The sequence below is a fragment of the Podarcis pityusensis genome (genome assembly GCF_964106645.2).
Source record: "Podarcis pityusensis genome assembly, chromosome: 8".
Lineage (NCBI taxonomy): Eukaryota > Metazoa > Chordata > Lepidosauria > Squamata > Lacertidae > Podarcis > Podarcis pityusensis.
Window position 1 is genome coordinate 69,589,200 of NC_138033.1, and position 288,358 is coordinate 69,877,557.

Below are 288,358 nucleotides of genomic sequence, written 5' to 3' on the forward strand. Positions count from 1 at the left end.
TAGCCTTGTCCCCATCTTCCTCCTGGCTTGGAAGGAGGAGGAAGCTGACAGACAGGGCCATCCCCTGAGCATTACCACCTTAAAAGCTAGGAGTTTTCCGGTGTGTTTCACAGCTCTCCTACCCCCCCCCCCAGCTGTTCACATCAGCACTGCTTCATTAGTGTTAGATTCATTTCTGACTGTATAAACACCAGGGAACACTGACAGGGATGCCTTTACCCTATGCAAAGGTATTCCTACCTTGGCAAATTAGGGACAGCTTAAGGACGCCTATCAGTTGGAAACTGGATTGAGAAACAATGCATTCAACAGCAGTATTTTATTTAAATAGAACAGGATGCATGTGTGTTTTGGATAACTTCACAAGAACACAGCTTTAAAGCCCAGCAATGAAAATGCAATGGACACACAGTAAATGGGAATATGAACATAGCTTAATATTCCTCAGGCAGGCAGGTAGGGGGCTGTCTGAGGGCAAACTGAAGTTGGTGGGTAACTGGCCTGTTTGCCCTAATAGACTGGCCTCCACTGCTCTTGATGTATTGTACACCAATGTGATTTCCAGAGGCCCTTTTCTGGCTATCCTCCATTGTTACCCAAAAGCTTTATTGCTCCTGTGAGATCTACAGCTGCCTTGTTTTTCACACCTGTTATCAGCAGAATAAGTCGCCCAATCCAGGCTGTCTTTGCACAGCCCCGAGAGATGGAACAAAATATGTTAATCCTCCAGTACATCTCTGCCCGTGACCTATGCTAGGAAACAACTGAACTGAGATCATTGGCAGTTCTGCAAAAAATGCACCTTGCAGACCAAATTGCAAGGCCAGCTCAGAGATAAGCCCTGCAGAGTTCACTGTAGTTTAATGCAGCCTTAATTTCCAGTTTAACTGGCAGATCGGTGGGATGCTGCTTTCTGTGGGCCAATTTTATGGAAGTCCCTGTTGAGATCAGACAGGTTCCCTCTCAGCTGAACTTCCAGCACACCCACTGAATACTTTATTATTATTATTATTATTATTATTATTATTATTATTATTATTATTCCAGTAGGCATTTTAACATAAGTTGGAACCAATATAGTGCTTCGAGTGTTGGACCAGGACCTGGGAGGCCAGGGTTCAGATCCTGCACTCGGCCATGAAGCTCCCCGAATGAATTTGAACCTGTTCCTGCCTTGCAGGGTTGCTGTGAGGATATTACGGGTTGAGAACCATGTATGCCACCTCAAGCTCCTTGGAGGAAAGGTAGAATGCAAATGTAATTTTTTAAAAAAAGTTTTGAAAAATAGAAAAGTAAAAATCAGTTATAAAGTTTGAAAAAGATACACAAAAGTTAATATCATATGCCCAATCTCTTTTTAAAATATCAAAGAGAAAAACTAATCTTAATAAAAACACAAAGGTAAAGAGAAAAAAAGGTAAAACATATTATTCTTCATCTGTCAACTATATATAGAATTTTTTTCAAAACATACACACCAAGGCAACACCCAGCTATTCTGCTTTCTATAAACTTATAATTTCTTCAATCCTCAAACCCAGATATCACAAGTTTTTTCTCTTTCAAGCAAAAAGTCCATAAAGGCTTTTCAATCTTTAGTAAATATCAATAATGATTCTTCTCTAATTAAACACATCAACTTTGCCATCTCAGCTAGGTCCTTTAAATATAGCAACCATTGTAGGTAATGACAAATTTTTCTATCTTTGTGCATATACAACTACCTGACATTCAGAAGACATCGTAAGGCAGCCCTGTTCAGGGAAGTTTTTAATGTGTGACATTTTAGTGTATTTTTGGTCTCTGTGGAAGCTGCCCAGAGTGGCTGGGGAAACCCAGCCAGATGGGCGGGGTGCAAATAAAAAATTATTATTATTATTATTATATAGAAGTCTCGCTGCTGTGGAAGTGTTAACTGATTTTTACCTTTTTGTATTGCACCACTTAGAGACTCTTGTGGTTAAGTGGTATATAAAATGTTCATATAAATAGTACTGTGGGGAGCAGACTGCTGGGCTTGACAGGGCTTTGCTCTGATCCAACAGGTATCACCTTATGAATGGCAAACCTGTGCATCTGCGCTAGGGCCAGTGTTAGAAACTGAGATATGAAAGCTAGGAGCTAAATAGCATTCTAAACCTAGGTTACAGGCACAACAACTGAATGTCTAGGTGTGCTTTTTTATAACAAGAATACAGAGCTGAAAATGAATGATCTGCAGCTAAAATATTACGTTCATTTTTCACAAGGTCTAGTCCTTCCCCTGCCCACTCCCCTAATATTCTTTAGAGGGTCTCTTCTCCAGTCTTCAGAGAGGGGCTGGAAGTGGGGAGACAGAAAAAGCTCCTCCTTTCCTTCCACTCTGCAGTTTTAATCTGAAACCTTAGGCGCAGAACTGCACCCAGAGCTTGGAAACTGCTCGCGCAAATGAAATTCCCTGTCACAAGATGCACCTAGAACAATGGGAGTTTAGAACACTGGTTAGGGGGCAGCTGGCAGCCACATGTAGGTTTGGCAAACGGCATCCATTGTGTGCCTATAGCTGCTTTTTAGGCACTGCTGATATCACGGCTGTGCCAACTAGGAAATTGTTGGGGATTCAGGGAGCAGAAAAGGCCAGGCCAAGATGAACCTAACAGGGCAGCCAGTGCAAACTGGCTGGGCAAAACAGAGCAATGTTATAACCATCATAGGAAATTTATTGCTAGAATCTCATCTGGAGGAAGTTCACATCAATGAAACAAGGCAGGTTATGGAATCTCAGGGGGCAAACAAGGACACTATAAGCCGCCATTAGGAGGCAGGTTAAAACCAAGGCATGGCAGTAGAAAGGAGATGGTGTTTGGAATGGAGATCAGGGATGGAGAAATTTCAGTAGATTGTGGCCCTCCAAGCCTCTCTCCTCGGCCCTCAGGAGTCTCCCCAGGTCACACGTCTCACTGGTCCTCCTTCACACCCTCCTTGAGTGCCTCAGCCTGGCTGGAATATGTCCTTGAACTCTGAGCATGCCTCTTGCTTGCCTGGAGGGAGAAAAGAGAGGTCTCTCTGAGTGTAGATGCTAGCCTGCTGTACAAAAGGAAGACGCCTCTGGCCCTCAGAAGGTTGCCCAGAAGGGAATGAGGCCCTCAGGCTAAAAAAATGCTCCCACGCCCTTGCTGTACGTACTCCAGACCTCACAATTTGCTTTGTTTACTGCTCAAACAAGCAGCAGAGAAGATGGTGGATGTGTGTCTGGACTGTACCACTCTGGATTGCACAGAGAGGCTCACTCAGGGTTGGCACCAGCTCCTGCCATACTTGGGTAACTGCCAGGGCCCCCAGCTGATGCTGTTCGTCAGAGATCTTTGGATGAGCAAATCCTCCAATCCACATCAGTTTCCGATTTCCCCTAAATTTCAGTTTGCCATATTTCCTTGTCAGTTTGATGTATTTCATAAGGCCTCCCAAAAAACCACCAACTTTTTAGTGGGCATTTCTCTTAATGTAAGGGATGCGGGTGGCGCTGTGGGTTAAACCACAGAGCCTAGGGCTTGCCGATCAGAAGGTCGGCAGTTCGAATCCCCGTGACAGGGTGAGCTCCCGTTGCTCGGTCCCTGCTCCTGCCAACCCAGCAGTTCGAAAGCACGTCAAAGTGCAAGCAGATAAATAGGTACCGCTCTGGCGGGAAGGTAAACGGCGTTTCCCTGCGCTGCTCTGATTCGCCAGAAGCGGCTCAGTCATGCTGGCCACATGACCCAGAAGCTGTACACCGGCTCCCTCGGCCAATAAAGCGAGATGAGCGCCGCAACCCCAGAGTCGGTCACGACTGGACCTAATGGTCAGGGGTCCTTTTCTCTTAATGTATATATTTGTGAACAATTTCCCCTAATACGATGCAATTGTATGTCACTTGTGCCGTTATAAGCATTTTTATGCATACTTTGCCCTAACACACCCTTGGCTGCAGAACTGCATTTCATCGTAATAATATTAATATTGTACACAGTCCTTCATCCATAGATTTCAGGGTGGTTTGCTGCATCAAAATACAAGATAAAAACACAAATTCAGAGAACTCCAGCTTTTGAAATACAACAGTGTTTCAGTCTGCATATTGTTTATGAAAGTGAGAACCGGGTATGTTGGCACTGAAATACAAAGCGAACCCCATTTCTTTCCCTTCCCTGCCTGCGACTGGGGCAGATTCCCAGGTTAATCTTCTGCATCTCACTAGCTGGATTTGGGCAAAGCCCCTACATCCCGGATTGACCACTCAGCTGTGCCGGCTCATCCATGAGGCAGACTGAGGGAACCGCCTCAGGTGACGTAATCAAAGGGGTGCCTCCGTGGGTGAGCCCCACTGCTGGAGAAGTGGCAGTGGTGGTTCCTGGATCCTGGAGAGATCACACAAGAACCCTGTGAGATTTGGAGGCCTCTGTGCAATTGCTTGGGGGCTCCCACAAAATTTCACTGGAAGTTGCAGCCACACAACCCCAGTAAGCAAGGGTTTTGGCAGGGGCAGCAGGAGGGAGGGGAACATTGCAGCACTTTTTCATTTTGCCACAGGCAGCAAAAGGCAACAGGGTACTCCTGCCTCCAAGGTATTTGGCACTAGTTTTCAGACATGATTTGGATGCAGGGATGGGGGTGGGTGGGAATGAAGGGGCAGAAATTCAGGCGTATTGCTTTCTTGTCCCAAGCAAATAATGCAATAAGGAATAAAATGGGTAGCTGCAAAGCTGTTAAATCGTATTGCCTGCAATTCAGAGCTAAAGAGCCAAGGTGTGCCAAGGTGAATAGTTGCCAGCTGTATAATTGGCAAGGCCATTCTTCAATATACCACAACCATAGCACTGTGACAACATAATTCGGCTGTAGTATTGCTATCGCCTTGTATGTTTTCTCTTTGCATCAACACATCTCTGCTGTAAAACTGGCAAATAAATGCATTTAATGGCACTCTATGTTTATACCTTTATTTGCACAAGGGAGTGGAACCAGGATAAGGCAAAAGCCATCCATTTGTTCTGAGAATTTATGCTTTTGCTTATTAAAAAAAAAAAGTATAGATCCTCAAGATTTCCAGGATGAAGGAAAATGTGGAAAAACCTGGTGAAAATATCAATTGGGTTGGGTGGTGGAGGACTGTTTATGGTCACCACAAGAGAGATATTTTCACTCAGAATAGACCTATTGGAATTAATGCCCATGGCTTACTTAGGTCCATTTATTTCACTGGATCCACTCTGAATAAAACTTAAGTTTATGCTGACTGGCTGTGCCTCTCCAGAATGTCACAGGCAGGGATCTTTTCCAACTCAATGTCATGGGCTGGTTGGACACAGAGGAATGGTGGGAGGAACCAGCTGGGGAACTCGCAAGGGAAGAAGCTCAGAGCCCAGGGATTGGTGGTTTGGATGACAATGAGTGGCCAGAGGGAGAAGACTGGGGAGGAGGAGGTGTCAGAAGCTGAAGGTGTAGCACGGTTTAGGGAACTGGGAGAGTCTTTGACAGGGAGAAGTCCAGTATCAGAGGCAGAACCTGAAGTGGGAGAAGAGGGAGGCCAAGAGGTAGAGATGTCAGGCTGGTGAAGAATCATGGGTGTCTCCCTCTCCTGCTGTGACAAGCTCCCCTCCTTCATGGTCTCCCAGAATCAGAAGAGGCATGAAAAGGGTAGAGAAGAGGTTGGTTGCAGGCAGGCGCAATCTCCAATTGCTTGGAAAAGCCCCGGAAAGGAGGGGACTTAGATGGCTGTGGGGAAGGGCGGGGGGACTTTCAGTCTCAGCAACTGATCCATGGGGCAAGGCCTGCTGGGGATGAGCTGCTTTGCTCATTAGGCCTAGCACTCCACCAAGTCTGTGCAGAATGTGTTCTTGCTACTGTTGTTGTTGTTTAGTCATTTAGTTGTGTCCGACTCTTCGTGACCCCATGGACCAGAGCACGCCAGGCATTTCTGTCTTCCACTGACTCCCGCAGTTTGGTCAAACTCATGCTGGTAGCTTCGAGAACACTGTCCAACCATCTCGTCCTCTGTCGTCCCCTTCTCCTTGTGCCCTCCATCTTTCCCAACATCAGGGCCTTTTCCAGGGAGTCTTCTCTTCTCATGAGGCGGCCAAAGTATTGGAGCCTCAGCTTCAGGATCTGTCCTTCCAGTGAGCACTCAGGGCTGAATTCCTTAAGAATGGATAGGTTTGATCTTCTTGCAGTCCATGGGACTCTCAAGAGTCTCCTCCAGCTCCATAATTCAAAAGTTCTTGCTAATACAGAGTTTATTTCAATTTGAACAGTGTGATTTACGGCCGGCTCGCACCTGACACTACCTGGAGATGCCAAGACTACCTGCACACAAAGTGTGTCCTCTACTACTGACCTGCACCGAGGCCCGAAGGGATTCCTGTCCCTTTAAGAGTTACGTAGAAACACTGAATTTCACCAACTTTCTTTCCTTGCCAATTGTTGCGGACACAGGGAACGTTGAATCTCCTTGGCACCTCAGAAACATTCATAGGGGGCTTAAAACTGTCAGGTCAGATTTAACGGGGGGATCTGTCTCAGTCCAAACTCCATACCTTGGATTTGTTTACTCAAAACCTATCCATTTCAAAGAGAACCCACGTCACAAGCCTGGTAAATGCAGAATTGTGCTTGATAATCAGATAACACCAATATTATTTCTGTGAAGACAACATTCATTCTTTCTTACATGCCTGGCCTTTGCGGATTTAAAGGCAGTGGTCATTCACTCCTTGGTGAAGGACCGCAAGTGTCCCACGTTCTGTTTAAGAGGGCCAAACAAAGCACAGCAGCTGCAATGCATTTCATATCAAAGGTCTGGGATATGAATGCATAAAGCCCTGAAGAACTCAGGACTAGCTTATGTGAAAGATCATGCGGGAACATTTTGCTCCTGGCACCGCACCCTAGAGAATATCACAGGCAGTGGCCTCAAATCAGGCATTTCCAAACATTCTCCCTGCACTCTGGAATGCCCTTCCCTCTACCATACGGGGAGCAACACACAACTATCACTTCAGATGTATTGTGATGACATTTGTTTGCTTGGCTTTCACTGACCCAGACAACTGGACTCGGTTATTACTGATTTTATTCTTTATATTAACAACAGCATGGGGAGAGGACAGGAGCAAAATCCATTCTTTCACCAGAGACTGCTGTTTGAAATGATTTCTTCCCATAAATCAGAGTTGGAATGGAACTCAAAACAAAAAAGCCACTGCTTTGCAGGGCTGGATTTAGATTTGATGAGGCCCTAAGCTACTGAAGGTAAAGGGGCCCTTTATATGTCCAGCTGTCAACAACAAATTGTTGCTGTTTTTTGTGTTGAATATATGCTATATGGTAATTTATGGACCTGATAGGTATCTAAAGCCATTTGCACATAACAAAATATGGATTTTATCAAAGTAATTGTTGAACTGAAATACAATTAAGAAGAAGTATATTAATAGTGAAATACAATTAAGAAGAAGTATATTTTTGGGGGGCCCCCAAGAGAGTGGGGCCCTAAGCTATAGCTTGTTTAGCTTAAACGTAAATCCGGTACTGCTGTTACGTCACCCCGATTCAAGCCTCAGCTTGAAAAGCACTCACGACTGAGGGTCCCCCACTTTCAAGGCAGCCAACCCAGCTGTCAAGAAGAAGAAGAAGAAGAAGAAGAAGAAGAAGAAGAAGAGGAATTTGGATTTGATATCCCGCTTTATCACTACCCAAAGGAGTCTCAAAGCGGCTAACAATCTCCTTTCCCTTCCTCCCCCACAACAAACACTCTGTGAGGTGAGTGGGGCTGAGAGACTTCAGAGAAGTGTGACTAGCCCAAGGTACACTACCGCTCTTAACCACTATACCACACTGAGGTATCTAATCATAGCCTGCATTTTTATCAAGGCTTATAGTTTGATTAGGGTCTGTATTTTAAAATGAGCTTAAAGATTTTCAAATGTTTTATGCCAGGCAGAAGACCAGCTGCCTAAGTACTTTGGCAAGATGTTTATCCTCCTGGACAAGGGGGCCCCCTGATTTATAGCAGAAAACAATTCTCAAAGTCGTAAAAAGGGAATTACAGGCTGAGGGCAAGGTTACACCACCCTACATAATTAAGAGTTGGTAAATAGTAAAAACCATTAAACTTGAGCCATATCTTTCTAAGGTTAAAGGCCAAGAGCAACTGGCTGGAGAAGGAGAAGTGTAAACAGAAAAAGAGGCTTTTTCCTATTTTATTTTGAGGCTGTAAACTGATTCCTTCCTGTTACTTTGAGAAGATTTATTCTTCTAAAAAGCTATCTATGATAATGTATGAAATATACTGGCTTAAATGTAATTATGCAAAGGATCTAGAAAGAAAGAAATGTTAAATTCTTATTTCATAGAGTCATATTGCTGTAGGAGACCAGAGGGGCAAACGAGCCCAGCCCCCTGCCAGACAGGAGACGCCATCGAGCACTCCTGATATATGGTTGTCAGGCCTTTGTTTAAAGACCTTCAAAAAGGAGATCTTTCATTGATGATGCATGAGAATGTGAACCCAAGATCTCTGACATCTGTTTAAGATAAAAATTTAAAATTATTAACCATCTGTTTTGGAGGGCAATAGGGCAAGGAGGGCAAGAGGTGAGCTGGTAATTAAGGTTCCTTGTTGAGACAAATGTAAGATATATGACTACTTATTTGTCATTTATAGATAGAAGAATATATAGCTTTTTGTATCCCATAAAAGGCAATAGGAAATGGGTGTATCTTTTAGGATTGGTTATAGCAATCAGCCAATAGGAAATTCAACCAGGCTGATTGGACAGAGGCAGCCAAAGGAGGAGCAAGGGGGCTGGGCTGAGGGAATATAAGTGCTGGCCATAATGGCAGGAGACCAGGCCAGAGCTTGGTAACCATATACCACTGTGCCTCTCATTTATTTGTCTGACAAATAAATTATTATTTTAATTTCTCTATTGCTGCGTTGAATATTTCATTCCAGCTAAGCGTTAACCACAAGCAGGGTGCTACATTTTATGGTGCCTGCGACTCGGATAAGTGGTCTGCTGGAACGCAGCCCCTTCGCCTTACTGGGCAGGGTACAAGAGAGAGGACCACTCACTGCTTACCCAGCGCGCACTGGAAAGTTTTTTTTTCCAGGGGAACGCAGAAGTCTCGTCTGTCTGATACCCTGCCCACCGACGGCGACGGACCGGGGGGAACCAGAGAAATAAACAGGCAACCAACTAAGGGTAAGTGCACTAAGGGGTTTTTGGCCCTCCAATTAATTGGGAGGAAGAGAAGTCTTGATCAAACTTCTGCGTCTCAGTAAAGGGGAACTGAGTACGCTAGGTGGTTGGGTACATCAGATGGTGATCTGGTGTAGGGAAAGGAAAGGTTGGGAGGTAGAGTATGGTGAAGTATCCAGCGCATTGTATGTGTGAGAAAGTACAATTTGTAGCTGACCTGAGTGTGGAGTGGGTAGTACTTCGGTTCCCGGTAAGGCGACTTCACCCGGGCAAGGAACCTCACGAAGCGTGTGTGTGAGTGACTGAGTGGATACTTCACAGGGCCATACAATGGGAGTTGGGGGTTCAAAGGGGGAAAATACACCTCTTGAATGTATGTTAAATAATTTTAAGAAAGCCTTCTCAGGGGCATATGGAGTCAAAATGACGCCAGAGCGCTTGAGAACGTTATGTGAATTAGAGTGGCCGAAACAAAATAATGAATGGCCATCTCAGGGAACCTTTGATATAAATTTAGTAAGCAAACTTTGGTCTAACATCGCCAAAGAAACTGGAGGGTGCCCAGAACAATTTTCATATATAGATTCTTGGCTGAGCACATTAAATAAAAATCCTCCATGGATAAGGGAATGCAAAGTCAAACGATGCAAATTATTGGCTGTAAAAGCCGAAGCTAGGAAAGGAATATTGCCAAATAAACTCAAACCCATTTTTGAGGGACCAGAGGAAGAGGTGCTTCCACCTCCACCCTATGCTCCACATCGAAGGGAGCCTAATCCAAACACTCCACCAGTTGTAACCCCAAGGCAAGAAAGTGGAACGAATAATGGGGCTGGAGTCACAGAACTCGATTCCTTGATAGATTATGATAAATATCTTCAGGAGGCATTGGAGGCCTATAATAAAGCCCAAGCAGAAGTGGTTATTCCACCTGTGAGTCCCAGTAGAACTCCATCTACAGTCTCTTTTAGTGGAACAACTGATTGCCTACCCCAAACCCCTGTACCTCCAAGTTCTAGAGAATTATTACAGAAGTTACAGGGAGACCTTAATCGGTCAGCAAGCAATACAGCCAGGCGTATAAGGCTGCTAAAAGAACGCCTTGGGACAAATACCATCCCCTATGATTTGAGGCCCCTAGAGCAAAGCGAAGAGAAAGATCACGTAGTAGCCCCTCTCAGAAGAGTATTTGATGCACTTGAGGAGCCTGTGCTGGTTAACGGGCAACTCGGACCACGGCCACCTCGAACTTCGACCCTCCAGTACATTCCATTCACAACTACGGATCTGATGAATTGGAAAACACACACCCCATCTTTTGCAGAAAAACCTCAGGCTATGATGGACTTGGTGACTTCAATAATAAATACTCATAGTCCTACTTGGACAGATTGCCGCCAGCTCCTGAATACTCTGTTCACCACTGAGGAAAGGAGAGACATAATTGAAAAGGCACAGATATATTTGCGTGAGCAGGCCAGAGTGGGAAATATTTTAAATGTTGACCGTCATCTCCGGGACAACTTTCCCTTGGAAGATCCTAATTGGGATCCAAACAATGCAATTCATCTGGCCAGGCTTACCACCTACCGCCAGACGCTTGTGCAAGGTATCCGCAGGGCATGCCAGAAGCCCACTAATATGTCTAAAGTCTCAGAAGTAGAACAGAAACCAAATGAGAGTCCAGGAGACTTTTTAGAGAGGCTGCAGGAAGCCTGTCGTATATGGACTCCTTTTGACCCTGAAGCCCCTGAAAACAGCAGAATGATTACTGCTACATTTGTGGCCCAGTGCGCTTCTGACATTCGTAAGAAAATTCAGAAATCAGAAGGATGGGAAGGGATGCTGATGAGCCAAATTATGGCCATTGCACGCCGAGTTTATCGGAATAGGGATGAGGCTGAGAAGCAAGAGAAGAAGAAGTGGCAGAAGGAAAAGATGGTGATGTTAGCCACAGCAGTGAAGCAAGACTACCGCCCCTTAAATGGAGGGAGAGGGCGGGGAAGGAATCCACCACTGGGAAGGAATCAATGTGCGAATTGCAAGAAGGAGGGTCATTGGAAGCGGGAGTGTCCTGAACCCCTGAGGTTGGAAGAAGTACGCCCAGGCCCAGGCCCAGGCCCAGGCCCAGGCCCAGGCCCAGGCTCCGGCCCAAGAAACCAGGGACGGGGACGGGGAATGATCCGAGATGGAAGATATCAGAGACCTGGACAAGGACGGAGTAGGGACAATTTCATCGGATTGGCAGAGGAGAATTTTACCCAAGACTAGGAACGACCGGACTCCATAAAGTTAGGCTTCCAGGAGCCCACGGTCACGATTCAATTAGGGAGCCATTTAATAGACTTTATGATTGATACTGGGGCTGAATACTCAGTACTCCCAGAACTATTGCAGAAAAAGGCATCCAAAAGTGTAGTCATTAAAAGTGCCACTGGTCAGTCAGCTAAGAGGTCTTTCCTCCAACCTTTGGAATGCCAGATTGGGGGACATCGTTTAACCCATCAGTTTTTGTATATACCTGAGTGTCCAATACCTCTCTTAGGTAGAGATATGCTGTCCAAATTGCAGGCCCAAATCACCTTCACTCCTCGAGGTCCAGAAATGAAACTGCCATCAAAGGCAGCAGGAATAATTTCCCTCTCAGTACCTAAGGAACAATCATGGCGCCTAATGTCAGCCCTGCAAGTCCAACCCACATTGGATACAGAGTTAAACAAGCTCCTCCGAACCCTACAGGTGCCACCAGGAGTATGGGCCGAAAATAGCCCACCAGGAATGGCTAAGAATATAGCTCCAATTGTAGTAACCCTAAAACCTATGGCTACCCCTGTATCTGTAAAGCAATATCCTTTACCCCGGCGAGCAGCAGAGGGCATCCAGAAACATTTGGACCGCCTATTAAAATATGGTCTGCTTAAGCCCTGCCAATCAGAATGGAACACACCTCTATTGCCTGTTCGGAAACCTGGGACAGATGAATACAGGCCAGTACAGGACTTGAGGCTCGTAAACCAGGCTATCGAGACCTTGCACCCGAATGTACCAAACCCATATACCCTGCTGAGTTTGATCCCACCAGAAGCAACATTTTTTACTGTATTGGACTTGAAAGATGCATTCTTCTGTTGCCGGCTGGCACCACAGAGCCAACCTATATTTGCCTTCCAGTGGGAAGACCCTTTAACAGGAACAAAAGGCCAGCTAACCTGGACGAGATTGCCCCAGGGATTCAAAAATTCCCCAACTTTATTTGGCACTGCCTTGGCGAAGGATCTAACAAGTTACCCCTCAATACCTGGAGAAAAGGTGGTTCTGCAATATGTAGATGACCTTATATTAGCAGCAAAGGATTTTGATACCTGTAAAGAAGGGACAGAGGAACTGCTCCACTTGCTCTGGGAAGCTGGCTACCGAGTTTCCCAGAAAAAGGCACAGTTATGTTTAGAAAAGGTCAAATATTTGGGCTTTGACATCTCACACCAACAACGAGCATTGAGGCCAGAGAGGAAAGAAGCTATTTGCCTTATCAAGGAACCTACCACAAGGAAACAACTCAGAGGATTCCTGGGAACAGCAGGGTTTTGTAGACTATGGATACCTGATTTCAGCAGTCTGGCCAAGCCCTTACATGAAAGCACTCGAGGTGCAGAAAAGGACCCATTTGTATGGGGACCTGAGCAGCAACAAGCCTTTTTAGTTATCAAACAACGACTTATGGAGGCCCCAGCCCTTGGACTGCCTAATTCGGAAAAACCCTTTCAGCTGTATGTACATGAACAGAATGGGATTGCAGCGGCAGTCCTGACCCAGAGATTAGGAAGTTGGAATCGTCCAGTAGCTTATTTGTCAAAACAATTGGACTCAGTAGCAAAAGGATGGCCTCCATGCCTAAGGGCAGTAGTGGCCACTGCAAGCCTTGTCAAAGAAGCTGATAAATTTACCTTCGGCCAGACGATGTATGTGAATGTACCTCATGCTGTTCTGACACTCATGGAATATAAGGGTAGTTATTGGCTAACGAACCCAAGGATGGCTAGATACCAAGGCCTATTGTGTGAAAATCCCAGGATTCATCTACGAGTAGTGAATATGCTCAATCCAGCAACTTTGCTGCCCCTACCAGAGGTAGATGATGAAGAATCACATGATTGTCTCCAAATAATGGATGAAGTTTATTCCAGTAGACCCGATCTGAAAGATGAACCATTGAAAAATCCAGATGTTGTATATTATACTGATGGTAGCAGTTACCTGCATGAAGGTGCCAGACGAGCAGGATATGCTGTGGTCACCAATGAGGAAGTTGTGGAAGCTGAAGCTTTGCCTGCTGGCACCTCAGCACAAAAAGCTGAACTTATAGGTTTAAACTAGAGCTCTGCAATTGGCAGCCGGATGTAAGGCAAACATCTATACTGATTCTAAATATGCCTTCTTAACCCTGCATGCACATGGTGCTCTATGGAAAGAAAGAGGTCTAATCGGAGCCCACGGGAAGGCCTTGAAATATGGACCTGAAGTAGAAATCCTGTTGGAAGCAGTATGGGCTCCAGAACAGATTGCTGTAATGCACTGCAAAGGTCATGGACGTGGAAGGGATCCAATAACCAGAGGAAATCATGCTGCTGATAAAGCAGCCCGAGAGGCAGCCCAAAAGCCTGTGGGAGGATTTATAGCAGCCCTCATACCAGAGGTAGTTCCAGGAGAAGTTAAACCTCACTATACCCCAGAAGAGAGGAAGTGGGCTGAACAGGAAGGAGCGGTTGTGAAGGACGGTTGGATGATCCTGCCGGACAATAGGATTTATGTACCTCATCACCTAGCAGGCACAATTGTAAGAAATTATCATGAATCTACTCACCTTGGCGGTACTGCAACCAGAGAGAGTCTCAGTCGGAAGTTGTATATTATTAACCTATCACAATTAGCAACTTGCATTTCACAGAAATGTGTTCTTTGTGCTAAAAACAATCCCAGGCAGGGACCGGTACAACCTCCTGGAATCCAACATGTGGGATATGTCCCCATGGAAAGCCTAATTGTGGACTTCACAGAGCTGGTCCCTTCTAAGGGATTCAAGTATCTCCTTGTGTTTGTAGATACTCTTACCGGATGGGTTGAAGCTTTTCCCACCCGAACTGAAAAGGCACAAGAGGTAACTAAGAGACTCCTCACTGAATTGATCCCGAGGTTTGGGTTACCTAGATGCATTGGAAGTGATAATGGGCCAGCGTTCATTGATCAAGTAGTACAAGAAGTATGTCGAGTCCTACAAGTGAAATGGAGACTGCATGCAGCATATAGGCCTCAGAGTTCAGGGAAAACTGAAAGAATGAATCGGACTCTGAAAACCCAATTGGCAAAATTAACCCAGGAAACGGGATTGGGATGGGTAGATGTGTTACCCATAACACTGTTTCGTGTTCGGTGTGCACCCACAAAAAGACTTAAGTTGTCACCTTTTGAGCTCCTGTATGGGAGGCCGCCCTCCTTTGTTCAGGATATTCCAGCTGACCTCAAACAAATAGGAGACCATGTGACACAGGAACAAGTGCAATCTCTCTCCCGTGTTTTTGTTTCTCTTAACAGGTGGGCCCTCGAGCGCACGCCGTGCAGCATTGCCGAGCCGATTCATCAGTTCCAGGCTGGCGATAGCGTATGGGTGAAAGAGTGGAAACAAGATCCACTTGCACCTAAGTGGCGTGGACCTTACACCGTCTTGCTCTCTACTCCAACAGCGGTGAAGGTATCTGAGGTGACCCCCTGGATTCATCACTCCCGTTTGAAGAAGTCCGAAGGCAGTTGGACGTGCAAAGGTGACCCCTCTAATCCTTTAAAACTGACTCTCTCCAAAAAACCCTGTATCTAGCCCTACGGGGAACGGGCTAGGTCACGGGCAACATTAGACGACCGGCCTGCTGCAGCCACAACCTGGAAGCTGGCTGACCTGCGCACGCCTGAAGCTTGAGGAGCGTCTAAACCAGCGATTGTGAACGGGAAGATTCTCTAATACAATTAATTGACTACCCCCCCCCCTTGTGGAACAATTATCAAGGATATTACTCATTGGGGATCCTTGGGATATATGTTTTGGTCTTGGTGGTTCCCCATTTCTGTCACTGGGGGAATTATATTGGGGCTAATATTTTTATGCTATCACAATAAGGTAATCTTTTGTGGAAGGAATGCATATACTACACATCAACATGATTTTATTATTAATCCTGATCCCTTGGGAAGGGGAAGGGTCCTTGAATCTGACCAAATTTACTAAATATGGATTCCGCCATGACCACAATATGTGGGTAGGCTTAGCTGAGATGGTAGCCAATGTTGCAAATAGGACCAATTGCCTTGTTTGCTCTCTTGGGCCAGATGATTCAGAGGGAGGTATGCCCTTATTACCGATACCATTAAATGCCATTGGTATGGTAAGCGAAATGCCACACCAAACAGAAGTACAGAATTTCCCCGGATGGAACTCAACTAAACCAATACGAGTTATACCTGTGCAAGGGGAATTCTGTGTACATAAATTATCAGATGCAGCTGATTCTACCATGATAGGCTCTTCTCATTGTCACTATACTTGGGATTATATTAAGAATAGTCAAACCTGGGTAAACGGTACTACCTATCGAACTCGGAATACCTTGCCCTGTGCACCTCCTTTTATTCATGCATGGAAAGTGGTATGGAACATAACTGTGACAGAAAAAGGCAATCTAACATACTGCACTGTGAACTCTGTACCCCTTTTGATATTTCGCCTTCTGCACTCCACGTACCAAAAACCTCAGACCCGATGGTTGTGGTGGATATGTGGAGAATGGGCATACAAGAAGCTCCCTTCCAAATGGAGTGGGACTTGTTTCCTGGGATGGGTATTACCACCAATGTGGATTATGCCCACTAATTCGGCCAAGCGTACACGAAGAAACGCTGATATTTCTCATATAGCAGGAGGAAGTACCCAAAGTTGGAGCGATACTGATGATTGGCCACCAGAGCGCATTATAGCCTATTATGAGCCTGCCTCCTGGAATCCTGGTGAGCTCATACAAGGGGCACGGGATCCTATTTATAATCTAAACAGAATAATTCGATTGCAAGCAGTAGTGGAACTTGTAACCAATGCAACGGCCCAGAGTTTGAGACTTATTGCACAACAGCTGGATGAAAGTAGAGCCGCCATTTTGCAGCTGAAAATGGGAATGGATTATGTACTTGCCAGGCAGGGAGGCCTATGTGGAGTCTTGAACTTGACAGGGAATGCCTGTTGCTTTAACATTTCTGATAATGGTGAGGCAATCCGTGTGTTGGCCACAAAGATGGAGAGTATAGCACACGTCCCAGTACAAACATGGGAAGGATGGGATATGGGATGGCTCACCAACTGGTTACCTAATGTTGCGGGACTCAAAGGGATACTATTGTCTTGCTTGTTTTTCTTGACGGTAGTAATAATGGTTTTATGTATGGTGCCATGTATCATTTCATGTTTTAGAAGTACAATTAGCAAGATGATTTCGAATGAAACTCTACCTCATATCATGGCCCTATCTAGAGCTTTACCTCAGGAATATGATGAAGGTCAAGCTATCAAGGACACTTGGGATGAAGGTCCTTGAGCTTGAAAGGGGGGAATGAGGTATCTAATCATAGCCTGCATTTTTATCAAGGCTTATAGTTTGATTAGGGTCTGTATTTTAAAATGAGCTTAAAGATTTTCAAATGTTTTATGCCAGGCAGAAGACCAGCTGCCTAAGTACTTTGGCAAGATGTTTATCCTCCTGGACAAGGGGGCCCCCTGATTTATAGCAGAAAACAATTCTCAAAGTCGTAAAAAGGGAATTACAGGCTGAGGGCAAGGTTACACCACCCTACATAATTAAGAGTTGGTAAATAGTAAAAACCATTAAACTTGAGCCATATCTTTCTAAGGTTAAAGGCCAAGAGCAACTGGCTGGAGAAGGAGAAGTGTAAACAGAAAAAGAGGCTTTTTCCTATTTTATTTTGAGGCTGTAAACTGATTCCTTCCTGTTACTTTGAGAAGATTTATTCTTCTAAAAAGCTATCTATGATAATGTATGAAATATACTGGCTTAAATGTAATTATGCAAAGGATCTAGAAAGAAAGAAATGTTAAATTCTTATTTCATAGAGTCATATTGCTGTAGGAGACCAGAGGGGCAAACGAGCCCAGCCCCCTGCCAGACAGGAGACGCCATCGAGCACTCCTGATATATGGTTGTCAGGCCTTTGTTTAAAGACCTTCAAAAAGGAGATCTTTCATTGATGATGCATGAGAATGTGAACCCAAGATCTCTGACATCTGTTTAAGATAAAAATTTAAAATTATTAACCATCTGTTTTGGAGGGCAATAGGGCAAGGAGGGCAAGAGGTGAGCTGGTAATTAAGGTTCCTTGTTGAGACAAATGTAAGATATATGACTACTTATTTGTCATTTATAGATAGAAGAATATATAGCTTTTTGTATCCCATAAAAGGCAATAGGAAATGGGTGTATCTTTTAGGATTGGTTATAGCAATCAGCCAATAGGAAATTCAACCAGGCTGATTGGACAGAGGCAGCCAAAGGAGGAGCAAGGGGGCTGGGCTGAGGGAATATAAGTGCTGGCCATAATGGCAGGAGACCAGGCCAGAGCTTGGTAACCATATACCACTGTGCCTCTCATTTATTTGTCTGACAAATAAATTATTATTTTAATTTCTCTATTGCTGCGTTGAATATTTCATTCCAGCTAAGCGTTAACCACAAGCAGGGTGCTACAACACTGGCTCTCTTCCTAAACCACGATCACTTTTAGTATCGGAGCCAAGCTGGGGATAGACGCCTTCAGACAACAACATGCAGGAAGAGAAAGTAAGAGGAGGGTGGGATTTGCTCCTGACCTGCTCTCCCTCTGTTGCACCCTGAAAGTGAGCATCCCACCTGTTCTTTATAGATAAAGGTAAAGGGACCCCTGACCATTAGGCCCAGTCATGGCCGACTCTGGGGTTGTGGCGCTCATCTCGCTTTATTGGCTGAGGGAGCCAGCATACAGCTTCCGGGTCATGTGGCCAGCATGACTAAGCCACTTCTGGTGAACCAGAGCAGTGCACAGAAATGCCGTTTACCTTCCCGCCGGAGCGGTACCTATTTATCTATTTATCTACGTGCTTTCGAACTGCTAGGTTGGCAGAAGCTGGGACTGAACAACGGGAGCTCACCCAGTTGCGGGGATTCGAACCGCCAACCTTCTGATCGGCAAGTCCTAGGCTCTGTGGTTTACCCCACAGCGCCACCCGCATCCCTTAAAAGGTAAAGAGACCCTGTTCTTTATAGGCAGACTGTAAAACAGGGCATCTGAATTGTCTGTTAGCTTTCCAGGGAGAGAGCTGAACACGGGGGTGGGGGCATAGCTGTCAACTTTTCCCTTTTCTTGAGAGGAATCCTATTCAGAATAAGGGAATTTCCCTTAAAAAAAGGGAAATGTTGACAGCTATGGGTGGGGGTGGGGGTGGGGAATGGAAATACAAACCAAACTAACATAGCAGTATGATGGATGCAAGAAGGGCATCATAATGCAAGAGCTTAAAAACCTCCCACAACAGCCAACAACTATAAACCTAAGAGCCTGGTTGGATCAGGCCAAAGGTCCGTCTAATTGCTGTTCTCAGAGGGGCCACCCAGAGGCTTCTTGCGAAACCCCAAAGCAGGACACTAGTGCATCAGCAGCACTCTCCCTACTTGCAATTCCCACCAGCAGCTGGCATTCAGAAGTGTACTGCCTCCAACAGCAGAGGAAGAACATAGCCTAGAGCATGGGTAGGCAAACTAAGGCCCGGGGGCCGGATCCGGCCCAATCGCCTTCTAAATCCGGCCCGCGGACGGTCTGGGAATCAGTATATTTTTACATGAGTAGAATGTGTGCTTTTATTTAAAATGCATCTCTGTGTTATTTGTGGGGCATAGGAATTCGTTCATTCCCCCCCTCAAAAAAAAATATAGTCCGGCCCCCCACAACATCTGAGGGACGGTGGACCGGCCCCCTGCTGAAATAATTTGCTGACCCCTGGGCTACAGTGCTCCCTCAAGCTCTAAAAAGTCATTTTGCATGAGTCCCATTGAAGCAAAGAACACATTTAATGTTCTTGCATGGCTCCTGATAATTTCATTGGGTCTTGCCCTGTGTAGGACAAGTTGGATGGCTTGAAAAGAGGATTAGACACATAGAAGGTCTGGAAATCAGTGTGTTTTTACATGAGTAGAATGCTTGCTTTTACAGTGGTACCTCGGGTTACATACGCTTCAGGTTACATACGCTTCAGGTTACACACTCCGCTAACCCAGAAATAGTGCTTCAGGTTAAGAACTTTGCTTCAGGATAAGAACAGAAATCGTGCTCTGGTGGCGCGGCAGCAGTGGGAGGCCCCATTAGCTAAAGTTGTGCTTCAGGTTAAGAACAGTTTCAGGTTAAGAACGGACCTCTGGAACGAATTAAGTACTTAACCCGAGGTACCACTGTATTTAAAATGCATCTCTGGGTTATTTGTGGGGCATAGGAATTTGTTCATTTCCCCCCAAAAAAATATAGTCCGGCCCCCCACAAGGTCTGAGGGACTGTGGACCAGCCCTCTGCTGACCCCTGTAGAGCCATGATGGCTAATTCCTCTTTAAAGCCATCCAAGATGAGTATGATGAATCAGCAGGTATAATAGCCTTCTGGACCAGGCCAGTGGCCCATCTAGTCCAGCATCCTGTTCTCACAGTGGCCAACCAGATGCTTGTGGGAAGCCCACCAGCAGGACCTGAGTGCAACAGCACCTCTCCCCTCCTGGAATTCAGAAGCATCAATGCTTCCAGCTGTGGAGGCAGAACATAGCCATCATGGCTAGTAGCCACTGGCCGTCTTCCCTGCCTTGAATTGGCCTGCTCTTCTTTTGAAGCCCACCCTGGCCCTCACGACCTTGGAAAGGAGCAAATGCCATAGTTTAACCATGCACCTGATGAAGAAGGCTGCAAGATCAGAAGTTAAAATGCACATACCAGAAGTAGATTACAAGATAAGCTTAAAACAAAAAAAACATTGCCGGAATAATCAGTATGTATAACACCAGTTCCCACAAAAGAACCAAGTGCAAGAGATGGCAACTGGGTTTTGTTTTGTACTAGATGCCAAGATACCAGAAATCAATCTTGCTTCAACATCAATTCTGAGCAGCCATCAACATCAATTCTGGGAGTTATGCAAAGTTAACTAAGACACCCTAAGGTGAGGCCTTATGAAACAGAGTGCTCACATCATCCAGGATCATGTCTATTAGCTAAATTGTCTCTGCTTCCCACTCAAAAGGAGAGCCACTAGTTTATTCTTCACCACATAATTGAAGAGTGGTTTCTGTATCCTACTTTACAGCAGACAGTCCTCTATTTAAAGGCATTTAAAGAGAGGAGGAGGAGGAGCCTTGAAACTGTCCAACAATTAGCACCTGCACAGCAGATTTATCACACAGGTCCTGATCACAGTCTTACCCACAGTTGCTAAATTTCAAATTCTTATGTTTAAATTAGAATTGTTATTTGTAAATGCGCGTCTATACGTATTAACCAACACATGAAGAATTAACACAAATCAACAGCCTCTTGTTGCCAAGTACAAATGACCTCCAGCAACAAAACTGCTAGCAAATTTGCAAAACTAAGAAGGGGCTGGTATGGTTTCAAACTGGATGGGGGACCATGAGTTGAGATTCCTGCATTGGAGGAGGTTGGACCAGATTACTCTTGGGGTCTCTTCCAACTCTGTGATCTCCTTTTATTATTATTTATTATTAGTTATTGAATTTGCATACTGCCCTGTACCCGCAGGTCTAGGGGCGGTTCACAGAATAAAATCACAATATAAAAACAAAAAACAAAAAAAACATAAGCAAAACAAAATCAAAAACATCCCTTTTAGGGATACATTCCTTTTTCTCTCTGCAATGTTTAAGTGACTGGCCACCCTACTGAAGCACATTCCCCCATGCCGGTAGGTGTCCTCAGGAGCTAGAGTCCCAGTTGCTATAAACCACTCACCAACACATGAAGAATTGCTGGTACAGCTTAAGCAAACCAAGGTCAAGCATAGATTTTCAGGTAAGAACCAGTCATAATCCAGAGGTCAGGTCAGGAAACAGCCCGCCATCAATATCACTGGGTGCTCAGCAAGGCACAAGACCTGCAAAAAATAAACTCCAGGCCACTGTTGTTTCTAGGAGCCAGAAGACTGAGACCTTATATACTCTGGCTTCCCAGACCACACCCTGACCACAGCTGCTAACAGCAAAGGAGCCTCAATGGACACCTACTCAAAAGTAGACCCCTTACTCATTAACTGTATGACAATTCTGAGTTCATCAAGTCCTGCTGGAAAACTGCAGCCAGAAGGGACCTTCCCTTCTGCTTTACCCTTCATGGAGAAGGTAAGCACAGGCGTTCATTGGCTTCATTGCTCCCTGGGACAGACTGTCGCTGCCACCGCATGCCATTGCTGAAACCGGGCTACCAATTAGCTACCAGGCTAACATCAAGGTGCTGGTTCTGGTGTACAAAGCCCCATGCAACCTGGAAACCTGGTCTATCCTGCTTTTGCAATACTCTCCCCAGGGAGGCTCGCTCGGCACCTTCACTATATATCTTTAGGTGCAAGGCAAAAGCCTTCTTCTCCCAGGCCTTTGGCTAATTAAACAATCTGATTTGTTAATTATCTGTTGTGGGGACTTTCTTGTTATTGACGTCAAGCTGACTGTTGTTTAGTCGGGTCCGACTCTTCGTGACCCCATGGACCAGAGCACACCAGGCACTCCTGTCTTCCACTGCCTCCCGCAGCTTTGTCAAGCTCATGTTTGTAGCTTTGAGAACACTGTCCAACCATCTCATCCTCTGTCGTCCCCTTCTCCTTGTGCCCTCCATCTTTCCCAACATCAGGGTCTTCTCCCTTCAAGCTGACTAGTCAGTAGTTAACCTAGATCTTCTTTTTTTTCTTTTCTTTTTGAAGACAAGGACAACATTTGCCCGCCTCCAGTCTGCAGGGACCTCACTTGTTCTCCAAGAATTCTCAAAGATTATAGAGAGAGTCTCTGGGATTACATCCGCAAGCTCCTTTGGTACCCTTGGGTGTAGCTTATCAGGCCCTGGAGATTTGAATTCATTTAAAGTAGCTAGGTGTTCCCTTACCACCTCTTTCCCTATATTGGGCTGCAGCTCCCTCTTGACATCATTTATTTTTGTTATCAGCAGGTTGGACACTACTTTCCTTTTGAGTGAAGACAGGGGCAAAGTAGGAGTTGAGCAGTCCTGCCTTCTTTCTGCCACCTGTTCTCCTTCTCCACAAAGAGGATCTACTACTTGCTAGTTCTTCATCTTGCTTTGAAAATGGGAATAAATGTGCAATTAAATTAAAAAATGATCTGTACCTGTCTTTTCAAGAAACATTTTGATTGATTATGGATGGATATCCTCAAGACCTGCAGCTACAAAGATGTGTGGATGTACTTGGGAATATCTCTGGAGGAATTGTACTGGATTGGGGAAGGAGTGTTGTGAGGAGATGGGGAAATGCCTGTAACGTTACTTTGCCATTTGCTTGTTATTTGCTACAGTTCTTTAAGGAAGGGAAGGGTGAGAGACTGGCCTTTTCCTAAATGTTTCAAATATTTTGACCCTCTTCTGTGCAATTTTTCTCTTCTTTCATAAATTTCCACGGGGCAGGAGATCTCTGCCCTACTGAGTAAATGGAAAAAAGATCACTATCAGCAACTCTTTTGAATAGAATATTTCCCCCCTCTTCTCCTGTGTGGCAGGGCAGAGAGAGGAACAGGTCTAATGTTTGAGAAATACTCTCCTTTTGCAAACTAAGCTGATCCCTGACCTCCAACATGGTACATTGAGGTGTGAATGCTGTTTTGTGCAGCCAGAGGCAGAGATCCAGCTTACAGACTGAATTATACACTTATTGGGCATTTAATTCCACCTTCATTCCCAAATTCCAATAGTTGTTTGTGGATAGATTGGCAAAAAGAGAAGTAACTTGTTGGTTAATTCACTCATTGCAATTACAAACTGCGGTTAGTTTTGGAAATCTTTAGGAGTGTGAAGGAAGTCTATTGTTACAGTTTTGCCTCAACCATCATGGGAATTAAAGAAAGATGTCACTGTTCCTTCATAGCTGAGACTCTCTTGCCAGCCTTGGAAGGCAATACCCATCAAAGTTTGGAAAGATGACCCCCTTCAACTAGTGGGAGAAGTTGTGTTTATGAATCTGCCAAATTCAAATTCTTCTGATTTCTCATTTCTCCACTCTTAAACCCAGTTCTCCACATTCCACATCAGATTGTAATCCACTCCCCACTTTAAAAAGTCCTCATGAAAATTCAGCAGCATTTTGGTGCTATTTTATCCTAATAAAAACACATTTTTAATCCAACCTTGCCTGATTTACAGTTTTGCAAAGCAATTTCCCTGTACTGTAATGTAATTTTGTGTGTTTTTAAAATTGATATATGCCTTTTAATGCACGTTTTGCCCATTTGTATGCATTTTTGTAAAAAAAATTATTGGCTGGAGAATTGTATTGCAAAATTTGAAGCAGTGTGAAGTTTGAGCAATAGCTGTGCTTCTGTTCTTGTGTTGTTCTGAAAAGGGTGAACTGGGTAGGCTTGCTTTTAAATGCAAAGGAGACCAGGAGTCTACAGAGAACCACCAAAAGGTGGTGTGTGTGTGTGTGTGTGTGTCTAATAAATAAAAAAAAATATGACCTGAACTGAATTTCTCTCCCATTCCCTAGGAAGAAGGCAGAGAAAAAGTACGGAGCAAAAAGCCACAATTGGGCGATACGTTTATTTGGCTCAACCACAGTCAAAAACAGTGAGCAGAACTTTAGAATTCTCCAGAACTCATAACCAGGCTTGATGTAACATGAACCAGATGTGTGCACTGAGAAAAGAAAATACAGCGCTCCGCACATTAAATGGGGGGGTGCCCTTTGTATGGTTGTGCGCAACCCCCGGACCCTATGCGGCACCATTAGCACAGGCTTGGCTTCGCCTTCCCCAGGTGGGATACCTGGAGGTCTCCGCCTACCTCAGCCATTTGCCCAATCCGACCTTGGGAGGTGTTGCCACGGTGATCAGGCCAGGTAGGGGGAGGGACCACCCTGCCCACACAATAGGGGGAGGATCTTACCTGGGAATCGGTCAGTTGGCTCCAGAGCTTCTCCCACCCTACCCACCCTCAGTTAAGACTTCTTTTGCAGGTTAAACTTTTCTCCACAGGTACGCAGGTGCTGCTATGTCAAGGTCGCTGTTGAAGGGCTGGAAAGGAATTCTGCTGCATTGGCAGGTTTGCCTTTCCGGTAGCAAAACATCACAATTTTGGCGGTATCAGGCCTTGGGCGGAATCCTTCAGTCTATCTTCCCTGAATGGGGGTGGGGGGGTGTAGCCCCCCTTCTCTTTGTGTTGGCGATCCCAGGGTTCCCCGTTAAAGGGGTTGTTTTGAGGGGAGGCTTTGGCTGTACGCCTAGAGGTTGTCATTGCTCTCCCCTGTGATGGCGGCATAACGGGGGCGGGCTCTCTCTGCTTGAACATATGTTCTCCAGAGCCAGCCCCCCCCCCACTCTGGATAACCCTGATGTTCCCCAGATCCCCGGCGGGGGACTGGGAGGGATAAACAACCAATGCCTGAGCCAAGGTCTACCCACATCTGAAACATAATAAAGTTGTGGCCAATTTTTAATCCCATAGCACGTTGTCTTGAGCCGTTATTCTACTTGGGGGTCACCCAGGGTTTGGGGGACTCCGCCTGTCCATGCAAAAGGTAGAAAACAGAGAAGCCACAACAACAAAAACAAGTAAAATGAGATTATAAAAACAGACTGAAAGTAGGAATTCAGTAATGAAAGGGTCTGATCTTAAAGGTCTGGGGGTGGGGGTGGTGAGGGGAGCCCAGAACTAAGCAAAAAGATATACAGTATTTGCAAGATGTTTGAGGGAAGTGCTTCATGTATGACAGAGAGAAAGACATTCCGGAGTTCAGAGGCAATGGTGGTATTCTGTAGGGCGCAGTGTCATGGGTAGCATTTCTCCAGATGATAACAAACTATTGTACCAGTCTCTACAGGGGCAGGTGGTCCCTCAGGTAACCTGGTCCCAAGTTGTTCAGGGCTTTAGATGTTAACAAGAACACGGCCCAGTAGCTGGTGGGCAGTCAGTGAAAAATGGTGCTCCACTCAGCATCCCAGAATGGCTGATAAGTAGTGTCTGATCCCTGTTTTTAAAAACACAAAACACAGCTGTTACCCAGAGCTGACTCACGCCTTATGGAAAACACACACGTTCCTGATTAGAGTGTAGAAATAACAAGAAATATGGCACTCTTTACATGAGCATAAAGGTAAAGGACCCCTGACAGTTAAGTCCAGTCGCGAACGACTCTGGGGTTGCAGTGCTCATCTCGCTTTACTCGCCGAGGGAGCCGACATTTGTCCGCAGACAGTTTTTCCGGGTCATGTGGCCAGCATGCCTAAGCCGCTTCTGATGAAACCAGAGCAGCACACAGAAACGCCATTTACCTTCCCGCCGGAGCGGTACCTATTTATCTACTTGCACTTTGACGTGCTTTCAAACTGCTAGGTTGGCAGGAGCTGGGACTGAGCAACGGGAGCTCACCCCGTTGCGGGGATTCGGACCGCCGACCTTCTAATCGGCAAGCCCTAGGCTCGGTGATTTAATCCACAGTGCCACCCGCGTCCCACTTACATGAGCATAGCAAGAGATTAATTCTGGGTGGTGTACCAGGTAAACAAGTGAAGTGAAGCCCTATTGTGCAATATATATTGTGACTGGAAGGAAGGTAAGTCTAAAACGTAAAGTCCCTCTGCAGGTATAGAAAATCATATTTCTCTGGTTGTAGATTCTGCCCTTTGGGGCTTTGGAGCCAGTTTCCAGTTTTATGAGCCACTTTGGGACATGATTCCAGAGGCACAAAGTTACTCTTTCAGGGGAGGAGAGATCTGATGCAGGGCTTGTAGATGTGCTATCTGCTTCTAGAAATTTATTTTCAGAATGAAAGGTATTTGCCTCCAATCTGCTGTTTGTATACAAAGCAAATATTGCCGAGACACTCACAGGCTGTCTTATCTAAAGCAAACAAAACCCTGTAGCTCTGCATCTGGTATGTCTCACTGCTTGGGGAAATGCAGAATGGACGTGACAATATTACCCAAACCTCCATGTTAAGCGGCTTTGCGAACTATTGAAACTGTTAAGATAACTCTACTAGTAAACAAAACTTGCCAAATGAATAGACCAAAAGTACCATTTGTTGGCACTGTAAGCAACATGAGTTGGTACTATACAAAGCACTATGAAAGCATGAGTGCTGTTGCACTCATATACTGTCTGTGAGCTTCTCATGACCACCTGGTTGGCCACTATGGGAACAGAATGCTGGACCAGATAGGCCTGTGGTCTGATCCAGGGGTCCCCAAACTAAGGCCCGTGGATAAGGCCCAAGGGACTCGTTTATCCGGCCCGTAGCGACCCCCGCCGCCCACTCTTACCGGCGCGGCGCTGTGTGGCTGCCCACTTCTGGGTTGGAGGAGCACCGGAAATAGCTTGTGTGCATGTGCAAGTGTTATTTGCGCATGCGCATTATTTCCGGTGCACATCCGGGTCTGAGGAGGCCTGTGCACATGCACACAAGCTATTTCCAGTGCTTCTCCGACCTGGAAGTGTGCCAGCAATAGTGTGTGCGCACGCGTATGGGCACGTGCTCCCCTGCCCTCTGGCCCGCCGCGCAATTGGCACTGGAGACACCGGCCCGAGGCGCGGTAAGTTTGCTGACCCCTGGCTCTGATCCATCAGGTTTTCTTATTTTCTTCAAATAAGGGTGGTGAGCCCATTCAGACAGCCTGTTCTCAGACACTTGGTGGAACCTGACGTGTCCTGAATGCTCTGGGGCATTTTCATAGAATCATAGAATCAGAGTTGGAAGAGACCACAAGGGCCATCGAGTCCAACCCCCTGCCAAGCAGGAAACACCATCAGAGCACTCCTGACATATGGTTGTCAAGCCTCTGCTTAAAGACCTCCAAAGAAGGAGACTCCACCACACTCCTTGGCAGCAAATTCCACTGTCGAACAGCTCTTACTGTCAGGAAGTTCTTCCTGATGTTTAGGTGGAATCTTCTTTCTTGTAGTTTGGATCCATTGCTCCGTGTCCGCTTCTCTGGAGCAGCAGAAAACAACCTTTCTCCCTCCTCTATCCTTTTATATATTTGAACATGGCTATCATATCACCCCTTAACCTCCTCTTCTCCAGGCTAAACATGCCCAGCTCCCTTAGCCGTTCCTCATAAGGCATCGTTTCCAGGCCTTTGACCATTTTGGTTGCCCTCCTCTGGACACGTTCCAGTTTGTCAGTGTCCTTTTTGAACTGTGGTGCCCAGAACTGGACACAGTACTCCAGGTGAGGTCTGACCAGAGCAGAATACAGTGGCACTATTACTTCCCTTGATCTAGATGCTATACTCCTATTGATGCAGCCCAGAATTGCATTGGCTTTTTTAGCTGCCGCGTCACACTGTTGGCTCATGTCAAGTTTGTGGTCAACCAAGACTCCTAGATCCTTTTCACATGTACTGCTCTCAAGCCAGGTGTCACCCATCTTGTATTTGTGCCTCTCATTTTTTTTGCCCAAGTGCAATACTTTACATTTCTCCCTGTTAAAAATCATCTTGTTTGTTTTGGCCCAGTTCTCTAATCTGTCAAGGTCGTTTTGAAGTGTGATCCTGTCCTCTGGGGTGTTAGCCACCCCTCCCAGTTTGGTGTCATCTGCAAATTTGATCAGGATGCCCTTGAGTCCATCATCCAAGTCGTTGATAAAGATGTTGAATAAGACCGGGCCCAAGACAGAACCCTGTGGCACCCCACTAGTCATTCTTCTAGTCACTCTTCCAGTGAAGAAATTTGACAATCTTGTTGACAATCCCCTGGCCTTGCTATAGAAAGATAAAACAGGCAGTTGACATGACCCAAGCATCCTCTCCAGCACTGGCCAAACTATGAAGCAAGCTGGACAGAGTCTAGAGTGTGAAGTGGTCTCGCACCAAAACTAACAGAACACTGGTTAACAAATACCTCTGAGTCCACTATGTGGCAATGTGAGCTGTGAAGAAGGCTCGCCTTGCAACTTGTGTTACATCTCCTAGTAGAAGGCTGGCAGAATTATTTTGGTAGGTCTGGAGGTCACTGACTCCTTCAGGGGACGGGCAGGTGGGGTCCCTCTGGAACAACAGGGGACCTACCCTGACCAACTGGCTACACGCTTTGAGGATAAACTGCTTGCTTTTGGAGTGACCTTGACTCTGAAGCTGCTGCAGCTGCGGATGAAGTAACCAACGCCAGAGCCAGTGATGTGTTGTGGGATCTGTTTTGACTTCTGCAGTCAGCTGATGTGGACAAGGTGTACTAATTTAAGATTGAAAACATGGGAAATCCAAATCAATAGATTCACTCATCCCATAGATCGATCGATCGATAATTTCAATGCAGAATTATTCAAGTATTAAGGTCTGGGTGGACTTCATGAGAACCCTCTGCTTGACCCCAAATGTTTATTTAGTTTTATGGTTACAAATCATGTTACAGCTCCATCCTGTGTATCTGGAGTAAACAAGAAGAGATACCATCAGGATCTGGAGGCAGCAAAGAGGCTGTAGGAACAATGACCTCTCATCCTGAGCTGGCCAAGCCCTGCAGGGGTTTTTCCATTGTGATCTTAAGATAGAGGAGAGCCAAGGGCTCTTATATAAACACAAAACTCTCCTGTTCCCCACTCAGACTACTTGAATGAGTTTAAACCTGACTGGACACTGCCTACGTCAAAGGACACGGTTTCTCATTCACCTGAAAATTACTTACACATTGTGATTTATCTGGCTAGGGCTTATTGCCCAAGATTAATTTCTCCCTTGCACCTGTTCCTTTTTGGCCTTTTCGGTAGCTGCTCTTCTGATGCAATAAATAACATTTGGACCAAGTCTTAAGGACACCACATTATGTTAGAGAAGGGGGAATGAAGCAAAATGTTGTCAGTGGCGTCTTCCTGTTCAGTATCTTAGTGATGCCTTCTTTCAGGATATACCATTCCGGGGCCCTCCAGACTTCACTTTTATTCATAATTATATGTGCTCATGACAGTATTGGGGCGGTTTACACACAATCCTGTTTGCACCTATAGATTCATTTCATTTTATAGCTTCATTTCCAATCAGTGTGGGTCCCATGACTTCCTGCTGAAACTTCCTGCCACAGGTGTTCGGGGGGGGGGGGGTTGACCTGCTTTTCTTGCAAGAGTGCCCCTCCAGATGGCAATAATGCAATAACACTGTGGATCTGGAGATCATGGTTCATTGGGGTGGGGGTGAGAGGGGGGGAATTACCCCCTTGTATGTATGTATGTATGTATGTATGTATGTATGACTTCTACAAATCCTGGTGTTCCTCCAAAGCCTAAATATACCTTCATATTCTGCATGAGTACTGCCGTGTTGGCTATGTAAGGGTTTATGCTTAAAAGAGGAACACTTTATATGATCCCACACTTGTCAATATAGTTTTCCTCTAGAACCATTGCTTCTGAGGGATTGAATCCAGAAAAAAACAAGGACCATGAACCCAAGAGGTACTTAACATGGGTCCTAAAGCAACATGCCCTGTGGGGATTTTGGATTCCCTCATCACAATTTGCTTTTGAAAGCTCCCCACGTCCCAAAGAAATTTTCCGTGGGGCCTGGGGGCTATAGTTGAAGAAACCAGACTAGATCAACCTTCAGGTTCTTGGGATCCTAGTCCATGCTGCTCACTTAATCTTTTAAAAAACACAAAAACACCACCCTAAATTCTTTTATTATCTGCAAACGTGCAAGACTGCACTCCTTCTGTAGGAACTATGAGACAGAGGGGGGTGGGTGGGAGAGGGCCAGGAAAAGGTCACTGGAACTATTAATAGTCTGGAGCCCTTTCCTTAAGAAGAAAGGCTAAAAGCACCTGGTTACTGACAGCTGAAATGCTTAATGTTTTCCCACTCCATTAAAAAAGAAGACTCATCAACTGTACTTCTAAAGAGCAATTAGACAGTGGAGCCAATGCCTCAGAGGGGTGGTGGGCTCTGCACTCAATGGAGGTCTTCAAGCATTGGTTGGAGTGTCATCTGCTGGGGATGCTTTTAGTAGACTAGGAGGATGAGGGCTCAGTGGTAGGGAATGACTATTGATCAGTGAGGATTAGGATTAGGGCTCCTCACTTAGTCTCTCAGCCTTACCCACCTCGCAGGGTTGTAGTGAAGATAAAATGGGGGAAAGGAGAACCACGTTCACCACTTCAAGCTCTCCAGAGAATATAAATATAATAATAAATATGCAAATTGGATGGAACAGACTTATGAAGGCATGGAAAACCGATGTGGAACCCCTTCTTCCAAATGCTTTTCACATATTACTCTTACCCCACCAGGCAGTTGAGCAACACTTTGATAATGCTACCTACCCCCTTCTCCAAAGGACCCCTTCCCACCTCCACCCCTGAGCCCCTGTTCTTCCCATCCAGCTCTTGCATTGAGGCAGTTTGTTTCACCTTCTGAATCCAAGTTCCCCAACCTGGTGCCCTCCAGGAGATTGTCTCCTATCAGCCCCAACCAGCATGGCCAATGGTGCAGTGCTGGTGGGAGTTTGCAATCCAAAATATCTAGAGGGCACCAGGATGGGAAGGCTGTAATCTGAACAGCTGAGGGTGTTTTGAAACATGTATCATGAACACATCTTTAACTCAGCCAATGATTGAGAGTGAACTCATTTCAATCAACTCAAGGTGGGGCTAGAGATGCATTAAAAAGTGCAGTCCAGTGGGGCAAAGCCCCACCAATCCTCAACCTCCTGGCAGTCAGCCTCACCTACCCGCGCCCTTACTTGCAACCACTCATGGGGTTGGCTCTGCCTTTCGTTGACTCTGGTGCCAGCTACTATTGGTCTTGCTGCCTTCTGCTCCACCAGTCCCAATGGGCATCAGCCACCACTGCCTGAGGCTCTGTGGGTGGGTGTTTACCCAATTTTGGTATAAACTAGCAAAAGCATGATTTCTTCCAAAATCTCTGCGCTCTAAACCTTTATTGGATACTGTATCTCAATTTCTGACAACAACCAGGGCAATCTAAAACACGGATGGGGAACCTACAGCCCTCCAGATGTTGCTGGACTACCACTCCCATCATCCCTGACAGTGCTGAGGCTGATGGGAGTTGGAGTCCAATGGCATCTAGAAGGCTACAGGTTTCACAAACCCTGGCTCCGAAAGGTTATCTAAAGCTGCATCTATCTTCACAGGCACACAACCAATCAATCAAAGAGATTTGTATGATTGGGTAGGCCTTGACACTGATGCAACAGCATGCGATGTCTGCAAGTCTTTACATTACCAAATATTCCACGTAGCACACATTTATTGTAATAACTGGTTGTGGAACAAGCATTTGCATGCAGAGGCCACATACTGGGCAGTGCAAGCTCCTACAGTATAATTATTGTCATTTATAGCACCACCCGTGGTGTGCAATTACCACCCTGGAACAGACCTCATTGGCTCAGAGGCCAGGATGGAATGTTCTGCCAGCTGATCAGACTGTGAGGATAAACAGCTATTAGCTGCCCTTCACAGTGATTGACATATGTTTGCAAAAGGTCTGGAAAAACTTCAGTCAAGCGAACTTCTAAGGAAGAAACACACAGTGTGATTACGAAGATGGTTGGTGGATGGGTGTGGATCTGGGGCTCAAAACCCCCACAAACTCCCATCATTTCAGACTACAACGTTGCTTCTTGAACAACTGTGTGAGGCTGTGTGAGTTCAAAATTGAGACAGTCCCGGCACCAAGGGGAAATAATAAGTTTTTTGCTGCTTTGGCCCTTGCTGAAACATAAGGAAGAAAGTATACCAGACCTCCTTTCTTTTTCTTTTTTTAAAAAAAGTTTGAATCAACTGAATACACAACGTAAGCTACTTTAAAACAGCTTTGTATTCAGAGGACTTTATTCAAAACAACAGTGCAGCATTGACTCAAATCAAAGTCATCAGTGGGTTCCTTGAAATATGGCAGGTTTGGCTGCTAACCATCCATCTGTGGAGTCTTATTCTCCACCTTATTTGCCAAATTCAACACCCCACCTACATCCCTCCTTCTAGTTTCAGAAGATAAGTTGGGCTCACCATTACTAGAAAACCATAAGGGGTCACGTAAAAGAAAAATCAGAGCAGTGGTTCTGTGGAAGGAGGAGTTTGACCCCCTTCCCCATCCTGTTTTCCAGATCTATATAGCTCTGAAACTGCAATTAGCCTTGCTGGTGTTTGGTTACCTGTATTATTCTGATTGTTAAGAGTAATTTACAGCTTCAAAAGGGGAAGGATTTAGATCCAAAAGGCGGGGGGTGGGGGGGAGGAAATGTCACAGCTCCCATAAAATTTGGATTCCGCAAAAAGAAAACAGAAAAAGGAAGAAGTCAGGTGATACAATCACAGCTGCCCCACCTAAGAGCCTAAGGGTGGAGCTTAAAAGGAAAGTAAGACTTTCCTGTGCCTTCCATCTCTGAAAGCTGAGACTGCCATAAGGATCCCACCTTGGCCCATATATTCTGAAGGAATCTTCCTAGTTTCAGTAGAGCTGGTTATGAAAGGATACAAAGGACCCCCAATTTAAGCAACTTTAAGGGAACTGGATTATGCCATTTCAGATTGCAGACTTTTCCTCATCTTCTTTTTGATCTGTTATCTTTTGCTTCAGTTCTGGATGCTCTGGGAAATTCATGAGGATGAATGATCCAACACCCCCAGGGATGTTTTTCCATCTTTCTTCAGAAAGGGCAGTTTGGAGCCTCAGCTCAGTGGCAGTTCACTTGGTCACGATCCTGCCCATGAAGTAGACACTGTACACCTCCTTGATGTCTCCCTTCACATTCAATATGGCTGATCCAGTCACAGGCTGGTTGGGCTGCAGAGACAAGATGGAGGGAAGCGCTAGGCAGAAATTGCAGGCAGCCCAGTGGACAGAAATGCTAGCCCTGCCTCCCCATTGACTTCTTTATGTTTTCTGAACTACAGCTCCCGTCAACCCTGACCACTGGTCATGCTGGCTGGGGCTGACAGATTGCCTGGAGGGCCACAGGTGCTCCAGTACTGTTATAAAGGGTGCATAAATGTCACTCACCCCCTCCCCACAACCAAATAGATTCATCTAGAGCAGGAATGGGAGACTTGTGACCCTCCAGATGCTGCTGAAATACAACTTCAACCATCCATCAGCACTGATCTTGAGGAAGATTCCTCCTTTGCTTCTTTTTTGGCAAGGGGTAGGGGAATTCCCCATCGGCACCAATAGGATCAGGAAGAAAGGAAAGAGTTAAATTCTCCCCATACCACCTGTTGCTGTCTGGAGAATTATCAGCCCCCACATCAGATGCTACTTGCATTAAAAATAAAAATTGCACATTATATACAAAGCTGCTTGTCGTGTTCAGTTTGGCCCTGAGTGTCTACTATAAAATGACTCTCATGCTTCACATGAACATATGAAGATGCCCCATTGGCCCTTCTAGGCCAGACATCTAACTGGCAGTGGCTATGAAGGATGTCAGGCAGAGATGTTTCAAGCCTGGTTTTGCAAGATCCTTTTAACTGCAGATACCAGATATTGAACATGGAATATTCTGTCAGCTATGCTGGTGTTTTACCTAAGCCTCCTTTGCTTAACAGGGAAACTGACCTTATAAAAAACTTCCCTCCTCCTATCCTACTGCTTGGGGAAGTATAATACAATAGCAATAAATGGCACATTTTAAACCTTGCAACATACATTTGATCCAGCAGGGGGCACCCAAGAAACATTGATGGGTTTGGTTTGTCCACGCTCAACGCTTCCTTTCACAGGATCGACAGTGAATCCTTTTAGCTGAAGAAGTTGCATGTTTTCCCAGTTGAATTCTACATTCTGCAGAAACAAAAGGTTCACCACACACTGTCAGACACTATGGCTGATGAAACCTCATGGCACAAAACATGCCTGGGTGAATAAGCGAACATGCCCTAAGATCTGCTCCCCATTTGTAGAACTGATTCAAACTGGGATTCTTTTTTTAAAAAAAAGGAAGGCAAGAGACCATCTCAATTTTTCCGAGTATCCCATAACAAGGTGAATCTATAGCACTGATTTGTGCTGGTGTAAAAAAAAAAAAATGAACACCAGCAATTTCTGCTCCCATTTCTGTTTGTGAATGAATTCTCTGACATCCCTAGACACAAAGATGTGCAGAGCTGGACTCTACATGTTGATTTGCCAGGGTCTGTAAGAGAATGATGGGGTCTCTGCCACTGCGTCTGACATCAAACCTGTCCTATACCTCTATTTCCCTTTTTCTTCTTTGCAATTCTCCCGCAGGGAAACGGTGGTGGGAGTTTTCCCCAGATGACACATCCCAGGGTATTGTCGCTCCCTTTCTCAATGTGCCTCTTTCAACTCTGCTAGCAAAATGGTTCATGAGAAGGAAGGCCAAAAATTGCAGAGAGACTTGCAAGGGTAGAAAATGACTGAGGGAGATGATTGGCTTTTTCCTACAACTTGAGTCCCATCCCTTCCAAACAGTGTTAACACACTCCTTGGAATATGGCCCATGTTTCCCAGAAAACCACTGTGCTGGGTCCTCTAAGGGTGAGGGTGTTGGGAGCCACTGACATATGCCTGGCCCCTACGGCTCCTGCACCTTCTTTGATGCAAACTGAGTGCTTCGTATCGCGCCAACTCTCAGCTCCCGAGTGGCTGGGATAACAAAAGTCTCTGACTGGACACATTCCAGGTTCAGAAGAATGGAGTTTGTAGACTTGCCGCTCTCTGCAGGAGAAACAAATCCAGTTGTAATTGTTGGTGGGGCAAGAAGAAATTGGTAAAAACACATACACATACACTCCTAAACAGTATTAATTGGGATTGTACAGGGACCATAACTACTGTCACTGGTAGGGATAGACAAATTTGCCAATTTCAGTTTGTTTGTTTGTTTCATAAAATTTATACACTGCTTGGTTTAATAAAAAAATTCTCAAAGCTGTTTACCAAAAAAGACAATGAAATTATCAGTAAAAACAACTAATTAAAAACATAAAAATCAGCAATAAACAAAAACAAATTAAAACATACATCAGCATTCTACATGGTGCGGCAAGTTAATCTAAACATGCTTCTAAAAATGAAACAGAGATTCATCCATCAATATGGATGGGTTTAAGGTGGGCTACCTGCTTTGCTTGCTTCTTCAGCCATAGACGTAGTTACGGCCAGTGACTCAATGGGCACATCCAACGGGTCACCTCCTTCCACAAACATTATGTGGTTCCGTGCTGCCCCTTTCAGCTGGATCACACGGATGGTTTCCTAAAAAGATTATCGCAGCCTAATGTTTATTCCACTTTACTGCAACAGCCCTCAGTAGTTTCGGCAGCAATTCTCTTTGCAAACAGCTTTGAGGTTTTTTTCCCTTTAAACAATTAAGTGGTCTGGAAATTAAGTGGTTGCTTTTGGGCAACCATTCAAAGCTCTCCACCAAAGTTCAGAAACTTTGTAGAAATCCAAATAAAGTTTGGGCTTTGCTGGGGGGTTTTAGTGGCTTTGCAAAGGGAAGAGTTGTTCTTGTTGCTTTTCCAGGGTATTTGAGAGTCCTTTGCCCTTTGGCCTAGTAAACACTAGATGGCACTCCTCATTCATCACCAATGTTCCTTCGTTCACTGGTTCATCTTAAAGTAGGGGAGAAACTTTCACAACTCAGTCCTTGAGGCAAGTCACTTCTGTTTGGATTGTGCCACACATAGTGTACCAAGAACCAAATTTACAAGAGCCTTAGGAACATAGGAAGCTGTTTTACACTGCATCAGACTCTCAACACCGATTGGAGGTGAGTCTCCAGGCTTTCAAGAAGGAGTCTTCCCTGGCACTTGCTACCTGGAAATGCTGGGGGTTGAACCTGGAATCCACTACATGCAAAACAAATGCCACACCCCTTTCTTTAAGATACAGGAACAAAGGAAGCTGCCTTATACAGCTAGACCATATTGGGTCCACCTAGCTCAGTGATGTTGATACTGGCTGGCAGCAGCTCTCCAGGGTTTCAGACTGCAGACACTCCTAGCCCTACCTGGAGATGCTGGGGATTCCAGGACATTAGCAGGACCTGAGCAGAACAGCACTCTCCCCTCCTGCAGTTTCCAGCAACTGATGCTCAGAGCCCTACCTGAGCCAATCTCACCTTGCCAAAGATTAAAATATGGATGCAATCGGAATAATACAGGCTCTCATGATCAGGGCTGAAGGTGATGGTGAACTCCTGACACTTCTTGAAAGTGATGGTGCCTTCCACGGGAGAGACGCTGAACACACTCAAGCCATTGTAATTTTGTGTACCTGGGAATAGATGGAAACACAAACTGGTAGGAGAAAAGCAGCTGGAGAGCCACATCTCCTTGGCCAATATTTTCAGCACTCTGTTCTACAGGAGAGGTAAAAAACCCAGCAGCAAAGCTGGAAAAATCTGGATGATTAAACGTATTAAGCTGGAGCCTGCTGTCAAGCTTGTAAAAAGGTATAAAAGAGAAACACACAACACACATACACACAGCTTAGGGAACTAAAGTACCACAGATTAGAACAATTCAAAGCAAATATTGAACACAAGGCTTGTCACCTGGCCAAGGAAGCCCTATCTGTTTTTAGTTTATTAAGTAAAGCTGCATAACTATGCATGTGAGAAAAGATTACTTAAGATTTCAGCAGTCACAGCAGTCTTCATCTTAGAGGAGAGAGCTTCATTCTTTCCTATGCAGGTAGGAATGCCTCTGAAGATGGTGCTTGCAAATAGTTGTATTAAAAGTAACCATCTAAAAATCTGCTGCTTAGTTGATCAGGGCCATTTAAACACCGTAGCCTACATTTTGTTAACTCCAACTCCATAGGCTTTCCCCTCTCCTTCATCTGCCGTCCAGCAGCAGCTATTCCATTTGTCTGCTGCAGAGAAGCGAAGCAGGGCCAGCCCTTTTCCCTTTCACGCTGCACCTTCCAGATTGTAAATTTGAGGGCAGGAACTGCTGCAAACTGCTACAGTTTGGCTTTTGCTAAAACTTATGCTATACATCTCACTATCTGCTCTGACCAAAATGAAAACAGTTATTTCTTAAATTAATTTCAGTGGGAAAGGAATGTCAAAAATGATGCAGAAAATAATGTAATTATTTATGTTATGTTCATGGACTAACAAAAGGATGGTGGGTGATTGTGTGATTTCTGTTCCTGACCTCGGACGAATGTGCAGATTGCGGCAATTTCCACTCTCGGTTCCGAAAGAATTCTCCAACATCCCTACTTACACCGTGTGGCTGGAATTATAAACAGCAACTGCACCTGCTCTTAGAATTACTTTCATAGAATATATACGGACCCTGATCAACACAGGATTGCTTTCAGTAAGTCCACAATTATCTCCATCACTTCCATTAATTAATATTCAAAAGCATTAAGAGCAATTATTTACCAACTACGTCTGCTTTCCCTGGAGATGCGAGGAAAGGGGGAATCTTTGGCTGTTCTCTTTCTCTGCTTGGTGAGAGCGAGTCAAGAAGAATATTGTATTTCAGGGTCAGATTCGAAGTGTTCTCTATCTGCAAGAGACCAATCAACCAACGACAGAGTCAAAAGCTGTGTTCCTGCAAAGTGACTTCAACCTTTTTCTGTGGTTGTCTTTCTGCTATATCCATGCATGGGCACATTTATATGAACAGGAATCTCGATTAATAATAATAGCAATCAGCTGCAGCAGCCTTAATGTTTGTATACCACCTTCAAGTATTTTAAATGCTTTGCGTGTGTGATCTAGTTGTAATCCTTACTCTGTACAGAAGTGATGGAGAACCTGTGACTTTCTGAGTGTTGCTAGACTCCAGCTCCCATCAGCCCCAGACAGCTTGGGCCAAGGATGATGGGAGCTGCAGTCCAGCAACAACTGGAGGTCCACTAGTTCCCCACCCTTCCTGTGAGGTAAGTACTGTATTTTTTGCTCTATAAGACTCACTTTTTCCCTCCTAAAAAGTAAGGGGAAATGTGTGTGCGTCTTATGGAGCGAATGCAGGCTGTGCAGCTATCACAGAAGCCAGAACAGCAAGAGGGATTGCTGCTTTCACTGCGCAGCGATCCCTCTTGCTGTTCTGGCTTCTGAGATTCAGAATATTTTTTTTCTTGTTTTCCTCCTCCGAAAAGTAGGTGCGTCTTGTGGTCTGGTGCGTCTTATAGAGCGAAAAATACGGTAAGTATTATGATCCCACATGCTGCAGATGAAGGGACAGAGGCTGTGGTTTGCCTAAGGCCAGCTAGTGAGTTGTGAAGCAGAGGTGGGATTCAAACTGGGGGTTTCTTGATTCATAGCCCAGTGTCTTAGCCACTAATTCAAGGCATTGTTTATTTTGTCCCTGTAAAAAATGATCATATAAATACACTCGTTCTGTTCATCACTTTGGATTTGGAGCATACTTTCTCCTGGCTTTTTACAGTATTGAAAAGGCAGCTGTTTAATTCCAGACTTCCTCAACCTCAGCCCTCCCAATGTTTTTGGCCTACAACTCTCATGATTCCTAGCTAGCAGGACCAGTGGTCAGGGAAGATGGGAATTATAGTCAGATGTTTTGGTTCCAAAGAATGTTCGTAAACCAGAACACTCACTTCTGGGTTTGCGGTGTTTGGGATCCAAGGTACAACTGTACTGCTTTTATTCACATGCGTAATTTCTGTTCCTGACCTCAGACGGACCATCTCTTTCCATTTCTGATGGAATCCTTCAACATCCCTATTCACAGTGCAGTTGTGATTTACCTTGAAAGTGGCAGTGGCTGTTTCCTTAGCAAGAACATATCCCATGTTGAATACGTCTCCTTCCACTGAGCAAGAAATTGAAGGGATGACACCCTGGCCTGTCAGGGTAAGGGTTAGAGTGAATTTCCCACTGCGGATCTCCAGCATTTCAAAGTACTGTGGGATAAAACATTATTGGTCAGTAAGGATAGCATTATATCAGGTGGCATGAGCCACCTAAGGGGCTCAATAAAAGCTGAGTGTCACCTTCCTGATATTTAGGGGCTACTGATAGTAAAGTGTCCATTATGGATGGCTAGACCCATTTGTCTCAAAGGGGAAGGGACTAAGTCCCACTGGGAGCACTGGTACTTGATAACATTCCATCATTCTCAGGGCAAATTGTTCAGAAGAAAACCACTAGGGACAGCCATGTTTCTTTTCTGTACGCTTGGACTAATGAGCAAATGGGGGCACTGATCCACCAACCTCAGTCTCCTCTAAGCTAGCCACCACTTGCCTGCCTTTTTACAACCCGTCAGGATGTGGCTCTGCCTGTTATTGGCTCTGGCTCCACCTGGCTTTCATTGAATGTGTGATATACTTAAATGTACATACACATTTCTATTTATATATGCATATTCATTCTTTGTTTTAATATGTCTGTCTGTTTGTACTTATAGTTAATTGAACTGAATTATTTTTTTGTATTACTGTCATCAGAGAGGTGGAAGATGTGCCTGTGAGATTTCATCCCTCAGGTGCCAAAATAGCCTAGCTGGCCTTGTAGCCTGACTTTGAGGGGGATCGTGACTGCTGGCTGCACTGCCTCAGGCGGCAAAATGTTTTGGCCCTTCCCTGTGCACTTAACATGTCTGCCCAGCATTAACAAGCCAGGCATACATGATCTGAGCGCAGACTCTGCTGGCATGCTAACACAGCATGTATTGTGGGACAGCGCATGTGACAGGTATATTTAAGCATGGTGGGGGCATGCAGAACTCATGCACGATTAACCACCTGTCATGAAGTCTGCATTACATATAAACCGGGCCTTAAGATAAAATGAGTATGGAGGAGAGTATGCCAGGGCTGCACAGCCTTTTTCAGCCAGAGGGCCACATTTCCTTGTGGAAAACTTTCCAGGGGCCACATTCCAGTGGTGGGCAAAGCCAGAGGTAAAAAAAGGGGGAAGCAATGGATGTGCCTCTTACCTTTGTACATAGGCAACATTTCAACCACTGAAAAGTCAGATGTTCTACACACACACACACACACACACACACACACCTCCATCTTTCTTTCATCCAGGTAAGGAAGAGGCATTAGCATAGTTCAAAACCCACACATTTATCCAAGCTATCCTAGTTCAAGGACACATCCTCAAAGAATTTCAGCAGGCCCAGGGAATGGTGTGGAAGGGGTTGTGGCCTTGGAGAGTTCTGAGGGTCAAATAATGAAGCCTGGAGGACTGCAGTTGATTCCTGGGCTTGAGGTTCTCCACCCTTGCAGTACGATCCCCTTGGAGGAAAGGTGGGACACCAATGAAATAAACTAAACCAATTCCTTGTTTAGAGACTCACCGGTGTGTTCTCCTCTGGGCAGAATGAGATGAGAAGATTGCGGGATTCGCCTTCCTCCAGTGTCCAGAAAGGATTTAGCACCGTGAAGGATCCAAAGGGATTCAAGAAGGAATATCCCAGCTGAAAATGACAGCTCAAGGAAACACAAGTTTAGTGGTAACCAAAGCAACCACTCCACCCCCCAAAAAGAAAAGAAATGGAGACAGCCATGGCAATCTGTTACCTAGGGACTATTACAAGAATTAGCAAGCATGGGGACTTCCCTTCAGATATTACCGTATTTTTGGCTCTATAAGACGTGTCAGGGAACTGCCATCGGAAGGAAGGGAAGTGAAAGGGCTCACACAGGTTGGGAGAGACTCAGCAGCTGAAGAGGGAACCAGTAGGGGGAGAGGAGCTGAGCTGAGGGAAAGTGAGCTGGAGGGATGGCTCAGAGACACTTCCAGCGAAAACAGTGGGGAGGTTTCAGGACCTCCTGTAGGGACACCCACTCCTCGCCGGAAACTGTCACGCAGAGAGTCCAGAAGACGTGTTTCCGTTAAGGAGCTTTTATGTTGGAAGCGATTCCGAAAGCAACCACTGTCGGAATCTGCCAGCGACTGACGGAGCCATGTTTAAGGGGCTCCGTTACAGACAGAGGTTTGCAAACTTGACCAAACTCTGAGGGACTAGGATTTTACACACAAGCAGCTCATCGTCCCATCACAGCATTCCGACAGTCTCCGTGAGCAGCTTGTGCAGGAGAAGGCATCATGAGCAACCCAGCCGGAACCGGAGAAGCAGGAGCTGGAGCGGGTCCAAGCCTGGAAGAAAGGTACCGGGTGTTGGAGGTCCAGCTAGCGCTGCAGACGGCGAGGCTCGAGGAGAGGAGGGCTCAGGATGCAGACAAAAAGGGGAAAGACACCCAGCTCGTCAGAAAGGTACCAGGATTGGTGCAGAAGTTTGGGGGGGAGCCCAAAGACTATCATGGCTTTCGGACAGAGATGCAATATGCCCTCAATCTGCAGTTTGATGAATTCCCTGACGAGGAATCACGAGTGGCTTTCGTGATTGGGCATCTTGAAAAGGGGGTGAGAGACTGGGTTAGACCCCTGATGGCAGCGAATAGTGACGTCCTAAAGGACACGATGAAGTTCTTTCGCGCCATGGATCTGATGTTTTCCAGCGATATTGAACAGGGAGTGGTCCGCAGACAGTTAATGGCTTGCAAACAGGGGAGCCGATCTGTCCGTGAGTACTGGACTGAGTTCACCATGTTGATCCATAAATTGGGGTGGGATCTATCGGCGGAACCCATTCAAATGCTCTTTGAAGAAGGGCTTTCTTCGGCTGTGAAAGACGAACTTTCCCGGGCGCCCAGGGCGGAGTCTATGGACCAGCTGACCAAATCAGCGCTGACCATAGGAGCGCGCCAGGAGGCGAGAGCATTGGAGAGGCGGGAAGGGAAGGGGGAACGTTGGAAGGAGTTCCGCATTCCAGACATTCCAGAGCCAACTTTCCCGCCGGCAGAGCCGATGGAAATCGGAACAGCGCGCGCGCAGTTTCAAAGCCCAGTGAGGGGGGAAAGAAGGAGGGAAAAGGCGCCCGGAAATGCTATCTCTGCCAACAGCCAGGTCACTTTGCCAGAGTCTGCCCCCAGAGGAAGGAATGGCAAGGGATGGTAGGAGCTGTGGAGGGAAGAGAGGAAGAAATACCGAAGCAAGTAAAAGCCAACGCCTGGCTGCCACCGTCGGGGCACAGCAGCCAGGCCAAAGAGCAGTGAAAGTGCCCACGCCAGAACCTCCTAAACCCGCCCTAGTGATAGAAGTGGCGCTAGAGCTGCCAAACGGACACCCTCTAAAGATAAAGGCGCTGTTGGACTCAGGCAGCTCCTGCAATTTCATGAGCAAAGAGTTTGCAGCTGAACACCAGATACAGACGATCCCTTTAAGCAACCCCCTGCAGGTGACCACGATCGATGGCAGGGAGCTGTTGGGAGGAGAAGTCAGCTTGCAGACCGTCCCAATGATAATGAAGGTGGCAAGGCACACCGAACTGATAGCGTTTAATGTGGCCACCTTGGGAGGAGCTCCCATTATATTGGGGATGAGCTGGCTAGCGTTACATGATCCGCTGGTGGGCTGGCATCAGAGAGTGGTTTCTTTTGGTTCAGCACATTGCTTAGAACACTGCAAAGAGGGAAAGGGTTTGGCAGGGGCCCAAGCCACCCTAGCAGGGACTGAAGTAACGGAGAACGTGAAGGTACCACGACAATACGCAGATCTCCGCGACGTCTTCAGCGAAAGGGAAGCTGACCAACTACCCCCGCATAGACCCTTTGACTGTCAAATCAATTTACTCCCTGGGGCACAGCTCCCTGTAGGCAAGCTGTACGCCATGTCAGACAGAGAGATGCAGGAGCTAAGAGAGTTCATTGACAAGAACCTGAAGAGAGGGTTCATCAGAGAGTCCAGGGCGGTGGGGGGCAGCCCAGTGTTTTTTGTGGATAAAAAAAACACGAACAAGCCGAGGCTTGTGTGTGACTTCAGGGCCTTAAATGCAGTGTCAGAACCAGTGGCTTTCCCTATGCCCAGGATTGACGACATTTTGACAAGGGTCAGGAAGGGAAAGATTTTTACTAAACTGGACCTAAGGGGGGCGTACAACCTGATACGAATAAGGAAGGGGGATGAATGGAAAACCACCATGTTCACCCCTTTGGGGGCATTTGAATATTTAGTTATGCCCTTCGGCCTACAAGGAGGCTCCGCGTGCTTTCAATCGTTTATGAACCACGTCCTGGGGCCTTTGCTTTACAAGAATTGTGTGGCCTTCTTAGACGACGTGTTGGTGTATTCTGAGAATGAGGAGCAGCATGTGAGAGACGTCAGAGAAGTGTTGAGCAGGCTGCAAGCCAACCAGCTGTGGGTGAAACTGGAGAAGTGTCAGTTTCATACCAAGGAGGTGGAATTCCTGGGGTATCGCCTGTCAGACAAGGGATTGGCCATGGATCCCGGCAAGGTCCAGGCGGTGCTGGAATGGAAAACACCCAAAACAAGGAAGGATGTGCAGAGGTTCCTAGGATTTGGGAACTTCTATCGTAAGTTCATCCGAAACTTTGCCCACCTGACGGCGCCCATTACGGACTGTCTCAGCAGTAAGAAGAAGTTCGTTTGGACTGAGGAGGCGGAGCGAGCATTTGAGGAACTAAAAAGGGCCTTCGCCTCGGAACAACAACTCCTGCATGTGGATTTACAAAAACCGATGAGAGTGGAAACTGACGCATCAGACAGAGCGATTGGGGCGGTGCTTCTGCAGCCAGGGAAGGAGGAGTCAGAGTGGAGACCGTGTGCCTTTTTTTCGCGAAAGCTGAACAAATCCGAGAGGAACTACACGGTGTATGACCGAGAACTACTAGCCATTCATGAGGCGTTCCGGAGATGGAGGCACCTGCTAATTGGCGCACAACATAAGGTGCAAGTGTGCACTGACCACAAGAACCTAGAGTATTGGAGGACGGCACGAGTGCTCAACCAACGGCAAGTGAGATGGGCCCAGGAGTTCTCCAAATTTAACTTTGAGATTTGTTACGTGCCAGGCCCAGAGAACATTAGGGCGGACGCTCTCTCACGCAAACCTGAATATTTGGAGGGGGAGGGAGCACCCGAAGAGAGACATGTCATTCCAGAGGACCGCTGGGTGTGTGGGGCGGCATTGGTGGGACAAAGAGAACTGGTAGAGGAAACAGAGAATGATGAATACGCCCAGAATAAGCTCAGAGGTCTTAGGGGTGAGGGAGAGGAACCAGGGGGTTTCGAGGAAAGAAATGGAGCTTTGTATTACAAAGGGGCACTGTATATCCCTGAAGGAGACTTAAGGGGGAGGGTACTCAAGCAGTTGCACGACAGCCCCACGGCGGGGCATTTTGGACAACACAAAACCATGTGGTTGGTCACCAGGGAATTTTGGTGGCCTAAGGTGAGGGAAGATGTACGGGAGTATGTAAGAGGGTGTGAGCAATGCCAGCGAGCCAAAGGGGAGAGGCGGGCGCCGGCGGGGCTATTAGAACCCTTACCAACCCCAGAACGACCTTGGGAGGCAGTGTCGATAGATTTTATGACTGATCTGCCGAAGTCCAAGGGGAAAACAGCCATCATGGTGGTGGTAGACCTACTAACAAAGATGTGCCACTTTGTAGCCTGCTCGCATGCAGTCACGGCGGAAGAGACAGCGAAGTTATTTGTAGAACACATTTTTAGGTTGCACGGGGTGCCATTGAGGGTGGTCTCAGACCGAGGAAAACAATTTACTTCCAGGTTCTGGAGGAAGCTCATGAGCTTACTGCAGGTGGAGGTCAACTTTTCGACTGCCCGGCACCCTGAAACCAACGGGCAGGCGGAAAGAGCAAACGGTGTCCTCCAGCAATACCTGAGGTGTTATGTCAATGACAGAGAGAATGACTGGGTAGAAAAGTTGGCGCTGGCGGAATTTGCCTACAACAATGCCGAGAATGTGTCCACAGGGATGAGCCCCTTCTTGGCTAATTATGGGTGTCATCCCAGGGGTTTCCCAGGGGGAGAAGGGGAGAGATGGAGCGTCCCGGCAGCCGAGCATTTTGTAGAAGAAATGGAAGCAATCCATCGTCAGCTCCAACTCAACTTAGAAAGGGCGAAGGAAGAATACAAGAGGCAGGCAGACAAGAACCGAAGGGAAGGTGAAACCATAAGGGTGGGAGATAGGGTGTGGCTGTCAACCCAAGGGTTGCCGTTCAAAGGAGGTTGTAAGAAATTAAGACCCAGGAGATTGGGTCCCTTTGAGGTCATTCAACAGGTCAACCCAGTGGCTTTCAGGCTCCGGTTACCCAACCACATGAAACTGCACCCAGTATTTCACAGGTCGTTACTGTCACCGTATGAGGGGGGACGAGAAGGGATGGCCACTCGGGGACCGGTCATAGAAGAAAGGGAATGCAGCAGCCATGTGGCAGAAATCCTCGACGCCAGGTGGAAGGGGGATCAGGTGGAGTATTTGGTAGCGTGGGAAGGAGAACCGGAGTCAGAAAACACTTGGGTAATGGCAGAAGATATCAATGACGAGGTATTGATAGAAACGTTCCATCAAAGGTTCCCAAGGAAACCTCAGCCTGTGGAGAAGTTCCGGAGGGAATACTTTGGGACCACCGATGAGGAGGAGGAGTTGGAAGGATTCTCGGACTCGGAAGGGGAAGGGGAGATGGACTCTGAGGAGGAGGAGTACTTCGAGACCAGGAACCGCAACAGGTGGAGAGAAGTGTTCGGGACATCGGAAGATGAAGGAAGTTCATTCCGGGGTTTTGCCTCCTCACCGCCCGTAGAGGAGGGGGCGAGAGGGGATGAAGGGGGCCCTGGAGGGGAGGTGGATGTCAGGGAACTGCCATCGGAAGGAAGGGAAGTGAAAGGGCTCACACAGGTTGGGAGAGACTCAGCAGCTGAAGAGGGAACCAGTAGGGGGAGAGGAGCTGAGCTGAGGGAAAGTGAGCTGGAGGGATGGCTCAGAGACACTTCCAGCGAAAACAGTGGAGAGGTTTCAGGACCTCCTGTAGGGACACCCACTCCTCGCCGGAAACTGTCACGCAGAGAGTCCAGAAGACGTGTTTCCGTTAAGGAGCTTTTATGTTGGAAGCGATTCCGAAAGCAACCACTGTCGGAATCTGCCAGCGACTGACGGAGCCATGTTTAAGGGGCTCCGTTACAGACAGAGGTTTGCAAACTTGACCAAACTCTGAGGGACTAGGATTTTACACACAAGCAGCTCATCGTCCCATCACAGACGCACTTTTTCCCCTCCAAAAATTAAGGGGAAATGTGTGTGCATCTTATGGAGTGAGTGCAGGCTCCATGGCTTCAGCGAAAGCAACGCGAAGCCTCCAGAGCGCAGCGGGAGCGCTCCCACTGTGCTCCAGAGGCTTCGCTTCGCTGGAGAGGCGCTGCGCAACGCCCCTTCAGCGAAGCGGGAGGAGAAATGGAAGGGGCTCCATTTCTCCTGCCGCTTCACTGAAAGGGCGCTGCACAGAGGGAGAGAATTTTTTTTTTCTTGTTCTCCCCCTCTAAAACTAGGTGCGTTTTATGGTCGGGTGCGTCCTATAGAGCGAAAAATACAGTAATTAGTATTTGCTGGAGGACTGAATTGATCTACCGTAGCCTGGTTGGGTTGCCATGTGTTGCCTAACTACATACAGGGGCACTTCCGGCTACATAAAAGACTCTGGGCACAGGCTTACACTTGCATAAAATCTGCAGCTGCTAATCTAGATCTGCAGATGCAAACACAGGTTTCTGAGCAACTTAAGATGGAGGGGTGAATCAGTGTTTCACCAGCACCCTGCTTTGCAGTATGTTGAAAAACCTTGTATGCAAAGGAAGAGGCCTAATTATTATCAGCTTGTGGTAACATGGAGGTGGGTTTTTCCACCAATGGCACCAGTGGTATGGAATGCCTTCCTTCAGGAAATAAGAGAGGCCCCATCAATATTGGCATTCTGCTGGCTCCTGAATACATGCATACCTGTTTAGGGTTCAAGCATTTTCCTGAACTTTAACTTCATGATCTAATAGTTTAAACTGTTTTTTTAATTGCTATGCTTTTGTACTGGCTTATTTCATTGCAAATATTAGCTATGGATGTACGTTTTCATGAAATTGTTTCACTGTGTATTTTAATTACATATAGATTTTATAATTGATTTTACACATGTAAACTTCTTAGAAGCCATTTTGGCATGTAAATGATGTATAGATTAAAAATAATAAAATAAAATAAAAGTGGAAGGAGCAAGAGATCGACAGACCAGCACAAATGACATGGGGCTGGCTGCCCCTCCACCAGGCCACACGCTAACAGCTCAGATTGCATGCCAAGAACAATATCAGATGGTAGACAGCTGATATGCAGGTTGTAGCAAAGTGCCTCATCTATTTCATTTATTTGCAGATTTATAAAAACGTTTCGCAACAGGAAGTTAACAAACAGTAAAAATATACCATACTTTTCCGTGTATAAGACTAGGGGTTTTTTTTCTAAAAAATAATGTTAAAAGGGGGGGTAGTTTAATACACGGGGACAATCTCCCCCCATTTTCTTAATTTTGGGTCCCCCAAATTAGGGGGCGTGTTATACACAGAAAAATATGGTACAGGATATATAAAATATCATCTTACTTTATGTTCCCTACCTCAAGCAGGCTTACCCACTATTGCTGCTGGCAGTGACAAGCAAGAATGTGATCTGTAGCTGATGACTCCGAGATCCCTGGCATTTTAATTTACCCACAATATCCCAACACAAAGGCCTTGTAGTGGGCACAGGACCCCACCTGCTCAGCTTCCAACCCATTCCATTGCTGAGTGCAGAAGGTCTGAAGGGGCCTCCTATATCCAGATGACAGGGAACGCTGCCTTTTCAGGGTTCCAGATTGTGTTGGTTTCAAACAAATAGATAATATAGCCCCTTTCAATCCTTGCCCACTCAGCACAGGAAATTCAGTAACTGAGATGTGCTCTTATAAGATGCACCTACTATTCCATTGTCTCCACTACAGATACAAACTGTTCCTGCTTCTCAGGAAACCCCTGGGAACAGTAGTTCTCCAAAGCGGTGGAGGAAACCTCTAGTGATTCTCAACTCTCTCACCAAACCATAATTTTCAGGATCCTCTGGTTGCAATCATGCCAATTCAATGGGTACCCAACTTAAATTAGTAGCACAGGTATCTCCATAATATAATATTCTAACCTGTGACTTTGAAGATGGAAGTATATGTGGGTATCCTATTGTGTTTATTTTGGAATATTTGGAATATTTGGAATATTTCACTCCAAACAGCAGAAGGTGAGTCCAGTTGATGTCTTCTACTGAGCAGCCACAGATTTTGGGGAACAGAGAGAGGATGATTCAAAGCAAAGGATACAACCAGCTGTTCTTGAGAGATGTTATGTAGCTTCACTTCTTTCTTAACTGTGTGCCCTAGTAAACAAGAGAACCTCGCATTTACAAAGGTGAGCCACCCAGAAAGCATCTTTATTGGACGGCCATACAAATAAAAACAAACAAACAAACAAACAAGCAAACAAACAAACAAACCAGGAAATCAAGCCAGTGGAAGTCTGTTTTAAAAATCCACCCGGAAGCCATTCTCATATTATTCCAGAAAACAAAACAACCCCCCCAACTAAAATAAAAAAATCAAAGAAGAATTCTTAAGATGCTTTCAGATGTTTCAGTAGGGAAGACAGAGGTCCAGCTGTTCCGTGTGTAGAACTAGGACACTTTTTACAAGTGCCACACAATGTTTATTTGGTACATGCAAGGAACTGACCCTTTAGTGTTGCAGCACCTACTCTTTGGAACTCCTTGTCCATTGACTGTTTAGTTTTCAGCACCTGCTAAAACTTTTTTTGTTTAGGCAAGTCTACCAACACATGCAATTTTTAGCATGTAATGTTCATGACATGCATTTGTTGCAAAACTGCTTTAATTTATATTTTGATCAGTGTTTGATCAATGTTGATCAATGTTTATGTCAACTGAGTTTTTTAACATATGATTTTATTGGCACCTACAAAAATGTTTATTAATTTTGAATATAAGAACAAACATACAATCAGTTACAGTTTCCCCCTGCTCCCTCCCCATAACAACCCCAACTACATATTAGCATTTTAAATTATTATTATTTGCATTTTTTATGGGAAAGTCTTAGAGGCTTTTGGTGATTAGGCAATGGTATAAGCCTTGTTAAATAAATACAGTGTGGCTGCCAATGCCCTTTTAGGGACAATATATGGTTTGAGCCATGTCAAGAATCAGACTGTGTGTGTTCTAAAGTTATCTAGTGAGTTCACTGTAAAGGCAAAGACTCAAACAAGGGAGTCCCTCCTGATTCAGCACTACAGCCCCATCTGTGGTATACATTTATAGCACTATCATGTCACTTTAAACATTCCTAACTCTCTACAAGGCTCAAGACAGATCTGGCTAATGGGTGGATTTTATGTTTTAAAAAGTGGGGGAGCAGCTTTTGTAGCGATTAAACCAACTCAGCTCTTTACTGAGCATTTGGTCTGGTTTGTTTAAGGAGCAGTTATATGAAAATGACCGCTGGTCTGATATTCATCCTGATTTGCTTTGCGGGGTACTTACACATTGGCCCACTAATCATTTGTTCACTCCACAATTCTCAATGCATTTCCCTGTCACTTTCAAAACCACTTTTGTTTTTTTAAAGTGGGATTGTTGTGCCAGGTCCTTTAATTCACTTTAACTGCACAAACCTACAGTCCCAGTTAAGTATTCCAATCCCTCCTGCAAAATGTTTACAGCCTGGAGATCACCCCATGTGTTTCCCCAGGGTCATCTAGTCCAACCCCCTGCAATGCAGAAATCAGAGCTAAAGATTCCTTGATAGATGTCCATGCAACCTCCCTTTAAAAACCTCCAGTGAAAGAGAGTTCAGCATCTTCCAAGGTCTGCTACATCCTTCTACACTCCATCTTAAGATTCATGACGTATTTTTGCTGCTTTAACACCATTCTAGCAATAGGGTGTGAGGAGGCTTGGTTCCATACCTACGCCAACATCCCCAAAGTTGAAGACTGTTCTCCCATTATTCGAAGTCACCATGAGAGCAGGTGCCACGGAAGGACAATGCAGCTCTAGGTACAAGGTAAAATAAGGGCTACAAATACACACAAAAATAAAGAAAAATGATGATTGCTGTCAGAATATATAAGGTATCTGATTGTTCCAATATATGGACTGCAAGTCACCCTAGTGTTTTATTCAAGGTCTCAAGTACAGTATGTGCAAACATGGCTTGAAAATGGGAGGCATTGGAAATACAGTTTTCTTGAACTTGAAGGCTTGTGCACCAATATCTGATATATGGGTTGGGCTAAAAATGATATTGCCCTAATATGGATTTTGAATCAGCAGTAGAATTAAGAGTCTAGAAGGTATGAAAGAAGAACTTTTTCCTTTGGGCTAATGGTAGTATAGAGTAAAGGGAGGGGATTTTTGCTGGGACAATAGTGGGAGGGGAGAAAGGGCTAAACCCCTCCTCCTCCCCCATGGCTAAGCAAGGTCCATTAATTTCAATGGATCTACTCTGACTGGTTCTTAATTATGGATTGAGAATCATGACTACTTTGGTCCTCAGTTAATCCTGACAACAACAAAAACATGGTGCCCAGATTTATGTGCTTTCCTATTTTCTTTCACTTTCTGCATTGTATTTATTAGCCTGTGGCCAGGGACTGAGATTCCTTTCTTAATCTTTGTATGGTGCTGAGGAAACTAGGAACTTTATAAATAAATTAATGAACAACAACCACACAACAACCACAACAACCTTGAAAAGTAGGAGAGACATACATTTTCCCTATGCTGCACAAGGGGGCAGAGGATGAGAAAGAATGGTTGGCCTAAGGGTGGGTTGGGGAATTTTTGACCCTCCAGAGGCTGCTGGACCACAACTCCCACCATCCCTGAGCACTGGCTGTGCTGGCTAGGACTGATGGGAACTGGAGTGCAATAACCTCTGGAGGGCCAAAGCTTCTCCAGCCCTGGCCCAAAGCCATGAAGTTAGTTCATGAGAGAAGCAAGATTTGAACCAGAACTGCCTGGGTTTCATTTTAGCCATTTCCCCACTGTGCGACACTAACCAATTTATTATGTATTACTGTTTTATTCATCATTATTATTGCATTTATATCTCACCTGTTCTCCAAGGAACAAAGGGTGATGGACACGGATCAGCCTCACCCCATTCTATCCTCACAAAAACGCTGTGAAGTAGGCGAGGCTGAGAGACTGTGACTGGCCCAAGGTCACACCCAGAAAGCTTAATGGTTGAGTGGGGATTTGGCCTCTGGCCTCTTGGGTCCCAGTCCAGCACTCTAATAACTACACCACAGCAGCACTTGTTCCAGCTGGCTTTGTGTAGTAAGCTTCTTAACTGGTTTACCTATTCACTCGACTCCTACTGCAAATAATCCATCAGTGCAGTGGTAAATTACAACAAATTGAAGTGTTTTTTCCTTTTCCATTTTCATATTTAATAGAACAAAATAGCTACTTTAAAAGTGACCCCTGATACACTGCCATGTGGTGGGGGAAGCAGTGCACTCTCTCTCACACACACCCACACCCCAACTCCCATCTACATCTATGCTCAAGGCATTTAAAACTATATGACCAGGGTACAAGTCTGAAAAGTATGCTTGAGCAAGTCTAGCCTTTAATTATCCTGTGACGCAAAGAAGTCTGTGTCTGTTGCAACAGGCACACAGACTACTTGCTAATTTTAGCAGCTACAGATGTAGCCAAAGCAACCACAACAACAACACCCCCGCCACATTAACTGTATGGGGGATTGCAGCTCCCAGATAACGCACCTGCTCGGCTTGCAGGAGGCCTTGGCTTTAATCCCCAGCGTCTCCACAGTTAGAAGGGGAAGGAGATGGGAAAGATCTCTCACTCTCTGCAATTGACCCTGGAGAGCCGCTTTCAGTTAATAGACCAAGAATGGGAAGCCTGCAGCCCTCTAGATGTTGTTGGACTCCAGCTCCCATCAGTCCTAGCCAGCAGGGTCAATGGTCAGGGATGATGGGGGCTGTAGTCCAACATCATCACAGAGGTCCACAGGTTCCCCACCCCTGATTCGGATCAAGAGAATTCAGAGCCACCCTAACAAGACTGCAGCACCATTCAGCTCCGTAAGAATGGATATTTTGATCTGACTAACTGTATATATCTTTCTCTCAACATCATCTCAGAGGCCCACAGGTTTCCCTTCTCTGGACAGAAGGCTCTTGGGAGCTGGGAGCACCATCCAAAAAAGAAGGCTGCCTTCTGTGTCTCTGTAGGAGTAGCTGCACTGTCTTTTATCAAGGCTGATTACAATGCAGATGGGGAGCCTGTGGCCCTCTGGATGTAGCTGGACCCTGCCTCCCAACAGCTCCAGCCAGCATGGCCAATCCTTTGGGATGATAGGAGTTGGAGTCCAATAAAAACTAGCCACCCAGAATGGCTAGGGCAACCCAGGCAGATGGGTGGGGTACAAATAAATATATTATTATTATTATTATTATTATTATTATTATTATTAGGATCTCCCTCTCAATGGCAGACAATACAGGGCTAGCTGAATCAATGGCCTGGCGGGCGGCTCTGTATATATTTAGTTCCACATTCATCACTGTACTTGTAGTGTAGGTTTTCAGTTCCTTTCTTCTCGTCTATATCTCCACATGCTATCAGGCAAGGGATAACATATTTGTCAAAGTGGTTGGCGAAGCTCCGGATCAGAGATAAATGAGCTGCGATATACTCTTCGGAACTAGAGAGGAGGAAAAGAGAACATTGATGGCAAGGAAAAAAGAAAAGCAAAACAAATCATCTTGCGCATCCTTTCAGTAACAAGTCATGGCTGTGGATTTGATGCATTTATAGCAGAAGAGGAGTCATCCACAGCTAAATGAAGTTTCCCTGTTCAGACTTGCCAATCACATGGTCGGTGGTTCGAATCCCCGCGGCGGGGTGCACTCCCGTCGTTTGGTCCCAGCGCCTGCCAACCTAGCAGTTCGAAAGCACCTCCGGGTGCAAGTAGATAAATAGGGACCGCTTACCAGTGGGAAGGTAAACGGCGTTCCGTGTGCTGCGCTGGCTCGCCAGATGCAGCTTGTCATGCTGGCCACGTGACCCGGAAGTGTCTCCGGACAGCGCTGGCTCCCGGCCTATAGAGTGAGATGAGCGCACAACCCTAGAGTCTGGCAAGACTGGCCCGTACAGGCAGGGGTACCTTTACCTTTACCTTACCATAGCAGAAGAGGAGTCATCCACAGCTAAATGAAGTTTCCCTGTTCAAAGGCAGTATGCCACTGAATACCAGTAGTGTGGAACAGGCAACTGGAACAGGAGAGGTCTAGTCTTTAGGTCCTGCTGGGAAGCACACAATTGGCCACTCTTGGAAATCTTTGATCTGATCTATCTGAGATTTTATTATGCTCCCTACCAGGGATCACTAAGAGGGAAGAGAAAGCCGGGGATGAGTCTAGGGCAGGTGCAGGCATAGACTCAGAACAGAGATGACTTTACTGGCAGGCATCAGAAAGGGCCAGTAGAGCAAGAGGCAGACAGATCTGATCCATAGGCAGGGACTGAGGCTGTAGGTGGGGATGCAGAGAGAGTGTGGTAAATCTACAAGGGGGGCCTGGAGCAGGAGTCAAAGGGAGTAGGAATGGACAAGTGCGGAGTATTTGGAAAGATTTTCCCTGACAAGTGTACCAATAAAAAAATTAAAAATCTGGGCCACGGTAAAGGTCCAGTCGCAGATGACTCTGGGGTTGCAGCGCTCATCTCACTTTATTGGTCGAGGGAGCCGGCGTACAGCTTCCGAGTCATGTGGCCAACATGACTAAGCCGCTTCTGGCGAACCAGAGCAGTGCACGGAAACACTGTTTACCTTCCTGCTGCAGCGGTACCTATTTATCTGCTTGTGCTGGCATGCTTTCGAACTGCTAGGTTTGCAGGAGCTGGGACCGAGCAACGGGAGCTCATCCCGTTGCAGGGATTCGAACCACTGACCAAATTACACAAGTAAAGGTTAATTCTGCTACCCCCATAAATGATGCTCTGCTACTGAGTTACAGCCCTACCTGCTTAGAAGTGGGCAAAAAGAAGCCAGGATGACTGCTGGAGAGAGTTCCATCAAATGGCAAGGTTGCTTTTGTAAGGCAGACTGCTGGCTAATCCATTAGGAATCTATCTTAAATTGTAGATTAGGTGTGGGAGCAGCCATTGTGGTGCTCTGCAAATGAGTTGCACCAGCTCTGCTTGCCTGTTTCCTGCTTGTTTGTTCTTAAGTCTTCAGTTATTCTGGGGTCCCAATGCCCTAGCAGAATCTACCATCTCTGAAGCCTATCCTGCCTGCTCTCATGCTGGGTGGCTATGAACCACTATTAAAAAAATTCCCACAATGCTGAAGTTTGACAAAGCTTCACTCTGGGGTTTGTGGGAAACAGCAGCTCTTGGCTACTCACTTTTACCATTAGATAAATCCATAATGGGGGGGAAGGGTGCTAGTGTAGGAGGATGGCCCACTGAGGACATTGTGCTAAAGATTTCCCAAGCCTGATGCCAGCCCCAATTAGCCATCCACACCCTGGCATGCACCCTGACAGTCATGGAGAGGTGTACTTGGTCAGCCATGGATGAGGGAAATGGAAAATGCCTTTTCTCACGCACTCTGGAGAAATGTCCTCTGGGTTGGGCGGCTGAAATGGTCGGGTGTGCTTTGAGATTTGACTGATGGAGAGTATGCTTGATGGCCTCTTTCCATCTTTCCGGGTAAGCAGGGCTTCCTCTTTCCTTCTCTGCCATAGAGAGAGAGAGAGAGAGAGAGAGAGAGAGAGAGAGAGAGAGAAGCAGGGAAGCAAAGCCTTTTGGTTAACTGCTGGAATGGGGGGAGTCAGAGCAAACCTCCCCTTGCTGAAAGCAGGTGCCTAATGGGAGGGGAAAGGAAGATGATAAGAGAGCTGAGTAGAGAGGAGAATTATGGGGAAGGAATCTGTTGTGCCATGGGGGCAAGACATGGACTCCACTTCCAATGAGGACCTTGTGCAGAAATGGATCACCAGGTGCAGAGGAGTCACTATGCTTGCTTTCTGGCAGGTGGAACGCTTGGTTATGGAGGGGGTTGGCAAGGTGTCAGGAAGGTCTGCATGGTGTAAATGCACTCACAGAGCCAATCGAGTGCTCCTGCTGACGCCTTTGCCCCACACTGGCCTCCCCGTTGCCTCACCCCTCCTGGAAAGCAACAGCAATCTACATTCTGGGAAGTGACTGAAGTGGCTCCTCCCCACCCAACAAGTTGCTTCTGGCTCTGTGAGCCCTTCTCGTAATGGACTGCTTGTCAATAGGGGCTGATTTGTGGGCAAGAGCAGGGATATGGCAGAAATAGGCATGTCTGGAGAGCAAAATGTTAACAGGAGGTTGATGAGGAAAGACCATCACTATCTCCAATACCAGAGGCAATGTGCCTTAGAATATCACTTGAAGAATGGGTAGTAGAGACTGGTTCATTAGGGCAAATGGGGCACTGCCCCACCAACCTCAGTCTGCCTGCAGACAGGTCCCCCCCCCTCCCCGCCTTCTAACTTACAACCACTGCCTGCCACCATCCTCCTCCTTAGTGTCAGTGTCACTATTAAAGGATGGGGACAAAACTAGAATTGGTTGGCTTTCACTGTCAATGGCTTTGACCCTCCCTACTTCTTGGGCTCCTTTGACTTCGGCTCCACCTGTTGCAATGGGCATCAGCCACCACTGCTGGGCTTGGCAATTCCTAAAACTGCACCTGCCTCTCTACACAGTGTGACATGGGTACGGCAGATGTTCTTTGCAATGAGCAACACGCAGGAGGCATCGATCCCTCCCACACTTACCTGCAGTTCCAACTCCCGAGCCTTCCTCTCCATCTGAGCCTTTGCTTCGGCAGCCTGGCATAGCAGGTGGACTGCCTCCAGCCTAATAAGCTGATCACACAACACTGGGCGGAAGGACACTTCCAGCATGCATTTCTGGCATGGGGGGAGGAGAGAGGAGGCCGGAAAGAAAGAGAACATGGAGAATGAACTTGGGTAGCTAAATGGAGTTCAGACTTATGCTACATTTAACAGACAATCCAATCCATAATAGAGAACAAAGCAGGAGGCCTGGTGGATCTGGCCAAAGCATCCTGTTCTCACTGTAATCCACCTCAATGCTGTGAGGATAAAATGTGGAAGAAGAAAACCGTAGATGCCCCTTTGAGCTCCAATGGAAATCCCACAGCAGGAAATGAGTAGAATAGCACTCTAGCACACATGATACCTAGCAACTGTTATTCAGAGGCATACTGAAGGTAATATAGATATTATGACTGGTAGCCTTCATGGATTTGTCTAATCCCCCTTCAAAGTCATCCAAATTGGTAGCCAGAATTATAGTTTGTGGCAGCGAATTCCACAGTTTAACTGTGTGCTGAGTGAAGATGTACCTCCCTTTGCCTCTTGTGAATCTCCCACCATTCAGCTGCACTGTAAGACCCCATGAGGTTACAGTATTGTGAAAGAGGCCTATCCACTTTCTCCAAACTGTGCATAATCTTATACGCCTCTGTCATGTCCCCCATTACTCAACTTGCTTTCTAAACTAAAACTCTCCAAGGCATTGTATCCGTTCCTCAAAGGGGAGTTGCTCCAGTCCCTTGATCATTCTGGTTGCCCTTTTCTGCCCTTACACTGTATGGTTCCCCACAAGGCCTGTCAATTCCATGCCTCCCTCTGGACTCACAAAATATACATTGTATAGCAAATGAACACAATCCAGTTCATGTCCACGTTACTTCCTAAATCTGGGGTTTTACGCTTGCAGCATAAGCTCTCCTTATTAAGAAGCCTGAACTATATCTAGTGGAGAACAAAAAAAGGACTCTGGTTACATTTCTTCTTTAAAAATGTGACTTAAAGCTACATGTGCTCTCAACACTTTATTTTTCTTTAAGGGAGGTGCATCAGGCCAGATACATAGGCTGTAGTACTCCATAAGCATGAAGGTTCTATTTTTATCCAGATCTTTAATACGCTGAGAGTGTGTGTTTACCTTTCCAGGCAGGACAGTTCCGACACATGGCATGATCGTAATAGGAGAGTCTTCTGGAACAAGGAACTGGAAGGAAGTTGGCCCAACGGGGGCCACTTCTCCTTTGCCAACTCTTGGGACACTGTGAGTGAACTGATTGACACTGACATGATTGTTGATCACAAAGATATTTGCTGTTGACACGTCGTTGAGAGCAGTGGCAGAAAACTGGACCAAGGTATGAGAGAGCTCAAGAGGAGGGTGGACTCCGACTGCCTTGCATGACAGCTTGAATTCTCTAAAAATGGAAACACAGCTGAAAAAATCCGGTCACAGCACAATACGCAGCCTGTTGCCAAGACTTTAAATAAGCCCTATGACAAGTATCTCATTGCTTTCAAGTAAAAAGATATTTCGCTACCCATTCCAGGTTCTGTGGCACCCCTATGGCTCAAGACTATATGGAAATCAAACCATGATGAAACAAGATGGAAACAGCCCCTCTAATCCCAATGTTCAGGTGTGAGTGTGGTTGCTTAAGTAGCCAAAATGGCTCCATACCCATGCAGAAGAAAGAGTTTTCAGCAGAGGACAAAAAAGGTTGCACCAACCAAGTTATTCTTAGAGTAGATCCACTGGGTTGGTCTCCAATATTAGCCCTATGCAAAGAAGACCCACTGAAATTAATGGGCATGGCTAATGTACTCTTAGTAAAATTTAAATGAATACAATCAATTGCAATTAATGGACCTAAGTTTGCTATGTCTTTTATTTTCAACGAGTCCATCCTGAATAGACCTGAAGATGTATAAAATTCAAAACCTTTCTTAACAAAAAGCGTAAAGGGGAAACATTCCCCAAACAGCCCTACAAAAACATGCATCCTGGATGAACACACTGCACAGGAGCACTTCATGCTGCAACATTTTGCTCTAAGTCCCACTTTTGGAATACTTAATTTTCACTGAAAAGATGCTGCTGATGCTGAAACATGACTGCAGAAATGCTGAAAGAAGTTGGAATGTTCTCTGGTGGTTTATTACAAGTAGAGCAACTGCAAATATTCACTTTTAAGTTTTGGGTTTGGTTCTAATATGCAAACCTCCGGAGCGGAGGAAGCTTTGCTGCGAAGAAGCGACAGGTAGCAATGCATGTTCAACCCAGTCCCACAGCTGCTAATTTTCCTATGCAGTTCTTCCACCCTGGCTGATTTCCCCTCAGCAGGGCTCCAAGACTGGTGGCATTTCCAGGCTGTCATTGTTTTCATGTAGGATTCAATCACACACCAGCAATTCCAGACTGCACAATTATAGTTGATGAGAGGGAGGGGTTGGGTCTTGTGCAACAAGCCTTCTTTCCCCCCAAAGGTTGAAAAGTGGCAGGGAAATGCAGTTTGAAAGTGTGGGGTAGCACTTTCATGCCACATCATCTAATCTCCCTGTGAGGAAATCAGATTGCATGCTCATTCAATAGCCCATATCATCTGATCTCTCAGCAAACAAATCAGGATGAATGCTCAAGGAACAGGTCATTTGGAAGCATTCTGAGGGTCCTGGCTAAGCAAAGGAAAGTGGCCTCTGCGTGCATGTGTATGCAGAATGCAAGAATGCAAGTACCCTGCCCCCAAAGCAGTAAACAGGTATAGGTTGGCCATCACCTCCTTCCCACTAACTGCTTCTCTGCAATGTATTTTGGTCATTTGAGGCAAACCTGAATCAGATCGGGGGATGAAACATGGTTATCCTGCCTCATTGGGAGAATCCTTGATGGCTTGAAACTCTGTGCACACCTGTTGATTTCAGTCTTGCAAGTCAGCTCAAAACTGTATTCCTTTGCCCGCTGGGCTTTGAAGATTATGTCCAGCTGCAACTGTTCAAGAGGCAGAAGCATTCCAAATCCATCATTGGGCTGAATTTCTACAAACTTTCAGAAGGAGGCAAAAAAGCATCACTCTCACAAACTAGCCATAATCCAAATGTTAACCCTCCAGAAAATAACCTACCTATTCTAAACCCTCCCAATTTGGATTCATCCCCACAACCCAACTCCGTAAGTGGTAGAAAAACATCACACTCATTCATCTTCTCACAATATAAAAACAAAGACACTGCATGTACTTTTGTTACTTATGGAAAAATCTTTCAATAAAAACATTTTTTTAAAAGAAAGGGAGTAAAAGAGAAAAATAAATGTACAGTATTGAGAATATACCAAAAGGAAAAGGAAAAAGATGCACTATAGATCAAATGGAAACAGGGGAAATGCGTTGCCTAATAAAGCACTTATCAGGAACAGATATTCATTTGGTCCTAGCCCATGCATATTGTGATGATCAGGGCTGTGTGTTTGCATATATTCTGAGTGGAGTACAGAAGACCCTAGAGTGCAGTACTGGGAACACAATTATGCTGAAAATCTCCATTTAAAAAAAAGGCAAGTTCCTAGCCTTCATGGCTATAAAATGGTATACTTTGAAAGTGTGGGTGAAACGAACATAGCTCCTCGCCACTTTTCCATAACGTGCAAACCAAACCCGGAATGATTTAACATGTTAGAATATATTATGTAACACACACTAAATGATATACATTTGCTTAGTTTGGTAATTTATGCACGTTACAGAACTGAGCTGTTCATGGGACAGATTTTATTCAAAATGAGATATACACAGCTCTGATAGTAATCATTTGGGTGCAGTTCTCTCCTTCATTACAAAACTTCATGGAATATTTATTGTGTTAGAAACTGAGAAGAAGGTATTTACCTCTGGGAGTTCCACAAATCCAAATTCCTGGGGAAGGATGGCTTTGTTTGTTAATGTGATTGTTGTTTGGACAGCTTCGTAGATAGAGCAAAATCCAAAATCCACTTCGGTTGGTCTGATCTCCAAATCTGAGGTTGTAACGATTGCATGGACTGTAAATTCAACTGGCTTACTCTGAAACAAGAACACAAGTTGTGTTGTGGGGTAATGATTGAATTAGGGCAGAAGAGATTCAGATCCAAATCTCAATTCAAATATGGAGCGCACTGGGTGACATTGAGTCAACTCAAGTTTATTGTTCCAATAGTTTTGTTAAGAGATCTCTCCCCATCCTTGCTATCTTAAGTGCAATTCCTAGAGATCCCTAGATAGAAAGAATTACCATTAAAACAATGTGTCCACCTTGTAGATATGCTCTAAGAGAGATGCATCAAGAGAAACATATACATTAAAAAATTAAAACTGAAAACATCAGAATGACTTATGGGAATTATTGGGAATGATTATGAAAAGCAGTAGAAGTATGAGATCATCAGATCTCCCCCGACCTCGGAGCAAGTCCCCCCGAAAAATTTATAATTTGGCATAATATTTGGACTGTTTGATTATTGAATAATATGTATAATTTGGAATATATGATGTGGTTTGATTGGATTGTTAAAACGGAAAGTTTAATAAATATCATATTAAAAAAAATGAAACTGAACACTATGCTTTAGGTTACAGTCCTAGACTTTGTGTCCCTTCAAGGCAACTCCTGCTGGCCTGGGGAGCTCTCCTAGGTCCTGAAGAAAACCATTCTGACCCAATCCCTGTACTTCATGGGTGAGGAACATTTTTTAGCTGACGAGCTACATTCATTTATGTGTAACCTTCAAGGGGTGGGCGGGGGTCAGTGCCAAAGTGGGTGGGGCTGGAGGTAGGGCAAACTGATGTGCCTCTCACCTTCCTACAGTAGGCTACATTCGAGTCTTGCCAAATTCAGAAGTTCCTGCATACACATTTTCCCTTGCAACACCCAGGCAAGCAAGAAACATTATTATAACTCCAGCCATGCCCTTGAAGAAGGGTACAGAGCTAGGTCAGCAAAGAGGGATGCTCTGGGGACAGTGAGTATAGCCTAAAGTCTTGAGGGTCAGATAGAGAAGCCCCCATCATAGGGTGGGCACATTTGGTTTCCAAACCTGAGGCTCCCCACCTCAGCTGTACTTGGTTCTCTGTTTCCTACCACTGATGGATATTATGCTACTCAAACCATTTCCCTCAGACCTGGACCACACCCAGCAAGCTCTCATCCTGCCTGAGCAGGACACAATCTTCCCTTGTTGTCTAACAACAAGCAGCTGAATCGTGCACCAACCTGATCTGAAACCATGACCGTCATTGGGACTTCCAGAACTCTTGTTTTTACATCAAAGTACTTCCTTGCATCTTCTCGAAGAGAGTGCCTGAAACAGCAAAGTATCACATACTCTTTAAAGAGCCAAGCAGAAGGAATCAGACACTAAGGATGGGTTAAACTCTTCATTGCTGAGAGAGCCAATGAGAAACCTTGGACAGACTTTGATGGTGTGAACAAGAGGAAGGAAAAGCAGAGGAATATTTGCTTTGAGGGATTGAAGATGTCCTTCATTTCCACAACATAGATTTTCTTCTTGAAGTATCTGAGTATGGAGCCCTAAATAGAGGTGTCTAATATTGTCCAATGGTTTTTAGGCATTTGGGGGGAAATCCAGATTGAAAACTATTCAAGGTATCCAATTATAACCTAATTATTCAGTGATGAATGAAAACATGGGCGATAAGGGCTTCCTCACGGCAGCTTCCACCTGCTGATTTCTTGTACAATGTAGTGCTCTTGTTCTGGTGGAAATCATTATGAAAGCCTTTTAACATGGCTGACTTTTTTCCTGTTAGCCAAACCTTACAAGAAGACGGGGACAGTCCTTGAGAAGCTGTTTGGGGCTTTTTCATCTCAAACAAAATGAGGTACATTGTGCTTGAAGAATGTCTGCTGAACCTCTGCAAGTAATGCTATCTGGAAATATGCTTCCAGGGGAAACTTTGGCCCTCCAGATGCTGGACTACAACTCTCATCATTCCCAACCATTAGGTGTGCTGGCTGGGGCTGATTGGAACTGGAGTCCAGCTACATCTGGAGGGTCAAAGGTTCCCTAGCCCTACAGTACAGGCTTGAAACGTATTTCACCCAGATACAAATGCTCATAGAAAAGTTTCACATTAAGTGTTTAGATCATGCAAATGACGTTAATAATTGCCTACCTCTTTCAAAACCTTAAACAACAACTTCCCCCACCCAATACTGCATCAAATCGCTGAATAACAACTGATTCCTGCAATGTAGATAGTGTAAAATCCAGGCTTGTTTCGTGCGACAGTGTATTTTTAAGTACCAATTCCATGTGGGAACTGCAAAGCACATGAAAGGGTCTTGGCCTCTGTTTCTTTGCGTGTAATTCCCATTAATGCTCTCATAAGTGTTTTCGGCTTGCATTACTAAAGGGAGCTGATTATGGGGCCATGTTGTATTTACCAGCGTTTTAAGAAAGTATTAACCGATATATTGCTCTTTTCCTAGCAAAATATTGACGACTATAAATAGGGCTTTAGAAACTTGCTCGGTAATCAGTATGCAAGCTTCCTCGGCCCCAGCTGTAGTCAGGAGCACAGATGAGACACCCATCTTGGGCAATCTGTTCCTTTTGACATTGACGTTAATTAATTACCAGCTCTTCTGAGTCAGTATCAATAGGAAGGCAATACCACACAGATACTGAAATAAGAGCAGGCTGCAAGGAGAGTCGTAAAGACCATCTCCGTCTGTCTGATTACCCACCACGGAGAGGGGATGTGTAGGGATTCGCTTGCCAGAGCTTCTTGCCTAGCGCAAGCCTTGTTTGCAATTTTGAGCCAAATTAGTACAAACAATGTATCATTTTTAGAACCCCCATCCTATTTATAATCTCTGGGTCCTATAACACAGAGTGATTTTTCCCATTTTGTCTCCAGGGAGACAGTGTTCTGTCTTGGAGTCTTTGCTTTGAAAAAATGGGTCGCTAGTGAGATGCTACAAGGTCATATAGATTTGGTTTCCCTCCTTTTATAATATCATAAAAAGTGGAGGCAATGCTGTGAAAATGTTGTAGATGTATGGTTTTCAAATTTAAAAAGGAGGAGGTAACCTCAAAATAGATTCCAAAGGGAAAAATTATTTAATGAGTTGCCCAGTATATGTTGACAAAATCTTTGTCTGGAGCAACTGTAATATTGTTAGACTATCAAAATCAAATCAGGGAAAACAATATTCTGTAAGATGATAAAACAATATTTATAAAAGAGAGGGAGAGAAACTGAGTAAACAATCAGTATACAATACAAAATTGCCATACTGAGTCATGTGAATACATTTGAAATCCTTTTTTGAAGAAATGATTGGCAACGGATTTATGATTTTCTCCTACTCAGAGCAGACCCACTGAAATTCATGGCCATGACTAACTTGCTCTGAGCAACACTTAGTTGGAGACAACGCTTAGAATATAATAGTTTATGACAACCTGTTTTCAAGCCAGCCATTAAATGAACACCTTCAGCTAGCAAATTATGCAATATTCTTGAGAAAAAAGACAAATTTTGCATATCAAAAGGGCATCTTTTAGATTAGAAACCTGCAACAATTATATCAAGTTGTCCTCTTTTGTAGTCAAGCATTGTCACAAAAGCCATTGTATGTTTTTTTTTCAGAAGAGAGCAAGGATCCATTCATGAAACTCAGGCTTCTGCTAGAATTTGTCTTCCCAAACAACCCCTGTGAACAAAAGCCCCTCTTTTGGAACCCCTCAGAAGCTTCTCAGGGTTTCCTTCATGAGAAAATTATTGATGGCAGATAAGTTTCTCCAAGCCCATTGCTACTGATCATTCCCCAATTGCAATGGGCAGCCATGTGGGGAGTGCCAGGGTTGTTTCTAGATCACACATTTAGTTGACATGGAGTGATGGCAGAGCCAACAGGTGGTCAGTTGCAACCACAGGTTTGGCATCTGCTCAGAAAATGTATGGATACAAAGACCATATACAAATTGCACATTGATACTTATAGACACATAAACACAAAGGGAAGCAGGTGTTTACAACTGCACACATTAACACCCAATCAGAAATTCAGTGAAGCAGAGCAGTGATAAAAAGTATCTTCAAATGGATGACTCTTAGGTGGTGTGATGGACACAGGGACATGGAAAACAATCTCATATAGCAGGTGTGGGGGACCTTTAACCCTCTAAATGTTGCTGAATCACAATGCCTATTAGGTCTAACAAGCATGGCCAGTGGTTGGGAAGTGGTTGGGGATTATGGGTGTTGTAGTTCATCTGGGGATTGAACCTGAGACATTTTTCATGCAAAGTATGAGCCATCAGAGCCAGTCTAGCATTTCCATTAAAATGGCCTTGGCTTAACATTTTCAACACCAAACTTTAGTAAACCCTCCCTGTAACCCCGCTCTGCCTTCCATGCACCCCATCCCCTTTTATCCGATCTCTGCTTGGTGAACCAGTCAGGGGCTTATTTCATGAGTCAGAACCTCCTTAATCTCATCAAATCTCCTTTGAAGCTTTCCCCCATTCCCCCCCCCCGAAATGCAGATTAACATTTTAAATCCAAGCTGTGTCGCCTCTATCCACTTGACAAAACTATAGCAGTGTTTCACAACATTTGAAGTTTAGGGACTGGAAACTGTCATAATAATGGTAACTCTCTTTCTATAATGGGATAGGAATTTAATTCTGCACAGAGACATGCAGTGTTTGCATTTCTTAAGGCTCTACTGCAAAAAAGTGCTCTGGTAATTTATTCCACCAGAATGCTGATGCTGCTTTCATCTTGGTCTATGTAGTTCCGTGGTTCTCTAAAGTCTCAGGCAGAATCCTTCCCAACCCTGTGACCTGATGGTCTCTAGCCCAGGGACTGGAAAACTGCAGATAGAAGGACCTTTTCCATGCATAGTCTGAAAAAGAGGCTTTACACTAAATCTGTACGTTGTAAGAACAGAAGTAGAGCCCTGCTGAATCAGGCCGAAGGCCCATCTAAGCCCACATCCTGTTCTCACAGTGGTCAACCAGATGTCTCAATGGGAAGTCTGCAAGCAGGAACTGAGTGGAAGAGCCCTCTCCCGTCTTGTAATTCCCAGCAAATGGTATTTAGAGGTATTACTTCCTCTGACAGGGGAGGGAGAACAAAGCCATCATAGCTAGTAGCCATCTGCTTCTCCTCCCCTGGAACTTACTCCACGGTCCTTTGGGACACAATGTCAAAGTTGGTGGTATTCGCAGACAACTGGTATTCAAAGGCATTAATGCCTCCAACAGTGGCAGCAGAGCATAGTCATCAGGGTGAGTAGACACTGACAGCCTTATCCTCTATGAATTTGTCTAATACTCTTTTAAAGCCATTCAAGTTGGCAGCCATCACTGCATAGTAGGAATGTAATCCAAGTCAATTTCCTTTCTGGACACTCCTAAATATGTTTGGGGGGGGGGAAGGAAGAGAGGCATGGTGGGAAAGAGCCAATAAACCTTTTAAACTACATGGTAGTCAGAAGTGTATTCCTTAACATAGGGCAAACCACTGCCAATATTTAAATAGCATGCTGCATAGTTCACATCTGTGCTGTTTAAATGCTATTGTTGGATGAACTAGTGATTAATCTTCTCTTACGATTAAGCTGAGCACAGGAAAGTTAATCACATCTTCCCTTTCCCCAGTATACCTGAAGGAGTGTCTCCACTCCCATCGTTCTGCCCGGACACTGAGGTCCAGTGCCGAGGGCTTTCTGGCGGTTCCCTCACTGCAAAGTTACAGGGAACCAGGCAGAGGGCCTTCTTGGTAGTTGCACTCGCCCTTTGGAACGCCCTCCCACCAGATGTCAGAGAGAAAAACAACTACCAGACTTTTAAAAGACATCTGAAGGCAGCCCTGTTTAGGGAAGGTTTTAATGTTTGACGCACTATTGTATTTTAATATTTTGTTGGAAGCCGCCCAGAGTGGCTGGGGAAACACAGCCAGATGGGCAGGGTATAAATAAGTTGTTGTTGTTGTTGTTGTTGTTGTTGTTGTTGTTGTTGTTGTTGTTGTAAACTCTTAGTTAAGGTCACACAATTATACACCAACAGTACAATCCTATGAGTCCTTGATGGGGGGCACAGACTACCTATTTATTGACTATTCATCGTGATATGCTTCCACAAAGGCTTCCACAGAGATTACACTATGTCTGGGCTTATAGTGAGCATTCTTTCTAATATTCTTGTCGGGTGGTTCTACATCACTGAGCATTTGTCCTGCATTCATTCTGATTTGCTTACAGGGTGTTTACACATCTTCCCGTTAGTCAGTCATTCACCCCATACTCATCAAAGCATTTCCCTACCACTGTGTAATCTTGGTCCTCTCACTGCCACTCAGCCTAACCTGCCTCACCAGGTTGTTGTGAGGCTAAAAGTGGAGAAAGTATCATATATGTTACATTGAGCTCCTTGGAGAAAAGGTAAGATAGAAATGAACTATAGTAACAACAACCTTAAGACACTGGAAGTTGCCTTATACTTGGTCCATCTAGCTTAGTATAGTCATACCTCATGTTACGTTTGCTTCATGTTACGTTCTTTCAGGTTATGTCCTGTGGCGACCCGGAAGTACCAGAAAGGGCTACTTCCGGGTTTCACTGCTTGCACATGCACAGAAATGCAAAATGACGTCACGCGCATGCGCAGGAGCGACGAATCGCAACCCACGCATGTGCAGACATGCTGCTGCAGGTTGCACTCTTTTCATGTTGCGAACGGGCCTCTGGAATGGATCCCATTCACAACCAGAGGTACCACTGTATTGTCTACACTGAGCAGCAGTAGCTCTCCCGGGTTTCAGACTAGGAATATTCCCAGCCCTCCCTGGAGATGTTGAGGATTGAACACAGGATCTTCTGTATGCAGACAGATGCTCTACCACTGATCTAGGACCACTGATCTAGAACAACAGTTCGGGACCAGGATATCTGAAGGGCCACCATCTCTGGTATGGACCTACCAGTACACAGAAATATCTCCAGAGGCCCCATAGTGATGTCATGGCTAGGTAACTCCATCCCAAGAGATTTCCACTTGACGCCATCTCTCTTCTCCTTTCAATAACATCTCAGGATAGTTTTATTCTCTCATACCTTGGGTGACCCAATATGAAATTGTCTGGCTGCTACCTTCTGTTCCCCTTTCCATGATCTGCATTGTTCTGAAATTTTTGTAGGCTGCTTTGGGAGCTGTAGAAGTGGGATGTCATTAGGGGCCAATGACTGCACCCACATGAAAAAGGCAAATAGATGATGGAAGGATCCCAGGCAGAGCAGGGAAATAAAGATCTCCCAGGATGGGAGACTAGAGGAGGAAATGAAAGCTCCCAGGGTGATTTGTGGGGAAGGTGGTGACAGGATAAGAATTGTATTTGTGTACTGCTTTGTATTTTAGATACCCTGCTGTGGATTTTCTTCTTTATTTTTTATCTTGCTGCTGTTATAAGAATGTACATTTCATAATGTATTTCTTATTGTCATAGTTGTATTTATATAACCATTCAGAATTTTATGTTGTATAGATAGTATGCTATGTATGGACAAAGGGTGGTATGTAAAGTTAATAAATATAAAAATAATAAAGATTAGCATTTAAATAAAATTGAGACACTTGGCCATGGATGTCTGAGGTCTACCTTGGCAGAAACTTCAGCTGCACACTAAAGGATGAATGAGCTTGAATGTAGCCCGTCTTTGGAAGCAGCTCCATGTGGTTGGCAAGTTCCTTGCAAACTTCAAACTTCAACCGCAATGCACTTTTTGCTCTACAAAGAGAAGAGGAACATCTGAGTTGGCATGACATTGGATGCTCTGGCCACCTCTACTAACAGATCTGACTATATCAGCTACCATTTCTTCTCGCATTGCACAAATACACAATGATAGCTGAATATGTTAATTTTGGCTTCTCTCAGGCCGCATTCACACGCTGCATTTAAAGCACTACTATGATACCACTTTCAACAGTCATGGTTTCTTCCCCCAAAGAATTCTGGGAGCTGTAGTTCAGTCCGGACACGGAGATCCAGCGCCGAGGGCATTCTGGCGATTCCCTCATTGTGAGAAGTAAGGTTACAGGGAACCAGACAGAAGGCCTTCTCGGTAGTGGCGCCCGCCCTGTGGAACGCCCTTCCATCAGATGTGAAGGAAATAAGCAGCTATCTTATCTTTAAAAGACATCTGAAGGCAGCCCTGTTTAGAGAAGTTTTTAATATTTAATGGTGTATTGTTTTTAACACTCAATTGGGAGCCGCCCAGAGTGGCCAGGGAAACTCGGCCAGATGGGCAGGGTATAAATAATATATTATTATTATTATTATTATTATTATTATTGGTTCTGAGAGTCGTTAGGAGACCCGGCTTCTCCTCATAGAGCTACAATTTCCAGAATGTTTTAATGTTGGAAAGGGGATGAGCTCAGAAATTAAATAGCCTATATTTTAAGACAGCAAAAACATCTCATTTAAGGAGCAATTAGCAGGAGAGGTTTCGTCCTGTGCAGGATCCTGAACACCATACAAAGAAAACAAAAAATGATTGATATTTGGTTTTAAAAAAATATGAAGAGCAGCTCAGGTTTGGGGCTAAGCAACTTGACAGTTTTCTATCGGGAACACCTCAAAACCTTGGATTTGCATTGTGAAGATGAAGCAAATGGATCTGATAGCAAAGATACTCTGCCACTATACTTATAATCCCTTTCCTGGTAGTGAGTGTTATCTAGACCCAGGAAAGTCTCTTACATAACTTGACGTTTGTCACACTTGTAAGCTGAATTTCTGAGATAGCAGCTTTATTCATTTCCTTCCAACTGTGAAGAATCTCAGTGGGGTCTAATTCTAGTAAGGAGTTTAGGATGTATCCCTTTCCAACAAAAATAGGGGGGAAAAGGAAAAGAAAAGAAAAGAAAAAAGAGAAAAATAAATACCATTCAATTGTATTCGCTTGCATTTAACTAGAATGTGAAATAGTGATAAAGAGGAGCAAGTTAAAAATAGCAAGACTCAACATCTAGCTAGCAAAATCCATGGATTCAAAAAAGGGGGGGGGGGCCGTCAGCAATGGCTGGTCAGGGGAGATGACAGAACCATTTCTAAAAAGCAAAAATTGAGCTTCCATGGCCTACAAGTGGGATGGTGCTTGTCTGCCAAGAAACAAAAACCTAAACTTTTTTCTTTTAAAACTTCCATGTGTAGAAGTCCTGTGGAGATAAATGGGAATCTTATATCCCTATGAAACTACAATATAAAAATATGGGCCAAGGGCATATATCAGCTAATCAATTAATTACTTTGTTACCGCCAATAACCAGTATTCACAGAACAGCTAAATAGAATACAAATATCCAGAGCCAGTCTAATTCTGGACCGCCTGCCCTGCTTTTTTAAAAATAATAATTTACTTTTAATAAATACAGAAAAATGAAAAACAGAGAGGGATAAGAAGCCCCATCCCCTAACAACAACAAAACCTGCTTAATTTCTACAAAATTAAAGAACTTGGGTGTAGCCAAATCCTACTCAGAGTAGACCCACTGAAAGTAATGTACCTAAATTAGTCATCATCATTAACTTCAATGGATCTACTCTGAATAGGATTAGCAATGGATGCAACCCTATTCAGAATATATCCATTGAAGTTAATGATGATCAGCAACCAGCACAGCTTCCCCATCACTTCCTTTAATATGGACCCCAGAGTTGCTTCTGACACATGTGAACGACCCAGCAAAGGCTAATGTAAATGAGCTGCCTGCCCAAAGCTCTCCTGCTGTTTACATTGGGAAGGAAAGGGTCAGCAGGCCTTTGCCTGCATTTGAGGAGAGAGCAAATAATGATAAGGTGTGCAGAAAAGGCCCGTAATCATGGGGTAGGGCTGGGAGGCTGTGGGTTGAAGGCTGGCCACCCAAAGGCAAGCCTGGCCACCCAAGGTGACCACCTCTGAGGAAGGCAGGAAACAGACTGCGGTTGAGGAGGACTAAGCCCTGCCTACTTACTACAGCTTTGTGTGCATCGGATGACAGGTGGCGCCAATACCCATTGTGATGGACCTTCATCCCAGCAGAATAAAAGTGTACTTGGGAACACAATCGAGTTCCCAGCTTTAAATAAATAATGGCAGATTAACAAAACCAACAGTGCAATCCTATTCATGTCTGCTCAAACTAAGTTCCATTGAGTTAATTTAGACTTCCTCCCAAGTAAATGTGAATATGATTGCAGCAAATGCTAATAAAAGAGGGCAAATTTAAGAATCAGTCAACCTGCAGAAGAACCTGGAAGTATATGAATTCCTAGGCCACACACCTGCTTTGGATGATGATGCAGTCCTGATACAGCCTGTCATACATGCAGATTTTGAGGTCAACGTTTGGATTGGGCACCCACACCGGCACAGCCACAGAAACAGCAGTGACACTGAAGGACAACTGAACACGAACAGATGCAAAGTTTCAGGGGCAACGCGGTCTTGTATGCTGAAAAAACAATTGCTGCCCCAAGTGTGCAGGTTCAAACTCTTTCCCCAAACTCTTGGAAGCCCAAATTACATACGAGAGTGGCAGATATGTTTGCTTAGTCTAGGGGATGGGGAATGTTTGTGGCCCTCCAGATATCTTCCTTACCTGACCTTTGGCAACACTGGCTGGGGCTGATGGGAGCTAGAGTGCAACAACATTTGGAAAGCCACAGTTTCCCAAGCAGCCGGTAGAGTGCTTTGAAACTCTTATCAGCTTAGGGAGGAACCACCTTGTTTCAAAAAGCACTCCCTTCAATAGGAACCTGGATAGGGCTGCCCTCTTCTACCTTTTCTCTTCACTCTACTTCTCTTGTGTGTCTTTTTAGTTCCTAAGCCCAAGGGAGTGACCATTTCTTTCCATTTTTGCTGTTGATGCCAGCTCTCTCATTTATCTGAAAAGTGTGTGGGGGTGGGGGGGTGATAAATTAATGAATGAATATTGTATCACTTTGCTCTCACAGGAGGCAGTGATGGCCACCAACTTGGATGGCTTGAAAAGAGGATGGAGGACAAGGCTATCAGTGGCTATGGTTAGAAGCAGTAATGCTTCCGAATACCAGTTGCTGAAAACTGCGGGAGAACAGAGTGCTATTGTGCTTGAATCTTGCTTGCAGATTTAGCAAAGGCATCTGGCTGGGCACTGTGAGAACAGAATGCTGAACTAGACAGGCTGTTATTCTGATCCAACAGGCTCTTTTTATGTTCTTATGCTCAACTCTCCGAAAAAGCACCATCATCCTAAGAAGGGGCGCTAGTCAGAATTGCCTGCAGATCTTAGGGTGAAAAATACACGTTTGGAGGCAACTCAGGTGACCAAGGGCACTTCCAAATTGCCTGTTTATTGCACATTCATTCCTATTTGTATGCAGGGAGCTTAGATGATGTTGCATCAAAGCAAGTGTTGCCCTACACTTTTCAGTGCATTTCCCCATCAAAATCTGTCACAAAAGTCTGATCTTTGTGAGGAAACTTGGTTTGTTGTGAAAGACCTCCCAGTAAACTGCAATTGCACCATGTGATTTACTAGTTCGAGGTTGAACCCCACATGAAAATAGTAACAGTATGAAAGTGCCCTAATCTGGGGCCCCAGGCCTCTGCCAAACAGCTACAATACTGCAGCTGTTTGCCCTGGAGAAGAGGTGGCTGGATGCTTAACGCTTACTCCTTGAAAACCCTTTTCCTTGCTCAGGATTCTGAATGTGCCTTTGCCACATCAGGGGAAAAGAACAGCTGTGGGGACTAGAAGACGATGTTGCGGGGGGGGGGTGAATGGTGGGCAGTGGGGCACAAGTTAAGCACCTTTTGTGGCATGAGGTCCCAGTTTGACTCCTGGGCATCTCCAGGCAGGGCTGGGAAAGAATCCTCCATGGAGAGCTCCTGCCAGTCAGTGTTGACAATGTGACACTATATGCCCTGGCTTGATGTAAGACAGCTTCCTATACTGCTCTTTTCACCTGCCACTTCCCCACTGCTAAGCATGTTTTACTGCTGTTTGGCAGCAGCCCAGCTTCCCAGACCTGCTAGGTGCATATGTGGGCCTGTCAGGTGTACACTTCTGGACCTTCCAGAAGAGGGTTTCAAACCCTGAGCAAATTCTTCTAGAGCCATGCCTACCCTGGCCACATCCCTCACTAGCCTTGCTTTGCACCCTCCCCTAGTGATTGGCATTCCATGGCTGGAATGTTTCTTTGAAGTGTGATAATACTTTTTGTTTGCCTAGTATGTGTCTGGCCAAACCCACTCTGGGAATGTGGACTCAGCAATGTTCCCCATGAGAAAATGTGGCCCTTATGCTGAAAAGCCCTCCATCCATTCCACAGCACATCCTAGCACCAGCACAAAAAGCAAACATAAGACTCAGAGCAATAACTACTCACTGGTTTGCAGTCTGGGTTGTCAAAGGTAATCTTGAAATCAGCCTGCACAGCCCCAGGAACTGCTGGGGTGAACATAATCTGAAGTTTGACAGAGCTGAAGGGTCCGATATCACCTTCAGAAACCTGGATAATAAGCAAAAATAAAGAGTAACGACAGCTCAACTTTCTAAAAATGGTTTGTGGTTATTGCTTACTTTCACTTCCTTTTTATTTTCACTCTGCATCTTTTCTCATCCATGTTTAAGTTGCATACGCACCATACCTTTAAAGCATATTTCCCACATTCCCAAAGAATCCTAGGAACGCTAGTTTACCCCCCCCCAGAGCAACAATTCCCAGTACCCTTTACAAGCTACCATTTCCAGGGTTTCGGGGGGGGGGGTAAACACTCTCCCTAGTGAAATGTGTCTGTCTCCATCATTATTAAGCTTCAGGAGGAATTTGGCTGAAGGACACGGTTTCTGGCATCCCCAAGATCACTGGATATAAGAATGTATTTTGACTATAACTGCTTTTAAAATGTTTTTCCTTGGTCAAGTTGTTGAGATAACCTTTCTTATTATGAGCTGCTTATTGGCACAGTCCACTATGGGAAAGTGCCACTAAAATAAAAAAAACTACATGAAGATATCTCATCTAGGGTATTGGAGAGCCTTTACATTCACCAATAAGCTCACAGGGTTATATCCCATGTTAGTCCAACCCAGAGTAGACTCACTGAAATTAACAGGTGTGACTAATTAGGTACATTAATTCAAATTGGTCTACTCTGGGTAGGACTTTGTTAAGCTACAACTACAGTTTCTCTTTCAATGCATTACCTTGCCCACTGTGATCTCAAGTACTTCTTCCCTAGACTGCTGTCCCGGAGGTCTCTCAGCTGAAAGGACTTGTAGGCTTTCTCCAATGATGTCCGTGTCAGAAGCCAGATTATCAAGTTGCTCTAAAAGGTAGACAAATGAGGAAACCCTGTAATATTATTAACCATATTTATTTATTTGTCTCCACTTCCTGCCTCTAAAATCGAACTCAAAGTGGCTTGTTGAAATCAGACATTGAAAACAATTGGAAAAACAAGGGGGGAAACAAAAACCCTGAACTGTTCACCAATAACATTATATAATATCAGTTACAGATAGGTAGCCGTGTTGGTCTGCCATAGTCAAAATAAAAAAAATCCTTCCAGTAGCACCTTTAAGACCAACTAAGTTAGTTCTTGGTATGAGCTTTCGTGTGCAAGCACACTTCTTCAGATACACTGAAACAGAAGTTGCCAGATCCTTCTATATAGTGAGAAGGTGGGGAGGGGTATTACTCAGAAGGGTGGTGGGAATGGGAGATTGGCAGATAGCTGGGATGAGCCTGCTGACGACTCTTAACGACTGTAATGGGTCTTACAGGAAAAGGCAAGGGGTGAGAAGGTGAGAAATGGCTTAGTCATGTATAATGGGATAAGAATCCAATGTCTTTGTTCAAACCAGGTTTCTCCATGGTTTTAAGTTTGGTAATGAGTTGCAATTCAGCAGCTTCTCTTTCCAGTCTATTTCTGAAATTCCTTTGTAGTAAAACAGCTACTTTGAGATCTTGTATAGAATGTCCTGGGAGATTAAAGTGTTCTCCTACTGGTTTCTCTGTTTTGTGATTCTTGATGTCAGATTTATGTCCATTTATTCTTTGGCGTAAGGTTTGGCCTGTTTGTCCAATATAGAGAGCTGAAGGACACTGTTGGCATTTGATGCCATACACAATGTTAGATGATGAGCAATTGAATAGTCCCGAGATGGTATGTGTGATGTTGTTGGGGCCAGTAATGGTGTTGTCCGGGTGTATGTGGCAGCAAAGTTGGCATCTGGGTTTATTGCAGGCTCTGGTGCCAGTGTTCGTGTTAAGTCTGGTTGTAGTATTATTGTGGGTTAGGAGTTGTTTAAGATTGGGTGTCTGTCTGTAGGCAATGAAAGGTCTTCCTCCCAGAGCTTGGGAAAGAGAACTGTCATTGTCCAGGAGAGGTTGTAGATCTCTGATGATGCGTTGTACTGTTTTAACTTGGGAGCTGTATGTGATGACTAGAGGTGTTCTGTTATTTTCTTTTTTGGGTCTGTCTTGCAGCAAGTTCTCTCTGGGTATAAGTCTGGCTCTGTTGATCTGTTGTCTAACTTCATCTGCTGGGTATTTTAGTTCTGAAAAGGTTTGCTGTAGATCTCTTAGGTGAGAGTCTCTGTCTGTAGAATTGGAACAGATGCGGCTGTAACGTAGTGTCTGGCTATATACAATGGACTGTTTGGTAAATATGCTTTGGTAACATACCAAACAGTCCATTGTATATAGCCAGACACTACGTTACAGCCGCATCTGTTCCAATTCTACAGACAGAGACTCTCACCTAAGAGATCTACAGCAAACCTTTTCAGAACTAAAATACCCAGCAGATGAAGTTAGACAACAGATCAACAGAGCCAGACTTATACCCAGAGAGAACTTGCTGCAAGACAGACCCAAAAAAGAAAATAACAGAACACCTCTAGTCATCACATACAGCTCCCAAGTTAAAACAGTACAACGCATCATCAGAGATCTACAACCTCTCCTGGACAATGACAGTTCTCTTTCCCAAGCTCTGGGAGGAAGACCTTTCATTGCCTACAGACAGACACCCAATCTTAAACAACTCCTAACCCACAATAATACTACAACCAGACTTAACACGAACACTGGCACCAGAGCCTGCAATAAACCCAGATGCCAACTTTGCTGCCACATACACCCGGACAACACCATTACTGGCCCCAACAACATCACACATACCATCTCGGGACTATTCAATTGCTCATCATCTAACATTGTGTATGGCATCAAATGCCAACAGTGTCCTTCAGCTCTCTATATTGGACAAACAGGCCAAACCTTACGCCAAAGAATAAATGGACATAAATCTGACATCAAGAATCACAAAACAGAGAAACCAGTAGGAGAACACTTTAATCTCCCAGGACATTCTATACAAGATCTCAAAGTAGCTGTTTTACTACAAAGGAATTTCAGAAATAGACTGGAAAGAGAAGCTGCTGAATTGCAACTCATTACCAAACTTAAAACCATGGAGAAACCTGGTTTGAACAAAGACATTGGATTCTTATCCCATTATACATGACTAAGCCATTTCTCACCTTCTCACCCCTTGCCTTTTCCTGTAAGACCCATTACAGTCGTTAAGAGTCGTCAGCAGGCTCATCCCAGCTATCTGCCAATCTCCCATTCCCACCACCCTTCTGAGTAATACCCCTCCCCACCTTCTCACTATATAGAAGGATCTGGCAACTTCTGTTTCAGTGTATCTGAAGAAGTGTGCTTGCACACGAAAGCTCATACCAAGAACTAACTTAGTTGGTCTTAAAGGTGCTACTGGAAGGATTTTTTTAATTTTTATTATATAATATGCAGATCCAACTCAACCCCAACTCACTAAAAGAATAGCAGAAAGTGAAGATCCAAATGCCTGGGAGAAAAAGAGTGCTTTTGCCTGCTGCCTAAAACAGATGGTGCCAGCTGTGCCTCCCTAGAGGGAAAATTCCACTAACAGGAGCAACCACTGAGAAGGGGTACACGAGAATGGCCTCAGATGACAAAAGCAGTGTCAGGGTTGGTTCAGAGTTGGAGAACCTGTGGTTTTCTTGATGCTGTTGGACTACAACTCCCATCATCCTTATGTTCCTGGTCGGGGTTGGGGTTCTGCATGCCTCTTATATAGCATGTGTGGTCCCCCAGATACTGCTAGACTAAAACTCCCACCACCCCTATTAGCCATTTGTGGCAGGAGCTGGTGGGAGTTGGAGTCAAACATCTGGTGGGCCATAGGTTCCTCAACCACTGCTATAAAACAAAACATGACTCTTCAGACAATGATACTAGAACCAACAGCCTCCTGAACTCTGCAAAATTATCTAAAGCATGTTTGCTTCTTCTTGGTGTTTTGTACAGGAAGTTGATGGGATGAGTGATTTCTCTTGGCTATCATAGAATACTCCAGCTGTTGCTTTCTGACTTCTAGAAACTGCTTCCAAAGGGCTGGTGCTGCAACACCAAAAGCCCAGTTCCCAGTGTGTACAAAAGCATAGTTGCAGCGATCTAAGGGGCAAGGAGGTCCCTTTGGCAACCTGTCCCAAGTCATGTAGGGCTGACATCAAAATGCTGCGCTGTCTTTGGTAGCGTATTGGCCACCAGTGAAGCCCTCTCAGTAGAGGTGTTATATGGTGTTTGCAGAATGTCTCAGTTAACATTCTAGCATTCATGAACAATAAATGAGAGTGAGCTATTGGGATAGGTGGCAGTTACTGTCGCCCCCCCCCCAACCCCGCATTGCTTTCACCACCGCAAGAGTTATGAGAGACAGTGAGCAAATGAAAAATATATTATAAAGGTGTGAAAGTACTTCTTGTCCTCTCCAGGCCTGCAAATGGATTGGGCCCAAAGGGTGAAAGCAGGGGAGGTAAGGGTGGCAAGAAACTGTAGCAGCAGATGTGAAATATATTCAGAGTCGAGTGTGGATTTCATGCTCTTTATTCAGCTCATAGTGGTGAGGAGGAGGAATGGAAGTTCCCCCAGAATGTCTGCTTTATATATATTATTTACACAATGAGCCCCACGTGATTGGCTAATTCCGGGATTCACCTGTAGGCCAATCAGGTTGCGGATTCACTTCCACCTGGAGCTGCATTGGGTGGCTCCTGTGGACCAATCAGACTGCTGCATTCTGGACCCTACTGTTCCAGGACCAATCAGACTGCTGCATTCTGAATCCTATTGTTCTAGGACCAATCAGACTGCTGCATTCTGAATCCTATTGTTCTAGGACCAATCAGACTGCTGCCTTTTGGATCCTATTCAACTCAGTACATAACAAGATGATTCTAGTCAGAATTGGGCATTCTAATACAACTGTGTCCAGGACCCTGATGGTCGCTGGAGACTGATTCATTAGGGTGAATGGGGCACTGCCCTGCCAATCGCAGTCTGCCCTCAGCCAGGCCCCACGTGCCTGCCTTCTTAAAGCCAGTCCATGGGAGTGGCATTGTCCATCACCTTCCTTCCTCTTAGTCTCACAGTTTTCCCCTAGGGAATTCAGCTGGGAGGAGGCCAAGGACACAATTGGAATTATTACTTGGCTCTGCCTGTCATTGGTCTTTGGTGTGTCTGTGATTGGATCTGGCTTTGCCTACTGTTGGGTCTCCCTGCCTTCTGCCCTACCAGTCCCAACAGGCACCAGCCGCCACTGCTGTATTGCACTGGCAACTTGTTTTAGCTATACAGTTCAAAGCCCACAGGCTAGAGATTTGTTGAAAAGCAGCACAGCAGGGCAACTGTGGTACAGGCAGCATTTGATAAGGACAAAAAATGGGGGAGCAAATATTTCCAAACTGAATGGCTTTATTTTCGCCAAAATAAATAAACTTGATGACGCTTTTGAAACATTTAAAAGCTGGGGAGAGAAACTTACGCAATTTATCGTTGTGTCACTTTGTTCATAAAATTGCAGGTTGTAAAAATAAACTTGTCACATGGTTCTCGCTTTTTGAGAGGTGGGTGTTTCAGATAATTTCAAGGAGAACAATGATAAGGATTCTGTATCCGTGGGAAGAAATCCTTGGAGGTTTTGTACTTGAGGGGAAACTGCCATTGCCTGCTCAGGACAGGGTTGCAGGAATATGCACCTTGAGGTGCTCCTGGATAATTGTCATTAGAGGACCAAGTGACCCCAGAAGGTTCGGAATGCTGCCCTTGGGCTGAAAAGGATTCCCCACCACTGTTTTAGCACCTTTTCCAAGCTATCATTCTCTCTCCTTGCAAGTCCATGCAGATGGGGGGGGGGTGGGAATCTAAAATCCATAGTAGGGTAATAATGTTATTAGGCAGCTAACCCAAATGTCACAAAATGGCGAGCATGATTTTGATTTCTTCAGAACTCTTGAACAAGCCAAGTTTTGAAGGAAGCTTTTTAAAAACAAAAACAAACCAGGCACAAATAGTATCTGCAAGAGATTTTTTTCTACTTCTACTTTTACTTACACTCTTGGAATTTACCTTAAATCACTTAAACCAGAAACCTTACCAAAATTGTCAGGCAGAGGGGTGTGGTGAATAACCTCTTCAGAGCGGTTAAGAGAAACTGTTTCCTTGTCGCCAGTGAAGCGCCCCATACTAAAGTTGCTGTCTTTCTTATTCCCAGTTGTTGTTTCGACCACAGGGGCACAAACCTAATTGGGAGATATACAGAAAGCTCTCGGGTTTACGAATTCCAATTATTTTCAGATGGACTAAGATTTGATTTATCGTATTTATATCCTGCTTTTCATTCAGATAAATCTCAAAGCCGCTTACAAACAATTAATAACAGTAACATAATAGAACATCACAAATACAGCATAAATCAAATAAAAATAATGAACAAATGATCAGTAAGCTTTATGGTTGAGTAGGGATTTGAACCCTGGTCTCACCAGCTTCTAGTCTGACTCTCTAACCATTACACCACACTGACTCCCAACACAGTATCTGATCAGTCTGGCTCCATATAGGGCTATTTCCTGGACAGCTACTCAGCCTTTTGATTCTGAAGGGAAAAAACTATCAGTAGCCACAGAACAGGACCATCCACATAAGAACACCAGAAAAACCTGCTTGATCTGGCCAGTGACTCATCTAGTCCAACATCTGTTCTCACACTGGCCAAGCAGACGTCTTATGGCAGGGGTGGCCAACTCCCAAGAGACTGCGATTTACTCACAGTTGAAGACTGGCAGTGATCTACCCCCTTTTTGATCTACCACAGACATCCAATGATGTTACCTGTTGGGCGTGCCTGTCTTATGGAAAATATGCAAGCAGGACTTGAGCACAGCAGCACTTTCCCCACTTGCGATTCCCAGAGACAGGCTACCTCTAACGGGGGGGGGGGGGGTGGAACACAGTCATCATGATAAGAGATTGAAAAATAGATAAGAGATAAGTTAAGAGATAATATAGACAAGAGATAGATAACAGATAAGCAAGGAAAATGATAATATAAAAGATAAGAGATAAGAATATATAAGAGATAAGAGAGATGAGAGATAAGAGGTATGTAAGCTATATATGATAAAAGATAAGAGATATAAAAGATAAGAGGCAGGTATGTAAAGAGGCAGGCAGGTGGGGACTGGCTGACGAAGACTGAGCTTGGTAGGGTGGCCTCCACAGAGAATATGAAAGGAAATATCAGTGCTATATAAAACCTTGCCTTCTGTATCATGAGTTCCAGGGCCATTTCCCCTCAAACACTGCACCATATATTGCATAATACCAGGGTATTTTTTGGAGGGGGGGAGAGACAAATACTCTTGAACAACATAATAGCCAGGAAACTCTGGAGGAATATATGGTCAATGAGCAGAAGCAGCCACTGACCTCAGTGTTGCTGCCACACTAGAGTAAAGTAAACTGCCCTAATCTCTGAATGGCACAAATGGGGAACGTAGGAGTCTCAGTTTAGAGAAATTTTTCATTTGTTCCAAAATGAAAGAGGGCTCATAGTGCTCATAATGATTAAGGGGCTTGATGTTTATGGTTGTGGTAACTGCCTGCTCTCTGCTCCATTTAAGTTAGTCATCAAAACGTTCACTGGCTTATCTCAAAAAAGGTTCCTGGGAAAAACACACACCTTGATTCGATAAAACAGTAACAAAAAAGGCATGTGCAGTTTGGGGCAGAGAAATTTGTTCATTTCAGTTTCTCATTTTCGCAATTCAGTTCAGCTGCCCCCATTTTCTGAGTTTGCTAATTTTTTTTAAAGTTTGCACAAAGTTTGTATGCATTTGCTACATACAAGCAATTTTTGCAGACCAATTCCCTCAACATAATGTGGTTTTGTACATCATTTTCCATAATATGGGCATTTTTGTGCTTTTTTGTAAACATTTTTTGGTTGGGCGGATGCACCAAAAATTGAAAGCAGTGCAAATTTTCAAGCGATAATTCACTTTGATGAATGGTTCAGGAAGTTTGGTATGTTTCTATTAAAATGCAAACAAAATATGTTTCTCCTCTATCCCTATATTCAGTCTGTACCCCACCCCATCCCACAAGAAATCTTATCAGAATGCTTTCTTTCTTTCCTTAATAGTCTTGCCTGAAAAGCAATCATTAATTTTGCTTTAAGTTTTCATATTTCTAGTAGCAACTTTAGGCTGGGGAGAAATAACATAATTGGGCTAGACTCTTGGATCCTATTAGGAAGCCAATCCAGAGCAAAAGGAATAGAGAAGAAACTCTGAATTGCAAACTCATCAGGAAAGGATTCCTGATTCCAAGCAGGCTTAAGGGAAATGACAATCAGATCTCTCTGGGAAAGGAGCACCTATCAATGATAGTTTGAGATATGCCGATCTATGTCGCTTAGAGCTCTCAACTGAGGAAGGCTTACAAAGACTGCTTTGTCGATGGAAGGTGGTGCAGTCACAGTATGTTGCCCCATTGCAGTGTGTGTAGTGTCAGCTGCTTTGCGGAGCTGGAATCTTGTTCCCAAGGCGCCACAGTTCGTCAAGGTGATGGTCCGTGAAATTGTCTCTCCCACCACATGAGTGCCAAAGTCAATGAGCTCTTTATCTAGTGCCAGCTGAAAAGAGAGGGAGAGAGGGAGGAAACATAATTACTACTGTCCTAGATAGGCAGTAATGTCAGTTAAATGAACGGCTACCATTTCAAGCACAAGACCTTAAAATCCTTATTGCCGCTTCAAAAGGCAATGTCACAGTGGGATCTTTTCCCCTTGACTGTTGCATGGAAGCTGCAGCAGATTTATAAATCAATGATTTTTATATTATTTTTTTACAAAAAGAAAAATGAAATCAAATTATAAAGAATGTAAATCATTAAAAAAACACCCATCTAAATACTACAGATTGCACTCAGTGTTCGTCCTACTCAGAGCCAGGATTAAGGCAAGTTTAAGTTCAGCGAGTCTACTCTGAGAAGGACTTACTAGGATACAACCCAACATCTCTCATATACAATTGGGTTAATACTAAATCTTGATAAAAGCACAAGTCAAAGTTTAATCTCTAAATTAAATCAATGCTTCTACTAGGTAAATCAAGTTAGAGGAGGCTTTTCTATGTAAATGAACAACTCACTGAATCATTTATCGAATATGAATATTAACACTCTATCACCCACTGAGGTTACAGGACCCCTCTAGTATGATGAACCCATCCTGCACTAATTACTTCTACATTCCACAACTGTACATTCATACAAATGTTTCTATCTATTTGGTGAGCATAGGACAGAATATTACAGCACCTTCCACGGTACAGAGAAGATAATGCTTTTTTATCAACTTTGTATTTGGATATCAGGTCTGCTACTTGTCCCCAATACTTCATCCTCCGAGCTGCTGCCTCAGTGATACGCCTTCTGGGATGGGGCATTAACTATATTCATAATTCAGCTATTTTAGTATTTAGGCATGTTTGTTGTGCTGCTCAGTTTTGACATTTAGTGACAAATAAGAGATCCAGCTAACCGATTTATTAAGCAATTCATTTCCTGCCAATTTGCTGCTAAGTCAGGGGGCACATTTCTAAACTTGGCAATGCGGATTGCCATGGAGAGCCAGCAAGAAGTGATTCTCGCCCAAGCGTTGAATACTTGTCATGGTTTATTTGATGGGAAAGAAATTATTTATGAAACATCGCTGATAAGGGAAACACACACACACACACAACACAAAATCCTAAATGCATAAGGAGAGCCCTGCTGGATTATGACAACCCTTTTCTCACAGTGGCCATTTGCTAACATTGTCCTCCGAGATGGCTGTCTAACTGCAAACTCTTGAATAGTCCTGAGGTCCTTCTGTGGTCAGAAAGTAGCACAGAACACATTTACACTGGAACACACATCAGACTGATCCTATCAACTTGAGGCCTTGGGTGCAGTGATACACTAACAGGCTTGTCTTTGGGACAGAGGCCCACTCAGCAAAACTAGTAGGAAGGCTCAGAATTAAGGCGTGTCTGCGGAAGGAACAAGCAGCAATGCACTACATAGACTCAGCCTAACCTACCTCACAGGGTTGTTACAGAGATTAAAATGGGGTGGAATAGAAACATGTGCACCACTTTGAGCTCCTTGCCCCTTTGCTGGTTTCCCACAATTTGCCTTTGAAGAATTAAAATGCTGCTACCTTGCAATGCCTTGATAGCAAGCACATGTCGTGGAACTAATCATGTCCTTGGTTGTACAAGGAGCTTGTTTAAGCATCTATGTTTAATAAGAGCGACTGTCCTTGATGGAACTGTGCATCCGATGCCTAAAAATAATGCGTTGACGTCTTTTCCCCTCAAATAGCTGCTTGATAAAATTCTCGAAAGGCTCCCAACAATGTATCAGCAATAAATAAATAAACAAACAAACAAAAGGTTCATAAACTTTTATTGTAGGCTGTTGGTTAGATTTCAAGATGCTGTTGTTTTCCACTGCACAGCTAATTTTAGGAACAAATTCTCTGAAGTTGTTGTCTTTGAGTATTATACTCAAGTGCACTTTTAAATGGAACCACCTACATGTGTTTTTGCAGCACTGGCACCTGTAGTCTTAAAAAGAAAAAACACTATAGCAATACATATTATTTAAAATTTAAAACAGAGAACTTCTGTGTGCTTGGGACCACCCTGTTCTCTGCAGTTTTTCTGAGGCTCTCCTCCAAGTGGCACTATGCAAAGCAGGTCCCTTTCAGTAATAGCACCAATTGTGTGGAATGTCAGGTTTTACAACATACTCCTTTCACTGCCAGGTCAAGAGTGGTTTCCCCTGCTCTGAAGGCTTTAAAGTCAATTCTTTTCAGGCCCTTTTCAAGGGAGACGGCTTGAATGTGAGTGGAGGAAAACTCCAGTCGAATGAAGTCAAACACTGGTGAGGACTCATCATCGAGCCAACCTAGTGGCAGTGAAGGCAGAAAAGAAGGCATACTTTGCTGCCTCCATTGCATCCTCACTGTGCTGTTCAGCAGAGCTTTTCCAGGTAGTCCGGGTCCTTTTAAAGTCTGGCCCAAAGGAGGTGACAAAACCAACAGTAGTTTGCTGTGACTTGTTTGCTAAGCATTTTGAGGATATAATCAACTGCATCTGCTTGGACCTTGACTCCACTCTTAAAGCAGATAGTCTAGTCATGTTGGATGAAGTTAAACAATACGGCTTGAGGATGCGGACAAGCTGCTTGGATTGGTCAGAGCAACCACTTGCGCTCTGGACCATTGCCCCTCTTGGTTGATAAAACTAGCAGGGGAGGGACAGCCAGATGGATGAGGGAGGTGATACCTGCCTGCTTGAAGGAGGCAGTGGTAAAAGCACTCCTCAGGAAACCCTCCCTGGATTCAGAAAATCTAAGTACCATATTTTTCTGTGTATAGGACTAGGTTTTTTCCTAAAAAATAATGTCAAAAATTAGGGGGCGTCTTAGACACGGGGCCATCTCCCCCCATTTTCTTAAATCTGAGTCCCCCAAAACAGGGGGCATCTTATATATGGGAGCCTCTTATAGACGGAAAAATACGGTAATTACCAGCCAATTGCCGGTCTCTCCTTCTTGGGCAAGGTTCTTGAGTCTGATTAGTGAGGGGTTAATGCCATAGAGTAAGCTGTCCTGCCAGGCCTCTGGCATACCTAAAGAGGTATGAGCTGGTTGCTCCAAGCTCTAACAATATGGCTCTAACAAGCCTCTCTTGAGTTCCTGTACCAATAATTTAAGAACTTTCACCACTGTAACTAAGCCAGGTTTTAATGCCTGTGCAACTTTTTCTGATTGCTGTATGGAAAAAGCACATGAATCTGACCTTTGAAGAGTTCATAAGTAGAACATTTTTAAAGCGTGTGACCTTTTCCTATGCTAGTGGAAGAGGGGAACTTTGGTAGGAACTGAGAAGAGCATATTTTAAAGGTCTAACAGCCTACATTTCCATGCTTTCCTATGTTTCATATTTTGTGATTTTAAATATCTGCTGGAGTTTTCTCACCAAAGAGTACTTGCCCCAAACCTGGATCTTGGCATCGAGGAAATTCTCCTTTTATACTCCCCCCCTTGCCACCAACACTTGCTTCAACAGAGGCGGCGGTGAACTGAGGCCTTCTGAGCTTCTGTCTCCTGTCCACCTCTCCTATGCTCCACCCTCTTTGTTGGAGAACTAGAGACTCTTAAAGAGCCAAACCTATCAGCTGAAAATGGGCACTTCTCTGTTACTCCATGGTCTCCCACTTGGAACATTCTCCATACCAACAGACTGGTGTGTGTAGGAGTGCCAAGGCTCCTCTCATTGTAGCTATGGAGACAACAGCTGTTCCCGCTTTGGAGTGCTGCTATGCTGACCTGATTAGAGTTGCAAGGCAGCAGCTTACTTAAAGGAAGCTAATAAGGGGGGGGGGGGGTGGAGCCAAGCATTCTGGAACGCAAGCCTCAGACTTCAGGAAATCATACCAGGAGACGGTACTGGGCTTGGCAACTGGTGGGCACCCTCAAGACAGAGCAGCCCAAGTGTTCCACTTCATCCCCTCCTGAAGCTGAGCAACAGTGGTGCTCTACAACCCTGTGGTCACCACCAGCTCAGCCACAGCCAGGGCTTGGGACTGGTCAAATTCTTCTTAAGGCCAGATATATCTCCTCCCTCTTAAGTTAGATGAAATCTTGAATTCTTGCACCAAGGAAACAACTTGCTCCAATAAAGCTTAACAGCAGATTCAACCTTTTTAAGACTATGCCCCCACACTACCTTTCCTGGGCTCTGCCCCCCACTTTGTGGATAACTTTAGGTTCTTAGTGGGCCAGCCCTCTGGTTGGAAGATGGGCACCCCTCCTCTGTCCCAAAGCGTCTTGCTTGTTGTGCTTCCTGCACCTCAGGACGGGGTCCTGTGAGGGGACATTCAGCTCCTTGGAGGAAGGTGCCAATGAATGAACTGGCTCTGCCAGTCTTCACTCTGGCTCCGCCTACTGTTGGCTGTCTTCTGCCCTAACAGTACCAGTAGCTACCAACCTTTGCTGCAACTGGATCATGAATTTAAGGTACTTGGAACACCTGTAAATTGCTATACAAAATGTTAAGTGTTGCTTTTACTACTTCAGCATTTTAAAACTGTGCACAACAGGCAAGTCACAAGTGACTTGGGTTGCAGTTCCACAGAAAAGTCATCAAAACATATGCAGAAATTGTGTTTACTCCAGAATAAATGGTGTGTGGATTTGCTGCATTAAAAAGGAGAGAGAATGCAACCAGTTTCCCTCCCTCTACTTGCTAATATATTTACTTTCATTCCTATTTCCTGAAACAGGGCTGTCTCATCCAAAGATTCAAGGATAGTTATTGGACTCACCACACACTTCTTGGTTGAACACTTGAGTGGGATTGAGAAGGAGCCGATCTGAGATAAAAATGTGACTTCTCCTTCAAGATCCTGGTTTATCTAAAAAGGAAACAAAAATTGCTCTTCAGAATCTAGTTATACCTGTCAGTAAATTAAGCATTGCTTTAGACTATTTAAGGGGTTAATAAAAAGTGTGCAACATTTTGTAGGATAACAGCAAGTATTACAGTGTTTCCATATATAGCCCTAGCTCTGGAATTAAGGCAGATTCACCCAGCACTATTACTGTGATTTTTTTTTTTTTTAAGTCCTATTTGCATAAGCTTTTAACCATAATTAGTATCAACTGTCCACCAGCCCTTCTTATTGGCAACTGTGCTATTGTTTACTTACACACTGTTTAATCGGGCTGTTTTTTTAATTGCTATTACTTCATACTGTTTTATATCTATTATGCAAGTCAACCTGAAATCAACCTGGAATCCTGAAGGGCTACAGTCATTCAGAGTGGCCAACACTGGGGCAGAAAAATACTCTGCCCTGGGGGGGGAACAGCTTTCTACACTCCTAATTTTTCCTCAGTTCAAGAAGGAAGCATTTCAAAATGTCAGCTCTCTATGACTGGTACAGTTATAAAACAGAATGATGGAATTTCACGGTTTGCAAAAAGCAGATCAACCTTGTGTGACTCTTCACTTAATCTTTTTGCTATCATGAAATTTGCAAATGCCATTTAATCAGGATGACTGCATGGCACGCCTACCATAGGTTTAAAGGTCACCCCTACTTCGCAAGACATTCCAGAAGACATTGGGCCCGGAGGATCAAAGCTGCAGTGGGAAATGAAAGACAGAATTAGATGACCATTTGATTGACTTATTTGTGCTGTTCTTGTAACAGCAGCAAGCAAAATATGTGACTAAAATCATTTTAATCAATCAAGGTTTTTTTGAAATGAATCAGCTGTCATTTTCCAAATTAACTGACAAGTCTTTAAAATTCGCATATATTTTGAAAATTACTGAAACTTCAGTACAGAGGCCTTTCCGAGACCTACTTTAATACATTTGCTCTTTGAGAGATTATTATTCACTATTCAAAGGGAACAACAGGTTTAACGGTTTCTTTTACAATCCTTATTAAAATAAAAGAGAAATAGTCTTAAAAATAATTTAGGGACAGGTGAATCTGTCCATTTTAGTTTCTCATTTTTCCAATCTCAAATTCAGTTCCCCATATTTCAACACCTGTTTGCATTTATTTTTAAAATTCTCATTAAAATTATCAGTAAAGTTTTCCTAATAAAAACATTTTTTCAAAACAACTTTTCCTAATAGAATGCATTTTGCCTGCTATTTTCCCTAATATATACATTTTATGCACACTTTACCCTGGTATGTGCCTTTCTACACACATCACTGGGCTGAAGAACTGCTCTGCAATTTTCAAAAGATGTACATGTTTTACTTCACATCTTGGGTGGTGGTTCTCAATAAAATCCTGGCTACATTCAGATATATTTCTTATCAGTCTCAATCTCATATGGATACCTATCTGGCCATCTGGAAGTCTTATATTAATCTATATGCTTAATTTAAGATTCATGAACAGATGAGTTGATCACTGTTATTCACAATGTGAACTGATGGTGGTCTATTATTAGCAGTATTCTTGATAGTATTTTTATGTATCATTATTATTATGTTTTTTCCTCTTCTCCTTCTTTAATTTTATTTCAACTTTTTCTTTTTTTCTTGTTAAATTTTAATAAACAAATAAGCAAACCACAAGCGGTAGGCCAAGTACAAACCATGGCTACAAATTATGATTTCTTTGGAACAAAACAAACCATAATCCCTGATTCAACATAACGCTAAACCAGGGTTCTTTTTAAAGTTTTTCCTGGGGGTTTTTGAGGCAGGGACACAAAGTGGGCAAAACTAGCTTTATACACCATTAACTATGGGTCACATGCAGTGGTGGTATGCAACATACATTGGACTCTTGATTCTATACATTTCAAGTATTTATCATTATTATTGCCCTGAATTTGATATTTGATCATTGACACACCAGTGTAACAGTGCTGTGCACCTTTAGCATAAGAAGAGAGAGCTCTGTCACATGACACACAACTACTGTAGCTATTTTTAAGCATGCGAAGGTAGAGTTTCATGCTTCCAGGGTGGGGGGGAATAATCCAGCCTGGCAAGCCAATCCCTGATTGGGACTCTTAAAAGGATGACATGAAAGTAAGATGTCAAGTTGCCATTTGATTTACAGCATAATTTCTGAACACTTGGCTAAAACCGGTCACTGTAATAAGCTGCTAATTTACAGCTTTCAACTTGAGATGAGAGTATTAGAGAGCCCGAGTTCAATCCACACAGATCTTTTCTTTCCAAGAGCCACCCCTAGCAGCAAATCTGCTGCAGCATGTAATCTTTGTCGAGAAGAGGATGTAGAGTCGAAAATGCTACCCACGTGCTTGCTTAATATGTGCCGACACAGGAATAAAGTTGTGCTTTCACCATATGAATTTGCAAATCAACATTATGTTCTTAAGTATCAGGTACCAAACGAAATAAATCAAGCTTCATGAATGGTACCCCGTAAAACAGGGATTGGCAACATGCACGCCATGTAGTTGGACTGAAATGCCCATCATTCCTGTTCATTGCTCATACTGGCTGAAATTCATGGTAGTTATAATCCGACCACTACTGGAGGGTTGCGGGTCCCGCATCCCTGATTAAAATACAATCCTAAACATGTTTGTTCAGAAGTAAATTCTGGGCTTCTTCCATAGAACAATGCAGGGGGGCCCTGTGTCTCTCCAGGTGTGGCTGGACTCCAACTGCCACCATCCCTGGCCACTGGCCATGCCTGCTGGGAGTTGCAGTTCAGCAACATCTGGGGACCAAAGGTTCCTCACATACAATGACCAGGGACTTGTGGCTCTACAGGTGTTGCTGGACTCTAGCTCCCAGCATATCTGGCCACTGGACATGCTACTAAGGCTGATGGGAGTTGGGTCCCATAACATCTTGGGGAGGAAGGGCCAAAACTTCTTCCATCTCTGTCACAGGAGATGACAAGGGGAAGCTAGGACCCAGGGAACCCACAGACTGTGAGAACCGTTGACCAACCATATGGTGTTGGCCTACCACTCCTGAATCCCATTAGCCTTGACTATTGGCCATGCTGATGAGAGATGTAGTTGGAAGACCAAAGGTTCCCCACTTCTGCAGTAGTGGAAAATCCTGTTTCTTTACTACCATGGTCATTTGCTGCATTGCTGGCCTTCAGAAAAGTTAGCAGTGGCTGAAGCATCCAACTAGGAAGCTGTAAGGTCTAACAAGTGCCGCTGCTCATTTTCTTTTCCACCTCCCCTGCACCCCCAGTCCCAGAAGAAGCAAAAATCCAACCAAATGTACTTACTGAACTGTAAAAAAATCCTTGAGGTGTTCACTGACTCCCACCAGCTTGCAGTAGTTAATGCTATAGAAAGCATTGATCAAAATCATCTTCTTTTTATAAGTTTTACCAATGTCAAAGTCCTGGAAAGAATTAAAACATGTGGTATTCTAACACACTAAGAGATTTTGTGGTGGATAGAAACGTCATTGACTGTGATTGGCTGAGCTGCCCTCATATCACACAAGAGTCAGGGCAATCAAAAGGCCATTGGCTGAATTCTATTGAACTTACTTCTGAGTAGGCATGTATAGGATTGTATTGTTGATTATAAATTGTTCTTTAGATTCCAACAAGGATTAATTTGGCAGTGTACTTTTATTTTTAAAAACAATTGTAATACAAAAGCTAACAAAGGGAGGTAGCATGCACCATCTTAGAAGAAGCATTCCCCTTCTTTCACACACAAGGGAACACCCCTTCTAAGACTGCCTACAATGGTGGCTAACTTGTGGCCCTCCAGGTGCTGTTGGACTCTAACTGCCATGAGCTCTAGCCAGCATAGGCAATGGTCAAGGATGATAGAAGAGGTGGTTCAACAATACCTAGAAGGCCACAGGTTCACTATCTTTGTGTTATAGTGCAAACCTGTGAATATTTATTTAAATAAAGTCCCATAGTAATCAATAGTGCTTACTCCCAGGTATGGAATTGTAGCCGTAATTCATAGTTCCATCAAACAGGGACATTCTGCAATTGATTAATCTATGAAATACATCAATTACAAGCAACCTAATTGGCTAAAAAAGAACAGTTAGGCTCAAGATCTATTTAAAATTTATTTTTAAATATATGAACAGCCATAGGTCAGGGTGGAGGAACCTATGACTTTCCAGGTGTTGTTGGATTGCAATTCCCACCAGCATGGCCAATACGCGGGGATCATGGGATATGTAGTCCAGCAACATCTGGAGAGGCATATGCTCCCTATCTTTGGAATGAACCTAAAAAAGAATGCACAATATGTTGTAAGTGTCTTAAATATCTTTGAGTCAATCTGTTGCATACCTTTTGAAATATCAGAGCCTTATGTTTCCCCTTTCTTTAAGTACGATGCTGTGTGTGTGTGTGTGTGTGTGTGTGTGTGTGTGTGTATATATATATATATATAGACATTGCTCCACACAAATAAAGAAATATGCAGGCAGCATGGAAAGCTATTCCTATGTGATATTGATTAATCAGCTAAGATTTCTTAGATGAATAGATGAAGAATTGGAGAGTAAGTACAGTCTAGTTGTTGCAGTGCTGGACTAAATCACCCACTCAACCATGATGCTTCTTGTTTGACCATGGGTCAGTGTCTCACTGTCTCTCCCCCTGCTTTCAGTCTCACCTACCTCAAAGGGTTGTTGCAGGGATAAAATGGACCGTGTACACTGCTCTGAGATCAATGGAGGAAGGGTGGGATGGAAACATAATCATCATCATTTTCTATTCTTTCCAGAGCTGAAAACTCAAAGTTGTTTATTTTTTAAAAAAACACAAAAAACCCCCACCCCAGGCCCTGATCTATCCCCCACCCCCACGGAAACCCCATACTAACCTTAAAGTGAATGAGGCTTGGCTTGCTATAGAAAGGACACCCCCTAAATTCAAGTCCACAGACTTTATGTTTGCGAATAATTCCACTATGCAGCTTCTCCAAGTTTTGAGAAAATATCTCCTTTTCCAGTTTAGATGCACCAACAGGTTTGGAGTCTAAACCGACATCTGGCATCTGAACAGTGTGAAACCATAGTGGAGAGGAGATATATGATTAGGTTATTTTAAAAATGGGAATATTCCCCCCCCCTTTTTTTCTTTTTTGCTAAGTCTATTCATTATTTGCAGGGCTTTAGTTAACAGTTGCAGAGAGGCCCACAGCACTGGGAAGAGAAGGTTAAACTCATTCCCTAAAGTTGCTAATTGTCCCATTGGGTGAAACATATAGGAGCCCAGCCTCTCGCCCACTCCAGCTCCAAATACCATGATTGTAAACTGAGAAAATGATGTGGAAAGCATTAGGAATTCAAATTGTGAGAAGAATTTCTGTCATTTTTTATTTTTTTTAATTAAATGTGACAAATCTTCCTGGCTGATCTTCTGGATCACATAATGGCCTTGTTTGCACACCAGAGTACAGCATAGAAACAAAACTACAATCCCTGGTTCAGACATACCACTAGGGGCAGAATTCAACAGTGTACCCTTCTGATTGAACCATCAATGAAACCATGAAGAGGAACAATTCCCCTCCTCCCCTGTAGCCTTTTTGGGGTTACTACAACCTCTCCATCATGGAGGGGGGCACAGGGGGGATCCCTGTTGCACAAGCAAAAGCCGTTGCATGAGCTTCTGCTGATAGTACTCATTAGCTAAATACCGTCCTAAGTCAGGGACTGTGATATGTTCCATCCATACACTACTGAGGAGACACATTTTCAAAAGGCCCTATCATTGTAAACCACTATAAACTATGGTTTGCCACAATGTGCAAACTGGGCCAGAGTTTGGCCCACAGTTGTCTCCCAAAAGCCACTGGAGAACAGAACACAAAGGATCTTGGCAACAGAGTGAAACAGAGGTTTCCACTTTGTGAATGTACATTATTCATTTGTCTTCCAAGCCTTTAACACTGCTGCAGTGCTCTAAAGAGTCGCTCTGTTGTTTCAAGCGCAGGGTGAAAAGGGATTTCTTTTTTCCACATGAAATCATCTCCATCACCAACTCAACAGAATGTCATGTTCAGTCGCAACAGTCAAACAAGCCAGCAAACATGAAGTGATATGTGTCTTCACAAATCTCTGAGGCAAGACTAAGCCAGATATCTCGCCCCCCCCCCCCCAGTTAGGAGAAGAAACGCTTTTGAAAATAGTCCCAGACTTCAGCTCCTTTAAAATCCTAACAAGAGTTTTGGCAAACCAAACGCTTCTCCAAGAACTGAGGCGAGGGGGAGCCAGTTTGAAAATGGCATGAGAGAAGCATCAATCCCATAATATTTGGAAGCTGAAAATCATTGATATACTGGTCCTTTGGGATTGCCAGCTTCACAGAGATGTAAGGAGACACAATTTCTGTCCTGCTCCATTCAATTAAACTATGGTTTAATGTAACCTGCAAATGGGTCATATCCACACCATACACTTTAAAAGGCTATCTAATCTCTACTTCCTGAAGCAATAAGCAAACTGAAACACAATCATTCTTTGAGATTCACAGTTCTCTGAATTTTGCAATGCAGTTCTCCAGCAAAGTAATAAGCAGAAAAATGCTTATACTAGGATAAATTGTGCATACAAAATAACATACAAAAATGCATTATATTAGGGAAAATTGTTTTGCAAAAATCAGTACATTAGGCAAAATTGAGGTGTGGGTTATAGCCAATGCCAGTCCTACTTAGAGTAGACCTGTTAAAGTTAATAGACACAGCTGATTAAAGTTTGCTAATTTCAATGAGTTTACTCTGAGTAGAACTTAGTTAGGAAAATGCACACAAAAATGCTGATAAATTCTTACAAAAACTTTAAAAAATGCAAACTGATATGGAAATGTGGAGAACTGAAAGTAAAAATGCGAAACTGAGAGAAACCAAAATTGACAAATTCTCCCATCTCTAGCAGTGGGTGGGGTCTCTCACAACAACAGGATAAGACTCTTCAAGGACTGATAGGGCACCCACACCCACCCACATCAAAGGAGTAACCTATCTTAGCAGAACCTCTTCTGCTGAAGGAGATCTAGTGTGGTCCTACCAAATAAATAAACAAAAAAGTAAGTAAAGCATGATGAACCTGGGGCACGCTGCACTCTTGGTTCCAAATTCCCGTAAACTCTGGCTTTGCTAGTGTCTCATCCCGGGTGTTCCCATCTTCTTCTTCCTCCTCCTCCTCTCGGTATTTGGTTTCTGCAATCATCTCTTGAGATGTTCCCATAAGTAAGTTTCTGTCATCAAGTGAGGCGCAAGGTGAAGGAGAACGCCAATGTTTCTATTGCAATACAAAAACACGAGTGACTGCCTGGCTACCCTGGTGAAACAGACTAAACCACCTTGAAACTTTTACTGATTAAAATTACATAAGAGGAAAATGCTGGAGATACATTTTATTTTATACGTTGACAAATGATCTAGAAGTCTTGACAATATTACAAAACAACATATCATGCATTTCAAAGCAAGAGCAGCCCAAACTAGTCCAGGAGTCTGGCTTTCCACAGTGACCAATTAGAAGCTTCCAGGAAACTCAGACTATGGGCACTAAGGCAATAGCACCCCTGCATCAAATTGCATTTGGTGAAATAGTATCACCAAACCAGGAAGTTCTTTTGTTTTTTTAAAATAATTTTTATTAAGTTTTCAGTAAAAGATTAAACAAAAAAACATAAAAAAGAAATACACAAATACACAGTACATAATCCAAAGAAGAAGAAAAAAAACCCCACAAAAAACAAAAAACAAAAAAAGAAACAGAACAATTAAAAACAATCACCTTTTCATTTCCGTGTTTAAATTTACTTATTTTCTGGACCTCCTCATACCTCCCTCTTTTGTATTCCAGTCCAAATTGTTTGTCCAGCAATTTCTTTTCCACTTTTTTAATCCCAATCTTTAATCTTTAATATAATATAGCATTAAAATTTTACCTCTTAAAATACCAAATTTCCATTTCCTTAAACTTCTTTAATCCTAATCTTTAATCTTAATCTATCTATAACTTTAAATCCTGTACAGCTGGAAACCACTTATTTTCAATCCAACATCACTCTAGCATTCTCAAACCAGGAAGTTCTGCTTAGCTATTAATTCCAATAGCCAGCCATTTATACACCTTTTATTAACTTGTCTAATTTGACTATGGTTGCCATGCGTTCAGAATTTCTTGGACATAGCCAGAATAATGCAGTCAGAAGCAGTGTCCAGAGGAAATCGCTGAACTGTCCAGGAAAATCCAGACGTATTGCAACCAATGCCGGTAGTCTTGATTAATTGATTAATTGATTTTGGCGTGTTTTATTAAAAATAGCTCAAAAACTTCATTTTTTAAAATAGATTTTGCAAATAAAGCTCAACCAACAACTTTGGGCTGGGAGAGATTCTGCTTGAAATCCTGGAGTGCTGCTTCCAGTCAGTGTAGACAATACTGAGCTAGGCGGACCAATGAGTCTGACTTGATAAAGAAGCATCTGATTTTCCTAATCACACTGTTAACATCACATGTAGTTAGATGCCAAGACCCAAGATAGATTATGCATTCCCTAGGGTTTGTTTTTCTTCTAGAAATAGTGAGTGGTGGGAGGGATCTTGGATCAGGATTGTGGTGTATAAGAAGGAGGGTGATCCTTCCCCCTCCTCCTATCATTTATCTCCAAAGGTGTCATTGCAACAAATGGAAATTTAAGGGGCAAACAGTAGTTCTGAAGAGTTGATTTTTAGGGTGGAAACAGTGGAGGTCACAGTCCCAATCTATAAGGTCTGTTCTTCCCTACCAAGACATAGCTGCTGTTTCCAGAATTAAAACAGATCCTGCATTCTTTACAATCTGGATCTAAACTAGTGGCCATCAGCAACACACCTTACGTCAGTGAATTCCTAAATGGATTCTTATTTATTAATTATTAACTTTCTATCAAGCCCTTCCTCCCAAAGGAGCCCAAGTGGCAATATCACTGAACCAGGAGCCCTACAGGTCTGGTACTATTTACCTACCCCTATCCAAACCAAAGGGACGCGGGTGGCGCTGTGGGTTAAACCATAGAGCCTAGGACTTGCCGATCAGAAGGACGGTATTTCGAATCCCCGCCACGGGGTGAGCTCCCGTTCCTCGGTCCCTGCTCCTGCCAACCTAGCAGTTCGAAAGCACATCAAAGTGCAAGTAGATAAATAGGTACCGCTCTGGCGGGAAGGTAAACGGTGTTTCCGTGCACTGCTCTGGTTCGCCAGAAGCGGCTTAGTAATGCTGGCCACATGACCCAGAAGCTGTACGCCAGCTCCCTAGGCCAATAAAGCGAGATGAGCGACGCAACCCCAGAGTCGTCTGCGACTGGATCTAACAGTCAGGGCTCCCTTTACCTTTATCCCGACAAAGGAAGGAACTCCAGGCATTTCAAGCTAGGACAGCCATACCACTGATTTATCAGCCCTTAAAGACAGAAGTGGGAAACCTTAGGCCTGGTGTGGGGAGTGAATGCCGCCCTCCAGGTTTGTCTGTCTGACCCTCAGAACTCTCCACAGACCACAGCCCTCATTGGCCCTTGCTGAGCACCTCAAATGTTTGCCTGGCTGGAGAACCCAGACAATGCCTACCGCTTGTCTGAAAGGAGGATAAAGAAGTGATTTTTTCCTGTAGAAACTGGATTAATGTATAAAGGTAAAAAATTGCATTTGTTGCTCTACCCCCTTTTACCTCTAGCCCTGCCCACCACTGGCATCAGGCCCTCGGAAAGTTGACCTGAAGTGAATGTGGCCCTTGCGCTGAAAAAACTTCCCCGCCTTAGTTTCAAAGGCTAGCTACACTTCTGTTTACCTGTGGAACAGTGGGCACTGCATCATCACATGCTTTCTTGATGTACTGCCATGTTTTCATGCGCCATTTTACAGCGTCAGAAAGCTTATCCTGGCTCTTCAGGGTCTGTGGGCACGACTGCTTCTTCACTTTCTCCATCTGAGCATCTTCTTTCAAAATCTGACTGACAATCTCAATTTTCCTTGCTTTCTGCTGTTCCACAAATTCCCTGTATTGAAAGCAAAGATGCGCAAACTAAGAGACCTAAGGAACCGTCAGATGGCTTCATCTTCACCTAAACAGCTGGAATGTTATTATAATTTGGGGGGGAAAAGAATATAGAATAGAAAAAAAGAATGGGCATACAGTGCTGCAAGCATTCTCTTTGCATAGGCAAGGTATTCCCTTTCAAGGCTTTTGTATAGTTTGTGCCAGCTAAGTAAACCTGTGTTATCTAGTACCTGTTAGCTACTAGAATTTGTGTCAATGCCCCACCTTCTCAAAAACTATTCTGCAGTTTGCATCTAGCCAGTGAAAGAGACAGAAGCTCCAGATGGTTAGCAAGAAGGTGTCAGGGAAGTCTTCAAGGATTTGCTACTGGGGTGGCTTGTGGGTGGAAGAAGCAGTAGCTTTACATCTGGCTACCTACCTGCTCCCACTTTAGAGTCTCTATGCTGCTGTAGGAGCATTGATTATATGCCTCTACTTAGTTATGATGTTAAAAAAATACACAGAAAAAAGTTGTGTGTATATCACTTATGCAAAGTTTCCCCATAAAAATAAGCATTTCTAATTTAGAAGATATATTAGACATTATCCAGGAGAAGGTTAAAAATATAACGGATGGCCATCTGTCATGGATGCTTTAGCTGAGATTCCTGCATTGCGGGGGTTGGTCTAGATGAACCTCAGGGTCCCTTTCAAATCAACAATTTTCTGTTTCTATGATAAGAATAGCCTGCTGGATCAGACCAAAGGCCCATCTGATCCAACATCCTGTTCCCACAGCGGCCAACCAGATGATGTTGGGTAACCTGCAAGCAGGATTCAAGAACAAGACCACTCTCCTCTCCTGTGGTTTACAGCCAACCACTTTTCAGAATAATCACTGCCTCCAGCTGTATCACGGCTAGTAGGTATTGATAGCCCTATCCTATGAATGTGTCTAATCCTCTTTTCAAGCCATCCAACTTGTCCTGCGCAGGGGGATGAAATTATCAGGAGCCATGTAAGAACATTAAATGAGTTCTTTGCTTCAATGGGACTCATGCAAAATGACTTTTTAGAGCTTGAGGGAGCACTGTAGAGCAGGGGTCAGCAAACTTTTTCAGCAGGGGGCCAGTCCACCGTTCCTCAGTCCTTGTGGGGGGCCGGACAATATTTTTTTTTGGGGGGGATAAATGAATTCCTATGCCCCACAAATAACCCAGAGATGCATTTTAAATAAAAGGACACATTCTACTCATTTAAGAACACACTGATTCCCAGACTGTCCATGGGCTGGATTTAGACGGCGATTGGGCCAGATCCGGCCCCTGGGCCTTAGTTTGCCTACCCATGCTGTACAGCATCTAGTCCAACTCCCTGCCCAATACATCAAGCCCATAGTTAGATCAGCTCCAACAGATACCTATCTAACTTCACCTTGATAAACTCCACTGTTGTGACTTGCTCTTCCCTGGTACGAGACACTGAGTCCTCAGAGGACGAAACAGTTGAGGACCTTGAGGGTCAAGCCAGGTCTCCTTCAGTCAGTGCCAAGGATCCTGTTGAGGAGCCCTGTGGATTGACATGTGCTGAAGGACCCTTGAAGCCACCGCTCTGTCCTTGAGCCCAGGCTGCAGAGCAACAACGCAACATGTGTCTACAGACCCAAAGTCATCACACACCTCATGAGTAAGGGGTCTGGTTGTGCGTAAGCAAACCCTGGAACTCATCTACTATCAGCAGCTGGGATTAGGGTGTGGTCTAGCATCTGTAGCCAAGTTATGAGAGTAGGGACAAGAATCACATACTGTACTCATTAGAGGAGAGTAAGGTAAACAAATTTTGGGGTGACAATCTTGTGTGTTTTTACAGGTAGCATTATGCAGCCTAAGATGACTCTCAGAGAATCCCTAGAAAGTCAGCACCTAATAATATAAATGACTTAATGCACAATGCCAATGCCTTCCTTTCTTTTTTTTGATAGACCCAGCAAGCAAAGCATAAAAACCTTCATCTAATCTTTGTCTTTAGTGATGCAATGCCTCCCACACCTTTCCAGAGTTAGATATTATATAAACCAGTGTTCACTTGGTAGTTTCCTCTAAGTTTGAGACTTCATATCTTCATTGCAAGAGACACAAATAGTTTCCTGTTCCTTTTTTAAAAGTACTACCATTCCCCCTCCCCCCCAAAAAGTGGCAGCTCACTTCTTCCGCTTCTCAAACTCCACCTGTCTTTTATAGAGAAAAGCCTCCCGGGTGACATTGTGTCCTTGGGCCTCGATAGTTTCCTTCATCTTCTGCTCTTGCTCTTGAGCATCAAGAAAGTTGGCTTTGTTCTGAGCCTGGTGAGTTCGGAGCTTTTCCTACATATTGGTGCAGGGGAGGGGTTAGATTCATTTGTGCACAGTTCCACAAGAAAGAAACTTAAGATAAATTTGCAGAGTACTACATATTTAAACATGCCAGACAAAGGGACATCAACCCACAACTAAAGACCCTTAGGCCAAGAGGGCCTTTGGCATAGGGCTGAAGTTTGCCCTAATGGCCCCTGTTATCAAGGAGGCACCCTGCCTGTCGAAACCAACTGAAGACACATTGATTTCAACACAAAGTTAAAACTGGTTTCAAAAAGTGTGATCCATTTCCAATCTAACCAAGGTGCCAGTGAGCTTCCACTGGACAGGTTGCAAGCATTCCAGCTTTTCAAATGCTCTCCACCTTCCATATAATAGCAACACTGGTGGTCGCTAGAAGGGAGATTGTAATTATTACATATATATCCTTCCTTTCCTTCACATTGAAGCAATACACATAATCTGCACACACTTGTACTGTAGGTTAGGCTAAGACACAGCAGCTGGCCCCAAGTCATCAACTGAGCTTCATGGTTGATCTGAATCCTAGCCCAACACTTTAACCACTGTGTAGTCAAGAGGGTGCTAAAAGAGACTCCTCAGTTGGGAAAGCTGGTCTACCCAAGGACTCCAAGGCATGCTTAGAAAAATCAAAGAACTTCAAAATAAAGCTAATACCCGATTGGAAGAGATGTTGTTCTTCAGGGACAACACAGTTTCCATCCTCTTTTGCATATATTCCTGGTTTTTCTGTTCCTGGTTTGCTTCTTTGTCACGGATCCTATTGGAGGAGCAAATCCAGTCAAGTTCATGACTGCATCTATCATTCCCAGCGTTGTTATTGAAAACTTAAAATTTTAATGAAGTGCAAATGGCAAACCTTCCCAAACTTTTCTTCAGAAACCTGACTGCTTTTTCATGGTTCCTCTGAGCATCTTCCAATGCTTTGGAAAGACGGTGATCATAATCATCCCTGGCTTTCTGTATTTTTCTATAGAGAAGCAAAACACAGATTTAAAAACAAAATAACATTGTATGCCTGGCTTATATTCTTGAGTTAGTAGGACCATGGCTGGTGTTAGGGGTTGGTTTTTGTGGGCACCTGCCAAGGTCCACAATCCAGAAGGGGCCTTTTACTAATCCTAGCCCTGCTACTCCTCTTCATTGCTGCTGCTGTCTGTTTTCTTGCCCTCTACAAGCAGAGAGAGGAGCCAGAAGGAGCACTAACCTTTGCCCAATTCGCCTTCCCTCCCAGGAGGCTGCTGCTACTGAAACTCAGAGGAAGAGGCAAGTTAATGGATGGCAGCAGCATCAACAGCAGTAAGGAGCTGCCGCCCATTAAAAACATGTTACCCAAGAACCACCACACAAAAAAGCTGGATCCAGCAGTGACAGGAACTTCAGAAGTTAACTGAGTTTGCTGTCAGGCTGGTGATCTGGAAACAAGCAGGTCCCATTCAGGTGGACAGTCCAACCAGGAAAAAGGTGGGCTGTATAAAGCGGGTATGTGAAAGTGAAGAAGGGGCAGGCATTAGTTTGGGTCCTGCCTTCTGGAACAACAAGAAACAAACTTTGTTCCATCATCACATATTTCAAGGATGATCTCATATTTTATAATGATTTATCAGTACACAAGTATGCATCACTAAGGGGAAGAGATATGAAGGAGCTGGAGAAATGGACAGCTACATTGCAGTATACTGAGGCAAGAACACTAGGAAAGAAAAACCAACAGAAGGTTCCTACTGCATTGGTTGCAACTTGAGAACTAGGACAGGTAATTTAGAACTCCAAAATCCAGGGAGAAATATGGATGGGGAGACTTTGGGAAACAACTCCAGAGTGGCCCCTGCACTGGTACCTTCCACATATTGTTGGGAATAAAATCTCCATCAGTTCCAACCAGCATGACCAATGGTCAAGGGTTTAGTCCTGGGGCAGGGAACGTTTTCAGGTTGAAGGCCACATTCCCTTCTGGGCGACCTTCCAAGAACCACATGCCAGTGGAGCAATGACTGTAAAATTTACCTCTATACAGTAGGCATGTTTCTATACACACCTCTCTCTATCCTCCTTCCAAGCAAGCAAGCAAGCAAGCAAGAGGTGCTATCAGAGTTTAAGGGCACATTCCAGCCAGGCAAAAGCACTCAAGGGGGATGCAAAGCATGGCCACTGCAGGGTGTGGTCTAAGAAGAAGGGATATGGCTTTGGGGAGAGTTCCTGAGTTTGATAAAGAACAAGTAGGGACATATTTGCCCCCTAGGCCCAAGGTTCCCACTCCAAGTTTAGCCTAGCAGCATCTGGAGGGGCTGGCCTTAAGTTGAGGAAGACTGCAGCACACACCTCACTTACCTCTCCGTGGCCAACCACCTCTGGTTTAGCTGCAAAGTTCGGTTCTTCTGGTTCTGGAGGCGTTCTGCTGCTTGCATTTGGTTCTGCTGGTCCAAATATTCCTCGTCCTGTTTGATCTGGTTACGGAGCTCGGAAAAATTGCCCTGCTCAATTTCAATCTTCCACATCTCGAGTCTTATAAAAACAGACAAAGGAAGAACAAGCAATAATTAAGGACATCTGCTGACTTGACCGCTGAGCAATTTGCTAGCACTTTGTGGATGGGAACCATCCTGCATTTCCCCCCCAACTGACCACAGCTTACAGTAACACACCAAATCAAGTGAAAGCTTGCCAAGTCACAGATTAAAAATATTTGACAGTGGAAAATAAAATGAAACATTACACTATAGAAACACCATGAAAGTAAAACTCACTTTTCAGCTACTGAACAAAGAAACCACCTTCAGCTCATTAGCCAGAATTTTCCCTCCCAAACACCCACACAACAGCCCAATAAGGATGCATCATGCTCAATGAGAACAGAATGCTTACTAGCTATTCAGAGCTTAATAACCAAACATCAAGTGGGCAGGAGTACGGAATGGAATATCCGTAGACCAGACATGACTAGCTACTTTGAACCCTGAATAGGAGCACTTGATACAGCAAATTTTTTTCATAGTTGCCCCTTGTTTCTCATCATTACAAAACTTAGGTTATTTTGGTTTCATCATGTGATAAATATTTTATGCTACAATTCTATACACACTTACCCAAGAGTAAGTCTCTAGAGGCTTAGTGGGTTGTATCTAACCAAGTCCTATTATGAATAGACCTACTAAAACTAATAGATTGCAGTTGGTTATGTCGCCTAGCGCCATCGGGTCTACTCTAAGTAGGACTACCATTGGCTAAATATAACCCAAAGGCAACGCCTAAAAAATAATCACATGTGGTCCTTTGGATACCAAATACTAAAACCCTCAATTTCATCCAATCCTTTGAATTAGCTTGGGCCAGCTGAGGCCACTTTTGACAGCCGTTTTTAAAAAAATATTTTTTAAAAATGCAAATGCCACTCATCACACTACTAAAAAAAGTGCCATGGAAGGTTTCTCCCCCGTTTCTTAAGCTTTTTATATAATTCAGCTGCAGGAGTCAGGCTGCTCTCTGGTTAATCAGCTGCTCAAGCTCTGCCATAAGCCCTTCATCCTGGACTCGCTTTGATGTGGCTGCAGCAGTGGTGTGACCTCCGAGACAAAAATAAAAAGGATTGGGTTTTTCTCCCCTCAAAAGACAAATACCTTGTATTTCCGTAAAGCATGATTTCAAACATGCAAGGCATCAGTTAAGAGCATGCAGTGCTGACTATTATGCCAGCTCAAACATAAATTGCTGAACTAGCCATTATTTTGACAATTCAGCCCCTCAAACACTCCTCTCTCATCCTAGTCCAACACTCTTAACCAGAATACCACACTGCCTCTTCTCTCCTTTCAGGCAATTTCTATCTCAAGTGTGAAAAGGAAGAATTGACTTTCCTCCTTCTGTTGCAAAAGGAGAAGCAGGCCAAACCAGTGCAGCCTGGCAGAGCTCCATCAAAACATCATAGAAAGTTTGAGGAAGAAGTAGGTTAAACAAACATCTGTTGGGAATCGTTTAGATAGAAATGGTCCTCTTTCGGGGCATGGGATGACCCCATTAAGTTCCCTTCCTGCTCCAAATGTCTTTAATACTCACAGTTGCTTTCATTTGGTTCAGCTTGTGTATCAAAGTTTCATTTACAAAGCAGTTAATTGTATGGGTGCAAGAGAAAATAACTAGTGCTTTATCTACAAATATGTATGTTGAACACTTAAATTATCCAAAGAATCATTTAGTAACCTAAATCAAAGCTGCATTTTAAAAATACATGATTTCTTTTTGCAAGTTTATTCTGGATTGCATTGAGGACACAAACGACAACACAAGATTCAGGAGATGGGGCACTTTCTGCTTCCACCCTGCCCCCTCACATTCTTGCTGCGGAGAGGGGCAGGAAGGAAGGACCAGAAGATTTACCCAGTGCATGACAGCTGGAAAGAATCAACATCATGTGAAAAAAATTTTCTAGGCATCTCAGTTTTACCCATGATGCCACAAGACCAACCAAATAAATAAAACTGCTTCCACAATGCAATTCAAACTTTCTTTAAGAGGGTTGTTGTCTTTTCACATTTTCCTTCCATCCAAGCATTAGGCCTTAACACATTTGCATATTTATTGATTAATTCCTCCACTTTAAAAAAACCAAAAAACATTAAGTAGGTTTTTCTGGACTCAGGGCTAAATTGCTATGTTGCATTAATAGAAAACCATAATGATCAATCCTGCCTCTGTCTCTTTTGTGCTCTTTAAACTTACAGGCTTTCGTTCAGCATTGCAGTAATTTTTGACTCAAGGTCCTTTTCATTTCCCAGTTCAACACACACACGTCGATGCATTGCCTGTAGGCGGAACACGGCAGCACTATTACATTAAAGGGAAAAAGAGAGAGAAAGAGAAAAGAAGAAAAATGGAAATAATGAATGTTAAAACCTGGCACATAAAAAAGAGAAACAATTATGGTGCCTTGAGGGGTAAAGGCTTATGTTTTCAAAATTCTGCCAGTTTATATTAACAGAATGTCTTTCAATTACGTCCCTAAAGTGTCCATTCCCCATTCAATCTCCTTAAAAACATCTACACAATGTGAATGACAATAACCATGGACAGCATTTTTGCAGACCTTACAGTCCATTTTAAACTGGTTTGCGAGTAAAAAAAGAAAAAGGAACAGAAAACATATTACAACATTTTGTAACTAATATATTTTAAAACACAGGAGATTGGTTTATCAGGTGTGAACAAGGCCAGGGGCATCTTACCCATAGACGTTAGTGGCGCGGGGTGCCGGGGTGCCAGATTTTGGAGGGCGCCACAGGCTGAGTGTCCGGGAAGGAGAGTCAGGGCGCGCTCCCTTCCCCGCTCTGGGGCAGCCCGCTCCTCTCCTCTCAGCCGCCCATTGGAGCATGCTGCGTCCAGCTCAGGGAAGCCCCTTTTTGTCCCCTACTGCCGGGGCTGCCTGGGCGGTGCAATTGGAGGTGGGGGTGGGGCGGGGGTGTCTCTCCCGCCCCTCTCTGGCCGCATCGCTGCCTGCCGCCTCCCTGCGGAGTCTGCGAGCAGAGCAGGGAAGCACCCTGTGCAATCCTAGCACTGAGCAAGGATGGGACAGCCTGTGAGCCACCTGATCTGCTTGCTGGCCCTCCTATCGCACGGACTTCTCCAGACGGGGGGGGGGGGAGTAAGGGGCACTGGGTGCTTAGAGGCAGGCTTCGCAGGAGGGCGTGGGAGGCCATCTGGGCTGCAATCAGACTCCCCTTAAAAAAGGTCGACAACTCTGAGAGACGGGGGGCAGGGACGCCGGAGAGATAGTTGCACCACGGTGCCGGATATGCTTAAGACGACCCTGAACAAGGCCACATTAACTGTCCAGGACTCACACCAGTAGCAGACATCACTGGGCACCTGCAGAGGCCCCTGTTTCCCTGCTAATTTCCCCTGCTCCTGGTGTTCTTCCTTCTTGCTACTTCTGCCTTTCATCTGCCCTCTGTGAGTAAGCTGGCAGAAAGAGGAGCAAGGGAGAATGGTTACATCTGCCTGCCTCGTCCTCATCCTCTGAAAAATGGTGCCAACCAGGTCTACAAGGAAACTCGAGCTGTTGGTTGGAGGAGTCACTTACAGGCCATCCCAGCTGGGTGTTTGCCATTGCAGCCCATGATTCCCCTCACGTGGGATGTCAGGCGATGCTGAAGGACCAATTGAGCATGGTGGAGAAATTTAAGCACATAGATCTCCTGACTTCACTCCAGCTAGCCGACTCATCACTGGGGATGAGTCACATACTCCTCACTGTGTACCTGCAAACTTCTAGTTTACAGTCTAGCTATGAATGGCTTTAAAAGAGGAATAAACAAATTGATGGAGGTCAAGACTACCAATTGCTTTTAGCCACAATAACTATGTTCTGTCTCCACCATGGGAAGGCAAACTAAGGCCCAGGGGCCGGATCCATCTCAATCACCTTCTAAATCCGGCCCACGGAAGGTCCTGGAATCAGCGTGTTTTTACATGAGTAGAATGTGTGCTTTTATTTAAAATGCATCTCTGGGTTATTTGTGGGGCATAGGAATTCCTTCATATTTTTTCCCCAGAATATAGTCTGGCCCCCCACAAGGTCTGAGGGACAGTGGACCGACCCCCTGCTGAAAAAGTTTGCTGACCCCTGGTCTCCACAATTGCAGGTAGTGTGCCTTTGAATGCCTGTTGCTGGAAAGTGAAAGTGGAGAGAGTGCACTTGGGTCATTCTTGAACACCTAGTTTCTTAAACAAGTACCACAGATCAGAAAGTATCATTGTGTGAAGAACTGAGACCAACTAGAAAGAATTGACAAGTATGAGCCTAACAACAAGAAAGTCAGCCTTTTGTGCTTTGGCTAGCATTGAAATAACCATTTGGAAAATCTGATTTGATGTCTGCTTTTATGATGAAGCATCCTCCAAATGTGCATTTTTTTTCTGAGCTGAAAACATTTGCAGAGATCACTACAATGTGTGGACTACTCCAGTTATTGGGCATCTGTACTAACTCTACAGCATAGATAGGAGCCTGTTATCCCTGATGACTGGGGCTGATGGGAGCTGGAGTCCATCAACATCTGGAGAGCCACAGGTTCCTCCAATCCCTGCTCTGCAGCAACTTTTTAGAATCCTTAACTGTAGAATTTAGTAGATGGAAAGAACATGAAGTCAAGTGCAGTTCATAATTTTAACAGAAGAAGAGTGTCATCAAAAGGTTAAGGAGAACAAAACAAACAAGGACTTCACATAACCACGGTGCTGTTTAGCATAGGAGGGGGAGCATAAGTTTCAAGAAATAATTGGAATTCCTTCAGGATTATACTATTCTATCTCAGAACAAAATTATGATTATAACTTTGCATTTGGTTAATGAATCAGAAGCCCATCCTGCTGCTAAACACATTTGTGTGCCTTATTATTGCTTTCTCCTCAGTGAACAAAGCCATTAGAAATTACTGTCAAATTTAAATTAGTCCCGTGAGCAAAGGGTTGGTAGCAGTACAGTGCCATCTTGCCCTATCCTCCTTAACAATCTGATATAATGATGGTATGAAACCATGAAAAGGGAACATTTTGCTTGATTTCATTTCACCTTTGTACCTAGTGGCTGTCTTTAATGCACAGTAGACCAACCGAAGTTATTGAGCATGACTAACTTCGTTCCACTGACTTCAATAGGTCTACTCTGAGTGGAACTACAACCCAAAACTCTCTAAAATAAGGTCTTACAAACTTTTATGTACTTCACCTAGCTTGCCCCTAACAATAATACTTAAGATTTGCATAGCACTTCTAGTGTTCTGAGAGCTTCAGATACGTTATCTAATGGCAGTTTTGACAGCAACCCTGCAAGGCAGGGATGGGAAACCTGTGATCATCCAAATGCTGTTGGACTACAATACCCAACATCCTAACCAGTGGCCACACAGGTTGGGGCTGAGGGGACTTTGGGTCTAACATGCTCCCCAATTCTGCTGTAAGGTTAAGTCAGTTCTATTTTGCAGATGCGGGGACTGAGGGAGCCTTGCTTAAAGCCCTCAAGTAAGTTCAGGGCAGAAAAAAATTCTGCAGATCCAGAATAAAACTGGAGACCTCCTGCTTTGTTGCTGAAATGTCATACACATCATACATTTAAGTCACATTAAAAACCCAGCCCCCCCCCACACAAGGGAAGGGCTATTGGTTTGTTTCTATTATGCATTTTGGGTTCTCATTTTGTATTTTTATTTTGTGAACCACCCTGTGATCTTCAGATGAAAGGAGGTCTACAACAACAACAAGGAATCATGGGAGCTGTACTTTTACCCCTCACATAGCTACAATTCCAAGCATCCTTAACAAACTACAGTTTCCAGGATTCTTTGGTGGAAGCAAAGTGCTTTAAATGTATGTGTATGTGCAGCCTTACCCTCTATGCCAGGCTTCCTCAAACTCAGCCCTCCAGATGTTTTTGGCCTACAATTCCCATGATCCCTAGCCAGCAGGACCAGTGGTCAGGGATGATGGGAATTGTAGTCTCAAAACATCTGGTGGGCCGGTTGAGGAAGCCTGCTCTATGCTATATCAATTCATGAGAAACAAAGCATTTCCATTATGAGGAGACAGAAGGCTTAACTTGAGCGTGATTCCCATGTGCATCCTCGTCTTGTGTGATAAGATCAAATGATCTTTGATCATTTTCTTTCTTCACTGCATGGTTCAGCCACAAAGAAAGTTCAGTAATCTGCTATTAGGTGCCTTGCATGTGTGAACAATTTCCCGACTGTAATCTTACCTCCTCCTTGGATGTGGAGAAGAAAAAGATCAAGCATTTCCAAAGCTGCAACATGCACCTAACTCTGCTGAGTAGTAGGTACCCACTGGGTATGAACAGTGTGTGACATACAGAGAGATTGCATCAGCAAGGAGGAGGCAAAGTGCTCCATCTGCTTCCCAGCACACAACAAAAGGTTAATGTTTCCTACCGCACACTGTGGTCCTCAGAGATAACTGCATTTGTGTTTATCAAACATTTTAATCACTGACTCATTAAGAACCATTCAACAAAGAGAATCAGGAGAGGTGGCGGATGGGGACTATCAAGCACTTCCAGCAACAGCAAGACACCAGAGAGAGTAATCAAAGTTCAGAATGAGCCATGTGAACACTGAAAAGGGTAGCAATCTATGACATGCAGGTACAGCTACGTACCTGTTCCCAGCCTCCTTCTCTCTCTCAATTTCGCTCTCTACAATCCTTTGTTGGTTTGTTAGGCTGTCGATATGGGAATGACAGGCATCCAGTTCCTCCCTGAAAATAAGCAGGCACAAATCACTGGGGGCAGGGAGGGGGGTCTTCCTAAATCTCAGACCCTTCTCTTTCTTTGACATTTCTGGCAACTAAGCTGCATATTTCAGCACAGAATTAAGAGTCAAAAATCCATCTGTGTACAAATTAATGATTATAAATACTGTATATTTTAATACTGTAATTTAAAAAAAACCAAGAATACCAGGTTATATCCAATGTTAGCCCTACTCAAAGTGGACCCACTGAAATTAATTGACTAACTTCAATCTATTAATTTTAATGGGTGTACTTCAAATAGGACTTAGTTGTTTACAACAGATGTTCATCAATTCCAGTGGCTCTACTCTGAGTAAGATTTAGTTGGCCACAATCCATAGCAATACTTAGGGTAGTGTTCAACTTATTCTGAGTAGAACCTCAAGAATTATTGAAGATGACTGAAGGCTTATCCACACTTCCTCTTGTCCCGCTGCTTTCACCTGGGGAAAACCACTCTTTAGTACTCAATCAGAGCAAATGGAATTCATGTTTTCTCCGAACTGAGATTTCCTCCAATTTAGCACTAAAGAGCAAGTTTTCCCTGGGAAAGGAACAGGGCAGGGGGGAAACCACTCAGGCCAGTGCCTAGAAAGTGTCAAATGGAAAACCACTTGGACACTTGCTTTCTAGGCACAGAACTAGCAGAAGTGTGGACTAGCCCTAAGTTAGGTCCAGTAATTTCAATGGGTATACTATGAGTAAAATATAGCTATACCATCCTTAGTATTTATTTTTTACAAAAAGAATTTCTAAACCACTTTTCATTTATAAATAAATTCTGAAGCAGTATATAAAAATAATATAGTGACAAAGAACATAATAAAACATTAATTTATGTTTATGGGCTTCTTTGAAAGGGTGATCAGGATATAAACAAAATAAATAAATAAATAAATAAATAAATACAGTGAAACAGTAAAAACATCACAATTACAGAAGCAGGTTCATCAAAAGCCAGCATCAATGGCTGAGAAATTTATATGTATTTATTTAAAATCAATGATGTTGAGGGTTGGAGAGGTGGGTGCTTGCTTAGGGCAGCTGAGTGAGTTCATGGGAAGGGAGAGATTTGAACTGAGTTTGTAGCCAAGAGCTTACCTGTGCCCTTAACCACATAAAATGTCATAAATTTCTGAAGAGGGAGACAGCAGCAATCTGTGTTAGGGCTCTAGAATGAGGGGTAGGGAGGCGTAAACCCTTTTGGACAGCGTGCAATTTGCGCTGCAAAACAACCTCTAATTCAAGGGGAGCTCTTTCCCCCAGCCCTCCATGCAAATTGCAGGTTTGTGTCCGTGATCCCAATCAAGACCATAGCAGGGGGCAGGCAATAGGATTGTCAGAGAATTCTGATGAAAACAAAAAAATGAGGTGGAAATTGCTGCAATTCACATGTTTGTTCACACCTTTCTTGATTTTTTAAGTCCTCAAATGATCCATAATCAATGACTATTTTTTAAAACGTTGTTTGGACATTTCCTTTACATTGAAATGAATGTAAGTTACGTAAATAGCTCCATAATCTATGTTAAACAGTGAACAGTGAGACAAGTCTTGAAATATTTGGCAGAAAGTGAACTGCAGTGAAACAGAAACAGCACTAATTATGATGAATACAGATCAGAGCAGAAATTACTGCCTTCTTATGCCAATAGAAACATTAAAGACCCCTTACCCACCATGCTAGGATCCCAGAATGCTAGCAATCTGCATATAAAGCACACCCCTGCACTTAAGGGCACTGACACATAGCTAACTATTGCCTAGCTCAGCCCCCAGTCGCTTGACACTATATTATGCTACTCAGTTCCTCCATTTCCTCCCCTGCCTGCTTACTCCTACTTCCAGGAACCCAAGGGTATTTTAAGCAAGAACATTTTCTTTAAAATAATGGCAGCAGACAGACCCTTTCAGCATAATGAGAAATCAAGTCTTTAAGCACAGTCTAAACCCTAAAAACAACTTTTACTCCATACATTGTGGAAACAGCGGGAAATGCTTATGTGTGTGTAGTGGGGAGGGTGGATGGAGAACTGACCTGGTTTTCCTAATAACCATCTCCTTTTCCTTGGCTAGATTGTCAAGTTGGTTCAGGTTCCTGCGCAAGTTGAGAACACGAACTCTGTCTGCGTAGTTCATTGTTTTTTTTATTCTCTGTGTCTTCGGTTGTTCTGAGCCTTCCCTGCTTGGTTGGCTGGGTGTGGGGAGAGAATAGATTTCCATTTCCATAGATCTTAAGATCAAAAAGCCATTAAAAAAACAGAGGCCTTATAGGCCTTATAAATTTACTTGGTTTACTTATATATTTAATTAACATCTTAGAATTATTTCTGTTCCACCTCTTTGCCCCTACAAGGTGTCAAAGATGGAGACAAGCAACAAGAAGAAAGTTGTCATGTTTCTGCTTTTCTTGAGGGCTTTCTGTTTGGTATAGTGTCACCCAGCACTGAAGACAGGGATGCTGCATGAAATCAGATTGAGGATTTCCTGTGCCCCTCCCTAGATCAAGGGTGGGGGCTGACGACATCCCTCCCTGTATCTCCATCTGGCCCTCAGCATTCTGCCCAAGTCACTCTCCTCAGTGGCCCTGATTTATTTATCTGGCTGGAACATAAGTGTGAAAATATTTACTGGAGAATGGGAGAGTGCTGTGTGTCTATCTGCACCCACATCTCTCACACCCACCACTGGCATGTGGCCTATGGAAGGTTGCCCAATAGGAAATGTGGCCCTTTGGCAAGAAAAAAAATCCCTACTCCCACTGTAGAACTGTTGGATTAGAACTTCCAACATGCTAGTGCTCATGGGGGTTGGAGTTCAACCAGATATGGAGGGTCAGTGGTTCCCCATCCCTAAAAGAGACCTTCATCTAATCAAGGGACACAAGATGCTGCCTTATATCAAGTCAAACCAATGGTGCATCTAGCTGTGTACTGTCTACCCTGACTGGCAGTGGCTTTCCAGGGTTTCAGGCAGGGAGCATCCTCTGTTCTACCTGGAGATACCAGGGATTGAACCAGGGACCTTCTGCATGCAAAGCAGATGTTCCACCACTGAGCTATGGCCGTCCCCCAAGCAAGAACATTATGTTCTTATGGGTACTCTCTCTGAATTCTGAAGTGAAAAGAGTATCTTCTCATGCCAATGCACTCACCCAATAGAATCCAAATGCTCTCCTTTCTCTCCTTCCTCTTCACCTCCTTCCAAAGCATCGTTACTGTCTGTGCGGGCCTCCTCCTCATAATCGTCTTCAAGTTCAGGTCCTGATGGAAAGGAAGGAAACTTTTGCTCTTTGCGACTTCGATACCCTTCCTTGACAAGTCGACACAAGACAAGAGGCTGCACAGATGACAAGCTAAAAGCTTTACTACTGTGTATAATGGGGGGGATCTTGTCACAAAATATATACAAAGACAATTTTACACTCAGGGACTTAACGCAGGCAAATGCACTCCACCTTGGTGACAGAGCTGTCACAAGCCATCTTTCCTAAGTGCTGCACAAAGGAACTCTGTAATAGCCAAATGGGAAAATGGAATTTACAGTTCAATGACAGGCTGTAGCAGACAGCAGAGGAAAACGCATTTGTTTGAGCATTCTGTTCATACGTCTCCACCATTTCCATAAGCTCCACATCTATGCTCCGTTGCTATCAGGAGAGGCAATGAAGGTCCTGAGTCAGTGCCTGGAGGTGGTAATTGACGGGGTTGCTACCCTGGGCTCCTTGCAGAAGGAATGGCAGGAAATAAATTGAACCCATAAATATGGACCCATAAATTGAAGCTGAATCCAGACAAAGTGAAGCTTCTGTGCTCCCCAGGTCCAGGATTGGTTGGGACAGACTGTTCTGGACAGAGTGGTAGCACACCTTGAAGGACATGAGGACATAAGAGACTGCTGGATTAGGCCAATAACCCATCTAGTCCAACATCCTGCTCTCACACTGGCCAACTAGATGCCTGTAGGAAAACCACAAGCAGGATAAGAACACAAGAGGACTCTCCCCTCTTATAGTTTCCAGCAACTGGTATTCAGAAGCATTGCTGCCTGGTAGGTAGTTTGGGAGTACTCCTGGAACTATCACTGTCACTTGAAGCCCAGGTGTTTATGCCCAGTGTCAGGTGATGTATTAACTAGAGCCTTTTCTGCACAGGGATAGCTGGCTACAGTTATCCACACTTTAGTAACCACCAGGAAAGACTACTGTAACACACTTTATGTGGGGCTGACCTTGAAGGAAATACAGAATTCACACCTAGTGCAGAATGCAGCAGCCAGCGTGTTGACAGGGAAAGTCACATATACCGGTAATCCCTATTTTCAGACAGCTGCAACATTGCCTCTCTGATGGGCAGACCTTACCTAGGATAATTTGTTTTCAAGATTAAGCAACTATTGGGACAACTTCAATGCTACCAATCAGAACTCCATGCTTGCTGTTGAGCCTGTATTGTTAGTAACCTGAATAAAATTATCTTCTTTTCAAGTCAGAGCTGCTGTAGTTGCAAAGCTCTGATGTCCCAGAGTATAGCCCATAGACAGAGTAGAAGGTTTGCTCTTATGAGGACACTGATGTCTTTAAGATAGGGGCAGACCACTGCTTTGTTACCTATCTACCATTCCCTGATGTTCCTCTTTCTCAGCTCATTGCCTATGTGTTTCGTGCTTCCTTCAGCTGCTTTGCTTGTGGGCTTCATGATACTTGGCTTTCTCACCACTCTGCGCCACAAAGCTAATCCTGCCCCTATGACCTGTGTGCATTTTTAATTAGCAATGTGCTAAAGGTTTCCTTTTGTTTATTTAAATACAAAAAGGGGAGCTATGGGAAGAGCATGAAAAACACACTTTTCTCTAGCATTTGCCTTTTTTTTGGCCTAGGTTTCTTCTTTCCCAAGTGATCCTGACTATTCAGGGATCATATAAGGAATATGCCAATGCCACAGCATCACACCCGTGGTTTAAATTTGCAAGGGGTGAGGAAATTTCCTCACTGCCAAGGCAACTGAGCTGTGCAATCCTGGGTTTCTTGGCACCAGAGACACAATTTGTCCCTATTCTCCAGGAAAGTGAGTACAGACACCCCCTGATTTGCTTGAGGGTTGCTTTCCGGGTCATCACATGCAACAGCAGACCATGCAAAAGCCTGCTCTGACCCCATTCTGTCCCCTTTTCCAGCCATTTCCGGGTCACTGCAATGCACATGCACGGACATGGTGAAAATTGTACTTCTAAGGAGACACAATTTTTTTCTGAAACTCATTCCCACCCTCCCACTTTCAGCTCAACTCTAAATTTCTGACCAAACTGGCGGCTCCCTTCCCCCAATGAATCTATACTTCAAGTATTCTTGCAGTGTCCTTCCCTGAGCAATTGGAATGTTCACAAATATTCCATGTCCTCACACTCAGCTTGACCAATTGGTGTCAGAAGCCTCACAAATGCAGTAAAATATACACCATCATTTTATATATGAACCTTTCCAGCTTTCCTCCTCTTGCACAAGTTGGTCAGATATCATCTCATCTTCTTCATTATCTTCGTTCTCTTCATTCTCTTCAGGCCTGAGGTTCTCTTCTGAAATGCCAGTGGATTCCATGTCATTTATTTGGTCCATCTTTTTCCTTTCAAACAGAGCTTAGCTGCCAAAGAAAACAAGAAATGTTAGAGCGAAAACTGTTTTCAACCAAAACAAAGCATGTAATTTAAAACAAATAGTACTAAATAAATGTCTTCCTGTTCTGCGGCCAAAATACTATAGGTCCAATATTTAAAAAGATTATATCCAACTAAGTTACTCTAGGCCTATGCTGGTCATACTATTTAACTTCTGTGTGTCTACTTTGAGTACATAGGAAACTGCGATAGACCATTGGTCTACCTAGCTCTGGTTGGCAGTGACTCTCTAGAGTTTTTGACAGAGTTCTACCCCAGCCCTACTTGGAGATGCCTAAAAGGACATGGGTGGCACTGTAGTCTAAAGCACTGAGCTGATTGGGCTTGCTGATCGGAAGGTCAGCAGTTTGAATTCGTGCAATGGGGTGAATTCTCATTGCTCTATCCCAGCTTCTGCCAACCTAGCAGTTCAAAAGCATACCGGTGCAAGTAGATAAATAGGTACTGCTGTGGCCGGAAGGCAAACAGCGTTTCTGTGTTCTCTATCACTTGTCGTGGTCCTCTGTGCACCAGTAGCAGTTTATTCCTGCTGACCACATGACCTGGAAAGCTGTCTACAGACAAACACTGGCTCCCTCAGCCTGAAAATTGAGATGAACGCCACATCCCATAGTCACCTTTGACTAGACTTAACCATCCAGGGGTCCTTTACCTACCTACAGGTAGGTAGGTAAAGGTAGATGCAAAGGATTGAATCCAGGACCTTCTGCATGCAAGGCAGATGCTTTACCAATGAGTTTGGCCCTTCCCCTAATCATCCAATGGTAGGATTAGCATTGGATACAACCCTTGATGTTTTCCTTAGAAATTATATGAAAAGTGGTGTGTGTTTTTTTAAAACAAACCAGCCAAAATTAATTTTGTTCTTAGCCCTGTATTTGACTGCAAGCTGAATCAATGCAGGTCTTATCTGGCAACTCTTGAGAAGAAGTCTGCTCCCTAACAAATTTAGGAGAATTTTTAAAAATTCTGGTAAAAACTCTGTATATTATTATTATTATTATTGGACAAGTATGAGAACACCTGTCGCTTTTCAATGTGCTGAACATTTTGTACCATTCGTCCTTTCTTCTTCGTTTTTATGCTCGTTATTTTTTGTATTGGCTTATGACTGAAGAAAAGAAATTAATCTGAATCAAAGCTTTCATTATGTAAAAATCATTATCTAAGCCATCAGTTCATTATCTAAACCTGGAGTCAGTAACTCATGAAAAAACATTATTGGAAGCTTCACATGGAGTGTTTGCTCTCAAAGCATAAACTTCCCCTTCTTTCCAGCAAACAGGTATATATGTAGGTCACCTCCAGACTGTATTTTGAGGGATTCACATGCATACCAAAAACATAAGGGTGTGCAAGTGGATTATAGCACCCTGCCACCCTAGCACAACAAATCTTTCTTGGGCTTGATTTCAAAAACAGAGAAACTGAAGACCAGGGGTGGGAGGCTCAGTCAAGACTGGGACAATGGCCATCCCACCCACGCCATTTTCCTGCTAAATTTCACCCCTCAAATCTGTCATTTCTTTATTTAAACAATTTTATACCCTGCTTTTCATAGCTGAAAAACTTCCCAGAACCATTTACAAAAAAACAGTAGGAAGACAGCCCCTGGTTCATGGCTTACAGTCTAAAAGGCAGGACACACAAGGAAAAAGGGAGCATAGGGGGAAAGTCAGCTCAGACACGAGTACTTAAAGATACCTTCAAATGTGCATTTGGAGCAAGATCACCACAAAATCAAGTACAGGAGATGAAGGGAAAGACCCACTCATCACATTATGTGTACCCTTCACCCTAGAAATGTAATTTTCTTTTTCGTTTTTTCATAAAGAAAAAGATAATGAGGTAAACCTATAGCCTATTCCAGCCCAACTCTAGGAAAACAAAAATTCTAGTACTGGTGGGCTTGATCTGGAAGCAAAGGCCAGCTGTTTTAACTAGACCCAGAGGCGAAACCTAGCACAAAAGCTATCTACTCTTCTGGAGGTCCACAATCTTTGGGGTCTGTGATGTAATAAATAAAAACATAACAATGCTGTATATCAGAGGTTGACGCAAGAGTGTATACTTAAAAAAACGTTTTAGCATAGCCCACCTTCCTATTAAAATGCTCAAAGCTGCTGAAATAAAACTGGGGTGCTTAAAAACAACCCAAGGTTGTAGCCAACTAAGTTTTATTCAGAGTAGGCTCACTGAAATATGTGGGCTGTATCCAACGCTAGTCCTACTCAGAGTAGACACAGTGACATTAATGAGCATGGCCGACTTATGTCCACTACGAGCAATGAGTCTACTCTTGAGTAGGGCTTTTTGTTCGATACAACCCCCATGTCTCTAAGTTAGTCGTCGCCATTCATTTCAAGGGGTCTACTCTGAGCAGGACGAGCACTGGGTACAACCTTCCAACAGTTTTAATTGTGTACACCTGTAGCAGCTGCAGACTATCAACTTTCCTTTATCCCCTGTTGGATTTATCGCTGTTGAGTAAAATTGTTATCAGCGCAAGTGACTTAAGATTGACTGATAATTGTAGCAAACCAATCTGTACTAACTTTGGACGTCTTTTACATCTAAAACGGCGCCGCAGTGGAAACTTCCCCCACCCTTCAATCTCTCCCCTTTCCGCTATTGGTATCGCCCAACCGCCTCGAGTTTTAAATGAACTTGCCCCAAAGGAAGGACGCAAAAGGGAACACGACTGCCTTACCTCCGGAGCGCTTTCCACTCGTCAAGTTTGGGGTGGCTTCTAAGGCAACGGAGCGAACCAAGTTATAAAAAGGGGGTGGGAGATCATAGTTTTGCTTTTATATTATTATTAAAAGGGGAGAAATATGGCGCTTTCCCGCACGTCCTCTAACGGAAAATACTTTTCTTTTTTTTTTGGCCATTGGTAAAGAACTGAGGCAAAGGCGGGTGGGCGTTGATGTCCCCTGCCTCGAGTTGAGGGGATGGTACATCCCAACAGCGCCTAGGCTGGCTAGGTGAGCTCTGTCACCTTTTAAAGCTTGCGCAGAAGGGCAGCTTTTTAAAAAGCTGTTGAGGGGACAGCAGGAGAAGTGGCGTCTGAGCTAATGGTGCCCCCCGCGCCCACAAACTTCTGTTTTAAATCTTAAAAACTCAGGAGCCTAATTCTTTCCTCTTCGCTTTCTAGACATCATGTTTCTTGGGAAAACACGAATTACAAACGTATACTCGTCGAAGCCAAGCGCTCGCGCACACACACTTATTACCTCAGCTGCCTCAATGCTGGCAAAATGGGAACCGATCAAAACTCAACGCCCAGTGAAAACATTGATAGCATTACAATCAAGCCTAACAATTGAAACATCTTTTTAATAAATAATAATAATAATAATAATAATAATAATAATAATAGTTAATAACATTACAAGTTCAGGTCAAAGGAACAGGGATAGCTCAGTCAGCTGTAGAGCATGAGACTCGTAATCTCAGGGTCATGGGTCCAAGCCCTGCTGGGCAAAAAGATTCCAGCTTTCCAGGGGTTGGACTAGATGATCCTAGGGGGTCCCCTGCAACTCTACAATTCTATGAATTGTATGAATGCTTGATTTTTCAGCAGGAGAACAGACTCCCACAAGAGTCTCCTTCCTTGGAGGTTTTTAAGCATAGGCCATCTGTCATGTAGGACCTTGTTGAGATTCCTGCATTGCAAGGGGGTTGAACTAGATTACTCTCATAGTCCCTTCTAATGCTATGATTCTATGAACACTGGTGCCACCCGTGGGGAAAAAGTCCCACTACGTGTTCCCACCAGCCACCAGGCTGTGGCAAAACTAATTGGGCTCTGTTAGTGTCCTTACTGGGCAGTGAAGAGAAATCTTTTTTTACCAGTAACCTGGTCCAGAGTTAAGCTGTGAGGGTGTGACTGGCCCGAGGACATCTACTGAAATTCTTCATGAGGATTTGAGCCTGGTTCTTCCAGATTGATTAATTAATTATTGGTTAATTAATCACTACACTAGTGATGGAAACCATTTTTTGCCCAAGGACCACATTCCCTGCTGGGCCACCTCTGCGGTGGACAGGGGACAGAGCAACAACAATGATTTTTTTACCTCATATGTAGTAGGGTAGTTTCTACACACACCTTTCTGTACAAGGAAGCATGATCAGAGGTCCAGGACATATTCTAGTCAAGCAAAGACACTCAAGAGGATTGTAGAGCAGGGCCAGTGAGGGGTGTAGCCTATAGAGAGTCCTGAGGGCCAGTTAGTGAGATCTGAAGGGCCACATTTGGACCCTAGGCCTGCAAGATGACAGCTATTCACCTACACTAGTAGTCAGTACCAGGCTGCTTGCAAGATCAGAACCATAACTTCGAATTGCACCCGAAGACAAACTGGAAGCCAGTGGAGATATTTTAAACCTGGCAAAATATGTTCAATGTGGCAGGTCCCTTCCAGATCACCACTTAATCTCCGGGTACGTTTTCCTGAACTAAACTGACACTGCTCAGTGATTGAGTTTGCCAACTGGCTGTGAATAAAAAACAGTCTGCCAACTGACAGGAAAAACAATTGATTTCAAAAATAATCAGCTAAATCCTTATTTAGAGTTCTCCAGTTTTCCTGTATATACATATCTCCAAGCCGGCCCTTTCTGGCTCCTTTTCTCTCTGTTCTTTTTTAAGAATTGGCAGATAGAACATAAATTCTTATAAAATGAAATCTACTGCTACATCTGAGTGACAACTTCTCTGTTGCCATTTTTAATTTGTATTTCATCTTCCCACTGCCCTCCCCCATAAAGGCTACTGTTGTAGAAATAGCATGTATAGCTATTTTCCCTCTTTCCTATACTGAGCTATAGGTTGCATCCAGCTAAGGCCCCATTGCACTGTATATTGAAAGCAGTATCATACCACTTTAAACAGTCAACAGCTTCCCCCCGGGAACTGTAGTTTGTTAAGGATGCTGAGAGTTGTTAGAAGACTGCAGTTCACCTCACAGAGCTACACTGAGCCAGTGTGGTATAGTGCTTAGTGTCGGACTAGAACAGGGGAAGCCAGGATTCAAATCCTGACTTAGCCATGAAGCCATGAAGCTCACTGGATGACCTTGGGCCAGTCACAGCCTCTTAATCTATCCTAACTCACAGGGGATTAAGATAAAGAGGGGGGAGAAAACTACATGCAACCCTTGAGCATCTTTGGGAAAAGGGGGGCTATAAATGCAATAAACATAAACATAATATTTCTATAATGGTTAACAATCAATTCCTGTTCCCAAGAAGTTCTAGGAATTGTAGGTCTGTGAGTGGAATAGGGGTCTCCTAAATAGATATCTATGCAGAAGCACTGGAGGAGGAACAGGGGTGCGGGGGGAGCGCACCGCCCCTAGCAGCACGATCCCAGTGGGGTGCCATCACGGCTCCCCCCCACAGGCGGTGCGCCATGCCCCCAGGACACGCACCATGCCCCTGGGACACGCACCAGCCATGCCCATGCCTGCTCTCCCCCACCCACCAGAGCTTGAAGCTCTGCCACCTGCAGAAGTAAGTCCCACAGAGTTCAATGTGACTTTACTCCCAGTGTGTGTACACAGGATGGCACAGAAAATGCAAGCTGTGGGGTCATCCATTGTATTATCCCTATAACATTTGTTTTAATTTGTGTAAGCTGCCTTGATTCCCGGTTTTCGGAGGAAAGGCAGGATATAGATTATTATTATTGTTCACAAACACAAAAGCACAGCTGAGAATCATCAACGTAGCCATTTCCAAACCCCAAACTAATTCTCTAGCTGTTCCAAAAATTCCAGCATGAGTTTTGTATGGTGATTAATCAACTACAGTACTTTCTGTTGACCCAGCTCTGTTCAGCTGGCTTAGGGACAAGATAGCAACGGAGGTGCCATTTCAGAATTGAGTGTGGGAAGGATGGAAAGATTAACACAGCTAGATTTGCAAACACCCACTCTTGGACATATTCAACCGTACATTTGATGTCTTATATTACCAATAAAATAAATGGGGAGGGTTTGTTCTGAAACATTTTAACACGTTTTCCATGAACGACATACAATTAAAAATAGATTAGCAGTACTGAGATGAGCACTATTATTTTCACTAAGATATGCATTTTTACGCACCCTTTCCCCTCATATACTGTACATACTGTTGTGCAAATTTCAAAGGATGGCTCTGTTTTCAGTATGCATATGATTTTGGAAAGGGTAAATTAGGGCAAATTTATCCTGCATCCCCACTTGTAATAAAACAGACTCTCCCCTGCCTGGTGAAATGCTAATGATAAACAAGTAAACAACCTGACATGAGGACAGGGAAATTTAAAGAGTCTGTAGTTCTATTGTTGGAATTTAAGGGTAATAGATTTCCCATGAGCTTTAAAAGTGTGTAGGAACTATTAAAAGCAATTCTGGGGCTGGGGTGGAGAGAAAATAATTGAAACTCTATCAAGGTTGTTTTCTGCCTCCTAAGACAAGGTGCATAATGTTTGTAGATTACAAGCAATTGTAACTGGAGTAGCTCAGTCTTAGCGTGACCATGTGCGCATCACCGGAATATAGGACGATGCCTTATATCAAGGATGCATTCATCCATACATATGTTTTCTCTCCTGAAATTGCAAACCACACTGGAACACTTAATACTATGCCTAATGTGTCTCTTTTGTAAGAAATTAGTGAAGAAGAAGAAGAAGAAGAAGAAGGCATCAAGCTTTCTTCTTTTTAAGGCCCTGTTTTCTGCTCTGGGTCTCCTAACTCCCTGGACCACACTCCATAGCAATATAAAGTTTTCAAGACAATTTTGCCCTGTTGCACAGTGAATGGCAAAGGAAGTTGTCCTCTGCTATTATTACCCAGCCCGGGGGCAAAAAAAGATGACATGACTCTTTATTGCACCCCCTCCTTTCTGGCAGTGATGGGAATTTTTAGCTTATATGAGTAGCTGTCACCTTGGAAACGCAGGAAAGGAAAAGCGAACCTATATCCATAAACAGCAATACCGTATATATCACACAGAAGGAGTGCCCTGTACTTTATTGTATTTCATTCCAGTGTATATCTATCATGTGGTGTTTTTAAATTTTTAAGTGTGCTTGAGATCTTTATCACACTCAGAACAGCCCTGTGAGGTAGGCCAATTTGATTATCTGTCTTACAGAGAGGGAAATTTTATGTTAGCTCCACTTCTCCCCACTTCTCTTTCTCTCTCTCTTAAGAAAAGACCTTTATTGTCATTTTTTCATAAGAAATGTGTTACAAATGTATGCAAATGCTGAATACAGCAGGAGCGATGATGCTAAAACATAAGAAGATGAAAAATAAGAGAAGGGGAGGGGAAATTAGGATATAACAAAATGTGCAATGCAGCTTAATAGAATTGTATATAGAGAAAGAGTTAATTTAGTTTTCTAGCTTTCTACATGTTTACCTGGAAAACCAGAATTTAGAGGCTGTTCCTCTGAATTAACCCAAGGACAGAACTTGTGCCATGGCTAATGAAACAAAGGCACCTTGAATTTGTCCCAGTAGCAAACAGGCGACCAGTGCAGATTTCCAGCTTGAATCCAGATTTGTCACCAGGTGCCTCCTCTGTGGGCAAAGGCTCACCAGCGGAAGGTGGTGTATAGTAGGCAAAATTGCATACAAATATGTGTAGATCAAAAAAAACCCAAAGATCATGGCCACTGGTCCCATCACCTCCTGGCAAATAGAAGGGGAAGAAATGGAGGCAGTGAGAGATTTTACTTTCTTGGGCTCCATGATCACTGCAGATGGTGACAGCAGCCATGAAATTGAAAGACGCCTGCTTCTTGGGAGTAAAGCAATGACAAACCTAGACAGCATCTTAAAAAGTAGAGACATCACCTTGCCAACAAAGGTCCGTATAGTAAAAGCTATGGTTTTCCCAGTAGTGATGTATGGAAGTGAAAGCTGGACCATAAAGAAGGCTGATCGCCGAAGAATTGATGCTTTTGAATTATGGTGCTGGAGGAGACTCTTGAGAGTCCCATGGACTGCAAGAAGATCAAACCTATCCCATTCTTAAGGAAATCAGCCCTGAGTGCTCACTGGAAGGACAGATCGTGAAGCTGAGACTCCAATACTTTGGCCACCTCATGAGAAGAGAAGACTCCCTGGAAAAGACCCTGATGTTGGGAAAGATGGAGGGCACAAGGAGAAGGGGACGACAGAGGACAAGATGGTTGGATAGTGTTCTCGAAGCTACCAGCATGAGTTTGACCAAACTGCGGGAGGCAGTGGAAGACAGAAGTGCCTGGTGTGCTCTGGTCCATGGGGTCATGAAGAGTCAGACACGACTAAACGACTAAACAACAACAACATGTGTAGATTAAGAGAAATCTGCACAAAGATGCTGAAAAATTTTCATGAGGACTTTAAATAAAAAAAAATACAAGCTGATGTGGAAATGTGGAGAACTGAGCTTAAGACAAAAACAGGGAACTCAAGAGTATCAGAAATAGACACATTTGCCTGTCCCTAGTGGCAATTCAGCATGATCAATTCTCATTGGGCTGTTTTGGGTTTGTTTTGTTATGTTGCTGGCTTATGGTTTTTGTTGTTTAAAGTCTCTTTTGTACTTCTGCAAACCTCAGGAATCTCCCCACTGAGCCTGTTGAGCATCCTTCATTTATCAGTGGCCCTTTTTTAGCTACAATCCTGTTGGCACACACTACCTGCATTCAGTAGTAGAGGGTGTGATATATACTATTGTTCAAGTGCTCATCCCACCAGCTGTAGAACTGGAAGCAGTCCCTGGGCAAACTCACCCAGAAGAGATCTAAATATTCCTGTAGTGAGATTGTTATTGATATCTCCAGCTCTGCTTGTAAAGATAGGGACAAGTGTGCAATTATATATTCAGAGATGTTAGGAGAGGCTGCCACATAACCGCCTTTCCTTAGGTGTTCATGCAGAGCTCGTGGGAGAGAGTGAAACTAATTGTGGATGTAGTGAATTTGGGGAGGGGAGACGGGATGGACTTGATTTATTTATTGCCTCTGGAAATTGCACGAGACAATTAGCAGTGCTTAGCTGACAGGTGGCTACGAAGCCACCTGTCATTCTTTGAAAGTGATCCATGAGAAAAACCTGAAACAATGCAGGTGCAACTTTTGAAAAGAATAATAATAATGAAAAATATACTGATCCGACTAAACAAAGCACACAAATCACCCTCATTCCCTTGAAGATGTTGCTCTCATACAGAGAATTAATGGATCAGGTTGTAGCTCTAAGGTTGTGAAAACGGGCTGGTCCATTATGCCAGTCTCAGTCTGCTCACAGCCAACTCCCATCTGCCTGCCTTCTTACTTACCATATTTACTTATAGCTAGCCCAGGGAGTGACCCTGGCTGTTAGATCCCCGCTTCCTTAGTTTTGCAGAGAGGAGGATGGGGATAAAACTAAAATTAGTTGACTCCGCCTGCCATTGGCCTCCCTGTCTTCTATGCTACCATTCCCAATGGACATTAGACATGCTGGTCATGAGCCTATCAGTAAAGGTAAAGGGACCCCTGACCATTAGGTCCAGTCATGGCCGACTCTGGGGTTGTGGCGCTCATCTCATTTTATAGGCCAAGGGAGCCAGCGTATAGCTTCCGGGTCATGTGGCCAGCATGACTAAGCCACTTCTGGCGAACCAGAGCAGCACACGGAAACACTGTTTACCTTCCCGCCAGAGCGGTACCTATTTATCTACTTGCACTTTAACGTGCTTTCGAACTGCTAGGTGGGCAGGAGCAGGGACTGAGCAACGGAATTTCACCCCGTCGTGAGGATTCGAACCGCTGACCTTCTGATCGGCAAGTCCTAGGCTCTGTGGTTTAACCCACAGTGCCACCCGCGTCCCTGATCCTATCAGTACTTAGGGTCAGTTAGTTGTGGTGGTTGTTGTTGTTGTTGCCGTTGCTGGTGCCCATTAGTCTCTTGTTATTTGTAGGTCTCCGAGTGACTTACAACACATTTAAAACATAAACACATTATACCAATTATACCACATGGTAGTGGTGGGTGGGGCAACAGGCAAAAGTGGGTGAAGCAATGAATGTAAAATTTACCTTTGCTTGCACATCTCTTCTCCATCAAGGCAAACAAAAGGCATTATCAGAGTTCAAGAGCCCATTCCACCCCAACCTCTGAGCAGTGCGAGATTCCAGGGGCTTCAGGTGCGTGTTTCCTTTTGGAATGCGACGCAGCAGAGACAGTGGTGTCTTTATGATATATGGTTTATTTACACTTATATACAAACTGAGCCTACGCTGGCGGGGTTCACAGCATCAACACCCCAAAAGAGTCTTGTTTCTTCTATAGGCGTAGCCTTGAAGTCAAGCAGAAATACGCCATGGCGCTTTCTCTCTGCCTTTCCAGCCTGAAGCTGTTTCCCCTAGATTACATCACAGCAAAACTTTGCCCTCAGACTTTGCCTTTGTCCCTCTAACTATCTAAGATCTGGAGAAGGGGCCCCACCCCATTGCTATCCAGCACAGAGCCGCTTTTCCTTTGTTCTCTTAATGGCCCATCACCCAGGTGATTACCTGAACACAGGAAACTAGCCTGGCTTATATTTTAACAGTTGCTGGGTCCAGAGGTTAGACTGGGTCTGGCACTCACAAACTCATAACATTCCCAACCACGCAAAAACACTCAGGGAGACTGAGATGCAGGGCCAGTGAGGGAAGTGGCCCCTGGGAAGGTATGTGGTTGCAGAGAGTCACAAGGGCTATGGAGAGAGGCCTGGAAGGCTGTATTTGGAATCTAGGTCTGAGGTTCCCCAACCCTGCCCTGCAGCATCCTTAGGAGTCAACACACCAGACTCCATCTGCCTGTATTTTGCAAAAGTTGGTCCCAAAAGGTGACAAGAGAATCTTCCTACAACAAAACAGATTTCAAACAGAAGGAACTGAAACACATTTTGCTCCAGTCCCAACAAAGTGACTTATGAGGTGTGACTTCTGTTTACTTGGCTGAAACAAAAAAGACACCCGGGATAAACAAACAACTTCCAGCTTCTGGCAGATGCAATTCATCTTCCTTATGAATTTCTTTACTCTTGCAAGCTCACATCTGTGCTGAGCTGAATTCCCAAATGTTCCCGCAAGGTCCTTAGCAGGCACACTTTTCCTCACTGCTGCAAAATTGTAACAGGAGAAGTGGCATTTGTCAAAATTCCCTCTTCTGTACAACACCTCTGACTTTTATTACATATAATCTGTTACAGAGCAGCTTCTGCTCATCACACACAAAGCAATCTGTACATGTGAATATGCACATCTGAAGATGCTTCTCTGTATGATATACAGTGGTACCTCGGGTTACATATGCTTCAGGTTACAGACTCTGCTAACCCAGAAATAGTACCTCAGGTTAAGAACTTTGCTTCAGGGTGAGAACAGAAGTCGTGCTCCGGCGGTGCGGTGGCAGCAGGAGGCCCCATTAGCTGTAGTGGTGCTTCAGGTTAAGAACAGTTTCAGGTTAAGAACGGACCTCTGGAACGAATTAAGTACTTAACCCGAGGTACCACTGTACCAATCTCAGCTTGCCTCCTTTCAGTCAGCCTCCACTGTGGGTTATTTCATATCTTCATTACGCATGTGAAACAACCCCAGCACTGAGATGAGCTGCCTTCAGGAAAGGCTGCCCACCACACCTCAGGAAGAGTCACTGTTCTGGACTGCCTTCTTCCAGTCAGCCTCCCCCTAGAGAATGAGCTGGCCTCAGAGGAGCCTTCCTGTTGCATCTCTGCACAGGAGAGCCAACTTGAATAAAGCCCCACCCTACATAACTGATCACATGATGTGGTGCATCCACACCATTTGAATGGCAATGTTGATCAACTGCGGGGGCTGGCCCTCTCAAATATTTTAGGGGGTGGAGGTGAAGGGACCTTGGCCCCTAGGAGTTGACTTCTATGTCTCTGCATGAGTCTTGGGACTTGGGTTGGCTCCTTCCAATAGAATAGATATGCCCAAATCACAGGTTTATACCGAAATACAAGGGGCAGACTCTCCTGGGAATTAGTAGTTTGTAAACTCTGAAAAAGTGTGTTTCTGAAAAAGTGTAATAAGTTGCCTTATACTGAATAAGATCATTTGTCCATGTCTGCACTGACTGGCAGTCACTGTCCAGGGTTTCAGGCAAGGGATATTCCAACCTGCTAGAAGATGTCAGGGATTGAACCTGGAACCTTCTGCATGCAAAACAGATGCTCCACTACTGAGCTGTGGCCGTTTTCCTAAGCCACAGGAAGTTGCCTTATACTGAATCAGCTAATGGTCCATGTAGCTCAGGACAGCCTGTGCTGATTGGTTGTGACTCAGCCTCTTTGCCAGTCCTACCTGGGGATTTGAACCTAGGACCTTTTGTGTGACAACTCCTGATTAATTTCATTTTAAAAATAAATAAGGGTGCAATGTTTAGCTGACTGATTGAAATGTTTTTGATTGATGAATGCAACCAATCAACCAAATAGGTTCCCCTGATTAAATTGACCGTTACATTGTGTGGGGGGAAGGAATGCAAATCATTTTTAATCTACATACTAATAAAAACTGCCCATCTTAGAAGATGCATCCGCCTTTGGAATAGGGAGGGCATACCTTTCCGAAGATGACGTCTGCTTTGAGTTTATAATTCAGGCATTCCCTGCCCCCTTCATAGCTGTCATTTTATTTACACTAAAGTTCTTTTCGTATGAGAGTGTTTTTCACCCCAAGGGCCACATTCCTTTTTTGACAATCTTCCAGGGGCCATATGCTAGCAGTGGGCATGGCCAGATGCAAATATGGGTGGAGCAACAGGCATTAAATTTATCTAGTTTCTAGACACACACACACACCCTTCCCTATTCTCCCTCAAGAGAAGCAAGGGACATCATCACAACTCAAGGATGTGATGATGTGACGCAGGGTGTGAAGCAAGGCCAGTGAGGGGTGTGGCCTGAGAAGAGGAGTGTGGCTTGGGAGAATTCCAAGGGCCAGACAGAGGGATGTGGTGGGCCACATTTTACCTCCTTGGGCCTGGGGTTCCTCGTCCCAACTTACTACATTTCCATTAACATCTATTCACAGTCATAGGATTCATCCGCTAAGAATTATTTAACTGGGCAACTGCTCTAGAAACTAAGCGGCAGTGTTAGGGAGTGAGTATCCTACCCACCCCTTCAGAAAGCCCATAGTTGGCTGTGTTGCTGGGGCTTTGCAAGGGAGTGGATTGTCGGGGGTGGGGGTAGGAGGGTGGGAATGGCGTTTAACATATCTTTCCCTGGATTAAAGGAACAGATTTACATCTCTGAGAAGAGCATTTTGAGAGATTATCCAACTCAAGACTTCTGCGGGGCTTGTCATCTTGCATCCTCTTTTCCACTAGGGTCTATTTAAATACGAGCGATCAGAAACTAAAAATAAGTATCATGGCATAGGCAGGCAGACAAGGCAACTCCTCCACTCCCAGCTTCAAGCGTGAGGCACACCACAAACCCCACCCTCTGCTGCAAGGGGTGGGGAACATCAGGCTTGGGTACTGAAAGCGGCCCTCTAGTCCTATCAGTCTGGCCCTTAGAACTCTCTGCAAGCCACCCCCGCCCCGCAAAGGCTCTTCTCCTTACCGCCATCCCATGTTTTTGCCTGGCTGGTATGTGGCCTTAAATACTGAAAATGCCTCTTGCATATCTGGATGGAGGAAACAGGGGAGTTGTGTGAGTGCCCTAGCCTACTGTAAAAAGGTAAATGTAGAGGGATCCCTGACCATTAGGTCCAGTCGTGACCGACTTTGGGGTTGCAGCACTCATCTTGCTTTATTGGCTGAGGGAGCTGGTGTACAGCTTCTGGGTCATGTGACCAGCATGACTAAGCCGCTTCTGGCAAACCAGAGCAGTGCACGGAAACGCCGTTTACCTTCCCGCCGGAGCGGTACCTATTTATCTACTTGCACTTTGACATGCTTTTGAACTGCTAGGTTGGCAGGAGCAGGGACCGAGCAACAGGAGCTCACCCTGTCGCGGGGATTCAAACCGCTGACCTTCTGATCGGCAAGTCCTAGGCTCTGTGGTTTAACCCACAGCACCACCTACGTCCCTCTAGCCTACTGTACGAAGGTTAATTTACACCAGTTAGTCCTCCTGCTGTTGCCTCTGGCCCCCGCACCACTGGCATGTGGCCCCCAGAAGGTTGCATAGAAGCTAGCACAATCCTTGGTCTGGGGGGCAGGGAAGGTTCATTTGCATGTGTTGATCTTGCCACCCCTCAAAAAGAGCAACTGCATGTTCTCCTTGGTAAGCAGTACTCTTTAAATACCACCACCAATTTTCAGGAGCAAAAAACCCACAAACCTGTCTTGCTAGATAACTGCAGTTTCACAATGAAAAAGGCTTATCTGTGGTGGGTGGAGGTGGGGAGAAGGTCTGATCTTCTTCCTACAAATCTAATTCCATCTAGAAGAGGACTGAAGCTTTAATCCTGGCACATATCCACAGAATCATAAAACTGTAGTGTTGGAAGGGAACACAAGGGTCATCCAGCCCAACCCCTTCCAATGCAGCAAATCTTAGCTAAACAATCCCTGACAGATGGCCACCCAACATACCTCCAATGAGATGGGTTTTTGTGATTTGATGGTTGTATATTGTTCTCATTTCATTTCAATAACTTACAGTGAGTACTGCTTAATAAAACAAAATCTCTAAGCCAATGACAATTACAAGCTCACAAGCGAAAAGTCAGTACACAATATCAAAATGCAATTTTAAAAGATGGTAAAACAGCAAAACAATATGGAAATGCTGGAATTATGCATGTGGGCTGCTGCACTAACCTGAAGAAAAGTCATAGTGACCCACGACTCCGGCAAGTGACCGACAGCAGATGCAATGTGATTGACTTAATCTCTTGTACAGTGGTACCTCTGGTTATGTATTTAATTCATTAAGGAGGTCCGTACTTAACCTGAAACTGTTCTTAACCTGAAGCACCACTTTAGCTAATAGGGCCTCCTGCTGCTGCCGCGCCACCGGAGCACGATTTCTGTTCTCATCCTGAAGCAAAGTTCTTAACCTGAGGTACTATTTCTGGGTTAGCAGAGTCTGTAACCTGAAGCATATGTAACCTGAAGTGTATGTAACCCGAGGTACCACTGTACTTTTATTGCATATTTCCTTTGTATTCATGTGCTGTTCACTGGTCCACAAAGGAGAATATAAATAAAATGTCACGTAATTTAGCGGCATTTACTTTTGAGCATAGACAAATATGGGGTGGTGCTGTTCACTGTCTATTATAAAAGGAACACGGCCAGTTTAAAGGAGGGGCAGCAGAGAGCAAAGTGTGATGGGAAATGCAAAAAGTGGACACTTTAAATAGTTACACCCATACCTTAAATGACTGTGCAGAAGGGGAAATTTCAGCAGGTATAACTTTTATTTATTTATTGTTGCATGTATACCCCACCATTTTCTCCAAGGTGTTAAAGGTGGCATAGATGGTTCTCCCTCTCTCCATTTTATCCTCACCCTGTGACTCAGAGATCGTGACCGGCCTATGGTTATCCTGTGGGCTTCATTCATGGCAGAACGGGTATTTGAACCTTGGCCTCCCAAGTCTTAGTCAGATACTCTAAGGACTACAGCACTTGCCAGGCAAACTGCACCTACATCCCTCCAGAACATACAATCGTAGAGTTGGAAGCGAGAACCAGGGTCACCTAATAGTCCAACTTCCTGCAATGCAGGAATCTTTTGCCCAGCGTGGGGCTCAAACCCACAAGCCTGAGATTAAGAGCCTCCTGCTCTGCTGACTAATATTGGACTCCAACTCTCCTCCTAGGAAATTGCCTGATATGGAGACAGATCTTTTGGTTCACCTAGCTCAGCGTTGTCTCCTCTGACTGGCAGTGGCTGAGGCAGGGAATTTCCCCCACTCCAACTAAAGGTGGTCAGGGAGTGAACATGAGACATTTCGCATGCAGGGCAGGTGCTCTGATAACTAATCGGCTGTCCTTCCCTTAAGACCCAGGCAGACCACTGGTCCCCCTACCCCAGTATTGACTGCACTGACTGGCAGCAGCTGTCCAGGATTCCGGACAGGGAGTCTTTCCCACCCTGAACAGATATTGCTGGGCATTGGACATGGGAACTTCTACACCCAAAGCCGGTGCTTAACCACAGAGCAACAGCCCTTCCCCGATCACCAAGACAATTCTGCCTCTGGGCAATGCCCCCCCCCCCTTCCAGGATGATTTCTGAAACCTTGAGCTCAAACAAAGTTCTTTGTTCACACTCTCACCCCCTCCCCAAGATTGGGTGGCTGAGTTTATTCGGGCATTTTTGCACTGCTCTGCTTCTGTTACCCCCCACTAAAACAAAAAAAAAACCTCTGGAGCTGAAACTGACGGATGCGGGGGAGAAGAGCGTGCTTCTAACACCCACCCATCCCTCCTGAAACTGACAGCTTGTTTTTCCCGGGAAGAATAAAGGTAGGGGGTGGGGGAGAAAGAGAATTCGCCGTCTTTTCCCAAGACCCTCCTTCCCAATAATTCCTGCCATCCTCCTCTGCCTTCTCCCCAACCCCGCTTCGCTGTGCCTTGGGGACGGCCTGACTGCTCTTTTTATTTATTTATTTATATACATATAATCAAAATCTGGGCTCGAACTGAGCACGTGGAGAGGCGCTGAGCCCTCCTCCTCCTCCTCCTCCTCCAGCTGCTGCGCTCTCTCTGGTAATGCTCAAAATCTGTAATTTCGGAGAAGGTTTATTTTCGGCCACCAGCTTTGTACGGATCTGCTTTTTTATGTTTAAAGAAGAATAACGGGAGAAGGAGAATAATTTCGCCTTCTTGGAGAAGGGGAGGGAGGGAGGGAGGGAGAGAGAGAGAGCCATGTGGGGCAGGGGTGCCATTTTTAGGGCGCGCGTTGCCTTTGGCATCCAGGGAAGGCGCCCCTCTGAGCGGAGCGGGGCAAGGCAGGGCAGCCAGGTAGTGCCTGTCCCGGAGTAGCTCTCCATCCCTCTCTCGCTACCCCGGCTCCAACTCCGGGGCGATGGTGGGAGCTGCGCGGTCGCCTTGGCGGCCACTGAGCCACTTGGCGTGAGGAGGACTTGCTCTCTGCCAACTTCCTCCCTGGGCAGCAGAAGGACCAGTCTGTGGATGCTCTCGGGAGGATGACGACGTTACCCCATCGCAGGATGCGCCGCCGCCGCTGCTGCTGCTGCCCAGCCGGGATTTGCCAACTTCTCCTCGTCTGAACAGCGCTGGGGACCTATCTAAACACACACACACACACAGACACACAGACACACAGACACAGACACACAGACACACACACACACACACACACACACACACACACACGTATATAGGAAAAGATGGAATTTTTGACCTGGGTTTTGCCTTCCTTACTCCTGCTCTGCACCCAACAGCACACCTGCACCAGGTAAGAGGAGCAAGCGCACCGTGGCAAGCGACTCCCTTCTCTGGTTAGAATGGGGTTTGTTGCTTTATTATTTTAAAAAATAGGTATCTAAAGGCAGCGATCCCAGCTGGGAGGATGTTTGACTGAGCGCAGGGAAACTTCTCTCTGACGAAGGCTTTGGGCTGCAAGCCCCAGGCGCGCTTAACTCAAGAGGAAGGCGGCTGGAGCAGAGCGGGACTCACTCCCGAGGTAGGGTTGCCTAGTGGTTAGGCTGCACGCCCGCCATCCTAAGCGCCCTGGAGGCGCGATCCTGTGCGCGTCAGCCCGGAAGCCGAGCGTTGCAGAGGTCAGCGGATGGGTCTGAAGGATCTCCCAGCTTTACAGGGCAAAGTGGGGCTTGCTTCTGAGGACCCTAGTGCTGAGTATTAGGAGGCGGGTGGCGGGGGGTTTGTTTCTTTTAATGCAAGATCCAGCAAAATTGCAACTCATCCTGGGACAGGGATGCGGAGCAGCTGTGGCCCTACGGGTGTTTGCTGGACCCTGCCGGCCAGCAGCCAGCGTGACCAACAGTCAGCGGTGACCAACATGGGCAGGGGGCAATGACCTCCCCATCCTTGTCCTAGGGTGACCAAGAGAAAGGGCTGGACCACCGGCCTTCTTAGCTCTTAAATAGTTGTGTAAGGAGAGGGGGATCCTCTCCCCCGCATGCCTCCAGCCCCTGCGCTGAAAATGTCTTTTTTTCTGCGCAACTCTTAAAAAGTACAGGAGTTCCTTCTTCCTTTACTTCCGACCGTCGCTGGGCCTATCCCAAAGTAATCATGGGGGACCGAGGATTCGAGTTAATGTTAGCTCAGGAATCTCTCTTCCCCCTGCCTTGTGCCAGAGAGCTTTCCTATTACAGGCTGCCTCTGGGTATGTGCAGAGTGTTTATGAGATTTCGACGAGCTCGTGCACCATGCGAGCTGGGAAAGGAAAGTACACGGCGTACAACTCTCTCCCCCGACCCCCGTTAACAAAGGCTCGCAGCCCATCCTATGTAAGTTAAGTAGGAAAGTCGCACTGGGGTTAAAATGGGGGTTCCCTCCCAGTTGGAGGGGCTGGTTGGCTTGCATCACCCTGCCCTAGGGTGCGCTTGGCTGGGGGTATTATTTCCCCGTTTGCAAGAAAGCATTGCGCGCAGAAGTGAACTGTACGTCTGAAGTGTGCGCAATAAAGGACGGTAATAACGCACTCGGAGATAAACACAGATTGATGTACGTACACACCCCTCATCCCTTTTACCAACGAGGATGAGAACGAGGGGCTTGAAGAAGAAGAAAAAAAGAGAGAGAGAGAGAGAGAGAGAGGGGGAGAGAGAGAGAGAGAGAGAGACCAGACTTTGCTGAGAGTTCCCCCGCACTGGGAGGCGAGATTCGCACTCGGGAATTGCCGCTGCAGATCTGTCTGCAAGGCTTTGGAGTTTTGCCCTCAAACGGATGCCCCTCTTGGGTCTTCCCAAGGGCGGCGGATGAAGGTTGCACTGATCACTTGGCAGGGGAGAGGAGGAGGAGGTTTTCTGCGGTAGAAGAGAGAATCATCAAAATATGCCCTACTTGTTAGACAGGAGGGAACCGGGGATCTCCCTAGAGAGTTCATCCAAGGGGTTGGGTATCACTTTAAGGAGCTATGGACCAGAGCTTAAAATATATATTCATTTTCTTCCTAAATGTGGGTTGTGCCCTACTGAGAGTAGGCTCAGTGGGTTGTATGCAACTTTACTCCTGCTCAGGGAATGGCTAGACATAACTTTGTCCCATTCATTTCAGTGTGTCTACTCTGAGTAGGACTTAGTTGAATCCAACCCTTTGCTGAAAGCCGCCCCCCCCCCTGGCTCCCCCTTTCTGTTTCTCCATAGCTATCTGAAGTTGAGGTAGGAAACAGTCAGTGCATACTCAAAGACAGCCAGAGGTGATCAGATCACATAGGTAGACAGTCTGCCTTCCTCTGCCCTTTTCAAAAGGTGCAGTCCTATATGCAGTATTTCACTCTGAGTAAGTCTGGGGCTTGCTTCTGAGTAAACCTGTGCCAGATGGGACAAGGGAAGCAGTGTTACATTTACACTTCTAATAATAAACTAATGGTCCATATAGCAATTATTATAGTCACATTCAGTTGTGTCCTATATTAGTGCCACTTGGAGCTGATCCACTTAGGTCAATTAATTTCTATGGATCCCATCCTCATTTACATTTGACTACCCTGGGGAGGTGGGGGTGTTCTAGCAAATGTTTTTGCAAACTTAACTCCCTGGACCCTGGAGGCTGGGATATGTTTTGATGTAAACATGATAATAGCAATGGGGTTAATACTATTCTGTGGCGGGGGGTGGTGGCTTTTTAGATTGTAATGTGTATTACTTTGAAAAGTGCTAAGCCAGCTGTGTTTGGGGCTCTCAAAGTCTTCCTTCTGAGAGGAGGCCCTGGACTCTGCTCAAAAGTCCTTCCCTGGTGGTGCCAACTGCTAATAACAATTCTGTAGTGAAATCTGTCTACTATACAGGACTTGGGATCTATAACCCAATGGTGCACTTGGGGACCCATTTCTTAATTTTTAAAAATTGGTAGTATGTTGGTGGTACTGCTTTTGCAACCCACCTTAGGTCAGGCTGCGATCTGGTAGTGGGTCCTAACCCACCAATTCGAAACCAGTCCTTTAGACAACTAGAACCTCCAGCTAGGTGCAAGTTCCTTAAACAGGTTGTGCATTTTTAAATCTGAAAGCAGGGTATGTATATGCGATCAGTTGGATGTGTGTGGCAGTTCAGACTCTTGCTTGACCTCTGGGACAGGTTATGATGAGGAAGGCCAAAAGGTGTCGAGAAACAAAATGGACCCATTTATGGTGTGTCTGTCCATTAACTGCAGGCAGGTGTGCACATGGGCACACTGGATAGGTGAAAATCTCTCTTGTCTGCAATTGGAGGTGGCATTTCTTCAGATGCTGTTAACTAGGCAACAGCCATGGAGCTTTTCTGGATGTGGATATGGTAGGAGAAAGCAATTTGATAATGCAGTGGAAACTGAGATGGGGAGGGGGGTGTCAGCTCATAATGCAGTGGAAGATTCTTGTGGGGTGTTATTATATTACTAATCTACACCTAGGTCAATCTTGGTATTTCAGGGCTGACAAGATGGGCAGGGAAGAGTCCCCTGTGATATTTGTAATGTTTTCCTTCTTTGTTTTGTTTTATTTTTTGCAAGGAGAGAATATTGTTCTAAAAGGAGCATCAGAAATAAAAACAAGGAAGAGTTTTATTGATTCAGCATGTTTTGGATCCTTTTGAGCCATCTTCATGGAAATTCAGAGAACAGTGGTTCAAAATTCAGATAATAATAACAGTGATGGTCACCGACTTAGATGGCTTCTGGTTCGTCTTGGGGGTCCCTATCTGAAAATCTGTTTTCCCAAGTAATTTTTTGTTTTGTTTTGTTGACTGAAGCAGGAGAAGAACAGAAATGCAAATTGCTCTGGTTGCACAGATTTAAACCAGCCTATCAAGGTCAAAGTTGACAAACCCCAAAAGACAGCACAGAATGGCAGGCATATATGCAAATACTTGACATGGCAGCAGGAGATTTGGGAGAAGGATCAAGAAAATGGGTTGACTCCAACAAGGTTCTACTCACAGGAGTCCTATTTAAATTAACAGAACACTGTTAGTCATGTCCATTAACTTCAATGGATCTCCTCCAGGTAGGATTGGCACTGGATACAACTCAACAAGATTAAATACTGTCCACATTGTATGATGATAAATTGTATTCAAGTCATGTGTTGTTGTCCATCCCCCCCCCCCACTTAATATTAAATAAAAATAAAGGTCAGGCTTAGCCAACAGCCACCTTGCACAAGAGGGTATTGAGTTTTCTCTCTCTGCCCCCACCTCACAGCACAAGTTATGAACTGCTGGTTTAGGATGCCGGAGTGGATTACACTGGTAACACAATCACCCTCGCACAGGCGAGAAAGCTTTCATTTTTCAAAAAAGAGGGATGCACAGAGAGTGACAAAATGCACAGCTAACCCAGTGCTTTTTAATAGCTAGTGTTGAAGGGGGAATTTTAGTGAGAACCACTTCCCCCAGCCCACCACTGCGTGACAAGCTGCAGGAGCCAAGTTAGGATTTAGCAGTGCAATCCTCTCTGTCTGTACATCATTTAGGAGCATTTAGAAGTCCTGCTGAGTTCAAAGAGACTTACTCTTAGTGTAAGATTGAAGTCTTTAGATTTGGGATTTTGATTCCTGTTAACAAGGAGAAAACTTTAGGATGCTTTTATTAACCACAGTTAAATGCTACAGGGCTTTCCAAAGGGCGGAACATCTCTCCCCTCAAAGCTTTAAGGGTTGTGTGTATCCAACTAAGTCCTACTCGGAGAAGGCCCAGTGAAGCTAATAGACCTGTTAGTTATGTCTGTTAGGAGTAGCACTGGATGTCACCCTAAGCAGTTTGCAAAGCAGAAACCCTAAAATCACAAGGCTGGACTACAAATTGAGATTCCTGCATTTCAGGGTGTTGGACTAGATGGCCATTGTGGTCCCTTCCAACATTTCTATGATTCTATCAATCAAATGAAAACACATACTGGGTTGTAGCCAATTCTAGTCTTACTCAAGGCAGACCCAGTGAAGTTGATAGACATGACTAACTTGGGTCCATTAATATGAATGGGTCTACTCTGAGTAGGGCTTACTTAGATAACCCACTGCCAGCAAAAAAAAAAAAAAAAAAATCAAATAAAAATCCAGTATCAAACTGCTAAAGCAAAATACTGAACTGTCCAATCTAAAAATTAACAGTCCTGAAATGCCTGAACAAACTGTACCCAGGCAGGCATTGCCAGCCCAATTGTTCCAGAGGACAGGCTCTCAAAAAGCAATTTAAAAGTTCTAGTCAATATTCTTTGGTTATATTAAATAAGTGCTGCTCTGGGAAGATCATGAAATGACCATTCGTCTTTTGACAGCAGTTCATACTGTAGGAGGATATGTCAGGCATGGAAAAAGCCGTACTTTCCCAAAGTCTGGCTGCTTAACTCTGGCGTGCTCTGGTCCATGGCGTCATGAAGAGTCGGACACGACTAAACGACTAAACAACATACAGGCCAAACAAGCAGGGAAGGGAAGGGAAGGGAGACGATGGGATGATAACGCCATAAAACAAGTAGAGTTTTAAGTTATTGGAATTCAAGAATGCAGTGGATATATATTATTGTGGGAGAGATAAACATTGTGAATTTGGAGGTTTATTTTGTAGTGGGAACACCTTCTGATCTGATTGATTTGTTGAGCTTAATCAGTGCATCAAACAGAAGGATTTCGTTTAATTACATATCAGCAATGATATCGTTTATGACATATTACTTGAAATTAACAATAGGTTGTATCTGGTGCTAGTTATGTTATATTTAGAGCAGAACTACTGAAGTTAACAGATATGTCTAATTTGGGTCCATTGATTTCAGTGGGCCCACTCTGAACAGGACTCAATTAAATTCAAGCCTAAGTATCAATTATTGGTATCTCATTTATAGAATCATAGAATCGTGGAGTTGGAAGGGACCCAAGGGCCATCTAGTCCAACCCCTTGCAATGCAGGAATCTTTTGCCCAAAGTGAGGCTCAAACCCATGACCCTACGCTTAACAGTCTCATGCTCTAGCGACTGAGCTAGCCCAACAATTATGTACGTATTCAAAATAAATTCATGGCAAAATAAAATGTTATTGTAAACCTAAAGCACAGGTTGGGGCCAAGAACTTCATGCCAGGAGCCAAATGTAGCCCCCCCCCAGGCCTCTCCCTCTGGTCCTTGGTATTCTCCCTAGGCCATAGCCCTCACTGACCTGCCTTCACACACTCCTTGACTATATTTGCCGGGCCGGGACTCAGATAATGCTTCTTGATTTCCTAGATGGAAGGAAGAAATGTGTGAGCACGTGCAGAGAGAAGCCGATGGTGCAAAAGGAGCATTTAATCTGTTGCCCTACCCCACTTTGCCTGTGACCCCGCCCACCACTGGCATATGGCCCTCAGAACGTTTCTCAAAAAGCTAGGTAAGCTGGAAAGCTTTTCCTTCCCCAGCCGCACCTAAAGCTGTGCATAGCCCAGTACTTTCATCACTTTTGCCTCCCCTCTGAATCAGCTCAGGAACTTCACTCATCTCCTGAGACCCTTCCTGTGGGTGGAAATTCAGTTGCTGGGGGCAAGTAGGGACTTATTCATTGTGGAATGCTCTCCTCACTGAGATCCACCTGGTGTCTTCACTGACCTCCTTTTGCTTTCAGGTAGAAGCAGCAGTTTTCAATGGACTGCAGTGATGGTGTTTGCGGTCTGTTATGCTGCTGAAGCATTTAGGAGGATGGGGACACTTTTCATACCAAGATCACCTCTGCACCAGGGTTGGGTGAATCTGTCAATATCTCTCAGTTTCTCATTCTTCCCATCTTATTTTCCACATTTCTGCAGCAATCTGTGATTTTTTAATTTAAAAAAATCATGAAAACTCCTTACCCATTTTAGTGTAATCTTGTCCTAATAACCACATTTTTGTATGCAGTTATGATTTACTAATTTTTACAAGCAATCTCTCCATCAATGCATTGGACATTACTGTCATTAAATTTTTGCTTTAACGTTGTATGTATTTTTGGAAATATTGTTTGTGCATACACAAAATTCAGAGAAGTGTGAATTTCAACAAGCATATTTCAGTTCATGTATTCGTTTTAGAAATGTGAATTACCGTAGTTAGTTTCTAACTGGAATGCAAATGAAAGCAAATTTGTCGTCTCCCCCCCCCCATCCCTCTGGGGTTCTAGTAAACCACCTATACTCTGCTCTTGTGTGAATTAAAACAATAGTGACTTTCTCCTGGGAGATCAGGATGATAAGTAAAATATAGACCCATTCCCATATATTAGTTTCAGACGTCTCTCATTAAAATGCAAACAAAATTGAGTTTCTCCTCCACTCCTAATCTGTGCTATTATGCATTCCTGAAGACCCACTTTTGTTAGACGCCAAGAGAGTGTTTGTGTTGTTTCGCTTCAAGACAGTCTCGAACAAAACACACTTTGTCCCACTATGTGTTACCAACAGCAGTTGCAAAAATGTGCGAAGCAGCAAACAGTGCGGTGCATGGTGTGCTTTTTCACTGCTCTCCTCGTGTCTGCATTTGCCAACATGTGCACTTGAGATGCTTTGCATCCAACCGTCCACCCACTCACCTTCCTTAAGCTTCTGGAGACCCAGGGGGAGGGAACTGAACCTCAAAGAGTGGCAACGCTAGCAAATTGCACAAATTAAATTTTTGGAACAATCTCCCAAGTGGGGAAAAAAATATCAAGGACAGTGGTCTGTTGGGGACAGGTGTGGGAAAGAAGGGACACTCAGAGTAAAGTCTGCTTTTTTAACAGCAGTCTTATCTGCAGCCATGAGAAATTTAGGAAGTCGTCTTATACTAGGGTAGGCTATTGGTCCATCTAGCCCAGTATTCCTTTATTTATTGAATTTATAATCCACTATTCATCCTGAAGGAGCCCAGAGCAACAAACCAATCCACAATCTAAAAACAAAAAAAACATTATAAAGCAGTTAAAGCATTCTGTAAGCAATTAGAGTGAAAGAACCTTCTAAGAGCACTTACAGTTTAAAACATTACTCCATCCAGTGATCTCGAGGTTGCCAAGAACAGTATCCTTCAACCACAAATGCCTGGGTAAAAAGGAATGTTTTCACATTCCTCCTGAATGTTAATAATGGTGGAGACAGGTGCACCTCATTAGGGAGGGCATTCCACAAACAGAGAGCCACCACTGAAAAGACCTTGCTATGGGTAACTGCCATGGGCAGCACCTGGCTGCAGCACCACCAGCAAGGCCTCAGCTGCCAATCATTACATCCAAGATGATTGATACTGTCTACTCTTGACTAGCAGCTTTTCTCCAGAATTCAGGCAGAGATCTCTGCCACCCTCTGCTCCCTGTTTTATTTGTTTTAACTGGAGATGGTTTGCACCTGGGGTCTTCTTTGTGCAAATCATGTTCTTTATCATGGGATAGAGCCCATGTTCAGTTCTCAGAACAAACGTCAATCTGGGGAGGGGGGGACATTTCAGCAGTAAACTGGGTTTTCCCAGGAAAGGTGGTGAGGAACCCCCCCCCCCCAAAAAAAACCCCATGCTCAGACCTGTGCCTACAAATCATGGACCTGTGCGGGTGAGCCCTTAAAGGCAAATCTACCTAATTCACAATTTCTGAAACAATACACAAACCAAAATAGTCATCCTTCGAATCTCACACTTCTCCTAATTTTTCAATGCCTCTCTACAGTCTTGTAATGTGCAGAAAAATGTGTGCACTAGGGTAAAGAATGCAAAAAATGTATATACCAATGAAAGTACATTATACTAGGGGAAACTGCATTGCAAAAATGTGCAATTAGGCAAAATTGCAGACAAACGTGCACATTTCATTCTGAAATGCTGATGTATGAGAATATATATCTATTTATCCCAAAATGACGTGGAAATGTGGAGGACATGAAGACTGGGGAGAAACTGAGAAATTGAAACTGACAGATTTCCTGGGTGGATTGAACTTTTGTGGACTAGAGTCAGTGTCCTCAAGTGCAAACTCGTCTCAGGCATCTGGAAAAAGCTGGTGTGCCGTAAGAAATTTGTTAGTCCTTCAGGTGGTAGGACAGGCCAGTTTTTTGATCTGGCAAGCTTATTCATGCCAAATCTTCCTCCAAGCAGGAATTGCTTTTCCTCTTTTAATAGTACAGGAACACCATAACATTATGGTTAACATCGCAAAAAGAAAGAAAGAAAATAAATCCAATTAAAACTTTAAGCTCATGCTTTCCTTTTTAATGCTGTCTTAAAAGCCAGCTACCCAGCTGAGCTATGTAGAAAACGCAGCTTCAGTGTCCTATACAAATGCAGTCAAACTGCATTTATAGAATCCTTCACAGAAACCACATTTTCTGCAGTTTGTCAGATGTAAGCACTGTAGCCTGTAGAATCTGGGGAAAGATCTTTCAAACTTGGGCATTGTCCAGCTGAAAGCTAATAAACAAAAGGTGGCTTTGGAAAGCCACCTGCAGGGCAGAACTTCTGCTTATTCAACTGTTCTGTTGTTTCTGTATTTTCATATCTTTCATCTCAAAGCCACCCGAGAAATATTTATATTTGAAGGGCACATATGAATTCTTAAAATAACTAAATAATGAACAAATGCATTCTTTCTTTAAAATAATTTTTATTAAATTTTCAGTTTTACATCTTAAAATAAACATTAACATACTGTTAGATATCCAGTGACTTCCCTCCTCTTTCCTTGGTTCATTTTAGTTATCTTTCATTCCTGCATATTTTGCTATAACCATTTTAGCCAGTTCTCCACTTTTATATCACTCGAACATTACTTACACTGTTGATTTTACCTTAAGCTGCCAAGTGTTTTCAGCTGTGTACAGTTACAGTGGTACCTCAGGTTACATACGCTTCAGGTTATAGACTCCGCTAACCCAAAAATAGTACCTCAGGTTAAGAACTTTGCTTCAGGATGACAACAGAAATCGTGCTCTGGCAGTGCGGCAGCAGCAGGAGGCCCCATTAGCTAAAGTGGTGCTTCAGGTTAAGAACAGTTTCAGGTTAAGAACGGACCTCTGGAACGAATTAAGTACTTAACCCGAGATACCACTGTATTTTCCATATGCTCAGTAAATATTTTCCACTCTTCTTTGAATATATGTTCTTATTGCTCTCTTATTCTATATGTTAAACCTGCAAGCTTTGCATATTCTACCATCTTAAGTTGCCGGTCCTCTTTGCTGGGACCTCCCTCACTTTCCATTTTGAGGCTAACAAAACTCAGGTCGCCATTGTTGCATAAATAAATAAATTTTGTTGACGCTTAGGATTTCAGTCTGGATTATTCCCAACAAAAAGGACTCAGGTCATTTTGGGAAAGTTATTTTAAACATTTTTTTCAACTCATTTCCCAATATTCTTTTACCTTTTTACATGTCCACCACATATGAAAAAGATGTTCCCTTCATTTCTTTATATTTCCAAAACATATCTGATTCTGCTTTATACATCTTAGCCAACTCTGGGTCAAATACCATCTGTAAATTATTTTTATATCATTCTCTTTCAGTGAGTAATATGCAGTAAATTTCAAATCATTCTTCCAAAGTTTCCCCCAGAGGTTTAAATCTATGTTGTGTCCTGTATCTATTGCCCAGTGTGTCATTGAAGCTTTGACTAGCTTGTCTTTTGTTTCCCATTCTAATAAGAGGTTATACATCTTGGACAATAACTTATTCTTATTCTGTAATAATTGTCTTTCAAATTGTGAGCTTTGGTCCAGGGACCCATTTTTTAAATCTAATTTAAACATATCATGTAACTGATGATACTGTAACCAGTCGGAAACTTGGCTACTTACATCTTGCATTGGTTTCAGTCTGGGTTCCCTCCCTGTAAGGTCCAACAGTTCTCTATAGGTTGCCCACTGTCTATCCATATTAACTCTTTTAATTGTAATTGCTTAAATGGGGGATAGTCATAAAGGTGTTTTTCTTTCCAGCAAGTATTTATATTTCTCCCAAACTCTATACAAATTTGTTGTTGTTGTTTAGTCATGTCCGACTCTTCGTGACCCCCTGGACCAGAGCACGCCAGGCACTTCTGTCTTCCTCTGCCTCCTGCAGTTTGGTCAAACTCATGCTGGTAGCTTCGAGAACACTGTCCAACCATCTCGTCCTCTGACATTCCCTTCTCCTTGTGCCCTCCATCTTTCCCAACATCAGGGTCTTTTCCAGGAAGTCTTCTCTTCTCATGAGGTGGCCAAAGTATTGGAGCCTCAGCTTCAGGATCTGTCCTTCCAGTGAGCACTCAGGGCTGATTTCCTTAAGAATGGATAGGTTTGATCTTCTTGCAGTCCATGGGACTCTCAAGAGTCTCCTCCAGCACCATAATTCAAAAGCATCAATACTTCCTAATAATGTGGTCTGTAAAACTCTTATAAACTTTAGCTTTCCCATACCAAAGGCATGCCAGCCAAATTTTATATGATGGCCTTCCAAATGTCTGCATTTTCCAATACGATCCATTCCTTTAGTCAATGCAAGCAAGCTTCCCTGTAATACAGTTGAAAGTCTGACAGGGCAAAGCCTCTTTTTTTTACGTCTATCAGAATGAAACTAACAAGCACCCCAGTCCTGGCCATCCCACTTGTGTCTCTCTCGATTGCACTTGAATCTTGGTGCATGGGGTGGAGATGCACCTTGTGTATGGTGCACGTGCTTATAAATACACATGCACTGTATCCTGCAAATCCTTCTATTTCCAATGCTCCGGCTTAGAGGGTTAATTTCTGAGTAGTCGCTATGATAAATTACAGTATTTTCCCTAGTGTGTCTTTAAGCTAAAGAACCGACACCCTTTTTGCTTTTAACTCGACACAGGACAGGCTATTTTAGGGGGAAATTAATGCAGTGTTACCCACAGGGAATAAATGTGTAAGCGTTTGTGTGTGTGTATGACAATGAGGGCACTGCAAGACTCCAAGTGCACAAGGAATAAGACAGCCATGTGGGTCATTGGGGGAGGGAATGGAAAATGGAACAGAGGGATCTTTTATTTTTGTGTGACAAATTCACTTATCCTTTGTTTAGGTGGTGTGATACTGAGCATTCAGCCCTCTAAACTCCTCCAGCAAACCATGGTATTTCATTCTTTAATTAAAAATAGAAACATAATCTCTTATATTTTGTTTGTAGGAAGAATCTGTATTTTTTAAAAGAAGAATTGAAGCATGTCTATTTGCAGATAATTTGTCACGTACTTTGTGCAATCTTTTAACCTAAGAGAAGAAAAGCTTTTAAAATGTAGACGCTATATAGATCTAAAGAGTACACTATGTGGTGTTGCTTAAAGCTAGCAGGGAAAAGGAAATCTGGTGGGTTTTTTGTTCTTGTTTTTTTGCATGCTTGCAAGGTTGCTGTGAATTAAGCCTAATGCTTTTTCAATTACATTTCAAAATATAGAACATATTTACAGTGAGCATCACTTAGAGTCAGGAATGGCAGATGGAAAGGGTACGTGAATTGCTCTGGATTATCCCAGAGGCCAATGCAAGAGAGAATTCATGCGGTGACCCCAGTCTGACTGAGAGGCTGTCCTAAAGAGGTGTGCTTTTAATGGTGATGGAAATAGCACCAGGCCCTGCTTTGAGATGCTGACCTGTAGCAAACTGGTCCCAGGTAAGGAGAAGCAGGACGTTCTTCAGGATTTCCGAAGAGGCAGTAGCGTTAGTCTTCCACAGGAAAAGCAAGGGCCCAGTTCAGGCTATCCCATCTCACCTTAATGAATTGATGTGTCCTCTTCCTTAGGTGCTTTGCCCTTGCATTGCCTCTTCCCTCTTCCTTCTTAGCACACTCTGGTAAGCCAGGAAGCCTTCAATGAACCGTTGTTTTCAGGACTGTCTTAAGCATATGCAGCGTCGGGGTGCAAAGATCCGCCCGGCGCCCCCACCCCCAGTTTGCCCAGTCCCAGGTGTGCAGGAGGGCGGAGCCGGCCAGCAGCCTCAGCATCTTGCTGGCTCAGTCGGCTCCGAAATCGCGGTGCAGAGCCACCCGCAGAAGAGTCTGCTGCAGCACTCTGACCGACGGGCAGGCTCTTCCCTGGACTCAACTTTCAAGCCCTGGACTCTCGGCCTGGCGCCCCTGAGAGCCTGGCACCCGGGTGCCCCGCACCCCTGGTGCCTATGTGTAAGATGGCCCTGACTGTTTTTCCAGTTATATTTAAACAGGGAAACAATGGTTAGTTACACAGCATGGATGTCCTTTTAAAATGTGGCTCTTTTGGGGTGGGGAGTTGTTGGGTTGTTGTTTTTATTTTGTATACAGAGAGAGAGAGAGAGAGAGAGAGTAGTACCTTGGGTTACAGACGCTTCAGGTTACAGACGCTTCAGGTTACAGGCTCTGCTAACCCAGAAATACCACCCCGGGTTAAGAACTTTGCTTCAGGATGAGAACAGAAATCGTGCGGCGGCAGCGGGAGGCCCCATTAGCTAAAGTGGTGCTTCAGGTTAAGAACAGACCTCCAGAATGAATTAAGTTCTTAATCCGAGGTACCACTACAGTCATACCTCATGTTGCGTCCGCTTCGTGTTGCATCTTTTTGCGTTACATCCCACGGCAACCCAGAAGTACCGGAATGGGTTACTTCTGGGTTTTGCTGCTCACACCTGCGCAGAAGCGCTAAATTGCACTTCGCGCATGTGCAGAAGCACCAAATCATGCTGCGCGCCTGTACAGACGCGCTTCGAGTTGCGGGCATTTCACATTACAGACAGGCCTCTGGAACGAATCCCGTCCATAACAACACAAGGTACCACAGTATTGTGGTTTTTATGTTGATCTTTTCTGTGAACCACCCTGAGACCTCTGGTTATAGGGCGGTATATAAATCCAACAAATATTATAACAACAACAACAACAACAACAACAACAACAACAACAACAACAACATGGATCTGTTTTAAATTTGGTAACCATCATTTCAGGGTTTTGACATAATGGGAAATGATGATTAACCAAAACTTATGGAGTTAATTATGATTTCTCCAGAAAGGGATAGACACAAACACACTGACATCCAAACCAGGAGAAATACTCTTTCACCGTAATTATTATACATACCGAAACTGGCAGATTCTTCCATCCCTAGGTGGGGGGAGAGGTTCTCTCTATTTTGCAATGAGTGGGCATTTGCTGAACACAGCCTCACCCTGCTAAGATCTTCTGCTGAGCTACAAAAACATCTCCAATGAAGGCATGTGACATTTATAGGAACATGTAGCTGGGTGTGTCAAACTCTCTTAACGCCTCCCAAGAAATGCTAATTTTGTAGTCAATCCTTATCAGCCATTCCTCATCACCCAACATATTTATCAGCCCCCATTAAATGGTGCAGAGAAATAGAAGGAGCATTTTGGCTTACTGGGATCTTGTTTCACTAACTGACATAGTTCCCTGCCCGCCCCTACCAACAGAATAAATTATGTAGAGCAGAATAAATTTTGCAAGACAAAATTATGCAAATGAGCTTAATTTATAGAGATCTTAGGTTTTCTTATGGTATTGCTTTTGAGTTGCCTTGGCATAGATCTGTTTATTTGTGCTGTTATATTTTTTACTCGCGGCGAATGTGCATTCTTGCTACAAGGGCATCACATTGATACAGAATTCTTTCAGAAACCTAAACTAATGAGGATGTGGGTGCTAAGAACCTAGGCAGTGGCCTGAGGGAACACGGAGTGATGCTTTTTTGAAACCTACACACCTCAAGGAGCTAGTCTATCACATCTGCAAGCCACCCATGAGGTAAGGGGAGGCTACTGCCTCAGGCAACAGGATGCAGAGGCGCAGCAGATCCAGCCTCCAAGGAATGAATCTCTCCACAGTGAATACAACAAATGTGGAGGCCAGACCTGCTGCCTCCTTGGCATCCCCCACACAATGCCACCTCCACAGCGGCTCCTTGGCAAATAGGAGGTCTTGCTGGTCTCCTCCCATCCTTGTTCCTGATGTAGAGCTTCACTCACTCCTTTCCTGGTACGGAGATGTGCCATTTTGTAGTTTGCCTCAGGTGCCAAAATGTCTTGGGCCGGCCCTGCTGTATGGCAGTGGAAGTTCCAGGAAGGCATGGTCAGTTGAGAATTGTATCCATTCCTGATTAAAAAGTGGCATTGGGATTATTTGTGCTGATGAGTCATAATACAGTGGTACCTCAAGTTAAGTACTTAATTTGTTCCGGAGGTCCGTACTTAACCTGAAACTGTTCTTAACCTGAAGCACCACTTTAGCTAATGGGGCCTCCTGCTGCTGCTGCGCCGCCGGAGCACAATTTCTGTTCTCATCCTGAAGCAAAGTTCTTAACCTGAAGCACTATTTCTGGGTTAGCAGAGTCTGTAACCTGAAGCATATGTAACCTGAAGCGTATGTAACCCAAGGTACCACTGTACATTAAAAAACACACCAAACACCTGGGAACAGGTGGATGGGAAAACTTAAAAACATTAAAATTGGGGGATTTACATTTAAAATCTCTCTGGGTAAGGAAGTTAACCAGCTTTAGTTGATTCAGCAACTTTGTTCAATGCTTCGAGAGGAAAGGTGTGGTATAAGAAAAGGTTATTCATTTGTTTATTTTTTTTAAATGAGAGTTTGACAGCAGCACTTAATGAATGAAGGACAAAATGTTGCTCAGTCTCCAGCCTGCACCGCTAGAAAAACAGAGACCAATATTGACAGCAAATCCTTGAAGTAATTTGATGAAATTTCCCTCCCTGGTCCTACAGTTCCTAAGGAACCATTACTTTTTGTTAGTTAGATTGGTGGCTGTTCCGTCAGATGGTTAGGAGATGGTTTCCTGAAAGGTGGGAATCTCTCCCTGTTTTTAAATGAGATGCTCTACAGAGCTTGAGGAAAGATGCTCTCCCTTGTGAAAAGGAAGAGACAGGGTGGTGGTGGTGAGTGAGTGAAGAAACCATAGTTTGTGATGGAGAGGGATGCATGGGCATAGTCAAGGGGTGGCAGATGGGGGCAGCTTCCCCCTTGCCCCAGATCCACAAATATTATTGAAAAGCATTGAAAGTACTCAATTATCTGAGATTCTGCCCCCCGCCCTAGCAGAAGCCTGCCCCCTGCAATGTCCTATTTATGGGGTATATTTACTCATGATTTCCCAAGAAAAGCTCAACAGATGCCAGCCAGGCCAGGACGGCTCTCCTTTTATACCTTCTGGGCTTGATGAGGCAGGTGACCCTCACCTGTCCTGAGCCTGCGCCAGATGAGGAATCACACACCTCCTCCCAGAGCTAGCAAGCCCTACCTGGGCTGTGGGTCCTTGCTTGCCTTCCCACAGAACAGACAGCTGTAAGTTCTGGAATCCTGAGGTCAGAGATGGTGGTGGCCTGGCCAGGACAGCGGCTCAACAATCTTGGCTGCTCCCCCCCCAACAAAAAACCTGGCTACGTCCATGGAGGGATGTACATTGTTGTGAGATTTTAGGAGATCACTCTTCCCTTCCGAGAGCTACAGTTCTCGGCGTGGTTTAACAATCCATCCCTCATCCCAGAGATGTCTGGGAATGGTAGCACTGTGAGGGGAATAGAGGTCTCCTAACATCTCTCAGCACCTTTAACAAACTATAGTTCCCATGATTCTTTGGAGGAAGCCATGACTGTGTAAAGGGGTATTTTCTGGTATAAATGCATGGTGCAGATGGAGCCTCTGCCAGTCAGTGTAAACAGCACTGAGCGGGATGGACCAATGCTCTGACTTGCTGTAAAGCAGCTTCCCACGTTTCTAATTTCTCTTGTGCTGTCTCTCTCTATAAAAACCCACATTTTAACGAATGACACAGAGGTTAGTAACCAACAGGGCATGACTTGCTGAACCTTTGAATACAGGGGAAACATGTCAGAAAGAAATGCAAGGGTTGGATCTTGCTCTTCTTTCCCCTCTTTCCTCCCCCACCCCACCCCACATCCAGTGATGCCATTGCTAATGACAGCTCCTCACACGGTGGCTTTTATTAAACTCTGATGCGGTGACTGAATGCAGGGATGAATCACTCATCTTGGGATACATTTTCAGTTCAGACATGCAGTATGCACTTGCCAAAGGGAGTGGGAATACAGAAGCAGACGGCTTTGTTTGGCTTTTTTTCCTTGTTATTGTTCTTTTTAAAAAACACACAAAAGCATTGTTTCATATACAGTGGTACCTCTGGTTAAGAACTTAATTCGTTCCGGAGGTCCGTTCTTAACTTGAAACTGTTCTTAACCTGAGGTACCAGTTTAGCTAATGGGGCCTCTTGCTGCCATTGCGCCACCGCCACACAATTTCTGTTCTCATCCTGAGGTAAAGTTCTTAACCTGAGGTACTACTTCCAGGTTAGCGGAGTTTGTAACCTGAAGCGTTTGTAACCCGAGGTACCACTGTAGTGCAGTGGTGGGGAGACTCAAGCCCATGGGCCCTCCATGCAGCCTTCCAGACCCCTACATTGGGCCCACAAGTCTGTAAACCCCAGTTGCTGTTGTGCTCGGATCCTGTTTCTGGGCTTCCCACAGGCATCTGCTTGGCTTCTGTGAGAGCAGGATGTTGGACTGTATGGGCCATTGTTGGCCTGATGTAGCAGGACTCTTATTGCATTCTGTAAAGCTCTTCCATCTTTGACAACTCCACTAACAGCAGCTGATGGTGTCTGTGTTACTCAGAACATACATCCACAGAACGGTATCCCAAAACCCCCTGACGCTGTCTGCGCATCCATGGGAAGCCAGAGCACAATCGGCACAAAAGCTGAATAACACTTTCCGCCCTGTTTGTTTTGCAGAGCAATTCAAAGCATGGCCTTGTGGCATTAAATGCAAAAGACCAACTTCGGAAGTAGGGCTTTTGCTTCCTTTTTTGGGCCAGTGACACATGGAAGAAGAAGAAAGGGGAGTGGGGGGGGGGACCCCTAGGAAAGTTACGTAAGTCCCAAGACAGGAAATGCTTATGGTATATTCGACTACAGCCTTTCATCAATATTTAACAAGATTTCTCTCCTTCTACCCGCATTATTTCTTTTCAAGCGCTCTGCTTATTTCAGAGCCTGGTGGGAGATGTTGCGCCAGATCTGAGGGCAGCTCTCATCTAATGTTTTGAGTGATGTAGCTCATGTAGCTCTGGAGCTTAACTCATTACCGGTTTTGAGGTCCAACAGCAAGTTATCTCTCCCACATCCACGAGGGCCTTTGTAAAGGGAACTGCTGTCAGAAGGAGCTGCTCAGGGGACGTTAAGGACAGCGCTGCAGGATCAGACCCAAGGCATCCTGTTTCCCCACAATGGTCAATCACATGCTTCTGACAGGGTACAGAATACTGCAGCCAGGCTACTGCCTGGGGTCAGTTAAATGTAGGGAGCATATTACTCCCCCGTCAAAACAATTTCACTGGTGACTGATCTGTTTCCAGGCACAATTCAACGTATTGATCATGAACTATAAAGCCCTATGTGGCTTGGGCCTGGGTTACCTGGAAGATTGTATCTCCCTTTATGAACTTGCCCGGGTGCTAAGATCCTCAGGTGAGCACCTTCTCCAGGCCCCATCAACATTAGAGGCACAGTTGCTGGCGACCTGCGAGAGAGCCTTTTCTGTGGCTGCTCCCATGTTGTGGGACTCCCTCCCAAGGGCGGTTAAATTTTGTCCCTCCTTGATATCTTTCTCTCAACAGGCAGAGACCTTCCTATTCAGACAGGCCTTTGGGCAGTGTTTTCATGCTAGTTATAAATGTGTTTTATTGTATTTTAACTATTGTTTTCAACTGGTTTGTTAGAATTATTTTGTATTTCAGAGCTATGTTTTTGAAGTTTTGAAAGCCACATTGAATCCCAACTTGGGAGACAGGCGGGATATAGATACATTAAACAAATAAGTGCTACCCCTCTCCCGTGGTCTCTCCCTCCCCCCATTGCAATTGGTAGTCAGAGGAATTATCTAGGACAGGAATGGGGAACCTCAGGCCCAGATGTCAAATGTGGCCCTCCAGGCCCTGGCACTCAGAATTGTCCCCAAAGTCACACCCTCTCTTTTCAGGCTACACCCCTTGCCTGCCCTGCCTTGAGTGTTTTTGCCAAGCTGAAATGTGTCCTTGAACCCTTATCATTCCTCTTACTTGTCCAGAGGGAGAACAGAGCACAGGTAAAGTTCTCAGGTACAACAGGTCCCTGCTGCAAAAGTCCTGCCCCAACACATGGACTCCTGCCACTGCCAGACAGTGTGGATAGTACTGACCTACAGTTACCCAATGGCCTGACTTGGAATAACTTGGCAAATTCCTGTGTTCTGATGACATGTTTCCCCCCCTCTTTTTTAACAACAACACAGAGCTATGAACGATATTGGAGATTACATCGGGTCAAACATAGAAATCTCTTGGTTGCCCAATTTGGACGACCTGATGAAAGGGTATGCAAGAAATTTCAGGCCTGGAATTGGAGGTAAGATTCTGGCTGATGTCGTTAAAACCACCCTGGGAATTGTAGCTCCATGAGGAAAATAGGGCTGTCCCAGAAACATTCAGCACCCTTAACAAACTACACTTCCCATGTTTCTTTGGAGGAAGTTGTTGACTGTTTAAAGTTGTATTTTACTTCTTAAGATGTACAGTGCAGATGGGGCCTAAGCTGGATATGGCTCAATTTTTTTAAAAAAACAAACAAACCATGAAACAATTTGCATTGCAGCAAGGAAGCATATATCTGTGGTTACAGGGCAAATTTCAACAGAATATTACCACAGGCTCCTGATTTGGATTGGTGGATATGCCATGGATCAGGACCGCACAGTCTTTTCTCCACATGTTTAAATGTGTGCCTGATGTATAGCGACAATGACAACACAACAAGTGTTAACACTTGGGTTAACTTTTGAAACCACATGTGAGGCTGTGGAGGTGAAAACTAAGTAGCTAGTATAGTTCTGGGCCTGTATAGGATAGTTGTGGAGGGTTTTACAGCTGCCAAATGACATACCAACCTGAAAAGTGAGTATTAACAGTTTAAGCTTTTTCAGAAAGTCCTGGAACCATGGCTTTTAAAAATTGCCATTATCCGATCAAATTACAAAGTTGGAGGAGGTAAGGGCACCAGCTGGGATGTGCCCGAGTATAGGTGAAGGAGAGGGGGTTATTGCTTTGTTTTGTTCTTGTTTTTATTTGCTCCTGTTTTTATTATGTATTTTGTGTTGGTTATCTTGTATTTTTATGCTGTGAACCACCCTAAAATCTACGGATGAAGAGCAGTCTACAAATTTATTGAAGAATAATAATCATGCGTAGTTTGGCCCTTAGGCTTTGTTAATGGCACGAAAGCCCCCATTTGGACACCATCAGGTGGCAGGTGGAGAAGCAGTCACTATTCCCTCAGTTTCACTGACAGGGGTTCTACTTGCAAATTGTGTAACTCCTGTTTTAAAAGCTGCATGGGTTACCAGTTTGTTGCTGGGCCTCATTCAAAGTACGGACCCCTGGAAGATTTAGGTAGGCCTCAAATATATGAAAGACTGCCTCTTCACCAATCTCCCGGGATGTTAAGAATTGGCAGTTTGGCCTTTCTTGGTAGTTTCACTACCCTCAGAAAAGCGGGGCATTGGTGGCCCGGGACGGAAGGGGCCTTCTCTGTGGTAGCCCCTAAATTGTGAAATTGCCTCCCCGTAGACATGTCTTCATTATATCTTCACTGAGCCTCTTCATTGTACAGTACACATCACTTTATCCTGGCCTGTGGCTTCTTGCAGTTAACGTGCTTTGCTTTGTGGGACCCACCTCTTTTGCTGAATGTAAACTTTTGTGTACTGTTTTGAAAGGTTTCCCTTGCTTTATAATAGTGATGGGTTTTTTTCCTTTTTAAAGACTAAGCTAATATTCTATTGTTGTAACCTGCCCTGGGACCTTATGGTGAAATGGGGAGTAAGAAATCTCATAAATAAAATTAAATAACCCCCTCTTTTTTTCTTTCCCCTAATTCAGGCCCCCCTGTTAACGTTGCTCTAGCCATTGAAGTTGCCAGCATTGACCACATATCAGAAGTCAATATGGTAAGTTGGCGCTTGAAGAAAAATAACGCTGCCGTGTTGTAACATCCAACATTTTTCGGGGGTGGGGGTGGGTGGGGAATAAAGATATATGTTTCTCCAGATTATGGAATTGTGGGAAATTTTAATGGCAGCCAGTGGTGGTGATTCTTGTCCTCAGGAATACACAATGACAGTCTTCCTGCATCAAAGCTGGCGCGATGACCGGCTGTCGTACAATCACACCAACGAAACCCTGGGCTTGGACAGTCGCTTTGTGGATAAGCTGTGGCTGCCGGATACCTTCATCGTCAATGCCAAGTCTGCCTGGTTCCATGACGTCACTGTGGAGAACAAGCTCATCCGGTTGCAGCCTGATGGGGTCATTCTGTACAGCATCAGGTAAAACAGAAACTTCATGAGGAAGAGTGACCTTTTGTGCTGGGTAATTAGATGGCAACCTTTGCTGGGTTTTAGGTGGTTTCCCAAGTGCTGCATATAGTTCAGGCAACATGTGTTTGTGGGCAGGGACCTGTTGGCCTTTGATCAGCCTTGTGCGGTTCCGCTAATCAGATTCAGAGGGATCTATAGTTCATGCTGATGTTTACTTGCACTTGTATAGTCTGGTGAGGCTCTTGAGAAGCAGAAGGTCACCAACTCACCAGTCACCATTAGTGCTGCCTGCCCCACGAACTTGTTGGAGGGGCTGCTCAGTGTTGGGTTCATATAAGCAAATGTGGCGGACCTGCAGTAGGGGAGCCACATTCTGAGGGGAATTATTCAAAGATATTAGGGAGATAACAGGACAAAACACAGTAAAAAGCCTGGAGTTCGCATTACATAAAATTTACCTATGACATAATATGAACCTGCATTTTAAGCACATTTTTAAAGTTTTAACTGGCCAGGTAGGGTGGGATGGGGTTATTTAAGCATCTTATGTTTTAATTGTTGCAACCTGACCTGCAACCTTAGGCTGAAGAGCGAGTAATAAATTGTAGTAGTCAAATCATCATCGCCATCCAGCTTTTAGCAGCAGCCAGGCTAGTAATAACTAGATATTGGAAATTATTAGAAGGTGCAACATTGACCACAAGGTATTTTTAAAAAGCCTGGCAAATTAGCGCAGACAGAAAAATTAGCCACTAAACTAAAAATAGCAAGGAGAATGAAATGAAAAGGCACATTTTGGGTGGATTGACATGCTTTTATTATGTGCAGTGCAGAAGAGGAGAACGCGGGACCTTCTCCACTTTATAAAGTTTTGTTTGCTATCATTGCAGGCAGTAAGAGAAATTGCCACCCTACCGGAAATATGACAATTTAAGGGATGCAAGCTCTGATGTAATCCAAACTCGTGTCTTCAAAAATGGTGGGAGGGTGGGTTTTTGTTTTAACACTGCTTCTTGTTGTTTTGTAGTATAAAAAAGTAATAATAATAATATTTTCTAATGGCAAATGTTAGCCTATATGTAATGTTGGTGTTTGCTGCTGTCTTCATTTTGGATAGAATCACCTCAACGGTGGCCTGTGACATGGACCTTACCAAGTACCCTATGGATGAGCAGGAGTGCATGCTTGACTTGGAGAGCTGTGAGTTCAATTCTGAGGTGTCTATTTTAAAAAGGTCTTCTCAAATGAGAGGGCAGGGAGTGGAGGAGATAATTTCCTTCACACAGGGTAGCCTTGGCCCAGAGTGCAAACCCCTTAATTATTGGAGCTGGAGCAGGGAAACCGCAGCTCTCCCAGCTCCCATAATCCCTGACCATTGGCCATGCTGTCTGGTGTTGTTGGGAGTTGGAGTCCAACGGCATCTAGAGCATGCAAGGATAACCTTTGGCGCTCCGGCTGTGGCTGGAATACAGCTCCCAACATCCCTGACATTTGCAGAAATGTGCATATTAGGAAAGATTCACCCTGAAATGCTGCAAAATTTTCATGGACTTGTTTTTGTTTTATCCCAAACTAAAGTGGAAATGTGGATAACTGAACTTAAAGAGAGGGAAAAGAAGAAACCGAAATTAACAGATTTGGCCCTACCTGCAGTTTATTTGAACGTTTTTAGTGGGCTTCCTGTAACTCAAGGCAGCTTACAGCAAATGTCCACGTTGCAACTCTGTCTAAATGTGGTTTCGTCATAGCACCACAGAGCTTCTGAAATCTGGCTGGTGGTGGGATGGCAGGTTAAATGGTGCTATGCATGGCCTGATGGCACCATGGAAACGCTATTGCAACAGTTTAATGCCAGGATGACCTGGATGCTATTTCTCTAGGCCTGAATAGCCGTGCAAAGCTGTGCACTGGGACTAGAAAGCATTAGAGCGGATTGATCGCTGGTGCAAGTTTTCTCCTCCGCCGCCGCCTCCTCCTCCTCCTCCTCCTCCTCCTCCTTCTCATTTCATTTTTAGCACTGACTGTTTTCTGAGCAATTAAGCACAATACATTTTTATCCCACCAAATATAGCAATCTGCAGTTCTTTTCACTTATGCAATCAGTAAATGCAGAGGCAGCCAGAGAATGAGGCGGCAAAATTTTAGTCTGCTGGCGAGTTTTTACAGAGGGCTCGGATTTTAATTTAATTTTGCAGATTGTGTTTATAGAGCAATAATCACAAGGAGAAATGAAGCCTCTTAAAACAGATTAAAAAAAGGAAAGTTGGTTCTCCATGGGAGTGGGGGCAGTTGAAAGACAAGCGAGGAGTTTTGTTTTGTGGGGAGGGGAATGTTGATGTAGAAAATGGACAGGTGAGCAGCACTTGAAGAGTAGCAATTTTGCACAAGTGAAGAGAAGCTGTGTAATTTTATTTCTTAATAAAATGACTTGCCTTTTCCTGTGAATGTTGTGTGACTGATCATGGGGTGGGGAAGAGGTGGGTGAATCTGCCAATATCAGTTTCTTCTTAATCAGAGAATTGTAGAGCTGGAAGAGACCCCAAGGGTAATCTAGTAGAAACCCTGTGATACAGGGATCACAGAAAAAGAATCCCTGACAGATGGCCATCCAATCTCTGCTTTAAATCCTCCAGTGAAGGAGAGCCCACCACTTTCCAAGGAAGTCCGTTCCACTGTCAACCAGCTCTTACTGTCAGAAGGTTCTTCCTAATGTTTAGTCGGATTCTCCTTGCTTGTAATTTGAATCCACCGGTTCGAGTCCTACCCTCTGGAGCAGCAGAAAACAAGCTGGCTGCACCTTCCACGCGACAACCCTTCAGATATTTGAAGATGGCTATCATATCTCCTGTCAGTCTTCTCTTCTCCAGACTAAACATACCTAACTCCCTCAACTCTTCTCCATATGGCTTGGTTTCCAGATCCTTTATCATCTTAGGGCTCATCCACACTTCCTCTTGTCCCACTGCTTTCCCTGGGGACGACCGCTCTTTAGCACTCAGTTGGAGCAAATGGCAATCTGGTTTTCTGCAGATTGCAGTTCTGATCTAGAGCTAAAGAGTGGGTTTTGCCTGGTAAAGGAGTGTGACAAGGGGGAAACAGCTCAGACCCATGCCTAGAAAGTCCGGGTCAACCGGACCCATGCTTTCTGGGTGCAGGAGAAGCAGTAGTGTGGACGGGCCCTTAGTCATCGTCCCCTGCATACATTCCAGTTGGCTAATATCCTTCTGTCTTTCCAATCCTCTCTGCATTAGCTTGTGATTCTCTAAGTAAAAAAAAAAAAAGTCACCGTGAAAATTCATCATGCATTTTTGTGTGAATTTCTTTTAATGCACACATTTTAATGCAGTTTTGCCTAAGGAACATTTTTTACACAGCAACATCCCCTCGTATCATGCATTTCTGTATGTTGTTTTCATTAAAATCTGCACTGCAGAATCTGGAGAAGCCCAATCAGTGTAGGCAATGCTGAGCTAGATGGACCAGTTGCCTGATTTGGTGCTTCCTATCTTCCTAAAAGATAGGGACGCGGGTGGCGCTGTGGGTTAAACTACTGTGCTGCTTGGGCTTGCCGATTGGAAGGTCGGCGGTTCGAATCCCCGCGACGGGGTGAGCTCCCGTTGCTCGGTCCCTGCTCCTGCCAACCTAGCAGTTCGAAAGCACGGCAAAGTGCAAGTAGATAAATAGGTATCGCTCCGGCGGGAAGGTAAACGGCATTTCTGTGCGCTGCTCTGGTTTGCCAGAAGTGGCTTAGTCACGCTGGCCACATGACCCGGAAGCTGTACGCCGGCTCCCTCGGCCAATAAAGCGAGATGAGCACAGCCAACCCCAGAGTCGGCCACGACTGGACCTAATGGTCAGGGGTCCCCTTTACCTTTACTATCTTCCTAAAAGGGGTGGGTGCTGGGAAGAGAAGCACGAGAACACCTTGCTTGTTTCCAGGTCGTTTGGCTCTGATACACTGAACTGGGTTCATTAGGTTTGAAGTGGGCCAGAAAGCATTAACCAGTGGGACCAGTAAGAGAACTGTGGCCATGGATTCTGAGTGTTTCATCCTGAGCATGTCAATCTTCTTATCTTTCCCCATATCCCTGTATTTATTCAGTTTCTTTTGACAGATGGCTACTCCTCAGAGGATATCGTCTACCACTGGTCTGAAAACCAGGATCAGATCCATGGACTGGATAAGCTGCAGCTTGCTCAGTTCACCATCACCAATTACCGGTTTGCTACAGAAGTGATGAACTTCAAATCTGGTAAACAAAGCTTCCAGTCCTTTTAAAAGCCTTGCAGGGATGGGACTGGGTAACATCCAACTAGGTTTTGCCCAGAGTTAGGGAAGGAAGGATCTCTTGATATTGTGATCTTTCCAAACTTAAATTTAGTTCTCCACATTTTTGAGCAATTTGAGATTTAAAAAGAAAAATCTTCATGATAATTCATCAGCATTCTAATGATGTGCACATTTTTGTGTGTAGTTTTGACAAACATGCGCATTCACATGTAATATACACAATATACACATTTGCATGCAATTTCCACTACCATAATATTAAATTAATCATATGCATTTTAGTTGATTAATTGATCTTTGCAAGTTAAATCTACATATATTTTCCCCCTTACAAATAAAACCTGGTTTGGACCAGAACTGTGGAGAGACCCAGGGTTCAACTCCCTACTCAGCAGGGTCTCCCACATCTGGGGTGAGCTCCTTTGAATAATATAAATGTGGTGGCAGGGGAGGGACAGACACATTTTAAAATCAATTAACTGCATTATTATATATACAGTGCCATTAGGAATGAATGGATAAGTCTATTTTGGTTCAGCGTCAGTTCTGCACTTGTTCATCCATAAGACTGCATCATTCTGCTATCGCCCCCAATGAAAATGGATTTCACATGAAAAGGTGCATTTTTACATACCCCCCCAAAAAGGGTTGTATCCAAATGTTAGTCCTACTCAGAGCTAGCCTACCTCACAGGGTTGTTGTGAGGATAAAACTGAGCTAATTGGGGGAGAGAACCATGCAAGCCACTTTGAGCTCCTTGGAAGAAACGTAAGATGTAAATAAATACATTTGCCCTTTTGTCTCCTTTATCTAGCTGGTCAATTCCCCCGGCTGAGCCTCCACTTCCACTTGAGGAGAAATCGAGGTGTTTACATCATCCAGTCCTATGTGCCTTCCATCCTCTTGGTCGCCATGTCATGGGTTTCTTTCTGGATCAGTCAGTCAGCCGTGCCTGCCCGAGTCTCACTAGGTAAAAGTGTATTGTTGATGGCTGGGGACCTATTGTAGGGTGTTAAAGCCCACAGAAGTGGGATGAGCATTTTGTGGGATGGGCTTTAATGGGGTAGGTGAGGCTATATTAATTGGAATTTATGCCTCCAGGCGCCCATATGTGTGGGTTGAACAGTTTCAAAATCCCATCATTGGCAGCCAAATTAAAAGCATAGGAATTAGGCTATAAAACCTTGTTTTTGAACAAGTCTAGCTATGAAGTAAGCTTGTTCTCCCTTTCTCACCCCATTTAAAAAAAAATCAGGCAACAACTTGTAAAGTAAGTTTTTAAAAAAGATGTACCGTACTTACTTTATAATCATGCATTGGTTCACAACAACAGTAGCAGTAAAAACTATGCAGGCAAAATACTTATATTTACGGTATAACCAGCTTCAGGCATGTGGCTAAAGTTGGAACAAGCACAGGGCACATCTGCCCTCATGGCTGGTCACAGAAAGAGAAAGGATCAGGAAGTACTATATGAACTTTCCTCTTTAGGTGAGGAGGGGGAAATGACATCACACAGAGCCCTCTCTACCAATTGTATTTCTATGGCCTGAGTATCTATCTATCAGCAATACAGCTCTGTTGTATTAGCCCCTTCTCATGCTAACTAGCAAGAATATGCATTTGTTAGGTTTGGTTGTTAATCTCCCACACATTTGCCTTTCTTTCTTGGTGTTTCTTCCCCCACCACTAGTCGAGCATAATGTCTGACATGAAGCTGCTGCATTGGGTGCCTGTTCACTTTTGAGCCAAATGCAGCCCTCTAGCCCTCCAGGGTATGGTCCTGACTCTCTCTACTCTCCCCAGGACTCTCCCAATGCCAAATGCCTCACCAGCCTTGCTTTGCACCATCCTTTGGTGCTTTTTACCTGGCTGGAATGTGAACTCTGATAATGCTTATTGTGTATGAGGCATAGAGTGGTTTATGTGAGTGAGTATAAAATCTGGCCTACTGTGCAAAGGTGAAATGTGCATTCTTTGCTCCATCCACTTTTGCCACTGGCATATGGCCCTTGGGAGGTTGCCCAGATGGAAATGTGGCCCTCAGACTGAAAAAAAGCTATTCCCAGCCTTGGACTAAACAGAATTAAACTCTAGCTGGGACATCCTCCCCCACACCTTGTTTCTTTCAGGTATAACTACAGTCCTCACCATGACCACCCTAATGGTGAGTGCTCGGTCTTCACTCCCACGGGCTTCAGCCATCAAGGCCTTGGATGTGTACTTCTGGATCTGCTACGTGTTCGTCTTTGCCGCACTGGTGGAATATGCATTTGCTCACTTCAATGCAGACTACATGAAGAAGCAAAAAGACAAGATCAAGACCAGCAGGCAGGCAGAAGAGGTCAGTAAGAGCCTCTGGTGGGTTCAGACTCTGATCCACCCATTCGGTAGAACTGGGCTGAAATGTGTGGTCCAGCATTCTCCAGCCATGCAGGCTGATCATATAAACCTATCTGCCATGGTTGGACACAGAGGAATGGTAGCAGGAACCAGTGGGGGAATCTCCATGGGAAGAAGGCTCAGAGCAAGGGGATTGGTGGTGGGATGGCAATGTGTGGTCTGAGAGAGAAGAGGAAGAAACTGGGAGGAGAGGTCTGTAGCTGCAGCAGTAACAGGGCTTAGTGAGAGGGGGGAGTCTGGGGCAGAGAGCAGTCCAGAATCAGAGCTAGAAGCTGCAGCAGGAGAGTGGGATGAGGGAGGCCAAAAGGCACTCCTTTGCAGATCCTGTTTTTGTTTTACAATAAAGAGTTAACTTTTATGGGAGCGGGTGGCGCTGTGGGTTAAACCACAGAGCCTAGGACTTGCTGATCAGAAGGTCGGCGGTTCGAATCCCCATGACGGGGTGAGCTCACATTGCTCAGTCCCTGCTCCTGCCAACCTAGCAGTTCGAAAGCACGGCAAAGTGCAAGTAGATAAATAGGTACGTCTCCGGCGGGAAGGTAAACGGCATTTCCATGCGCTGCTCTGGTTCGCCAGAAGCGGCTTAGTCATGCTGGCCACATGACCCGGAAGCTGTACGCCGGCTCCCTCGGCCAATAAAGCGAGATGAGCGTCACAACCCCAGAGTCGGCTACGACTGGACCTAATGGTCAGGGGTCCCTTTACCTTTACCTTTACAAGGCAGGTGTCAGCAACAAGCCCTGGCAGTTCTCCAAGGATGCCAGGAGCTGATGCCAGCCCCACATGCTTACTTGGAGAAAGTCCCACAGATATCAGTATGACCACCTACTTCAAGTATGGGGAACTTGTTCCCCTCCAGAAGTTGCTGGGCTCCAATTCCTATCACCATCAGTAATATCAGTAATTGGTGATGATGGGAGTTGCAATACAGCAACATCTGGTGGGCCACAGGTAAGTCACCAGTGATAACCAATATGGTGCTCTCCAGATGTTGCTGGACTACAGTGCCCATCAGCCTCAGACAACAAGGCCTATAGGGAGGGATGGCAACATCTGGTGGGCCACAGGTTCCCCATCCCCTGGCCTACAGACATGCTGATCATCTTCTGCTTCTCATTTCAGGTCAATGTGAAGAACGCCATTGTTATGTTTTCCCTCTCGATAGCGGGCGTCAACCAGGAACTTGCTGTTTCCAACAGGCACCACAGAGTCCCTAAAAACTTGCCTGGGTCAGTGGAAGTGGAAGCGGGAGAGACCAAGAAGCAACAGGAGACTAAACCCGAGAAAAAAAATGGCCTGAAGTCTCTCTTCAAGCCCATCGATGCAGATACCATCGACATATATGCTAGGGCAGTTTTCCCAGCAGCCTTTGCAGCAGTCAATGTCATCTACTGGGTGGCTTACACAATGTGAGGGTCACAAAATGGAGGCAGGCTGGGCAACAGGCAACTGAGATCCTCTGAGCCAAAGCAGAGCTTCTTAATGGAAGGGCCTTACTCAGGGCCAACTTTCTAACCACAGCACTTCCAAAGCCAGATGGATATTCCGTTAATAGAGAGGATTGTTCTTCTCCCTTCCTCTGTCGCTGAGACAGCAAAGCAGTTGACCACCACCCCTTTTTATTGGCTTGTTTCCCCCTCTTTAGTCTCCACAGAGCGAGTCAGATGTCACAGTCTCCCCCAGTTTGGCATGAAACTCCTGCCAAGGCTCCACAGCTGCCTAATCCTGTGCAACAATAAGGCGTTTCACTTCTTCATCCGTCGTGTCATCTTCCAGTTTCAAGAAGGATAAGTTCTGGATTGGGGCCTGAAAAAAAAATAGCACCTGGTGCATCAGGGTCTGATCCAAACCAATCTGGCGTGTGTCGCCAGGGAATAATTGCTTTGCCGGGTGTTTGTGGGGAGAGATGCTTAAAAGTGGAGCAAAAATGCAAGGGTGGAGCTCTGCATGGTCTGGATTTTAACCGGCTTTTAAGGACCCAATAGAAAACCTTTTTATTTGTGATTGGACTATTAAAAGGCTAGCTGGCTGGCAGTCCATTTCTTCGCAGTTCTGAGGACTTTTCTTTCTTCAATCTGCACCTGTTTTAAACACACACACACACACACACACACACACACACACCCTACTTGACTGCACAGTTTGTGTCATAGCTCTGTATGGACATGATGGTTTAGCTGTGATTCCTGCAGTGCAGGGGGTTGGACTAGATGACCCTTGGGTCCCTTCCAACTCTACAATTATTTGATACTATGATATCTGTAGCTGGGCATTTTGATGGGGATGTGTGTAGGGTGGGGTGGGGGAGAGACTGACACACACACACACACACACATGCATATACACATATTCCTTGAAGTTTCTTTAATGGTTTTAAAATTTAGGCAACAAAGGGTAATACTGGGTTTTGGGATTCTGGTTTTTTTAAAAACTGTATCATTTGTCTTGGATAAAGTATTTAAAACACTTTTTTTATCCTCTTCTAACCACAGCATGAAATAAAGCCTATGACACAGAGCTCGGCTGGAATTGTTTTATCACGGATACTTCATAGCTGGATTATGGGGAATAAAGATCCAATGGAAAGGGAGCAAGATTCACTGCAGAGAACTAGGGCTTGCGAAATTACAGAGCGAGATAGAGAGAAAGATTTGTGTTTTTTATATGTACACCATAAACACAGACATGTATGCAGCTCTGGAGAATCACTGGGTGGATCCAGACCGCCTGTTTATTGGGTGTTCATCCTGATTTGCTTGTAGGGAAATTAGACAACATTGGCTATGTCATGAACATTCATCCTGATTGGTAGATTAGGGAAAATTGCAGAGAAGAATTATTGGGAAAGTCGCACTATTATCTTGATGAATAAGGACTTGCTTTTTTGTTTTTTAAAACTGTAAACTGTGCAGAAATGATCGGAATTGTAAACTGGTGCAGAAATGATCTGAAAAAATGAGCAAGCGAAATAACATCCCTGCCAAGTACCCAGGTGGGCAGAGCTGAGTCAGGTCGGGCCCACGCAAATCCACCCTGGTCCAACTCGGCCACCTTATCCACAATTACAGACCAGAGATATTTTCTTATGGACTAGCCTGTCTTTCAGAAACAGCACCACAAGGTTGGGAGGTAAGTTAGCATCACTTCCCAAGATTTGTTGCCTGGGGAGACTGGGGTATGTGTGGAAGAGGCAGCAGCCTGCAAACATATTAACTCTGCATCTAATCCCTTTGCAGAAAGCCTCCCTTTAATACAACTTTAGATGTTAATTTGGCTTTAGCAAAAACAAGAGGGGGTGGAAGAGTGTTGATGGCATGGCCCAGTGAGACCCTTGTGCGAGCTTCTTCTGCTTTAATGTTGGAGGAACAGACTGAAAATGAAGCAGGATAGCGTAGTATGTTACAGATGAATGAGGGATGAGGGTGATGTAGCTGAACATCACCATCTGATGCAAACGGGGCAGTGAGGCGGGGATGGATGGGGAAGTGGGAAGAGTTAAGGCTTATGATGATAATCATCCAAAAGGCTCCCACTTTGGCTCTTAATGGGACTGTGTTACTTCAGCAGATAATGAACTAAAAAAAACAACAACCCAGCACAGACCCAATGAGCCTTCTACAGCTGGAGCAATAGGCTTGTAATGCACTTCTTCAGCTAATAGGTGCTGCCATTGGGTTAAGAAAATTGAAACACTTTTTAATGTTAGAAAGGAGAATCAACAGACTGCCAAGTTTCTTTCTGCCAATGCTTGGCACCGAAAAACTAAACAAGAGAAAAGAAAAGAGGGTGGGGTGGGGTGGAAATGGCATTCTCCCAAGATTATATTCAAGAGGGATTTAAATGGTGCTTTTTAAAACTATATTTACTTGGAAGTAAGATCCAGTAAAATCAATGGGCTGTATTCAATGCTAGTCCTGCCCAGAGTAGACCCACTGAACTCGGCATCCATTAATTTCAGTGGGTTGACTAAGTAGAACTTAGTTGGAAGCAATCTGGTGGGATTTATTTATTCAGGAAATGTTTTGGGGATCTGCTTGGATGAGTTCAAAGGCACAAGGTCAGACTATTTGTCCATCTAGGCTGGTACTGCCTACTCTGACTGGCAGTGGTTCTCTGGGGTCTCAGACAAAGATCCTTCTTGTCACTTATTATTCTTTCAGCTCAGGGATGAGGAAGCAGCATTGCTGGACTACAGTTCCCATTAGTCCCCACCCCAATCAAAATGAGCAATGGATGGGGACGATTGGAACTGTAGTCCAAAAGCACCTGGAGGGCAACAGATTCTCCATCCTTAGTGATGCCGGAAACTGAACCTGTGAATGTCTACCTGTTTGAGCTGCAGCTCCTGCAGGTGACAATCTGCTGCTGGAAACAGAAACCTCAGCTCTTATTACCTTTTTAATTAGCAATTTTTTATTCCTCGGGCTCCATGTCCTGAACATCTCTTAGAACGCTGTATGGTCCTCTTTCACAAGAGGTGTTTAGGAACAGCAATTTTTTTCTTTGCTTGTTTTAAAAACTCCCGTGTCTGAAATTCTAGTTGTGAAGGCTCCCTTTTTATTGTTGGAGTGAAAAATAAGTTTTCATCTTGCGGTAGTTGAACACATGCCAAAGAGTGTAATTTATGTGTGCCTTTAAAGCACTTGGCAATTCCTCGCCCACACAGAGGATTAAAAACTAGCTTTTCTATTTTAAAAAAATTGATGAAATACATAGGCATCCTTCTCTAGAGGGCTTAGAACACTGTGTTAAATAACATCACAGTAGCAAGTTCTGACTTACATGATCTATTTCTTTTTTCCCTGTTCTGAATGGTGTACTGGATTTTGTGGCATCAGATCAGTCTTTAGTCAAAAAGCAAATAATCCCCTTTGATCCCCTTTGAATGTATCACTTACTATGCTGGAACCAGGAGTGTACATACCATACACTTAAAGCACATGCATTCGCCCGAAGAATCAAGGAAACAGTAGTGTGCTAAGGGTGCTGGGAACTGTAGCTCTGAAGTAAACTATAGTTTGCAGGATTCTTTGGGGGAAGGCATGTATTTGGGGGAAGGGCCTATAAGCTTAAGCAAAGCCAGTTGGTCAGTCAAGTACAATCCGCAAGGTGCCGTAGCTTCCATTGGAATGATATTTCCTCCTTCTGCACATGTGAAGAGCAAGGAGAGAAATAACCATTCTCCTTCCTGAGAACCATGTAATATACTGCATGTCTGCACCATTCAAGAACTCTCCATCCACCACCTACTGGCACTTAGCCATGGTTGGCACATCTAATGTATCACAACTCCTTCTTAAGAGCAAACTCAAGTGGTGAGTGCAGGCAGGACTGTAGCTAAAATGGAGCCACAAGCAGGAGATTTTTTAGAGAATGCTCAGGAGGATTCCAAGGTTTGCGTACATAGGTGGCTGGGAGCCTTGATGAAGCCTAAGGAAGGCACCCACATACACAACAACCCCAGTGAGACGCCCTTGACCACATAATGTTGTGCGCCTGTAGAATGGAATGGAGTCCCCTGAACGTTTTGCTGAGGATCTCACTCGTTCCCTTGGATAGCTAACTGGGGTGCCTATCCATTTGGAGGCACCATCCAAAGTATGTTAGTACTATCGCCATACTCGGGAGATTGCTAAGCTACACACAAGTATATGCATTTGTAAATTCATAGGGGAAAGGTTGAAACTACTAACCCCCAAACAGCCAGTAAAGGACATCTGAGTGTACAGGATGTACAGAATGGTACGGTTGTGGCTGGGGGGGGGGGGAGTGGGGGGGAATGGGGAAGGAATTCATATCAAGTATCCTAGAGGGAAGGCTTAAGTATTGGGGTGGAGGAACTCATAATATGCCCCATGGGATTAAAAATCTCTCATTGCAAGACACAATGGGGTTTAAAGAGGGAATACAGGAAGAAGAAACCTTTCCTCTCTCTCTCTGCATACTGCATCCACCAGCTATATAACCAGTGCTTTTCTTTCCCTAAAAAAATGTTTAGGGGTACTCTCATTTTCCTACTCATATTGAAATACTGCCCCTCAATGAGGCCAAACTTAGATTCACAAAATGTTTAGGGGTATGTGTACCCCTGCGTCCCCCCAGAAAAAAGCACTGTATATAACTGTTACAAGTTTTTTTGGGGGGCGTAGACTGTACACCCAGACCCTTCTAATTCCTGGGTCCAGCAAATTTTAAAATCTAAGCAAGGATTCAAATTCCTGGAATAGTAAGACTAGCTTTCTAGTGAGGTAATGGGCCGTTGAGGTAACAAAGGAAGTGGCTTGGTGCCAGATAGCAAATACAGCAGCGGATTTAGGGTAGTGCAGGCGGTTCCCCCACCACAGGGTGCTGAGCCAGGGTGTGTGCGTGAAAAAGTGAGAAGATCTGCTTGGGGGTGTCCAGTGTTGGCCTCAAACAGTGTGTCATAATACGAAATATTACCACAGTCCACCCCTGGCAAATAGGTGGGCCCGCTCTCTTAACTTGCTAGTAGTTAGGAAGACAAAGCCCAGAGCTGAGAGTGGAGTTATGTGAGCTGGAAGCTGGAAGCTGGAAGGAAGCAGGCTGGGAAGCCAGAGGGTCAAAGCCATGCTTGTCTTCTGCCTGAATCCAAGGCTGTGGCTACGGGAGAAGCAAGACCCTCTGTAGGGTTGCCATATTTTGAAGAGCAAAAAAGAGGACACATTTGCCGACTTCTGCTTTTAACTATGGATAGCTATGACGACTCTCATTTTATATACCCATGGGGGGGGGGGGAAGAGGATGCGTCCTGGAAAAAGAGGACATATGACAAACCTATTTGGGATGTTAATGTTGTGGATCTGTGCTGCTCCTGAGGGTTAACCATGCAGCGAGGTCCGAGTCCAGTCCGAGGTCAAGGGTGTGGTATGGAGGCTGTCCATCAAAGCTGAAGGCAGGGAGTCGGGTGAGGTCAGGAACTCTGGCAGAAGAGCAGGACAGGGTTCAGGCAGGAACAGGCAACCAACAATGTTGCTCCCGCAACCTGGGACTGGGGCTGGCTGGCTTTTATCTGCCCCGAGGCACAGGGCGGCCCTGGTCCACAGGTGACTCGCCTCTCCTGGCCTGGAGGCGAGCACTCCTCCTGCAGGAACTTAGTTCCCTCTGCCTTTCTGCCCTGAGCCTCTGCAGCTCAGGAGAGGCTGGAGGGTTACCGGACCCAGAGGCAACCTCAGCTTCCTCTGACGGGGCTGAGAGTGGAGCACCTGCAGGCAATGGGTCCTCCATCACCTCAGGAGCCAGAGCAGATTCAGCTGGTGTCTGCTCCTGAGGATCCAGCACAGGTGAGGACCCATCAGGCTCAAGCCCCAGCCCCAGCTCAGCTGGTTCTGGAGGCGGGGACTCCTGTGCAGGCTGGGATTCCTCAGGTTCAGCCTCCGAGTCTGAATCCCAGGCCATCACACCATCTTTCCATCACAGGTTCAGGTTATATATATGTGGCTCTGCTCCTTGCTAATAAAAAGAACTTCCAAGGGGTCCAATGAGGAGGGCAGTGCATGGTGGCATGGCTGGATTAGGCAAGGAAGAGGGCCTTCCCAGCCCCTGGTACCCTTGGTCAGTGCCTGACTTAACCGACCGTTGGTGCTGGGCCTGAGAGAGAGAAGTTGGCATTTTCAAAAGGTGTCCATTCAGCTGATCAGCTTTTAAAAAGCCAGCTAACTTCCTTCATGCAGAACCTCCTAGAGCGAGTGAGATAATTTCCCCCATTAGTAACGCACCTCTAATTCCCCACAGCCGTCGCTGATGTTCATAACTCTGGAAATTTTGCTGATACTTATAACCTCTCTCTTTGACAAGTAACCAAAGAAAATTAGTTATCTTCTTAATGTAAGTGTTAAACATGGGGCTGGCCTATTTTAAGAGAGGCTAAATAATAATAATACTGGCATGCCATCCTCCAAGCTTACTTGCGCAGAGATTGCCATGGAAATCAGCTGGGGTTTTTTTTCATACACCGTCACTCTACAGTTTCAATGAATTCTGGTGCAGCAAACAAGATCCTATCTTTTGAACTTTCTGTCTTGCTTAAACTCCATTCTTTTTATTTATTTCTTTTGTATAATAAAACATTCTGTTTAATCTATCTTTCCCGTATTCAAAAGAACTTGTACATCAAGCATGTGGTTGTATAACAGCCATTGCACACAGAAAACACAAAATGAGAAAAGAATAAAGGGTTAAAAACAACTCTGTGGAATAAATTAATGCATAAATTAACAGCATACTCCTATATTAGGCAGCTTCCTCTATTCTGTGCTTGGGGGAATCAGATTGGCAGGTGACAGAAGGGGAAGGAAGTCTGATGTTTCCACACCTACAAACTTCCCTCCACCGTTGGATCCCGGATGTTGTTGCACTACAGTGTTCATTAGCCCTGACCATTAGCCATGCTGCCTAGTGGGAGTTGGCATCCCAACATCTTGTGGAGACCCACCTGCAAGTTGGGGGGAATCCTGTGTGGGAACAAGGCAGTTCCGGAGCTCCAGAGACCAGGCAAAAAATGTGGTCTCTTTCCATGGTGCTGAATCCATTTTATATCCCTGAACAGAGCAAGGGAGTCCAAATTGCCACTTTTGATCACATGTGTTTGAGGCAATGAAGCCAATTCATGTTACATTGTGCGGGGAACGTCAGATTTCTCTCCCACCTAGTCCTGAGAGCTTGCAATGGGCTTACAAGTAGAACCCCATCTCCTTCCGTCCACCAGATGATCTCTGGGAGCTAAGTCATTGTGAAAGTGAGAAAATGCCGGTGAATTGTCCGCATGCCAAGGAGGTTGTGCATTCTTTGATAGGACTAGCCAGGAATGCCTTAAAGGGGTTCAGTTGCCATGGGGGCAGAGGAAGGCTGGGGAGCTGAGGTGGAGATGGTGGTTCGGGTGTTTATATTAACTATAGTTCTGCGAAAAGTTCTGCGAGAGAGAATAAAAGAGCAACATTTATTACAAAGCCAATTAGGAGTGACAGCACCGTGTTGAAGCAGAGTTGTCTGTTACCACGGGGTGTGGCAAGGGTGGGGGTAAGCACTGGGAGAGTTTTTAAGTTAAGACGGGAAAAGAAATAAATTGATGGGCAGGAAAGCATCATGAAATGATAGACGGGAAAAATCTTTTCCACCCTCCCTTGAAACTGTCTATTGACAAAAGGCGCCAGCTCTTTTCTTGCAAAGCACTCCAGGATCCAACTCCTTTTTGCTGTTTTAAAGCTGTCTGGCTTTTCCTCATTATTGTCAATACCATTATTGTCAATACTCTACCATCCTGGGATCCTCCAGATGCTGTTGGATTCGAACTCCCATCTCCCCTCGTAATTTTCAGGACCCCACCAATACCCTGCATATCCAAAGGGATCTGGACACAGAGGCTGAAGGGACACCAGATGGGGAGCTGGGTGCCACCTAACACCCATTCCACACTTGTAAGAAATCAGTCTTCTAGGACAGCAGCACTTAAGCTTTGGAACTGCCTGCCTCTTGACATCAGGTAGGTCCTTCACTGTCCCCTTTCTGCTGCCGTGTTTCTTTAGAAAAGCCTATCCAGACACATGGAACACTGACATGCATTTTATACCTTTTCAACTACAGTTATTTTAAACTTTGTTAATGCTTTAGAAACCTGAGATCTTATCAAGGATTTTGGTGTTTTGTTTTTAGCTCTGCTAACCACCTAGAGGGTGTGTATATAAATCTTGTTGGATAACTAATAAATAAGTGAATAGCTATTGCAAAGTCCCGTCCTGTCCCCCAACACAAAGGGCTTTAGCTCAGAGCTAGAGAACCTGAAATGCATGCAGAAGGTCTGAGGTTCGATCACCAATTGACATCTCCAGCCAGAAAGACTCTCTGCCTGAAATCTCAGAATGCTGCTGCCAGCCTGTGTAGGCAACATTGCACTAGATCAACCAATGGGTTGACTCAATGTCAGGTACTTTCCTATGTTCCTAATCCCTTACCCAAGATTCCCATTACAGCCAAGACTGCTAATGTTTCCTGTCATTCTCTTATCCAGGCTAAACATACCCAACTCCCTCAACAGTTCCTCATGAGGCCTGGTTTCCAGACCCTTGATTATCTTGGTCACCCTCCTCTGCACACATTCCAGCTCAGCAATATTCTTCTTAAACTGTGGCAAAGTCAAGAGGGTCAAATAACTCCATAATGCTTGGGAGTTCTTTAAAAATACAGTATTAGAAGCTCAACTTGAGTTTATACCGCAAACCAGGGTAGGTACAATGAGGGCCAAGAGCACACAGGCATAAGTGGAAGAAGCTATTAGAGGCAAGGAAGCTTCCTTCAAAAAACTGAAGTCTTGTCCAAATGAAGAGAGCAGTAAGGAACACAAACTCTGGCAAGTTGAAAGATTTGGGACCAATAAAAGAAAGCATTTTACCACACAGAACATAGTGAAACTACTACCCAAGAGCATAATGGGAATTGTACAGTGGGAAGTTCAAAGATTACACATTTATAGTGTGCAATGATTTTTTTATCTTAAATATTAGTTGCCATTCATGCATTGTCTCCAACTAAGTTTTACTCAGAGCACATATCCATACCTATTTTTACTTGTGTGCTGCCTTTCCACAGATCAAACTATGCACAAGGCGGCTTACAACATGAAAAAATACATAACCACAACATAACTTTAAAGCCCTAAACAGCCTCGGTCCTGTATAACTGAAGGAGTGTCTCCACCCCCATCGTTCTGCCCGGACGCTGAGGTCCAGTGCCGAAGGCCTTCTGGCGGTTCCCTCATTGCGAGAAGCAAAGCTACAGGGAACCAGGCAGAGGGCCTTCTCGGTAGTGGTGCCCACCCTCTGGAACGCCCTCCCATCAGATGTCAAAGAGATAAACAACTACCTGACATTCAGAAGACATCTTAAGGCAGCCCTGTTCAGGGCAGTTTTTAATGTATGACATATTAGTGTATGTTTTAATGTATGACATATTAGTGTATTTTTGGTCTTTGTGGAAGCTGCCCAGAGTGGCTGGGGAAACCCAGCCAGATGGGCGGGGTACAAATAATAAATTATTATTATTATTATTATTATTATTATTATTATTACAATAGTAATCATAAACAATACATAAAACATTAAAAGATATGCAAGTAACGGAACATAAATCACAACAAGATCAACAGCAGCCAGGATCATGTATGCTGGCTTATGCTTAATTTACTCTGCTTCCTGGCATTCGGTCCCAGAGCTGATTGGAAGCAGGGATCCTATTGGTTCAAAGTTCAAAATGCGCCTGTCCCTCCTCGCACAGCTCCGTAGACTCTTACGCCACAAATATTTTTGCCACATTCCTATCTTTAAAGCCTCAGTTAGATCACAAGCCGTCACACAGCCTGCGACGGAATAAGTGCTGGAATCGCTCCACATCCCCCCCACCCTTGTTTCTGTTTTCTTTTTAAACACTATACCTCAGGAAAATTGGATGAGCTTAACGGACTAGCAGACTATGCAGATCAAGAGACAAAAATAGAAATGAGGAATACAAAGGAAGAAGACTTAGACTGGCCTATTTAAATAAATGTAGGTCTCTTCATCTCTGCCTGGGGACATTGTCACAAAACAGAGCCCGGATCCAGCCTACGTATTACTTCATAGAGTCAAAGGTCAATGTGGGATATATGAGCATGTGTAAAATAGGTGTGGAGAGTATCTAGGCCAAATGTGGCTTTCCAGGTCTCTTCATTTGGACCTTCTGAACTATCCCCAGACTACACACTCCTCACCAGCCCTACTGAACAGAGGTAAGATTTACAGGAGCGTCTCCACCCCCATCATTCTGCCCGGACACTAAGCTCCAGCTCCGCAGGCCTTCCCTCACTGCGAGATGTGAGGTTACAGGGAACCAGGCAGAGGGCTTTCTCAGTGGTGGCGCCCGCCCTGTGGAACGCCCTCCCATCAGATGTCAAGGAAATAAGCAACTATCTGACTTTTAGAAGACATCTGAAGGCAGCCCTGTTTAGGGAAGTTTTTAATGTGTGATGTTTTATTCTGTTTTTAATCTGTTGGCAGCCGCCCAGAGTGGCTGGGGAAACCCAGCCAGATGGGCGCGATAATAATAATAATAATAATAATAATAATAATAATGTGCTCCGCCCACTTTTGCCCCTGCCCCTACCCTCAATTGACATGTGGCCCTTGGAAGGTTGCCCATAAATTAATGCCCTTGGAAGGTTGCCCATAAATTAATGCAGTTCCCTACTCCTGTTGTATGATCATCATAATTATGGGTATGTGTGGTGGGATGGTAGGGAATTAAGTTACCTTCTTCCTCTTCAAGGTATATCCTTGATGTCTTTCAGACCAAGAATGGTATGGCAAGAATTCGTGAAGAGCTTTGGAAGGCTTTACTTGAAAATATGGATCAGTCAACACAGATCTTCTTCCTTTGTTGTGAGCAGAATAAATGGCAGTTCACATGTGGTTTGCACACCTAAGTTTCCTCCCCTCCATGTCAGCGGACTTACTATGCGGAACATAATGAAAATGAAGGACAAAGAACCGCCCTTGAAATCCACTGGTCTAGCTTGAATTAATGTAATGCAATTCCATTGTCTGTTACTAGATCTCAGCCTGAGAGGAGGTGAATCACAACAGCACTGCTACAGCTGAACATATATGTGGTAACTTCTTCTTTTTTTAGAAGTAGGCCACCAAATGCATGTTTGGGTGAAAAGTGTGCCCCAATTGCCCCTCAAACAAGAAATGCAAACTAAGATGTTTATCCAACAAGCGAGGCATGCTCTGCCCTATCCTTTTAAAGGATGGGGGAGGCACAGCAAATGACTGGAGTCTTGGGACTAGATAAGCAAGCAGGCACTCTTTTTTTGGGGGGGGGGGCTGGGCTGGTGAGGTCTGTCCATGTCCTTGATGATGTTGGCAGAGTTGGTAAATCAGCATCTGATTTACTCACAGTTGCCTCCTTTGGAGGAGGCTCTTCATGGCTAGGAGAAGCCACAGCAGGAAAGATCTGATGAGGGGTGTCCGGTGTCACAGAAACAGAACATTCCTCTGTTAACCCATGCTCTCTTTCTAACTTCTGAAGAGTTCTTTCTCTTTAAATGGGACTTGGACTAGACAGCCTTTTAAACAGAGGACTGTCCTCTGTAAAGCAGAAAACATGGTCACCTTAGGAAATGAGCCAAGCTGATCCTTGAGTGCCCCTCTCATCCACCCTTGTAGGCCTACTGCAAATCATCCAGATCCACATTGGGATCCGTTTGTGAAAGGCAGGTAATAAATTTAATCATTGGGAGATTGCTTAGGTTTTCTTTGTTGCTGTTGTACTTGGTTAAAATCTGCCCCTTGTTTTCAACCCTCTTTTTACCTACAATGGTGATGGTTGTTGTTGTTTTACAATGATGCACATTGGCTCCATGGCACTGTTCCACAGCAGAAGACATCCTCAGTGGGGCAATGCAACTGGATCCACAACCCTGCCCCTATTAAGGCAGCGTTACATGGTGTTTGCCGGTGCAATTGCTAAGTTTCTCACAGTCTGTGAGCTCCTTAAAACGAAATGAGATACAAGGTGTTGCTATGCTTTCCCCAGATGTATTTTTAGGACTCTCTTGCCCTCTGCTGGAAGAATTAAATATGCTGTGATGGACTGGGATGTTGCATTTGGACTACAAAAAGCAACACCTCTCCTCCTTTTAATATATTTTCTATACCACAGTCACTTGTAAACTTCTAAGGTGTCATCATAGGATTATTTTCTATTACAGCTATTCCTCTTGAAGTGGGAAACCTTATTTATAGAACACCCTTCTAGTTGATGGTGAGCGGGGGCAAAGTTTTGCTTTGGAGGGAGATGCTGAGTTGGGAGTTCATTTGTGTGTAGGAAGAGAGAGGGAGAGTTGAGGTTGAAAGTGAACCAAACCTTTCTGTCATGCCAATGGGAATTCACTGTATTTTTCAGTGTATAAGACTATATTTCCCCCCAATTTTTTTAAGTTTAAAATTGGGGGTCGTCTTATACACGGAATGTTTAAAATATTTGTTTCTTAATTTTGGGCTCAAAAATTAGGGGCTGTCTTATACATGGGGTCGTCTTATACACAGAAAAATATGATATACAGTGAGAAGGAGTTAACTATGTTTTGCAAGTACAAGTGTGGGGAATTTTTGGTCCTCCGGATGTTGCTGAACTACAACTCCCATCATCCCTGGCCATTGGCTATGATTGCAGGGACTGGTGGAAGTTTTAGTTCAGCTACATCTGGAGGGCCAAAGGTTTCCTCACACATGAAGTACAGCAAAACACCTTACAAAGGGTGAGTATTCATTTGTTATAACATTTGTTAGTCACCAAAAGATTCCAGGACAGAGAACCAAAGTGTGAATAAATATTATTTCACACATGACCTTGTTTTGCTTTATCTTGCAGTGTTCCGCTTTATTGCAAATCCTATATCCTAAAAAGGCAATTTCACCTTCATATCTGCATTACAGACAGAAATTCAACAGGTACATTCATGAGGGGAGACAGCAGAGAAAAGCAATTGTCTTATTGTGCTATGGCTAAGTCTCCTGGAAGCATCTTTCCAGTCACTGTGGAAGCAAGACTAAATGGACCTTTGATCTAATTCAGCAAAGCTCTTTGTTTTTAGATGAAACATTTTCCTACCACTTAAATTTCCATAACAATTATTGTTTGTGAATATGGCCTATAAACACATACAGCCGACCCTGATTTGTGCCCTGCCCCGTTATGACCCATCTCACTCCCACCCCCATTCCACCCTCTTCCTGGTCAAAAAACAGCACGTGTGTGCCTTAAAAGTGCACAAAATGGGAGCTGCCTGTACATTTATCCATAAACTTGAAGGCTGAAATCCTACACATACTTGCATGGGAGTAAGCCCCACTGAGTTTATCTTTTAGTAGACAAGCGTAGGATTGCAGTGAAAAGACTGCATAGCTATCCTTTACTCACGTTCAGGTTTTCTGGTCTCTTCCTGTCTTTCTGTCCCCCCCCCCCCTTTCCTGTCTTTCTTCTCCTTTTTCCTCTTACTTTTTTAAACCTGTTAACTTTATTTTCCCCCCCTTTTTTCTTGGTACTCTTAATTTTTATGGGGCTTTTTTCTATCCCAAGTTGTAGCAGGCAGTTGTCTACTCATCCAGTTGGCATACATCTGTCTTAGGAGACAATTGAAGATGATGCCTCCAGGGCATAGAGACCAGTAAGGGAGAGACATGTTTTGTTGCAGCTGGGGCAGATGAAGGAGTCCTGCAGGTGTACCATGGGGTTTCTTCTTTCTGCACTCCTTCCAGCAGTCATTCCTCTTCTGGTAACTGCTGTGAATACACAACCTGTCTCCAGGCTCTGTGGTCATCTGCAAGAGATTCCCACTTAGAAGGGTTAATGATGCCAGCCTTCATATCACATCTTTGTAACAGAGTTGGTCTGCCAGTGGACCTGGTGCCTGAAGCCACCTCCAAAAGGAGCCCAAGCCCTCTGAAATCTTGCTACCGCGAGGCAGATAGTGGGGGCGGCACCCAACTTTTGTAACATCTTTTAAAATTCTGTGTAAGATTCTCCTCGCATTTTACCCCCACAAATATTGCCCATTGAGGTCGGTTGCGCTGCCCAGTCCCTTTTGTGGGCGACGGGGAGGATTTGAACCTGGATCTCAAGGCCAGACTTTGCCAACCTGGTGCCTCCCAGCTGTTTTGGAATAGCGGGCACCAGGTTGGCGAGGCTACCCCCGGCACAAAAGACCATTGCCTTCTCCTTTCCCCCTTTCCAAAGCCTCCTCAACTCGTCATGCCCGCCTTGTTGCTAGGCAGATTAGCCGCTCGTCCCATTCCCTCCCTTCCCTATTGGCTGCAGGTGATTATCCATCCCACCTCTAATCCCTCTTTCTCCCCTCTATTGGCTCCCGAAAGCTTCCCTTCGCCCCTCCCTTCCCCTCCCCGCCTCTTCCCCCTCTGACGGCTCCCCCCCTCCATCTCAGCCAGGTAACGCCCAATGCCCGTTCGCCATTGGTCCGTCTCCCCCTCAGGGGTGGGGCCGAGGGAAACCGGCTCCAGGTGAGAGGCCGCCCTCTTGTTTACTATAGGCCGGCGGCAGGTAGAGAGGCTCGGGCGGGGGAAGCGAGCTGATTGGCTGCCGCTGTATATGCGTGTGCGGCGGGGAGACTGAGGAGGGTTGAGGAATAAATCCCTCGAGGGCTGGCCTCCGCCATGTTGGGAGGAGGAGTGTCGGCGACGCGCTGCCGCTGAGGTGGGAGGGAAAGGTTGCGGGAGCGCGCCCGCCAAGTGACCGACCGAGCAGCCTACCTTCTAAGCCAAGGCGCGCTCGAGGCGGCGGGTCGGGTGTTACCTCAGGAAGAGGCGGGCGAAGGACTCTGAGCTTCCCCCCACCCACATCCCGACTCTCTCCTTTCTCCTCCCTCCTTTCGCTTCGGAAGTTGGAGCAAACTTCCAACGGGTGGGGAAAGCCCGAGACCTGAGGGAAGAGGAAGGATTCAGGACGACCCCCCCCCTCTAAAAAGTTTTGGTTTTGGGGTTGTGTGGAAAGAGCTTGTCCCTAAAGCGGGACTGAGGGAAGGGAAAGGAAAGGGAAAGGTGAGTCTCTTCTGTGGAGTTTTTGAGGGGTGGGTGGGAATTTATTCGGGTGAGGGGAGGAAAATTACTCTTTTTTGTGGCAGAGAAGACAGCGCTCGCCTGCCCCCCCCCCCCGGCAAACACAAGTCGGTATGGGGAAGGCGGGCAGGAAGAGTAAGATTCATATGAATTGGAGTATAAATTGCAATTGTTTTCTAGGCTTGCAAGCAGCCTTGTGCAGGTAGTGTGCCTTTATTGTGTTTAAAAGTTGCCTTTTTATAGAGAAGTAAAGAAATATGATTATTCCTTTCTCTATAAAAAAGGCAACTTTGATTATTCCTTTACTTTTCTATAAAACTAGATGAATTGCTGTTATTGTTAGGTGCTTACAAACACATGGGTGTGTTGTGTCCTTTTGCAAATAGTTGATACCTGTTGTGATGGGGGAGGAAGGATTTTTATGTCTGAGGAAACTCAGTACACACATTACACTAAGGAGTTTAAGGTGGTTGGGGAGCAATGTGACAGTATGAGACAGAGCAGGGGGTGTTTTTATTTTTGTTTCCTCTATTACCATGAGGATAGGTCCCTGATCTGAGGCGTTTACAATCTATACCTAGAAGCAGGCGAGATCTTTTAAATGGAAGCGGGGAGAAAGATGAGTTGAGAATGTATTTTTTGTTAGATGGGTTCCCAACCCCAGTTACTTGAAGGAGGTCTGAAGCAGTATAACATTAAGAGAAAAGTTTGAGAGAGGGTGAGCTGGTTCTGTATCACTTTTTATTATCAGATAGTGCCAAGCATGTACATGACGTTTCAGGAAGAATGACAGATGTGGCTTACAGTCCAGAAAATGAAGGTGGGGCAAGCAAGGGGGACAAATATGCAGTTATTTCTGTTTCACCTGCTTGGGCTTAGTCACAGTAAGGTCTTGAAACGGAGTTGTGAGGAGGAAGTGGGTAAGTTTTTCTGGAGGTATGTGTGGGGTAATCTGGGTGACATTGCTAGTGGAAGGTAGTGAAGAGTTTGTGCTGGAGGGTTCAGCTTGGTATTGGAGGTACAGTGGTACCTCGGGTTACATACGCTTCAGGTTACAGACTCCGCTAACCCAGAAATAGTGCTTCAGGTTAAGAACTTTGCTTCAGGATGAGAACAGAAATCATGCTCCGGTGGTGCGGCAGCAGCAGGAGGCCCCATTAGCTAAAGTGGTGCTTCAGGTTAAGAACAGTTTCAGGTTAAGTACGAACCTCCGGAACGAATTAAGTACGTAATCCGAGGTACCACTGTAATGTGGATCAAATGCAGGTGTAATGTTGGGGGAGTGACTCCACAGAAAATTGGAAGCTTGCAATCTTATACAGTGGTACCTTGGGTTACAAACACGTCGGGTTACAAACACTTCGGGTTACAGACTCCACTAACCCGGAGGTAGTACCTCAGGTTAAGAACTTTACTTCAGGATGAGAACAGAAATCGTGTGCTGGCGGCAGCGGGAGGCCCCATTAGCTAAAGTGGTACCTCAGGTTAAGAACAGACTCGGAACAAATTAAGTTCATAACCAGAGGTACCACTGTACACCCGTAACTAGGAGTAGGATCCAATGAACACACACAGTATTGCACTGCTAGGAAAGTCCAGAAACTGCATAGCATTGTTTGTTTGTTTTTTGTTTTTTGAGGGGCAGGGTGGTGGAATTCCCTGAAAAACTGGTCTCCTTACCTAGCCTATGAAGGGAAAATGAGTTAAGGCTAATCCAATCTGAAAAGTACCCTTGGGTGTGTTTGTGTTTGTGCATGTGCTAAAGAGGCTAGTATGAGGTGGGGAGTTTTGCTCAGGAGACATTTGTTCAGGACAGGCTATTCTAAGGGAGTCTTTTTCTTTTTGGAAGGGTGCCCATATCTGCTGAAGGAGTAGCCACAGGTAACCAAATGTGTAGGTCAGCACTGTTACCAGATTGAGGGGGGGTATAGGATTCTAGTGGAATGCACTGTTCTGTGGTTTTAATGTTGTCTTTGCAAGTAATTGGCTACTAGGTTATGTTGACAGCTCATAGCCTCAAGGCATATTTTGTGAATTAGAGGGGGTTTTTGAAATCTACATATTTGAGAGTTGTGAGGATTTTTTAAATAAAGTATCTTGGTTTTAACTTTCCTATCTAAATGTAAGTTCTTAAAAAACAATGTAGTGTTTTATGGCTTTGGTAAAGTTGTAGACAAAAACCTGTGTAAAAATCTTTCACACTTTACCCTAAATGTACTTTAGTGTGAGGAAAAAAGTATCTGCAAGTTCTTTCCTGAGTAGGGAAATGTATGACTGTCCAGAGTGCTTACAAATATCTGAGGGGGGACAATTGCATAACATTGCATTCTTTTATCTAAAATGTGGATTCACATGCTTTGCATGAATACCTTGACATGCCTTACACATTCTATATCAAAGCTTACAAAAGGAAGACTTTCAAAGCAAAAATTGCAATGCAGTTGTGTATAGCAGAGAGCTTGATCTTTAGGGAAATGCGTAAGCTTTCATACTTACCTAGAATGCCATTTTGTACTTTCATGGCTTCCCTGCCTATTTTTTGAGTGTATGCTTTGTAGAAAATGCTGTAAGCAGGAATAAAACTTGCTGAGCAGTCCTATCTTATTCCCACTCTTGAATCCCTAGACTGGACTTTTCTCCCTGCTTTGGATATTGTGATTTGGATATATTCAAACTCCTAAAGTTCCTTTTTCAAACATAGGGAAGCAAATAGGTTTGTGATAGTTCCGCCAATGTTTTTTGCAAATCCAGAAGATAAAGATCACAGACCATATCCCCACCCCAGTGATTTTGTAGGAAGGTTAGCAAGAGTGCTGGGAAGAGAAGGTGTCAGGAGCCAGCAAATTTCTTTGCAAAAGAGTTATCCTTCTGTTTGCTAAGCAGTGATGGCTGACATCACTGGCTGGAATCTTTAATTTTCTATTGTTTCAACTTTGTTCCCAAATAGAAAAAAAGTAATTAGTCTTATTTTAAATGAGCATAGTCTTACATTTCAGAATTTTAAAATATATTTGCTAGGTATTTAAACAGCTTTCATGGAACTTTAGCAATTTTATAAAAATAAAGAATCAGGATACTAGAAGAAAACATGAACCTGAATTCCTCCATTGATTTGTTGGACTTACTTGGTGTCTGTTTAGTTTAGCACAATGTATATTCTGTTTTCCAATCAGTTGTTTGCTTTTTTGTGTATTTATATCTTTTTTGTTTGCCTGCAGCCTAATGGGGCTATTACCTTGGAAGAAGAAGCATGGAAACTTTGCCTGCTCATTTATTACAATACCCCATTTCTCCTGAATGATTTGGAAGACAAGTCTGTAAACTCAGAACCTATCTTTAACTTTGACTGCTGCATTAGTACCATGCCTAGCAGAATGGGATCAAAAATGAATATGAAGAGAGATTTCATTAGAGTAAAAACACATTATAATGGGTAAGCTATATCAAATGTTTTTTGCCCTTCATTTCGCTTATTGTTTATCAGGTTCTTTGCAACTTTTGTTTTGTCTATATTGGGTTGTATCCAGTTAAGTCCTACTCAGAGCAAAACTTCTGGAATTAATTACTGTAGCTTCGTTTAAGTAGGTCTTCTCTGACTTGGACTAGCCATTTTTTTTTACTTATAATGAATGAAATTTACGTATGTTTTTATCAATTTCTGTAGTCTGTTGCATTGGCATTGTAAGATTTGGGAGGAAATACTAATGCTGTTTGCATGGTGGCTTGGTGCAAAACTTGTGTATCACGCTCTTCTGAACAAAGCGATGGGTCTTTCATTTTAGGCTGATAATACTACAATTTAGTACCAGAACAGGTACTTCATATTGGGGTTTGTAGGTGGTGGGGTGTCAAAAGATTTTCAGCAATCAAGGTTCAGATGCCCATGCTTGCATAAGTTAAATTGTTAAGAACCAAGCAATGTATTATAAGAGCATTTGTTGTAGGAATTTTATTTATACTTCATAATAACTATAGCAATGTTATCAGCAAAGGTCAGTGACCCTTCTATATTTTTGAACAAAAACATTTTCAGTGTTGGGCATAAATATACTCATTTAAGTTTTTGTACCAGCAGCAGCAACCGAACAGTAGCTCTGCCTTGTGGTGGAAAGGAGTTAATAAGACCTCCCCCACTCTCATGTTGCTGCTACAGTCAATTTTAAAAAACCCAAGACACCAAGAGACTGTATAACACTGCATTACACATTCTAAACTGCTGTTCCCCCCTGTCATATGGTTTTGTTTGCATTAGCACTTTATTTAGTTTAATATGCTCGGGGTGTGTGTTTTGCATGAAATGAAGCATGTTGGAAAGACATGAATTCATGTCTTTGCTTCTAACTTTTGGCCAAACATGTTACTGGCCACTCACAGTGGACTAAATACTAAAAGAGTGAAGTTTTCAGTTGTTTTCTCTAGGCAACAATCACTTCTTTCCAAGGAAAGATTTTAGAAAGGGCTTCAGAATTAATCAGGAAGTCTGTCATCTCAATCCAGAAAAAAATTCTAAAGTCACACATGCACCAGAGAAGATCAAAAAGCACTTTCAAAATGCACCAGGAAGTCTCTTCTCCAATGTTTGGAGGAGAGCCTTCCTGGTTCATTTTGGGGCAATCTTAGGACTTCCGGGTTGGCGCCATCGCCGAATGGCGGACTCCCTCCGAGCTCCGGAGGGAGCCTGCTCGGCAGGGGCTGGGTCCTACCGCACCGGCGATGCGGGGACCCTTAAAAACCACGGCCACGAGGGTCGTGGACATGGAGACTCGGCTGGCACCGCTAGCGCCCTCCCGACTCGTGAAGGAGCCTTTTTAAAGGCTACGGATCGGGTGCCGGGGAGAAGCGTGGTGCTTTGAGTCCTCTGCTATCCCTGCCGAGCGCAGCCGCATGCCATCCGGCGGAGAGCGCTGACTTCTTCTATTGAAAATTCGGACTTTTAGACAACAACCCGTGAGTAATTTGGAAACTGGGTTTAAAAGGAGGAAAAAAGAATTTCTTTTTGAATTGGATACGAGCGGGGGGGGATCCAAAAAGGAAGTCAGTCCCCCCCCCTATTGTAAACCTTTCAAGACAAGGACGGGGAAACCAAGGTCCAAAAAGATTTGTATTGCTGATAAAAATTAAGAATTCCACGATGGGGAATCATAAGAACTGTGCTGGAGGATGAACTGAGGGAGAAGAAACGTAACCCCCCCCCCCTGGGAACCGGGGTGATTGAAGAGAGAGCCTGGTGAAAAGAGTCGGAGATTTTGACAGCTGTCAAAGTAGCTGTCAAAGTCGGAAAGCAGAGAGGATTTTATTATGAGAACTTTGCTGGCTAAATTTGTTACAATTTGCTACAACTTGTTAAAACTTGGATACAAAATGGCGAAAACATGGATAACAATCGGACTTTTGGACTAGAGAAGACAAAGTTATAACAATCCCCCTAGAGGAGTTTCGGGACATTACAAAGATGGTCGTAAGTGAAAAAAACACCATTGGAATTTTACAGGACTGGTTATCTTCTGGGAAAGCTGCGAAACGGAAATAATATTTTGTCTACAGGGTGTTCAGCTAAAGGAGACAATAGAATTTTCTATTGAAGAAAGGAAGGGACTGAACGCAAGTTTTTTGTTCCTGAATAACAATAATCCCTGCAGACTTACTAAGCTTCTGAATTAGAACGTTTCAGCAGCGGAACAAGAGGAAACTGGACTACAATTTGGAAAGAACAATGGGGGGAGCTTTATTAAAGATCTGAAGTTAAGTGTTCTAAAAATAATTATGAAAGAGAAAAAAAAAAAAAAAAAAAAACCAGCAAGGAGTTGGGGGAAATAGGTGATTTATGGATTGTAAGAATCCCAGGCGGATAACATGGTTTGGTGGTCAGGGGGAAATTAAACCGGGGACAGGGGGGGAGAACTAAAATCCAAAGGCTTGTTAACTTCTTTTTTTGAACTGGCTTTGTCTCATCTATTATACTCTTTATTTCTTATTTCTGATACTTTTATTATGTGGGGTGTTTTTATTATTAAAAAAAGGGAAATTGTGGAATGAAAATGGGGTGGGCCCTGGGAAAGAAATTTTTTGTGTTTTATTAAGGGTATTGATGTGGAGTGTAGAAATTTTAAATTCGAATAATGGTTTAAACAAATTAAGTTTTTAATTAGAACTGAGAGCTTGTGGAGCCAACAATATGAAAAAGGAATATGGTAGGGGTGGGGGAAGGGGGGAGTCCCAGAAAGTGGATATATGAAAATAAGGCTATGAACGTATTTTAATTCTTGCTTTCTGTATTTTCTTTTTTTTTTGAAAATCTTAATAAATATTATTTAAAAAAAAAAAAAAAAACATTTTGGGGCAATCTTTGTTTTCCCTGATGTTAATGTGTATTTCTCTGTAACACTTGTCAGTCATAATACTCACACTGTCTTGTCAGACTACTCACACTGAAAGGTGGTAGGACACTAATTACTCAGAAAAAAATAGTGCTTGCATATTTTGCAATATATCTGTTTCCCTACAAGGCACAACTATATTTTCCATTGTTGGGGCTCCCTTCTTGCCCTGGACCCAATACAGCCGTACCCACTATACTCCTTATTGGTGGGCCTGTACATAGGAAATCGCAGTAAACTAGTGTACACTAAGAGTTGAGCTGCTGGGTATAAACATGTTTTAGGATCTGTAGCATTGCATGTGTTTCACAAACAGCTAATGCTAACCCAGTTGAATGTTTTGACTTTGGCTTTGAACAATTCTCTCCCACCTCAGAGTTATATCAGAAACTGGTTTTCAGACTCCCTTGTGTGATGCTGAGCAGAGGCAGTGGCTGCTTTTTTGTGAAAAGCCCATTGAAATGCTCTTGGAACTAGTTTCTCGCTTCCTTGGACCCTGGCTGTGGCACATTCTTGTGCTTTTCTAAAGAACCTAGCAACTAGTACCTTGTATCTCAACTCACAATTTAACCATTGGATTTAAGATTTAGCCCCTTTAGCTTTAATAGCATTGGCAGTCACAACCAAAACAGTTGTTCTGGCAGAGCTCTCTGTGACTGTGATGTAATGGTGCTGCAGAGTAATGCCATGTTGCACTTTGCCCTCTGGTAGCCAGTGGTATACCATTTTGTATGCAGTTACGAATATATCATAGGAAATCTTATACAAATGCTGACTTCAAAAGAACTTGAGCAGTAGTGTGAGGTGGGAAATATCCAAAAACTGATTCCCTGCCACCACCACTGCTTTATATTTTCATTGGAAAATGTCCCTTTGATAAGTTCATTGATAAGGATGAATGGATGCAAATTACAAATAACAGTATTAGGCAAGCTTCACAGTGTCACAAGTTTTGTTTTCTAAAAACAAGTAAAATAAACATGCTAAATCAGGTCACTCTAAGGCATTAAAACATTTTCTGATGCAAATTATTTTTTGCTTATGAAAATGTTTCAGTTCAAAATTTTCTGGAAAACCCACATCCCTGCATTTGGTCCTCTTGTTTGTCCCTTGTATGACAGACAGCTCTAGATATGTGATAGAAATAAAACATGTTTAAAACTCAGTATACGTTCTGGACAGTGCTGGGTTTGTTTGTGTTGATCATTTAGGACTATAATCCTATGCACATGTCACTAACTTGGGAGTAAGTCCCACTGAACTTGGTGAAACATACTTCTGAATAGGATTGTACTTTAAGACTTGCATGTGAAAATTTCATTAGGAACAGCCTGTTCATTGGCTTAAACCAGAGTGATTAAGGTTAAATGAATTGTCAATCAGGCTCTTGGTTGTGCAGTGCAATAAGATTTTAGTGGGTTGTTGACAAATGCAGCCTGTACAGCGTTTTGGGGACATTCTTCATGGCATATTTTAGCTATAATTTCAAGTAACACTCAAGTTTCACTATGTGAGGAATGACATAGGGTTGTATCCAGCTAAGATTTACTTAGAGTGCTTCTATTAGAATTAACCTAATTTGGTCATGCCCATTAGATCTAACATTGGATGTAACCTTTAATTTTCATTGTTTAAAATAGTGATGTGTTTCTCTGTTAACTCTGAACAACTTTTAAGTTTAGCCTCTGTAAAATGGGGACATTGTAAAGCATCAAATAGCAAGATTTTATGCCTTGTTTGTGGTAAAGGTAAAGGACCCCTGGACAGTTAAGTCTGGTCAAATTCAACTTTAAGGTGCAGCACTCATCTCTGCTTTCAGGCCAAGGGAGCCAGCATTTGTCCTCAGACAGCTTTCGGGGTCATGTGGCCAGCATGACTAAACTGCTTCTGGCACAATGGAACACTGACGGAAGCCAGAGTGCACGGAAATGCCATTTACCTTCCTGCCACAGTAGTACCTATTTATCTACTTGCACTGGTATGCTTTCGAACTGCTAGGTTGGCAGGAGCTGGGACAGAGCAACAGAAGCTCACCCGATCGTGTGGATTCAAACTGCCAACCTTGCAATCGGCAAGCCCAAGATGCTTGATGGTTTTAGACTATAGCGCCACCCGCATCCGTCTATAATTTGTTGTTACCCTCATTGGAAAGGGTAAAGCTAACATTGCAATGTAGGGATCCCTATTTACTCAGCTTGGGTTTATTGATCATTCATGAAGGTTTGTATAAGTATTGCTTTATGAAATCATGGTATAAAATGTAGCATGGCAGAATGCAAGTGTGTGTGTAGTGGATTCTTATTTCTGTGTGATCAGACATGTCAAACTGCAGTAAGTCACAGTTATCAAAACTGCAAAATTAGTGTCAAGAATTATTCAGGAAAGTACTAAATAATTCAATGTGTCTGTTCATGGTACAGTACACCTTTGATATTATGATTAAACAAATAGGCTAGTAATAAAAGCATTAGGGAGTTGTACCATTCATGATTGTTAGTGTGTTTCCATGGAAGCTTGGGAGGGTAGATGTTTGTATATCCTGGGTGTGACAGTGCTTAACATAGCATAAGTGATCATGCATAATCTTCCTTTATGGCAAGCATTCCTTGCTTTGCTTACATACAGTTCATAGAATTCTTCTAAATTAAGCCCTGCTGACTAAAAATGTTGAGGAATGTGATGAAGGTATTTTTTAAAGTACATGCTTATTCTTCCACACCATTATATCTTGTGTGAAATCAGTTGATGAGGCTCATTTGACAGCTACAAGGAACTGAACCTTTAGTGTCATTGCACCATTCCAGTGGAATGCTCCGCCATGGAGATTCATCAGGCATATTTTGTTTCAACTTTTAAACACCTACTGAAAACTTTTCTATTTTGTCACACCTATGCATGCATGCATATATACGTAATTTTATTTGTGTGCTGCCTTTCCACAGTTCAAACCATGCTCAAGGCAGCTTACAACATAAAAAATGTTGCAACAGAAGTAGTCCTGAACAATAAATTAAATATTAAAATAAAAAACCCAGACTGAACAATTTCCACATAAATTTCAACAAAATCTAAAATAAAGATTTTAAAAAACCACAGCTACAACCCCCTCCCCAAAATACCCCAGCACCCCAGGCAATTAAGAATACAGTGAGCCCATTACTTACATGAGGGTTTGGTTCTGGGGGTGCACTCACAGAGGCAAAATCATGTAAAGCCAGGAACCCCCTGAACCATCCCTATTTGTCCAGAATGAGCCTTGCCCTTACTTGCCTCTGGGAAGGAGGCACAAGGGCTCAGAGTGTCCTAGGGCCCTTGTGTGACTTTCCCAGAGCACAGTAAGCAAGGCAGAGGGCTTTAAAAGCTCTCTTTGCTGTGGGTTCCACTCACATTTATTTATTTGGTTTTGAGTCAGGTGTGTAAGTGGTGGGCCCACCGTACAGTTTTCCCTGATAGTTACCTGATTTCTGATTGTAACTTTTTTATATGGTTTTTATTATTTTATGTATAGTTGTGAACTGTTCTGATTTTTTTTTTTTAATGAATGAGTAGTATATAATTAGCAGATGTTGGGTCAGTAAAACTGTTTGTGAGATTCTGAAATGCAAAATCTTTAGGGCTGCTGATAGATTGCCTCAATCTTTGCAAATGTCTTGTGGTTTAATGTGAACACATGTAGCTATTGAATCTGAATTCATCTCTTTCAGGGATATCCTCATAACAAATCTGGGTGCATCCATCAACTATGGTGAACTTTGTGATGAAGTTAGAGAGATGTGCAATTTACAACAGGAACAACCAATTACCCTTAAGTGGATTGATAATGAAGGTATTTCAGACTCATGTAAATATGCTTCTGCAAATATTTCTCTGATGCATTTTACAGCACAGTTAATTAACTGGGTGTGATGGAGATACTAAATAGGTAACTTTTAATTTTGAATCATCGTTGGTTTTCAAATTTTCACTTAAGAGATATCAAGGGATACATATGTTAATAAAGCCCAGATAATCAGGCATGTATTGCAGCTTGCTCCAATCCATTCTGAAAATGTTATGTACTCTCTAATTCTGTTGTGTGAAGCATAACCTTCCTTTATGAATGTGGGTGTGATTCTTCCTGACATAGGTACTGTGCGCAGAAAGATTTGCATACAGCCAAGCACAATTTCTTCCCCTTCTCCCAGTATCTGTGTAGGCATCAGGTTATTATGGGGCAGAGGAGGCCTATGGTTGCCTCTCATACATACCTTTGCTGGAAATGTAAGCCCCTTTCTTTTGAATGCCTGATGCATTGTGATTGCACTAGGGGTAGGATTTGTTCTGCCCTACGGCATAGTTGGGAAACTTGCCCTCGAGATGTTGCTGGATTAGAGCTCCCATTATCCCTAACCTTTGTTCATGCTGACTGGAGCAGATGGGTGTTGAGAGTCCAACAATGCATGAAGGGCCACAGCTCACGGGGATTCCTTTCAAGGAGGTGTGCTTATGTGGAGAAGGATCATACCCATTGACTACCTTAATATGCCACATTTAACTAATGCACTGTTCATTTTTATTTTAAATGCATTCTACCAGATTGTTTGATACTGCCCAGGTTTCTGTTCTTTAATTGTTTAGCAATACCCACCCAAACTAGAAAGAGATCAGTGATTATACAATTGCAATGTGTGTTTCCTAATATGAACTTCAAGAGTGTATATTGTTTAATAGACAAAACTTCTCCAGATCTTTTTATATACCGCTCACATCATTTCATAGACACTTCTTGTTTGGCAGAAATTCTAGAATCAATTTATACAAAGGCAAGTGGACACTGAAAATAGGGGTCTCTGAAATCTTGTCTCACCTCTGCTAGCTAGACTTCAGATACTGAGAGGAACATACCTCTTCCAAGTTCTGTGTGTACAATAATGACTCAGTTGTGTGCACTTCATTTGTACTTGCTTTCAAGATGATGCTTCAGCGATACCATGCAGAAACTTGATATTTTCTAACTGAGTGTAATTTGTTTGCATAGGACACGTGAGTTGAGAACTGTAGCAGTTCTAGGGTCTTTCCTGCAGATCTGTAAATATTCTCCAGGCTACTAGTGTATTATTCAATACTTAAATCTTCAGGCAGCTGCATCAAGTTCTGCAAGTGTGACTACTGCTACTGAATTGATTTATGGTGGATTGATAGGAGAGGTATCCCAAGTGACATGCCATTAAAAGCATGAACATAGTGCTTAGTCTTAATGCAAGGTGAATCATTCCCCTACTTGCTTTTGAGTTTAGTTTTTGTGTGTGCTCCTATTTTTCTGTCGTTGAGTACATTTAAAGAATATTGGAAGATGTCATGCTTTAAAAGCGTGGTATCATTCTCCTGATTTTTTTTGTTTTCTACTCCCAGTAAACTTGAAAAAGCTTTGAAATGCTGAGGCATCCATTAAATGGAGTGAGCCTGTTTCCCAGATGTATTCAAGTGGAGAGTCACTGTGAAGGGGGCTTGTCAACCTGTCTTGCTTTTTAAGCATGCAGAAGTTCCATCAGGTGATTTTACCCCCATTTTTAAAACTGAAAGACCACTGGCAAGGGCTGCATGAAAGTTGTGCCAACAATAAGCTTGCTGAGTTGAAAGCAGTTTTTATGGTGAGCATATGTGTCATTTAAGCTAAGAAAGGAAGCTCTCGTGGCCCAGTTAAGGGTTCAACATGAAGTTTCTACCTATCGCTATTTACTGAGGGAGAGAACCCACCCATGTACATATCTTGTACTATTCCCCTCACTGTGAAACAAGTGTTGCTGTAATACCCATGATTCTCAAGTGTGAGATGGGCTTGTCTACAGACCCACTTTGTTGCTCTGAACTTAGCTGCTCTGGCCCTTTAATGTGGATCTCAGGTTCCTGAGCTTTCTTGATTGGCTCTCTTCTTTTTAAGTCTGTTGGAATTAGAAAATTAGAAAATTAGAATTAGAAAAAGCAAGTCTGGGAAAAGTCTGGTGTGTGGTACAATGTGACATGTGTGGGGTAATTGTGCCATGATCCTCAATATACTTAACAAAAGATTCCTGCACTGCAGAGCCCTGTATAATTGCTATCTGAAATCAGAGATCTTTCCTTGACTATCTGAAAGGGAGAAATTTTCTTCAACAGTAAAATCAGAATATTTCTTAGGGCTTTTGCTTTTGGGTCTCTAATACTAAGGGTATATCAATTGATATTCATGTAGCAGTGTTCAACTTGCTACAGGAAAATCTGATAGAGTATTCCCTTATTGTTCGTATTGTATATTTTGGCACATTTCAGGCAAGGACATGTTAGATGGTCATTAGGATGCCTTGAGCAAGTCACAGTGGTTCATTTCACATATCTGCAGTGTGCTCTGTATAGGGCTTCCCATGTGCTTGACCCAGAAACAGCAGTTAGTGTGGAATGTTGCAGCACAAGTTGCTGACAGGAGTAAGACCTTGTCAGCACATAACACTTCTGCTCAGATACCTGCACTGGTTGCCTTTTTGTTACCCAGCCAAGTTCAAGGTGTTACTATTGGTATTTAAAACCCTTAACACCTTGGGACCAGTTTACTTGTGGAGTTGCCTTTCCCATATGTGCCAACTCAATTTCTTTGATCTGTGGGACTGACACTGTTACAGGTGCCACAAAATGCTTATTCTGAAGTTGTGAGGAATTTGCTTTTTAACGTGGCAACATCTGCACTTCGGAATTCCCTGCCTGTTGACACCAGGCAGGCGCCTTCACTGTACTTTTTGGTGCCTGATTAAAACATTTTTGTTTTGGTTAGCCAATCCAGACACATAGATGTTGGCATGTTTTCATCTTTTTATCATTCATTTTAGCTGTTTTCCAGTAATCTGAATATTTATTGTAAACCGCTTAGAGGTTTTATTACAATCAATGGGTAAATTAAATTTTGTTAGATAAAAAATTCAGTTTACAATGAACGTGGAGGTTGGTTCCCTTCTTTTCTTTCCCCAGTGGGAGCAACAAGTCACAGTCCCTGGCTTGGCATTACATCTGAACTGGAGATTGCAGTATGTTTCACTTCCAACAAACAATGTTTGGTAAACCAAGAACAAAGTTTAGCTTCACATTGTGGTTTGCTGCTCTCCAAACAAGCTCAGTGCTGGAGCCGAGTGTAATGCTTCACCAAGAATGATGGTTTGTTGCTCCTGCTACAGAAGGAGCAAAGCAGGAGTGATCTCCTCATTCATGGTAAGCTGTTTACCATTCTTTCCTGCCACATGTGAATGCTGCCACTCTTGCTATATCTGCATATCCTGATCTCCTTGGAGGAAGGAATATCCATGTGACGATAGGAAAATACTTTGCAGTGTTATGCACTTGGATTTCAGTTAACCTTTTAAAATTATTGTAGAAGCTGTCTATTAAGACAAGGTTCAAGAGGTTAAAAGTAAAGCAACCATATTGAAAAAATGAATGTACATCTTCAGCTGAACAGTTCTTAACTACTGTCATTTTTATCAGTTTGTTCAAGGATGTCAAGAACTACATGTCCTTCCAGGTCAGAAAGAAGCATTATTACACCTACACGTTTTAGTCAAGCTAAAGCACTCAAGGAGGGGACCAAGCAGAGCCATTGAGGCATGTGACCTGGGCAGAGTCCAAAGGACCACATAAACAGGCCTGAGGGCAGCATTTGATCCTCAGCCTGAGGTTCCCCAGCCTTGATCTAGACTTCATGGATACTAATTTATTGAATAAGAATTCTGTACAGTTTGAGAACTCTTAGGGAGAACTTAAAAAATATTTTCTTCCAATGATGCCAGCTGAAGAGCCCAGCTCCTAGGGGTGGAAGTGCCTTCGGTCCCCTCAATATCTGCTGGCAGGGAGCCAGCCCCACTCAACATTGAGTGGGTGGAGGAGGCAGAGTGCAGCGTGGTTCAGTGGCTGGCTCATCCTGAGTGCAAGAGAGGAAGCCGCTCCATACTAGGCCTTCTTCCGATGATACGGTGTCACACATGCGCAGCGTGCACTCCTCCCCAAAAAAATCTTGGGCACAAGATGGCGCTTCTGGAAGAGCCTGTGGCTTCCTAGTGTGCCCTGTGATAATGATTCTTTGTCAAAATGAAGCAAAACCTTAAGTTAATGGAGCAAAGTTGTTTTTGTATTTCCTGATTACCAGTTACAGGCATTTTAATGTATTCCTGTTGTGTGTTAGAACTCAAACACTTGAGGCCAGGTATTTATATTGGTGGGCAGGATCTCTCTACCCTCCACAGGCCAACTTTGATAGGTGGGTGGGATTGCCCACCTGTCAAATCACCTGCTTGCTCTAGTGGCATCAGGTGACTGAAACCTGTCAGTGGTTCAAAGGGGAATGCTGCAACCATTGATTTGCTGTTTGGTGATGTGAGTGTGCCTTCAGAGGCTTGCTCCAGTAGCACAAAGCAGTTTTCCTTGGACCTGCTTGCTGAAATGGCAGGGGAAAGCTTGGTTTTAGCATGCAGTTCTGAAGCAAAGGGCCTTGGTTCACTTAAAATGAAAGATTGGTGTAAGTTATCTTTAGTAACTATTCAATTGTTGATTGTATTGAATTCCTGTATTCAGTTATAATCTTAAAATGGTGTGGGGGAGGGGATCAGATACAATTAGATTAGCCTCTGTAAGGAGCTATACTGGTTTTGGGTTGTGCCTATGCTTGTTAGGCTGAAGGAATACATAATAGCTGGTCCTGTTCTTGAAAATCCAGGAATTACCTGAACCTTCCTCCAGACTTGTTACATAGTATGGGCACCTGAATGTTACCATTCTGACTAATCTTGGTAGCCAGCCATAATTTTGTATTTAGCCCACTGTGTAATCCAGTCCCATCATAATATTGTAATCATATTATCTGCATTTTAAAAATTGCAATACAAATTGAGTAAATGTCTTGGGGGAGGATTGACCTGATGTATTCAAGTTATAGCACTTCCTTCCACCTATTCCCAACTACAAGCATTGATTCCTCACCAACTCTTTGAAAGATTCTATCAGTGGTGTCTCCGAAAAATTTTATGCGTTTACTTGGGAAGAAAGGCGAACTAATGTCAGTGTACTGGAAGACGCAAAGATCACAAGTGTTGAAGCAATGATTCTTCAACATCAACTTCATTGGACTGGTCAAGTTGTTTGGTTGTCTGATTATTGTCTTCCAAAGTAACTACTCTATTCCCAACTTAAGAATGGAAAGTGAAATACCGGTGGTCAACAAAAGAGGTTTAAAGATGCTCTCAAGGCAAATCTTTTTAAAAATGTGGTATAAGCACTAATAACTGGGAAACACTGGCCTGCGAGGGCTCCAATTGGAGAACAGCTTTACCAAGGTTTTACAGACTTTGAAGAAGCATGAACTCAGGGTGAAAAGGAGAAACGAGCTAAGAGGAAGGCAAACCCTTTGGCACCTTTGGCAAACCCTCACTGTGATCAACTCCCACCCATAAACCTATGTCCCCACTGTAGAAGGACGTGTGGATCCAGAATTGGCCTCCAGAGTCACTTACACACTCACTATTAAGACTGTTTTCATGGAAGACAATCTTACTCGACTTTGAATGATCGATCACCAAAGAAGACGAATCCTATGCACACTTACCTGTGAATAAGCTCTACTGAACTATCTTCTGAGTAGACATGCATAGGAAGAGTTTGCACACATGGAGGATTTGCTTTACAAAGGTTCTCCTGCCCCTTGTAATGCAGCCTTTTTTATTTATATTATTTATATATATTTCAAAATGCTTGCTCTGTTGTTAGGTTTTAAAGTGCTAGATGGAGCTGGATAATGTCAAAGGGAGAAGAGTATGCAGCTTTGCCCTGTGGGATTTCCCCCCCCCCCCACACCTCATGCCTTTTTTCTGTAGTCTTTTATTGCTGTTACAATTTAGACTAAGCAAATACTTTCATTTCTAACGTTGTGAACTATGAACTTAGGAGGGTCTCTCTCCCTTCAGATAAAGCTGACTTCTCCCCTTCTGTTTTCAGTCTGGAACTAGCAAGGATTCCATTTAGCACAGATAATTGGTCCTAGCCTTCAGAGTGACTTGCTCAACTTCTGCATCTCCACACCTTGTAATTTGTTCTAATGATCCATATATTTGGAGGAGTTGAAGCTCTTCTGAGCCTTATCCTTATTGCCAGATTTGGGAGGGGCACCACCATGGCAAGTGGATTTCTGGAAACTTTGTGCAACTAAGATGCCTATGGCAAGAATACCAAAGCACTATACCTGATATTCCAGATGCATAAGTAGACCCATCCCTTTCCAAAAGGGATGGAGATTATCTGGAGAAGTTCAGGTGTGAGAAGCTACTCTTAAAAAAACCATTTGACTACACCCACCAAGTGCATGTGCAAGTACTTTGCATGGGCCTTTCTGAATCTTGCCTTTGTAGAGGGATCAACTTCTTTCAGGAAAATCATGAACTTGTTGTCACTGCTTGGTTTCCTGAGATACTGAGTTAATCTATGTTTGGCGTCAAAGATTCCAACCTACACTCCTGACATTTCAACCAAAACCATGAATTGTAGAGCCATGTAAATTTGGTTACTTTTTCCTCCTTGTTCTCATTCTCATTTTCTTTTGGTAGGTGATCCATGTACCATATCATCTCAGATGGAACTGGAAGAAGCATTCCGTTTGTACTGTCAGCATAGAGATGAAGGGCTCATTATTCATGGTAAATGATGGTGCTGCCTGAAACAATCTGTTTAACTTTGAACAGCAATTTTACATACCTTTTTGTATGGTATCCTCTTAGCAGTCAGTTTTACTATTTGAAGCTTTCGACAAAAAGTCTCGCTGTGCTCTTCTTTTCTGTCTCCTTTTGGAAAGATTATGTAATGCAAGTTTTGCTGCTTAAATCTTTCTAGTCCTGGATCTGATCCTATCCCCTCACAGCATCTTTCTATTCCCATATATGATCTTATCTCTCACCACTCTCCAAGCATGTACATGTCTTTCTGTACAAATTTTTTAAAAAATCCAATATGTGCATGTAATGCTCTCTATCTTGAAATAACCCTGTCTAAACATAGCTGGTATAGCTGTAAGATCTGTTTTGTTGGACGCTTAGCATTGGGTCCAGCAGATATATTTGATTTGATTATTTAATTTCCATACTGCTTAATATATTAAAATATATCTCAGTGGTGTATAAAAAACTATGAAATTCATATGAATTGGCCCCAATATCCCCAGTTGCCTGTGTCTGCCAGCCTTGATGTTGTTTTGATGTGCAAGCTCATCAGTCTCATGTTTCAGTTTTCCCCTCTTCTATATTTGTACTTCTTTATTTTAAAGTATTCTTCAAAAAGCACTCTCTTTATCTAGTACTCTTCATCCTACAAATCACTTCTTAGCACCTATTGCTTCTGCAAACATTTCCTAAGTCACCACAGTCCTTTTTTTTTTTTTGCCTTCTGTACTGACTGGATCATCATCTATGCTATTTGAAACCCTGTTGTCTGCAGCTTTGTCCTAAACCATATATTTTTAAGACACTGCCCTGCCTTTGTATTCTTCAGTTGTGGAAGTAATATATGATTATTGTTTTTGGATAAAACAGTGAATGGATAAAAATGTAATTCATTAAGACATAATATATACTTTATGTTTTATTGCAGTTTTCCCCAGTGTTCCAGAAAAGCCAGGCATGCCATGTCCAGGAGAAGACCGTAAGTACTTGAATGTGGTGGTCCATTCTTCTGTGTGTGTTTGCATTACAGTATAAAATACTGTATAAAATACAGTATAAAATATTGAAGACAGGAGTGCCTGGCGTGCTCTGGTCCATGGGGTCACGATGAGTCGGGCACGACTAAACGACTAAGCAACAACAACATAAAATACCATCTTATCATTGAAAATATTTTTGTTATGAAAAGCATGTTTGTGTCCTTCAGAATGCTTGTGATGTACTGTGAAGTGTGTTTGGAGGTATTTAATTTATTTCACTCATTATCACATTAATAAGTGGTAATACTTTCAGCATAGGTGAAAAGGATAAATTTATTGCCTGTTACATAAAATTGTTTAGTAGTTGAGCAGCATTTAAGCTGATAGTTCTTTATGCACTAATCCTTCTACTTCTAAAGTTGTGAAAGTATTAGAACAGTATTTTATGAGAAGAAGTTGGGCCAGAGTTTCAGATATATGCATTAATGCAAGGCCCTTGGGTACCTTACTTTTCCAAGTGTGGGTGGTCTTATGCAAATAGATGCTGAAAGTGTCAGAAAGTGTCAGTTAAGGCTAGTGAGGTCAGTATAGTATTAGTCTTGTGGTGCAGAAATACTGCAGTTTGTTGGATCCAGACTAAATTAGTTGCATTTCATTCCCACTGAAATCAGTGGGACTTAAAGCCTGTTCAACTTGTCTCATGGATTTCAGTAAAACCTTAGTTTCACGAACTGGATCCAACCAACTTTATCAAACTATAGTCAACTCATGGAAACAGTTGCAACTAATTTGTGTAAACTACAGAAGACACTACTGAAGATAATGTTAAATGTTCATATTTCGGGGTGTCTGAATGTCACATTGTTGCATGATACCTATATTTTAAAGTACAAAAAAAATTGCACATAGCATCTCAAAGTTTGTAAACATTTAGTCTACATGCAAATAAGCACATGACTAATTCCTTGAGCCTGAGGGAGATTAGGACTTGTGCTTCTAAAAAGAGCAGACCCTGTTGCTAAATGACATCAGTAGAAATTTGTAAAACATTTGTGATACAGCATTGTTCAGGAGGGCCTGCTGTTCAAGAGTGGGTGGTAGTTTTTAAAAACCTTAAGCTACTTTAGGCGTTTACCCATAAAAACAAAAACAAAATGGCACAATTAGAGGCCATCTGCAAGCCACAATTTGAGGCAGAGCTATATATTTTATTGAACCAACCACTGTGTAACTGAAGTTTTCCTTGGCAGCTAAAATAAGCCATGTCTGTAAGATCCCAGGATATTATCTGAAGGTACATGAGACCACCACTTTGCGGAAGCTAAGCAGGTCTGGTCAGTACCATGGAACCAAATGCACACTGTCTTGGGTTCCATGGTGGAAGAAAGATGGGATATAAAATGTCTGGGGTATATAATGTCAGGAAATATGTCAGTTTTTGTATTCAGAAGTCTGGATATCCCTTTATTCATTCATCTGCTGATGTTGGTTCAATAAAATATATCTCCTTAACATTTTTTATTAGTCTGCCTGCCCACGTGTTTGTGTTAGTAAACTGGACTAAAAGGGGTATTTGTGTGTGGAGCTCAACTTCTATGAAGCTTCCCTCCCTCCTTCTGGAGGTTATTCCTGCCACAAGATATGTTTATAACCCTCTTCTGTGGGATCGACATTAATAATAACGTAGAATTTTGGAAAGCAAGCAATTAGTCCTAGATCTACTGTTGCTATAACAGAGCAGTTTTTATGGACCATCTAACAAAATTAAAACCTACAGGTACCTTATGTGCCCAGGTCCTTAGGCATGCCTAAAGCAGCATTTGAACAGCAGAACCCCTAAATCCCTTGAGTTTCAAAAGCAGACTACAGCTTATGTGTGAGGGGAGGGCTGCCGTTCAAGCATTACATATTCAGAGCCCCTTATAGGTATACAGAAGTAGTTGTGCTGTTCCTGCTCTGTAGTGAATCAAAGCTAGAAAGGAAAGAATCACATACAAGTTTGGGGTATTGAAAGAATCACATCCTGGAATTTACTTGAATAAATTCTAGTTGTCTCTTATAAACTGAGAACAAGGAAGATTTATTCCCTGCTATTTAGTTACAGGAAAATCTCCAAAGCATCGTGGCAAGATTGCTCAGTTTTCAATGACCTTAATAGAATGAAACTAGAAATTGGTGTCAGAGAAATGCTTGGTGATCCGATTCAATCTGTGTCCTCACTGACCATTGCTATTATGCATTCCGCTTGATGAGGATAGACCTAGGATCGATTCACACAGCCCTTTTAGCATGTCAGCATGCAACTTGATGGTGCTCATTTCTGATAAGACTATTTCAACATATAATAAAAAGTAGATTATCAGTCCTTGAATTTGCCCTCCGAAATAAGAGGCTGCTAGTTCACTTAGTAAAATCCATTTTCCTTTTTGCTTATAGGTAGTCAGCGTTTGAGTAGAAAACTGGAGGCTGCGGATGACAATGTTACTGAGATAGGGTTGGCATGCTTTTAAACATTGAGGGTCATGCTAATATATCCTGAGATAGAAAATTGCAGTGAATTTGGGTACAAACCAAGATCTTAATAGTCCGTATATTGTACTAAAATGCCCCAGACTTTCCATTCAGCCTTTGTTTAAATACCCTTTATGTATGGCACACCTTATGAAGTCTTAGGATAACAAATAAACTGGAGTTCGGATAGCCAGGGAAACAGAACTATGTCCTTGCAGTGCAGATGGTGTACTGTGAGTTTTCATAGTAGTAATGCCTGGAAACCTATGACCACTTAGCTCAGAAATAAATGAAATCTCTCTGGGGCTTCTTTACAGGTCCCAGTCTCTTCCAGCTATGGTAAATGAAATAGTACTAGCTGTTGAAAACAAACACATTTCTGCATATATTAATGATTACGAAATGTGGCTTTTAAAAAGGCCCCTAGACCAAAGCCTAATTCTTCATAGTTTGGATATAGCCCTTTGATTCCCTCATTGAATAACTATTCAAATGGGTACTTTTATTAGGGCAGCAGGTACTTTTGTGTACATTGTTGTGTGAGGCTGTTGTCTGAAAAGCGGCTTATAAATACTCTGAATAAATGAATAATAAAGACAGTTAGCTTAGTACTCATAGAGGTCTTGATTTGACAGGCACATTTATAAATTATGGATCTGTATAGACTCGGTTGACCTAGTTCTTCACTGGTATGTAGAATGCTCACGCTACTGCTGTGTTAGTGGTCAGGTTGAATCACACTTGAATTGTTTGAAAAGCCTAGTAGGATGCAGTTGGTGAGTGACTTCTTAGGATTTGTGTTGAGAAGGCAGATATTATCTGTATTCTATAGGTATGGAACCTTACTGGAAACATGGTGCTGAGAGAGCTGCCTGTATTATTAAGCATTAAAGATGGTTACCAACCAATAAATGGTATTGGCTAGGATTAATTATTAACTGTTCAAACAACTGTGGCTTGTACTGCACACTTGGACTATGCTCAAGTGTGAGCAATGCTTGTATATAAATTATCTGGTTTCAGTCAACGTCATTAGCAGCATTTTAAGTGTCTTTATACAGTCAACTGTAAAATAAAGTTTTATATGAGAGATAATAGAGTAAGAATCTGCTATATTTATATTGATAAATTTCTCAATGTAAATAAAGTTGAAACTTTAAAAATCTTTTATAAACATTGGTTTAATTGATTTTAAAATTCTCACTCATTCTTCTGTCTGGTGTTTATAGTGAGCCATATTTCTATGCTGGAAAATTATTTTCAGGGATACGTGAGAAATTTTAATTCTTTGTTCACTCAAAATATGCTGCCACTTAAATTAGCAATCTGTTTGTGCAGACTAATTTTCTACAATTGTACAAAAATATGGACTTTCTGGAATGATTTGAATAGAGAGCAGTTGGACAAATTGTCCCTCCCCTCTGCCTTACAACGCCACATATTTTATATTAGGTTATTAAAAAATAGGCATTTTATCATAATTTGTGAGCAGTACCCTGATTTCTGGCCTTATTTTTTGAGTGTGAGCCTGCATGTTTACATTTTTTGTTGCCACGAACTTTGGTATACATAAAAGCAGTAGTTGTTTCCTTAAATGCTTTTCATTTACTCTGATTTTTAGAGTAAACATTAGTGATGGCTTTTTGCTTTGGTTCTGTTTGAAAATAAGATGTGATAACTATATTTTCCTATTAGCAAAGCTTTGTGTACTATTAATTCAACAGGGCTTTTTCGCATCTGTTTCAAGCAGCCGTTCTAAATTGTGTTCCTGAAACATATTGAACTATATTTTGTTCAGAAGCTTAAATAATTATTTCAGGCTTATTTTATTTAATAATGTAATCGGCCTTTCCTCCTACTCTTATGAGAATCCCATCTGCAAACCACAACAGCCTGATATAAAATAGGATTTCACCATTGTTCAGTCTCTGAACTCATAGTGACCCTGTTTGTGTTCCCACCCCTTCACTTCCTTGTCTGAATTATCACATGTGTGTAAATGCTATCTTTATTCCTTAATCAAAGGTCCTGGGTGTGACAACAACAATTTCCTTAATCAGGACTGATACATATGCAGATCAAGTTGGAATTCTGATCTGTGGAGTAAGGTTGCAGAGTACTGGAGCTCCTTAATGCAGGTTCATGTGTGCTAATTGATTCATGGATGTAAAATGAAATGATCTCTCTTGGATGTCAAATGTTACCCACTTGCCTTCGGGCCTTGGATGCATTTATCCGGGCTAAGTATTTAGGAAATAGTTAAAACCACATTATGAAAGGTGGTTGAGGTACTCTGTAGGAAAAAGCAAGTGAGGCCTTATCTACTACTTTATTGCCAAGAAACTGGCTCTGGGCTCTGTGGTGTTGGAGGAGTAACTGTGCAGCTTGATGTGGCTGCAGTATCATTTATTAAAAAACAAACTGTGGCTGGCAACTTTGAGTTTTGAATTGGCTTTCGGCTTCTGATTCCTTGCCTATGGAGAGCCATAACAATACCTCTGTTGTAGCTGCTTGCTGTGGCCTCGTGAATGTATATTTATTAGCAAAGTCTCTGTCCATAATATTACAGGAATATTTGTTCTTTCTGTCATCGGCTCCTTGACATCCATGCCATGTTTTAGTTTGTGCCTCAGCTGCTAGCTACAGCCTCCCAAGGGAGCCAGTACCACCCGTGCCTGGATACATGAGGCAGAGATGTGAAAGAGAGAGAACAGGATAACCAGGCTTCCATTAAATATTTGTTCTTAATGTTCAGGCTGATTCTGCCTGTCGTCCTTTCTGGGTGTCTAGTCCTATTCACACAGCAGCATCAGTGAAATAAGGGCAAGGGGAAATCTCATTGCATGCCTACTGCATTGTAAAGCATAAAGAATTACATGCTGAGGAAGCAAAAGAATAAAACCCAGTGAGTAATGTATTTCTTTTCTGTAGATTTTATGTGCCTTTACTGTGATTGTTGTGAACCGAAGCCATTGATGCAGTATGTCTGTGCATGTGGTGCAATAGATAATAGAAGTCAGCATTTTGCTTATCTAGCTGCCTTAGCCTACAGTCCTCCTCTGCAACCACAATTGCTACAAACACAGATTTCGCCGCTGCCTCTTGCGTGCACTGGGATGTGGCTGAAAGAGCTCTGAGACATAGTGGGGGGTGGGGGGGATTTGCCCTGAAAAGACGTGTTCTTGCCAGGTGACGGATTTTTTTTGGGGGGGGGGCACAGAGACCAGACAGAGGAGTATGCAGAGTGAGTGATGCTGCTGCTAAGAGAGATTAATGAAGGAAATGTATCCCAAAAAACCTGACGGTATGTGAGTTGGGGCCTGTTTATTTGAGAGTATTGTTTTCTTTATTTCACAGATTTGTTTAGTGTTTGGTTTAATTGGTTACATTTGAAAAAAAGCTTAAAATGAATTAGTGTATTCTGTCGTCATGCTGAGGAGAAGTCGAATGGTACTGCATTGCTACATCAGACTAAATCAATATGTTTAATGGTCAAATTGTATTTTGTGCAGTAGCTGATGTTAACGTATGCTAGAGCTTTATTTGATATTTTTTAACAGAGGACTGGAAGGGAAGAATCATTTTGCTCTTGTTTACTGTATAGCAGCCCCCCCCCTCTCCAATGTCCTTTTCAAGTCATTGAGCCACAGAATCTGATCAAGGAATCTAATCATATTTATTCACAGGAGTCTTCAGCCATAAAAAGACTATCTTCTTTTGCCAGGTATATATTTTATATTTGGTACTGGTATTTGTATATTGGAGCCGGTTGTTGTTCCTTATGATCCATTTGCCATATATTGTTGTTGAAAATTAAATTCTAGGTCTTAAATGGTTTTCTGGTGTTTAATCAGCATGTTCCCTTGGGAATTTTTGTTCTATCTGTGCAACATATTGTAAGGACGTAGTACATGGTATCTCAAATGGAAGGAAATAACGGCTTGTGGCCTGTAAATATTGTGCAACTCATACGGGCAGGTTTTCCCTTTATTTGTTGCTGTATTAGCAGCAGTGATTAGGTTATTCAGAGCACGTGAACAAGACCCATCCCCCAGTGAAGAAAAGAGTGACTGCGACTATAGAGGCAACTCTGAAGACATAGCTTTGCTTGCAGAGAGCATTTCTTTTGTACTGCAACTACAGTACTAAGAAATGAGGTTTATTGGCTAGACAGATTGTGTGTGTGGGAGTAGTACAACCGTTTTTGTAAAAAGTAAACAGTTACGTAGGTATTAGCTGTACCACTATTTATCAGCAGTGCTGAAATCCCTGATCTGCCCCTTTTAGTGTGCTTGTGCTTGTGTGTGTGTCTCCATCCCAACCCCCAAAGTTCATACATGTTTTTTATCTCTGAAAAATAAATGGGGAATGGCTGTCATATGTCAGATTTGTTTGTTTGAAACAAGTTACATGACTTCTTCCTCTTTAATTGCAGCAATACTTTTCTCTCTTTTCTTTGTTAAATCTGAAATGACCATAGCATAATAGCTGGGATTCAAAGAATCACACAACTATTCTTTATGTGCTCATGGTGGCATTTGGCTTCTGTTTCTCAAGTGGCAGCCCTTCCTGTCACGTGGCAATCTACTTTTAAAATCTGAGGGCTTTCAAAAGCAGAGTGTTATCTTACATATGGACCTGCTACTTCGGTCATACCTGTGTTTGCCCTTGACTGCATCTGAAGTACCTCTTTAGACATTGGTCTGTGTATGGAAACCTCTTTAAAGGGGTACTATTGGTTTGACTTTAGAAAGCACATGACCTGATTTTTACATTTCTAGTGCCATAGGATTGTATCAAACTACTATAAGTTTTACTCACAGTAGACTCATTGAAACTAATAGACCTTAGTCAAATCCATTAATTTCAGTGGACTAGGATTATCATTGGCTGCAACCCAGTACTGTCACACACTTTAAAATGTATTGGTTTGCATATAGTGGAAGTTTAATTTTAGGATGTCTAGTGCGTGGCTTTTGTTGTATGTTATACTACATAAAATTAAATGGCAAAGCTGGCGTATTTTCCTACACACATCTTAGCTCTGCCTTGTAATAAATTGCTCTGTCTTCTAGGGCCAGTGTCAAGGTAATTTTATTCAATCCTTTACTATCATCCCTTAGTTAGTAATAGTTAGTTTCAAAACCTGGTTAGAGAGAATCCTTGTTAGAGCTAGTCTTGGTTCATGGCTAATATTGGAGTTGACCTAATCCTTAAATAATAGTTAAGGCCACGGGGAGAGGCAGTTTGTATGTGAGGTATGTGTGCACTGTGCAATCCTGTAACCTATAGTCATAGTTAAGAGATTATGAGTGTTACATCTGCACTAGCACCTTGTGCTATCACCTAGGCTTCATAATGCAATGTTCTTCTTAAACCTGTACAGCTATCTCAAGCTCAAGCCTTGATTTTTAATATATGAACTTTTGACAGACCTGTTAATAAATTGCTTGACTGCTTGTTGGCTCAGATGTGCAATTGTGCTGAACTTGTTAAATAATCATTTTTCTTTCAGGGGTAATAGAGTCATGAGCAGTGTGCTCTGGTAATGAGAATCTCAAGGATATCTATCATAGTTCTTAAAAGGTGAAAGGTCATACCTAACTGCCCACAACTCTTAATTCAGCAATCACAGCTTTGTAATAGAAAGTTCAGAAGAGGCAGAATCTACAAATCAGTGACTGTATTTGCCTTTGATGCCAAACCCAAGGTTGTGATCCTGTGGTTGCTGGATTACAATGTCCATCATCCCTGACTATTGGTCATGCTGGCTGGGGCAGTAATCTCAAGGTCACAGGTTCCCCACCCCTGCACTAAACTGTGGTTTACTGTGATGTGCATGAGCCACATTAATCATCAGACTCACATGCTCTCCCCTTCTGAATAACCAAGAGAAGTCTGGAAGCTTTTGCTTTCTGATTGCCATGCCATTCAGAAGTAGAATTCTGGTTTACCTATAATTAGTTTCAACCAGCTAGCTTTGCATTTAAAAGTTGGTTTATTTAATATTAAAAATAGTATTAACCACAGTTTGTTGATCTAGTGACCCAGCAAGCAGCAGCTAAAGAGTGAAACTGAAAACTTCCCAACTTCCAGCTAGACAAATCTGAAGCTTTCTTCAACCCTCTCCTGTTTTGCATGTTGCACTAAACCATGGTGTAAATGCAGCCACTGACTCAGTTTGTATGTAATGCTAAGTCAAACTATGGGTTAGTTTGAATAAGCAAATATTCAGGTTCCTGAAGAGGATATTATGGCTCATTTTCTCTTCCCAAATCATTTTACCTCTGGGCTGAGTTAAGGTACAGCTTGTGATTTAGCTCTCTCCAGACAAACCTTGAGTTGAAATCAAAGTTTGTCCTACGATTTATAGTTTGTGGTTGTCTGGAACAGTTGTACCATGAGCCCAGATTCAGATAACATGCTAAGACAAACCATGGTTTAATTCAGTGCAGCAGCGAAATGATTGGAGAAAAGCAAAGTGCTGGTCCATATTTGCTCGTTGGTACTAAACCATGCTTTGGATGAGTGTCAGGTGCAAATGAGGGTGTTGTCTTCAGAGCTGAAAAAAAGATGTGAAAATCAGTTTTCCAAAAGTTTAACTAGAAAATGTGCAGCATCTCCTATTGTGGAAAAATACCACAAAAACCAGTCTATAGGCATATGTGTAATTCAGATATAATTGATAATGTTTAGAAACTTCAAATGTTTGTAATTTGATGCAGTAATAAATACCAAGCATGACCTATTATCATTAAAAATAATAATTACAAAAAAGTTTGACCTCTCTCCAGGAACCCACTTGTTTGCACTAAGTCATTGCTTGGCTTATCATTATGTGCAAACTGAGCTGTAGCAAGGACTAGAAGAGTAGTGTAACTTTTGTTCTCAAACCTGGACGCAGGTCTGATTGAAAGTGAATGACATAATTCTGCACATCAAGCAATAGTGGTCAAATGTATACATGTATTTTGCTGTTGCTAGGGCAACTACTATTTACTTGTGTACTGGCCTCAATAATAATTTGAGAAACTTCAAGTAAGGCACTTAAAGTTTTATAGAAGTCTGCCAGCCCTCAACACCCAATTGCCATCCAGTTCTGTTAAGAAACAAATAGTTTATAATCTTATTTCTTCATGGTTTGACAGACAGGAGAATTGCATTTTGAATGTAATATATAAAATATTGAACTTCTGAGAACTCATGTATAGTCAGAATTGATGTTCAGAATTATTTCTTGGTTGAAACCAACAGATAAGTTGTGAATTGATTTAGTGTGAGGCTTTTCTTAATTATTATCAAGTAGCTTTAGTATCAAGGTTATGCAGAGATTTAAATAAAAACGTAAGTATTTATAGAGTGCTTTACACATACTAGTATTATGTGTGAAATGTCAAAAACAGGTCCTCTTGTGGAGAATTGGCTGCATGTTACATGCAGCTTGAAATCACTTTGCAGAACAGAAATTAAAGGAAACCAAAACAGCTGATTTAAACTGTTGCATTGTTTCCTAGAGTTGGACTATAAAGGAAACATCTGCAATTGTTTGTTTATAGTGACTTTCTGAAGCAAGTTGCTTTGCCCCTGGTTGAAATGATTGCTTTTTAATATGGAGATGTCTAAAATTTTCTCTTGTAGTGGAAATTAAATACTTACATTATGTCGGTTAGGTTTGTAAATAGCCACCTGTGTGTTGAGTAAAAGTCACTTTAGGTGACCTGGCATGGAAGTCTTGCACAATGGGAAAAAGTTAATTCTCTTTTCTTTCAGAATCTAACATAGATATCTGTTGACAGATGGACTAATATAGATTTCTGTTAGATGATAACATTTGCAGATTTATTGCAAGGCTGCGTTAAGCACAGCAGCATTTTTAATTTCTGACTGTTAGACAAGCAAAGTGCTGCCAGCTGAAGCAAAAATTACTTAAATTTCAGACTCATTTGATACTCTTGTTATGGCTTAATGCTACCTGAAAGAGCCTTGAGCTTGTTCATTCCTCTCTCCAGTGTAGCTATGAAGAGATTAAAAGTCTTTACTTCTGCTTTTAGCTAACCACACTTTGGCCTTATGTCTGAACCAGGACAAGCAGTGGTTAGCCTTAACTATGGTGTACCCTTGTGGTAGGTAGTACTGTATTCTCAAATAAGTATACAGATGTGTGTTTTTTAGTACAGCAGACAGACACAACACTTGTTTTGGAGAGCAAAAGAAAGTAATTCCTTTTGGACGTTAGTTTACTTTCTCTCTCACTGCCTTCATGTCTGTGCTGTGTAACTAACCTCTCACCTTCCCCCACCCCCACCCCCAATTTTTCCTCATACTTCTCCCAAGTTATGCAGAAACAAGCCAACTTCAAATGTTGGTTAATGAAGCTAGCTTGCTACAATAAACCATAGTTAACTTACGTTTAGTGTTACATCTCAATATTAAACTGCAGTTCATTGAAAACAGAAATGAAAACTTCTGATATCCTCTACAAGAGGAGGGCAAATGAGCCCAAGGCTCATGCATGTAACCTTGAAACATGTCCAAACCATTGTGTCTAAATCCAGTCACAATCTGGAATAGTGTGTGGTATGGCTTCAGCTGGCATACATTATAGTAGCATCTACTCAGGGTAGGTTTGGTAGGCCATCCTGCTATAAAAATATTAGTCATGTTAGTGTACTCTGTGTCTGGAAAAGCCTCTCCTGGCCTTAAAGGTCTGCTAACCCTTAAAGCTAGTACAGTGGTACCTTGGGTTAAGAACTTAATTCATTCTGGAGGTCCACTCTTAACCTGAAACTGTTCTTAACCTGAGGTGCCACTTTGGTTAATGGGGCCTCCCACTGCTGCTGCGCCGCCACCGCACAATTTCTGTTCTCATCCTGAAGCAAAATTCTTAACCCAAGATACTATTTCTGGGTTAGCGGAGTCTGTAACCTGAAGTGTCTGTAACCAGAGGTACCACTGTACTGAGTCCCAACCTGCAGTTCTGAGCTGGTTGTATGTTTGTTTCATGATCTCTGTCCAGGATTGTATCCCTTTAAGGCTAGGAGGAAGGTGGGAGGAGTTCACAGTTGCCTCTGTAGTGCATGGTTGCCACTTGAGTTCTTGCCTATGGCAATTGAGCTTCCTGCAAGTGAGCAAGCATGTCTCCAATGGGAAGGCTTCCATAAGACATAGATGGTTATAGAGGTGTGAAAGGCATTAAAGTGTGAGTTTCTGCAAGGCTGAAAGATTAATGGAACTGTGCAGCATGTATTGAATTGGACTTTTACAAGCAAGCATTTCTTTTAACAGGTAATTAAATGTGGGTCTTAAAGCTGTATATTAAAGAAGCATCTGCTAGCTTTCCATAGTTGAGTGTTTCAATTAATGATGATAGATATGGTAACCTGTATAATTTTTTCCCTTTAAAAAAGCCTATTGGATTGCGTTTACTTGTGTTCAATCAACTAGGAATTGATCAGGCCATATATCTCAAACCTAATGTGGAGGGGATGACATAAGCTTGTTCTTGATAACTGAGTATGTGGATAGATACTAAAGGGCCCTGTGGGTGGGGCAGGACATAGAACATATTATTGGAATATGTAGTTTATAACTAACAGTTTTATCTGTTCTTATAGTCATGTATTCTGTTGTTAGGATCTGCCCTGGGACCTTAAGGTGAAGGATGGGTACGAAATCTAAAAAAATAAATAATGAAATTTATTGCACTATTAAGATAGCATTGGTTTGCTGTTTCTACTATGTGTACTTATGAATATATGGAACATTAGTAGTGGAGGCCATTTGGCAGTCTAAATAATGGAATATATGGTGTTTGATTTGAAATAATAACATGGGAAATGTAAAAGGTTATTCAGTCTATAAAAGTGCAGGAAGATAAGTCCTGTCCCCTGCCCCTTATGTGTTTAAGGGATGCACATCCCTGTTTCTTTTCCCTAATGAATATTTTGCTGTCTTCCATTGCATTCCTCAACAAATCCACTATGATATTTCCAAGTCTTCCTACTTGGTGTATTCAGATGAACACAATGCCCTATCCCTTAGCCATAATTACAGGAGTGTTATGGGATCCCATGCTGCTTTTCTTGGCATTCATCACAGCTAAGGGTATGTCAGCATTAATGCTAGTCATGGTTGACACATAGAAAGAATCAAGCTTTTTGTCCCTCCATTATATACACTGACTGACAGTGGCTCTCCAGGATTTGAGACAAGGATCCTTTCTTTCCCTACCTGGAGATGTTGGGTGTTATGTAGTGTAGTTTCACCCTGGGCCAACAGGGGGATACTGTATATAGTTTTCACTCAGGTCTGTAGATAGTTTTCACTCAGGTCCGCGGCAGTTATTTTAGGCGGGAACTCTGGGCTGTTGTGGTTACAATGTTGACAGCCGGCTGCCTATAAATACAGGCCGGCTGAGCTGTTCGCAGTTAGTTCTATTCCAGCTTACCATAATAAAGAGCTACTTGAAGAAATCGCTGTGCCGGCTGCTATGTCAACCCACCACCTAACACTGGCGACGAGGGTAGGATTGATGGACATCAGAGCACAGCCAGATGCGGCCAGCCTCTGAACTGAGCTGAATCACTGAGCTGAATCACAGAGCGAAATCACTGAGCGAAATCACTGGGCAGAACCAATTCAGAGCTGACTGTTCTGGCTAGAGCACTGTGTTCCATCCATCGCCCTTCACGCCGGCATCGGAATCATGGCTTCACTTGTGCCTCTACCGCCGTTTGCGCCAGCCTCTGAATCATGGGACTCCTACCTCGCTCGGTTCGACTGCTACCTCCAAGCCAACGAGCTGACAGAAGTATCACAGGAGCGGAAGCGGGGCCTATTCCTCAGCCTCTGTGGGCCTGAGGTGTTTGAGACGGCCCGAGCGTTGGTTGCGCCTGAAGCAGTCCAGGCAACACCATGGGACACGATCCAAGAGAAGCTCCGCAACCACTATGCACCAAAGCCGTCCAAGATTGCTGCCCGCCATGCGTTCTACCACCGGAACCAGGCAGAGGGGGAGTCAATCAACAACTACACCACCGCCCTGCGACAGGCTGCAATGCACTGTGAGTTCCGAGACTTAGACGATGCCCTGATGGATCGAATCGTCTGCGGGGTCCGGGACATCCATCTGCAACGGCGCCTCCTAGCCAAGCCAGACCTCACGCTACAGAAAGCCATTGAGGAGGCTGTGGCCTCAGAAGCTGCTGAACGCTCCGCCCAGGAGATCCGCAAGTCCAGCAGCCCGCGTCTTACTAGGGAGCCAGTTCCGGTGCATCATGAAAAGGCCAGCAGTGAGGAGGCATCCTCCAGTGAAGACGATGACGTGCACCAGACAAAGCGGGAGCGCAGGAAGTTCCAACAGAAGTCCAAGGGCCAACCGGAATGTGCTGGCTGCGGAGGCAACCATTCCCGTGCCAAGTGTCGATTCAGAGACGCCATCTGTAGGAAGTGTTCCAGAAGGGGCCACATCGCTAAGGTCTGCCGATCGGCTCCGTCTGACACCCCCCCTTCATCGATTCGCAAGTCCAAGTCTTCACTCCAGTCTGCCAAGGAAAGTTGTTTCGCTCTCACCAACTGCCGCTGCCCGTCTGGAACCACGATTGGCCAAACCGACTCGCCTACGCGACGCAAGCTGAACGTCACGGTGCTCATTGAAGGAGCTCCATGTGACATGGAGATCGACACCGGGTCTGCCCTGTCCATCGTGTCATGGAGCACCATCAAAAGACTGGTACCCAGAGTGTCCAAAAGGCAACTCAACTCTCACCGCGTACACCTGAGAGACTACCAGGGAAACGACATTCCCGTGGTAGGCGTTGGCCGGTTCCGGATCGCCTTCAAGGATTTTTCGGGCCTGCTCCGGTTGGTGGTGGTCGAAGGTCAGCGGCCAAGCCTCCTAGGGCTAGACTGGTTTGATGCCCTCGGCCTGGAAGTCACCGGCATCAACTGCATCTCTAACGCAGAGACTGAGGGTCTGGTCAAAGACTTTGCCGAGGTTTTTGACGGCACCTTGGGCCAATATACAGGTACGCCCATCTCCTTTAGCCTTGATCCACAAGTCGCCCCCATCAAGCTAAAGCCACGCCGGGTTCCCTTTGCTCTCAAGGCTAAGGTGGATGAACAACTGGACAAACTGATCGCCCAAGGAGTTTTGGAGCCGGTTGACCACGCAAAGTGGGAAACCCCCATCGTCACGCCTGTCAAGCCAGATGGGTCGGTGAGAATCTGCGCTGACTACAAGTGCACGATCAACAAGGCACTTCAGCAGCACGCTTATCCGGTTCCTGTTGTCCAACACCTGCTGCATTCCCTGGGTGAGGGTAAGGTCTTCGCTAAGCTGGACCTTGCCCAAGCCTATCAACAACTGCCAGTCGATGATGCCACTGCTGAAGCCCAGACGATCGTCACCCACCGGGGGGCTTTCCGTTGCCGCCGGTTGCAGTTCGGGGTGAGTGTGGCTCCTGGCATCTTCCAAAGCCTTATGGAGCGTCTCCTGCAAGGGCTTCCGGGCGTGGTACCATATTTTGATGACGTCTTGGTGTCTGCAGACTCACACCAGCAGCTGTTCGAGCGCCTCCGTGCCGTGCTGACCAGGTTCCAGGAGGCCGGGCTCAAGGTAAAGAGGGAGAAGTGCCAGATCGCCGTTCCACAGGTAGAGTTCCTGGGCTATCTTATCGATGCCTCCGGTCTTCATCCAACCACATCCAAGATCCGCGCTATCCAGCAGGCCCCCACCCCAAAGAACAAAACGGAGTTGCAGGCATTCCTGGGGCTGCTGAACTTTTATAACATGTTCCTGCCCCACAAGCCACAGTGGCTGAGCCTCTTCACCGACTCCTTAGCACTAAGACGCCTTGGGCCTGGGGTCATCGGGAGACGGCGGCCTTCAACGCGGTCAAGGCTCTCCTTTCTTCAGACAGTGTGCTGGTACAGTACAGTGAATCCAGGCCGCTGGTCCTTGCCTGCGACGCCTCACCTTTTGGCATCGGTGCTGTCCTTAGTCACCGTTTTCCAGATGGAAGAGAAGCACCGCTCGCCTACTTTTCCAGGACACTATCTCCGACGGAACGGAATTACAGCCAGCTCGACAAGGAGGCATTGGCACTTGTGGCTGGAGTGAAGAGGTTCCATGAATACCTCTATGGCAGGACTTTTGACCTCATCACTGACCACAAGCCACTCCTGGGCCTCCTCGCCGGTGATCGTCCAACTCCACCGGTCCTCTCACCACGCATGCTGCGATGGACTGTTTTCCTGGCTGCCTACCACTACCGGCTCATCCATCGCCCGGGGAAATCGATGGGCCATGCCGACGCCCTCAGCCGTTGCCCTCTTCCAGCATTTGTGGAAGACCCGGCTCCAGCTTCATCGCTCCTTCTGATTGAGGATCTTCCGGCAGCGCCTGTATCGGCTGCCACTGTGGCCTCCGCATCTGCCCAGGATCGCACCATCAGCCGGGTGCTCAACTGGGTGTGGAGGGGGTGGCCACAAGGGCCTTTTGCATCGGAGTTCCAGCCCTTCGCAACCAGACAACATGAACTCTCAGCTCATCGTGGCTGCCTGCTGTGGGGAGACCGCGTCGTGATTCCCCAGGGACTCCGTCAGCGCGTCCTGGAGGCTCTGCACGTTGGCCACCCGGGAATTGTCAAAATGAAGGCGTTGGCTCGGTGTTACGTCTGGTGGCCTAATATGGACGATGCCATCACTGCCTGGGTGTCCGCCTGTCAAGCGTGCCAGGAGTCGAGGCCTGCACCACCGGCAGCTAAGGGACACACCTGGGAGACGCCAAAGACACCCTGGTCGAGGGTGCACATCGATCTGGCTGGCCCCTTTCACGGCCGGACCTTTATGGTAGTGGTGGACGCCTATTCCAAATGGCTGGAGGTCGCCCTGATGCCCTCCACCACTACCGAAGCTGTCATCCGGGTGCTGCGAGGCCTGTTTGCAACGCATGGGTGTCCTGATGTCCTTGTCTCTGACAACGGACCGCAGTTCACGTCAGGCACGTTTGAGCGGTATCTTTTGGGACTGGGCATCCGCCATGCCCTAACGGCACCTTTTCATCCATCCAGCAACGGGCAAGCGGAAAGAATGGTGCGCTCGACAAAAGAGGCACTGGCGCGCCTGGACCGGGGAGACTGGCATGAGCGGGTCGCCGAATACTTGTTCGTGCAACACATCACCCCTCATGCGGCCACAGGGAGGAGTCCTGCTGAACTGCTTATGGGCCGCCGCCTCAGGTCACCGCTCGACCGGCTACACCCAGACTTTGCCGTGGCTGAACCCCCAGGCTGTGCCAACGCACCACGGTCATTTGTCCCAGGAAACCAGGTCTTTGCCCGGAACTATGTGGGGGACATCCCTTGGGTGCCAGCCACAGTAGTGGGAGTCACTGGACCTCGCTCGTACCAGGTGGCACTCGAAGACGGACGCTTGTGGCGACGGCACATAGACCAGCTTAGGCGCAGGGTTGGGGACTTGGACACTACCGAGGTGCCCCCAACTGCGCTTGCGGCTCCAGAAGAGACACGTACAGATGGCGAGGCCCCACCTACACCTCCCTCACAAACTGCCAGCGTGGAGCCGAACCAAGCCGTTTCAGAACAGACTCAGACCACTCCACTTGCGGAGGCTCCACCCACAGCAGCGGATCCAGGGGAGTTGGTTCCAACGCCACCTAGGGTCGCACCACAGCCTCAGCGAGAACTGTGTGGCCCTCCGGACTTGGCTACCAGTCCCCGGCGGTCTGGCAGAGTTTCCAAGCGCCCAACTTATTTAAAGGACTATGTTGTTGGACAGGTATCACTGTTGGTCTAAGTATGGGAAATGTAACCGATATGCTTTTGTGCTTAATTGAACCATTACGCGTAGTGCTGTATATAAGGAAACCATTACGATTGTAACTAACGCCTTATCTCGGTGGGGAGGGGTGTTATGTAGTGTAGTTTCACCCTGGGCCAACAGGGGGATACTGTATATAGTTTTCACTCAGGTCTGTAGATAGTTTTCACTCAGGTCCGCGGCAGTTATTTTAGGCGGGAACTCTGGGCTGTTGTGGTTACAATGTTGACAGCCGGCTGCCTATAAATACAGGCCGGCTGAGCTGTTCGCAGTTAGTTCTATTCCAGCTTACCATAATAAAGAGCTACTTGAAGAAATCGCTGTGCCGGCTGCTATGTCAACCCACCACCTACATTAGTAGTGGAGGCCATTTGGCAGTCTAAATAATGGAATATATGGTGTTTGATTTGAAATAATAACATGGGAAATGTAAAAGGTTATTCAGTCTATAAAAGTGCAGGAAGATAAGTCCTGTCCCCTGCCCCTTATGTGTTTAAGGGATGCACATCCCTGTTTCTTTTCCCTAATGAATATTTTGCTGTCTTTCATTGCATTCCTCAACAAATCCACTATGATATTTCCAAGTCTTCCTACTTGGTGTATTCAGATGAACACAATGCCCTATCCCTTAGCCATAATTACAGGAGTGTTATGGGATCCCATGCTGCTTTTCTTGGCATTCATCACAGCTAAGGGTATGTCAGCATTAATGCTAGTCATGGTTGACACATAGAAAGAATCAAGCTTTTTGTCCCTCCATTATATACACTGACTGACAGTGGCTCTCCAGGATTTGAGACAAGGATCCTTTCTTTCCCTACCTGGAGATGTTGGGAATTGAATCTGGGACCTTCTGCGTACAAAACAAATGTTCTTCATTGAGTTGTGTCACTGAGCTTACCAAGGCTTGCTGCTAATCATGGTATGAAGCTAGTTATCACTCTTGGTTAAAAAAAACCCCCAGATTAATGTTAACTATGGTTATAATCTGCGACAACATAAGCCTTACTCAGTGTTAAAGCCAGTGGGGAAAGGGTCAGCTTGCTTTAGATATGGGAGGCCCACTGTCCATCCCTAAACCTTGAATAAGAGGAGAATAGTGTTATATCTGCATCAGTTCTGTGATACTCACAGGACAATTGCATGTATGCATGCATGCAATTGCAATTGCATGCATGAAGACCTTAAAATTTTCTGCTGCTGCTGCAGAATCCAGGGTTTATTCCATGAAGTGTTGTTGTGGAGCTCAGATTTGGTTGATAGTGCTTTCTTTAACTAAGTGCTAACATATGTTACACTGCAGAAGTGTTTGCTCTTTGTGTGCTGTGTTTTCATAGGATGAATGTTGCAAAATGCAGAAGTGCAAGTGAATGCATAGTATGGATGACTTGTATGTGCCAACTGTGTTTTTATATACATGCCTTTCCTTCACACTTTGCAGCATTCACCATCGCAAGCAGTATTGTATGTGCAGTAAATGCATCTGTTGCATGAAGCTTGAATCAGACTTCATTCCCATTTCTGTTCTGTAGTGAGAGAATTTATTAGCTCTGCTAATTTTTTTATCTGCTGTTATAACAGCTCTTGTTTGCTTTGTGGTTTCTATCAGTGTTGCTGTTGATTATTATTTGAGATGATATGGGCTGGTTCAGTACCATGTGTGATACAATTCTCTTGTTGGGAGTTATTGGAGAGAAGCTGTCTTATTCCCCTCTGCTCTGATACATAGCTGAGTGTGTAATAAATATATGTGGTTTATAATATTGTTAATTGTGACAGGATTGGATATGATTGCTTGGATGGTTGAGGTATTGTATGAAGTGGTAAATGATTAGATGGTTGTGTAAATGGGTGGTGAGAGTGACATTGTATGGTGAGGGTGACATTGTATGGGGAAGGCCATAGATCAGTGATAGAGCATCCGCTTTGCACGCAAAAGATCCTAAATTCAGTCCCTAACACCTCCATATAAGACCGGGAGAGGGCCACTCCCCAGCTGATACCCCAGAGAGTTGCTGCTAGTCAGTGTGAACAGTATTGAACCAAATGGGACTACGATCTGACTCAGTATAAGGCAGCTTCTTATGTTGCTTTGAGGAGTTGCTATAGTGTATTTTATATAGGTTGGGAGTTTGTAACATTTTGCCTGGTAACTTACTCAATATGTAAGTCAATACAGTGGTACCTCGGGTTAAGAACTTAATTCGTTCCGGAGGTCCGTTTCTAACCTGAAACTGTTCTTAACCTGAAGCACCACTTTAGCTAATGGGGCCTCCTGCTGCTGCCGTGCCGCCGGAGCACAATTTCTGTTCTCATCCTGAAGCAAAGTTCTTAACCTGAAGCACTATTTCTGGGTTAGCGGAGTCTGTAACCTGAAGCGTATTTAACCTGAAGTGTATGTAATCCGAGGTACCACTGTATTGTACATTTATGTGGGTTGGATTTTTCTTAATGTAAATGTCAGGGAACTGCCATCGAAAGGAAGGGAAGTGAAAGGGCTCACACAGGTTGGGAGAGACTCAGCAGCTGAAGAGGGAACCAGTAGGGGGAGAGGAGCTGGGCTGAGGGAAAGGGAGCTGGAGGGATGGCTCAGAGACACTTCCAGCGAAAACAGTGGGGAGGTTTCAGGACCTCCTGTAGGGACACCCACTCCTCGCCGGAAACTGTCACGCAGAGAGTCCAGAAGACGTGTTTCCGTTAAGGAGCTTTTATGTTGGAAGCGATTCCGAAAGCAACCACTGTCGGAATCTGCCAGCGACTGACGGAGCCATGTTTAAGGGGCTCCGTTACAGACAGAGGTTTGCAAACTTGACCAAACTCTGAGGGACTAGGATTTTACACACAAGCAGCTCATCGTCCCATCACAGCATTCCGACAGTCTTCGTGAGCAGCTTGTGCAGGAGAAGGCATCATGAGCAACCCAGCCGGAACCGGAGAAGCAGGAGCTGGAGCGGGTCCAAGCCTGGAAGAAAGGTACCGGGTGTTGGAGGTCCAGCTAGCGCTGCAGACGGCGAGGCTTGAGGAGAGGAGGGCTCAGGATGCAGACAAAAAGGGGAAAGACACCCAGCTCGTCAGAAAGGTACCAGGATTGGTGCAGAAGTTTGGGGGGGAGCCCAAAGACTATCATGGCTTTCGGACAGAGATGCAATATGCCCTCAATCTGCAGTTTGATGAATTCCCTGACGAGGAATCAAGAGTGGCTTTCGTGATTGGGCATCTTGAAAAGGGGGCGAGAGACTGGGTTAGACCCCTGATGGCAGCGAATAGTGACGTCCTAAAGGACACGATGAAGTTCTTTCGCGCCATGGATCTGATGTTTTCCAGCGATATTGAACAGGGAGTGGTCCGCAGACAGTTAATGGCTTGCAAACAGGGGAGCCGATCTGTCCGTGAGTACTGGACTGAATTCACCATGTTGATCCATAAATTGGGGTGGGATCTATCGGCGGAACCCATTCAAATGCTTTTTGAAGAAGGGCTTTCTTCGGCTGTGAAAGACGAACTTTCCCGGGCGCCCAGGGCGGAGTCTATGGACCAGCTGACCAAATCAGCGCTGACCATAGGAGCGCGCCAGGAGGCGAGAGCATTGGAGAGGCGGGAAGGGAAGGGGGAACGTTGGAAGGAGTTCCGCATTCCAGACATTCCAGAGCCAACTTTCCCGCCGGCAGAGCCGATGGAAATCGGAACAGCGCGCGCGCGCGCAGTTTCAAAGCCCAGTGAGGGGGGAAAGAAGGAGGGAAAAGGCGCCCGGAAATGCTATCTCTGCCAACAGCCAGGTCACTTTGCCAGAGTCTGCCCCCAGAGGAAGGAATGGCAAGGGATGGTAGGAGCTGTGGAGGGAAGAGAGGAAGAAATACCGAAGCAAGTAAAAGCCAACGCCTGGCTGCCACCGTCGGGGCACAGCAGTCAGGCCAAAGAGCAGTGAAAGTGCCCACGCCAGAACCTCCTAAACCCGCCCTAGTGATAGAAGTGGCGCTAGAGCTGCCAAACGGACACCCTCTAAAGATAAAGGCGCTGTTGGACTCAGGCAGCTCCTGCAATTTCATGAGCAAAGAGTTTGCAGCTGAACACCAGATACAGACGATCCCTTTAAGCAACCCCCTGCAGGTGACCACGATCGATGGCAGGGAGCTGTTGGGAGGAGAAGTCAGCTTGCAGACCGTCCCAATGATAATGAAGGTGGCAAGGCACACCGAACTGATAGCGTTTAATGTGGCCACCTTGGGAGGAGCTCCCATTATATTGGGGATGAGCTGGCTAGCGTTACATGATCCGCTGGTGGGCTGGCATCAGAGAGTGGTTTCTTTTGGTTCAGCACATTGCTTAGAACACTGCAAAGAGGGAAAGGGTTTGGCAGGGGCCCAAGCCACCCTAGCAGGGACTGAAGTAACGGAGAACGTGAAGGTACCACGACAATACGCAGATCTCCGCGACGTCTTCAGCGAAAGGGAAGCTGACCAATTACCCCCGCATAGACCCTTTGACTGTCAAATCAATTTACTCCCTGGGGCACAGCTCCCTGTAGGCAAGCTGTACGCCATGTCAGACAGAGAGATGCAGGAGCTAAGAGAGTTCATTGACAAGAACCTGAAGAGAGGGTTCATCAGAGAGTCCAGGGCGGTGGGGGGCAGCCCAGTGTTTTTTGTGGATAAAAAAAACACGAACAAGCCGAGGCTTGTGTGTGACTTCAGGGCCTTAAATGCAGTGTCAGAACCAGTGGCTTTCCCTATGCCCAGGATTGACGACATTTTGACAAGGGTCAGGAAGGGTAAGATTTTTACTAAACTGGACCTAAGGGGGGCGTACAACCTGATACGAATAAGGAAGGGGGATGAATGGAAAACCACCATGTTCACCCCTTTGGGGGCATTTGAATATTTAGTTATGCCCTTCGGCCTACAAGGAGGCTCCGCGTGCTTTCAATCGTTTATGAACCACGTCCTGGGGCCTTTGCTTTACAAGAATTGTGTGGCCTTCTTAGACGACGTGTTGGTGTATTCTGAGAATGAGGAGCAGCATGTGAGAGACGTCAGAGAAGTGTTGAGCAGGCTGCAAGCCAACCAGCTGTGGGTGAAACTGGAGAAGTGTCAGTTTCATACCAAGGAGGTGGAATTCCTGGGGTATCGCCTGTCAGACAAGGGATTGGCCATGGATCCCGGCAAGGTCCAGGCGGTGCTGGAATGGAAAACACCCAAAACAAGGAAGGATGTGCAGAGGTTCCTAGGATTTGGGAACTTCTATCGTAAGTTCATCCGAAACTTTGCCCACCTGACGGCGCCCATTACGGACTGTCTCAGCAGTAAGAAGAAGTTCGTTTGGACTGAGGAGGCGGAGCGAGCATTTGAGGAACTAAAAAGGGCCTTCGCCTCGGAACAACAACTCCTGCATGTGGATTTACAAAAACCGATGAGAGTGGAAACTGACGCATCAGACAGAGCGATTGGGGCGGTGCTTCTGCAGCCAGGGAAGGAGGAGTCAGAGTGGAGACCGTGTGCCTTTTTTTCGCGAAAGCTGAACAAATCCGAGAGGAACTACACGGTGTATGACCGAGAACTACTAGCCATTCATGAGGCGTTCCGGAGATGGAGGCACCTGCTAATTGGCGCACAACATAAGGTGCAAGTGTGCACTGACCACAAGAACCTAGAGTATTGGAGGACGGCACGAGTGCTCAACCAACGGCAAGTGAGATGGGCCCAGGAGTTCTCCAAATTTAACTTTGAGATTTGTTACGTGCCAGGCCCAGAGAACATTAGGGCGGACGCTCTCTCACGCAAACCTGAATATTTGGAGGAGGAGGGAGCACCCGAAGAGAGACATGTCATTCCAGAGGACCGCTGGGTGTGTGGGGCGGCATTGGTGGGACAAAGAGAACTGGTAGAGGAAACAGAGAATGATGAATACGCCCAGAATAAGCTCAGAGGTCTTAGGGGTGAGGGAGAGGAACCAGGGGGTTTCGAGGAAAGAAATGGAGCTTTGTATTACAAAGGGGCACTGTATATCCCTGAAGGAGACTTAAGGGGGAGGGTACTCAAGCAGTTGCACGACAGCCCCACGGCGGGGCATTTTGGACAACACAAAACCATGTGGTTGGTCACCAGGGAATTTTGGTGGCCTAAGGTGAGGGAAGATGTACGGGAGTATGTAAGAGGGTGTGAGCAATGCCAGCGAGCCAAAGGGGAGAGGCGGGCACCGGCGGGGCTATTAGAACCCTTACCAACCCCAGAACGACCTTGGGAGGCAGTGTCGATAGATTTTATGACTGATCTGCCGAAGTCCAAGGGGAAAACAGCCATCATGGTGGTGGTAGACCTACTAACAAAGATGTGCCACTTTGTAGCCTGCTCGCATGCAGTCACGGCGGAAGAGACAGCGAAGTTATTTGTAGAACACATTTTTAGGTTGCACGGGGTGCCATTGAGGGTGGTCTCAGACCGAGGAAAACAATTTACTTCCAGGTTCTGGAGGAAGCTCATGAGCTTACTGCAGGTGGAGGTCAACTTTTCGACTGCCCGGCACCCTGAAACCAACGGGCAGGCGGAAAGAGCAAACGGGGTCCTCCAGCAATACCTGAGGTGTTATGTCAATGACAGAGAGAATGACTGGGTAGAAAAGTTGGCGCTGGCGGAATTTGCCTACAACAATGCCGAGAATGTGTCCACAGGGATGAGCCCCTTCTTGGCTAATTATGGGTGTCATCCCAGGGCTTTCCCAGGGGGAGAAGGGGAGAGATGGGGTGTCCCGGCAGCCGAGCATTTTGTAGAAGAAATGGAAGCAATCCATCGTCAGCTCCAACTCAACTTAGAAAGGGCGAAGGAAGAATACAAGAGGCAGGCAGACAAGAACCGAAGGGAAGGTGAAACCATAAGGGTGGGAGATAGGGTGTGGCTGTCAACCCAAGGGTTGCCGTTCAAAGGAGGTTGTAAGAAATTAAGACCCAGGAGATTGGGTCCCTTTGAGGTCATTCAACAGGTCAACCCAGTGGCTTTCAGGCTCCGGTTACCCAACCACATGAAACTGCACCCAGTATTTCACAGGTCGTTACTGTCACCGTATGAGGGGGGACGAGAAGGGATGGCCACTCGGGGACCGGTCATAGAAGAAAGGGAATGCAGCAGCCATGTGGCAGAAATCCTCGACGCCAGATGGAAGGGGGATCAGGTGGAGTATTTGGTAGCGTGGGAAGGAGAACCGGAGTCAGAAAACACTTGGGTAATGGCAGAAGATATCAATGACGAGGTATTGATAGAAACGTTCCATCAAAGGTTCCCAAGGAAACCTCAGCCTGTGGAGAGGTTCCGGAGGGAATACTTTGGGACCACCGATGAGGAGGAGGAGTTGGAAGGATTCTCGGAATCGGAAGGGGAAGGGGAGATGGACTCTGAGGAGGAGGAGTACTTCGAGACCAGGAACCGCAACAGGTGGAGAGAAGTGTTCGGGACATCGGAAGATGAAGGAAGTTCATTCCGGGGTTTTGCCTCCTCACCGCCCGTAGAGGAGGGGGCGAGAGGGGATGAAGGGGGCCCTGGAGGGGAGGTGGATGTCAGGGAACTGCCATCGGAAGGAAGGGAAGTGAAAGGGCTCACACAGGTTGGGAGAGACTCAGCAGCTGAAGAGGGAACCAGTAGGGGGAGAGGAGCTGGGCTGAGGGAAAGGGAGCTGGAGGGATGGCTCAGAGACACTTCCAGCGAAAACAGTGGGGAGGTTTCAGGACCTCCTGTAGGGACACCCACTCCTCGCCGGAAACTGTCACGCAGAGAGTCCAGAAGACGTGTTTCCGTTAAGGAGCTTTTATGTTGGAAGCGATTCCGAAAGCAACCACTGTCGGAATCTGCCAGCGACTGACGGAGCCATGTTTAAGGGGCTCCGTTACAGACAGAGGTTTGCAAACTTGACCAAACTCTGAGGGACTAGGATTTTACACACAAGCAGCTCATCGTCCCATCACAGTAAATCATCTACAATAAATCTATAATTTAAAAAATGGTATATTTTGATGTTCCTTATTGTAAGCAGCTTTGAGATCTGTGGATAGTAAGTGGGCTATCAAAAAATAAAATAAAAGCACTAGTCCTGAGATGCTCTGCAGGGAGGAGAAAAGGAGAGCAGGTGCATTGGAAGTCTGAAGCACCTGCAGAGAGATACAGGCAATGACCGATTTAGGCGTATCCGAATGACATGTGATTGTGCACATGGACACAGTGCCGAAGGAGCTCCAAAACATCATAAAGATGTCACAGAAAGGGGCAAAACAAGATGGGATGGGGACAGAGCGGGTTTATGCATACTCCTCTGATGCGTGTGGGAGTCCGGAATGGAACCCCCATGCAAACCAAGGACTGCCTGTACCAAATTCTCTCACATTCTACTGCGAAAATGTGTCTAGAGTGGAAGCAATTCCTGACAGGAATCTTCCTAATACAGTCTTATTAATGAAGAGGCAACAGAAGTCTCTTCATACATAATGCCAAACTGTGGTTTGGTGGTGCAGGATCAAGCCCTAAACGAACAAATTGCACTTAGGTGCCTCCTGGTTTGTGGCAAATCATCGTCTGCAGTTATTTCTGAAGGCAAAATTTGTTTGGTGCTGTGCAGTGGCAGAGCTTCATGCTCCGGCACCGGGGGGCGGAGAGCAGGCGGGGGCGGGGCTGGCACGTGTCCTGGGGGCGTGGCGCACCACCCGTAGGGTGAGCTAAAGTGCTGATTAATTGCATCTTGTGTTTAACCCATCTATAAGCTGGTAGACTATAAACAAACCCATGCGTTAAAAAACTGGGCTAACCATACCAATAAATAGGCTTTATTAATGAATATGAAGGTCTTTATTCTACTGTAAGAACAAAATGATGGGAAGCTTGGAGGACCATAGTGGGGATTATTGGCTAACAAAACTAGATGTGACTTTATTAAGAGCATGTCCTTAATTACCTGCAACTCTGGAATATATAATGCTGTTTTTATTAGATAATAAACCATTACCTCCAAAGTGTACCTCTCTGTACACTTTGTACATCATCATCTCTTTAGAAGCAGCGGTGAGATACTCTGGATCTCTTATTCTCTGTCAGCAAATTTAGTTGCCTCTTGAGAATCTGAGGGGTAGGGGTTATTAATGTGATAATCTGGTAGGAGAAAGCACTTTGATCTAGCTCAGATAGATGGATTAGACCTGCTGACATTTTCAGCTGGACACGCCCCCCTGTTGCTTACCTGACACGAGACATTTAAATCTGCAACTGCCAAAGAACACCTTTGAAGCCTTATTTTCAGGTGGGATCAGATCTACCTGATGTCATACGACTTCAGATGATCGACACCTACTTATCAAATGTGGCCCACAGAGGGTTGGCCACTTTTTCATTTGGCTTGCCCAATTAAAGTGCTCCCCACCCCAACAGCTTTAAGCAAAGTGCATGTGATGATATTAGAGTGTTGCCTATCCAATGTATATTTATCATGGATTTCTTTTCTGTTTCCTCATGTCTGACAAATGATACTGGACATACAAATGCTAGAGGGGCTGCATCTGCAGAGATCAGACCAAGCGACTTCCATAAGAATGTGATAACTAAGGAAATGCTTTATAAGTTTGATGAAGTGTGATTGTTTTGAAATGTAGATACAAAATGGGCTGTAAAACTTAATGAAATCATTTTGCCCCGTTTTCAAGAAAGATTGCTGTTCTAGTATTCTGTAGGATTATGCAAGGGTAGAAAGAACATTTAAGGATAAAATATTGCTTACAGGCCTTCATGAATCTGTTGAACTTGAACCTCAGTTTTTTTGAAAACCCTCTTGAAAGAATTTCTTCTGCTGGCAACTATAAATACTTTCTTGGAATATCTAAGCTCCTGAAGTGAAAGAATTGTTCAAGTCTTCTGTTTTTAATTGAATGTCAATCACCCTAAGCTATTTTGGGCAGATTTATTACTCTAATGTCACCCAAATGAAGGGTTCTTCACTGCATTCTAATTTCATTTTTTAAAAAATATTGTACCTTGATACAATTTTAGAGTTCTCTGATAAAGGTTGGTGTGTTCCGGAAAATGTCTACTTGGTGTGCTTGAGTTGTGCTTTTCCTGAATAATTATCATTTATACTTGAGCTGGCCAACTTTTGTATTCTTGAAGTGATACTCTGTTCTCGTCTTAAGTGCTCAGGCTGCAAAGTTAGTTGGGTTCTCTTTTTACTAGACAGTTTCACTCCTTGATGGACGGTTGGATTCTGTATGGATAGCTCAGTCAGTAAGCTTGTGACTCTTAATTGTCTGGTTGTGAGCCCCATGTTGGGCAAAACATTTCTGCATTGCAGAAGGTTGAACTAGATGGCCCTCATGGTCCCTTCCAACTCTACAGTTCTATGATAAGTCGGTGAAAGGCCAGGAATATGTATGCAAAAGCCAAAGAGATATTTCATTTAGTTAGAGAATATTTCAATATCTTGAAACAATTGAGTGTGACTGCAGATAAAAATAATAATTGTGATGTTAATGGCATAGAGAATTTGTTTCAAAGTCCATATCCAGCCCACACAGCTAAATGCCTATATGCAGCGCAATAAGTCAACATTTGTTGTCTTTCTTATTGACAGCAGTAACTGTATCCTGCTGAAGTTACTACACTTTAAAGGTAAAGGTAAAAGTACCGCTGCCCGTACGGGCCAGTCTTGACAGACTCTAGGGTTGTGCGCTCATCTCACTCTATAGGCCGGGAGCCAGCGCTGTCCGCAGACACTTCCGGGTCACGTGGCCAGCGTGACAAGCTGCATCTGGCGAGCCAGCGCAGCACATGGAACGCCGTTTACCTTCCCGCTGGTAAGCGGTCCCTATTTATCTACTTGCACCCGGGGGTGCTTTCGAACTGCTAGGTTGGCAGGCGCTGGGACTGAACGACAGGAGCGCACCCCGCCGCGGGGATTCGAACCGCCGACCATGCGATCGGCAAGTCCTAGGCGCTGAGGTTTTACCCACAGCGCCACCTGCGTCCCTTACTTACTACACTTTACAATACCATAAATACTAGGTAAGAGATATGGACGAGATTACGCAACCATGTTTGTATAACTATACTCTAGTGTGTCTTCATTTCTGAATTAAATATAGTTGGCATATGCTATGATCCAGAGTGGATGGGTATTTAACCGGGTTCAGGCTCAATTGCTTCAGTGGAGTAACCCATGGATGCTTGTGGAATCATTGATTCACCTGAGCCTTCAAGTATTTGCTGCAGCTGTTTGCTGTTGTGCAGAATATTGAAGCTACAGTTGGTTGAAAATACAGGCAGCAACCATTTTGCCCAGGGGTTCTCTTCTGACTTGCTCCCTGTTCTTTCCTCTTCCAGGTCCAAAAGGACCTGCACGTCAGCAATTACGTGCCATTTGGACATGCCTAAAATGGGCGGCACCTTATAACAGCTAGGCTACTAGCTGGAATTGATAATTTGAAAGATATTTCACCAGTGCTTCATAGGCTAACTCACTTGGCACCAATGTTAATATATCTTTGTAAGGTAAAGATCTTATAATTCTTATGATTTTCCAAAGCCTTTGAACTTGGTGACCAATTTCTATGTGGCAATATTTATTGTACTGTTCTGTTGACATTACATTATATCTTTCTTTTAAAAAAGTGAAACACTGTGAAAATGTTTATTGAAGAGCTGTAAACAAATTTGTTAAGTAATTCAGTGTTGTTGTTTTTTCTTGATTTGTTATAGAGGTTTTAGCATAGCATGAAACAGCATTCCTGGATATTGAAAACAATTTCAAGATCAAAACACAGTTAAAAAATGCCTACATTGTTTCTTTGCCTCCCACATGTTTGCACTTCCATGTAAGAAACAACAACAGTACAGGCTATAGGGCTATGCTACACCTTGATCGCCCAAGAAACAGAAAATGGTTCCTAATCTCTTAGGTGCATGACACAAATTTGCTGAGCCTCTCTATGTGCTACAAATGCTTTCCTCCAGTCACAAAGATAATTTTAATTTTGCCCTAAAATGCTACCTGAAGGCTCCAACTACTGTAAATGTGTTTTGCTGCTGAGAATTCCATAAATTGATTCTGATAGGTACTGTTGCATTAAGTATATGGGATGTTCTCTTGGTGGTTGTTTTTTTTTTTTAAGAAAAAACTTTTGGGAAGGGGCCTGTTTTAACTCATTTTTACAGCGTAGTATTTTATTTTATTTTTGTTTTCAGCAAGTGTGAGCAGATTTTCAGTTCTTGCACTGTAGTATCGCCCAAGGTGTGGGAGAGTGCATCTGCCATGTAAAATGCTGGTGTCAATCTGATCTTGGGTTTGACTACACTTCCAACTTATAAAACCTGACATGCCATGCCCAGTCTTCCTGATTACCTTCTTGTATGTTAGTCTGCTTTTTTAACATCAGCAAATGTGATCCTTTCTCACGCTTACAGATTAAAAGAGGCAATTCAGCTTGAGCAATGTGTCATGGCTGAGAACAGGCAACACTGAAATACCATGGTTGCATGGTACAAGAACTCTAGGCTGCATCAACAGAAGTAGAGTGTCCAGATCAATGGAAAAAGTATATGCACTTCAACACCCAACTATGCATGTTTAGCAATGCAGGACTAGAGTAGTCTAAGCCAAATTTCTACAGTGCATTGCAATAATGAAACCATCTACCCAATGTGATATGGAGTTCCAGCCTGGTTCCTCTTTCCCTCCTCAACCCAGAGGCAAGGCAATGAGAGAGCTTAATTGGCCTCAGTTACAGTGAAATTCAATTAGCTATGTAGAACTGTAATGTCATCAAATTTACAGATGACACCAGACTGGGAGGTGTAGCCTGTACCACCAAAGATAGAATCTGGATTCAAGATGACCATAACAGATTGGGGGACTGGGCCAAAACTTAGCAAAATGAATTTCAATAAGGACAAATGTTAGGTTCTACATGTAGGCAGGAAGAACAAGCTACACAAATATAAGATGGGGAATACCTGGATTGCCAATAGTACACATGAAAAGTATCTAGGGGTCTTAGTAGACCATAAGCTTAACATTAGTTTAGGTTCCTGCATTGCAAGGTATTGGACTAGATGACCCTCTGGGTCCCTTCCAACTCAACAATTCTATGAGTCAACAGTGTAATGCTGCAGCAAAAAAGCTAATACTATTCTGGTTGCATCAACAAAAGTATCAATCAAGGGAAATAATAGTACTCCTCTATTCTGCCTTGGTCAGACCACACCTGGAATACTGTGCCCATTTCTGGGCACCAAAGTTTAAGAAGACTATTGACAAGCTAGAGTGTGTGCAGAGGAGGACAACCAAGATGATAAAAGGTCTGGAAACCAACCCTTATGAAGAATTGTTGAGGGAGTTGGGTTTGTTTAGCTTGGTAAAGAGGAGACTGATAGAAGAAATGAAAGTCGTCTTCAAATATTGAAAGGGCTGTCACATGGAAGATCCAGCAGGCTTGTTTTCTTCTGCTCCAGAGGCTTGGACACAGTGCTTTTTTTCAGGGGGTACTCAAGAGTATGCAGTAGCACCTCATTTTTGTTAAAAAGTGGGGCACTTACTGTAGCAACTTTATGGTGAGTACCAGCACCTATTTTTCTAGAAAAAAGCACTGATAGGACCCCAACCAATGGATTCAAGTTAGAAGAAAAGAGATTCTGATTAAACATCAGGAAGAACTTTCTGATGGTAAGAGCTGTTTGACAGTGGAATGGACTCCTCGGGAGGTGGTAGATAGTCTTTTTTTGGAGGTTTTAAAGCAGAGGTTGGATAGGTCATCTGTCACGAATGCTTTAGTAGATATTCCCGCAATTGCGGGGGGTTGGACTAGATGACCCTCGGGGTCACTTCCAACTTTACAATTCTATGGTACTACGAACATGTGCATACATCATTTCTTTGACTGCCACTTGTTTGCAATTCCACATTAAAAAAACACAACATCTCTGATAAGAATATGAATTAAGCTCTGGGAATAGAAATCTGACCAGCATAAAACTGTAACAAGAACAGCTTTGGGCTTTCTTGGAAAGAGAGAAGCTGAGAACAAAGAGAAAATTCAATTGAGCGTGACATTTGGGGAGGGGGGAGAAGGGAAGAAGAAGGGAGAGAGAAAAGGAAATGAAGGTCAGGTTTTATATTCCTGAGTGGCTGTTTTCCTGGTGTACAGATATGTGGAAAGTTGTTTATAAATCACTATACAGGAAAAACTGAGTTTAAGAAGCATCTTTACCTTAAATGCTTTTTTCATACAGAAAACTGTCTTAATCATAAAAGGGAAATGGTGTGATTGTTTTGACTTAGTGTGTGTAATGATTAGTGTTCTGTAGCAAGCTATTTTTCATATTTCTTACAGAGATTGGAAATAATGCATACTCTTTTTTTTTTTTACTCAACAGAGAACATGCGTTAAATCCCACTCCTTTTCCATTTTTGCAGGGATCGGGACTATTGTATACTTTGCAGTGTTCTTTTTAGGGGATGTAATCATTGGTGTTCTACTGTGACTGACTTCACATGAAACTGGAGATTATTCTCTCTGATCCATCAAAATAACTTCTAGTATATTTTGCTAGAACTGGAAGGATGCACTTCAGATATATTTTATCAGTGATTGCACTTTGGGTGTGACAGCTGCACTACAGCTTCTCTCAAATTCATTTTTTCCCTTTTGGTGTGTCCCATAAATCCTAACACCAGTGAAGCAACAATGAAAGAAATCAAAACCAGTTATTTGTGAATAGATGCATCAACTTACCTTTTCATTTAAGTTAAACTAATTGCAGGTTAGTACTCGGCTTGCCCAGAAGCCAAGCATGCAATAATGGGTGGACTCTCCACCAGTCAGCTCTGGAAATACTGTAATAAGGGCTCTGTATTCTGTCCAGATCAGGTATCTCTAATACTCCTGTGTATCAGGCAATTGAAAATAAAAACTACCAGGATTCTTATACTGTTGTACAGATCTATAGTGCAGCCGCATTTTGAGCACACTGTACAGTATACTGTAGTGGTGGAAAATGAGGTGGGGGACTGAAAAACTTATGAGGAAAGCAAAATGATTGGTGCTTTTTAGTTCTGAAAAATAGCAAATAAGGAGTGCATGATAGAGGATTATAAAGCTAAGTTTTTGTTCCTCATAATATTACGTGGATGTGTATTTTAAGTTATCATTGTGACTTGGTGTTTATATTTAGTTTTAATGATTTGTACTATTTTTGAAAGTTGCTTTGGACCACTTGTTTTTAAGCAAGTCATAATACAAATAATAATAGAACTTTGGGTCATCCAATGATCCTGATTGGCAAGAAATTCTGAGCAGGCAAAAGGTGCTTCCTGACACAGTTTATAGTTAGTTTACAGAATTCACTGACATAAAATGTGGAGGGGGCCACTAGCTTAGGTTGCTTTCAAAGTGGGGTTAGACAAATTCATGGAGGATAAAGCTGTCAGTGGCTACTAGTAGGCCTGGGCAATGTATCAATACATCGCCAGGACCAGTATGAGGAACAGAGCGTGATAGCGGTTTCACCCGGCGGTATATTGCAGGTGAAACCGACACTGCTCCTGAATCCCTGTGCTACCAGCATCACTTTCAACATTGGGCCACTGGTAGCAGTGGGACTCATGAGCAGCGGCTGTTTTCCCCGCAATATACTGCTGGGTGAAGCCGCCATCACGCTCTCCCCTTCATACCACAGATGGAGGAGCAAGCTGTATCGCTGGGCTGATGCAGCTTATTCCTCCCTCAGCTTCTTTAAACTGCTCCTGCCCCGCAGATGAGCAAGCTCTGATGCCTCGTGCATGAGCCAGAGAGGCATGGAGCCGTGCAGGAGGGACATTGGGGCTCGCTCAGCTGCGGGGCGGGAGCAGTTTAAAAAAGCTGTATCAGCCCAGCGATACAGCTTGCTCCTCCATCTGTGGTATGAAGGGCAGAGTGTGATGGTGGCTTCACCTGGCAGTATATTGTGGGGAAAACAGCCGCTGCTCATGAGTCCCTCTGCTGCCAGTGGCCCAATGTTGAAAGCTCCACATTGCTAAACGTGCATGGTTGGGTGTGGAAGTGCATTCAGATACAGCATTTGTACATTTGTCTTGACTGGTTGGCGATTTGAACTCAGTTCTCCCCTGTGCCGCTCAGACGCTTGCCTGTGAACAGTTTTGTAGCCTTTTACAAAAGGGTGTGAAAAGCACACAAGGAGAAGACATATTTCAATTTGATGGGTGGTGATGATTAAAATATTCATGAAACAGCTACCACTGCAGCCACTGTTTTGGCTCAGCAGTGATTTGAATATGGGCTCTCTTCTGAGTTGTCTAGAGCTTTCAAAATTGCCATCCGTTATTGTTTCTGTGCAAGCAAAACATCCTGCCTGCCCCCAAAGAATGCATTTTAAAGATAAATTACAGTGCAGTTTTTTGGGAGGCAAGTGAGGTGATGCGTGTACATAGTGTGGAGATACAAGGCTATATGCAGTGAGTTGTAGCAGACATGCATGATGAGTTGCCTATTTGTTCATAAACTCACTGGCAGTGTGAGAGCATTTGATTAAACACTGCATTGTTTAGAAGACATTTTGAAGTGCCAGTGTGTTGGAAATTCTTTCTACATTTCCTTTAAATAAATAAATAAATAAACCAAAAGTCGTGGTAACAGGATTACCACTGCTGGAAGTGGACTGGAGCACAGTAACAATCTGTTTTATCACATTTGTCATGGAAGAGTTAATAAAGCTACTGTATTTATTAGCTGCTGAGTTTATGGGTGCCCTGTTTAAAATGTATCAATGCATTCCCCCCCCCCCCCAATACACTGCAAACATGTTGAAATGGCACTCCACAACATAATTAGAGGAATACACAGTGGTCAGGAAAAGGACTGTGATAAGCCAGTAAATGGTTGGGGTATTGGTTTAAATGCGGAATTTGGCATGCAAAACTTGAAGAAATCTAGCTAAACATTGTGAAGTTTCTGTTAGTCACTCTTTGCCAAGAGCAACCAACAATTTATAGAGGGGAAGGCAACAGGAAGGGCAGGTGAAAGAAAGCATAGCAGGAAGGGACAGCTGAGTGAGAAGTTGCTGTGGCAAGTACTGGGGAGCCCGGCAGACAATGTTGGCCAAAAATTGCAGCTGTGGACCAGAAATGTTCCCTGTTTATAGTATTTAGGGGTCCTGTCCAGGTTTTTTTAAAAAATACTTTAATATTGTGATTATCTTTGCATTAATTTTCACTAATTTTCACAACCAATGCTTCTGAAGAAAGAATTTCCTTACTAGATCAGGGCAGTTTTGGTAGTAAGTCCAACTTGGGTTTATGCACAAGGAAATTTGCAGCGTTTCAGCCTTAGAGCTTGCTCAGAAGTGTCCCAAACCTTTTTCCTTGCTGAACTGGCTGGCTCCTCCAAGAGGTGGCACACAGACCCGCAGAGGGGCAGTCGTGACACAGTGCATGTAAGCACCCGCATTGTGTTTTCACTGTGGTATTCTGCTTCTCTGTGTTGCTACTACACAAGGCTCCTTTGAGAATGTTGAAACTACACTGAAAAGGATATATCAAGAACTCTGGCCAAAAGTTTCAATATAAGGAATAATTCCTACTCAAGAGTTGAAATGAAAAACGTGTGTATTCTGCTAAGAATAACAGTTTGAAGCTAGTAGTAGATTTAAACACAACGTATAAGTATGATAGTTTTAAAGTAATGGTAAGTTTGGATACAACGTTTAAGTGCAGAAATAATGTCGTTTCAAATATACAATGATATAGTACAAAGGTACATGAAATACCAGTGCACAACAATTGTTTTATACAAGTCTCAATAGCAGTCAAAAAGAGTCCACATTATATAAAATTAGAATAAAGAATAAAGAATGAAGGATCAAATGGGGCCAAAAAGGAGTATCCGGAGTGTGGCCCCATTTGATCCTTCATTCTTTATTCTTTATTCTAATTTTATATAATGTGGACTCTTTTTGACTGCTATTGAGACTTGTATAAAACAATTGTTGTGCACTGGTATTTCATGTACCTTTGTACTATATCATTGTATATTTGAAACGACATTATTTCTGCACTTAAACATTGTATCCAAACTTACCATTACTTTAAAACTATCATACTTATACGTTGTGTTTAAATCTACTACTAGCTTCAAACTGTTATTCTTAGCAGAATACACACGTTTTTCATTTCAACTCTTGAGTAGGAATTATTCCTTATATTGAAACTTTTGGCCAGAGTTCTTGATATATCCTTTCCTTTGAGAATGTGACTAGTTCTTGGTCCTCATTTTGCTCTTCACTCTGGCTTGGTCACTTAAGCATCTCTTGCCAAGACACCATCTATTTCCTCCCTCCTCACCCCAGAAGCCTTTTAGGTTGCATTAATCAACTAAAGCCTGAGTATAGTTTTGGCAAGAACTCATGCTAATTGAATGTCATAATTAGCATGCTTTGTTTCTTCACTTGGCTGTAACGTAGCAGTTTGGATGACAATGTTATGTTGTAATGATTGCAAAGTATGTTAACTGCTGAGAGTAACTACTATATAGATAAAGCTCCTTCAAGAATAATGCAATTGTTTATTTTTGTCTGGTGGATGGATGGAAGGTAGCTGATAAAGGATGTTGGGTGGATATTTTAAGTTCTGACACTAGGAGAAGGTTTGTGAAGATCTATTTATGTTAAGTGCCACTTGAGCATCTGCAGTCTAAAATTATAGTTAAATTGATCCCCAAGTATCACGTAATTGAACTCAGTAGTTGTACTGTCCAGACTTGCTTGAAACACCTAATCCTTGAATGGGGAACCTGTGGTCCTTTAGATGTTGATGGATTCCTGCTTCCATCATCCCTAACAATTGGCCATGCTTGCCAGGGCTTAGGGGAGTTGGATTCCAACAACATCTGGAGGACCATAAGTTCCCCATGTCTGCTGTTACATAATGTCCTTGCATTTGACCAAGCCCTGACATAAATATTTGGTTTATAAAATACTTAAGGAGTATAAAGACATTGCTAAAATTCATTATTTCATGTTGTGGTTTTTGAAATAAAACCAAAACTGTCTTAGTTAGAAAAAAGAATGTGATGTATATATGAACATTTTAGAGGCAACAGTTTGGTATATGTATGGTGCCTTTCTTGGCTGGTTCTGTTGCATGTATATGTAATACCTTTTCATGGCTGTAATTCTGTGCTACCAGTCATGCCGTAGGCAGCTGCAGTGAGCACTGTTGGGTGGTTTTATTTTACTTAACCTTAAATTGCAATGCGTGCTTGAAGCACCATTCTAAAGCAGAATTTTGAGTACTGCACAGCCACCTACATAGTCAAATTCACTTTATATACCACTTTTCTGAATACATGACACTCAACAGAGCATGACAAAAAAGGAAAGGAAAATATAAATACCTACATCAGCAATCACTATCTATAATAACTCCATTTAAAAACAATTCTCTAAAGTAAACAGTGTCGTAATAAAACACAAAATTCAAAAACATCCATTAGCAGCACCAGCACCACAGTAAACCCTTTTGAGGTGCTGCAGAGGGAGGTGGAGCCAGTCTTTAATTCCAGGTGTTGGTTAAGAACAGGGTAGAACATTTTCTGACCTGAATGGTGAATGGCAGCTAGTAGAGCCCTCTGCTCTGGTGATGGTTGCTATAATAGGGATGGAGGAGAATTTCATTTTTACCTGAAGTAACTAATTTGTACCTCCTGGGCTAATACACAGATCAGAGAGCACAGTTATGGTAATTCTTTGAACAGCATACATTTCTGAATTTTATGATGCAGTTCAGGCTGAAAAATAAAAGTCAAGAAATGTATGTGTGAGGGAAAATGGCTTATGAAAGTATATATTTTAGGAGGAGACACAGGAAAATGTGTACAAAATCCATATTAGGATAAATGCACACAATTTAAATGCAAATGTTTGCACATTGTTGTTTTTTTAAAGGGAATGGATTTATGCAAAACAGGTATGGCCAAATATAGACTGATCCCTTCATGCAAATAATCTTGATCCATTATCATTTATTCTTTAGTAAAAGAGTTTTTCCTTTTTTGTGGAAATGACCATTTTTCTTGTATAATCCACAAGAGTTTACAAAGAACCCTCACTTGTTCTTTAGCAAAGCTGTTTTTAGGCAGAAGGACATTTTCAAACAGTACAGCTGGCAGGCGTCTTATATAATTAGTTGTACTTGCTGGTAAACAAACTCTTACACTATGGAAAGCAATGACAACTCCTACATTAATTATTCTATTCCATTCAATACTGTAAGCCTGCGTCAGAATTTATCCCTTTAACAACAGCTTTGCATTCATATTCATTACACAGAGAAACTTGATTGATGATCGTAATTCACTTGCTACTTTGAAAGCCATGCAATACAAGAGACTATTAGTTAAAAAAATACATTTTTGTAAAGGCAACCTTATTCTATTATAGCTTAACTTTTAAAGTTCCATTGCTTAGCTTGATAAATAAGCCTCATTCCGTTCTTTGAACTTGTAAACTTGCAAGAAAGAATAGGCTCTTCTGCATAGAGTACAAAGCTCTTAACTATGGATGGGGGACTTCAAATGTATCATCTATTCATTCAGTATAAATTGTAATACTAAAATACTTGCTTCCTTCTCCTCATTTTAAGGTGTTGGCCATTAATCTACAGCTAGTTTCCAAGGACAGGTTTCATGCAATACTCACCGTGCAAATGTTTGAGAAACCAGTTCTGTAGGAAAAAAATGTCATGAGCAGCTGGTGATAGGCATCAGTAATGCTGTTCAAAGGGGTGAAAATTACTTTAACAAAATGACCCATTGGGTATTATATTTGTATCTTAATTCAAATGTTATGTAGAAATGTTACGTAGAAAGAGAGATGAGTGGTACCTCACCCTGAAACTCCAAATGACTGCTCAGTGGCTTCATGTAGATATCAAATTGCACTGGGGATAAGATAGGGGGTACCACGGAGGACTAACATACCCACCAGGGGGCCAAAATACACTTTTCCAATGATCCTCTCTGGACTTGGTCCTGAAAGTAGGATTGGAACCACTGTAAAACAGTGCCCCTGGAGGATACCATAGTTGATAATATCAAAGGCTGACAAGAACTCTTTGGCATTACTCAGTGATGAAATGACAAGAATGTCCGCTGTAGATCTTAAATCACATCCAGGACAATTCAACTAGAGCCTCTCCTTCAATTAGTTATGTCATAAGTCATTCAGGGCTTTATTTGCCAACACTAAAACCTTGAATTTGGCTCAGTAAAATACAGGCAGCCAAAGCAAACCTTTTTTCAAATTGGTTCTGAGCAGCTGAACTTGTCAGTTCTCTGGCTGAAAGCAGCTGCAATCTCTAGACCATATTCAAAGGCAGCCCCATGTACTGTGCATTTCTGTAGCCTCAACTGGAAGGTTACCAGAACATGGGCTATTGTGGCCATGGTATTTCTGTCTGAGCTGGAAATATGCACTCGTTGCCACTGGGGTTACTTGATGCTTCAAATGACAGAGCAAGAGAGAGCTGTGTGTCAGCATCATACTGGTTACAATGCGCCCCATCCCACAGACAGGTGGATAATCCAGTTGTGGTCACAAATGTCTGCCACATTTTCTCACCTGGCATAACCATCCACCTGTGTTATGCACTCTGTTTTCTGTGACTCTTCAAATAGGTGTCTTTACCTAGTCTTTACCTTCCCCCTTTCCTCCAGCCAGACATAGACCTCATATTGACACCACAGAACAGACGAAGGAGCACTTAATCAGAAGTGAGAAATAAGTTCCCCAGAAGAGTAGGAACACTATAATAATTCATAAACAAAATATCAAAGTTTTTAAAGAGTTGCATTCAAACAGTTGGCAGCAGGCTTAAGTGCAGATTCTCTAAAAGAGCAGAGAGGTGATGGATATGATAGTATGGTGTGAAAGAGCAGCAGAAGCTTTGCAGTATCTGGTTTCATATTTCTTGCAGCTTTGTGCACCTCAGGCTCACCTCCACCCCCCAATTCTGTGTATTTTTAACACACCTGCAACACTACACTTGGTGGTATAATCTTTTCTGAAAGATTTTTCAGTAATGCCTTTTAAATGATGCAGTTATTGAATTTACCAGGAGAGGGTAGTCAGAGCTGAATTTCCTGTAGTGTGAAAAAAGCTTCTCACATAGTTTCAGGATAATTTGTTGAAATCATGTTGTTGTAATAATGCACGCAACAGTAGAGGACTTGTTGACCTATTCTCTGAAAGGGAATTCATAAGAAAAGCTATCAAATTGCTTTAGCTCATCAGTGGCCACCTACCACCTGTTGCCCTACACTTAGATTTAAGTGACATCAGCATTTTAAAGATTATATTTAAATCCTGTCATTTCTTCAAAAAGAGACTATTCAAGCATTTGCTTGGCAGGGTGTGTGGTTGGATACAACCTTATAATCATATGTCACTGGTCTCAGTCAATTTCAACACCAAAGTACTGTATTCATTGGATGTTTTACTGGCAGAACTCTGCTTTCTGCATTCTTTTTTTGGAGGAGGAATGGCAGATTGCTTAAATGTAAATGTAAAAGCAAAGTATTGCAGATTGGATCCTGGCTAAGTTGAACTTCATTCCCATTGAGATCAGTGGAACTTAAGTCATGACTAACTTGATTTCTTTGTGACCTGATTTCAGATCCAATCCAGTATATCACTGCTGGTATACATTTTTTTTCCTTAAGGAAAACTTAATTTTAGCTGGGTGTTACTAGAGATCAAATTAAGATTGCTTAGCTTTATTAGTTCTGCTGCCTGCTTTGGGGGATAACCATATATACATTTGGGGGCCCTAGTGTTTGTTGCCAATCTATGTAGAATTGTGATCCAGTAAATGTTTTGATGTTCATGCAGACTTAATTTTATGAAAAGCTAAGCTTCTCCAGGATAAGTAAGTTTCTTCTTTCAAAAAAACCCTCACAAAAAACCAACAACAGTTAGAAGCTTGTTTAAGCCTTACAAGATGCACGTGGTTGTATTCAACAAAGTCCTACTCAGAGTAGACCATTTACATTTAATGAACTTTAGTTAGTCATGGACATTAACTTCAGTAGGTCTTGGCCTCTTGCTGTCCTTTTCATTCTCAGCTTCCCAGTGTTTCATCCCTTTCTGTGTTGCATTTTTTCTCCTCTAAGAAATCACTAAACATCACAATTGGTCATTTTTCTTTGAGAAGAACTTTATTATGTTGAGTGTCACCAAGGGGCAATTTTAAATGTAAATTAAAACTAAGATTGTCTGTAGTTTAACATCTTAGCTATCTGGTAAAATATTCAATTGCTCCAACCACTGTGTCTGTATTTGCAACCCACTCTTTTTAATCCAAACTTGCCTTGATCCTGATGAGAAGAGCATCCATGTCTGCTTGCTGCTACAGTGGTTTAGAAGGGTTAGATAGCTTTCTTTCTCTCTATCTCTCAAAAGAAAACAGAGATTCCCTCTCATGAAGCAGCTTGTAAAACATTCAGTTGCTCCCGTTACATATTACTTCTCCTCTAAAGTCCCACCTTGCAGTGAGAAATGCATTTATCAATTTACAGAGCCAGACAGGGGCCTTAAGCAACTCCAACAGAATCCAACCTTGGAGGAATATATTATTTAGTTCAAGTTTTCCCTATGTCAACTACTAGAGCTGGAAGTATGGAAAAGCAGAAATTCAACAGGCAGAGGACATTGCTCTGTTGACCAGGCAAGAGCAGAAGGCCATGGTCCTAATATTTAGAGGCATCATGGTGCTTGCTAGTTACAGGTATTGATATTGCAGACTCCATTTTTCAATCCTAGGTAGCAGGTCTCAGCTTCAGGTTCCTGTTTCAAACCCCAAAGTCCCTGACAAGTATGTTTTTATAACTAGTTTAAGCCTACTCTGCTGTTTAGAGACCAGAATGTATTTAATTTTCCTCACCCCTTGTGACTAATACAGGCTTGTTTCTAGACTGTGTGTGAGTACTAAACAGCTGTATTGAGTGATCTTGTTTTTTAAGACTAAGTGCTTCAAAGTAAATTAATTGGAACATTATATGAAATAAAACAGCTGTGTGTCCTATGCAGGATGAACACAAGAGAATTAAGTTCAGCTTTTGACAGGAGTTTTACTTTCAGATTCCGGGCTTACAATATGCTGAAGTACAGGCAATAGTACTTTTGCTTGGGAATTCTAAGGTTTATGTACATGGTCAAGTAATGTATAAGTCCATCATTTTTTAAGCTGTGTGCTGGGGACCACCAGCGGATATCAGGCCACTTTCGGGGAGGGGGCTTATTGCCACAGCCTGCCCAGTCCCTCACTTGTCTGTCTGTTCCCAGCTGTGCTAAGTGAAGATGGCAGGGAGGCCAAGAAGTTGGGGTAGGTTAAGGGAGGTTTTCTTTTTCTAGGGGAAAGAGGCCAGAGGAAGTGTTGAGGGAATAATAATAATAATAATAATAATAATTTATTTATACCTCACCCATCTGGTTGGGTTTCTGCAGCCACTCTGGGCAGCTCCCAACAGAATTAAAAGCACAACAAAACATCAAAAACTTCCCTAAACAGGGCTGTCTTCAGATGTATTCTAAAAGTCAGATAGTTGTTTATTCCTTTGACATCTGATGGGAGGGAGTTCCACAGGGCGGGCACCACTACCAAGAAGGCCCTATGCCATAAGGAGATAAATTGGTGATAGATATAAATAAATAGATAGATAGATAGATAGATAGAAGGGAATAAGAGGAGAAAGCTATTATAGGAGGAAGAAGAGATGAAAAACCGGCATTTGTGTGTGTGGGGGGGGGTGTCGTTATGTGTCCATTTCAAGAGACAATGAATTGTGCCTCTGTGGTGAAGTCAGACCACTGCATTAGTTGCACTGAAACGACCTCTCCAGGGCACAGACCTGGGCGGACGACAAGACACCACTTTCAGCCTCACAAATGAGGTCCAAAGGAAAGCAGAGCAGTATGTTTGGCACCAGCTTGGCTGCAGGAGTTGCCAGAAGGAGGGCATGCAAGGCGCCATCCAACTGTTTTAGGGACTCCACTCTGGATTCGTGTTGGGTTTAATCTTTAGCCTTTTCCTTCTCCTAGATGAGCTCCCTTCTCAGGTTGATGAACCCCATCTGGCATATCCATCTAGGAATGCAGGAGAGTACAGCACAGAGGTGGAAATGAGACAGTTTTGGAATGCTGGAGGTCCCCTTTTCTATCTGCTTTAACCCCATGCAAACCCACCTACCTTAATACAAGCTGAGTTGCATTCCCACACTTCCAACAGTTTGTATGACACTGTGAACTATACTATAGCTAACTTCACAGGTACACATACTCTCAAAGAGGTGCTTGGAGCAGCTTTGCTTTGTTCCATCCTGTCCCATCCTCTGCTGCCCTTTTTGCCCGAGCTGTGCTTAGCCAAGGCCCAGCTTATTGTGTCATCTGAACTGTGGCTCGTAATTAAGCACTCTTATTACTCACCAGAAGCAAAGATATCACATCTAAGCAGTCCTGATTCAGACGGCCTAGTGCAGGTTCTTCAAGGGCTTCTGGTAGTTCCTGGAATTCTCCAATAATAAAAGGATACTAAAAATGCACTGAATTCAAATAAAAATCTAAATTCAAAGACCACACCAATAGCAGATATGAAAAGCTTGTGGGCAGTTTGGTTGAAAAAATGGTGCTGCAAGGTGCCAAAAAAACACACCCATCGCTCAGTATGTTTAAAAAATCTCTGACGAGTCTCCAATTTGCCATTTAGGGCATGAAGAACTGTCTGAAAGATAATTGTGGAGGGCTGAGCACAAAACCCATGTAACAGATTAAAAACTTGCATTTCATTTTAATTCACTGGGCCTGGAGTAAAAGAAAGTGCAAGCTGCACCAAGTTAACAATGATCAAATTATTCTGGATGGTGAAGTGGGTCATGGACTGGTTGTAATCCTAATACTTTATTCCCCCCCTAAAAAAAACCCCCTGAAAACACTTTTAATGGTATTGTTAACTTTTTAGTGTGTCTGGGTCATTTTTTTCTGTAAGACTTTGAAATATTTGGGGGAGAGAAGGGTATCAATTTATTAAATAAAGCCAGAAATAATAAATAAACATCCAGCCCAGAGATAAAACACAGCCCCTCCCCAAAGGAACTTGATAGCAGCATAAAGAATCACTCATAAATAAGCCAGTGAAAGTAAGTAGTTCTTCAAGGTCCTTCTGAAAACACAAAGGCAATTTACAACACAATAATATACTTAAAATAGAAATAAAATATGATTAATAATAAATACCAACATTAAGCAGCTGATGGAAGAAGTTGAAACTCAGTTCCAGGAAAATTAAAGCTTAGCAGGTTGATAGGTCAAAACTTCACCCCAAAAACCATGAGCTAGTTGGCATGTAATACTTAGTACAAATGTGCTGGTTCTTGGAAAGAAGACTTTGACCACTGCACACCTCCTCCAGTCCTGCTATTGTGAGCTAAGCCATGGTTTGTCTTAGTGTAGTGTTGTGTTTGAGTCCCAGCTCATGGTTTGCCTCTTTTTGACAAATCATAAGTTGTAAACCAAAGAACAAACCATGATTACAGTTGTGGTTTGTCTGGGCAAGACATTGAGGTCACATTAGATAGCTCAATGAAGGTGTTAACCCAGTGTGTGGCAGCCTCGAAAAGGGCAAATTATTTTCAAAGGAATTGAAAATAAACCAGCCAATATCATAATACTGTTATGCAAATCTATGGTGTGACCACATTTGGAGTACTGTGTACCGTTCTGGTCACCACACCTCAAACAGGATATTGTAGAGTTGGAAAATGTTTAGAAAAGGGCCACCAAAATGATCAAGGGGATGGAGTGACGTCCCTATGAAGAAAGGTTGCAGTGTTTGAGACTTTTTAGTTTAGAGAAAAGGTGACTGAGAGGTGACATGATACAAGTTTATAAAATTATGCATAGCATGGGGAAAGTGGGCAGAGAAAGGTTTCTCTCTCTCGTAATACAGTGGTACTTCGGGTTACATACGCTTCAGATTACAGACTCCGCTAACCCAGAAATATTACCTCGGGTTAAGAACTTTGCTTCAGGATGAAAACAGAAATTGTGCATCAGCAGCGGGAGGCCCCATTAGCTAAAGTGGTGCTTCAGGTTAAGAACAGTCTCAGGTTAAGAATAGACCTGCAGAATGAATTCAGTTCTTAACCTGAGGTACCACTGTACTGGAACCTGGAAACATCCAGAGAAGCTGAATGTTGGAAGATTTAGGACTGATAAAAGAAAATACTTTGCCATGCAGTACATAGCATAGCCAAACTATGGAACTCGCTCCCCTAGGAGGCAGTGATGGCCACCAGCTTGGATGGCTTTAAAAGAGGATTAGACAAATTAATGGAGGAGAGGGCTATCAGTTGTTACTAGCCATGATGGCTATGCTCTACTTCCACTGGTAGAGGCAGTAATGTTTGTGAATACCAGTTGTTCTGTTCCCTAGTTTCCCACAGATATCTCTGGTTGGCCAATGTGAGAACAGGAAGCTGGACTAGACACATCTTTGACCTGATCCAGCCGGCTGTCATTAAGTTATTATGTTCTTAACAGCTCCCCCACCAGACATCGTTGGACTACAGTTTTTGTCATCCCTGACCATTGGTCATACTAGCTGGGGCTGATGGGAGTTTGAGTCCAACAGTGTCTTGTTTCTTCATCCCTGTCCGTTGGTGAGGGTACTGATTGAATGATTCTCCCACAGTGTTGTTTAAAGTTGTGGACTAGGTCCGATGCACTTCTTGAAGTATCCATCAGCAATCCTTGGTAGTTCTTGCTCTACCTCATTTCTTCAAATCACTTTGCATAGCTTGTCTCTGTGGTTCTTAAAACAGCCTTGTAAGCTGGACCAGTATTTATTCCCCTATTGCAGATGGAAGCCAGTGCCAAAGTGGTATCTTTCCAAAGACCACCCAGAATTGATGGCCAAGCTAAGCCAGAGACGTTTAGTTAATTATTTTGACTATTATGTTGCATTATGCCAACTTAAAAGAAAATATAGCATAAGGGCCTTTTTGGTGGCAGCACCCTTCACTTCCAAAGGAGGGGGAAATAGTCCCATTATTTACATTTAGACGGGCAGTGTTAACATTCTTACAGTTTTTTGTGGTTTTAAAGTATGATTGAACACTGATCCTTTTGGTTTTGTTTTAGTTTTGATTTTTGTTACTCGGCAGTTTGTTCTCTGGAGACCTTTGTTCGGGCTGGAAAGTTGTATAAAATCCTCCCCCCCCCCCCCATAAAGTTAACCACTCCCCCAAATCTGAACTCTGAAGATTTTTTTCTTTAGTTGTTAGTTCTCTAGTTTTCGACAGGATTTGAAAGCATTTGAATTCTGCATGCTGCTTTAAGCATTTGCTTGAAGTCCTTTATTGGAATTAGCAATCTCTCCAACCAATGCCAGAATTCTGTCAACTCTGTTTAAAATCTTGAGTTTGAAGATATTTGCACTTAAGAGTCCCTGCCTCAAGGACATTTTTGTTATGAGCACTGGTATTTCTGCTGTGAATTGCGTTGAGCTGCTGGGGGAGGGGATCTTCAGTGGCCTTGAAATAGACATTTTGTTTGCCTTGGTCTCTCTTAAATGCATTGGTGTTTTTTTTAAAAAAATATTGTTTGAAACTTCTTTTCAATGTTCGTTATACTAATTAAGACTTGTAGTCCTAATGTGTTTTAAGGGCTTTGAAACACTGCACATTTTATTCCCAGCTCTGAGGTAATTCAAGAGATGCTGCCTTTTAAAGGACATTTACATAAGTGTTTAGTTGGTTCTGACTACATTTTAAGTTTTGTTTAAGAATTGCTACAGGATTATTCCATTTAAGGAGGCTCTGTCAAAATCAAAACCCTCCAGATCTTCATATGTGCCTCATTTAATTTAGGTAGCAGCAATCCAGAAGCTGCCACAGTTGTCACTTTATCTTTGTGCTGAGTCCCCTGGTGTGTTACTAAAACAAATGTAGTATTTTGGAACTGAATTATTGGGTTCTCCTACAAAAATTTGTAGGGCATTCCTACCTCCTCAGAGGAGTGCTCTTGTTCAGGACACCTGCCTGCCAGCCTGGAGGGTGGAGTCTCGTAGTACTGTTCCCATCTCTTAAGGAGGAAATTTTTGTAGAAGAGGGTGCAGGAAAGGACAGGTGTTTCTTCACGCCAAGACTTTCCTTATTGCCGTTCTAGAGGGGCTAGGAATTATATCCCCGAATTATAAAGCATTGCTTCTAAGCATTGTCTCATACATACTTGGAGTTTTGTGTCCTGCTTGTGTGTGTAATACTAGTTACCTATTTTGTTTTTAGGAATACTAGTTCCACATTGCAGCATTCATGTGTGTCACATAGTTGGTTTCAAATGTATTATTTCAAACCTTGGGCATACAGTTCTTATAGAAACTACTACAATTCTTTATGAATATTCTACTAATAGATGTTGAAATAAAAGCTCACAACCACGTTTGTTTTTCTTAAGGCCTTCAGTTTCTGACTGGTCAAGACAAACTAGGCTTGGATGCAGAAAGGGGAGATTTCTTCAAAGGGAATACCGTGTAATAAATGGGCAGGATCTGGTGTTTTCAGGCCAAAATAAAATTTCTGTGGGTAATGAGTATTGGACAAAATTCATGCAGTATGACTCTTGGGCAAAACAGGCCTAATGAGACTTGTTTTGCTAAGTACTTTCAGAACAGTCACTTGCATCAATCTTAACTTGGAGGCTGCTAGAGTAGGGGTGTGGAAACTCAGACCTGGGAGCCAAATGTAGCCCTCTAAAACTCTCTGTCTGGCCTTGAGGACTCTTCTCACACTTCCTCCCTACTTCTCTCTCTCTCTCTCTCTCTCTCTCTCTCTCTCTCTCTCTCTCTCTCTCACACACACACACACACACACACACACCACACACTCACTCAATCCCCAGGCTACATCCATCTCACCAGCTTTGCCTCACTCACTTCTCAAGTACTTTTGCTTGGCGATAATGTGTCCTTGAGCTCTGATCATGCCTTCTGCTAGCCTGGGTGGAGCATAGAAAGAGACGTGTGTGAGAGTAAAAACTAGCCTACTGTACAAAGGTAAAATGTGCTGTTGTTACTTCACTCACTTTTGCTTCTGTTTCTACTCTCCGCAGGCGTTTATTTATATAACAGAATATATACACCACTTTATCAATAATCTAAGTAGTTTACATAGAATATAAAATGTTCATAAAAATACCGATACAATTAAATATTAAAAGCTAGTAAACCTAGTTTATCAACATATATGCCATATCAGCAATTATTTTAAAAAAAATACATAGTATAATTACATGGCTGGGTACACTTTTCTAAACAAAACAGTTTTTAAAACTGCCTAATATTAGTGGGCGGGCAATTCCTGGTAATAGGTGCCGCCATTCTGAAAGATCCATTTCTTGCAAAGAAAAAGTGGGGGAAAGAAGACCCAGGTAACTACCATCCGGTTATCATGACATTGATTCTAGGAAATGTCATCAAACAGATAAGTAAACAATCTGTCTACAAGCACTTAGATAAGGTTGCTGTGATTACTAAGATCCAGCATGCGTTTCTCAAAAACATAGAAGATGGAGCAAGCTTGTTTTCTCCAGCTCCGGAGGCTAGGAGCAATGGTTTCAAGTTAAAAGAAAGGAAATTTCATCCATTAGTTTTCTGGGTAGTAATGTCTTTGCTGCTGATCTGTTTTTACTCATTGAATGTATTGATGATCTTTGATTTTTAGTTAATCTGTTAGCTACCATAGGAATTTTGTAGACTGAAGGGCTGTGTTTATTTAAAATAAATCATTTTTTCCACCCCTTCAGAGAAAGCAGAGCATGATGAGTGCTACTTTTCAAAGGCAGTACCTTGTTTCAGCCGCCTACATTAACATTCTTAACCAGGACCCAAAAGACCCAAGATGCTGCTTTGGACTATTGTATTTCAAATGGCAACTCTTATGCACTATGAAAAACTGTTCTTAAAATGGAACAGACTCAAACTCTATTGTGAGATTACATAGTTGAAGGGGTCCTGTTCAAGGAAAAATCCAAAAATTCCATATAAAAGTAGTTCTTCAAATCTTGACATGTATTAGCACTGTAGGACAGGTTTCTAAAACAAGAAAATGGCACTTTCTGTGGTACTCAGTTGCTCATTCTGTTATCTCTTTTAAATCTGGTTTTTATCTCAACTTTTTACTTTTCATTCTTCAGGGAGTGGAAATTGGTTCTGAATTAGCCATAACCTAACTAAAACTGCTACACAGCCAAGTCTAAGTAAACTTGTTCAGAAAACAGTTTCTGCGTTAGGAAAGCTATAGGTCTTTCATTAGTGGTGAAAATAGCTTTCGTGCATATTTTGATAGCAAAATAAAGCAGAAAACACTTTTTTTTTTTTAAGTACTGAATTCTTCAGATTGTCTCTTCATATCAGTTTGGCTAGAGTGGCTGTGATCCCAAATAAGTTCTGTCAGCACAAATCTCATCTCAGAGGTTGTAGTTTATTATGTCAGGATATTTGAAGACCGCCCTCGTAAATAGATGAAATAATATTCAGCGTTCTCTGAGAAAGTCCAAGAACTCGTATGTACATTTTTTTTTTAAGGAAAGCATTGAGCGGACTTCTTAAAATTTGTAACCTGAAAATTATTAAATAAGATGTAATTGTGTCTGTCTTAGGGCACAATTCAGTTCCTACTGTAGCTCCCAACAACATGGCTTTCCCAGGAGCAACTTTTAATTTTAAAAGTAAGGAGTGTGACTAATGAGATTCACTTTTGCCACATCCTGCTACCTAGCCAATTCACTAGCAACAACTTTGTACACCTGGCCTCTTCTCCTCTGCTTCCTTTTGGGAAATTGTAACTAGTTATTATAGACTGCTGTTTGTGGGGTATGAGTAGAGCAGTACATCTTTCCTTTCCCCCAGTGTGGACTGCTAGCGAGTCCTACTGCTTACAGCTGCCATCGCCTCTACTCCACCTTACCTCTGGGGTGGTAATTGTGAATCTAGACATTTATTTACTCTGTTTATATCACCCCTTAAGGAGCCACATCATGTTCCTCATGTCTGCTCGTAATCCTGTGTGAAAGGCAATATATAGTCCATTGGGTAGTGTGTTCTGGACTCTGATCTGAATGGCCTTGGGCAAATCCTTACCTGTCAGACTCTGTTCCCTCTCTATAAAATGCCAGTAATAGTGACTTGCATCACAATTGTTGTGAAGATGAGTTATGACTATCAATCCAATTTCATCCTGGAAAGCGCAGGTGATGCAAAAATCTAACTTGCCACGGTATCTATCTGAGTGGTCCTCATGTCCCTAAGGTTCCTTTGTCCTGGTTCTGTATTTTTAAAATTACTGTACAACTGAGAAAACATTTGAATTGTTCCCTCTTTATTTTTTTTTAAAAGGAAGATCAAATAGTGACATCATCTTCTAGCACAGGGAAAATGGGAATCATAACTGTTCAAAGATTTGTATGGTTTGGTGTACTTCTTGCACTATCCTTTTAAGCTAACTTGTATCCTTGATGTTTTCATGAAAAGCTGGTACAGCAAGACTGCCATGATGAGGGTTAGCAAGGAATGCTGTTTCTTTAACCCAGTTATCTCTCTCCATCTCACCTGAGCTTGAAGCAGCAAGCAGTCACAGAACTGTAACAAGATTATAATCATGTGAGGGGAAACAGCAAGAGGGGGGGATGGAGGAATGGGAGAGGCTGGGTGGGGGGAAGCATCTCCTCCAGATGCTTTTTGACAGCAGATTGTGTTACCAGCAATATTTAGCTGTGCGTGGATGTTCAGGAAAGCAAGATTAAGGCGCAACTTGCTCGATGTAGAGTGCGTGTGGTATTACTATGCTCCTGCTTTACACCTTTTTAATTTCCTTCTTAGAATCAATCTACCGACGTGGAGCCAGAAGATGGAGGAAGCTGTACAGAGTGAATGGGCATCTGTTCCAAGCCAAACGCTTTAACAGAGTGAGTACTGTTGCTTAAAAAAAAAAAAAAGCCTCGGGAGTGGTGTGTGTATTGTATATCTGTGTGAGGTGCTGTGAATTATTATCCTTTCCTACTGGAAGCTTCCTATACTGGGGAAGAATAGGCAGAGATTTGGTTCATCTCAATTCAGTTTATGCAATATTACTGAATAAAAGGTCTTTGAATTCATTGTGGGGACAGTAATGTAGGATTAATTTCTCCTCTATGCGTTTGAAAACTTGCCTTTTGTGTGTGTCTGTGTCCAAATAAATATTTTTCATGCTGCCTTTCCAGCCAGTCTGTATCGTGAATACTCCCCCTAAGCCTATTTATTGTCTTTCACCGCTTCCTTTTTCCTATTGTGTGTAGATTAGCGTTAAGATGCTTAGAATTCTCTTAAAATGCAGAGGAGCTAAATGGATATGACCTAATTAACGAAACCACAAATATTTTTATCTACTGAGCTGCAAACTCTACTGCGTGTACTAAAGACACAGCCGTGTTAAGGGTCTGACTTCATCTATAAAAGCAAAGGAATCCAGAGACCCCTCCTTCCTTAACCCAGCCCATTATGCTGCAGCATGTATTCTCTACATAATACAGTCTTCTGAAGTTTTGTGAAAAATGTATGAGCAGGGGAGTGTTGGATTTTAGGTTAATTATAAGGATTGTCTGACTATTGCTGCCTTGTGGGAAAGGTGGAGAGTTCTTTAATGGCTACACACACACACACACACACACACACACTCTTATCTACATATGTATGTATACATGAACCCCTAATAAGCGGTGAGCAAAATATTTCCTGATTATGGTCTTAATATCTAAGTGATAGGATTCACAGATTAATGTGGGGCTGTCATATGCCAGTGCACTCTTAATTTGAATATTAAGAGGTTTTAGGGGACAATTAAACCAGAATTTTGGGATCAACAGTTTTTAATGTGGCACATAAAGCACAAAGCTCAACCTGAATGGTACGCAAAGTTTTAAAAGCTTGTGAATAGTACCAGTGTTCCCTGATGCTAAATGGAGGCCTAGTTAAAAATAGTCACGTAAAGGCTAATGCCCCTGACTCTACTATTATGAATTTTCAGACACACACAAACATAAACTTCTGCTTTGTGAGTACCTTCTGTACATCCATTTCAGTTCTGTCCTTACCTTAGAATAAGTTTCTTTTCTAGTAGAAAGATGTTTTAAAACATTTGTTACTTTTTATGATATGGGGGGGGGGTTATGAAAAAAGGGGGAGGAACATACAGTATACAAGGGCTTGGGCTTCTTTGAAAGCAAAGGGGCTTTCAAAAGCAGATTGTGATGTGGTAGGGATAGAGTCCACTGTTTAAAAGAAGCAAAGTCAAGAAGCCCACCATATGCATGCCAAATATTGGTAGCCATTTGGATCCCAGACCTATGAGTATGAGTACTCCTATCCCAGATATGTAGGGGACGCGGGTGGGGACTTGCCGATCGCATGGTCGGCGGTTCGAATCCCTGCGGCGGGGTGTGCTCCTGTCGTTCGGTCCCAGCGCCTGCCAACCTAGCAGTTCGAAAGCACCCCCGGGTGCAAGTAGATAATTAGGGACCGCTTACTAGCGGGAAGGTAAACGGCGTTCCGTGTGCTGCGCTGGCTCGCCAGATGCAGCTTGTCACGCTGGCCACGTGACCTGGAAGTGTCTGCGGACAGCGCTGGCTCCCGGCCTATAGAGTGAGATGAGCGCACAACCCTAGAGTCTGGCAAGACTGGCCCGAATGGGCAGGGTTACCTTTACCTATCCCAGATATGAGTATTTTTAATTGAAAGTTTGCTTAGAAATCAAATTGTATAGGGTTGTATCCAAATACGGCATACTCAGAGTAGACTCACTGAAATTACTGGAACTGTTAGCCATGATCATTAACTTCAGTGGCTCTTTTCTGAGTAGGACTAGCATTGGACGCTACCCTGATTTTATTCTAACCAATACATTTTCTCATACTACTACATTCATGTGGGAATTCTGCCTCTTCTGCACACACAAAATAAATCTTGAGGTATATGAAAGAGTCTGCTTCAAGTAAAAGTGTGCATTTCATGCTGAAAGCCAAAACTTCTGCTTAATACTCTGTGTGCCATATATTGCGCAATATAAAACAAATAGCAGGTCTCACTCATTTGGGTAATGTACAGACTTGGGCCTTGCTCAGAATTAACCAAATGTACCACAAGAATGTAAAAGAAAGATGCTTTTATCCCAAGCAGATGCATAGCTTTTTATGTTCTTTATTCCTTACAGTAAATATACCAAAACAGGTGCAGTTAATGGTTAAATTACACAATTTGCTATGCTATCAGATCATTGTTAAACTAAAGTAGCAGCACAAAACATGGTATTATAGCTACATTGCAGAAAGATTTAGCCTGTACACATGTTTAAGATCAAGGTACAGGATAAGGATGAAGAACTTTGACCCTCCAGGTTCCAACCCACATCAGTCCTTATCAGGTTTGCCAATAGTCATACTGTATACCCCCTGTATGGGGGAAGAGGTTAGGAAGCCTGCATCTGTGAATGCAATCCTCTTCTAGTCACTTTGTATTCCACAAAATTTTGTTAGGTCTAGAGTTTCCTCAGGGTGACTTCTTGTGTGAACACTTTAAGCAGGAGTCCAGCAAGTGGAAAAAGCAAGCATCTCTTCTCCAGCATAGATGCAGTGAATTCTACTGTGTAGACTGTAGGCCCTCCTCTTGTCGCAGTACCATTTAATAAGAAATGGGCAGGCAAGAAACTTTCATAAACTGAATATATATATATATATATAGTGTGTGTGTGTGTGTGTGTGTGTGTGTGTGTTTACGCTGCTTGAAATAGAACCATGTGGATGCATCTCCTTGTGGCAAGCTATTTGTGTGAAACGTCTTCCCATAAAGCGTGGGCAATTTCAGTTTGCAGTGGTGCGGATGAAATCACCCGAACTGCATGGGGAGCTGCTTTCACACACATGGCTTGCTACAGAGTTGCTCCCACACAGCTCCATTTCAAGCGGCCGCCCACATGGTAAGTTGAATGTGTGAATTGGGCCATAGTAACGTCTAACAAGGCACAGAACTGCTTTCAGGGCTACTCAGTCAGGGGCTTCTGTTCCCATGATTGTCACTGTGGCCTGAAAATTAGGGTTTATTCTTCAGTGCAAAGCGACAAATAGTAATACGCTTTTGATATTAGGTAGCTTAGTTACTTTTTTTAAATGCCCCCTATTATATATAATTTTCCTTTCTGCTATAAGTGTCAGCTGGTCTTTATTCTCATCCCAGGAAGTTGTAAAATAATGAAATTTAGTTTATTGTGAACCTTTCTACCCACACAGAGTGACACCCCCCCTTGCAAAGCTGAAATTCTTGACAATCCACTGTTCCATTTTAGAAAACATTTTGCTGGAGCAAGTCTCATTTCTCAGTTGTTGTAGCACACTCTTGGCCATTTCCACTCAGGAGTGCTGTTACTGGGTCATCCTATGTACTCTCTTTTTATAAGTCAATCACATTGTGAAGGGGAGTGATGGGTGAGTGTTTTAATTACAGAAGAGCTAGAGGGGTCCTTGCTCCTTTTATTTTTTTAGCTACTGTTCGAGAACAGCAGGAAATATATTTTGGCTAAAATTAGGAGGAGTCAGGATGGTGGTTATAGATTTTGCTAAATGCCCATATATCTTCCCCTGTAATTTGAGAAGCAGATATAGGTGGGCTTACAAATCCAAATTCTTAATGCTAAGCCAGTTCAAGGTGTACACAGCCAACAGGTCTGATGTACAGTTTTTTAAAGCTGAAAATGGAGTTAGATTTATAAGTGTGACTTTGCAAGCAAAGTCAGGTTGGGTTCAGTGGCTACTGTGTTGAGTTATGGTGCAAGATTAAGTATTGACTTTCAGTTTGAATTAATTCCCTTCTAGGGTGAGCAGTGTCAGATCTAATGATGAGGGTTTTGTTTTGTTTTTTTAAGAGCATTTTAGATTTTGTAGAAACAAGTTTTGTAGTTGGGAATATTTGGAGGATTTTTAACAAGGTAATGTGTTGGCACAACATAAAAAATAGTTGGTGTTGTGGAGTTATCCTCCATAGATCTTCCCTATCCCTATAGTAGAGTTTGACTACACTGTGGTGCTTTACTCTCAACTTCAATGTTTGTTTTGGGGGAAAGGAAGAGGTTAGTGATCAGACTGAATGATAGTTATATGTGTTTCCTTTAAGTTATAAAAATGAATTTATTATGCAAATACATCTTACTCATATATGAGGCTTGCAGTGGTCTCCCATCTCTGTTGCCAGCCAGGGCTAAACCTGCTAAGCTTCTGTAATGCTACAATGTCTGGTTTTCTAAGACCACTTGTTGGGCCCCTGTGTATTTTTTAAGAAGTAGGACTAGTTCATACTTTCTAATTTTTTTGGATGGAGCAACTGGGGCTTACCGGAAATTGAAGGTTACAAATGCAGCCATATTGAAGCAGGCTTATGACAGCTGTTCTGTGGTTATATTTCTTTCTGCATGTTTAGATTATCTTGTTTCCAGAATATGATTGGAAGAAAATGGAAGTTGATAAGCTTTCCCCACCTTGTTTAAATGCCTTTTGCAGGTGATTTATAACATTGGTTCATATTGACTGAAATATTGATTTGCCTGCCAGTAAAATGTTTATTGGAAATCCTGTTTTATTTTTTGCAAAGAACAAAAAAAATTAGGCTACTTGGCTTGATTCTCCCCCCCCCCCCAAAAAAAATTAGGCTCCAAGTAAAACACTTAGAGCAGGAGTTATTGGAACACTTTCGATAGAAAATCCTACTACTGCTCTTTTTAAAGGAAGGATAACCCTATCATTATTGCTAAGAAACATTTAGAAATAAAAACTCTCCCCAAGTTCCTTTTAGGAATGCTTATTGTTTAGATATGGGCTGCACAAGATGGCTTTTCTTTGGCAACTGTCCTTCCACTTCTGGGGCAGAAGCAGCAAAGTAAACTGGATTATTCTCATTCCCAGGTCTTCTAACAAATTTGGAAGATTCTTTAGAGATGCTCTCTAATTTCACAAGTCAAATACTTCCCCTTTTGATATATCTTGCCTTAATAAGATGCCCCTCTTAATTTGCGGAACTTGGCACAGATCATATTTCTTTGATTCCTGAAGTACTATTGGGAATTGGATAGCAATTGATGTGCAGGAAGATAACACTCTTTTGAGCCTCAGCTGTGGCTGATAACCTTCCACTTTCTGTTAGGGTTTTCTCTGTTTTCTCACAGTGCTGCTCAAGTGTATGTAACATCTATGTGTGATTTGTTTATGAAGTATTAGTTCTTCTTTATCAGCTTTTAATCAGACAAATTAAACCAAGATGATACAGCTAAAAAATATTGAGGGGAGGAGAATCAAGCCTATGGCAGGGGGAGATCTTTGGCCATCTTAAAAGGCCAATACACACATTCTTAAGTTTATCAATACAGTTCTGCTGAGGCATAAATTTTCATTGAGCATCTTGCAAACCCAAGAATGGGGTGCTATTCACTTGTTCCACTGACCTGAAAAAAAAAAAATTCAAGCAAATAGGCTCTTGAATGCTGCAGCTTCATCTAATGCATCTCTCAATGCTTAGAATGAACTACTCATCCCTTCATGATAGCAGGTTGTGCTCTTCCTCTTTTGAAATCACTGCACAGTCATTGTTATCTTATTGTTCTTTTGCTAATGGAATACCCATTCTGATCTTTTGCCTTTGCATCATGAAAGAAAAAGGAAGTGTTTGTATGAAGGCATAACAGCAGAATGCCTCTTGCTGTAATGGTGGTAGATTTGTGAATGGTTTTGCATGTACACTATGAATTAGGGCACTGAAGGATGTACATTTGGTGGGGACTGGTTTGAATCTTCCATGTGTATTACATGTGGGTCACTAAAATCAGGCCAGTAGCTTGGATGTATGGAGCTCCATAGTTGTACCTGAGAGCTTTGCACAAGCCAGGTGTTTGTTTTTACTTTGACAAAAGTAATATTAACCCCAGAAGAGAAGCATTTTCAGTGATGTGTCCCATAGAAAGTACCTGACAGCACAAGCTTCTGTTTGCTATCATCTAAGGAACAGCTATAGCTCAGTGGTAAAGTTTCTGCTTTTTGCAGGTTCAATCCCTGTTAAAATGTAGAATGCAAGAAAGAGGGAGCTCTGCCTGTGACCCTGGAGAGCTGCTGCCAGTCACAGTAGAGAGTACTGAGCTAGATTTATTTGTTTGTTTTCAGTATGTTTATTCTGCTCTTCAGCCAAAAAGGCTCCTAGAGGAACTCACAGCTCAAGAAAAAACTAGACCATCTCTGCCCTCAGGCCTAAAGTCTAGAAAACATGTGACAAAAGGGATGGATCGATTGGGAGAGTATCAGAAAAGCAGGCTTGAGCATCATTTCTTAAAGTTACAAGGTTCTTAAAGAGGACCATCTGGGACGGAAACAATTCAGCGAGAAAAGGAGCCAAAGGGTGTCTCAGGAGAGGCAGTGGAGTGGCCTGCCTTCCCACCTCTCCCTCTGCTGCTCCTGCTGAACAAATAATCTGCTCCCTAACTTTCCAGCCAGTGAAAGTTACGTATGAGAGAACCTATTATTAGTCCTATAGAAAGTTGTCAAATTGCACTTGTGAGCAATTTTTCAGTGTGCAAAATGCTTTAAACCCCCCCCCCCCTTAATCTGGAAGATGTCTGTAAGTGGGTGTATCTGAAAGATGATTCATACTTTTTTTCCCCCTCCTAGAGAGCATACTGTGGCCAGTGCAGTGAAAGGATATGGGGTCTCGGAAGGCAAGGCTACAAGTGTATCAACTGCAAGTTGTTGGTCCATAAACGCTGTCACATTCTTGTCCCACTGACCTGCAAAAGGCATATGGTAAGTTTGGCTCCAGCACAAAGCTTCAGTGGGGCTGTGTACTTTTTTCATGTATGAAGGCTATACAGATGTGCAGTTCATTAGTTTTAAAAGATCTGGTGTTTGCAGCTGTGCCTTAAATATCTTGGGCCTATGTTTTTACTTTATTCAGGTGCTTTGAGCTATTCTGAGTCCCTCATAATATAAAAGGCCTTTCACTAATATCATAAACATATATTCTCTTAAACTATGGGAATAAACTCCACTCCCATATCCTTTGCCATATTACGTAACCCTTACTAAATTATTTTAATTGGTAGTCTCCCAATCCTTTCCATTGAGGTTGACTTGTAGTCCTGCTTTGATATGAGATGTTAAGCTCTTTAGAAAAGGATCTTGCCTTACCCTTACTTGAATCTATGCTCTTGTGCAAGCCATGCTAACTTCAAGGGAGTTTCTCCAAGATTAATAATACAGTATCTAATTCATTCATTCGTGTAAAATAGATATGTATGTATTTGCCTCCTGTATAGTCAGTTATTTCTGACAGGATCTTATTAGTGTCCTTGCTAACCCACATAAGAAACTATCCAGCCATAGCTTTCACTCTGCTTAGGGTTTGTAAGCTTAAAATCAAAACCCATTGGGAATTCATTCTTTCTAGATTAAAGATCCTTTGAATGCTTTTGGAGTTCGTTTCTTGCCTGTGCTTTCAGGACTTTCCTGCTACTTTAAATTGTTTCCAGGTTTTTGCAATATAGATTTAAGAGGCTCTGTGCATTATATATTTGTCCCTGGAATAAAAGGAGCAATTAGAATAAGAAAATGCAAAAACTAAATGACATCTTTGTACATAAATGCAAAGCTTTATAAAGCATATGAAGTCAAGTTGGGTATAAAATGTCCCACTTAATAGCTCAAAAGCTGCCAGCAGTTACATGTAGTTGTAACAAAAGTCAAAGTTGAAGGTATTTGTTAAAAGTGCTGAGGCAAGATCCTCTACATTGTAAACAAAAGTGGCTTTTGAAGCAAAGAATCCATCCTGTGGTAATTTATATGCCACTTTTCCAGATGTTTGTCTTGGGAAATCCCAGGGAAAACGACATAATGCTGACATGGAAATTTATAGAACTTAATTTTGCATAATGCATATGTGTCTAAAACTATTCAGTTCTTAAAATGTTAGCTAAAAAAGGATGCTTTGGAATGGCGCTTGAAAAATCTTCAGGTATGAGGATTGATTAGCCTCCATAGATAGGGCACATCTTTAATTTTGGCTTTGCACCTGCAGAGGTTCTGTTACGTCCCTGAATGTGCATGTTCTAGAATGCAGCAAGCAGAGGGCCAAAGAGATGCAGGTTTGCTTGTAGGAGGAGGAATATTTTTAACCGAAAATGTTTCTTTTTTTATAATTCAAAAGCATTTGAAAAAGGAAATAAGTCAGCTTGTTGGCTTCTGTGACTCCTTGAGCAGAAAGAAAAAATAAATCCCCATTAGTAAGCACGATGTCTTGTCAGTGCAGAGAGGTATTTTCCCCCCATAAACGTAAGGTTGTGAATCCAGACTTTAAAAAGTTTTCAGAATTTTGAGACCATTGATTGAACCAGAATTTTCCTTGGGGGACAAGGGGGACCTAAATGGTCCTGTTCACACATTAGAAGTGATGGGGGGGGGGTGTTAAAAAAGTGGAGGAAATTATCAAATCAACTTAAACAGGAAAGTATTCCTGGAGTCATATGCTCCATTGTTGGAATATTGAAAGACAAGACAAGGGAAATTTGGGGACCTCTTTAAATTAAAGTATATATTGGAGGTTTGGTAATATACCCTTGGAAAGATGTGTTTAACAAGTTTTCTTGCACTTTTGAATCAAGGGTTTTAAAATGCTGTCTGCCATTTTGGCAAACAGGCTGAAAAGGGGGATACTTGCTTGTGTGAATACGGATAAAATGAATTTATACCAGAGTAAAATATTTTATTCATTATAGAGAGACTCATATAATGGATTATGTTAATGACAAGAACAGGCCTGCATTATTCAGCTTTCCTATCCTATGTTTTGAAATATCCATGGAAACTCCTCAGTGTTTCGTATATTCTTGCTCTGAGGATCTGTAGGTGTGAATCGGATGCATGTTAAAATGTGTGTTCGGATGTGGCTATGCTCCTTTGCACCATTATTTAGTCATTTATTTAATGCATCTTTGTCTTGCCTTTCAGCTGTAAAAGGCTCCCACAATGTCTTACATCAATCCAATAATAAGATTGTCTTTGCCCTCAGGTTTACATACGAAAAGTCATGACACAAAAGGAGAAAAGACAGGGAGAGAGTAGGAAAGAAGCAAACTCGGGTGCTAGTTCTTAGTTACAGTGTTCTCTTTAGCAGGGAGAGGAGAATGTAAGCTTGCTGCTGCAGCTGCTCCTCTGGCATATGAATATGACCAGGTAGGTCTCCATCTTGCCATGATAGGAGTCAAAGGGACCTGACCTCCCAGTAGTCCTTGAGGCTAATAGCCCTACTGGCTAATGAATGGGGCCAGAGCATGCTGCCCTTTTATCTGTGCAATCCCAGGGCAACTGTCAGCTGGAACACTCAGTAGGGTGCACATTCAGATGTGTGTCTCAGCTCTTAAACATTTGACTACCTTGCACAAGTCTTTGTACGTTCAGTTGCCAGTAACGTTTTCCACAACAGAAAGTAAATTCGAACCAGAGCAGAATTGGGCTCAGAATAAATGCCCCCCTCAGCAGAACTACAGTATTCACCTTCAGAAACCAAACCTGTTAGAATATATAATGCTTAATTGAAGTCTACAAAACCCATGGCAAAAACTCATAGCAGATCTTGATAGGAGGCAAGATAATACCTATTTAAAGCACCATACAACGTGTGTTATCTACCTAATTTTCCTCCATGTAGGAAACTACCTATGTTCTGCAACATGTACACTGAGTTACACATGTTTGTCTCACATTAAACTACTGCTGTCTTTCCTCCATGAAGTGATACCATTTAATGAAGGTGGATCCTTAGAAATCCTGAGATTTCAGCACCATTTTTCTGGTTTCCAAACCTACTTTTTGCAGTCATGACTTAAATTTCTTCATACAAAAAAAAATAAATGGGTTTTTTTCAGCATGTGCAAGAACCTACAAATGATACCCAAACATATTGGGATACACTAATATATTTTGAGAGTGCAGTCATGTCTCTTTGGCTTTTTTAACCACCTCCCCCAAAATCTACACTCTTTCTTGCTGTATGCTGTTGCTATAATCTCATATGAGACAAGCTGGGAAATCTTTAATTCTGCAGGTTTTATTTTAAAAAGAGAATAAGTGTAAGGTTTGTTTCCATGCCTAGCTATATGCTAGTTAATTGGAGAAGCATACTGCAAGGGTGGAGGGAGTCTTCAGGGAGCATGCTAGAGTTGCATGAAAGTCAACATTAGTGAGTTTTCAGTAATATATATTCTTACAGGATTCTGTGATGCCTTCCCAGGAACCTCAGTTAGATGATAAGAATGATGAAGTTGACATTCCCACAGAAGAGAGTGATGGAAGTAAGTAATGTTTCTTTTCTCAATGTACATATTTGGGGGTGGGGAATCAGCTAGTCTAGCCCTTATATGGTGCCATTAAATGTAAAAATCCCTACAAATTTAATTGGTAGTTTGGATCTCCCAGTTGCAGCCTGCTGCAAAGTGAGAACAACTATGTTTGGTCCAAGACTATGGAATGGCTTTACCATGAGAAGCCCATAGTTTAATAATAGAGCACACACAGTAATAGAGCATACATAAGTTCCTGTGTTCAGTCCCCAGCAACTGCAAGTCTTCTGCTTGAACTGGAGATCGGCAGCCAGTCTGTGTAGTAGTATTGATTGCTTTTATTCTGCTTTGTCATTTTCTCTTGCAGTACCTTATATTCCTTCAGCCCGAAAGCATGACAATATTAAGGATGATTCTGAGGTAGGTTTTATTAAAAGGTTTAACTGTTGGGTTTTTCTTCAGTCTATTAAGCATGCACATTTCCTTATTTCCGTCATACTTTTTCAACAATTAAATAACCTTTAATTTTGGTCCTAGCAGGTTCATTAGATAGACCTGTTGCATCTCCTGTATTAGCACCATCTCTAGCAGTCTTCCTTTCTAGGGTTACATTCACCTCCAGATGACACCTAACTGCAACCCCCTCCCCTGCAGTGGTGAAATCAATACAATCTGCCTGGTCCCATTTACCTCCTGTAACTTATGGTTCCTGTTTTCTAATAGCTATCCATGGGAAAGAACTGTTCCTGGAAAAACATTGGGTCTTCAGGAGTTAAAATACTGAGTGGGATGCAAATTGAGTGCCCTTGTATGGGCTTGAATGCCCATGCATGGTTCTCCTTTCATCCCTCCCAAGAATCACTATACAGATAGTTAATGTTCATGGAATCATAGGACTTCCCCTGCAAAGACAGGCTCTGGTGGATTGAGCAGATGAGACCAATAATAGGTCCAATAGTCAAGAAGGTGGTTTCTGCCTGTCCTGTAGAGGGAAGTGAGGGGCAGGTGGAGCTCATCAACCCGGGAAGGTAGCCCATCTAGGAGAAGCAAGACTCTGATTCTAAACCTCCACTGCCTTTGGAGTATCTTTTTCTTTGGGAGAAAAAAAGACTAAGGAGTAAACCCTACACAAATCCAGAGTGGAGTCCCTAAGACGGTCAGATGGCACCTTCTACGCTTCCTTCCGGTAACTCCTGCACCAAGCAGATCCCAAATGCATTTCTCTGCTTTCCTTTGGACCGCATCAGCGAGACCGAGGGTGGGGGTCTTTTTGTCTGGGCAGCTCTGGACTTCCAACACACTGCCCAGGCTTGCGCCCCAGTAGGGTCACTTCTGTTTGACTTCACCCCCGGAGGCACGCTCCGTTGTCTCTTGAGACAGACAGATGCCAACAAAAATAGAATCATAGGACTGTAGAGTAGGAAGGGGATGCAAGGGTCATCTAGTCCAACCCCTTGCAATGCAGGAATCACACCTAAGGAGTCCGTGACAGATGGCCATTTAACCTCTGTTTAAAAACCTCTGGCGAAGGATAGTTCACCACCTGAAATAGTCCGTTCTACTGTCAAACAGCTCTTAACATCAGAAAGTTCTTCCTAATGTTTAGTTGGAATCTTCTTTCTTCTAATTTGAATCTTGGTTCTGGAGCAGCAGAAAACAAGCTTGCTCCATTTCCATGTGACAACCCTTCAGATGTTTTAGAGTTACAGAAATTCTATAACTTGATGTGTTATGAGATGAGAATTGTCAAAAAATATATGCTTAAACATCTAAAAAAACTTACCCTCCCCTTTTTATAGAGGTTATCTCAACAATCTAGGACCATTCTCCCCCAACCTCCAACTAGCTGCTTGATAAATCCAGAAACACTTTAAATAGTCTTAAAGTGCTTTCAGAACAATCACTTTTAAAAAACAAAGATGCCAGGCAATTCTTTAATAAACAGACCATCATTTGAAATGCTTCATCTTCTTTCTTCACTAGATTGGCTGCCAGTGCTAGTAATGTACACACAAGTGGCTTCTGCAGTTGACTAGACTGTCCTAATTTCTGCCCATATATTCTCTGCCTAAAGCAATCGTTTCTAAAACCCCAAGCTTAAATACAAGTTAAACATAATAATTGATTGATTTTCTTAAGAGAATCTAAGAAAAATGAGTATTTGTTGTGTTAGATGTACACATAACTGGACACGCAGTTCCCCTACCTTAATATTCTTACATTTGATCATCCCCACTGCCCTAACAAGTCATTCTAAAAAGCACATCCTGGAGATGTGTTGTGTCGCTAGTCTTATTCAGAGGAATCTTTAAGCTCTGTTCAATCTCCTGTTAATAGCAGTCAATCCTAGATCAAGACTCCTTATATCCTTGATCTGGCTAAAAGCAGAGTACCAAAAGGTCAAACCAAAATAGACTGTTAAAATGTTAAACATTGTACATATAGTTTAACTATTTTAAAGATCTGCGTTGCATTTGGTTTGGGAAATAACCCCACATTGCTTCCAATAATAATTACTCTAAAATAATCGGAAGAGGCACCTTTCATAAGTCTCTTGCTAGGGAGGGAAAATCTTTTTTTGAGGGCAAATATTTTCTTTCGGACTGAGGTCAGATTAGGGCATATTCTCAGTTGTTTATTTGATCTGGTCAGTTTCAGAGCAGTTGTATTATTATTGTATTATTATGCACGAAGCAATGAACAAAGCTAAGAATGACATCAAAAGCACCATAAAAATCTCATTACAACTATAAAGTCTTTCTCCATCTTATTGAATTTTTAGGTTCAGCATGAAGATGCGTCTTTTTAATCAGGCCTTTGGGAAAGTATAATGCTGTATTTGTGATTAGAATTTTTGCTGCGGTTTTGTGCTTAAATTGTTAGACTGATTATTTTAGTATCTTAATGGTTCCTTAGGTTTTTATGGGATGTGGGTGGTGCTGTGGTCTAAACCACCAAGCCTCTTGGGCTTGCCGATTGGAAGGTTGGTGGTTCGAATCTGCGTGACGGGGTGAGCTCCCATTGCTCTGTCCCAGCTTCTGCCAACCTAAAAGTTCGAAAGCATACCAGTGCAAGTAGATAAATAGGTACCGCTGCGGTGGAAAGGTAAATGGTGTTTCTGTATGCTCTGGCTTCTGTCACGATGTTCAGTTGCGGCAGAAGCAGTTTGGTAATGCTGGCCACATGACCCAGAAAGCTGTCTGTGGACAAATGCCGGCTCCCTCAGCCTGAAGTGAAATGAGCTCCACACCCCATTTGACTGGGGTCAAAGGTCCAGTCACCTTTAACTGGACTTAACCATCCAGGGGTCTTTTACCTTTAGCCTTTTACCTAGGTTTTTATATTTCCTTAGTTTTATTTATTTAATTGCACATATTTTAAACCACTTTGGTGAAGGGCAGTTTGAAATCAAATCAAATTAACAGCAACATTTATGCCGAAACAGAGCACTAAACAGCTTGCTTTAAACAGGAGTTTTTCAAAAAGCCTTAAAAGGTAGAACAGGCATAGGCAAACTCGGCCCTCCAGATGTTTTGGACTACAACTCCCATCATCCCTAGCTAACAGGACCAGTGGTCAGGAATGGTGGGAATTGTAGACTCAAAACATCTGGAGGGCAGAGTTTGAATATGCCTGAGCTAGAAGGAAGTCTGATAGATCTTCTCAGGGAGGGCATTCCAGAGTTTGGGCACCACCACTGAAAAGGCACCATCCCTTCTAAGAATGAGTCCTTTGGTGATGGATCTTTGAGGGTTATGTTTAGAGTTTGGGAATGTTCATATCAGAGAAGTGGTCTTAGAGGTAAACCAGTCCTAGGCTGTTTAGCACAGGGAAAAACAGGGAAACAATGGCACTGGTACATTACTGGAGTTATATACCTGAAGGAGCGTCTCCACCCCCATTGTTCTGCCCGGACGCTGAGGTCCAGCACCGAGGGCCTTCTGGCGGTTCCCTCATTGCGAGAAGCAAAGCTACAGGGAACCAGGCAGAGGGCCTTCTCGGCAGTGGCGCCCGCCCTGTGGAACGCCCTCCCATCAGATGTCAAAGCGATAAATAACTACCTGACATTTAGAAGACATCTTAAGGCAGCCCTGTTCAGGGAAGTTTTTAATCTGTGATATTTTACTGTATTTTTGGTTTCTATGGAAGCCGCCCAGAGTGGCTGGGGAAACCCAGCCAGATGGGCAGGGTACAAATAATAAATTATTATTATTATTATTATTATTATTATTATTATTATTATTATATGATCTAATTGCTGAGCAGTTCTTCCAGGCAGCCTAGTCTTCTATCTCCACCACATGCTTTTTGTATCATATAGCCAACAGAGGAAAAAGCGACTGCACCTAGGATTGTTCATTGATACAGCTCCATCTAAGAGCTGCTGCCATGTATATGAAACTAAATTATCCCTTATTTGTATGAAACAAATTATCTTTTGTAAGCTACCTTGGGAGGGCATTGCCCTGAAGAGCAACATATATGTTCTAAGAATATACAATCAAAACCGAACAGGACTGCTGAGTTTCAATCTTTGTCCCAATAGTTCAACCCTACTTTTACCAACCAATGCCTCTAGAAGCTGAAAGGTCATTCCACCAGGGGAATGGCCATTTCTAGCCTTCATCGTAGGTTTGTCAGTAGAGGAGCTGTGCAAAGCTTCCATGTAGTCCACACCACCTATGTTTCTGTAATACTGTTGTCTAGAACCTCCCAAGGGTGCAACACTTTCCTCCCAGGTATGTCAGCTCACTAATCTATCATATATAGGAGACTGCAAAAAGGTCGCAAAGAAGACTGGTAGGTTACTTATCTGTCAGTGATTATCTTCGAGTGGTCACCTCTGCGGTCACACAACATTGCCCTCCTTTCCATTGTGTGTGTTGTCCTGTGCACTGGGAAAGTTGCAGTCACTGAGAAGGAATGTGCACACCCTCCCTTCACTGGTATTTCCCTTTTGGGGAATGGAGGAGGCAATGCCTGCTTCCTGACTAAAGCACTAGAGTGTTCTTTTGAAGCACAGGTCTTGTGCACATAGCAGTACAAAGTGCTACCCACTTTAAATACAAGCAACATTGCTGCTGATGAGACCTCTGTGAGCAAGCTGATACTGGAGAAGAATGATTTACACTCACCTAAGACAAGTGTTGAAAATGAAAGGATATTTTTATTTATTTAAGTATGATTGAGCAAGAGCAGTATTTAGCAATTTTTATGGTATGTTAAGCTGCCAATGTTTGTTTGTTCAAAAGGCTATGTGGTGTCTTACCTGCTTGCCTCTCCTTATAGGAGCTCAAGCCAGTTATTGATGGAATGGATGGAATTAAAATCTCTCAGGGGCTTGGTCTACAGGACTTTGATCTAATCAGAGTTATTGGACGAGGAAGCTATGCCAAAGTTCTATTAGTGCGGTTAAAAAAAAATGATCAAATTTATGCGATGAAAGTAGTGAAGAAAGAATTAGTCCACGATGACGAGGTAAGAGCTTAATTCAGCACATTACATGAAATCACAGAAGCATAGCGAAGAGAATTAATTATAAGGGGAAAATGTATGGTTGATTTGATCATAAATTTCAACCCTCCTCAGCCGATGAACACTTAACAATTGTTGCCATTTTGGTTAGACACAGTAGGCAAGATGACTTTGGGGGGAAATCTATGGGAGATCTATTATGATATCACCCTTAAAAAACCAAAACCCTTCTTCCACAGAATTTGCATGTGGCAATTTCTTAAATGTATTTACTGCTTTTCATTCGAAGGATCACAGGGCAGTTTACAATATACAGTTGATGTTGTCAGAGAGGGTATTGCATCACATGTCGTTTGGCCCTTTGTTGTCTCTGAAGGTGAGCAGACCTAGGCTCAGCCAATTACAAAAGGCTATTGGTAATCCCTTGTATACTCCTGAGCTTCTAGGGAATATGCTGGCAAAGCGGTACCAAGCAGGATTGAACTCTCCACTCACCAGCTCATGAGCAGAAGATTCAATCCTCCTCTCTGCAGGGGTCTGCTTCTCCAGCATGAAACAGGACTCAGGCTATTGAACCCTTTCCACCAGCTGATGTTTCCCAGTGATGTCATCTGATTGACAGGTGGACTTGGTTTGGGGAAAATGGCCCTGCTGGCCAAGTTATACCCCCTGGCAGGCTGAGATCGGCCCACAGGCCAGAGGTTCTCTACCTGTGATTTAAATGCACAGTTTTTCCCACTGATGAGAAATGAAGATAACCCCAGCTGCACAGAAACAGTTACTAGATTTTTAGGTGCGTAAATACATACGTACATACATACATAATTTTATTTGTATGTCATCTTGTTTCTGAAGAAAAACAGATGTCAGCAAAAAAGAAACCTTTCCATAGCCAAAACCATGCTCAAGGCAACTTACAACATGCAAAATACCATATAATTACAAACAAAGCAAACATAGTCATAAACAATAAATAAATATCAAAAAGTACACAATGAATTGAACAGTTTCCACATAAATAATATCAAAAATAAAGCTACAAAACATTCATATCAATAACTGCTACCAAAAAAATATCGATAATAGCACACCCCCCCCCAAATACCTGAGTCCGAGAGTCTGTTCAACAGCCTCAGCTTCTGCAGCTGGAGTCAGTCAAGGCCAGGTAGAAAAGGGCCTGCAAGGCAGGGAGCAGGTCTTCCAGGACTCACAACCAAGAAGTGTGTTTTTAAAAAACACAGATAACTTGAATCAGGATTTGGTCAAAGTTATATGAAAGGGAGCATCCCCAAGTTCATTTTAACCAGAGTTAACAATTTTATAGAATGATTCCTTCAAGAGTAAGGTGTGTGAGGATGGGAGAGAATGTGTTTTCTCTTTCTCACACACTCACCCGAACCTTAATTTTCTGATTTTTAGTGCTTCTGGAACTTTAATGTTTTGCACATACAGGCAGGAAAATGTTGAATGGGTCAGGACATCAGTTTAAAGCAAATGCTTTAGTAGTGATATAAATATGTGCAAGAAGAATATAAATGTGTTTGACTGAAATTCTTGGTGTTGTCCACAGCCTGTTGTATAGCTGCCATTGTAATGATCAAATTACTCCGTTTCAGGATATTGATTGGGTGCAGACAGAAAAACATGTGTTTGAACAGGCATCCAGTAATCCGTTTTTAGTTGGCTTGCATTCCTGCTTTCAAACGACAAGTCGGTAAGTCAGCAAATCCTTCTCTCTTTACAAAATTTAAGATAACTACTTTCAAGAACCTTGATGGACATGGCAATCTCTGCATATCTGTGCTAGAGCTTTGCTACCAGAGTGAACTGAAGTGAGACTTACATGCTGTACAGTGGAACTTCGAGTTGTGGACGTAATCCCTCCTGGAGGCACATCCGCAACTTGAAGCATTTGCATCCAGAAGCGCCGCGTCTGCTCATGCGCGAACGGTCAAACCCGGAAGTAACCGTTCTGGTACTTCCGGGTTGCCACGGGACGCAACTTGAAAAGACGTAACCTGAAGCGGATGCAACATGAGGTATGACTGTAGTCTTCTTGACTCCAGGAGAGTGAATGGCTTGCTGCCATTGATTATTTCTCTTTGGCCCTTGTTACCATTCTTGCTCAAAGTTTACATCTCTCTAACATGTCTGAAATGTACTTTTCTGTGTTGTTGTTAATAAATTTATATACCACCCTTCATCCAAAGATCACATGACAATATTCAACATAAAAACACAAAAGACATGATGTAATTGGAAAAAGCAAAAAGTATTTTCAAGAATTATTCTAGTGCTAGGGGATCCTCGTTGCTCTGTGTCCTGGTCCATTGCACCAGAAAGCAGGGTTCTGTTGGTTTAACAGAGCTGACTTAGATACTAGCACATTTTATCAAACACACATGAGCAAAGCATGCATAACATTAGACACTTTGGCATAGGAAGTAGAATATCCTTGTTAAGATACCAGGATGGAAGAACAGAAATGAAAAAAAAAAGTGAAATAAAAGGCAAATGACAAGATAAGCTGTTAAAGTGTGGTGTAGTGGTTAAGAGCAGTGGACTCGTAATCTGGTGAACTGGGTTCGCATCTCCGCTCCTCCACATGCAGCTGCTGGGTGACCTTTGGATAGTCACACTTCTCTGAAGTCTCTCAGCCTCACTCACCTCACAGAGTGTTTGTTGTGGGGGAGGAAGGGAAATGAGATTGTTAGCCGCTTTGAGACTCCTTAGGGTAGTGATAAAGCAGGATATCAAATCCAAACTTTTCTTCTTCTTCCAGAAGGGAGGGAATTTTACAAAATAAATAAAAAACATGAGGTGTGGTGGGCCATTAACAGCGGTACAGTACAGTAAACACTGCTTTATATGTCAACAGAAGTCTCTTAAACGGTTTACAAATCCCAGCGAAAAATCAACATGAGAAATAAAATGCAAATTCCTCATTCAAAAATGAACAATGCTACTTCGGTTTGATGATGCTTCTATATTTGGAGGGAAATGGTGCGTGCGAGTAGTAGTGGAGGCTGGAAAGTGTGTTTGTGTATGACTGAGAGCGCGCACAATAATATATCTGTCTGAAGATAGTGCAGGATACTGTCATCTACCTATCCTCATTGTGATCTGTCCAAAGAGAGAGAGAGAGAGAGAGCGAGCGCAAGGGTTGTCATCAGAGTGAATCCAAAAGAAGATAGAGCAGGCATGCATCAGTCACAAAAGAATTTACTGGGCAGGGAGCGGTAGATGGGGGGATGCAGAGACAGGCACTAAAAGCTGGGAGTTCAAAGAGTCAGTCAGGCTCAGTGCATGCCAGCAAAACTGCTTTCCTAAAATCACACTGAGTTCTAGGCTTCAAGATCTGTCTTAGGGCAGATCCACACCATACATTTAAAAGCATATCCAATGCACATTTAAAGAACACGACTCTCCGCAAAGTATCCTGGGAACTCTTCTTTCCTCTTCACAGAGCTACAAATCCCGACATCCTTAACAAAACTGCAGTTCCTAGTATTATACGGGGGAGAATTCATTTGCTTTAAATGTGTGTTGGGTGTGCTGTAAACATATGGTGTAGATATGCCCTTAGAAAGGTATGAACTAACAAGATCTGGAAATGGTGTGGCAAAAACTAGCTACATGATTCCTCTGTTGACCCCAAATGAAGATTTTAAGATGCAGTGTGCATATTTAACATGCTTTTGAACAGGATATAAATTTGGACGATTAAAAGGCCCTTCTTAATTAATCCTCTTCTAGAATGCGCCTTGGCATTTGTGTGAGTTTTTATTTATTAATAGTGCCTTCTGTCCTTTCATTGGATGGCATCTTTATGCATAGCACAGCTTGAAAAACAGTTTTGGGTTCTTTTGGGAGCACACTTAATAAACTCTTAGCTGCCGTCAAAGTACTAATGGATTTTTTCTTGTCTGCATGAGCTGAAATACTACTTCAGGTTTTTTACCACTTCAGCTTTTAATAGTCACACAAAACTTATTGTCAGGTTCAGGGGTTGAGACTCATCCCAGGAGACTTTGCAGTGGTGTCCAAACTTTTTTCAAAGAGGGCCAGATTTGATGAAGTGAAGGGCTGAGAGGGCTGACCAAAGGGCCATGCCTGCTTTAGGGAATCTGAGATATTCTTGGACATTCTGGGGGATTTTCCAGTTCGTATGCCTGGCACTTCTATTGATGCCCTGGTCTCATTGTACAATAGTTTCCTTGTGATCATAGGGTATTGATGGTGTTCTTTGTTATGCCTGTTTATAAATAAATAATGTGAGCAGAGGAGAGCAGGCAGGCAACCAAATGGGCTAGTCTTCAAAGATCAGCCACCCAAGAACTCACCTGCTTGAAGCTGGCTGTTGAAAGGCAGCCTTGGAGAACTGCAAGGATGTGCTTCTTGCCAGCTAGCTGTAAAACGTAGCCTCATTTCTTTGGCAATAATTAAACCGCAAAGCTGTTTCAGTTCCTGTCCCTCCCTGCCCAGGTTTGATACAGATCCCAGCTATCGTAGACCCCTAATCTATCACCTTCAGTGATCAAATGATACTAAAGCTGAAAGGTAAAGGGCCATTTTGCTTAACCGCATAGCATACTTACAGCAATATTTTAAAAGCTTTCATCGGTTGCCATGGTTGTAGAAGTACTAGATAGGGTATTGTCTTGAGAATATGTGGAAGTTCTGTGTGGCTGTCTAGACAGAGATTGTGTTCAAATTGGATGTACAGGGCATAACAAAAATATAATTCACAGCTGTAGGTGTTCACAGCATTACAGATGCATCTCACTATTTTTTGGCCTGCACAAATCTGGAGTGGAGTCGCTAGGACGGTCGGATGGTGCCTTATATGTCTCCTTCCGACAACTCCTGCAGCCAAGCTGGTTCCAAACGTATTCCTCTGCTTTCCTTTGCACCATAACAGCAAGGCTGAGAGGGGGATCTGGTTGTCTGAGCAATGAATTCTGACTTTCAGTGCTCCAAAAATTTATTGAGCAGGATAAAATAATTGCAATGTCCTGTGGCTTAAATTCCATTAACACCTCCCCCCCAAAAAACCCCAATTGAGGACACCATACCCAACTTAAAATAAAAGAAAGTTGACCGCCTGCCTCTCCAGATGTGCAAGTGTGAATGTCACAGTTCTGAAGTCAGTGTGTGCATGTGTCCATGAAAATGAAGCATTTTGGAGTGGATGGGTTTGGGATTTGTCCCATTTCTACTTGTACACTGATTACAAAAGACAGCAAGGAGATTTTACACGAGAACAAGTATAGCCCACCCTTCTGAGAGGAGAGGCCATCATTCATTCATTCATTCATTCGTTTGTTTGTTTGTTTGTTTGTTTACTTCTGTAAACGTATATCCTGCCCTTCCTCCTAAAGGGATCTCAAGGTGGCTAACAGATATATATTTCTGACAATGCAGAAATACCAATAAAAGCTTTCAAAACAACCAAAGTAAAATAGCAAAATCAGTGGAAAGATTCTTAAACTCCAAAGTCTTGGCACAATAATGAAGGCCCAGGAGGATAGGCTCTCTCATCAAGATCAAACCATCCTACCTGCCTTTTATCAGTTTTCCTATCTTCCATACTTTCTGGACTTAAAAATGGTATCCTGTCCCCAGGTCTGGATTTACTGATCATAAATAAGTGTAAGGGACAGCTATTTCATATGCCATCAACATTACAACCTGAAGTCTTGATGTGGTCCAAAATAAAATGAATGTATTCCTATATATGTTGCTTTTATGCCATAATATTTCTTAAACAGGAGACAATGTTTTTCAATAGTAAGACACTAAATAGACTAACAGCATACTGTTGGAGTGTGTTCCACAAAAGTGAAATAAGAGGGTTGGTGAACCGATAATTGTCTTCTGTAATTAGAATGTTACATGACTGCTTAATGCTGATTGGCTTGTGTGGGCAATTTCCTCAAGCCAGATAATCAGAACTTGCATGTTATACTTTCAGGTTGTTTCTTGTTATAGAGTACGTGAATGGGGGCGACCTCATGTTTCATATGCAACGGCAAAGAAAACTCCCTGAAGAACATGCAAGGTATTTTAAGTGGCAGCTAAAAATGCATTGTTATCTTTTTGCAGGTGCCAACAACTTGTTTAAATCAGCTTAGTTCCACTGAAGTTGTAAGTGTATTATTAATGCCTTCGGCAATGTATGGGTTGCCTTAAAGAGTTCTACTTCGCAGGCAAAACGTTGATCTCCCAATTCTAGAGTCTGGGTGCAATCCCTTGGCTCCTATTACCTGGAGTTCTTTTCTGCTGTGAGATTTCTTATGCTCTCTTGTTGCCTGTTTGTTATATTGCCCTTTAATCTTTCTAAATGTGGCAAGGTTGGTGCCGCAAGCACATATGAAACCAATTTTGCTGTGGAGGCCGGTCCATTAGGACAAATGAGGCACTGCCCCACCAAGCTCATTCTGCCCTCAGTCAGCCCTAGCCTGCTCACCTTTTGCCCTGGAAGAGCTCAGCAGGTTGAAGGAGGATGGGGACAAAACTAGAATTAGTTTGGGCAGGGCACACCTTTATCAGCACAACCAGACGCCTTCATCTGCCCCAGCTGCAACAAAATATGTCTTTCCTGTATTGGTCTCTATAGCCACAGCAGGCACTGTAACTCCAGTGATTTGACTTCACCCCCGAAGGGGCACTCTTCCATTGTCTCCTGAGACAGACGGATGCCAGCATGTCACTGGCTCTGGCTTCACCTACTGCTCTGGCTCACCTCCTACCACCCAACAATTCTCAATGGGTGACAGCCACCACTGATATAAGAGTTATCAAAAAAGCATGGCATCCTGTTTGGGGTTTGATTTAAAGTGAGATACTGATTTAAACACTTAGCATGTGAGCTTCTGAATCAAAACAAGATTAGTGTAGATGCTCCTCACATTCGGACTGGGGAGTGTATTTTTTTAAAAAAATGCATTTTATTAACACTGCTCTTAAAAGTCACTGTTTCATTTAAGGTTCTATGCTGCTGAAATCTGTATTGCTCTCAACTTCCTACATGAGAGAGGCATAATCTACAGAGATTTAAAATTAGACAATGTTCTCCTGGATGCAGAGGGTCATATCAAGTTAACAGACTACGGTATGTGCAAGGTAAGTTTACTCTTCAAGCCTTTGGGCTTTTTTCATCATAGTGTGTTTTTTTTAAAAAGCAGAATTGATTATACTAGAAGGAATTTGAGAAATGTTCTCGCACTTTTTCCCCATTGAAGTAACTATCAGGCACATTACTGGTCTTTGCAGAAGACTTTCCCTGTGTCTTTGTACTTCCGTCTAGCTGCAGTGCAGTTCCACTTCTGGGAAGGGTGCATACATAGGCCAGTCCCAGCCTTTCCCACAGCCCCTTAGAAGCATGAGGTACGCCTTATTATTTTCTGCTGTACCTCTATCAAGCAACACACCGTCCCTCAATTTACTCTATTTAGGGTGCCTCCATAGCGCATCAGGAAGCCACTGTGTAGATGTTCTTAGCATGAGAATGGAAGGCAAAAGAAAAATTAGCTGAAAATACTGAAGGTAAACAAGAACTGTGCATGGTGTAGATAAAATGGAGAAGTTTCTCAGACACATAATACTAGAACTCAGGATCATCTATTGACACTGATTAACAGAAGATTGTGGATAGTTAGAAAATAGTAGTACATTACGTAGTACATAATGCACTAGGGGAAAATTAAAACTTCTAGTTTAGAAGACTAGAAGAGATGTCTACCAATGGCTACTAGTTGTGATGGCTGTGTGGAACTGCTATTCTCCTGCATGGAATTCTGTGCACTCACCTATTGCTACCAGGCTAGTGCTTAAATAACAATGCTATATAAATAAATTCTTCAGAGTAACAGCTTCAGTTGCATTAAGTGGTATGTGTGAAATGCTTTTACTTACTTTGCCAAACCTTTATTAGGCATTACAAGTATAGGCCATCATAGACAATAATAAAATATCCATATACAGTGGTACCTTACAGACGCTTCAGGTTACAGACTCCACTAACCAGAAATAGTACCTCGGGTTAAGAACTTTGCTTCAGGATGAGAACAGAAATCGCGCAGCGGCGGCGCAGCGGCAGCGGGAGGCCCCATTAGCTAAAGTGGTACCTCAGGTTACCTCAGTTTAAGAACAGTTTCAGGTTAAGAACAGACCTCCATAACGAATTAAGTTCTTAACCCGAGGTACCACTGTATAAAGTTTTAAAATACATACAAATAAACAGTCATGTAAAATATATAATGTGTGAAATGCTGAATTTTTCAGGTTTTGTGGAGGAGTCCTGGGAGTGTGGCATCTCCTGCTCCTGACTAAAAGGAAATTTCAGAAGGTCATGTTTCTTTCATACATAAACTGTTGTGTTTTATTTCTGCAGGAAGGATTGGGCCCTGGTGACACTACAAGCACTTTCTGTGGAACACCAAATTACATTGCACCAGAGATTCTACGAGGAGAAGAGTACGGTGAGTTGTTATGTAGTGTGTATAATGATTTAATTGCTGCAAGTCATTAAAGTTCTAATTTCAAGAAGCTATTGATGTGCTGCTTATTTATTTATGTGTATGTCTTTCCCCTAATAACTAGATGCCAGAGTAATAGCAGGGTTTGTATGTTACTTACTTTTTTGTGTGAAGGAAAATGTTGAGTTCTTTTTAAAATGTGCATTGTTCAGAAGAATTGTAAGACTGGCTCAGTACTCTGTGCCTGGAGACCAGGTAGCAAAACTCATATGAAGTTTAAAAAAGAAGTTTGCCGTCATCCTCTGTGGTTCAAGATGTAATGGCATGTAAGCTAACAAAGAGCAAAATTTACAACACAGAACAGCTAAAGGTCGAGTGATGTTTTCCCTCCTGCCGCATTGCTGTTCTGTGCTGCTGTAAATATTGCTCTTCCTTAGTTTTGTGATTTTATTTTATGATTTTAATACAATATATTAATGTAGTGTTGTATCCAATTTTAATCTTACTCAGAGTAAACCCATAGAAGGTAATGTACATGACTAACTTAAATCCATTAATTTCAGTGCTCTGAGTAGGACTGACTTTGGATACAACACACAATATATATTTAGTGAAGAATGTAAGTATAAATAACAAAGGCAATATTAACTTTTTTGCTGTTTGTGTTTGGCTTTATTTTCACAAAGGGCACAAAGTGCTCAGTGATTTGTAAATCACACAACAGAAATGAGTATAAACAAGGGTTTGAAATGATGCTTGAATGTATGTGCTGCTTGAACGTATAAATCTCAAATATTTTTACAGGGTTCAGTGTGGATTGGTGGGCACTTGGTGTCCTAATGTTTGAAATGATGGCAGGAAGATCTCCCTTTGATATTATTACAGACAATCCAGATATGAACACTGAAGATTACCTCTTCCAAGGTATTGCTGTTTAATTTTGTATGTATGTATTTCTTGGGTTTATATCACATGCTGGAAGTCAGTGGCTCTCCAGGATCTTGTACGTCACCAACTACCTGAACCATGGTTGCTTCTTGGGCAGGCTTCCTCAGCCTTGGCCCTCCAGATGTTTTTTGGCCTACAACTCCCATGATCCCTAGCTAGCAGGACCAGTGGTCAGGGATGATGGGAATTGTAGTCTCAAAGCATCTGGAGGGCCGAGGTTGAGGAAGCCTGTTCTTGGGCATTCTGAGACAATATAATGGAATAGCACTTTGAGTTTTATAAGTGGCCTGTATGAGCTAGTGGGATTTGCCAGTCAGGACAATTTAATAATTCTGCATACTCACTAATTAGAGGGGTTTATCTACTGTTGTCCCATTACTATAGAACATCTGTTTAGAACTTGATCTTCTCTTAAAGTGCTCCCCAAATCCGCTCCCCAATAGAGGACACCCCTTCCCCAAGTTCTCTGGTAATTGCAAAGGTTGTTAAAGGAGGAGAACTGTCTGTCTGGATTTGCAGAAGGCATAAATGGTGCCACATCTGCAAAGTCTTTGCTGGAACTTAAACAATCCAGGCTTCTGTCATAAAGAGAACTTGGGAAATGGTAACAACCACTTGCAAATCCCCATCCACACCTCCACAAACTGAAGAGGCAAAAGACTTGGGCCATTTCTTGTCTTCTAGAAAGCCCCACAAGAGGTAAAACAATATTCTGTCCCATAATCCACTTTCTCCATACCATGCATGAAGTTACACACCTTGATCGTGCCCACCCTTAACTTTTTTTAGAAAACCAGAAAGCCCCAAATGTTGCAACATATCTTCATAGGGAAGTGGCTTCAGCCTCTTAATTGTTTTAGTTGTCCTTTCCTGAACCTTTTCAGTCTTTACAATATTATTTCTGAGGTGTGCCAACCAGAACTGTACACAGGTGTGGTTGTACCATGTTTTGTATAACAGCATTATGAAACTGGCAGTTTTATTTTCAATCCCTAATGATCCTTGACATGGAATTCACCTTTTTCACAGCTGCTGCGCACTGGGTCAATATCTGTGTTAACGAATATACTTTGTCTCTAAATTTCACAAAACAGAATCACAAACTTTCAAAACCATGCCCACTTACTGTAAACTTCTATTTGTTTCACTCCAATTTCTGCTTTCCTGTTAGAGGCAAGCTTTCCTCTCAGTGCTGAATAATCTGCTCATTCCTGGACTGTTTAGTAAGAATTATGGTACTGTATCAGAGAATAACATCTCTCTTTTTTTAATTAAAAAATCTCCTTTTAACAGTTATCCTTGAAAAACCAATCCGAATTCCAAGATTCCTTTCTGTGAAGGCATCCCATGTCCTGAAAGGATTTTTAAATAAGGTAAATTCTGCACACCTGATCTTTTGTTCTATTCTTGTTTGTTCAAAACCACTTATTTGACATTTCTCTCTGCTTCCTCTATTAGCCCCGGAACAGCCATTCTTCTCTGGTTGGCATGGAATATATCCACGTGATGGATTGTGTTCAATAGTTTGCTTAAGGCAAGGCATGTGACTAACTGAACTGTTGGAGGTCTCTCTTTTCCTTAGTCTTCTCCTTCAGTTCAGCTCTTGCCTGAAGCAGATGTTGTCATCCTCTCCCTCCTTTTCAGCTTTGTGCTCAGGTTCCTGTGAACTTCATCTTCCATCTTTTCCTGTATTTCACTGCTTCCTTTTCTTCAGCCCCTTTTCCCTGTTTGTTCAGCTCCATAAAAAAAAGAAGCAGCATTCCTTGTACTGACCTTTTCTTCTTCTTTCTCACTGGGAGTTTCTGAGCCACTTTTCAAAGGCAGCCCCATGTAGCATGTGTTACAGTAATACAAGCGGCATGTAACTGTGGCCAAATAAGACACCTCAAGGAATGGGCGCAGCTGGTGCACTAGCTTTAGCTGTGCAAATGCACTCCTGGCCACCGCAGAGACCTGATGACACCAAACCCCAACACTCTGGGCAAGTGTCTTCATGTAAATATTAAATAGCATGGGGAACAGAACAGAACCTTGAGGGACCTTGGAGGCCAATGGCCAAGGCATCAAACAGAATTCTCCCAGCACCACGTTCTGAGTACAACTATCCATGAATGAACGGAGCCACAGAGCTTTATCAAAATTGTCTTAATCTCACAGATTTATTACTGATGCCTCTCTTGACATGGTGCTGCTCATTGGCCATTCTTTTTCTGCCAGTGCAAAGACTAGAAGAACAAGCAATAAGCTGGCCTTTGTTTCCACTTCAAGGCAAACTTTTTTTGGCATAGGAAGAACTAATAGACCTTTTGTCAGTTTTAAAAGCCTTTTTCCTCCTTTCATCCTCAAGGACTTTCCTGTCGCTCCAGGGATTACAGATCCAACAAACTGGTCTGGACCAGAATCCAGTTCTCAAGGCACAAGCCATTTTCTTGCTTCAAGACCAGCAACATCAGCCAATCCAAGTCAGGCAAACGACTTCTGATGCCCAGATTTTTATTCAGATGGCTGTCTCTACTCTTCTTACATTGCCCTTTTAACTCTTTTGTTTGGTCTGTTTTTTACACTTGTAAAGAATTGGAGCTTCCCTCCCACTGGAAAAGAGGTGGCCAGTCATGTTCTCCATTGTTTTCCTTCTGGAGTAATTTTGGGGTTTTCTTGTTCAGCCTGCGCTCTCTCTCAGGGTCTGGCCTTTTGTAGCTTGGCTATGGACAGAACTGGAAGTGGATCTATCTATCTATCTATCTATCTACTCTATCATCTCCATCCAACAGTTCAGCTAGTCACATGCCCTTGCCTTAAGCAAATCATAGAACGCAACCCATCACGTAGCTGTATCCCTACGCCAACCTAGAAGGTTCATTCATGGTAAGTGACCAGTGTGTCTTTCCCTCTCATAATTATAATTGCTTTGAGCATTTTAAATGTTGTTGTTTTTTAACAGGAAGCTGTTTTTAGTGTCACAATTATGGACATTGTGCGAATGGATATGATTTTCTCCAAATTTCACAAAGTAGAATCCTAAGTAAAATGAGAGTAGTAAAATATAATGTCTAAAATTACTGAGCAGGTCTCATAAGCCCTTATCAGTAAGCATGCGATTCAGTAGGCAGTTAGATACGGTGTGTGACCCTAAGCCTGCTGATCCACAAGCGGTTCTCAATAAATTCAGTGGGACTTTCTAAGCATGATTAGGGTTGTACCCATAGCTAATTTAATGAAAAAGATACATTTACTTAGGTAATTCTAGCAGTTTTCTTTGAAAAGAGTAGGTGATAAAATAAGACCAAAGTTTTCTTAATCATAAATGGTACCAAAAGAGCTTCTCTCCCGATACAAATAGCAGCTTTGGAGGGGGGAATTTCATAAGAACTGCAGCCTGTCTGTGTTGGGGGAATAAACTCCTTTCACTATGGCCATAATGCTGGCCCTCCAGATGTTAATGAACTACAACTCCCATCAGCCCCTGCAGGCATGACCAATGGCCAGAGATAATGGGAGTTGTAGTTCAGCAACATCTGGAGGGCCAAATGTTTTCTACACCTGCTCTAGTGGTTGCTAGTTGTGATTTTTATTTTTTAATGCTAATTATATTTCACAGCAGTTGTAGTTTGGCTCTACATATTTGTACTTCTTGTACTTGTAGCTGTTGTTTATATCATGGACAAAATTAATTTTGTTCTTGCCTCTAGGATCCCAAAGAGAGGCTTGGCTGCCAACCACAAACTGGATTTTCTGATATCAAGTCTCATACATTCTTTCGCAGCATAGACTGGGATCTGGTAAAGTTCAATTTCATATGTAACCCATTGTGGTGGTTCTTAGTTTAAAGTATTGATGCAAGCCAATATCACACTTAGCAAGTACTCTGTCAAAAATCTACAAGAAAATACAAACAAAAATCTACAAGACTCAAGGCAGGGTGCAGACGAAAATGTCTTGCAAACTTTAGAAGGAGCTGTTTATACTGTTCTGACAGCTACCCCATTCTAATGTTAAACTGCTTAGGAAACTTAAATAAAAGGTCTGGAATAGTTAAACTTAACTTGATATAAACAGATGGACTCTAGGCTCTAGGATACCAAATGTTATGCTAACTGTTGGAATATCTTAGCAAAAATTAATTCCAGGTGGGTAGCACAAATTTATTACGGTATAAGCCTTCATTGGCTTGAGTCCACTTCATCAGGTACACTGCAAATACAGCAGAAGCAGCATTTGGGTGAGAGATGGTTTGTAATGGGAACCAATTTAGAGCAGAGAAACACTTCACCACATCCAGCAGATATCTTTCCCAGGACATAGCTTTTATATAGGCCTGCAGCAAAACTGGTCTGTTTTCCTAGCTTCCCCACAATGAAGAGGACCAGAGATGTGCATTATGAAAAACAACAAACCCAAAGGGTTCTTAAGTTTCTGTCTCTTTATCCCCATTTCAGCTGGAAAAGAAGCAGGCAACCCCTCCATTTCAGCCTCAGATCACAGACGATTATGGTCTGGATAACTTTGATACCCAGTTCACCAGCGAACCTGTGCAGCTAACTCCAGATGATGAGTATGTTCTAATATTGTTAAGCATGCTTTATAAGAAATGTATATTATGCAGGTCTTTAGACGTTATCAGATCTGATTTTGTGAGGACTGAATAGCTACTAAACCTGGTTATGCTCCTCATCAAAATTAAAGAGTGATAGAGAGTTTTTGTTGCATTTACAGGTAGTCAAAACTAAGAAACCAAGGTGATAGTGTAGGAGAGACAACAGGGCATGGGACCAAGGGAAAGAGACTTCTGTTTTGGCAGCCATATACACTTCCATTAAAAAAAAATTAAGCAAATGTTCACTATGTAGAAAGGTAGCATATAATTTCCACATCTTGCATCACTTCATGTTCCCTGGTTTTCTAACATTGGGAATGAAAAATGTACGTTTCTGTCTTTAGGCTGCCCTTATATGGTTATTCTTTGCTAGGGATCAGGATCCAAAGGATTGTATGTGTATTAGGGTTTTTCCTCCCTCCTGCTGCAACCCCTTGAGATCCCCTAGAGGAACATCTGATGTCACATGAGGAGCAGCAGCTAGAAAACAAAGCAGGCAGTTTTCCTTTGTCACAAAGGCATGCACTTCAAGCTGTTGAGATTCCAGTCTGAGGTATCTCCACACTGATGAGATTTGTACCTGCACAGAACAACTTGGCAGATTTGCAGAGATTTAGTCAGTAAACGGATGCTCACACCTCCATCCGTGCAAGGGGAGATGCTCATAGTGAAAGTTGTAGCATGTGTGCCTTTCCACTCGCTCTTCTATCACAGTAGCTTTGTAAAACACTCCGCACTGAAGTGCTCACTGCAGTCTTTTAGTTAGATCTGTTTCCTCTGTTATTTTCCTTTCCTTTGGCCTCAAGTCCCAGGTTACTGCTGTTGGTCTGTAAATGTTTAGCAGAAAGTTACAACTTGGGCAGCTGTGTGTCTGTAGTGTAGTAGCCAATCCTCAAGTACAGCTACTTTTGTGAATGGAAGCTCCCCATACGCTCTGTTTGGCACCTCAAAACTGAAATCAAAGACTTTGGCACCAGATTTGGAAATGGTGTTTTGATCTGGGTCAGCAACTTCTGCCATTTGCTTTCTAGAGTTGCATGCTCTTGCAAGTAACTGTATCCCCCCACCCCACCGCCAACACATATTCTGGAGCTTCAGTGTCACGCCGCCAAACCCTTCTCGTGGCTTTTTTTTACCACTGAGAGGTGAAAATGCCTTCGGTGATATCTAAATACTCTGCAAAGAAGGAGGCAGATTCCAGAGCCGAGTGTAAGATGTCATCTATGCAGTTACGCAACCTTCCTCCATTGCTAATACCTCTTTCATCTGGCAGTGGTTAGAATCGGAGTGGCAAACCTGTGCCGCTTCAGATGTTGACCTCCCAACTCCTGTCAGCCCCAGACAGTATGGCCAATGCCCATTGTTAAGATCGCAGAAGGGAAGGACGTCTCTTGCAAAGACCTGTTTCTTGTTGTCTGATGTAGAGAGGTATATATCCTTTTAGAACATCCAGATTTCTTGCCAAGGCTTTACAAACTCATTTAATAAAACTTAAGGGGGAATGGGAGATCATTTATCCTGTAAACGTCGGGGACTAGAAATGTAAACCACTATTATTAGCAGTATGCTTGTTGTTAATATTTTTGTGTTTGTAGTCGTGGCTGCTCGCTAAACACAATAAACTGAACTAAGTGACTCAGCTGGCTGACAGTATAGCCAATAGTCGGGGATGGTGGGAGCTTTAATCCAGCAATACTGTATCTGGAGGGCCAAGGATGAGCCCACCCCTCGGTTAGAAGAAACTGAGTGGGATGGTGCTTATCCTATTGCTTTATGCATTGCAGGGGGTTGGATTAGATGACCCTCAGGGTCCCTTCCAACGCTACAGTTTTATGGTATGTCCTTTTCTAGGAAGGATAAGCACCAGTTCTCCCTGCTACAGAAGTTCTAGAGACTTCTGTAATACCTCTGCACAAGTGCAGATCCCTTCTGTATGGCTACACTGATGACCATTCAGAGGTAGAATTGTGTGTCTTACAAAACACCAAAATGGTTGCAAACAAGAGATAATTGTGTATGTGTGTGTTCCATTTTCAGAGATGTAATAAAAAGAATAGACCAGTCGGAGTTTGAAGGATTTGAATATATTAATCCATTGTTGCTGCAAACTGAGGAAACAGTATGAGAGAATGGCATCGACACAGAGGACAAATAATGTGAATGAACTTTGACATTTAATCCTTAACAACAGTATATGCATGCAAGGCTGGGGTAAACTGTAAGGTTTTGAGTGGAGACCAATGATGATAATTGCTGCTGAAAAATCAAAAAAACATGATTTTGGTAGGTGTCTTCCTCTATTTTTTTTGGAAAAAAAGAAGTTTGGGGCACTGACAGAGCTGGCTTCACAAAGAAATCTGCATTTCGTGCCTGCTTCATCAAGGATCAATAGTTGTTTGCATCCTTGGAAGAGAGATTCCAAACCACTTTCAAAGCTGCACGCTTCTGATGGACATTTTCATGCAATGAGCTACTAGAACAGTGTAACATCCTGAAGAATAAAATTGTTAGTGGTGTTGAAGCTTACTTTAGATGCCTTTTTTCACAAGTGGTACCTATCTTAAATGTCTGTTTTATATATATATATATGTATTACATATATATATATAATGTGGAATAAAAGGAGTTGTGTTTTATTAGCAATTAAAACAAGTTTGGGTACAGTATTAAGTGCCTAAATGGATAAACTGCATAAAAATATTCCGTATTTGGTACACTTGATTAACCCTGGTAAGTTCTGGTTAAAGAAAAAAGTAGTATTTTACACATGGAACATAACAACTAACAGCTGCTATCTAACATTAACTTATATCTTCATAGAACTTTTAGACGGGACTTGGATCTCAGCAATAACAATTCCAAATTAGAATTTATCAATTGAAATATCTAGATTATGTTTAATGTGGGAGAAAACAAAATTTACCAAAATCTCATTAGAAAATTTAAATTTGCACATGGTGGATTTCTGAAAATACTTGAGCAGTGCCTACAATGTCTTGTGTTGTATACTAGATTTTTGAATAATATTTTTATCAATGCAATATTCAAAAGGAACAATGGAAGTGTAATAGATCATAGCCTTAAAGTTTTAAAGAAATAAATTATAGGATATCCATCAACATATTGCATTTTTTTCTGATAAAGCACACCTCCTATTTAAAACTATCTGCTTTGAAATGTTCAGCATCTTGTCACTAAGCTCTACAGGAGGATGTTTGGTAAACACAACACTCAAAGCAGTAATATAGTGATGGAGAAAATGAACAGATGTATAAATATTGTATGACTATAATATAAAATATGTCCATATTTCCTCTTTTGAAAATGGAGGATGTTGCATCAGGTTAACTGTCTGTCAGCTTTGGGAATAAAAACGTGTCCATACGTTTGAGGACAAACAAGGGCACGTTGCTATCTAAAACCATTCAGAATTATTGGTCTCTATGGGAGATAACAAGACACCGTATTTCTTTCTTTTTTTAGTAGATTTTCGTTGTAACTCCATTGAGTAGCTTGCAGTTCTGGGGAAGAAAATTCTTCAGGAAGGAGAGAAACCCTGTGTGCCATGATATCTCACCCAATTCGGTATAAAATGCAAGACAACTTGCAACCGTTTTCACATTACTTTTATTGTATAGGTTTCTCAGGGTACAGCATTACATTAGGTGCTGAACATGACATCTCAGTTGCATTCAAGTCCATGAGGTGCTAGGATAAGACTGCCAAATCATGGTATTGAAAAATCTTTCAAAGAACCATCAGTTAAGACTATATTTTGTATGTCCCTTACCCTGACCACTGAATTAACGCACATCTGTGATAATTCAACTTTATTAGTCCCATCCAGAGTTGTTGAAAGTTGCTCTCTGAACTATCTTTTTTGTATTAAGCAACATATGTTCTAACCAGCACTAAGTAATTCAGTTAGATGTACTTTCCTCAAATGCTTGGGGTTTAGATAACCAAGTCACCTAGCTAAGAGAGTCTTGATTTCTTTTTAATTGAATCATGCAAAAGATTTGAATGCCATTTTTCTTCTTCTTCTCCTTGGTGAACCCTGACTGGTCTGTGTCTCTGTATCTTGGATTCTCAGTGTTCCCTGAATGTTTTGTGTCTCTGTATCTTGGATTTACAACTGAGCAGCTGGTTTTGCATGGTGATGTGACCTACGGATGCTGTCTGGTTCTGGGGCTAAGGGAGCTAGGCAAAACATGAAGGGTTCTTTGCCCTGAACTTCTGTGATATCAGAACATTAGAGTAGGGCGAGTACACACACTTGCTCAAGACAAAAACAAATCCTTGATTTATTTACAATTGAAGGCAATTTACAATGTTGCTGTGTTGCCAAATAAGTTGCTGGTTACAAGTCAGTTGCTTGTGTGCAAGTGTATGACTAATGTTCTGTTCATGATGAAGGGGAAAATTTTTATATAAAGTACTTGTTTTATAAATTAAAGAACAAATGAAGGATGTAATTAAATGTGTGGTTTAAAAAAAATCCTAATATATTGCAAATGGATCTGGTAATGATATAATTGTCTTAGTATGTAAATGAAATGTAAATGAAAACACTCTAGCTAATTTAATGATTGTAAAACAGTAAATATGTTCTTGTAGTTTTGTATAATTAACTAGTTGAGATCTTTGGCCAGTTTTATTTGTGCAAAAGATGGTATACTAACCCGTAAACAGCTAAGATCATTTATATTCTTGCACATCTATTAAAGACTTTAATGAAAAAGTTTAGACTAATTGTTTCACTAAGCAGACATTTCCCATATAATTTGCTTTGCCACATGTTCCATGTGCCAAAAGGACTTCAGCATTTTATACCTTTGTATGCTATACTGAATTTATTGTTTTGAAGGAAACTGTGACAAAAACAGATCTTATATTTTAGGCTCTGCTACTTAATGTTAAAATACTTCTTACTGGCCTGTTACTGATAAGATCAGGATTATTCTTGTTGTAAAGGTAATAACAGGTTCAGTTTGTAACAGGTACCAGGTCTTGGTGAACTTGTGCTGAATTTGCTAAGGTATTTGTGAAGCTATACAGTAAATTGACTGAGTATCTTAATGAAGTACATCATACAAAAGCATTAGTGAGCAATCTGAATAAACACACAGAAATTGCAGCGGAGGAAAACTGCTAGCTATCTTTTTATTGAAAACTTTGTGGCTGGATGACTATTTAATTTTCAACAAACCTCATCCCCTAAGCACCCTGAAGCAGATAATTTTGTTATTAGATTTTAAACTCTGTACAGTCATGGTTCATAATATGTCCCATAGAGAACATACACTTCAGTAGTGCTTTTATTCGAAACATAAGTCATGTGTATCCAGACTTCACTGAGGTTCCCACAGACATTTACAATACTGACCTGATAGCAGGGTATACATAATGAAATATGACATGGCACTTGACCACCTCCTTCTTTAGTTTTTTTGATCTGTGGTAAATTGCTGCAAATTTATTGACTACTAAGAACCATTGGCTGTTCTCTGCTATCTTCTTTGTTACCAAATTACATCTACATCACTTTCAGACAAACATTTAGCAAGATGACCATCAATGTCCAGTTTTGACCACCTGAAATTGGAAAACAGAATTATCAGACTTGCAGATTTTAGTATATGCATTTATGGCCTTCCCTTCCACATGCGATCTCAAGGCAGGTTAGATAGCACTGAATGTCAATTCGGCTGTATCATGCAGGAAGAAATATCGTCAGTAAGCAACACTGCAGAGGGAGTGATACTCTGAACCACAGCTGTCAACTTTTCCCTTTTGCGAGGAATCCTATTTGGAATAAGGGAATTTCCCTTAAAAAAGGGAAAAGTTGACAGCTATACTCTGAACTCATCCTTCATCCCATCCTGAAGGTATGTGCGAAAAGGTGTGTCTTGATATGTTGCAGTGTTAGAAACAGAGATATTAAAGCTAGGAGCTAAATGGCACCTTAAACTTAGGTTATGGGCACCACAATGGAATGTCTAGGCACACTTTTTTATAATGAGAATACAAAGCTGAAAATGGATGAACTGCAGCTAAAATATTATGTTCATTTTTCACATGGTCTAGTCCTTCCCCTGCCCACTCTCCTAATATTCTTCAGAGGGTCTCTTCTCCAATCTTCAGAAAGTAGCTGGAAGTGGGGAGGCAGAAAAAGGTCCTCCTTTCCTTCCACATTGCAGTTTTAATCTGAAATCTTAGGTGCAGTACTGCGCCCGGAGATCAGAAACTGCTCATGCTAATGAAATTCCCTGTCGCAAAATGCGCCTAGAACAATGGGAGTTTTGAACACTGGTCTGTTGCCAAAATGCACCTTGGAGGGGTGGAAGGGTCTTCCACAACCTGGAGACCATCACTGAAGACCCTCTCACACCCTGCGGCAGAATCATCAGCCAACCCTCCCCTGTAGATCTTAACGCCCGGGAGGTGTTACATGGGAAGTTGTACATCTCAATTTTGTGTTGAAATGAGGAAAAAATGGCATGCAAATGAGGGTATTAAAAATGTGTTAAAGTCTCCCAATACAAAGAAATAGTGTTTCAATTTTGCGTTTGTTAGGGGAAATCTTCCATGTGCCATTTACTAACAATTTCTACCTTCCATCTTCCATTTGGCAAGAGCAGCCAACACCCTTTTCTGTCTTCCCATTGCTTTGTGCCCCAATTTCTTCCTATTGGATGTGGCAGTGTTTCTCAAACTTGGGGTCTCCAGCTGTTGTTGAACTGCAGTTCCCATCATCCCTCACCACTGGTCTTGCTAGCTAGCTAGGGACGATGGGAGTTGCAATCCAACAACACCTGGAGACCCCAAATTTGAGAAACACTGGACGTGGTCACTTCCATGTGTGTGCGCGCTGTGGATGTCATGACGAACTGAAAAATGAATTTGAGTAACATAACCAATACTTACTTTCCAGTAAAATGGATCTGACACATGGGACACTGGCTGAGAGCTAAGATTTCCTCCCTGTGGTCCTCTGTTTTTTCTTGGTTGCCGACACTCAAACAAAGAGCAGGAGATTCCTGCACAGGTAACACTGATGTGGCATTGTTAGGCTGGCACAGCAAAGTACTTTGCTTATCATCATTTGATAGTATTTTATTTTCCTTTCTGCTTTTTCCTTCACTCTGTGTTGTAGCCCCTTTCCAAAGCTTTTCAAACACAAATACTCTTGGCTGGCTCTGTGCAGCTGTTGATGAATGTCCTGGTGAATTTTGCTGGGTTGAGTGCAGGCACATTTCAATCATTTCTCTACCTTCCAGCTTAGGGGAAAGATGATTGTTGTGTCCAGTTGTTGTTTCCTCAGCAGTATATTTACCGGCTGGAATGGGGTTTTGCTTGGGAACAGGAGAAGTAACACTGAATCTCCCATCTGCATCATTTCCTCTTTCTATCAAACTAAGAGCTTGATTTTCAGGAGGTTTTTTACTTCTTGAATTATTTGTGTGGTAACGTGGAAATGGAGTCCACTGAAACTGTTTCATTCCAATGTCAAATGTTTCTGGGGCTGGCTGAGGATTTGTAGTTTGTGAGCTCTGAAACACAGACAAATTAAAGTTTTGCTAACTCTGTAGATTTCAGAAGAATATATAAAAGAGGAAAGCCAGTAAGATACCATAACCAGTGCTGGGTTTGAATGTGGAAAATACAGTTTGAAAGAGCTCCCAAGATATGATCTATCACTTACGGTTCGAATACAGAAAATTTTTAACCACACTTCATGAGTTTATCCAGCTTACCAACGGCAGGATGTTTGTGTTATCACCAACACAGCCTTGTTTAAGTGTCACTGTAACTATTGTGCCTTTGCATAATTACCACTGTCCCTTTTGCATTTCGCTTGCCTCTGACTTTAGTCCTCACCATTCTGCCTTACCCACAATGTGTATGTGTGTGTGTGTGCATGTTGTCATGCATCCAAGGTGGATTCTGATCAACGAAAGCTTATGCCATAATAAATTTAAGTCTTTGCAGTTCCACAAGACTGTTTTGCTTTTCTTTCATTCTCTAGTGGCTCCATGGTGGAAACAGCCTTTAGTTCTGTCAAGTATCTCCTCTTGGTTGACAGGCATGGAAACTAATGGACATGACTAACTTGGGCCTATTAATTTCAATGGATCGACTCCGAGTAACACTTAGATGGATTCAACTCTTGTGCACACGCCTACGCATCCTCCCAAAACCAGTTAAGTGTGTCATAAGTGTCTTGTGACCATGTTCCAGGACTTTAAAGCCAAAACCACTGCCAGAGGCATGTCAGTTTGGCATAATAGGAGTGTATGCTGCCTCTTCTGCAAGTTTGACATGGGGCGCTGTGGCAGGAATGGGGGTGGTACTTACTCTGTAATAACGAAACCCAACTCCCATTCCAGTGGTCCTTCTAAACCCATGCTGTTGCCACAATTCAGTCTCACTCCCAAAACCTGCACTCAACAATAAGAATAGGCATACCTTCTATACTCTTCCATACTAAAAATTCTAACACCAACCCTTCCTCACACCGTTAAGGCCCCAAGCGGCAGTGAAACCAAGTTTCACAGGACCAAACAGAAAACTTCCCACATCAAATGTATTATTACACAATGCCCATTAAAACGTAATACAAATACGCAGGATTTCGGCACAGGCAGTTGTGGGATATGGTGGCCTTTTTATGCTGTGCTATTACTGCTATGTTTGCAGCTACTTTTTATTACATCCAAATGTGGCTTGAGATGCCAACTGCCTCTCTCCATATGAAGCAGATCCTGCAATTTGTCATATATGGCCTTGTTTCATGTGCTGCCTCCATGAGATGTTCAGTGGGTGGCAACACAACAACAGGCCTTTTCAGTGGCGATTACGCACTTACGGAATCCAGCTTTTTAAAAATAGAATTGCCTTTTAGATATGTCTTTGTTTTATGCCGGTTATTATGCGTGTGTTTGTTTATATATTGTAAGGCACTTTGAGTTACCTTGGTAAGAAAGTGACAAATAAATTTAATAAATAGTAATCCAAATGATTTTATATATTTGTTGCTAGACTGGGAGTATGAGTTTGTGGCCCAGAGTTATTTTATTATCCCACTGCTATACATTTTGTGGATTTTGTACTGATTAACTGAATTGTCAAACCGTGTTTCATACTGTTTGCATTTTCCCTCCTATTTTTGTCATTTCTGTTAGCGTCAGCCAATTTGGGCTTCCTCCTGGAGAAAAAAAAGCGGGGTACAAATAAAATGATGACGTATGAAGTACAGCCTCTTGTCCAACTTTATCCTCCTAAAGTTCAAGGCTAAATGCAAGAAGTTTGGCTTTCTGGCAGGTTTTACTGATGACTCTGACAGGCTCAGTGTATCACAGCCAGCATCAACTGAGAGGATTCCTTCCATTGTATCACATTCTTGAAAGCATTATAAAAAGCAAATTAGGGCAGTGGGGAGCTTCTCTAATATCAAATCCATTACCTTCAACCTTATTTTCAATTATTTTTCCATTGCATGTTACTCTCCCTTTAAAGTGAATGAAGATGAGGACTTGTTTTTAATCTTGAGATAGTATCTTATTGGTCAATAAGTATCTTAATGGTTAATAATAATTCAAAACACGTTTTACCTTTGTAAGAAACTTGGGAAGGTTGACTACTTTTTCTAAACTCAAGCGATGCAGATGTGGCTCCACAGACTTGAGTAATGTCATCCACGCGATTTCAGCACCACTTAAGCCTTGTTCTTCAAACCAGCAAGAGCTGCTGGAAAATGTACTACAAAACATAAAACTCATGCATAGCATCATTTCTCTTGTCAGAACCAACCTGGTGCAGCTCAAACCACTTGCAAGCTTGGAGTGGAATTGTTGAGAATCCTACATTTGCGAGGCAATTGTGGTGACTGCACACTGAAACCAGTACGAAAGACAAACAGAAGGCTCCCTTTTAAGGTGCTCCAGATTGAAAAATTCCACACTTGTAACAGTAAACTCTTCCAAAAAAACCTCTAAGTGGCCACTATTTGCAAACATTGGGTCCTTTGGTCTAAAAATGAAACAGGACACAGATATAGGCGACTGCTGTAGTACTATGCAACATAACCAAAGCCTAAACGTGTGGCTTATGTTATTTAACTTACAATTCTAAATACCTAATAATATCAAATTAATTAGCCTCTAGTGATGACAAGTCTTGCTCTACTTAATCCTAATCATAAAAACCTGAGGCACTTAACATATACACTTGATGCACACTCCTTGCCTCTCTACACGAAGACCTCTCAGATTCTTGTTCACCTACACACCCCTTGAACATGACCGATTCTTAGGTAAGTTTTGAGCATTTATTACAACATTCTGTTAACTGGTCTGCATTGACAGCAAAACAAAACTGTTCTGAGGATTTTTAATAGGTCGTGTATTAATATTAATACAATATACAAGTTATGTTATATGAGAACAGCCCTCATCATCCTCATAACAAAACCCTGAGGCTTTGCCCCCCCCTTTAATGCACATCTAATTCCTCTTGACGCTCAATCACCTAAACGCTCCCATAATACAAATCTTAAAAGGAGAGGTTTTTTTGTGCCTTTACTGCTGTAACACGTTTATTGGCTTAACCTACTTTGTTCTATTGAATGATCTTTTAAATCTTATATTCAAGGGGCTCATGCAGGGCCGGATTTAGGTTTGATGAGGCCCTAAGCTACTGAAGGTAATGGGGCCCTTTATATGTCCAGCTGTCCTTTGTCAACAACAAATTGTCGCGGTTTTTTGTGTTGGATATACTGTATGGTAAGGAGGTGGCCACTGGTCCCATCACCTCCTGGCAAATAGAAGGGGAAGAAATGGAGGCAGTGAGAGATTTTACTTTCTTGGGCTCCATGGTCACTGCAGATGGTGACAGCAGCCACAAAATTAAAAGATGCCTGCTTCTTGGGAGAAAAGCAATGACAAACCTAGACAGCATCTTAAAAAGCAGAGACATCACCTTGCCAACAAAGGTCCGTATAGTTAAAGCTATGGTTTTCCTAGTAGTGATGTATGGAAGTGACAGCTGGACCATAAAGAAGGCTGATCGCCGAAGAATTGATGCTTTTGAATTATGGTGCTGGAGGAGACTCTTGAGAGTCCCATGGACTGCAAGAAGATCAAACCTATCCATTCTTAAGGAAATCAGCCCTGAATGCTCACTGGAAGGACAGATCCTGAAGCTGAGGCTCCAGTACTTTGGCCACCTCATGAGAAGAGAAGACTCCCTGGAAAAGACCCTGATGTTGGGAAAGATGGAGGGCACAAGGAGAAGGGGACGACAGAGGACGAGATGGTTGGCTAGTGTTCTCGAAGCTACCAGCATGAGTTTGACCAAACTGCGGGAGGCAGTGGAAGACAGGAGTGCCTGGCATGCTCTGGTCCATGGGGTCACGAAGAGTCGGACACGACTAAACAACAACAACAACAATATGGTAATTTATGGACCTAATAGGTTATTTGCCTATTTGCACATAACAAAATATGTATTTTATCAAAGTAATTGTTCTAACCAGTCTGTGCAGAACGTAGGCACCCTATATATAGAAATGAGCAAACCTGTGATATTTTAGGGAGTGAGTGGGGCCCATTACTTACATCATAGGAGCCTACACAGCACAAAACACTGTTGCTGTATGTAGGTTTTATTTTATTTGTTCTTTAGCTTGTATTTTGGAAATGTACATCCAGTGTTTTTCCTTTAATTTTTTGGGGGGCCTCCAAGAGAGGGGGAGCACCCTAAACTATAGCTTGTTTAGCTTATAGGTAAATCCACCACTGGTCATGCCTTGTTGCAACTCGCCTCATCCCAGTTAACTTGAAGCATATGCATCTCACTCGCGCGCGCGCACACTCATAGAGCGATCCAATAATTCCACACTCATCCACCTGCGGGCGCGCGCACACCCCCCCCCCCGCGTTCCTAGTCCTCGCAGCGGGCGCCTGCGCATTCGCACGTAGACTCCCCACCCTCCCGCTGCGTGTCTGAAGGAATCCTAACCCGGACTCACGGTGCTCGGCGAGGGATGGCCGAGGGGCGGCCTTCCGCCTCTTCTTCTTCCTCCTGCTGCTGGTGTGGCTGCCGCCTCTTGCGCTTGAGGCTGAGCTTTCCTCCCCGGCTGCTGCCCCCCTGTTCAGCCCGCTCTTCGTCAGCCATAGCTAGGTCTCCTTCCCCCACCCCCCACCAAAAAATCCCCGTGGGGAGGAATTACGGGCCGCCTCCTTCCGAAAAGGCGGGAAGGGATTTTCTGAGGGGAGAGCTCACTCGCTCAGCAGCCCCAGCTGGTGGCCAACGGGCCGCCCTGCTCCTAATGCGACCGAGAAAATGGTGGGTTGTGTGCTTTTTAAAAAATATATATTTATTACTCCAGCCCCTTTAAAAAAATTCTCGTCATCCTATGGAGGGCAAGGCTCCCCCCCCCCCCAAAAGGAGCGTTCACCACCCCAATTGCTGGGTTCCTGTCATACTGTGTACTTTTTATTTCAGAGATCTTGAAATGTGGGTCACAATTCGCCCACTTCGAAATATACTCTGCCCCTTTTGCCCCCCCTCTTATTTCTTCCCGCCCCCCCCACCTCCATTACTGCCTTGCTAAACTTGGGAGGAAAATCCTACCCTCAAACAGGTGCCTGGCAGGAGTGGATTTTAGTAGGCCAAAGCTGCTTAAACCTGATACAGCACAGCCCTGTTTACTCTGAAGTAAGCCCTTATTTTGCTCCTGAAGGAGAGTGTCGTTTAAAGGATAGGCTTCAAGCCTGAAACCTGCCTTGGGGTTGTGTTCCGTGTTCAGCCCTGCTCAGAGTAAGCACATTGGGTCGTCTCCAGTAAGTCCTTCTCAAGAGTAATCCTATTGAAACAGATGAACCGAAGTCGTAGAGTCAGAAGGGACCCTGAGGGTCATCTAGCCCAACCCCCTGCAATGGAGGAATCGCAACTAAAGCATCCGTGACCGATGGCCGTCCAACCTCTGCTTAAAAACCTCCAAGGAAGGAGCGTCCACCACCTTCCGAGGGATTCCACTCCCTAGTGGAACAGCAGAAAGTTCTTCCTGATGTTTAGTCGGAAATTCCTTTCTCGTAACTTCAATTAACTCAGAGCTGCTCTGAGTAGGACTAGAATGGGATACAAGCCATTGAAAATAATGGTCATGACTCACTTGGGTCCACTGACTTTACTGGGTCTGCTCTTCAAAGGGCTTTGGTACTGTTCATTTACTTTAGCAAGCGTTTGGGTGGGAATGTCTCAAGAAAGGGATTTTCTGCACAGATGGAGGAAAAGGCTGCTTGAGAAAATTTAAGAACTTTAAACATTCTTACAGATCTGAGTCTCTGGGCAGACTATATTTTAAAGGGGTTTCCATCTTTTTTCATGTTTCAGTTAATATCTGAAGTGGTGAATCAATGAGATCAGCTTGACTAATGTTTTCATACAGCTAGACAAACGTTTAAATTTGATTTGCAGATTTTGCATTGAGTTTGAGAAACAGTTTATAGGGAAAAAAATAGGAAAAAAAGAAACAGTTTATAGATTGCTCTTCATGAATGTCACCCTAACCAAGTCTACACATGGCATGAACATTAAGAAAGCATAAAAGGAAAAGTCCAACAGCAGGAAATAATTGCTTCATTGCCTCAAAACTGCAGCTGTAAAAACAAAAATGAAAAGTGTTTTCCTCCTAGTTCGTACCTTTTTTTACAGCACTGTCTGCAAGCTGGAATGTAGTTATTTACCACTTGGTGGCACCAAATTATTAAAAATACTTCTTGAGAGTACAGTATTCTATTAACATTTTAGTAAATGGATTTAATTTTGGGGAACTAATATTTATTTCACATTTATGTGTAAGTGGAAAAAACTGATCCTAAGCCTCCACTGTCTTGTGGTATACTCATTTGTGAAAGAGGTTTTGGGATTAAATCCAAAGGAAAAAATCTGTACCCGCTGCCTTTTGGGACATATTTGGGAGAAATAAAGGCTAAGGAGTAAACCCTACACAAATCCAGAGTGCAGTCCCTAAGACAGTTGGATGGCGCCTTGTATGCCCTCCTTCTGGCAACTCCTGCAGCCAAGCTGGTTCCAAAAGTATTGCTTTCCTTTCCTTTGGACCACATTAACGAAGTCATCCTGGCAGCCCAGAACCTTCATACACCCTACCCATTCTTGCGCCCCAGAGAGGTCACTTTGGTGCTGCTAATGCAGCAAAAACAACGTGAGAGGTAGCAGTTACAAGTTACTCATCTCTGCAGCCACAGTAGGCGCTGTGATTCTCCAGTGGTTTGGCTTCACTCCCAGAGGCGCACTCTATTGTCTCTTGAGACAGACAGACATCAACAATAAGTGTATAGTCACATGCATGTATAGCACACATGGGTTTACCTGCACTGCATGTATTTGTTTTGTAGTATTTTATGCGTTACCCAAAAAGAGAACAAATATATGCTTAAAATTTGCACGTGCTAATTTATAGGTATAGATGCAATATTAGAAATAATTATTACAGTACAATTTGAATGGAAATACAATACCTAGAACATAATACGACCTGTGAGACTACTAAAGTATGCTGACGGTTGATGGGCAACCTC

At 43.3% G+C, this 288,358-nt stretch overlaps 4 protein-coding genes and 2 long non-coding RNA genes across 12 annotated transcripts in view; 3 read left to right on the forward strand and 3 right to left on the reverse strand.

Moving 5' to 3' along the window:
* Nucleotides 1-32,329: 32,329 nt before the first annotated feature.
* On the reverse strand, nucleotides 32,330-116,468 carry CFAP74 (cilia and flagella associated protein 74). Of its 3 annotated transcripts, none has more exons than XM_081015969.1 (39): nucleotides 116,319-116,468; nucleotides 113,411-113,574; nucleotides 111,090-111,198; nucleotides 109,974-110,129; nucleotides 107,801-107,899; nucleotides 103,355-103,459; nucleotides 100,970-101,143; nucleotides 99,498-99,608; nucleotides 99,296-99,398; nucleotides 98,469-98,626; nucleotides 96,076-96,283; nucleotides 93,346-93,540; nucleotides 91,116-91,289; nucleotides 89,534-89,652; nucleotides 86,856-86,922; nucleotides 86,102-86,191; nucleotides 81,163-81,354; nucleotides 78,814-78,958; nucleotides 73,532-73,653; nucleotides 72,711-72,833; nucleotides 70,623-70,744; nucleotides 67,953-68,081; nucleotides 61,534-61,621; nucleotides 60,174-60,347; nucleotides 59,199-59,332; nucleotides 57,431-57,707; nucleotides 56,233-56,367; nucleotides 55,034-55,161; nucleotides 52,992-53,126; nucleotides 50,356-50,465; nucleotides 48,699-48,754; nucleotides 40,775-40,894; nucleotides 39,213-39,368; nucleotides 37,882-38,008; nucleotides 36,604-36,758; nucleotides 35,600-35,735; nucleotides 35,068-35,195; nucleotides 34,164-34,298; nucleotides 32,330-33,302 (listed from the first exon to the last, which is right to left on the reverse strand). In XM_081015969.1, exons 2-39 carry the CDS (start codon nucleotides 113,547-113,549, stop codon nucleotides 33,204-33,206), a joined length of 5,133 nt encoding a protein of 1,710 aa, XP_080872095.1. In that variant the 5' UTR covers nucleotides 113,550-113,574; nucleotides 116,319-116,468; the 3' UTR covers nucleotides 32,330-33,203. The 3 variants fall into 3 exon arrangements, with proteins under 3 accessions (XP_080872095.1, XP_080872094.1, XP_080872096.1); XM_081015968.1 differs by lacking the exon at nucleotides 116,319-116,468 and adding an exon at nucleotides 116,164-116,294; XM_081015970.1 differs by lacking the exons at nucleotides 32,330-33,302; nucleotides 34,164-34,298; nucleotides 35,068-35,195; ... (1 more) ...; nucleotides 36,604-36,758; nucleotides 116,319-116,468 and adding an exon at nucleotides 116,164-116,294 and having other exon boundaries at nucleotides 37,879-38,008; nucleotides 39,213-39,310.
* A 14,449-nt stretch (nucleotides 116,469-130,917) lies between these two features.
* Nucleotides 130,918-161,297, forward strand: GABRD (gamma-aminobutyric acid type A receptor subunit delta). Its single transcript, XM_081016195.1, has 9 exons — nucleotides 130,918-131,038; nucleotides 150,008-150,120; nucleotides 151,650-151,717; nucleotides 151,875-152,095; nucleotides 153,204-153,286; nucleotides 156,202-156,339; nucleotides 157,192-157,347; nucleotides 158,510-158,721; nucleotides 159,903-161,297. Exons 1-9 carry the CDS (start codon nucleotides 130,971-130,973, stop codon nucleotides 160,191-160,193), a joined length of 1,350 nt encoding a protein of 449 aa, XP_080872321.1. The 5' UTR covers nucleotides 130,918-130,970; the 3' UTR covers nucleotides 160,194-161,297.
* Nucleotides 161,298-173,859: 12,562 nt separating this feature from the next.
* On the reverse strand, nucleotides 173,860-174,549 carry LOC308482863. The gene is made up of 2 exons (XR_013989472.1): nucleotides 174,469-174,549; nucleotides 173,860-174,150 (listed from the first exon to the last, which is right to left on the reverse strand). It is a non-coding gene; the product is annotated as an uncharacterized lncRNA (long non-coding RNA).
* Nucleotides 174,550-174,741: 192 nt separating this feature from the next.
* PRKCZ (protein kinase C zeta) lies at nucleotides 174,742-276,486 on the forward strand. 5 transcript variants are annotated; one of them, XM_081016140.1, is made up of 19 exons: nucleotides 174,742-174,847; nucleotides 178,621-178,835; nucleotides 185,484-185,605; nucleotides 192,372-192,461; nucleotides 193,408-193,458; nucleotides 243,743-243,828; nucleotides 250,594-250,725; nucleotides 254,186-254,267; nucleotides 254,623-254,675; nucleotides 259,545-259,733; nucleotides 261,347-261,444; nucleotides 265,705-265,791; nucleotides 266,720-266,855; nucleotides 268,126-268,213; nucleotides 269,015-269,134; nucleotides 270,452-270,531; nucleotides 272,848-272,937; nucleotides 273,595-273,710; nucleotides 275,790-276,486. In XM_081016140.1, the coding sequence occupies exons 2-19, from the start codon at nucleotides 178,765-178,767 to the stop codon at nucleotides 275,875-275,877; spliced, it is 1,779 nt and encodes a 592-aa protein (XP_080872266.1). In that variant the 5' UTR covers nucleotides 174,742-174,847; nucleotides 178,621-178,764; the 3' UTR covers nucleotides 275,878-276,486. The 5 variants fall into 5 exon arrangements, with proteins under 5 accessions (XP_080872266.1, XP_080872265.1, XP_080872268.1 ...); XM_081016139.1 differs by lacking the exon at nucleotides 174,742-174,847 and adding an exon at nucleotides 174,908-175,384; XM_081016142.1 differs by lacking the exon at nucleotides 174,742-174,847 and adding an exon at nucleotides 174,914-175,384 and having other exon boundaries at nucleotides 254,207-254,267.
* Nucleotides 276,487-278,884: 2,398 nt separating this feature from the next.
* FAAP20 (FA core complex associated protein 20) lies at nucleotides 278,885-285,929 on the reverse strand (the record flags this gene model as incomplete). The annotated part of the gene is made up of 4 exons (XM_081016251.1): nucleotides 278,885-279,347; nucleotides 280,680-281,305; nucleotides 283,367-283,514; nucleotides 285,784-285,929. 4 exons carry the CDS (start codon nucleotides 285,927-285,929, stop codon nucleotides 279,275-279,277), a joined length of 993 nt encoding a protein of 330 aa, XP_080872377.1. The 3' UTR covers nucleotides 278,885-279,274.
* Nucleotides 285,930-285,979: 50 nt separating this feature from the next.
* The window catches only part of LOC308482817, a 19,118-nt gene continuing 16,739 nt past the window's right edge, over nucleotides 285,980-288,358 (forward strand). The window contains exon 1 of the long non-coding RNA XR_013989419.1: nucleotides 285,980-286,100. This is a non-coding gene — a long non-coding RNA (uncharacterized lncRNA). The remainder of the gene's footprint in view (nucleotides 286,101-288,358) is intronic.

Excerpts from the sequence above, each read along its gene's own strand:
- CFAP74 (XM_081015969.1), bottom strand. The coding sequence starts at position 113,549 with ATGGACCAAATAAATGACATGGAATCCACTGGCATTTCAGAAGAGAAC. Across the intron at positions 107,900-109,973 it reads ATGGTTATTAGGAAAACCAG|GGAGGAACTGGATGCCTGTC; the intron begins GTCAGTTCTCCA and ends GCTTATTTTCAG. Across the intron at positions 86,923-89,533 it reads AAGGATTTTTTTACAGTTCA|CTTTGATCCTCCGGGCCCAA; the intron begins GTAAGTACATTT and ends TTCCCACTGCAG.
- GABRD (XM_081016195.1), top strand. The coding sequence starts at position 130,971 with ATGGAATTTTTGACCTGGGTTTTGCCTTCCTTACTCCTGCTCTGCACC. Across the intron at positions 150,121-151,649 it reads TTTCAGGCCTGGAATTGGAG|GCCCCCCTGTTAACGTTGCT; the intron begins GTAAGATTCTGG and ends CCCCTAATTCAG. Across the intron at positions 156,340-157,191 it reads AGTGATGAACTTCAAATCTG|CTGGTCAATTCCCCCGGCTG; the intron begins GTAAACAAAGCT and ends TCCTTTATCTAG.
- PRKCZ (XM_081016140.1), top strand. The coding sequence starts at position 178,765 with ATGCCTAGCAGAATGGGATCAAAAATGAATATGAAGAGAGATTTCATT. Across the intron at positions 243,829-250,593 it reads AAGCCAAACGCTTTAACAGA|AGAGCATACTGTGGCCAGTG; the intron begins GTGAGTACTGTT and ends TCCCCCTCCTAG. Across the intron at positions 259,734-261,346 it reads AATTAGTCCACGATGACGAG|GATATTGATTGGGTGCAGAC; the intron begins GTAAGAGCTTAA and ends ACTCCGTTTCAG.